A 288,358-nucleotide genomic window follows, 5' to 3' on the forward strand; every position below is an offset into this window, starting at 1 on the left:
TTTTTAACATTTGATTTAGAATACTTCTTCATGCAATGAAGTAGTATTTAAAGTAAGAGCAGGACTACAAAATTAGTTGCGAAATAAAATTTAGTTGTAACTCAAACCTTAAATTTATTGAGATGATCTGTAAATAGGCAAAAACAGTAATTTCTCACTAAAACTTTACGTGGTTTACATTCATACTTACCATTCCTACCATATCTCATCTTAGTGTTGTAATCTAATGTCCAAAACATAATTTATGATAATTTTCAAAAGTATAAGAAGGTTAACTTAAACTAATCGAAAGGTAAAAAAACTACAAAGGAAGCCATGCATTAGTTTTAAATTTGCTCTGGCAATGAAAAGAATTCTTGAACACATCCAATCAAGAGTCATTTGAGCCTAGTTGGGTCTTGAGCCTAATCATAAAGAAAGGAATTATCATTCTCTTACATATACACTGCAAACTAACAATGAGCAATATGATACCAACCAAACTTGAGGCTCTAAAGAGCCTGTGTCGCTCACCTTGGTCTATGTGAATATTAAACAAAGGAAGCAGATGGATTCATGACAAAATTGTGTTTTGGTGATGGTGATGTGTTTGTACATCTTACTTTACTGAACATTCTTGCTGCTTACAATTATCTCTATCTAGAATGAACTTGGCCCAGTAGTTTCAGTGGAATGTTAGTTAAAATTTACAAATTTTATGAAAATTGTTAAAAATTGACTAGAAAGGACAATAACTGTTTAGGGGGTCAATTGACCATTTCCGTCATGTTGACTTATTTGTAAATCTTACTTTTCTGAACATTATTGTTGTTTACAGTTTATCTCTATCTATAATAATATTCAAGATAATAACCAAAACAGCAAAATTTCCTTAAAATAACCAATTCAGGGGCAGCTGTCCGATTCATCTGAAAATTTCAGTGCAGATATATCTTGACCTGATAAACAATTTTACCCCATGTCAGATTTGCTCTAAATGCTTTGGGTTTTTAGTTATAAGCCTAAAAATGCATTTTACCCCTATGTTCTATTTTTAGCCGTGACAGCCATCTTGATTGGATGGCTGGGTCACTGGACACATTTTTTAAACTAGATACCCCAAAGATGATTGTGGCCAAGTTTGGTTTAATTTGGCCCAGTAGTTTCAGAGGAGAAGATTTTTGTAAAAAATTACATAGATTTTGATACATAGAAAAATGGTTAGAAATTGACTATAAAGAGCAATAACGCCTAAAAGGGTCAACTGACCATTTCGGTCATGTTGACTTATTTGTAGATCTTACTTTGCTGAACATTATTGCTGTTTACAGTTTATCTCTATCTATAATAATATTCAAGATAATAACCAAAAACAGCAAAATTTCCTTAAAATTACCAATTCAGGGGCAGCAACCTAACAACAGATTGTCCGATTCATCTGAAAATTTCAGGGCAGATAGATCTTGACCTGATAAACAATTTGACCTCGTGTCAGATTAGCTTTAAATGCTTTGGTTTTTCAGTTATAAACCAAAAACTGCATTGTACCACTATGATCTATTTTTAGCCGTGGCGGCCATCTTGGTTCGATGGCCGGGTCACTGGACACATTTTTAAAACTAGATACCCAAAAGATGATTGTGGCCAAGTTTAGATAAATTTGGCCCAAAAGTTTCAGAGGAGAAGATTTTTGTAAGAGTTAACGACGACGGACGACGATGGACGACGACAGACAACGACGACGGACGCCGGACGCAAAGTGATCGGGCCAGGTGAGCTAAAAAGGGATGGATGTGTGCTCCGCAATAGTAACTAGATCCTGATCAACTGTTGGCATAGGTAAATCGAACATAGCTCTCTTCTACTTTCTAAAAATCATTGCATCAACCAATGAAATATCTGTGTCCAATTTTGAAGATACCATTAATTATCATTACAACTCAATCAAAAGGATCTTGAAAAGAAAGTCAGTGAGCATTTCCAGAATTGAGTAAGTGATGTGTGGACATGGGATCTGAATCAATTATTATTATTAGTGTTAACTATTTAAAATACACCTTTTCATTATTTGTACTGCTATTACTGTTAATCATACATGCTCTTGATCAGTCTGGGATTGTCAGATATTCAGAGGTTTTTTTAATTTAATTTATTCGCAACCTGTCTTCAGTCATGAATGTGTTTCCAATCAACACTTAGCAAGAAGCTGATGATTAAACCAAAGACAAAAGGATTGTACACAACCCATTCTCACCATCACTTGCAATGGAAATACAATTGCGTAATCTGTATTGTAGGAACACGAATGGAAAGTCAAGACAAAGGCAAACTTTTAAACTTATCCTGATTTCTTGTACATAACAAAATAATTCCTATTAAAGGTAATTATATAAAAAATTATAATACATTGATAAGTTCACAACTCGATCAAGAGGATCTTGACAAGAAAGTAAGTGAGCATTTTCAGAATTGAGTAATTTATGTGTGGACATGGGATCTGGATTTCAATTGTTATTATTAATGTTTGCTATTTAAAACACACCTTAGTTATGTGTCTGCCATTACTGTTGATCATAGATGCTCTTGATCAGTTTGGTACTTTTGTCAGATATTCATTTGTTTCTTTAAAAATTATTCACATGTCATGATTCATGGAGATTCAAACCATTTAGTGTTGATAGTTGTCCAGCATTGAATATCATTTACTTATTGTTGGACTGCTGTCACATTGACATTTACTATACTTTTTGGACCTTTTGGATTATAGCTCTTCATCTTTTATATAAGCTTTGGATTTCAAATATTTTGGCCACGAGCATCACTGAAGAGACATATTTTGTCGAAATGCGCATCTGGTGCAACAAAATTGGTACCGTTGATTTTATTACTGATGAAGCTCCTTTCAGTCAAAACAATTGTTTTATATCTTCTATTAATTTAGGAATGGTGGCAATATCTATTTGATACGGATTCTTTGATTAAAAAAAATCGAAGATAAATGCCAAAGTGTTACTGTGACTTGACTGATAGTGTTGCTCTCCAACTATTGCAACTTTTTCAAAATTCTGACCAAATTGCAATTGTTTTTATAAAACCAAACTAGCCATCTGGTCAGAAATTTGAACGAACTGCTGTAGAAACCAGTCAAGTTGTGAAAGTGCAAGGTGATAAAATAAATATACTTACAATCCTATAAGACCTTAACTCCACTTTATACAAAATTCTCAGAAATGATCCTGAATATGTTTAATTGTCATTTGTTCCATGTTTGCATTGTGTTCTGATTCTTTGTAAATATTTTTCGGGTAAATCGATTTCTGTTTGATGTGATGCTGTTCTAATCTTATTTTAATTGTCTGTTATTTATACTGTATCTTTTCTTTGGTAATCTGTTATGTAATAGGGAAATGTGTGTTAACACCTGAGCAAACATCCAACCTCATATCTTTTGCAAATTCGTTGACCTGACAATTAAACCATCCTGATGCAACTTTCTGCCCTATATTTCAATTTTGCTAATAAATGTGTCAGTGAACAAAATCCTCAAAGTCACACATAATGAGTTCATAGTAATTTCATAGTAATTTAAATAATTTAATTACCCCTGATTTCTTTCAGAACACACCATTTGAACTCATGATATGTAAAATTAAGGATTTAGTGCTCACATTATTATCGACCTAATTTTTCCTGCTATAACCTATCTTGTAAATAAACTCCTGGGAAATACTGTGTAGCAATGCCATTGGTATCCATGTTTGAATTAAACATACATCATAATTTAATTACAACTTTATTTTATATATATACATCACAATTATAATTTGGCCCTTGGGGAAACTACTCAGCTAAAAAATTTAATTTTTTGCTCCATGCCTAAACCAAGAGTCTAGCTATGTGCATACTGAAAGTAGCAAAGTATAGACCCCTGGCTTGACATCACACCAATCCAATTGGAACGATGGTTCAAAATAAATGCATGAGGCTATCAGGAAGCCTATGAGGCTATCATTCCTAGAGGCTATCATGCCTATGAGGCTATGAGGAAGCCTATAATGAGACAATGAGGAAGCCTATAAGGAGGCTATGAGGAAGCCCTGAGTGTTGATGTTGAGTTGGTGTTGGAATGAATTTGTATGAAATTTGACAGTTTATCCCCAGAAATTATTGGGGGATGAGTGAAATTTTTGAAACAACCAGTGATAAAATTTCATAAATGTCCATAACACAGATGGTAACAGCTGAGTGTCCCCAAGGATTTGTGAGGTAAGGGAGGGGGTACCTTCAATAAAGCCATGAAAAGAAAAAATCAAAGAAAAAAATAATAATAATAAAAGTTATCACATAATAATAACACAATATCAAAATCAATTGTCAAACAAAAACAATATCATCCAGAATCTCTGTAAAAAACATGTGTATGGAACATTTGAAAATAATCATTCCCTTAAATTCTACCTAACCTACTTTGAGCTGTTTTAATAGATGCTGGAGTAACCCTAATGTATCTGGTGTAACTATCTGAAGTCCAGCGCCCAAATGTTTTTATCAAGTGATCTTCTATGTTTGCCTTACCAGCACCAGTAGCTGCCCCAATTCTAAAACTATGACCATTATAATGACTTGAGTTGAAACCACATATATCCAGTACTTTTTTAATACAAGTGATGAAATATTGTCTCTCCAGAGGTTTCTTATCAATGGGTATGAAAAGTGGATCGGTTTGATTAGTAGGAGATAATTCTTTCCTTATTTGTATATATTCTAACAAAATTGTGTAAGGGCAGATAATCTGACCTAATTTATGTAGCTGTATATTTATGCCTTTTCTAAAAGGATCAGTTTTTGATTGTTTTAATTTCAAAACTACTAAGTCTGTGTGAAATACAACATCTTCAATACATAAATTTATATGTGGATCAAATTGTGAGGCCTTTGACACTGTAAACTCGCCACATCTCAGAAATCCATAAAATGCGACAATGCATGCAGTTCTTAACATTAAATCAGTAAACTTGGAACAAAAACCTTTTCTCAAACAATTTACAATTTTTTCCAAAATTTCGAAAGTTATTGGTAATCTTATGTGATTTTTTGTTTTTGCAGTCTTTTTACAGAATTTAAAACATAATCAAGTCTGATTAAAGGTGTATTATGAGCAGATTGTAAGGGATCATTTTGATTACCCTGTACATATTTATACCTAATTCCACATAAATATAGTAGCACTGTTCCAAAGTTCATTCACTGCTTGATTTAGGACCACATTACATCTGAGCTGCTTGGGCACTTCATTGGATGTTGTGCTGCACTGGGAGCTAGTTTGCGGAATCTTTCTATCTGTAAACGAGATAGAGCATCACTTATATCATTCTGATATCCTGGAACATGTTTCGCACTAAAATGAAAGTTGTATTTACAAGCACACCATGTAAGTTTTTCATTAATTTCATTATTTGTAAACACTTTGAACGTCTCTTTTTTACTATAGCTACTGTAGCTTCATTGTCACACCAGAAAAGAATTCGTTTTGTTGTCCACTGCGAGCCCCACAGTATTGCGGATACTACAATAGGGTATAATTCAAGAAAAGCCATTGAAAATGTTTTGTCAGGATAAGCAATGTTTGATGGCCATGATGAATAAAACCATTCTCCCTTGAAATATCCACCAAATCCTTTTGTTGATGAGGCATCAGTAAAAAGTTCCATATCATAACTTGAGTAAAATTGTCTACTGTAAAACATGTTCACACCATTCCAGCTGCTCAGAAAAAGTAACCAAAATTCTAGGTCAACACGGCATTCCTTATCTAATTTAACATAATGATGCAAATCATTGACAGTAGTGGACAGCCCTATGAGGTATGAAACAAAGGATCTACCAGGTAAAATGACACGTGAAGCAAAGTTTAAGTGGCCCAAAAGCTGCAACAATTCCCTTTTTGTACAAGATTTTTTCCTGCATAATTTTTTGATGAATTCACAAATGCGATCGACTTTATTAAGAGGTAGTCGAGCTTCCATTTTTTCAGAATCTAAAATAATACCCAAATATTCTAAACATTTAACAGGACCTATTGTCTTATGTTTTGCTATAGGAATGTTCAGTTTTTTGAAAATCATCATCATTATAGCCATAGTCCTCTCACAATCAGCATCTGGTGGATCTATGGTTAGGAAATCATCCAATAAATGCAAAATGCTATTAACTTTGTAATTGTTTTCTGCAATATGACACAAAGCTTGGGATAAATGGTAAAAAATTTTGGGGCTTGAACGACATCCAAAAGTTAAACGGACATAAAAATAATACATTTTTTCCCATTTTATGCAGAAAAGAGGCCACTGACTTGGTATGATTGGACAATTTTTGAACGCGTCGGATATGTCGAACTTGCAAAGCCAGGAATTTCTTCCAAATTTCAAAATAACATCAATGGCGTCATCTATTCTTACATAAGACATTGAGCAATCCTGTTTGTCAATAAGATCATTAATACTTAGATGTTTGTCATCATTATGTGGTGAAGATAAGTCCAATATCAAGCGCTTTTTACCAGAATATTTCCCTTCTGCAATACCAATTGGCCTTACCCTATATTTTTGAAAAGGGGGATCCTTAAAAGGCCCATACAAGAAACCTTTAAAAACTTCTTTCTCTATCAACTCAGAAACCACATCTGGTTGTGTCCTAGCAGATAAACTATTCCTACATTCTTTTGTAGGTAAATCTGTTGTAGATACCATAGTATCAAACCCTTTCTCTAAGCCATTGCATAAATAGTTTACAATTTTTTTGTCAGGATGAGATATTAATTCTTTTGCAAGTTTAATAACATTAATTGGAGTAGTTGCCAGATATGGAAAATCATGTAGTCATTGACCCTGCTTATTTGTTGTTATTTTCTCAAACGTTTGTGAAGAGTTTACTGTATGTGGCTTAGATTGTACTTCAGTCCTACCTTGAGAGGGGAAAACTTTTTGACAAGATAATAGGGTATGACCAGCAACTTTACATCTACTACAGATATGTGAAAAATGACAAAAACTCCTGGTACAACCCCTACTGGTATTAAAATTATTGCACACCTCCCGCCCAGAATGATAAATCTTCTTTCTACCTAACTTATCAGTAGTGTCTACCTGCCTTGATACTTTATCTGGGTAGTCTTGATACGCCATGGAGGTTTGCATAGGACAAAAAGCAGTAGTGTGATCAACCAAATTACAAATTTTGCAAACATTTACATTCCCACCAGCAACTATTAATGAAAGAAGATCTCTATCTCTTTTGCTCCAGTCAACCTTAATCCTTCTCTCCCTTAAAAGAGCTGCTGATTTTGCAGAAAACAATTTATGGTAATCATAAAATCTGTCACCATAAAAATTACTAATATCTATTATCTCATCTTCATAAGCATCTAGCTCTGCTCTACGGTCAGGGTAAACTGATGACATGACCCTTTTAAACTTGCCAAATACCTTAATAATTCTTGAATTGTGAGTTTCCTATTAAGACGGGGATCTGGCTTCCCAGAAATATTTAATTCTAAGCCATTAGCTGCAACAGAGTGAACTTGGGGAGTTTCATAATTTGGGATAAGAAGAGATGCCAAATTAACATCCTTACCGTCAATGATTTGCTTTTGAATAGAAGGAGATATAATGTCCACATTAGAATATTCATCCGAACGCACTCCACATGAAACATTTCCAACTTGTGGTCCTGAGATGAAAGATGCATGCTCTTGTGTATTTCCATGTAAAACGGTGTTATTTCCTCTGTTAGAAGTTTCACTCCTATTTCTAATCCCTGCATGGTTGTACCACTGTTGAAGGTTGAATTCGCGATCTCTACCTGTGTCATGAGTATAGTTGTCTCTGTAAATTAGCTGTTTGAAGGTCTCTTGTAGTCCGGCAAAACACTGAGCTATGTTCCTGTCTGTTCCACCATTCTCATTTTCGCCATTTGAAACACTGCTTCTGTGTTGATGCACTGATTCTGCAAAGGTAATTGGAAGAGTGCTCTCTGGTGAGGAATCTGTGTTAATCTCATCACTAACGGTCTCTGTCTGTTGTGTCTCTAAAGGTGTTACTCCATCAAAACAATTCTCTAAATAAAGTTGTTTTAACACTTGTTTCGACATACCAGTAGGTGTTCTTATTCCCTTTTTGTTAAGTTCTTCTTTTAGTTTGTTTATTGTCCAGTTTGAAGGGTTATTAGAATCCCATTGGGTCTCATACGGAGAACTCCTAGTTTTCCTTCTCGCACCTTTACCTCTGCCAGACATTTTGTTGTCAGTAATTATCCCAAAATAATGTTTATTTTTCAGGTTAAATAGTCTGAATTAAATTTAGTTGTTTAAAAACTGTAATATAGCTTAATTGGTAAAGTAATCCAAACACTGAAAGTTCAAGCTTTTAGCTAAAACACTATTAGAGCCAATATTATTCTTATAACTGCTTAATCTGCATTTAAATAAATGAATACTCAAGGCAGCATACACAGGTTTTTAATACACAACTTCTTAATGGGATACTCCTAAGTGGGAGGAGTTAAAACTGCACCCAGATTAATGTATCAAGAAACAAAGGACAAAGAAAGCCAAATGCCACAAGTGGTCACTAATTAACAAGACATGTATATTTGTATTGGAACTGATGTAATTAGACCTCCTGCTAAGAACATGTGATAAACTTCACATCTAACTGATTGACATATGATAATAAATCTGTTTCATCTCAACAGCAAAGAAAATACACATCCTGGGAAAATCCTAAAATAATGACTACTGAGTAATTAAAATCAAACTATGTATAAACCTAACTTATATAACCTATAAGTACCTATTTAATGTTGTTGCGAAAATTTAGTCTAACAGTTTGTATAGATATCTGACGAGTATATCATGTTTTAATTCAAATGATGTCTGATTCTTATGAATACAGAAGACTTAAAAAAAAAAACTATATGAAAGCTTAGTTTGCACATTTTGCATAGCAATTCAAAATTACAATAGTTCACTTTTAGCATGACAATGACTATAAAATATCTATACAAACTGTTAGACTGAAGTTTCACAACAACATTAAAGTGGACGAAAACCATATAGGATTGTAAGTATGTTTTATTTTATCACCTTGCACTTTCACGTTTTGGAACAATAGTTTGTTCAAAATTCTAACCAGTTGAACAGTCAGGAATTTGAATGGTAGCAAACATTGGGGAGCAACACTAACAGTCAAGTCATTTTAAAAACAACATAAAAAGAAAGAAAGGAGTAGCAACACAAAACTCAATGCAAAAAAAATCAATAATTGTCCTAAATACACTACAGAGAAAACTAAACATTGAGCAACAGGAACCCAACCAAAAGAAGGATGAATTTTTGCTAGAGAAAAAGTAAGCAATTCCTGCTTTACTTGTGTCATCCAGGAAAATATACATGTAGGTGCAATTTAATTTGGTTAAAAGTTAATCTGTTGTTTCAGAGACTACCCTAAAGTGTATGTTCTGTTTCTACTTAATGCGCCTTAGGCTAGTTCATATTGTATGCTACTTATAGTTTTAAAGATGACATTTTAGAAGCTGTCCATCATAGAACTGTCTCCACCAAATCTTGTGCAAATCTTCCCTTTTTATGGATGTGACCTACCAAATTAGACTATTTACCGGATTTATTATAACATAAGCAAAACCATGGGTGCCACATGTGGAGCAGGGTCTGTTCACCCTTCTGAAGCACCTGCGATCACCCCTAGTTTTTGTTGGGGTTCGTGTTGCTTAGTCTACTTTTCTATGTTGTGTCTTCTGTACTACTATTTGAAGATATCCAAAAGCAACTTGTTATAAAGAAATACAGTAAAAAATTTCTGGCTTTGTATGATGTAGTTTACGAGAGAAGAATTTTGAAAAAGTATCAAAATCATTAAAAAATAGTTGTAAAGTTCCTTTACGAGCAAGGGGAAATGATATGACAAATACGTATGTAAGCTTTTATTAACAAACATAACAATTTTATAAATTGTATCTATTACAAAACTAAGTTAAATGTTCTGTAAAATGTACAGAAACATTCATTAAGATGCAAATCATCTTATAAAACATAATTATGACCAAAATCAAAGGAGGAGATATGATACACACCATTTTGATTCAATATGTATTTGAAAAAAATCCAAATTAGGAAGACTTTCAAAATTATGTTACATGTAATTCTACTAGGAGCTTGATATTTTTGTAACACTTTAATGGTTGATCTAATTTCAGGCCTTATCATAGTTTCTCCTTTGTTGGATATATAATAAGGTGGAAAATGAACATGTGCTATTTTAAATGTGTTACATGCATCTTGATTCTGCTGTGTCATAATTGTAAAAAAAAAATCTTAATTAGATAAAAAAAAAATAGCAATATCTAACCCATGAACAAAGGGGCTAAAACTATGGGTATGCATGCAAAAAGAACATCTGCAATTAATAAATATAAAACCACTTAAAAATTAATAAAACAGAAAATGCAAAACATTCCATCTCAGTGTATAAATATATTGAACATAAAATTCTGAAACATCTAATGAGCACAAAAGGACATGTAAAGAGTTATAAATAAGGAATGTAAAATGTAGGTCACAGCTACCAAATTTCAAGTATAATTTATTTTAAATTGTCAAGAACTGGTAAAGTGTAAAAGATATTATTACTTTTAAGCAGTCATAGTATGAGTTAAGGATGTACTTGGGTGAGATTTAGGAATTTTAGTTAAATGTTCAGACTCCTTGTTTTTCCCCCTACAATCCAGTATAGAGTATTTTGCCCCATAACACCAATTTTATATTTCATGTCAGACTTCAATAGCTCATAAAAGGTCACATTCTAAATTTCTTTTCTTTTAATTTGAGACCAGAATAAAGAAAATGCAAATGTAAGGTAAAAGTCTGAGTCAATCTTTTCCTGGTATTCAAAAATAATCTTGAAAAGAATCTCCATAACCTAACAAAATGATTAGCTTATTTTGTTCCTCAATTAAGTTATGCTCTTCTAAAATATAGTATCAATTTTTTTATTTATTTTTTCAATTTCACCTTAGTACACCTTTGAATTCATGAACTCTAAAAGATTCTAATAAGTCTGTATATAACTTGGTCTTGGAGAAACTCCATTTAAAATTGAAAAGACTGTATAGAAGAGGTCAAATTCATGTTACTGATGTTAGGCCTTGTTCACACTTGGAACATTCAGATAGATTTAAACTAGATCCTTGTGCTTAAGATTGCATGTTGACATGTAGTGTGAACACATAGGTTCAGATTAGACCAATAGAGAACACTAACAGGTTTTATATAGATTAAGTAAAAAAGGCCATTGTGAACTTGATCTTTGAAAACATTGTACCTAACTTGAGGATTGACCTAAGTAAGTCATTGAACCATGAAATTAAGGTTGACAACAACAGACATGCCAAACAAATGGACAACTATTAAATTCGTGCATTTTCCTGCACTTCGCTGGTGAAGAAAACAACAAAATTTGACATTATAATCAAATTTGCTGAGTGGTTGAGAACAAATATTTCAATAGCAATGAGAAATATTTTTCTCGCACCAATCAAGAAATTTGAAAAAAGCACAAAAATTAAAGAAAATAATTTTGAAAATAACAGTTATTAGTTCAAGATGTGGCTAATGCATTAGCATACTTATGTTTCGCATTCTGTGACAGTCATTACAACACAATAATAACAATGAAGCCTTACAAAATATTACATGTATTTTAATCAATACAAAACAGAAGATGTAAAACAGTTTCAGATACGAGATTCATGAGTATATTTTCAAATTACAAAGAAAAAATACAAAAACAATATTACAGATGGTTATTACAAAGAAAAAATATACAACTGATATTATTGATGGTCACTACAGCTACTTCAAAGACAGATTTTTTTAGATTGGCGATTTTCACTTGTCTACAGCAGTATCTTGAATATTTTTATTAATAGATCAAAAATGTTCAAAACTAGGAAATATCTATGAGCTTGGTTTTGAGATTCAATATATAAATGGAGTAAAGAATACTATAAATAAACAGGTTTTTCACTACATACATCATAGGCACTTCCAGGGGGCTGTGGTACACCTTTTGTGGAAAAAATTGGTTCATTACATAAATCACAGAAGCATGACTGGAGCAGGCCCCCTCTAAGGGCAGTCGGTATGTCAGTCAGTCAGTGCCCCTCCTCTTAGGAAGTGTCTGGATCCCTGCACATGGAAGAGAGACTTCATAATATCTTGCAAAATGTGTATTGAAAGCCTTGAAAATTGCAAAATATCCAGAAAAAGGGAATAACTTGAGATTCAAGATGTTCCTGAGACAAGGTATCTTTTATTTTAAAAATTCAGAGGCAAATAAATACCTCTCCAATTTTGAAGAATTTAGTATGAATAACATTAAATGTCAGATTTTAAATTTACATTTCTCTGAGGACATATCTTAGTGGGCTGGAAGTGTCACTCAAACTAATATGGTAAGGATCACATTTCTTTTCTCTTTTCACAGATGTCTTTGTATAAATATTTTAAATAAAACATTATCATATATATATATATAGCGTGCATAAAATGCAGATTTACAAAAGTAAATTGAGACATTACATAAATTCATTTAAAAAAAACAGTATTATGTCCCCAGAAAAATCCAGTTAGATTTCAAAATGCAAAAAATAGTTAGATGTCAAAATGCAAACTGAACTATTATTGTTTGATGTGTTTGAGTTTTCAATTTTGCCATTTGATTAACGACTTTCTGTTTTGATTTTCCTTGGAGTTCAGTATTTTTGTGATTTTACTTTTAACATTCTTCAACAAATAATTTTACAAAATAAAGGTAAAATGTACCAGGCTTATAACTTGAAAAATCACTACCATACCATTTATGTCATTAAAAAGGACCACCTCAGTGTGGATATCTTTTAATTTAGCTTTTTGAATTGATTTGTTATTCATGACTTGTGTTTTTACGGAATTTAGAGAGATACTGTGAAATTATTTTTTTTTAATTACAATTCAGAATAACACCCTTTTAAAGACCATAGAATAACTTGCAAGGAGAAATTATTATTTGGAAAATATACTAAATTGAAACTTTCTAAGTGTCAATGAGGATTCAAATTTTGAGTAATTTCCTTAGAAAGTTACTGTCTTAAATTCATTGATACATAAACAATATGAAGTTACACTTGTCAAAAGGGAAATAACTCTTACTTTACTGAACTAAAGACACATAGAATACTGCAAATTCAGAAATAATTGAGAGGTTTTTATAAATGCAAATAAAGAAACCCAGTGATTATCGCAAAAATGAGAACTAGTATTATGATATCTGATGCATGTATCTGTAAGCAGATTTTCATAAAATCACAAAAATTAATCTAAATTTTTGGTCTTTTCTTAAAAAAAGAAAATGCAATAATGAATGCATGCAATAATTTCTGAATTTATAGTAGATAAAATATAAAATTAAATATGCAATGATATACAATGTGTTAACAGAAACAAATGGTATACAATGTGTTAACAGAAACAAATGTGTAAATGAGGAATGAGTATTCTTGAAATGGTCTTTTCAGCTTTACACAAAAATGCGTCAAAAAGTCAAATCAAAGATCCCATCTTTAATTACTCTAAAATGACAACAGACAAATGATAAGGACTAATATAATCTACAGTATACATTTCTGGCAAGATATATCTTTACCCTGCAGATATTTTAACATAAAATCGAAGTAATTTGAGAAATTAATTACATGCCTATACAAATAGAGCCTAAAAATAATACCTTTATAATACCTTTCTGCCAACTTTAGACTGGTAAATAGGCAAAGCACTTTATATTGAAAGAAGAATGTGTGTCCATAGTACACAGATGCCCCACTCACACTTTCATTTTCTATGTTCAGTGGAATGTGAAAACTCTGATTAGGCATTAAAATTAGAAAGATAATATAATAGAAAACATGTGTACTTAGTTTCAAGTTGATTGGACTTCAATTTCATCCAAAACTATCTTAACCAAAAACTTTAAGCTGAGGAGGGACAAATGGAAGAATGGACGCACAAACCAAAAACATAATGCACCTAGGTGGGGCATTTAAAGAGTTTATATGGTTTTAACTAAAAATAAAACAGTCTTAAATAAAAGTGTTTGTTAATAACAGACCAAAGAAATCTTTTTGGTAGGCACTAAAAATTAGGTTTAGTTGGTTTATTGGGAAAACATTTTCATAGTTGATGGTTACAAAAAATACAATATTCTGACTACAGAATTAACTGTTATAAATGCTTACACAATGAATCAATCTTACAGTGTACTTAAATACATATAAGATGTATTATTAAAAGCAATCATATTTCTTCTAAAACTACATGTTTCACAAATTCAGACACCAGTATTTTAGATACAATCAGTGAGTTGATTTTTTTCTCCTTAGAAAATGATCATAATCATTGAAGCCCAACTACAATAAAACCTGGGTAAAACGATAACATGCTCTAAGGATATTCTATAAATACTCTTTTCTAATTCAACACATACTTTTATCTGAACAAAATATTTCAATTTATGAAATGGTCTGGTTTAGATGTTCAAAGGAGTAAGTTCGGTAAGTGCCATATTTGGCCCCAATTATAAAGTTCATGGTTACAAGACAATAATTGTTTTAAGTTGCCTTAAAGACATGTGAGAAAGTTAAACAGAGCTGTTTTTGTCGAAGTTTAATTCTAACATGTTGATTGTTACATCCCAAAAAGGTCAAGATAAGGGATTTTGGTGAAATTTGACAAAATCAGCTGGATTTCAACCAAATAAAGGACCAGGAAACATAGAGCGCAGGCGTCGACAAACTTAATACTCAAATAAGACATGTAAAATGTCTTCACAAACATTATTTTAAAAGATCTTTGTTGTCGACATATGCGCTCTATATTTCCTGTCAAGTAATCTTTGGAAATTTACCCATTTTCATTGATTTTTTCGTGAAAAATCAATATGAGTACAACTTGTGACGTCATAATGAAACGCAGAAACGTAAAATTTTCAACAGAATGGCTTATATCCTATCTAGTCAATGTATTAGCTATAATTTATCGTGATATTGGTCAATAAATCCGAATTTGAAATTTATGCTAAAAAAGGGGGCCATTTTAGGACCTTATCGAACATACTCCTTTCTGTGTACAATAATAATCCACATTTTAAGATTTTCATTGAGTGTACAAAAATAAACATTCTACATAAACAGATAAAAAATGAAAATATCACAGACATTTTAACAACATTATCATCTGAGTATTCTACGAGATTCAGTTTTGACAACTTGGCCTGTTACTGTGGATTCATTTTAATTTGTTGGATACCAAGGGCTTAGGTGAAATTAAATATCAAAGAATAACATATTTTCTATAAGCTTGTATGCAGACTTCAGCAAAACCCTGAAATCAAATATCCACATACATGTAAGTTTTTCTTAATCCATTAAAATTGGAACCCACGAAAATAAATAAATCAGCAGTATTAAAAATTTAACAAAACTTGTTGCTACAAATTTTGATGAAAATTCATCAAAGTATATTTCAAGTTTTGTTTTTTGCAAAGAAACAGTTCGTTGAAATATCTGTAATACACAGATTCCGTAGAAATTAATTCGGTTTTCAGAGTTCGAGATTTGTGACATTCATCCAACAGTAGAGTTCTCTAACGGGTTATATCTCAGTTGGCCTGCTTTTACTCTTCTTTTTAGTTCTTTCCACAAAAGAGATTTTTCTTTCTGAACTTTTTTAAGAATTCCTTTATTTTCCATTGCTCTGCGAGACAAATATGGCAGGACTTCTTCTACAGGACCATAGGGCACATATTTGTACACAGAATAGCCAGCTTGACCTAATCAAAACAAAAATAGAATGTTAACATGATGAAATATTTCTTATAGCAAATGCTTTTAGCGCATATGGCAAAAGGTGAATAAAGAAAAAAAAATACATACTGCATTCTGAAGATGATTCATGAGTGCCAGAAAACTACTGTGTTTTTTCTGATGTTGTTCCCATGATCTTCAAACTGTTTTGCTTCTTAAATAATTTAGACATTATATGGTACATCTAAAGTTGTACCATATAAAGTCAATCTTGAAGTGGGAATATATAAACAGTGGACAAGTTTGTTTTTTTTTTAAATGTAAACTACTGCTGAACTTACCTATAAGTCAATTCTTTGTCATACTGAACAACTACATGTGTAAAGTTAACAATATTGTTATGAACAAAATATCATTTATGTTGCCTTCATGGTATATCTGGTATATTGATGTGCTATGTAAATCTGCCAAAGGGATTTCATTTTTATATTTTCCTATTTACTTTGTATTTTGTTTTGAATTCGTTGGTATCAATTTTTTTATGGTTCAAGAATTTTCAATTTCAATGGTATCTAGATCTTATATCATGGTTCTCATCTACTTAAAAGTAACTAAGAATTTTTATCTTGTTTAATACTGTATTCAGGTTTTCCCCCTATCAATGAAAGGAGTAGGTCCGGTAAGGGCTGTTTTTGGTCTAAAATTTCAGGTCCATCTGACGAAACATTTTGGACACTTTTTTAACACTCAAGTGTCTATTTCAATTGATTCAATTAGTTTATATGAAAGATGTTAACTAATTTAGTCATTAAAAACGCCCCAACTCAAGCTTAAATAATAAAAAAATCAATCAAGTATGCCAAAAAACGTCACTTCTCAGATGGTTATTGTCAAAAATGAAAGTGGCTGCATCCGTGTTCATCCTCAACCTTTTTTTATGGTATGTATTATCATCAAATGCAACTTACATTTCAATATAAAGAATGAACACAAATGCGGCCACTTTCATTAAAGACGGAAACCGTCTAAAATTTAACTATAATGCTAAAATTGTGAAGATTTCAGTAATTTAGCATGACTTAATGATACTAGTACCCGATTTATGTCCATTGTATTGTCAAAAACAGCCCATACTTATGTAGCATAAGCATTCTACTTTCCAATAAATAGCTAAAAGTATACATTTTAACAATTTTTAAAAACTGCTATATTTTGGGGCCAAAAAGGGGTCTTACTGAACCTCCTCCTTTACCTAAATACTATGTTAACACATAACATGTACTGTTACACTCTGAATTATATAAGATACTCACCTAACGGAAAGCTGATTTGATCACACATGCCTAACAGCTGCCCAAAACAGATTAGTCTATCAGATTTCTTGATATCATGTCTATCCATTCTACAAAACAAATATCATACATTTAAAAGAGTAAATCAGGACACAACACTTCATCGGAATAAGGGTAGCTTAGTTGCTGAGTGGTCTGTAGAGTTTATACCACTTTCTGTTTTGAATTTTCCTGAGAGTATGGTCATTTTGAGATTATACTTTTTTGTATCACTAGCCTGTCTTAAGGTTATGAGTTTGGTCCCCGAACATAGCCGGTGTGCTGAAATTCAACCTTAAATGATTAGGATTGTCAGTTTTTCTATCGAAGGTCAGTAGTTCTCTCCAGGAACTTCAGATTTTTTCCATAATTAAAACTGACGACCATGATATAGATAAGAGAGCTGAAAGTAGTGTTAAATTGATCATGGGAATGGAGGTATTATATATTTCAGATCGACATGTTTCTGCATTCCTGATTCCTCATCAGGATAAATACACTGAGTATTATTTTATTTGAAGTACTTATGTCAGGTACTTCAAATATGATGTCACAACACAATTCATAATGGTTTCTAAAGATAGTAAATTTTATCAACAATCTATGTAAAATGTAAAAATTAAATTAAAAAAAACTTCTGTTGTAATAATTTTAAGACCAGAATTCTTGTGTTGCAGTGCTATTAATGCATACCTCCACTTATAATTCAAAGTATTGGAAAAACATACCTCCACTTATAATTCAAAGTATTGGAAAAACATACCTCCACTTATAATTCAAAGTATTGGAAAACAGAAAGTAGATATCCAACAGATCCAATAGACAAACACATATAATAACTCATCACTTTTGAAAGTCATTCTAATCAGTAATACTTGAGAAAAGTGTGATGAAAATTTTAAACTTTATTCAACAAAATGAAATATATGCACCACACTCCAAGATTTCGTGGGAGTTTCATAGTTGAAAGCTGTAAAGTGACCTATAAATAGTTATTAACCTGTACAATTAGGCCTGGTAGAGAGTTGACTCATGGGCAATCTCACACACTTTCTTATTTTTATATTTATATGATAAGAGACAGATTTTTACCCTAGATGGCAAGACTACTTCCACATATGATTCCAGTGGTTTAAAAGATTAAAGTTTTATGTCAATAAACATACCCTTCTACAGCAAATCTAACAGTATCTTCATTATGACTAGCCACCATTACAGCTATTTGTCCCAACGGTCTTTGTTTTATCTGGTAGAAGACTTCCTCCAGACAGGCATGATACATGTCTGTTGTAGCATGGTAATCAGCATTTATTGGATCTTCATAACCTACAGAGGCAGCTCTTTCTCTCTCCTATCAAAATTAACATAGCAACTTACATTTGTTTAACTTTTGTAAATGGCAATGGCCTCAAAATGTTAAAATAAATGCAGTATTGATTTTAAAACTTTCAAAAAACTAAGTGTGTTTGAAACTTAAAAAAAACTAAGTCTATCAAAAAACAGACATAATTTTTTTTTTTCTTTGTTCCTTTACTTTTTTGGTCCATAGCAACTACCATAAAAATCCAAATAATGAAATATCCAGCATATTTGTATTTGTTTGGTTATTTTTTATCTACTCAAGTTTTAGATTTTAATTATGTAAGGCATTTACTCAATATTTTTCCATAGTAAATATAAAGTCCTGAACATGATTTTCTAAGGGGACAGGAGAATTTGGAAAATGAATAACTTGGCAAAAAGTGAAAACAAATTACTTTGCACAACCAGGATGAAAAGGGTATTCTTCAGTAAAAAAAAAATGTAGGGTAGTCGAGGATACAAATGTGTACAAAAAAATGGGAAAATAAATAATATGCAGCACAGCTGCACAAAAATAATATATAAAGCAAGAATGTGTCCCTAGTACACGGATGCCCCACTCGCACTATCATTTTCTATGTTCAGTGGACCGAGAAATTGGGATTACAACTCTAATTTGGCATTAAAATTACAAAGATCATATCATAGGGAACATGTGTTCCAAGTTTGAAGTCGATTGGACTTCAACTTCATCAAAAACTACCTTGACCAAAAACTTTAACCTGAAGCAGGACAGACAGACGAACGGACGAACAGACCAGAAATTTGGCAGAAAACATAATGCCCCTCTACTATCGTAGGTGGGACATAAAAATCTGTCCTTGATATCAAATAGTCTTCTCCTTACCAAGTATTTCAATGTAAAACATTCAAAATTTTTGTAAAAGAGAAATGTAAACCACATAGATTCAACATTCATTTTAAAGTCAAATGTATTCATTCAGTTTTCCCTTGTAATTGTTTTCCCTACAAATGTTTTGTATAAAAATACTGTACCTGTTCCATGTATGCTCCTCTAACAAGTTTGGCTCCAAATTGAAAATTTTCTCTCCTTGATAAATCTAAATCTACTTTTAAATTGGTCAATGAACTCTGTAAAGAAAAAGGAAAATATTATCCATGTTTAAAAATGCTACATATTAGTTAAAATCAGAAAATTTTACAATACACAAGAATTGTACTTTGGTATTCAACTTTCATCCTGAAACTCAATTAAAGATTGGGACCTATTATCTCCAGATATCATCACTAAGAAGCGATTTATAGAACCAGCTAAGCTATTCACAGAAATTTTAATTGGTTCCAAGTTGTCAGTAATTTAACTTTACACAAACATAAAGTCAAAATGTCCAAGGACAGGACATCATACACAATCAATAACAAGATCAAGACAATAATATTGCTGAAAATTCAATCAAGGCGTACTTAAATCAAAGCATGGGAGCGCTGAAAGTCAGCTTCTCTCTACTGATTTTATTTTTTAAAAGTCTAGTTTTCCATAGTTATGTAATTGAATAATACCTGATAGAAGAGTATATTGATAAAGTTCACATGAATAAGGTCATCATTGAAAGTCTTTTCAGAACAGGCTATAGACAATTGATATTTAAGTTGAATGTTTGCTATCTTGTTATGTGTGCAAGTGTACTTCATATTTTAATCAAATACATGATCAAATCCTGAATAGTCGGATCGGAAATAGTTCCCCAAAAAATGACACCAGTAAAATTATTATGAGAAACAGGTCATTTGTAATTAAACACATTCTCAATCTGTAACATATTATTATGCACTTGTGAACCAAACATTTCATGAATAAGTTCAGACACACAAAAAAAGATGAATTGTTTGATTTCAATACAATGAAAGGCCAGACTGATGGACATGGTATTCCCTAGTATCTTAATGGAAGGAGCATACAATAATACCTTTAAATAAGTCTGATATGTATTGAAGACTATGGCTTTCTCCTTGTTAAATTTTCTCATCATTTCTATAACTATACGACTTATAGCTGGCTGGAAATAGGTTTGTTCAGCATCAACCATCACTCTCACATCTTTTTCTTTTGCATACTGTAAATATTTAAATGTGATTCATAAAGAAATCGTTTTTACCATTCAATAACTTTCCATAGTATAATTCACAAGACAATTCCTAAATGTATCTTAGAAATTTAGACATATTTTAAATAAAGTGCCTATATGGCCAAGCATTGGTTGCCCATGTAAAACCCCACTACATTCTGTATGTGCCTTTTCTAGTAAGGAGCCTGTAATTAAGTGGTTGTCAATTATTGCTGTATATCATATTTGTCTTGTTTTATATATGTTGTGTACAAGTTATCATTTTGTACAAATTATAATTTGTACAAAAATATTGTACAAATTATAATTTGTATTTTGACTTTGTACAAATTGTAATTTGTACAAAAAGTGCTTGTACAAATTACAATTTGTACAAAAATGGACAAAAAATCACTTATAACTTGTACAATAATTTATCCTATGGATTTTGGTGAAAAAAGCATTGATACACATTATTCAATTGCTATTAAATGACCACATAGTACACCAAAGTTACAAATTTCAAAAGTAGTTTTTTTATCATTCGTTTGAGAAGGTGATCTAGTGATTTATGGAATCAGGTATTGCAAACCATCTTTTGACTCTCAAATCGATGATGACCTGTTTTACAGGCATTTTAACTGCTTCACATAGCGAACGTTGAAAATAAGGAACCGTTGCTGTAAATAAACATTTGTATTTCACTGCTTCAGTTAGACTTTTAGACAAATAAATATCCAGAAAGAAAGCAAGATTAAACCCCCCATTTGGTTAGGAATATAACTATGCTAAAGTTAGGAATATGTCAGTTGTTTTTCTGCCGTTTTTTTATCAATGTTTTTTTTTCAACAAGGATCTTTGTTTTATAAATATCTATGACTGTGCATAAAACTTAACGGAAATCAGTTGAGACAATCTAAACTTTAAAACCAACATAAAACTTATGCAGAACAGACAGACGGACTTTTATTTTATAAGAAAGCTAGTTGTTGTAGTATTATAAAATCATCTGACCCAATGACATTGAACCATCAATCTTTTCACAAAATAAAGTGAAGCGGAATAAGTCATGTAACTCCAATTTTTTTATGTACCAATTACAAATATATAAATTTTCACTTGATTAAAGAAAGATTTGACTGTTTTCATGGAATTTATGAAATAACAAATAAGTGGCAACAAATCTTTTGAGATCCTTTTCACGATCATCAAAATGCTGTACACGATCTTTCTAAATTTCACAAATATAATCGTTTTTGCAAAGTTTCTGAATAAAAAAAATCCTCAAAAAAACGATAAGAACTAATCAAGTAGTACTATTAAATGAATTTGTTTAAGAAAAAGAAGTTTATGTATTAAAAATTTGAAAAAAAATCTTAGTTGTTTACTTTTTTTTTTTCTCTCAAAAATTTCGAAGATCAATCTGCCTTTTGTAGTTGTGTAAAAAGGTGTATTTTGTTAATAAGGTTTAGTGTGTGGTCAGTTAATTACAATTAAATTGTGTGAATCAATGCATTTTTCACTAAAATTCACATTTAAAACTGTTGTACAAGTTATAAGTGAATTTTGGTCACATTTTGTACAAATTGTAATTTGTACAGACAGGTTTTGTACAAATTATAATTTGTACAAAGTCAAAATACAAATTATAATTTGTACAATATTTTTGTACAAATTATAATTTGTACAAAATGATAACTTGTACATAACATATAAATTAGTGTACAAAATTTCTCGTTTTAATTGTTTTACATTTGTTATTTTGGGCCTTTTATAGCTTGCTTTGTGTATGAGTTTTGCTCATTGTTGAAGGATGTATAGTGACTTATAGTTGCTTACCTTCTATGTCATTTGTTCTCTGGAAGAGAGCTGTTACATTAGCAATCATACCACATCTTCTTATTTTAAAAACACACAAAATATCTTCCTCTCTATTAATCTGATTGAATGGAGCAAAGTGGCAAGTGGGCAAAAATGGTGGCAAACAAAAAGTGGGGTTCCCACAAATAAATGATCATAAATGTGACCTTAAGATTGCTCAAAATGTCCAACAGACATTTTGATTTTACAAATACTATCTATCATGTTCAGGACTAATGCATATGCTTACAACCACTTCATTGAACTCTGGTGGATATATTTGCAATCATACCACATCTCAATTTTTTTTATATTGGTAATGAATTGAATTGATTGAAACAGTAAGAACAATATAACTATACATGTCTAAGTTACCTCCACTATAGTGTTTAATCTTTTCAACATGTTTTTCAACTGTTCATCTTCCTCTTCTGTTAAACCTTCCATCATTTGTTCTGGTATTCCTGTCTAAAATAATTATGGCATTTAGTTTTGTTACATTTATATTTGTAATATCGTTTTTTGTGGATTAATATGATAAAAAATTTCAAAGTTAAAAAGTTTAAAGGGGCATAACTCCATGCAATTAAATTTAATAATAAATTCCTGTTGATATGCAAATACATCTCTGAAACTATTCTTAATAAAGGTGAGTTGGATAATTTCAAATTTAATATTCATTCTTCCTATTCTAGCCATTATCAACAGAAAGATACCTCCTTTAGATTCTGCTGGAAGTGATCTGCATCAGTAACAATAATAGGTAACTAACCTCTTTATTAGGGACGATCAGTAATTTACACAATTGTAGGTTTTCTTCTAGCAGATTATCCCAGTCCCATAAGTCTACTTCACTGAAAAATAGAGTTGTACATAAATTACACATAGGGCAATAAATTATGAAAAAAGGGGAAAATAAATGTATGTAACTTCAAAATAAACCATTACTAGAATTTATACTTTTTTTTATTACCTTTTTATAAAATTTTTCTTCCATTTATAGGTATTCACAAGGGTAGTTTAAATACACAATGATGTTATGCAATATATTTTTGTAAAACTGTTGGATAAATTAGATAATTAGTCATTGCAGAAAGTATCCAGTTCTAACTGTAATATTTGTCAACAGACATCTTAATTATGAAACCAGTAATACAGACTGTTTTGTATTTTCCTTCCAATAAAGATTCTTCTCAATACAATTAAACAAATAGAGGACAAACAAATTGCAGTTTGACATTCTGCTATTTAATCATGAAAAATTATATATTTGCAAATTCTGAATATAATTTCAAATATAGCTTGTCCCCAAATAGAAGGGCAAAGGACCGTTCCATGCCATTGGGATTAGTTTTTTTTGTGGAATCCAGGATTTGACCTTATCAGGACTCTGGAATTAATGATTAATTTTTGGTGCCCCCGGGGAAAAATGATTATTTTTTTCCAGGAATTCAGGATGACATCCCCTCCAACAGCCCCTCACATACATTATGGCACAAAAAAAACGTACCCATCCTGTGATATATCCAGTATAGAGAACCATCTTTTAGTTTGATCCCTAGATATGGGTACACCCATAACATCTAATGTTTTCTGGAACTCTTCCTGACGGAACTTCTTTAAAAGTATATCTCCTTCCCCAGCGAACTTCTCAAAAAGTTTTCTAGTTATAACCAATAATTCTGATAACTGAAGCTGTAGAAATAACATATTCTATTAATTATAACATGTACTGACATGAAATATCACAGTATGCATAGGGTGTCATCTCTTAGCTTGTTTGTTTTCCTTGTGTACATTAAATTCAGAAATTTATCAATTTTGCTTTGTTTTATTTACATAAATACAGCTACAGTATCAGGTTCACAATTAAGAAAACTCACATTGTCAATTTCAGTAGTGAATTACCTCCTCAAAATTTTGGCAATTGCATGTATTAAGATCTCACATTATTATACCAGTAATCAGATTATAAATTAATGCAGGCATTAAATTTTGCCCTATTCCACACATTTCTTTTCATATAAGAGACTTCAATAGGTCATAAAAGGACATTTACCAAAATTCAAGTAAATTCTAGTTTTTCTTTTTTTCTTTAATTTGAGACCCAAATAATACAAATGCAAATATAAGTTTAAAGTCCTAGTCAGCTTTTCCTGCTATTTAAAAAAAAATGAATATCTTCTAACAATAATTTTAGCTTACTGTTGAACTTATTGCGATGTTTTTATTAATGCAAAAAATGGGACAAAGTTATAATCGCATTAATTCAAACTTTGCATAAATTTTTTTTTATGAATTAAGCAGGATTTTTCTCAATATCGCAAAACATAAAATCGCATTTTAGTCTTAAATGACAAAATTGCAATATAATTTCTGAATTTACAAACGCTCTTCTGACTTATAGTATCAATTTTAAATTCTAGATTTTTTTTAATTTCACCTTAGTACATCCTTAATTTCATAAGAGTATTTTCTATTCTTTGTGAAGATATGTTAAAAAGCAATAAATTGTTATTTGAATTTCTTGAAGGTTTCACATATAAAGTTTGGACTATCTCAATATTGCGTATATCTGGTCTATGACAATAAAATAAGTTTACCAAGAATTGAGGTCTTCCCAAAGCTGTCAGTTTGATGGCAACAAATCCTGTACTTTTAGTTGAACCTGAAGAAAAAAATGTCTGGTAATAAAAATATAAACATACAAAATTTGGTATAACATATAACATGCAAGACTTCATCTTTTAAAATTGTCACAGCAACATATTTCATTTTTTGTCTTTCTTCTCCATCAAATTAAAAAGATAATATCATAGGGAACATGTGTACTAAGTTTCAAGTTTACTTCAACTTCATCAAAAACTATCAAAAACTTTAACCTGATGCAAGTGAGACGGACAAACAAACAAATGAACGGACAGATGAATGGACAGATGAACGGACAGATGAATGGACAGATGAATGGACAGATGAACGGACAGATGAATGGACAGATGAATGGACAGATGAATGGACAGATGAATGGACAGATGAACGGACAGATGAATGGACAGATGAATGGACAGATGAATGGACAGATGAATGGACAGATGAATGGACAGATGAATGGACAGATGAATGGACAGATGAACGGACAGATGAATGGACAGATGAATGGACAGATGAACGGACAGATGAATGGACAGATGAATGGACAGATGAATGGACAGATGAATGGACAGATGAACGGACAGATGAATGGACAGATGAATGGACAGATGAACGGACAGATGAACGAACAGATGCACAGACCAAAAAACATAATGCTCCTGTACTATTGTAGGTGGGAGCATAAAAACTTGTATTTCGTTCATTTTTATGCCCCATTTATGGGCATTATTTTTTCTTGTCTGTGCGTCTGCCCATCCGTCTGTTCGTTTGTCTGTTTGTCTGTCTGTTCATCCTTCTGTCCCGCTTCGGGTTAAAGTTTTGGTTAAAGTTTTTGGTAGAGGTAGTTTTTGATGAAGTTGAAGTCCAATCAACTTGAAACTTAGTACACATGTTCCCTGTGATATGATCTTTCTAATTTTAATGCCAAATTAGAGATTTTCATTCATCTTCACAGTCCACTGAACATAGCAAATGATAGTGCAGATGGGGCATCCGTGTACTGGGGACACATTCTTGTTTAGTATATAAATTAGGCCTATAGTTTTCTCATTTGAATTGTTTTACATTTGTAATTTTTGGGCCTTTTATAGCTGACTTTGCAGTACAGGCTTTGTTGATTGTTGAAGGCCGTACAGTGACTTACAGAACTTTGTTCATTTCTGTGTCATTTGGTCTCATGTTGAGAGTTGTATCATTGGCAATTATACTGAATATTCTTTTTTATATCCAAATACAAGAATTTCATATCTAGCAAAAGCAAGACAGAATGTTGTTACAGTTTAAATCATTCTCTTTTATAATACTGAACTACAAAACTTGTCTTGAAGAATTGCTCATCTAAATCAATTAAGTAGATTAAGAAATGAATACATATTCAATCATAGCTTGAAAGAAATAGAAAATGTCAAGCTGATAAAATATATCCTTATAAAATATTAGCAAGACTATGGCATGCAATACTACGAGGCAAATGTACTGATAATTTACTAATTATAATGATAATCAATTGGCCGTTTCAGAATCTAAAGCATCATGGGTAATTTCATTGTTCGTACCCCAAAATGAAAATAACGTCACGTCATTGGTTAAATTTCCATTGTTTATGGCATTTTTAACCAATCAGGACGTTTTGATGTTTACTTTTGAAAATATTACCCAGCATGCATTAGATTCTGAAACGGCGAATTGTACTGGCGTATCCTATGATAAGCACAAAATCAATGTCAATAAAAATGTTTTTTGAATCAATGTCTGAAGATCTTTTCTTCTCTCTTTCCATTAGTCATATTGATTGCAGTAACTAAGGTTAAAAGCAATGTAAAAATAATAATATCTAATAATACCAACAAGACACAAGCCTTTGCCATATGTAAAGGTGAAACTAGCTGCTACGTCTGTTAACATTCACATACCTAGGACAGGCAGATAATATTAATATTTCTTGATAATATATCAAATCTTTTTACATTGCTTTTAAAGCAGATTGGAAATAAACAGTAAACTGTTAAATATAAACAAGAATGTGTCCATTGTACAAGGATGCCCCATTCACATTATCTTCTATGTTCCGAGGAGCATGAAATTGGGGTCAAAACTCTAATTTGGCATTAAAATTAGAAAGACCATATCATAGGGAACATGTGTTCAAAGTTTCAAGTTCCTTTGACTTCAACTTCATTAAAAACTACCTTGACCAAAAAAGCAGGATGGACGCACACACGCACGGACCAAAAACCATAATGTTCCCAAGTCGGACATAAAAAAAAACACCAAAGCACGACTATATGACATAACTTATGTTACCTATCACAGTTACTGCCCCAAAAACACCTATAAACCTAACATACCTGATACAGCGTCCACACATTGAAGGAATATGTTCATGTTTAACATACCTGATACAGCGTCCACACATTGAAGGAATATGTTCATATACCTGATACAGCGTCCACACATTGAAGGAATATGTTCATGTTTCCTGATACAGCGTCCACACATTGAAGGAATATGTTCATGTTTAACATACCTGATACAGTGTCCACACATTGAAGGAATATGTTCATATACCTGATACAGCGTCCACACATTGAAGGAATATGTTCATATACCTGATACAGCGTCCACACATTGAAGGAATATGTTCATATACCTGATACAGCGTCCATACATTGAAGGAATATGTTCATGTTTAACATACCTGATACAGCGTCCACACATTGAAGGAATATGTTCATGTTTAACATACCTGATACAGCGTCCACACATTGAAGGAATATGTTCATATACCTGATACAGCGTCCACACATTGAAGGAATATGTTCATATACCTGATACAGCGTCCACACATTGAAGGAATATGTTCATATACCTGATACAGCGTCCACACATTGAAGGAATATGTTCATATACCTGATACAGCGTCCACACATTGAAGGAATATGTTCATATACCTGATACAGCGTCCACACATTGAAGGAATATGTTCATATACCTGATACAGCGTCCACACATTGAAGGCATATGTTCATGTTTGACATACCTGATACAGCGTCCACACATTGAAGGAATATGTTCATGTTTAACATACCTGATACAGCGTCCACACATTGAAGGAATATGTTCATATACCTGATACAGCGTCCACACATTGAAGGAATATGTTCATATACCTGATACAGCGTCCACACATTGAAGGAATATGTTCATATACCTGATACAGCGTCCACACATTGAAGGAATATGTTCATATACCTGATACAGCGTCCACACATTGAAGGAATATGTTCATGTTTAACATACCTGATACAGCGTCCACACATTGAAGGAATATGTTCATGTTTAACATACCTGATACAGCGTCCACACATTGAAGGAATATGTTCATGTTTAACATACCTGATACAGCGTCCACACATTGAAGGAATATGTTCATGTTCAACATACCTGATACAGTGTCCACACATTGAAGGAATATGTTCATATACCTGATACAGCGTCCACACATTGAAGGAATATGTTCATGTTTAACATACCTGATACAGCGTCCACACATTGAAGGAATATGTTCATGTTTAACATACCTGATACAGCGTCCACACATTGAAGGAATATGTTCATGTTCAACATACCTGATACAGTGTCCACACATTGAAGGAATATGTTCATATACCTGATACAGCGTCCACACATTGAAGGAATATGTTCATGTTTAACATACCTGATACAGTGTCCACACATTGAAGGAATATGTTCATATACCTGATACAGCGTCCACATATTGAAGGAATATGTTCATATACCTGATACAGCGTCCACACATTGAAGGAATATGTTCATATACCTGATACAGCGTCCACACATTGAAGGAATATGTTCATGTTTAACATACCTGATACAGCGTCCACACATTGAAGGAATATGTTCATGTTCTCATCACACTTGGCCTCATCGTCATAGAAATAGGTCCTGGCACTTACAACATTCTCACGTCTATCTAAAAACTCTTCATGTGCAGCAAATCTCTGTTGTTCTGGGTCTGAAAATATACAGTTAAATGTTTGTCAATTTATAAAAATCCAAAAATGTATGTTAAATCAGCATTCACTTTCAATTAAGCATGGAAGTAATATTTAGACCATATTACTTCCATGAATTAAGTAAACAAAATGGGGAAAAGCTGAAGCAAAAATTTTAATTTCCAAAGAGCTGAAATTCTTCAAACATGCTCTTTCAAGAGAGATCAAGAGATAAAAATCTTCTAAACATGTCAGTTATAGATAATGTGATAGAATTTGTGTTAGTTCTAATTTTTTAATTTTTTACTCTTTGTTTTGAATATATATGTATACATATTTTGGTTGTTATAAAATAAAATTAGAATTCTCTGTGCAACTATTCCCAAATATTTATTTTTAAAGAACAATGCTGTTGTAAGTCACTGTAATTGCAAATTTGTAAGATTTATGACTAGTTTCTGTACACCATACATAAGCATGATTTAAAAACTTTGATGGTATTACTGTTCAACTGGTCAGAAATATTGACCAACTGCTGTAGAAAAAATGCAGTCAAGTTATCAAAGTGCAAAGTGATAAAGTAATGCATACTTACGCTTCATTTCATTAGGAAAATGTGGCTAAATATTTCTATACATATTGATATTATAAAGAGTCATTCAAAAGTTGAGAGGTCGTCATTTTTGAGCTGCTTTTAACTATTTTATAAGCCCAAAGCATCCCATAAATTGCCTACTCAGCATGTTTCTAAAATAATAATGCAGAAAAATAGTAAAAAAATATAAGTGTGCACCCTTCAGTCAGGTCTTAGTACATGTAGTAGTTACCTTCTAATCTATTAATGAAGTAATATTATGATATGAATGTAGTAATATTTAAAAGTGCAATTACATGATGGAAACCAAAACCACAGGAGAAAACCATTATCACTGCACATCACAGGGAATGAGGGTTAATTCACAACAGTATTCAGGAATATAGAAATTTGACTATCTTGTTTAATACTATAGTTAAAGTGACAATGATAGACAATATTTGACTGAAACTATCCTGTTACTACAGTTACTGCTATCCTGTTACTACAGTTACTGCTATCCTGTTACTATGGTTACTGCTATCCTGTTACTATGGTTACTGCTATCCTGTTACTATGGTTACTGCTATCCTGTTACTATGGTGAAAGTAGCAGGATAGACAAAAATTGACTGAAACTTCTATCCTGTTACTATGCACAGTTACTATGGTGAAAGTAATAGGATAGACAATATTGACTAAAATTTCTATCCCCTTTCTATTGTTACTGCTAGTCTATCCTGTTAAAAATGTACTATGGTAAAAATAATAGGATAGACAATAATTGACTGAAACTTCTATCCTGTTCCTATGGTTACTGCTATCCTGTTACTATGGTTAAAGTGGCAGGATAGACAAAATTTGACTGAAATGTCTTAAATATAATATAAATTACCATTAAAAAAACAAATTACACCATGAATTGTTTGAACTCATTTCAAAGGTCACAACTTCTTTATTTTTGCAATTTAGTACACACAAAATGTAAAAAGTCTTCTATTAGTTACAGAATAGAGCATATTTTGGTGATATATCATAAAAGTATGTTCCTGTTATCAACATCAAATTGATAGCAGTATGACAATATGTGAAAGAATTACTTCATGTTGGGTATATTAGAAAGAGGGAGAAAAATATGTATTATGATGAATTGCAGGTGCCTTAGACTTACGTTGTGGATGGTCACCTTTATAACCTTTGAAAAACAATTTTTATAGGTTTTTTTCTGTAAAACATGGAATATATATATATGATTACAATAATGAATAATTTTTATGTTCCGTGCTTGATGAAAATTCAGAAATGGGATTTTTTATCAATAAAATCTTTGATCTTGACTTTTAAATCAGCGACCAATTTTTGTCAAAAATTAAAGCAAAGTTAAGTTATTTAAGGCTAGGTCAGTCATAAATCTTCAATGACATGATGATAATTGATTGTAATTGTGGGAATTAGGACCTTTTCTAAAAATTATAATTTTTTTACTTCATTTAATACTTAATATTTCAAAATAGGTTGTGATGTAATAATGTAAAAGATTACTTTGAATTTGGGGGTGGGAATGGGAAATTCCCCTCCCATTTTTTGACGTAAAAAAGTTATTTAACACAATAACTGAACATAAAACATGACATGCATTTCAGCAAAAAGTTATATAGAACCTACTTAATCATAGTTATTTAGACACTAACAGTTAATACTATGTATACAATATACATACTGTTCTACAGAGTACAGTATAAATTCAGAAATTATTTTGTGCATTTATTATTGTGATTTTGTCATTTTAGACTAAAATGCTATTTTAATTTTTTGCGATATTGAGAAAAATCCTGTTTAAATTCATATAAAAAATTTCAAAATGCGAGTTTAAATTATTGCAATTATAACCCTGTTGCATTTTTTGCAATAATAAAACTGAATTTCCAATAATGAAGATCTTACTTGTACAATGTAGATCTGACAGACAAAAATAAGGTCATGTGACACTTCAAGATCGGAAGGGGAGATAACTAAAATAGTATGTCCCAGCATCAAGAAACATAAGAGGTGCTCGAGATAATCATTATCACTTACATTTTTCAGCTTTTCCTTGATTGCCAGGAATTCTTATATAATGTACATATTTTTTACTTTGCAATACAATGAATTTAATACACCAATTGCCTAATTACAGCCTATGCTGCGGACTCATTATAATTTGTTGGATACCAATTTTCGTGGATTTCGTGTGAACAGGTGAACCACGAAATTAAATTTTCAATGAATAACAAACTTTCTATAGGCTTAAATGTTGATTGTATCAAAACCATGAAATTAAATCTCTACAAAAATGCAAGTTATTCTTAATCCACAAAAATTGGTATCCAAAAAAATAAACAAATCCACAATTTTTCTCAATATATTTACCCCAACGTTAACACATAAATCAAATAAACATAAAAATATTATTTTGTAGTGTACATTTATACATGGCAAGTGAATATGGGTGCATAAAGAAATCTTTTTCATAAAATAAATGATTTTATTGGTGACTGATCTTTATTTACATTTAATACATGTTTATCTGACAGTATTTTTGTCATAACAATTTGTCTTAACTTTGTGTATTGCATACTCTTGCATTCTTTTTTATTTTCATTTGAACAATTCCGAACTTACCCAATTCTTCTAGAGGTGGCTGATTTTCTGGAACACAGCCCCTGAAAAGAGAGAGAACAAAATTAAAACAGGTTATCATTTATTAGATGTAAACTATTATATAAACAACTTTTAAAGTGCCAGTCTTTGTAAGAATCAGGCAATTTAGGTAAAAATTAAAACATGATTAGAAAAAACCCACCGAGCTAATCATGCTATTTAATACTAACCATCATCCTGAGTTAAAAATAATTGGTCTTTTGTTTGTGTGTGTCTGGTAATATCAAATAACTTGGTTAGAAAATTGGTTAGAATGATAGCAAATTATAGAGTTATCTCCCCTTTTTTGTTAATTTCTAGTGCATTTCAACCAAATTGTATCTTCTATTACCAGAACAGAAAATGGAAATGAATGTTATTTTTGTGCATAACTACATATTATGAACTGAAATCAATGTCAAATAGGGTGGGGTTTTTTTTTATCATGTTTTCACCACTGCCTGATTCTTAGGCAGACTGGCACTTAATGTTGGACATGCATTCTAAAAAAAACTGCTATTGCTCTGAAATTGAGATGACATTGCATAAGGAACTATACAAAAATTGTTGTTCTTATGATGAAGAGAACAGGTAGATTTAAACTGAGACTGCTTTCGAGATGGGAATTGTCAAAAATTTGAAGGGTTATTCTTGGATATTCACAAGTTTCAAAGACATTTCCAGGCCTTTATCACCCTCTCAACTACGTGTTATTTTATATTTATATTTTTAACTAACATGGAAAATTCAATGTTCTTTATGCCTAAAATATATAACAAATAGGACCATTGCCAAATTTCTGTTATGGCGGTCTGATAAAGGTCTAAAACAATTTGGAAAAAATAGGCTAATATAGAAAATACAATGTTGAATTTTGCGAATGTTTTTGGATTTTTTAATTTATAAATTTTAACGAAAAATGCAGTCTCTGTATACCCATTATACAATGTCATTATATTTTGTAGTCAAATAATTAAATTTAATATTATCACCAAAATAAACATTTTAAATCATGTTTTTACAAACTTCTGAATGAACAATCACTGACTGTGAAAATATAAGTCTATCAAGCATTAAATTTCAAATTTTATGTACTACCAGTACATTTCATATCTTATATAACATTCATGCACTATTCAATCCTAGAGCACTGGTGCATTTCATATCATCTTTACATAAAATTAAAACTATGTTATTCATGACAAAAGAAGACTCAATATGGCTGCCGAGCAGTTAACACCTTAGAAAGTTAGCTCCCAGTTTTTGCAGCTTTATGACAAATTTAGGAAGACACTGTCTGTGAATTTAGTACTATGTGATAGCTAATTCAATGGAGATTAGAATGATATAATTTTTGTGGAATATTTTCAACAGGAATAATTTTGTGACTTGTGAAAGATTTTTTCCAGAAGGATCTATTTTGATATTTGATTATTGATTTCTACTACTAGAGGTGACAATATATGTACAGTATGTCTTCAGGGCAAAATTTAGCTGGTTTAAAATCAACAAACAAAACACCTACTACTAAACCTGTGAATACTGTCCAGACATTGCTTGCAGCAAAAGTAGATAAGAATGTTCCTTCATCCAAGCATATCTTGGATGTGCAGGATGAAGGTCATTCTTAGAATATGAGCCTGAGGCTCGAAAGTAATAAATTAGCTTAACTTCTCTATGAGGGGTGAAGCTTACATGTAATATCTCTGTTTAAAGAAACAAACTATAACCACCAGACCATAGCTGGCCAGTGACCTTGACCCTAGTATATAAGCACCTGTTCCATAATAACTTGTCATAATTTAAAGCAAGTTTGTGTCGACCAAATATAAAACCCATTGGAAAAAGGGTGGGTCTGACTGATAATCCCTAGGGTGGGAATTAATTACTTTTGAGCCTCAGGCTCATATTCTAAGAATGACCTTCATCCTGCACATCCAAGATATGCTTGGATGAAGGAACATTCTTATTCATATTTCGCCTTCGGTCTCAAGTAATAAATTAGCTTGTTTAAAGTGTAGACACAAACTAAAAACAATTTTTATAAATGCCAACATTTAATAAAGCATAGAAATCACAAGATCATCCAGTAACTACAACTGAAGAAAAGTGTTTTAGTACTGATATTATTCACTTTCCCTTTTATAGAACTTATAAAAAGTTTTACCACATGTCCAGACTAAGCTGTTGCCATAATGTCTTTAATAGAACATCCTTAAGCTAAATGCACTTATGAAGAGGTTCCTCTAAATGAGTAAACCTTAAAACCTCGGCTAAAATTAGAACTCTCTCTAACTATCTAAACCTTATGAAAAGACTTAGATGAATTCTCTCACATATTTTGTACACAAAACATGATAAATCATTGTCTTAACAACACAAAGTTTTAGTTTATCAAAACCCTTGATCACCTCATTAGGTAGACTAACTAACAGATCTAGTATTTTTCAAAAACTCATGTATATGAAAAAATAAAGTGCCATGTCTCTGAATGAAAAAAATAGAATGTAAATCTACAGCTGATAAAGATTGTACTTTGGCAGTTGTAGTCAAGGCAAATAAAGACACAAGTATAAAAGACAGTCTTCAATGTAAAATCCTCTAATGAATATAAAGAACTTAAAAAGATAGCACTAAATTCATCTCCACAGTGAAAGAGTATCTAACTCTTCAATTGCAGATTCAGGCTTAAGCAACCTTTCACATATGAATGTAGTAAACAAACAAATTTAGTAACATCTACTTCTTAAAGGATCAAGTCTGTTTCAACATAAAACAAGTAAAATTCACATTAAACATGCTGAATATGAAAAGCTCGTGTTTTACAAAAAATTTCAATAATCAATAACATCCTTTTTAGATGGTGATAAGGAATTGGTTCTCTTTGAACACACCAAATAATGAAATTTCTCAAAAAATATTGATAATGCTTGATCATAGATGCATGATCTCCAAGATGAAGTGTAAATATATTTTACAAATGATTCTGAAATCTCCTGTTTATATTAAAGTGATTTCTGAATATAATACACACGTTTTTACCCTACCACACAATCAACCCTTCAGGTGTTGGTTCACTTATAATTTTCCAAAACACAGTGAAATCAAATCTCTTCCTGACGGAAAGGCATTCTTCAGTAAGTAACATTTTACTAACTTTTATGTTTAGCAGAACTTTTAACTGTCAAATAAATTAAAATTGGTCTTAGCAAAGAAAACCAACTCTGAGCAGACCAAAAGGAATAATCAAAAGAGCCTTCTGAACTTTATCACTAATAATTTTCTTTATAATTATCCCCAACAATGAAAAAGATGGGAAAATATAAGGTCTTAAATCTGACCATGAAAAGTACAAACATCTCTGAAAGGAGCTTGTTGGTCAAAAGACAACGAATCAATTATCTACAGATTTAAAATGAAAACATGATAACAACAAAACAAATATATCTTCTTTCAATTGCCATCCTGTTGAATCTGTAAATTTTTTAGACATATGATAAGCATCAAAATTTTCTTACCAGGAATATAAAGAACTGTGATAAAAATGTTCTTTCTTGAACACCAAGCCCAAATAATGCAACATTTGTAGTAAGCATGTTAAGTGACAAAGAGATTATACCTCCTATTGCATAATAAATGCTACTGAAATTGTATTTTCTGATTGTATAACTCTCTGTGACTAAAAATTTTTCTCCAAAAGAAAAATATAGCCAACAATTCTAGGAAATCTATATGAAATGAGCGCATGTTCTTAAAGAAGCTCCATCTACCAACAGAAAAATTTTCTTCAAAATTGGATCCCAAATCCTTCTAATGAGGCATCTGGTTCAATCCAAAAACTTACTTGGATGGGTCTAAAAATCAATTCTTAATTTCTGATTTAAATTGTTCAAAATTTCACCTATAGATTGATGATAATAAACACTGTAACAACTATACAGTGTTTCAACATTATTTCTCGCCATGTTTCTGCAACATTCCCACAGATACTGCATTAAAAGCATGTGCCACAAGACCAATTTATGATGCAAATCATCTATAATACAGTTACACAATTCTATTTAAGAAGAATTTCCCAAGGGAGATAATTTTACCATTTCTCATCTGTCAGAAAAAACTTAAATAGCTCAGTATCAATAGTGAGACAAAGGAAAACAATGTGCTTTCAAGGAATGAGTACCAACTTCTCAAAATTTATTCCGAAGCATAGCTTATCAAGCATTTGCACCACTTCTTCTGTATTCAAAATACAACCATCTAAATTCTGATCCATAATAAAAGAAACATCAATGTATAAACTATAGCATGTACATGTATATACTTCAAGTGACATTATTTCATAAAAATACATACATGTAGACAGGTTTTAGAACCTTAGTAAAAACTCTTGATGCAGAAGCCAATCCAAAACAAAGAACATAAATATCATATCAATGTCCTTTCCACATGGATCAGGAAATTGTGATATAATCATAAATGATACTTAAATATGCATCTGTGAGATCTATAGATGTTAGCTCTCTCTCTCTATATATATATAGATAATCATCCCTAAGAATTACATCTAAACAAAAGATAAATGGTCCTGCTCCAAATGCTGATTAGCCACAAGCTAAGTTTGTTTGAATTTTTCAAATAGGTAACAGGCCTTGAAGACCCATCTTTCTTAGGAACTAAGAAAATATAGGAAATAAACTGATTTTCCAATGATCGATCAACCTCTTAAATAGCTCCCTTAGCTATCAATTTTTGGACTACTGAAATTATTTCATCCTTATGAAAGGTGAAATGTATTTTATTCAAATATGTGGTACATCATTAAAAATAATTTTATAACCATTTCTTATTAAATCTAATATCAATAGATCATTAGTAACATTTTCCAAATCATAATATTTAAGTTATCTACTGTATATATATCAACTGGTTGAGAAAAGTGACCTCTTTGAGATTCTCTGTTCCTTTTTGGGAAACCTCTCCCTCTCAATGAAGGGAATTGCCTACTAGTATATGCCCTGTTGACCAACAGAGCCTCCGCAGTTAAAAGACTGATATTGCCTTTCCCATAACAGCTGGAAGTAAAATAATTGCTAGACCTGGAACATCTTCCAAGGAATCTAGAATTTGCTTTAGAATCTTTGTATAATCACCAAGTTTGCTTCATGCAATCATAACAAAAAACGTAATAAATCAACTATCACATCAGAATTACAAATAAGTTTTATCATCTAGATATTTCTGAGCATCTCCTTTGCGTTTAAATAGAAACCCATGGTCAAACAAACAAATAGAATTTTACAATAAAATCCTCAACAATAGGGGTGATGATCAACCCCTTAATAAAGTATCTCTGGGTTTCCTGCATCTTTGAAACCATATAGTGGGCCTGTCTAGGCAGTGCCATTTCAATCTTGTTATTTATCCTAGACACACTAGGATTCTCACAGTTCTCAGGGTGATAGTATTACTCCTCTATGAACTTGATATTTTCCTGATTTGATATTTACTGACATGGTAGTATTATTAACAGTCACAGAAAGTCCACAAGAAAACTTAAACACAGTTTTCTGCCTTTTTAAACAATTTTGGGATTTTCCAAGCAAAATCATGATTAAACTGTTCAACAAACAGGATGAGATAATGGACCATTAATCTCACTAAGAGAAGCCTTAAAGGCTTCTGAAAACCTTAATGCAGGTTCAAAAGACGTATAAAATTCAGCTCCGGCTGGACTATCATCAGCCATGGCACAAACTCCAAAAGGAGGTACATGACAGTATCATTACAGTAGTTCAGATCAAAATTAGAACTAAATCTTCATTAAAGTAAGCCTCTAATGGCAAAATTCGAATAAAGCAGCAGGTTTCTCTACAAACTCTGCTTGAGTTGAAGGCAGAGAAACTGTCTCAAACCTCATGATTCATACATGTTCTTTACTACATTAATAATAATGAGTCCATGCATCAATATGTATACATGCCTATCTTAAATCTCAACAGCACTATCTTGAGAAAAATTCACAAATCAAGGAGATTTTGAAGCTATACAAGTAGAACTAGATTTTAAAAACTTACTTTTGACTCGTTCTGTTGCTTTGTCAATTATTTCCAATTGCAATGCCATTATGATCTTTTATAAAACTACTAGGTTTTATAACTGTTTAAGAAAAGGATTTATTCAAAATACCTCTTGTTTTCCTATTAAATTTATCATCTTTAATTTCTAAAACAACTCAGAGGTGATGAAAATCATAGCCATCACTCTTGTAAGTGTAAACATAATTCTAAACATCTTGCAAAAGCAATACATTTGCATAATCAAATTCAGCCATTGTAATAAAATAATGTGTACCTGTGCAGGTAAAACACGTGTAAATTCTGAAGAGTACTCACGACCTTCAGGTGAATAGAAATACTTTTAAATATCTACCTGTTTAACAAACACGGGTATGGATTAAGTAACAAATGTGCCGTACATCGTACTAAGGCAAAAACTTAATGAATATATAAAATTGTCATACATCGTAGACAATAAAAATTTTAATTAATTTCCATCGACACTTGTCATACATCGTAGACAAGAAATTTTTTAATTCATTTCCATCAACACTTGTCATACATCGTAGACAATTGAGGAATTATTATTTCTAATTAACAAAATAACATTAGAACTTGTCGTACATCGTAGACAAGTTAAATGTAACTTTTAGTAACTTTCCCCTAAAACTTAGATAAAAATAAAATAACTAAAAAGAATTCAAGTGAAGTGTTCACTTCACACCCTCTAGAAAAATAATGACAAGTTATTATGGAACAGGTGCTTATATACTAGGGTCAAGGTCACTGGCCAGCTATGGTCTGGTGGTTATAGTTTGTTTCTTTAAACAGAGATATTACATGTAAGCTTCACCCCTCATAGAGAAGTTAAGCTAATTTATTACTTGAGACCGAAGGCGAAATATGAATAAGAATAAACCACCACCTAGTAAACGAACTCATTCAGACGTATCTAACGAATCAAACAATAGTTTAGACTTATCTGGCATAATGAACTTTCAAAAGGATATTGATGAAATTAAAATCAAACTTGAAGGTGTGACAAGGAGAGAGGACCTTGATAGAGTAACAAAAGATCTGATTAAAACTAGTGATCTTGAGCAAGTGGTTACTTTAATTGTCAAAAAGCTGATGAATGAATTTAAAATAACTACAAAAGAAGATTGATGAAAAAGTGGAAGAAGTTAAAAATGAAATGCAGGAAAAATTTGATGCTTTAACTATAGAAAATGAAGACCTGAAAAATAAGATACAAGCTATACAGTATTCCAATACAACAATTAGAAGAGACTTAAACGAAACAAGTCGACTTTCAAGACAGGCTGATATAAGCAGCAATTATAACGAGCAGTACTCGAGAAAAAATAACATTAAAATAATAAATTTTCCAAGAAAGGATAAACAAGATCTTAGAAAGGACTTTATGGAAACTGTGAAAAAAGAACTAAATGTCCAATTAGAAGACAGAGATGTGGTTGCAATCCATCGTATACCATCCCAAAAGGCTGGGCCCTATCCAGTTATTGTCAAGCTATTTAGTAGTGATGTTAAGCGCCAAATTATGAGATGTAGGAAAGAATTGACCAGTAAAATTAGATTTGTGGATGACGTTACTCAAAGAAACATGAGTTTAATTGAGAGACTTAGAAAAACTGACGAGTTTGAGTCTGTCTGGTACTTTAATTGTGGAATTTATGGTAGAACACCTGCAGGACTTCAGCTGAAATTTGGACTATATGATGACATTCATTACAGAGTACAGCAAGGGAAATAGATGTTACGTAATAAGAACTTAGACCTCACGGACAGTTTTGAGAATTCTATAGTTCGTTGTTGATATTTGACTTAATATTTGTGCTTATCTCCCTTTCTTTGTATAAAAAAATCAGAGTTATCTCTCTTTTAACTATAGATCATGTATAGTATTGATTTTCTTTCTACAATACATATTGATGTTAATTTTTTTTTTGTACAGATAATCTTAATTTTTGTTGAACTATTATTTTGTTGGTGTCATATAAGGCAAACTGCATAAACTGACAAATCCCAACTACAATGTGGCAAAACATATTGAAATATTTATTTTTTTTAACACTTTTTTTGTCTGTTAATTTTATTTTTTTCTATGAATTGAATGTCTGTAAAGTATTGAATTACACTGTTGGTCTATGTACGAGGCTTGGTAATACATGTATGTTGAGAATTTTTATACCACCATATCTAGATGTTTTGAGCAAATCTTTGCGTATATGTCTTTGTGTCTCATGTGAATGTATAATATGGATGATCATATGTAAAAATGCATGCCTATATGAAATGATGATGTACACATATTTCAAACCTTTATGGGCTCTTTAAAGATACTGTCTGTTAACTGTCAGGGTCTGGGTGATTTATCTAAAAGGAGGGATGTATTTAGTTTTCTAAAATCTGGAAACCATAACATTTATTGTCTTCAAGACACTCATTTCACAGTGGATAAAGAAAATAGTATAAGAACGTTATGGGGATATGAATGCTACTTTTCATCCTTTTCTTCAAATTCAACAGGTGTAGCTATTATGTTTAAAAATAATTTTGAGTGGAAAGTCCTTAAAGAAAAAAGGGACATTGATGGAAACTACTTAGCTTTGGATTTGGTTGTAGATAAAGTTCGTTTTACTCTCATAACTATATATGGCCCAAATACTGACAGTCCATTTTTTTATGAGCATATTATGTCAATTATTGATGATTTTGAAAATGAGTGTTTTATTATCTGTGGAGATTTTAATCTTGTGTTAAATCCAAATTTAGATTGTTATAATTATTTACACATAAATAATCCTAATGCTAGAGACAAACTATTAGAATTGATTGACGATAGATCTCTAGTTGACCCCTATAGGGAACTTTTTCCTGACCTGTGTAGATACACTTGGAGAAAAAAATCACCTTTCAAACAAGCTAGGCTTGATTTTTTCTTATTTTCTGAAAACATTTTGTCGTTTTTGAAAAATTGCTGTGTAGAACCCAGTTACCGATCGGATCATTCTAGAATTATTCTAGAACTTGAATTGAATCCATTCATTAGGGGGAAAGGTTTATGGAAGTTCAACAATTCTTTGTTGTATGATGCTGACTATGTTAATGTTATGAAGGAAAAAATTTTGAATGTAAAAAAACAGTATGCAGCCTTGGTATATAATTTTGACAATATTAATGAAGTGAATAATAATGATCTTCATTTTACAATTAATAGTCAGTTGTTTTTGGAAACTCTATTAATGGAGGTGAGGGGCAAAACTATCTCATACTCTAGCTTCAAAAAGAAGGAAAGAGAGAGAAGGGAAAAAACTTTAAAAGATGACATAAATATTTTAGAAGAAAATGTAAACTCAGGTTCTATACAGCAATTGGAAGACAAAAAAAATGAACTAGAAAAATTCAGAAAGGAAAAAATGCATGGTAAAATAGTTCGATCTAGAATACAGTGGATAGAAGAGGGAGAAAAACCCACAAGTTATTTTTGTGGACTTGAATCTAAGAATTTTACCAGCAAGATTATTCCAAAGGTTGAAAAAGAAAATGGTGATATTGTAACTAACCAAAAAGAAATACTTAAACAGGTTAAAATATTTTATGAAAATTTGTACAAAAACAGAGATGTTGAATGTTGTAAACCCAAAGATATTGAAAATAGTCTACAAAATGTAAATGTTAGAAAGTTATCTTTGGATGAACAAGATAAACTAGAAGGTGAAATATCAGTTCAGGAAGCTGGTGAAACTTTAAAAAGAATGAAAAGCAATAAAACGCCTGGATCAGATGGTTTTTCAAGTGAATTTTTTAAATTTTTCTGGCCTGACTTAAAAATTTTTGTTGTAAGATCCTTGAATGCAGGGTATGATAAAGGGGAACTTTCTGTTACTCAAAAACAGGGGATAATTACATGTCTTCCAAAGGGTAACAAACCTAGACATTTTTTAAAAAACTGGCGCCCTATATCTTTGCTTAATACTGTATATAAAATTGGCTCTGGGGTTATAGCAGGAAGATTTAGAACAGTTTTGACTAAACTTATTGATACTGATCAGACAGGTTTTATGAGTGGAAGATATATTGGGGAAAATCTAAGATTGATCTATGATATCATGGAATATACTGAAGATAATGATATACCAGGCCTTTTATTGCTGATAGATTTTGAAAAAGCCTTTGATTCCATTTCATGGGAATTTCTTTTAAATGTATTGAAATTTTTTAATTTTGGCGATTCTATTATAAATTGGGTGAAAGTGCTCTATCAAAACATTAATTCAGCAGTCATTCAGGGAGGGAATCTTTCAGACTTTTTCACTGTTGAAGGGGGTTGTAGGCAAGGTGATCCATTATCGCCTTATCTTTTCATTCTTTGTGCTGAAATTTTAGCGTTAAAAATAAGAGATAACAAAAATATAAATGGAATCAAAGTTCTTGATGTTGAACACAAACTCTCGCAGTTTGCTGATGATACATCACTACTTTTAGATGGTAGTGAAGAATCTTTAAATGAGTCATTATTGGAACTAGATTGGTTTGCTAAAATTTCTGGTTTGAATATAAATTTTTCCAAAACTCATGTCATTTGGATTGGAAGTAAAAAGTACAGCACAGAGACACTTTGTACAAATCAAAATCTTACTTGGGGAAGCACATCCTTTAAATTATTGGGTGTTAATTTTGATGTTGATTTAGATAAACTAGTTAAAATCAATTATGATGAAAATATTGTAAAAATAAAAAGACTAGTCAAACAATGGTCTAGACGTAACATTACTGTTATTGGTCGAATTACTGTTGTAAAGACACTTATGTTGCCGATTTTGATCATTTAATATTGTCACTACCTAATCCAAGTGAAGATATTATTAAACAGATAAATGAACTGATGTATAAGTTTATTTGGAACTCACCAGTTCATAGAGTGAAAAAAGATGTAATACAAAAAGATTATTGTGATGGAGGCTTAAAAATGATTAATTTACATGCTTTTATAAATGCTTTGAAATGTACTTGGATTAGAAGAATTTGTAGAAATGATTGTAAATGGCGAAATATATTTTTGTCATATGTTGATAAAGATAGATTATTTAGTTGTGGTAATAGCTATGTAAAGCAACTACAGCAAAGTATTAAGAATCAATTTTGGAAAGATGTACTGGGTGCTTGGCAAATGGTAATTGAAAAAGAAATGAATTTGCACGACTGGGAATATTTTCTTTCCAGTCCAATTTGGATGAATAACCTATTCCAAATTGATAACAAACCAGTTTTTTTCAAAGACTGGCATAGTAAGGGTATTTTATATGTAAATGATATTGTGGGGGAGAATGGTACCTTTCTAAATTTTTATCAATTTCAGGAGTGTTTTCAGATGGATATAGACATCATGAAATATAATAGCATAATTTCTATGCTAACTAAGACTTTCAAAAAAATTAAAAGGGGAGATTATAAATTAGTATCTCCTTTCATACCATCAGTTATAAAGACCATTCTCAAAAGCAAAAAGGGATCAAAAGATATGTATTTGGTGCTAAGCAAAAACAACACTGTTCCTACGGGAGTAAAAAGATGGGAAGCAATTTTAGTTTTAGAAAATCAAAACTGGAAAAAGATTTTTCAACTACCATTTGCTATTACAAAAAATACTAAGCTACAATGGCTTCAGTATAGAATTAATCATAAAATTCTGGCAACAAATACATTTTTAAACAAAATTGGGATTGTGCAAAACCCATATTGTACTTTTTGTAAGACTGAACTTGAATCAATTGAACATATACTGTGGGATTGTTATTATGTACAACAATTTATTGAGCAAACTGAAATGTGGTTTCTCCATAACGGTATTAGTATACCATTTACACAGGATATTTTTTTGTTTGGAAATTTATCACGAATGTACAAAGGTGACCCTCAAAACAATATTTTTCTCTGGATTAAACAATATATATATAATACACGATATTTTAAAGGAGAATTAAGTTTAACAGCATTGATTGAAAAAATAAAGCATCATTATATTTTGGAGAAGAAGATATCAGTTAAAAATAAATGTTTTGAAAAGTTTAATCAAGCTTGGTGCATTTACCAAGAGGCTTTACAGGATAATTTAGTGGATTAGCAACTATGAAAAAATTAGCAGACATCAAAATGATTTTTTGTTTTTTGTTTTTTTTGTTTTTTGTTGCTTTTGTTTTTTTTCTTTTTCTTAATCATCTTTTAATTCTTTTATTTATTAATTCTCTATATTTTTTTTTTGTATGTCCTTTTTAATAAGATACAATTATAAAATCCAAACAAAATGTTATTTTCAAGTTCTATACATTTTCTAATAGGTTGTATTATATTACATTTATACATATGAACTTATTGTTTGATAACTGTACTGTTGTATATTATATATGTTGGATAAAAAAAAAAAAATAAAAAAATAAAAAAAAAAAAAATGTTATTCATGACAAATGAGTAATCAATGCACCGTCAGTGCTGTAATCAAGCCAATTTTGTAGCTAGTCAGACATTTTTTATAATCTTATTCACAATATTAAAACTTTGTTATTTAAGAAAAAAGTTCAATCAAAGCTCTGCCAGTGCTGTTATCCAGCCAATTTTGTTGCCAGTCAGACCTTTTTTCTGATCTCATTTACAATATTTGCTTTGATTTTCCTGCTAAAATTTTTTTTTTGGATTGCCAAACGGGATAAATATTTCTCAGTATTGATGCAATTTCTTTAGATATATCAATTTTAGGAGGTACACTGATTTTTGCATGAGTCAAACTTACCTTTGAGTGAGTACACAAAAATGGGACATATCGAAGGACAGTCGTGGAAAACACCTACTGTTTTCATTGCCTATGGTGGTACGTCAGTGGTATAAAAATATATGTTATTTTATCGTTGATCATTCTTCTTTCAAAAATCATTTTCAGAATAATTTCATATCCTGTAGATCAAAAGTTATAACTGAATTTGTTTTTATTTATTGCTGAATACTAGTAGATGTTCTTACTTTAATACATACTTGAAATGTCCCTTCATAGTATTTATTGCTGAATACTAGTAGATGTTCTTACTTTAATACATACTTGAAATGTCCCTTCATAGTATTTATTGCTGAATACTAGTAGATGTTCTTACTTTAATACTTACTTGAAATGTCCCTTCATAGTATTTATTGCTGAATACTAGTAGATGTTCTTACTTTAATACTTACTTGAAATGTCCCTTCATAGTATTTATTGCTGAATACTAGTAGATGTTCTTACTTTAATACTTACTTGAAATGTCCCTTCATAGTATTTATTGCTGAATACTAGTAGATGTTCTTACTTTAATACTTACTTGAAATGTCCCTTCATAGTATTTATTGCTGAATACTAGTAGATGTTCTTACTTTAATACTTACTTGAAATGTCCCGTCATAGTATTTATTGCTGAATACTAGTAGATGTTCTTACTTTAATACTTACTTGAAATGTCCCTTCATAGTATTTATTAGTCCATGTTAAGTTTAGTTTGTTCACACATGTGCATGTTTATACATATACATGTATATGTTGTAAGTATTAATATTCTCTGTAACTATGACATGTAGTTTTATGAGAAAAAAGTCCACGATAAAATATTATAGTATCAAACATATAGGTCACTATACATGTAGGTATACAATTTTAGTAAAGAATGGGTTTTTACTGGGTACATGTATGTAAGGTATGGAACTGTTAATTAAGTATCTTAATTTAATTGCAGTGTGTTAAACACAAGTGAAATTACATATGTAACTGCTGCCAATTAAGACAGCATTTGAATGACAGTAATTTCCACTAATACTCACATCTTTATATCTTGCCTTGGGAAAGAATTGGAATGAATATATATAACATAAATTTGTCAAAAGTGTGGGAATCAATTTTGTTATCATGAGTACACGTCTTGTGTGCAAGATTTTATGCAATTACCTACACAAGCATACAATGCGGATCAAATTCTTAAACTTGATCGAATGTGATGTCACATGCTTGGAAATCACTACATTGTGTGTGTCTAGGTTAATAGCTTACTTGTGACTTCAAGGAAATTTTTGAACAATTGGTGATGATATCCAGAGGTTTCAATTTTAAATTGTGTTTGGTAGGAAGTTGAATTTGTAGGTGTCCATATTGGCTGGAACTCTTAGAAAAAGTTGACCATAGACTGTACAAGTTCTTTTTTAATCTTTGTGGTTAGATTTTAAGTTGGTAAATTAGCATCATGGTGTATCTGTCAGTTTTATCTTCGCCTATACTTTCTTCTGGATTTTTTTCTAGTTTGTCTTGTAAGTATATTTGATGTGGGTCCTATACTAAGCACTCATATCCAAGTACATGTATGATTTGGCCCACCACAGTTTTACCTCAATACCTGACATATTTGAGTTGGAGATATCTTTCGTTGTTCATGATAATACATTGTAGTTAATTCCATTTTAATTCCAGATTTATACTCCATGTATTACTTATGAAAAGTACAGTAATTCAAGTATACATCATATACTAAATCCTTATTATAACATATTATTAAAAAATACTTGGCATTGACTGGGTAGGATCTTAAAAACCATTACGAATCACCGCACTATTTTAATTAACAATCTAAGGTGATAAACTTTGAAAGATTTAAATATCAAGTCAGTGCCATAGGGTTTTGGGGTGTATTTCATGCAATCTTTACCCCTAAAAACAAAACATATCTATAAACCTACTTTGCCTCTGCCTCTTTGGCCTGTTTTGATGATAGATCTTCCTCTACACTGTAATCAAGTATAGACTTCACACCAAACTGTTGATTCCGTGAAACAAGAGGCCTAATGGCAATCTGATCTTCTCCTGCCACAAAATGACCATAAAATGTTCCTTTCATTAAGGTTGTAAATAAAGTCTTTCCTAACAACCTCCGACTCCATTTCAAAATCTGTAATTGAAAATACATTATGAATAAATTTCCAATCACACTAAGTTTTTTATGGCATTTTCATGCCACATTCTCAATACATGTAATGCTGACACAGTGTCAATATCTAGGATTTGCAAACAGTTTTTTATATATTGTTAATGTGCAGTGTTATTAGAGTAAGAAAGATCAGTTGTTGACAGTTTGAATGAAACTTATAGGCAACAAGTTTTAGCCTTTCTATAATCATGCTTATACTGTAATTTATTTTGTATCTGCAGTGGTGGAACCAAGGAAGGGGGGGGGGGGGGGGGGGGGGTTCTGGGGGTTGGAATACCCCTTTTCTTAGGACGATCAGTGCATTAGAATGGGGACATATAGTTGGAACCCCCCCCCCCCCCCCCCCCCCCCCCCCCCCTTTTTTTTTTTAAATAGCTGGATCTGCCCCCGATCTGATCATGATATCCTTTTCTATCCAGGACACGTTCCCAATTCTAGCAAATATATAACCTTGTCCACATCAAAAAGCAATCATTAACATGATTAAGAACTGCTACATGATAAGCAATAATTTAAAAATGGCTTGAATATGGAATGAAGCTAATAGCTTCATACCTTGGTCAAAGCAAAAACACATGCATCTGCATGAGTATAGACAGATGGACATATCAAGGATATAGGCTTAATCCTCTGTCTTACATGTATAGGTATATATATACTTAAGTTTGTAAAATTATAATAAGTTTTTTATTCTTTAATTAGATTGTAAGTTAATCCCATTATTTAAAGTTTAATGTTCCTTGTTTGAACATCCTAGAGCTTAATGATAAAAAAAATATTTAATATCTTGCATAAGACAATGTGAATAATCCAATACTAACTTTAAAACCATAATAATACTTATCCAAATTATCTCATTTATATTTAGACATGACTTTTTACTTGCAATATTTTTATGATAATTATTTCCCTTAAATAAATTGATATTATTTTTATGTTTAAGGTTAAAGATATTCCAATTATTTTTATTGTTTAAAATTCTGTGTATTTTTTAAAGAATTAATAATTCTTTGTGACAGGTTTTATTTTATTTCAAAAACTTGTCAAATATTGTTTTTATATCTCAGATTAAGGATTTATATTTTTGCTGTAATTCACTCAGTTATCTTCAAGATTTTGTCTTGAATAATAAGTTAAATATTAATTGATTAATAAGCTGAATTATAACCTTTAGGTTATGCTGTCATTTCTTTTTTGAATTAAGTAAAAATGTATGTATTATGTTATGTTGTTTTAAAAATAAAGTTTGGTTAGGCAAGAGTTATCATGTTGTCATGGTTGTTAATACATTTGGAAGGATTTAAAAGAAATACTGTAAATTCAGAAATTATTGCTAGGTTTTTATTATTGCAATGTAACCTCAATAATTTGAACTCGCATTTTGAAATATTTTATATGATTTAAACAGGATTTTTCTCAAAATCATGAAAATTAAAATCGCATTTAAATAATAAATGCACGTTATAATTGCTGAATTTACAGTAGTCCAATGATGATTGTCATGTAAAGCAATTAAAAAGAAGGAGCTTAGGTATTATTGAGATGATGAACTTTCAGGGCCTTTTAAAGCGGACTGTGTATTATGGGCTTTGCTCATTGTTGAAGCCGTACTTTGATCTAAAGTTGTTAATTTCTGTGACAGTTAGGTCTCTTGACAGTTGGGGAGAGTTGTCATGATTGTCTCATTGGCATTCATACCACAAGTCCTATGTTTTAGGGTTAATTGTTAATACGATCCCCTTTAATGATATGGTGCTTTGAATTGCTGTCTTTGTTCTATTAGAATAGAAATAATTCATTGGGGCTTGTATTCAGTGATGGGTCTAGAACTTTTTGACCTAAGACTGGCTTAGTGGCATGCCCTCCAGTAATTCACTACATGTATATAATCAACCCACAAAAAGACAGACCCCCCCCCCCCCCCCCAAACCTTAGCCCCTTTATGCTGATATAATTTAACATCTCGCTTGATTGTTGTGAAATAATTAGTAGATAGGGCTGACCCATGCACGAAAAATCTTAGCCGAATGAATTATTTCATTAACAAATGTTGGATGTTTTAGAAGTAGTTTGCATGTTGCCATTGTTGGAGATTTATTGAGGGTCATGCATATTCAGGATTACGTAAAGTTTAACATGCATGTATAAATAATTCAGTGTTCTTACCTCGGTGTTATTTTTTACCAAGAATTCAACCGAACACAGATTGAATACAAATAGCGCTCGAACAAGTTCTGTCGTCTTTTTGCTGCGAAAAGCCTCTTCGGCATTTCCAAAAGTCAGATCAAGTTTGTGTTGTTTTTCCTCGTTGTCGTTCAGCTTAGATAAACTTTCGGCATCCTTGATTTCAGCTCCTAATGTAGATTTAGGAAATGATTGTAAAGAATATAATGGATGCTTTCTCGAATGGCTGATCAAAAGTAAATTTCTCTTCCGGATAAGTTTTAAAACATTTGCCATGTTATCACACCGTTTTGTTGTGTTGTTGTGATGAATGAGTCAAGGTCACGAACTTAGCACGTGGGCAAGAATTTAGATTAGCATAAAAACAATTAAATATACTTATTATTTTTGTTAATTAAGCCTACTGTTTGTATTTGTCTGTGCGTACATATATTAGTGTAGAGAAATGTCGTGTTGCTCTTCTATCCACTGGACGTCAAATCAAAAAAGAAATACAGAGACAGATGTAAGAGTTTTTACATTCCTGTGGAGGTGTGTCTCATTCAGCTAATCAAAAGTGGTCAAATTTTATACTCTGCACGATTCTGACTTAAACTGCTTTCATGTGGATCCGACCGGAGTCGACCCGTCCCAGATCGATCTGGGTACCGTCGGTCCGGCCCCAATTAATAAATTACATGACAAGGATGTTATATAAACATTTTTACTTTAAGAGGCTGTCCATTTGAAAACCAGGCAAGGGATGCATAAATGTTGGCACATTAAATTTTCTTAAAATTAGTTTTCTTGCATTAAATGCCCTTGTTATTAGATGCAACAAATAGTGTGTATTTGTTTTTTGGATGAAAGTTTGATATAGTCTAAAAATTTGGGAGGTTTTAGTACCTTGTTTTCCCCTTTATGTCCATTGTAAAAGTGCAATTTTTAAAATTGTTTTTTTTTTGTTCCACATTTATTTGAAATGTAAAAATCGTTTAAATATTTACTTAGATGTGTAATTAATACTCTTAAGCTAAAAAAATATTGGGATCTACATTATTAGTGCTTATTTCTTTGTTTGAACCATATCATAAAACTAGTATCTGGATTACCTCCCTTTGAATACCAGTGGGAATATTTTCAATGAATACGTTATTTTGTCAATAAAATATTACAATGAATATTCTATCAATGATAATAAATTACAATATTGGGGAAAACACACAAAGATTGTGATAAAACTCTTTTTGTTGAAAAAATGAATTAAAAAAAATATATTTGCTGCGGATTCATTTACTGCATTTGTATACAAGAAAAATGGAGGGAACAAATGACTTCTGCAGTTTCAGCAGGTTAGGAGACTGTTCTGGCCATATCATCCATTTTCGTGACTGCCAAAAAGATGTTGTTGCCCACCTTAGATATCTCAAAGTGTGCACTACAGGTGCAAACGTAAATGAGCAGGATCTAATACTGTATCGCGCCGGATTATTTGATGTTGATGCAGCCTGCAGGCAATTACTACTTATTTGCAAAGCCCATAGAGATTCACTTGGGACTTATTGGAAAACAAACAGTTTGAAGTGTGCCTATCCAGTCCATACAACAAAGTGTAAAGGAGATAGGGCTATTGATTTTAAAACATCGAAAGAACTATTTTTCCTTTATCAATCCTTGATACCTGTTGGAAGTGGCCATGGTAAGTTACATTTTGTACATGTACATTTAATTCAGGTTGTGCCCTTTCCCTAATATGTGTCCATTACCGGTAGGCTGCCAAGCCTACAGAACAGGTACATGTACACATGTAGTATATATGGTAGACTCAAATCGAAGCCCAATTTAATTTTATATGTCATAATATAAAACAAACATCCAAATGAACGTCTGATTTTTGGCTCCTCAAATCGACGTCCATTTTCGAGGAACTGCTGCATGACATTTTGCAGCCAATGACTTTATTTATGGCTTTTTTGTGTCTTTCGAAATATAAATAAAATACAGAAATAATTGCAGGATAAAGACAATAACTGCTAAAAGCTCGCATACACCTAGTTTCCTAGCATCGTACAAATACAGCTGATTTTTAAAGACACTAGTTATAGCCTATATATTATATGCAGTAAGGGAGCTACCATTTGGTTTTTAGGGGGGGGGGGGGGGTTTAGGATGAAAAATTTTGTCCTGCATTTTTGTTTAGTTGTAATCTCAGTCCTGCCTTTTTATTTTTCACTATATTTGCATTGGTCCTGCATTTTTACAAGTTTATCTTAATTTTTTTGCCACCCAGTTGCTCATCTTGCCTTTTTTTACTCAAAACTCCTGTCCTGTCTGTTTTTTCCCAGAATTCCTATCCTACATGTACCTATAAATGTTTTTGTAGCAAATGTGCAAAGGACAAAATCCCACACAATACATATAAAATATACAAGTTTTCAATCAATAGGGCCTTTATTCCTGTTCTCCATCTTGATATTCACCCCACGGTCTTCAACATTGAAAGAATCATTGTACCCTACAAGATGGCCACTAGAATGAATAGGGTCCGCTGAAACAGTACTATTGATAAACATAACCATGTTCAGGTTCTTGCTCTCCCCCCACTGTGGCGTGCCTACTAGGATGATATGTGTGTACTGCATTTTTCAAGTCAAATGCACCAGGGATACAAGAAAAAATGCAGTGATTTTAAAAGAAATTACCCCAAAAACAAGCTTTGAAGCTACAAATGTTGGAAGCACTCAATGAATTTCAAAACTTTTAATTACGGGCAGGTTTGCTGATGCCAAATAAAATAATGTGTGTGTTTCCTATTACATCTTTGAAAGAAATAGGGTAGGTACATGTAGGTAGTGATTCTAGTAGGGAAATCCTTACTTTTAAAAACAGTGCTTATTGAAAAATGGCAAAACAAACTTTAAGGTACATGTAGGCTATTTTTAAGCTTAAATATAGGGAAGTAGAAAACACACATATTTTTTTATTTGGCCTTACACATACATTGTATTTGTCAATTACAGTCATATATTTCCCAACAAAAGACCAATACATATAAAACGAAACAAAAATGATAGAAGGCACTTAGCACATTGACATATAATATATCAGGCGCGGATCCAGATGGGGGTTCTGGGGGTCGGAACCCCCCCTTTTTTTTTGGACAATCAATGCATTTGAATGGGGACATATAGTTGGAACCCCCCCCACTTTGTCCTGGGTTAGGAACCCCCCCCTTTTTAAAAGGGCTGGATCCGCCCCTGCATATTATTATCTATGATGAGTTTATTATATGTAAAAAATCATAGCAGTTTTAAAATGACACAAAAAAAACAAAAACGATGACTAGGTCAATATTTTGAAGAAATAAAAAAAATACTTAATAGCCATAGGAGGTCAAATTTGTTTATCAAAGAAAAAATGAACAAGTTGTAGATAAATGAACTCGATCTTTTTGTCTGTTTATGATTATTCCATATTCTGATTACATGAATATCTTGACTGACTTGAAATTTCCCATCTGTCAGACCTGTTTTCTTTCCCTTAAGTAAAATTCCGAATATTTTAATCTGGATTTTACCAGGGCGTTTTTTTTTTATTGTATTTACTTCCGATAGAAATTTTTCCTTTGTTTATATTGGCCTTGTAAAATTTGTTTATCTTTTTTAAAAACATTTTTCAGGAATATGTAAGCCGAACTTCTCACCCTCATGTGATTTCTACAAGGAGTCAAATGTACCGGACAACTTCATGTGGGGATGATACAGAATCAATAGAACTTGCAAATTTAGGTATGATATATATAAGTTGTTGTCTACTCTATATAATTTCTGTTATCCAGTGAACATAGTGAATCTGTAAATTTATGAAAAGCTTTAAGAAAAGCTTATGGTCTACGTCATAATTTCTGTTATCCAGTGTATCTGTAAATTTATGCAATTCTACGTAAATCTTACATTCGAAATTGAAGTCAACTCGAAGTTCAAATCTAAAAGTACAAAGAGCAAAGCTGCGTTATCATCTATCTTTTCTGGTTCTTGCATCCGTCTGTCAGTTTGTCCGTCTGTACCGGATCAGTTTGAATTATTTAGTCAAGGAAGTTTATTATGAAGTAAAAGTCACACTAACTTGAAACCTAGTCATGCTAGTACACACGTCCCTATAGCATGTATAGCTAATGATAAGATTTTTATACCCCCGCTTTAAAAAAGGGGGGTATACTGTTTTACCTCTGTCTGTCCGTCCTTCCGTCAGTCCGTCCGTCAGTCCGTCCCATGAAACTTTCGTCACATTTTTCTCAGGAACTACATATCCACCCTTTCTGTACTTTGGTATCAACATTTATATATGTCAGCCATACCGTGTGATGCGTTTTCAGATTCATCACTTGACAACTTCCTGTTTACCGAACACTTGTCTGATTTTACACATGATAGCCAAGTTGAAAATTTTCGTCACATTTTTCTCAGGAACTACAATACAAGGATTTCTGAAATTTGGTTTTAGGATTTATATAAGTCAGCTATACCATGTGATGCGTTTTCAGATTCATCACTCGACAACTTCCTGTTTACCGAACACTTGCATATTTTTACACTATTAGTATTATCCACTTGCGGCAGGGGTATCATCAGTGAGCAGTAGCTCGCAGTTTCACTTGTTAATCAAAATTTAAAGTTCGGACTAGAAGTTATATGTATTAACTCTACAATAAATTTGAACATTTAGATTAAATTTTGGCCACGCTTTGCTAATGCAGCTTTCACTTATTTTTTTTTATTTCTGCAGCATGATACTTTTATTTTATGAATTGTTTTGGTGTTTTTTAAGAAACTTTTTTATAATTCACTTTCTTCATGAATAATTTTAATGCCAGTCTTTTTCTTGATTTTTAATTTTAAATTTAAACTAAATATATATATTTTTTTTAACAGATATTTATCATGAAGATGATAAGTATGATTCATGCAATAACCATACAAGTACTAAAGATTATGAATATGCCGCAGAAAAAGAGGAAAATTTCACAAGTGCCAGTCAGACTTCTGATTGTGCATGTAAGTAAATTAAGTAATACAGAAAACCAAAAAGTTTGTTTATGAGAAAGTTTGGGGACACTATGAATAAATTATTATGGTCCAAATAGCACAGTATGATACATTTACCGGAGATGAAAATTCCAAGAGACCAAACAGTCCTTTCAAGGGCTACCAAATTGTTTAAAAAAAAAAAGACTGATATTGTTATTATACCCCCGCTTTAAAAAAGGGGGGGTATACTGTTTTACCTCTGTCTGTCCGTCCGTCAGTCAGTCCGTCCCATGAAACTTTCGTCGCATTTTTCTCAGGAACTGCAATACAAGGATTTCTGAAATTTAGTTTCAGGGTTTATCTAAGTCAGCTATACCGTGTGATGCGTTTTCAGATTGATCACTTGACAACTTCCTGTTTACCGAACACTTGTATGATTTTACACATGATAGCCAAGTTGAAAATTTTCGTCACATTTTTCTCAGGAACTACAATACAAGGATTTCTGAAATTTGGTTTCAGGATTTATATAAGTCAGCTATACCGTGTGATGCGTTTTCAGATTCATCACTCGACAACTTCCTGTTTACCGAACACTTGCATATTTTTACACTATTAATATTATCCACTTGCGGCGGGGGTATCATCAGTGAGCAGTAGCTCGCAGTTTCACTTGTTTTGAGTCAGCATTTTTTTTTTTAAATATCTCTCTGATTTTAAATTGTTACCTCTCTTCACTGAATTACTAACAAAAGCACTATTGAAACAATTTGTCGGAAGTATATGATAAAGAGATTAATACATGACCTTTTCCATATCAGCCTGGGTATCATCCCTTGACCCATATTGGCACTCAACTAAAGTCTCAGGGTGATATGGGGGTCACTGGATGATACCATGGCCGATATAGAAAAGACCATGTATTAATCTATATATAAGAGCTACATGTATTGTCCTTAAAAAAGTAAAAAATGACATTTTCTCTAGATGTTTAGCTAATTATATAATTTGCAGTGTAAATCATAATAGATAATTAAAAACTTTTTGTTTCACTCTTGGGTAAAAAAATGTTAATGAGATTTCTAATTTTTCCAGGTACGCAATTCAGGCATTATAGAGCCTCTATTAATATTGGTGGATCCAGGGGGAGGGTTCTGGGGGTTGGAACCCCCTCCCCTTATTTGGGGGCGATCAATGCATTTAAATGGGGACATATAGTTGCCCCCCCCCCCCCTTTGTCCTTGGTTGGGAACCCCCCTTTTTAAAATGACTGGATCCGCCCCTGATTAATATTTATTGCAGAAATAACTGGTAAAATACCCAACAAAATAAAATATTCATATACATGTATTTATTTTTCAGCTTATTTTTTTCCAACTCAAAGTACTGCCACGTTGAGCAGCCATGAAGAATGGGAACCTGAAATGTCTTGCTTAGAGAAAGTCAATGCTGTCATCAAACTTGTTTCTGATGGCTCTTTTCCACTATTGAGGTAATGTTATTTTTTGAAAATTTTTTGGTCGTACATTGGTATCACGTCGTCATAGTCGTTGTCTTCTGAAGACATTTGGTTTTCGCATTCTAACTTTAGTAAAAGAAAATAAAAATCTATGAAAAGAAAGGTTGGGATTGATTTTGGGTGTTTTGGTCCCAACAGTTTAGAAATTAGGGGCCAAAAAGGGCCCAAATAAGCAGTTTTCTTTGTTTTCGCACAATAACTTTAGTATAAGTAAACAGAAATCTATAGAATTTTAATACAAGGTCTATGACTACAAAAGGAAGGTTGGGATTGATTTTGGGAGTTTTAGTCCCAACAGTTTAGGAATTAGGGGCCAAAAACATTTCCCAAAGAAGCATTTTTCTTGTTTTTTGCACAATAAATTTAGTGTAAGTATATAGAAATCTATGAAATTTCAACACAAGGTTTATGACCACAAAAGGAAGGTTTGGATTGATTTTGGGAGTTTTGGTCCCAATGAATTAGGAGTCAAAAGGGTCAACTATTTAATCGCAATCCAAATTCAGAGCTGTATCAAGCTTAAATGTTGTGTCCATACTTGCCCCAACTGTTCAGGGTTCTCCCTCTGCAGTCGTATAAAGCTGCGCCTTGCGGAGCATCTGGTTTTACATGACTGCACAAAAATGTATTTGTAATTTTATATTGCTATCAGTCTATCATGTTAGTGTCATTGTCAGTAGACATTTGGTTTCTAGACAATAACTTTAGTATTTATAAATGAATCTCTATGAAATTTTACCAAGAGGTTCAGTACCACAAAATTAGGCTTGAGATTGATTTTGTGGGTTATTGTCCCAACTGTGTATAAATAAGGTGTCAAAAATTGTCTGAAAACAAAACTCAATATTCGCATCAGCACAGTATTGCACAACAGCAAGAAATCTTCAATTGAAAATAAAACGGTACAAATCTTTTTACCAATTTCAATGGGCATTAATTAATTTAAAATGCAAAAGATTAATATAGCAACCCTATTTAGATTTATGGCCCCTGACCTGACAATGTTAACTGTTCCTGCAGTTTTTGTCAATATTATACATGTATGCTTGAAAATAACAGAAGAATGATGTTTAAAAACAAATTTTTAAACTTTGTAGCTTAGTTCATCATCCAAGATGGCTGCCTATTTTAACTTAGGACCCTATAGGAATTACATACAAATGTCTCCTTTTAGAGAACCACTGAATGGATTGAAACAAAACATGGCATGAATGTTCCTTATGGGGTGCTGACTAAGTATTGTTTATTTTTATCCGATCCATCATCCAATATGGCTGCCAGCAGGGGACTTAGTTTAACATATAGGACCCTATAGGAAATACATGCAAATTTCTTCTTTTAGAAAACCACTAAATGGAATGAAACCAAACATGGTATGATTGATCCTTATGAGATGATGACCAAGTGTTGTTACTTTGTAACTTGATTCATCATCCAAGATGGCTGCCAGCAGGGGACTTAATTTAACTTAGGACCCTATAGGAAATACATACAAATGTCTTCTTTTAGAAAACCACTTTATCGATTGAAACAAAACATGACATGAGTGAATTTGAAAATGGGACCAAAACTTAAGAATCTACATACACAGTTAGATTCGGCATATCAAAGAACCCCAATTATTCAATTTTTTATGAAATCAAACAAAGTTCAATTTTGGACCCTTTGAGCCCCTTATTCCTAAACTGTTGGGACCAAAACTCCCAAAATCAAACCCAACCTTCCTTTTATGGTCATAAACCTTGTGTTTAAATTTCATAGATTTCTATTTACTTATACTAAAGTTATGGTGCAAAAACCAAGAATAATGCTTATTTGGGCCCCTTTTTGGCCCCTAATTCCTAAACTGTTGGGACCTCAGCTCCAAAAAAAAAATCCCAATCTTCCTTTTGTGGTCATAAACCTTGTGTTTAGATTTCATTGATTTCTATTTACTTATACTAAAGTTATTGTGCGAAAACCAAGAATAATGCTTATTTGGGCCCTTTTTTGGCCCCTAATTCCTAAAATATTGGGACCAAAACTCCCAAAATCAATCCCAACCTTCCTTTTGTAGTCATAAACCTTGTGTTAAAATTTCATAGATTTCTATTCACTTTTACCAAAGTTAAGAGTGCGAAAACTAAAAGTATTCGGACGACGACACCAACATGATACCAATATACCACCAAAAAATTTTTAATTTTTGCGGTCGTATAAAAACCAAGTACAAATGTAAATAACTGTTTTTTTTTTTAAATATCAAATATACAATTGGCAAGGCTGATGGTAAATTGAAAGGCCCAAGTAAAAAATTGTATAAAAACAAAATATAGTTATGACAACTTTGAGGCAAATTTTTTGCCCTAGGTGCACTGTCTTCTCCTTTTCTAGAAACATTCTCAAGTTTAACATGGTATTACACTGTCATGCCTGTTATTTTTTACCCTTGAAATAAATTCACAAAAAAAAAAAAAATTTTAAAGAAAAAAAAACCTGACCCTAATTTTTGAATGGATGTAAAAGGAAGCACAGAAACTTTTTCTTTTTGTCGAAGAACACACTCATGAATTCATATTGGATAAGAAGTGTACAATGTTATAACTTTAAAATTACTACAACTTAAGTTTGTATTATTAATATTTTTTTACTTGACTATATTGTAGATACTGGAAATGCCAAAAGTTACTAGAAAAGGAAAGAGTAAAATAAGACCAAGAAAGAGCCTTAAGAGGAAGCACAGTGAAACGAATAATGAAAAGGTTTTCATTTTTTTTCTTAATTTTATGATGTACAATATGAATAAATGAATAAGAAGATGTGGTATGAATGCCAATGAGACAACTCTCCATTTAATACACAATGTAGGTGAAGTAAGCTAGGAGTTTTACCAAATCAGCTGTAAAGGGCCCCAAAATGGCCAGTAAAAAACTTTTCAAGCCAGAAAAACAACAACCTTATTATAACGTATACAAAATATAAATGAAAACTACACCAACACACGAAAACAACAGACTGAATTAGAAAAGGTTTATATAAAATGCAGCAAATTTGTATGTTTTAAGTTCATCTCCCTTTTGGACTCCTCAAATGTACATTTTACATGAATGTTGAACTAAGTAATAATATATAAGCTTTAAAAGTCCAAAGCTTGCTCAAAGATCCTTAAACTTACTAAGTTAAATTTTACATGTTTAAAACTGAGTTATGTAAAATTGACTTTCTTATCTGTTATCACCTATATTAATTTTAGATAACAACATTGGAAATATGTGTTTATGATTAGTATATTTTTACAGGAAAGAAATGAAACAGAAGATGCTGAAGACAATATAGAGGAAATAAATGAGCAGAACACAGAGGAAAATGCTGCTAGTCATGACCAGATGAATGAGGTAACAGATACATACAATGTATATTCTTTTATTGTTAAAATCACTATCCTTTCATCTTGCAAAAGAAATTAAGGATGGACCAATCTTTCTAGACTTTGACAATATTGTTCATAGATATAAGAAGATGTGATGTGAGTGCCAATGAGACAACTCTCCATCCAAATAACAATTTAAAAAGTAAACCATTATAGGTCAATGTACGGCCTTCAACATGAAGCCTTGGCTCACATCGAACAACAAGTTATAAAGGGCCCCAAAATTACTAGTGTAAAACCATTCAAACGGGAAAACCAAAGGTCTAATGTTTGTTTAGGTTTTGTTAATGTCCTGTGTTGTTAGTGTCTTTATACCCCAAAAAAACCAAGTTTTTAGGGATATATATAGGAATCACCCTGTCGTCCCTCCATCCGTCTGTCCATCATGTCTCATAAGTGCAACTCTTCCTTAATATTGATGAAACTTCAAACAGTTGTAGTACACAACCAAAGGATGTGGAAAAAGGAAAATATTTCTGGATGGAACTATTTCAAGGGAGATAATTGAATTTACATGTACTTAGTTAAATATACATCTAGCAATAAATGGCAACAAGTCTTGTTAGCGCAACTACTCCTAAAAAGGTTAATACTGATGAAACTTTACCCAGTTGTTGTACACAACCTGTAGATATGCACGAAGGAGGATATTTCTGGTCTGATTTTTTTCAAGGGAGATGATTGAAATTACTTAAGTTTTAATACCCACAAATTCGTTCACAGTATACATGTATGCATGATATAGTGATTCAATTCTGCTGTTTTTCACTTCTTTTATACAACTGTAATTTTTCTTTTGCAGACTGATGACTATACTTGTGGTGAATGTGGTCTAACATTTGTTAGTCTACATGAATATAACATTCACCAGGACATTGGAAATCATAATATCAGGCACGCTGATCGAGTAAAAACTTTTTGGAGTAGTAAATGCACTAATATAAAAGAGTCAATGACAAGTGTTTTTTCAAAAGCAACTGATGATCAGACACCACAGACTAAAACACAATGTTCACTACATTCAGGATGGTCATTGAAAGGAAGAAGAATGAATAAGAGATTTAGCATAGCTGTAAAAGACTATTTACTTAATTTATTTATGGAAGGTGAACAAACTGGCCGAAAATATACTCCAACAGAGGCTTCCAAAAAAATAAGAGCAGTCAGGGATGAAAATGGGAATAGGCTTTTTTCACCAGAAGAATGGCTGAGCTCACAACAAGTACAGGGTTTATTTTCCAGATTTGTCAATCAATCTGGAAAAATTCCTAAAGAGGAATCTGATGATGAATTAAATGATGCTATTATAGAAATTACTCGTCAGGAAAATGAACTTGAACTAATTCATTCCATTTGTCAATGATTTTTCTTTTATGCTGGAACTAAAATATGTATTGCAATGTTTTGACCAACCTATTGTGATATTCCTTTAGATTTATATTTTGTATCTGCTTCATAATTTTTATCTAGCCATCATAGTACAAGATTAAAAAGTAGGGATGAAGTGTAAATATTCATGACACAAAATTCTAATATATATATATTTATGTATTTGCATGAATCATAGCAATGCATCAGGGTTTTAGCTGAGGTGCTACCAGACTATTGGGGATGGCGGATAGGGTTAAAGGTGTTAAAAATTGTTTTCAAGAAAATAACTCAAAAAGTTTATATCCCTGTCAAACCCTAAGAAATTCTGTTTCTTATGAAGTAAGCAAGCAATGCTAGTTAGGGTAAATTTCGTCAAAAGGTCACAGGCACAAAAAATGAAATTACACGTGGGTTTCAGACTATAAATCTCAAAAACTTTACATTTTATCAAAAGAAACTTGATGATATGGTTAAAATGTCTAGTATGTAAGAATTGTTATAATTTACACTTACTTTGCTTGTTAAAGGTCAAGGTTTCAATTACTAAACATGATAAAAATATTTCAGAAATTAGTTTTTGAATGGAAGTTTGCTTGTGCACTATGGTACCATTTAGACTTTTATTGCTGTAAATTGAGAGACAAGAAACATGGAATAAATACTTGCACCTGACTGCAAGTTTAAGGAGGTCATTGTTAAATTCTTAGTTTATAAATTTGTAGTGCATGTACATACAATAATCATTGCTAAAGAAAATAGAATTTGTTGCGATTGGTCTTAGAAATGGGTATGCATGTGAAGTTCACCGATACTTTCCTTGCCTATTTTATTCTGTAATTTTTGCAATATTGTGTTTTTTTTCAACTTATCTTGAACCTTGTTTAAATATAAGATTGATCTATGGAATAAAAATAAATCTTTGCCATCACTATTTGCTTATTTGTGAGTTTGTGTGTAATTTAAATACATGATCATCTTGTATCGTGATCTTATCCATGTAGAAATTGAGGCTGCACCCATGTTAAAATATATTAAACATGAAAAGCAGTTATTAATTTTTAAGTTACTGATACCCCTTTCATTAAGAATAATGAGATTTGACTTTATTAAAAGAAAAATATGCATGCATGTGTAAAAGTTTGATCTGGCAATAATACAGTTTGAAGCTGTTTTTTGAGCTGAGAGGGGTATGCTGTTCCGGTTTTTTTTAGCCTTACAGGAATGTGATCCCACCAAATTTTTTGTTCTTTTTATTAAAGAATATGATAATCTGTTAGCTCTATATGGTACATTTCCAATATTTACCATGGATGGAATTCCAGAAGACTTCAAAAATGGCTGATTTTGGCAAAATGAACAATTGGCGTTTTGGATGTCCTTATTAGGTGTTTTTTTTTCCTTTGTCAATATATTGATTATAACAAGTAATTTATGGAATAAAGACACTAAGGTGGATATTATCTTGTATCAATATAGTTAAGCTCTTCAAATTGTGATTAAGAAGAAATGTTGAATTGAAAATGTAGTAAAAATCAGTTTTTCTTGGCTGTTTCAAAGGCCAAAATGATGATGCTCGTGTTGCCATGGCAACCGTGCACAATTTTTTTCCCCGACATTTTTTTTTTTCATTTCATGTCTTTAATAGACTTCATGTAAAGTTTCATTGAAATCTGAGTCCCATGATGTGCCAACCATTGCCTGAGTTTTCCTTGGACAGCCTCTTAACAAAACTACACGACGTAAAAACTGTAAAACTTAATATTTTATATCAAATCAAATGTAGCTATACAATGTATTTTATTTCGTTTGAAATAGGGTTTTTCCCGTTTGCTATTTGTAGTTAATATTTACAGATGGGAACTAGTATAACTAGTTTGGATACTGGTTTTGTAACAGTATGTACTATTTATAAGTTTGATGTTAGGTGCAGGAGGCACGAGGAAAGTTTTGGCGGTTTTTATGGGTGGGGTTTAAAGGTACTATATAAAGTTTGGGATTTAAATGTATTAGTATCGAAGGTGCTCGCAGTTACGTCGGATTGAAGTTGGTCACATAGGTATATGTGCAGTTGCTGCTATGTTTATTGTACGTACAGGCGTTGGAGGCATTAGCCGGGGGAAAAGAAACGATGCGAAAGAGGAACAATGTTATATGTCATGTGTTTATATAATGTTTCGATTGAAGAAATATGTACAATTCAGTAAAATAAAATATTGTATCGCAAGAGAAAATAAGATGTTACTGCGAGCAACTAATCCTATATCTGTGTTTGTCTTGTTTATAGCCTATTGAATTAGAAATTAAATGCTTTAAATTCGGACGAGCAGGGCGAGGGAGAATTTAATGTATAATAATGTTTTAAAATGACAGTGCTTCGTAAGCCTATAAGGCTGGCTGAAAATAACAATGTTCATATCATATGTATTATATAATGGCAATTCAGGTTGCACTTTAATAAATTATTTATTCATATAGATATCTAGTTCAATTAAAAAATATGTTGATAAGCAAGTTTTGTTCTGATTTATTGAACTTCAATAAAACAGGGATTTATAGAAAGTCCTTGAGTAAAACCAGAGACATGTATATATGTCTCTATATACATGTCTCTGGTAAAAAATCAAAAAAAATCGTTTATTTGATATAAAGCAGTGTCTTACACCAGTGACTTTCTACAGTATAGAAAGTCCCTAGCTGCTTCCACCAGAGACCTATATATCAGAGACATAATACGTACTAAATACAAATTCAGAAAATGTTAACTTAGTTGTTTAGATTTTTTTCACAGTAACCAATCGGTTAAATCTTGGGATAATGTGTCAGGCTTATAACATAAATATATATAGTCAAGGAAAATACAGAGCATATTGCAAATTTAATATTTTATAAATCTATTTTCAGGGGCAGATCAAGCCATTTAAAAAAGGGGGGTCCCAACCTAGAGTAAAAGGGGGGGGGGGGTGGAGGTCAGCTATATGCTCCCATTCAAATGCATGGATCGTCCAAAAAAGGGGGGGGGGGGGTTCCAACCCCCCCTGGATCCGCCACTGATTTTGAATATCGACAGTGACTTTTGATCTGCAAAGCTGTTGCAAAATTCAGGATCACATTTCATCGACTCAAAACTGGGAAATACTCCAAATTAGAACTTTCATCTAAGAATTTGTACTAAATGCGATTTGAATGGATGATATCAGTCCTTTTCTTATAAAATGTACTGCATACTTTTAGGATAGAGATTTGTAATTTGATCTGATACTTAAAAAAGTAAAAATTTTCACTCCTCAGACATTGTCAGATATGGTTAATAAATTTATTTGTTAATGAAACTGCGAGTCTATTAATATCTTGAAACAGCTTATTTTTTTTTTATCAAAACCAATGATTGAGCAAACACTTGCCGTCTATATAACACTTTGACACTGTTAACAAAATTAACAATGTTTAACTTTAGTAACACAAATGAAGATTGAATTCACAAAAAAAAATCTTAGCATCTAATAATATGAAAATATAACTGTTTTGACAGCTTGAAATTTGCAGATTAACTTAACCATATATACTAGTAATAATGACAATGAGCCAATTGCCTTCAAGATTCAAAGTCTCTATTCACTCGGTAGTAAGGTAGCCAGCAAATCTGGAGATATGCCGTGGCGGATCCAGAAATTTTCATTAGAAGGTGCGACCCTCGTACTGCCTGAGAGGGGACCCGCTCCAGTCATGCATGCTTCAGTGGTTCCCTTAATCCATGAATGTCATTTAAAATGCTGTTGTAACGATAATATTTGTTATGTGTGAATCACGTCGCCCCCCTTTTTTTGGGTCATAATTTGGAAAATAAAATATGTCATCTTATCTTATATTTTAACTAATTTATTTAATTCGTTTAGGGATAGTCAAATGCTAAAATATATTTTCGAAGGAAGAAAAACGTCGGATAGCAAAAGTGATATTGCACGGTTATTTTCATGATATCTAAAACCGATATATTTTTTGATGTCATCTAATGAATTTCATGATATCGATTTTGATAAAAAAAAAAAAAAAAAATAGGGTATACAATTAATAATATATCTATAAGGTCAATACAGGATATATCGACCCAAAGATTATATCGACCCAAAGATCTATATCAGTCGACCTCGGACTTCGTCCTCAGTCAATACACTTCTTTCAGGATAATATATCCTTGTATCGACCTCATATAGTATATGATGTATAATACAAAAGCTATAATTATAGATTATCGTTGATCAGAAAAGCAATCAAGTTGAGATGACCAATGATAATCTGTGTATCGCTATTTTACATATGACGACGTCGTCAATTTCATGTCAATTTCATTAGCAACGCCACGTGCCTCCTTAGTTTCTAGCGATAATTTTTCACCATAAGCGAGTAGCATGATATGAAAAATTATCACAAAAAAAGATCAAAGGGAAAATGCACAAAATAGCGATAATTGTAAAATGTTATGTTTGGCTGATCACCAACGTCATTATCGGTTTAATATAATTTCGAATAATTCTCAAACGAATTTGTCCGTATTTCTTAGGAGGTCATTACCAATTTATCAACAACAAAAAAAGAATGGACCAAACTAATCCTCTAGCTGTTAACTCAGCATGTCATATAACCAAACTGACGTCGAAAGGTTCAATGGCCTTTCTCTGAGATTTTGTCGGTCTCGGCGAGTATTTAAGGGGGCTGATATTGCCATATCATAAATACTATTTGACATAACTATTCTCATTATTTTCACATAGAAAGAAAATATCATTCCAACGAGAACAGTTCCATTATCTGATAAAAACGCCAACAAAGATTACGATTGTCGGCCTTTCTGTTGTGCAATATTTCTTTGATTAAAAAAAAAGGTGAGCGATGCCGCGATATAAATACCGTTTCTTTAAATATACGATGCACTAGTTCTGACAGGTTGACAAAGGAAAAATCTCTAAAGAAAACAATTCGTAAACTTGTTACAGTGGTATTAAGGAGGATTTTGTATCTGCTTTTTGTAATAACAATTATGAAATACGGTAAAGGACAAAATAGTGACAACTCTTCTACTGAGATACCACTACTGGACAATCAAAATAGTGACAACTCTTCTTCTGAGATACCACTACTGGACAATCAAAATAGTGACAACTCTTCTACTGAGATACCACTACTGGACAATCAAAATATGCCTTTAGTTGCTCTGTTCGATACCACAAAACTTAACCAGGTGTTGAGGACAGCTATTAAGAAGACAGTAGAAGATACCATGAACGAGATGATTCCTCGGATAAAACAGGCTGTTATTGACGACATTGGATACGGTATGTAGGAAGTATTTATGAAGCTTTTATGACAGGAACAAAATTCAACAAGAAAATATCCAATCACAATATACTTCGAGTTCTAACGTATAACTAATTTCAATTCAACTCTTTAACACGAATTTAGATACTGTGAAGCCTAAACTGATTATGAGAAGAAAAGATATTCTCTGGTACCCGGCGTCCCTTGCTTGCTAGACACAGAATCTTTAGTTTTTTTAAAATAATTTAGGAGTTTGACTCATCTGCATTAAGTACAATTAGGGACTTCACTTTAAAAGCATCAACTCTTGGTGCTTACTGCTCTATTATTAGTCATAAAAACATTATCTTAAATATTCAATGATATTTGAATTATACCTCATAGGGAAATGTGTTGGATTGTTTATGTACAGATTTCCACCGCACAAGCTACTTAATATATAAAAAAGAAGATGTGGTATGATGGCCAATGACACAACTCTCCATAAACGAGCACATTACACAGAAATTAACAACTACAGGTCAACGTACGGCCTACAACAATGAGCAAAGCAATAAGAGACGGTCATTATAGTATGTTTAGGTTTCTTTTGTATGTGTCTGTTGAAAATTGTATTAATATATGTCTTATTTCAGAACCTGGACTGAGAAAAAAGGAAAGGCCCGCTTTTACAGCATCGCTTACATCAACAAAGAATCTTGCTAGAAATGAAGTTGTAATATTTGACAAAATATGGGTAAACATGGGTGGAGTCTACAGCCATAACACTGGAGTTTTTACTGCGCCGAAAACGGGTCTCTACTCTATTTCAACAACGGTTATGTCTTATCATAACAGCTACTTACACTGCAATCTATGGAAAAATAATGAGAAAATGGTCCTGCATGGCTTTCGGTAATGATGTATCGACTGGGACTGTGAATGTTGTAATGGCATTACAGATGGATGACACAGTTTATGTCAAACATGGCACTACAAGTGAGGAACAGATTGTTGGTGAACATAGGTCTACATTTTCTGGATACCTTATTACTGAGTAAAATTACTGTATTTTGCTGTATTATATAATATACACATCTGAGTATGAGATCTCCGGGAAGCATTTTTGCGAAATCAGTCACAACGGTATAGATATGTCATATATAAAGTTTGTGAATAGCAAATTAAAGGACTTGAATGTTGTTGTTTTTTTGTTTATATAATTCATTTATATGTTTTGGAGTTTAGTATGACGTTCATTTTCACTAAAATAGAACAGTCACATTTTTATTTAGGGGCCAGCTGAGGACCACCTTCGGGTGTGGGATTTTCTCGCTGAGTTGAAGACCTATTGGTGCCCTTGTGCTGTTATCTGCTCTTTGGTAACATTTTTTGTTAGATCACTGGGGCCCATGTAAACTTATGTCACCACTTGACGTCCGTCGTCGTCCGTCTTCTGTCGTTGATTGTCATATGTCTTTATCGTCGTTCGTCGTCGGTGTAAACTATTACAAAAATCTTCTCCTTTGAAACTACTGGGCCAAATACTTTCAAACTTTAACTAAATTTTCCTCAGGGTATCTAGTTTATAAATTGTATTCAAAGTTTTGATCCATTAACAAACATGGCTGCCATTGCAATAAATAGAACATAAATGCAGTTTATATCTCAAAAACTAGAGACGTTACGCGCGATGACCATGTTCGTACCTCATTGGAAAATCGGTGTAGTTGGCAGATGCAACTTCAAAATATATAATTTTGTGATATCATATTCATAGCTATTGTACGCATTTTAAAAAATAATGTTTTTTTTAAATAAAAACGAAAACAATAATTGTCGAAACTATGTTTTATGCCGCATGCGACAAGCTTCATTTAAAAAAAAACGGCTATTTTAGGCTGTCCCGCGTAACATATTTCATTTATTGTAACCACTAAACTATGATTTTCGTCTAAACTATTTAATATTTTGAAAAACGTTTTTTTCCATGATTTAACAGAAAGATTCCTCCAGTCTTTTATGCATTTTTTATGACGTTATGATGACGTCATAGAAAAGAAAGTGTTCCTTACTACAAGGGCAAATCTGTCCCACGGGGGAAAAAATTGAAATTTAAGATTCAAAAAACATTTATCTAAAATGAAAAAAAGTTGTATTTGTATTTACTACATCAATGTTAATTTGCTTATGAATTTATGAATTTAAAGACAAATATCCTGAAAAAAGATATATGGTAATTTATGAGCAATTTTTCAAAGGCTTACAAGGTTGTCACATCGCCATTTTTTGACGTAAAAACGAACTCAACTCAAATTTACGTCAATTGTTTGCTTATCAGAGCTCTTATAATGGTAGAATTTTATGATTTTTTAATAATTTTTCATTAATCTAAAATACATCAATTTTCAATAAGTAGTTAAAAAGCACCGTCAATTTTGCGGAGTCTTACAAAAATGTCGCACTGGCTAAAAAAAACAGCGTTTCAGTCGAAGTTTTGGTTTGAGCGTTACGAAATATTCGCGACGTTGTGTTACGCTTACATGTACGAACATCGCGAGTAACCGTCTAAAGCATTTAGAGCATACATGTAAACCTGTCCAATAGGTCAAGATTTATCAGCTGTGAAAATTTCGGACAAACAGAACGACCGATTATCAGGTTGCTGCCACACAATTATTGGAAATTTTACAGTTTTTGGTTTTCATATTAAATATCATTGAAGATAAATTTAAACTGTTAACAACAAAACTGTTCAGTGAAGTAAGATCTACACACAACTTCAAAGTGAACTCTGGTTGCGGGAGTTTCTCGCTACATTGAAGACCCATTGGTGGCCTTCCGCTGTTGTCTGCTCTATGGTCGGGTTGTTGTCGCTTTGACAGATTCCCCATTTCCTTTCTCAATTTTATTTACAAAATTTTCAATTGAACCCTAAAGCAGTTATTGTCCTTTAAGGAAAATTTTGTACATTTCTGTAACATCTTCTTATCTGAAACTAACTGAACCAAATACTAAGCTTAAGATGAATGATTCTTAGGTTATCTAGAATACATGTTGTGTTTTATTTCCGTTTCCTCAAAAAACATGGCCACCACGGCTAAAAATAGAACTTCGGGTAAAATGCAGTTTTTGACTCATATCTCAAAACTTTAAGCATATCCGACAAGAATTTAAAGTCTATATATATATTATTTATTATGTCAAGGTCTACTTTCCCTTAAATTATCAGCCAAGTCGTGTTTCTGGTTTTTGGTTATTGTCCCTAAATTGATGATTTTAAGAAATTTTACAGTTTTCGGTATTATCGTGAATATTATCATAGATAAAGATAAACTGTAAACAGCAAAAACGTCATGTCAAGTAAGATCTACAAATACCTTTAGTATGACCAAAATTGTCAATTTACCCCTTTAGGAGTGATTATCCTTGAAGGACAATTTTTCACAACTTGACTTGTTCATCTAGTCTGCTTTAAACTTTTAAAAAATCTTCTCCTTTGAAACTCCTGTTACGAAATTTCTGTCTGTCATATGTGTTTTTGTTACTAATGAGTTTCAGAGTATCTATAGTACAACTTTTGTAGTAAATGTATATTTCCTTGTACGCCAAGAAACTTGGCAATCATGGCTAAAATGGAACTATTAGGGTAAAATGCATTATTTGATTTTTTAAGAAAATATGTCAGATCTGTACAAAGAACGTTTAGATATCATTTTTAAGGCACTCACTAATATGTATTGAAAAGCAAAAATGATTATTGATGAAAAATTTAAGCAAAGAAAGTTCTACTATTCAGCTTGAATTAATAATATTGTACGAATAACACCTCCACGCAATGTAAATATAAAATATGTATCTCTTATCATTGAGAAAATATGTGTTTTTTTGTTTGTTTGTTTTTGTATTTGTATTTTGTAAATGTCGGCTGTTATCATTTCTGTATAGGAATTTACACCAATAAAATTATATAATTTGTTTTTGATTTGATTTAAGAGCCTCATATTTCAACAGATAAAAACAAGCGAATTTTTGTAAAAGTATTATGAAATTCTTCCTTGCATAAATATTATGCTTTTTTAAAATATGTACGTTTTTGTACAACAATACTTTTGAAATATTGAATTTTTAACAAAGTTTCAGGATTCTAGGGAAAAACGGCACTTTTTGCGGTAAATTTATCAAATAAAAAAAATGATGAGCAAAATAGTATTTTATTCAGTTTGGTGCAAAAATATATTATTAAAAGTAAACGTTTTAACCCTTGATGTTAATGCCTCATCGCTCAATAGGAACCCAAGCATTTCACACTGTATAAATTACAATTATTCACGGTTATTTATTATTATTTTTATTTTATTTTTCTCATGAATTTCTTTTTTCTTCCTTTTTCACCTTTTTCATATTCATATATTTATTACAGAGCATGCCAGTATTTATATTTATGTATTGTTCAATAAGTGTATTATGTCTGTAAAGGGAGACAGATTTGTAAAAGCAAATTGCTTGTTTCTGAATCCCTAATATTATTTCATTGTATAATATGTTTAATGTTGATTTATCTGAATAAATATTGTTTAAACTAAATAAAAAAAATAATTGTTGATGTTTTCGTTAAAATTATTACAAATAATCTTCATATTGTATATACTTAATCAAACCTAATGACATTTTTAAAAAGAGGGGCATACGTGCTCGTTTTCAATTAAATCAGTTCAAATCATACAAAAAAACACAGTCGAAAAATGCATCTTTTCCCAATATTTCACAGTTTCATGAGTTTTGGCGTCGTGAAAATAACATTTTACGTTATCAACGTTTGAATTTTTCGAAAAACTAAGGATATTCTTATCCCTGGCATAGATTACCTTAGTCGTATTTGGCACAACCGTTTTTGGAATTTTGGATCCTCAATGCTCTCAGTCAACTTTGTACTTGTTTGGCTTTATAAATATTTTGATATGAGCGTCACTGATGAGTCTTATGTAGACGAAACGCGCGTCTGGCGTACTAATTATAATCCTGGTGCCTGTGATAACTATTATCTCCCGTTATACTGTATCGTATGCCCTGGGAGACAGTTTTACATGTAAATTACTACTCCTTGATACCGGTATATTAGTCCTATATTTCTCTTCGTAAAATCGCACTCAATTGATATATTCGACATTCCAAAATCAGTTATCTTAATATTATCAAAAGTACAAGGATTATAATTTAGTACGGCAAACGCGCGTTTCGTCTACATAAGACTTAAACTAATATTTCCCTGTTAACCTTTATCTGGCAAGCACCAACTTCCAAGCAAGATCATACAAGGACGGAAGCTCACAAACTCGACAATCAAAAGTCCGGAGAGCCGTCAACCTTGCTTCGGAAGTTGAGCAAGCACCTGTAAATTCAAACTCAATCAATCCAGTGACGTCACAGATAATGTAACGTCATATTGACGCTTGTAATAAACAATGGTAATGTAAACAAAACGTTTGACAGTCATGGCGAAATCTGGCAACGTGAATAGTACAGACGATTACGTGAAAGTACTCTTTGATGAGGTTATGAACATAACCTCGTTAGCACATTATGCACGCATTCAAGCCAATGATGCTGAACTTCGAGCAAGGTATTGTACGTCGTTGGCTGAAAAAGCCAATTGCGAAGCGGAGGCTGTCCACCAAATTTCCGAGAGTTTGACATGCACTTCAAAGATGGTAGCAAATATGACACTTAACTATATTTGTTCGTTATTTAACGATGTAGAAAACACAGATTCTAGGAACGTCTCTTCAGACGAACAAGAAATAATAGAAACACTGAAGCAGATGGGAAGCCCTGAAAAACAAGAGAGCAAAAATGACTGTCAAAAATTTGAACAAACCTTGAAGACACCACAAACGCAAGATTGCTCTGAGAAAGATATGAAAGCAAGTTCACTTAAGAAGATAAGTCCAGTTAATATAAAAGATTCCAATTTAGACTCAAGTTCTGGCGTTCTCGTTGATGCTCTTAAAATTGACCATTCTAACGAACATTTGGACAAATTCCAAGAGCAGTTTCCAGAACTCCTTGTCGAAGCAAAAGACCCAAACGCTAAAGATCTCCCGAAGGAATTCGATAGTTCACATTCCCTTAGTCTACCTATTGTATATGAAGATTCGTACCAAGGATCTCGAGGAACAAAGCCATTAACATGGGCTGAAAAGAAGAATATTAGGAAAGTTCAGAGGAAATTGCGTGAAGTCGATTTGGATGGAGATGAACTCGATAATGTGATCGAGGGATCAGAGAACGTCACACAAATCGTTGATGGAAAAATACTATGTAGTCTCCCTATAAATAACGTGAAAGAAACGCTGATTAAATCAGTTAGATTCAGTCCAGGTCCTCCCGATTCTTCAGACGATGAACCAACTTCATGAAAAAAATCGGTTTTGGTGACATTGACGAAATAAGTACCATTATGTTGTGTTTTAGTGCTTATGAAAAGTTGTTATACATGTGATATATTGTCGATTATCATTGAGTGTCTTTGGATTGAAATGAAATATGTAGACAAAATGATTTTCTAATGTCTTGAACAGTTTTGCATTTTCATTGATTTTATTATGTTATGATGTACAGCTTTATAGAGTAAAGCTGGATACCAAAAACAAACACGACTTTTACACTTGTGTACCACTGTGATTAAAACATTTTAGAATGGAGCTTATTTTTATTTCAATAATTCAAGGAAGTTTAGTTATACGCCGTTAACGTTTTATCGTAAAAAATATGCCAGAGGGAGGGGACACAACCAAATCCCGCTATTTCTCCCACTTGAAGGCACTTCCCACTTCTAATCCATGTATTCTACAACCTCCCTTTTTACCCTCTATATCCCACATCACAAAAGCGTGTCATTCCCCTCATGGCATTTCAATAGTCGCTATCAAACATGCCCTCAGTCAATTGCTTGAGGTAGTCCACATTTTTTTCGCTTTCCATCTTGGTCGACGCTCCAATTTTAACACAATGTTGACTGATATTCTGTCTTATTTTACATTTTAATCTATTATGTCTGTCAGTTTTGTTCACACATCAGGCATCGTTGTCAATGTAATGGAATTTTGTGTGACTGTCATACAAGTGAGAGGTTTGCTAGCTATAAAACCAGGTTTAATCCACTAACAAAGTGTCTGTATACCAATAAAGGAATATGTTTCTCTTGTTATCCATTCGGTTGAAGTGTTTGAACTTTTGATTTCGTCTTAGAAGGCTTTCCGTTTAGATGATTTTCCTCGGAATGCGGTATTTTTGTTATTTTACTTTTCCCAGCACCTACTGACACCGTACTGTATTGTTAATTAGTTCTCGTCTTCAAATTTCATGTCCTATTTGCAACGTGAAGTTTTTTTTACGAATAACATTTAAAAATCACGAAAAAGGAACACATTATACACTCCAAAAGCAACTGATTCTAAAAAAAAAGAAGCTTTAGACACTGATACCATTAATTTAAACTGCTAGCTCACAAACATGTTTAACCCCGCCGCATTTTTGCGCCTGTCCCAAGTCAGGAGCCTCTGGCCTTTGTTAGTCTTGTATTATTTTAATTTTAGTTTCTTGTGTACAATTTGGAAATTAGTATGGCGTTCATTATCACTGGACTAGTATATATTTGTTTAGGGGCCAGCTGAAGGACGCCTCCGGGTGCGGGATTTTCTCGCTACATTGAAGACCCTCTGCTGTCGTTTTTTATTTGGTCGGGTTGTTGTCTCTTTGACACATTCCCCATTTCCATTCTCAATTTTATAGCTGTTCATTAGTGATTAAAAATAACACATAAAAAGAATGAGACAACTACTCTCTGGTGACCAGAGAACGAGGAGGTAAATAACTTAAATGTCATCGACCTTCAACAATGAGCAAAACCGTATACCAGCTAAAAAAGCATGACAAAATATGGGGAAATCTCATAAGAGAATTCCGCAGTTTGATATACAATAACAAACAATTAACGAAAAAGAAATACGACAAAAATACTTGGAAGAACAAATAGTGAGAATCAGCAGTATACCCGTTTAATTAACTACTTAAACTAAAATATTGTAGATCAATATTTTTCAGCAGAACTGAGAAGGCTTCGGCCATTCCAGGACGTTAATTCGTTTGATTCTGTTCCTCATCAAATGTCCTTTTATATTGCTACTAATGTTGTTTATTAAATGCAAGTCCTATGGTCAAATTCCTCGTGTAGAAACTTTCAAAAAGCTAAAAGCATAAACAAAAAAGATATATTAACAGCCAACAAATAATATCAAACAACTGATGAGGGCATATATACCATATTGCAGTCAATTTTGTTTGCAGTCTACACACTATGGGAAATAAATCATAAGTGACTCTAAAAAGGGCCGTTAAAACAACATTTTTAATGAACAACACTATATTAACAAAAAAAGAAAGAAAACAATGAATCTATACGTTCGACTACAATTTTTAGAATTTAACCTTGCTCGTGTTTATCTCTAATATTGGTTGTTGCACATTCATGTGATTTCATGCAACTAAACGACACTTTATAGCTGAAAATACATTATTTCAGTTGGAATATATTGTCTTGCCATTTCAAGACGAAATATAAATGATTTTATAATTTTCACATTAAGTAACACGTCTCACCGAAAATTCATCATCAAAACGGATATTTGAACATGTTGACAGTGCTCCATGTTAAATATATCTCCAATGTTTCAGCGTACCGAAAATCACTATATAGTTTTAGATGTTCTTATAAAATAGTTATAGTTTTAAATGGTACCAGGATTATAATTTAGTAATTAGACGCGCGTTTCGTCTACATAAGACTCATCAGTGACTCTCATGCATATCAAAATATTTATAAAGCCAAACAAGTACAAGTCGAAGAGCATTGAGGATCCAAAATTCCAAAAAGTTGTTCCAAATACGGTTAAAAATATAAAATCTACTTAATCTAGTCTAAATTGGGACTAAAAAACTCTTGACAAACCTGTTTTTCTTGTAATACAGCAGGTTTTTTTTAGCGATTCAGCGATTCGCTTTTGCAATATAAAGATGTAACCTCTATATCTTTGGGAGTTATGAATCCAAATGTTTGGTCCACCAACTATCATCATACGCGACTAGAGATATTTCGAATTTCATGCAGTGATAGGTTATTTGATTAAGCATATTTCACATAACCGAATGTTGGATACATAGAGTTTGATGTCAGTACAGTGCTAGTGCGCGATCCCAACTTGTTCATTGTAATCACAATTACTGGATCGATGGTGGTTGTATTGGGGAATATCTTCTTGTTGATATGAAAAGCAGGTTTCTTTTGTTCTTTTTCATAATGGAAAAAAAAACCGTAAATAATATCAGCTTATTCCTTGTTTTCCCCTTCCCTGAGTTACTATTTTACCAGTTGAGATTAAATAACGTTCATTGAATTCTAAACTATAACTACAGACACGGGCATAGCAAACGAGCTGTGAAATCTACACAACGTAAATATTGGCCAATTAAACAGATCTTGAATGAGTTTGGCTATATGTACAGTAATAAATCTTCTATTAAATGGGTACATCTGGTGCCTATAGGAATAACTACAATCTATCGATAGACTTTATTGTAAAAACGTGTATAGATACCGACAAGGAGAAAATGTAACTTCTTAGCACAGTTTCAGTTGGTATATCTGGTATATCTTACTTTCCATCACGGATGAAGACTTTTTATGAGTTGCAGCAAATCAATCTGCAACCCGGGCAGATTTTTCACGAAATGGCCATTTAACTAAATAAGCGAGCTCCTGTTTCACCTATTAAACAGTTTATTGAAATTCCTAATTCTTATTCATATCTAGGACTTATTTTTAACACAATGCTTCATTTGCTACATGTAGCAACAAAACGTCGTAAGCGAACAAGCACAGAAATTACCATTTAGTCTTTATACACAGCTACGTAATCCACCAATTATTGGTAGCTTTTTAAAATGAAATTATTTAAAGGATCGATATAAGTTTATCAGGATCGTTTCTAAATTTCCGGCCACAATAAACAACATCTCTGAAAAAATGATTATGTTCTATCACGTCACGGCGTTTGAAATAACTTTAACAACCAAAATTCAAAACCATTTTTTTTTTACATCTATGGAAGAATTAAGTAAAGGTTTGAAGTAATGTGTGGTAACGAACTCACTGTCTTACTAACTTACAAGAAATAGTTATATACATATAGCTAACGTTTGTTAAAATAAAAAAAAAAAAGGTTACAACAGACACGGACACAGCAAGCGAGTTGTGAAATAAAATTTTGAACACCAGAAGATAGTGCCAAAGGAACATTATACTATATAAAAAAGGGAAAATTAACAATACGGAACGAAAACCCGCCTCTATTGTCGTAATTTCAGTGTGGATTTTCCCTGGTAAAACCGAAATATCTACTGAGATCTAGGAAAGGACTGTTTATATTTGATTTATTTAAAGTAATTTCGATCCTTTAGGTAAATTTCGACAGAATGTTTAGAAAAGTCCTGATTATTCAACGAAAATATATCATCAAGATTACGGTACGTGTTGTCGAATTTAACCATTAAATGCAATTTAGCCGGGTCTGTTGAGTTTGGTCAAAACTGTGATTCATAACAGTACTGTAACAATAACAAGTCTGTAAGTAGTGCCCATATGAATATTTACCTCTGTCAGGCTATAAATCCTATTGCCGAAACTTTTATAAATGTTATTAAGGCGAAACTAGTCTATTTGAGTATTGGTGGAGTGCACGGCTTTGAATGTAGATGAAGGCATAATTGTCACGGATGTTAATGAACTTCCATGTAGTATTTATTTCAAACTATTTCTGCCGGAAATAGTTTTGAAAATTAAGTACACGGCCAAAGAATTACAAATCATTTTTTTGTGAAGAAAGGTTAAGTTTTAAACTCATTAATTAATAAATTATTATGAGAAAAAAAATAAAGAAACTTCACAATAAAAAAAAATTTGGGGTCGGAAATGTAATGACATTATTTTAGATATACCTCGAAGCATTCGAAACATTTGGAGCTTTTCTCCGAAGAATTGGCAAATATAAGAGGCGTGCTTAGGTCACATGATCTTTTGGACAAAATGGCAGAAGGTGCATAAATTTTATTTTAATCAAAAGTATCTTAATTAATGCAAAGTTTACCGTTTCTTAGAAAATTGAATTGCTAAATCATGTTAGCTGCGGTAGATTACAATTTTAATTCTCACAATGGGCACTTTGTAGTGCTTACGGACAATGCATTGAAAAATTATAACAAAATTTCCACTCCCATATTATTTGAAATTTCACCTACGGCTACAGGTCGGAGACCACGGTTATACATCACTATATATGGATCAGACATAAGTTAAACAGAGTGCACTGCATACTACATCTTCAGATTGTGCCAGATAGTGCCCTCTTTTAAAAACATGTACACTGACAACATTTAGCTGGTTTCACATAATTTGACTGCCTTGCCCAAATATCTAACATGTTTATTATTGATTTATGAATTACGACAAAGGCTTATAATACATATACAATAACCTTCACTTAGTTAGATCTATCAATTATGTTAAATACTTTGATTACATGTGATAATTATTGACGATCTGATAAAAAGATAATCATAGATAATAACAGGTATTAAATCTCGTTGTAATACTGACCATGAGTTTATGAATCATGTTTTACCAATTCTAAGATAGAGTACATATGTATATACATTTTGCCATGAAAAGTAAAAAAAAAAAAGAAATAGGAAAAAAACCCTCTAAAACACATCTTCAGAAAACAAGATAAAGGTTGCAGTCTTGTAATTGACTACTCCATAGGCTTACATGCAAAACAGCTGATCTTTGAAAAAAAAAAATGCTACATAGACATTTATTTCATGTTCTTATCATGCAGGGACTTTCTATACTTACTGGTCACTTACATCATATACATTATAACAATGCTTTTGCATATAACCAGACTGATCTCGGCAGTAGCTGAGGTCACAAGATTTTATAGCAAATCATTTTACATTTACGAAGTGTTCTTCATATGTTCAAGTTTAACAAAAAGAGAAAAAATCTTCATTTTTTCATTGCATTAACTTTTAATCACAGAGGAAAAATTGAGTCCAGGACAATTACATTTTTTCTGTATTTTACTAATAAAGGACTTAGTTTTTTTCTGCCAGGAAACATTGTGGCTAAAGTTTTTAAAATGTTGATAACTTTCTCAAACTATCCTGGATTTGTACCAAACTTGGACAGAAGGTTGTTTAGGATCAAAAGCTAGTATCTAGAAGGAAATTGTGTCAATATTTTGTTCTTGTCTTTTTGTATTTTATTCATAAATTGACCTAGTTTTTCTTCCAGTTACATACTGTCTGCAGTTAAAGTTTTTAAAACATTTATTAGATTCATAAATTATCCTTGAATTTTACCAAACTTGGACAGAAGCTTCTTACAATAAAAGAATAGTATAGAGAGGAGTATTTTAATTAAATTTTTCCTCATTTTTGTTGAGCCTGCGATTAGTGTTGACAATGATAACTTTCTTTCAATATTGTGTTACATGTGTCTAAAAATAAAAAAACATGTTTTGTCCCTTGAGTTTAAAAATAAGGATGTAGTGATTTTTACAATGACCCATTTGACTTTCAAATGTTATTTATAAGTTTGAGCACTGTATTTTTTTTTTACATACATGAACATCCTGGATTTGGATTGTTGCCAGTTTCATGGTCACATATTCAATGCAATATTTTATAACATGCACATGTAGGTACTGTTACCAAGATTTTATTGAAATTAATGTGAGAAACAACTGGATTCAATGTTAGAACTGTTACATGTCATGATGTGCATATTTTTAATGTTGAAATTTTTGTTTATTTGTAGGAGAGGTAGTTAAACTACAGAATCATCTGAGTTTACTTCGAGAGGAATATGTTAAGCTACAAAATCGATTGGCTCAGGTAGAGAAGAAATACCAGATTGCTGTTGCTAGTTCTGGTCAGTCAGGATCAGATGACAATTTTGTAGCTAGACTCTTGAAAACAGTTGCTGAACTGTTCAATAAAGAACTCTACAGGTATGCAATCATGTCAACACAATGTATGTTACTGATATTCCTAACCAAAATGCTTACAGTTTCAAATAGTATAAAGAATTAATTTAGAATTTTACCATAAATATTAATATGAAATTAAAAGTTTGAACATAAGCATAACTGTACTAGCTATAAGAAATTACTTAGTGAAAGTCTATTAGAAACATAGGGACTAGACTAGTGGATAGTAGGGACATACATTTTTTTAAATGCACGTAAACAATTGACAAGCTATATATCTAAATGTAGTGAAGTCCCTATGTCGATAAGAAAAAGAAAACCAACATCCTGATTTAAGATAATGAAAATTTACACTTATGCAAAACAATTATGACAGACCACATCAATGACAGCTACTGGTCGATTTTTTATGTGTTATACATGTTATATTTGTTAAAATAAAATGTTTTTGTTGTGAAAATGTAATAATTTTAACAAACATTTTCACAACAAAAACATTTTATTTTAATTTAATTTCTTTTTATAGTTTATTTTACATACTTACAATGAACTTTCACTTTCAGTTGCTATTAAAAACGTTACTTACCATTGTAACATTGTGACGTTTAAATTTTAACAACCCGATTTTGTACTTCAGCATGATTTTATGTATTGTTTTTATTCTGATGACGGTACCCTAGGTATCGAAACATGTCGATCAATAAATTTCTGCAGCAGTCCCTAAAGTGTTGTTGTTATAAGACTTTCTACTTAAGAAAAATGTTGAATATTAATCTTGTATTCAGAAAAGATTTTAGTATATACTGACCACAGTATATTTTTCTTTAACAGTGACATAACCATTCACTTACAAGGTTCACAACAGATATATGGTCACAGGTTTGTCTTAGCTGCTAGGAGTGACTACTGGGGTCTGCCTGATCTATCTTCTGTCAAAGAACTGGATTTAACTGGTAAGGAGGCAAAGTATTATTCTATGATTCCTGCTTATGATAAGGAATTGTGCATTATAAGTAGAATTAATTTTTTAATTACCGTAGGTACTCGCTTATTAAGTCGGAAGTTTGGGAGTAAAATTCAGAATCCAGTGTGGGGTACCGACTTATAGGTGAGATCCCGAGACCAGAGGAAAAATCCAAGCTCAAGAAAAGTGGTCAGATGTGAATTTCCTGGCCAAAACTATGTTTGTGATATCCAATCCTACATAAATCTTGCATTTATCTTTTGGTGAATGTTTTTGTTTTAGAATGTTAAATATTGGGACGCTAATGATCATCTTATGCAACAAAGAAATCAATATACAACTGCAGCAGAAATATCCCAATTTATGAATTACTATAATTGAAACTTAGAAACTTATACTGAATTTTAAAAAAGTCAAATTAAAATTGGAATGCAGATAGATCTAGAGTACTGATTTTATATGTTGTACTTTAGATAAATCTTTTTTTTCTCTAAATGGTAAAAATAAACCAGCTTTTCTTGTAACTATTCATCATGAATAGTATTTTTTTGTCATTTAGTCTTTAAATAACAGGAATATACTTTTTAGTTAAACTGATAGTTGTGACTTACAATACTTTTAAACACATACAATTGGGACTTACAATACTTTTAAACAGACATAATAGACCACTTTCGAGTTTGTCTGTCACTGGAAAAAAACTTGTTAATTATGCGCGTTTTAGTGACAATATTTATCAGATAGAGGGGATCACCTTTATCCCTGCACTATTAACGTTCATCAAGCATCTTAGTGATCGTCATTGTGCACGATAACCTTGAAATAATGTTTGTTCTGTAGGTACTAAATCACAATTCCTTAATGACAGCAGTGCTGATTGTCAATTACGAGATTTAAATTTGCCTTATAATTCGTGCAGTATAGTATTATCGTTTTTCAACCACTCGCTCCACATTGGAACAGAAGTGACGATGCCCCTAAACGCACAAATGTTGTTCACTAAAACCAAAGTTTTTGATGGAAATGCATTAAACTTGAAAGTTGTCTATTGTAACTTACAATGCTTTTAAACAAATTTCAGATATCAAGTATGAGGTAGCCAATGCATTGATGAAGTGGGTATATACAGATGAAATTGATATAAAAACAGATGATGTATTCCTATTAGAATTACTGAGAGTGGCCACCAGGTTTAAGCTTAAGGTGCTTCAAGAAAGGTAACAAGAAGTTATATTATGGTTGCTTACTGAGTTACTTTTGCTTCTGCTGCACAAGCTTGTCAATACTTCAAGGGATAGTATTCCTCAGTAATAGTGCATTTAAATTTTTATAATACAGTTCAAATGGTTCATTAATCTACTGCAGCTCTGATGTCTGCAGTGAAGGCGCAATGTTAATTTCTTACATCTTGTTTACCTGGTATCTCTCGTTTGCTAAATGCAAAAATCATTGTACTAAAATCCTCTCTGGTGAGTACCAAACTTTAAGGTAATATTGTAGAATGCAATATTTCCTTAGATGCATTAGTTTTAACACATTGGAAATGCTCTGCTTTTTATGTGTATTTATGAAGGAAGATCTGTAAAAAGTTTGACCAATTGCCTTTTTAATTTATAATGAAATCTATGCGATATATTCTATACTCTATTGTGATAGCTTTGTTGGGATAAATATTTATTCTTGTTGATCATCAGAAAGTGTTGAAGTTTGAAAGAAATATAAAGATATGTAGGACAAATGTCTATGACACAACCACGCACAAATAAAAGATAAACAAAAAATGGGAATCTTGATGTCAAAGGATTTCAACAGTTGATAAGCTCTCAAATATTATTAACACCAACTCATTAAATGACCTGTAAAAATCATAGGTAGATAGATTTTGATTTCTAATTTTGAAGTCTTTTGGTGGTTGAATTTTACACCACATCTCCTTATTTTTATATAGTGGTGTGATTAGAGTGGTTTTATATATTACCAACCTTCCATTTATTATCATGCAATACTATAGATTCATTATTATTCATTGGATACCAATTTTCGTTGCTTTCATGGGTACAAGTGAACCACGAAATTAAAGGTTCAACGAATAACAAATTTCCCATAGGCTTATATGCAGACTTCAGCAAAACCATGAAATTTAATATCCACAAACATGCAAGTTTTTCGTAATCCACAAAAGTTGGTATCCACGAAAATAAATGAATCTACAGTAATCTCTTATCAGTTAATGGTGAATTTGTATTACCTGACTTTTTGTTGTATAGCTCAATTATTGGACCTGTATTAAGAATTGTACATGTAATGACAAATCAGGGGTACAGTTATGTCTTATATTATTGCATAAAAAAACAAAGTCAGATATGATTCAGTATACTTTATTCAGAAATAATGTAAGCAGAAAACATGGACCAGTGTCTACCAAACATTTTCTCAGTACCATTATGACCATCATGGCAGATTGTTAACTTATCTCCCCTCTTTAGTTCCATTACAGCATTCAAAGAACCTTGGGAGTACTTTAATCCATATGCACCAACAGTGCTCTCATTATTCTTCCATAAATGGCAATGCAGATATGGGCTACCACCTGACATTACTGAGCTCGATACAAGATATAAACCTGTCTTTTTCACAGTAAAAACACCAGTTGAAGAATCATAAATTTTTCCTGTATTTAGCCAGACCTTGTCAAATTTGATCACTTCATTTGCTGCTAAGTTTGTATTTTAGTAATTGAGGCTGTAAATGCATCATGTTGGCTACTATGGGGTTCTAAAAATATAGAAAATTTTGAATTAGAAATATAACTTGAGCCAGAAATTTATTGTAAAAGAAAAAATAATTATATAAATAAAAAAATTATCACATGTGGAATGATTGTAAATTAACTATCAATCAATATTTTAATGACATTGATTTAAGCAACAAGTTAAAGCATAAGAATATAGTAATACACATAATAAACAGCACCTGGTGATGTTTTATAGCCTGACCGGTTTCTGTCCACAAGAGGTCATGAGAGACAGAATGGTGTATTAGGTCCGAGTACACAGTTATTGTCCCTTGATTTTTGTTGTCCACGAATATAGTCCCTACTGTGGACAGTGTGTTACTTGTCAATTTTTTTTTATACCCCTTCCAAATTTATTTATTTATGTTTTATGCCTCAAGTAGCAAGAAGGGGGATAAAATTACACTGTAAAAAAATTTGATTCATGAATTATAATGTAAAGTAGTGATTTGGTCCAGTTGAAAAAGGTAAAAAATTAGCATTTCGGAAGCTGTCAAAAGATTTCAAGCCCCCCTTCACATAAAATTGTCCATATTTTGAGTTAGAGCTGATGAAGTTTTCTATAATTTTGATATAATTTATCCCAAAAGTAGTACAACACACTGTAAAAATATTATGGAGAAAGCGCAGGTGGGATTTTTTTTATTTCCATTTATTGTCTAAAGGAAATGCACTACAAAATAACTGTGTACTCGGACCATTAGTGTTTGCCCCCTATTTATATAGATATGGTAACATGGTAAAAAGCAAGTGAATGCAACACATGTAAAGGATATTTACTTAATATGACATAAAAATCATATGGTATCTGCTTAAATTGAAGTAAACATGATTAATTCAACTCACCACTATTAATCCTTGGCTTTCTGATTTTGCACATCATATCCAATAAATCTTCTGATAGTCCATTTTCTGTAAAACTAAAGGTGTTTGTTAGTCTCAAACAGTTTTAGATATTTTGTAAGCTGTGCACAATTTTAGTGAATTTGTTAGCCTAGCTCAAATTTAGTGACTTGGAAACATTGCTTGCTGTAGAAGATATGATGAAATTTTTTCAAACGCTGAATATTTTCAAGAAAAAAAATCTTCAAACTGGTACACTTAAATGAATTTTAGTCAAATGGACTATGGTTGGGTGTTGTTAGTTGAAATTGTCTGTTGTACTGTCCAATATTTTGATAATACCTGTTGTATGGCGTTCATTATCACTGGACTAGTATATATTTGTTTAGGGGCCAGCTGAGGGACGCCTCCGGGTGCGGGAATTTCTCGCTACATTGAAGAACTGTTGGTGACCCTCTGCTGTTGTTTTTTATTTGGTCGGGTTGTTGTCTCTTTGACACATTCCCCATTTCCTTTCTCAATTTTATCACATTTATGTGTTTTAACATGATTGACTAAGATCTTTTTGTATTATTTGTAAGCACTTGAACCTTGTAAATTGAAAGTGAGAATAGTTTTGTATTTGACATGGAAAAAAGACAAGAAATATGTGTACTATTCAAAGAATTTTAAAAGTGCAAAATGTTGATTAACTTACCTTTGTTGCAAGAAGCCAGTACATTGCGGATTTCCATCATAGCAATTAGTATTAGAATATTGCATACAAACTTCATGTTCATCAAATATTTCAGTTGTAGTTAGTATACTGTAGAGGACCTGCACTGTTGTTGTTCTTTTATATACATGTAAATATCATGCCATGTATGACAAGTAACATGTTTAAAATGAAATCTATTAAAATGTAATATGATAAGCTCACATTCACATGCAATATTTCAAACAAGACTGCATGTTACCTTATGCTCGGTAAAGAAAAATATACGCAACCACTTATGAAAAAAAATACAATGAATATTTCTTTTAAAATCATCATTGAAAGAAATTTTGAAATACTATTCCATGAAATCAATAGCATTTCATTTTACAAATGATTTTTTTATTTTTTTTTTCTCTAAAAAAATCACCAAAAATGAAAGTGTATAATTTTAAGCAGCTGTTAATTTTAATGAAGAAATATTTTAAATCAGAAAATTTTCAAAAGTTATATATACAGACTTGTTGGAATATAGTAGATATAGAGCATAATGTAACTTTTTATTAATAACCAGGACATTACGAGACTGCAGTTGTTGACACAGTTATTTCCTTCTCATAAATGACAAAATTACAAACAAAACACATAAATGTACCTTATCGCACCGCATGTAAATTATCACATTGTGATTGGTTAAACGAAGTCACATGGTGACCCCCTATGGATCCGTAGGGGGTAAGTAAATTTCATAGGGGGTTCATGACATCACGTCTACTGTTAATGGTGATGTCATCTATTAATGTTGTTGTGTTTTATTGTTTATTTGTCTACAAAACGCAGCACAAACAGTACCATGTGCAATAAATTAGTTATATGGATCATAGAGGGTGAATAAAATTGATATTAAGGTGAATATGTCAGTTTAGCAGGTTTCATCTCACCTTGACCTCATTTTCATGGTTCATTAGTCATCATTGTTAAGTTTTTGTTTTTTGGTCTGTTATTCAATTACCAGAAGCAATAGATTAGCTTTATTTAGTCTTTGGAATAATTGTATGGTGTACAAATGTCTGTCTGACAGGTTTTTTTCTGACCTTGACCTCATTGTCATGGATATTTAGAAATTTTAAGTTTATTTAATACTTATAGTAAAACATTTATTTTAAGATTTTCAACATAAAATCAATATTAGTAAAGCAGACAAGACTTTTCAGCATGTGCACTCTTATTTAAGATATACAGTGTAACCTGTGTAATCTGACACACACCGGGGGACCAGAAAAAAATGTCGGATTAAGTAGGGTGTCAAATACTCAGATTTTTTTCTGCAAGGATAAGCATATTTTGGGACCATGAATATGTGTCGGTTAAAGCAGGATATTGGCATACTCAGCTGTCGTATTAACCAGGTTACACTGTATATTCATTCTATTTCAATAGATGCGAGAATGGATTGATGTCCTTTGTGAATATGAAGAATTGTATCAGATTTTATCAGACAGCTGAAGAAATATCTGCCGAGCTACTGAAGCAACATTGTTCTGAACTGATATCTAACCACTGGGTAGGTATAATATGTTGGATGTTAGAAGTTAGACCTAATTCAAAGCCACCATTTTGAAAGAAGATTTTTTTAATGGAGCATAGTTCTGATTGTATATGTTTATTTTATGACTCCAGGGACTTAGAGATATAACCGAACGACTGAAATCCACAACTTAACAGAAGTAACCATGACATTGACGAACGACGGATACAGCAAGTGATGACTTATTCATTGTTAAGTCTGTTATCTATTTTCTGTGGTTCATTGATAATGATTCATGTACCTTGTTTAGCTGGTTGCCTCTTGTTTAGGTGTTCCTCATGATTCAGTAAACTGTGACCTTTTGAGAACTCCTCTTTTTAAGAGGTGTTCTGGGTGATTATTTTATACCCTGTATTTGTAGCTCTCTTGTTTAGGTGTTCTCTGGTGTTCTTTTATACCCTGTACTGTACTTATTTCTTAACATACTCCTGAAGTGTTGACAAACTGACATTTAATGTGACCTTCAGACATAGACATCCCTATAAGATTGAAACCGAGAATCTAGTAAGACCAAACATTATATCAGTGAGTTTGCTGCTGACAACAAGATTATTTAATTTCTATTTTTTATTAATAAAACATATATAAATAATTTGGCCCTTGGGAGTCAAGTACTCAGCTAAGGGAAATTTAGCTCCAGGCCCTGTCGACGACACTTGGTGTAGATGGACCAAGCCCCATGGACATGGACACTCCGTCAACCAACCGGAACCAGATGAGTTCCTATAAGGGTATGAAGCGTTGCTCCATCTCATAGCAGGTGGCTACGATAAAGGGGGTTAGATTGACGGTGGAGAGAGAAACAAATGTAGATGTATTACATTTAATGACTTGGGGGAAATGAGAAATTAGACCAGTGGTCAATTTCGAAAGGGTCCAAAAAGTCAGGTGTGAAGCAGCTGAGTGACCCCCAAGGTAATTTTTGTATATGTTGTTCTGAACTGGGTAGGTACAATGTGTTGGATGTTCTCCTAATTATCTATAAATGAAAGCAACCATTTTGAAAGAAGATTGTTTTAAGTTGCATAGTTCTGATCATATATGTTGGACAGTCTAATATCACAAAAATGCCTGATTAGAAACAATTATGTCATTACTGTTTAGCAGTGTAATTTACAAAATTTAGAAAGTGCTTAGTGCAACCTCACCTGAAATGGATGTTTTCCATATACCGGTAGGTTAATTTGGTACTTTTATCATTATGAAATTATTACGGTATGAAAAAGCTTATCACATGAGTATTGCTGAATTTTACCTTTTACCAATAGTGCTTATACTCATTGCATAGGAAATTAATTATTCATAGTAGTTGTACTATATTCTAACCTGTAATTAGCAGTTAATCAAATGACTTATAAAGGTGACATATGTTTTCAGAATGATTTTACGAGTGATGATTTTGAGACGATGCCGGCACCATTACTGTACAGTATGTTTAAGGCTAAGACTGAATTTCCACTACACACTGCCATAAGAGCCAAAAGGGAAGATGTTGTCTTCTTATATCTCATGGAATTTGACTCTCAGGTAAACTTGTTGTACATTGACATTTAATTTAAGTTTTAATGTTTTTAATGTTTAATTGTTTAACAGAAAATCGATCTTAGTATTAGTATGCATGTTTATATGAAATGTACCTTTCTAAGAGTGTATGATAAATTAGGGTTTTTGACCCAGATTTCACAGTTCACTGAAAATGGAAATTGACTAGTGCAAGTGAGGTATTGTGTGCAATGGACTCATAGTTTTGTCACTATTTTCATAGACAAGGTAAATGATGCAGGCTTGTGACATCTTGCATTCTCTTTGTACACTGCTGATAAAAACCAATATCACTTAAGTAGCATGACATGGAATTTAATTATCATTACGAAAGATTGAAGGAAGTTTAGTGAAAACAGCTGGCATGTAAATTACTAATTACTAAGTACCTTGGCTGTTATAAATGGTGAAGAAGATTAAATTTTTCTGATTGTTGTGATGTTACTGTATTCCAAAGATGAGTTTATAAAGACATTCATAGGCTATAAAGTGATGGTCTCAGTCAGAAAATCTACTGTTTAAATTCTTAGATCATATCCCTGCCTATCATAGTAATTGAATTAATATTGCTGGATATGCCAATACATATAATTAATTGTTTTTTCTTTTTCAGTTATCAAATAAGTTGAACGAGGTTGATGGTAAAGGTGACCTTCCTCTTGACCTTGCCCTACATTCTAGACAAGAAAGCATTGCACAGACCTTGATTAAACACAGAGTTGATGTAAACAGGAGAGATAACTCTGGAAAATGTTTGTTACACAAAGCAATTAAAAGAGGTATCACTTGTATTTCTTTGAAATTTTAATTTTTACAAACATTTTTAATAGCATCAAATAGAATTTAAAAAATACCAATTATGAATGAAAATATAAATTCAGACCTAAATAGTAAAAAAATATTGTACAAATACAAAATAATAAACCTAAAATGCTATTTATAATATTTGCCATGAAAATGGATTAACAATTTTAGTATTCATGTTAATTTGCTTTCTAGCAGTGGCGGCACACCGCAAACGTCCAAAATTGGTTGCTCATAATTTATAAGATTCCTTAACATAATATGTGTTATTCATATATATCCTACCATACCCTTAGTTCGGGGGGTTCGTCTGAACCCCCCCCCCCCCCCCCCTTGAAATCAAATTGTGACTGTTAAAGTCAATGTTTTGTTCAAATTGTGACTGTAAAAGTCGAGTTCATGAGTCCAACGAACCCCCCCCCCCCCCCTCCCTTAGAAATTTTTGGCTACGGGCCTGCCTACAGTAACTTATCTAATTTAATCTAATAGAAAAGAAATTAAATGATAAAACAAATGTGTCTGATTTATGAGCATTTCATTCATACAAAGTTTATGAAAAGAAGCCAATTACCTATCAGAATATCTGGTGTTTGGTAGTAAAGGCATTTTCATATCAAAACAGAGATTTTTATCCTCTTTGCTTCAGGAGATGAGTTTTCTGCAGAGTTCTTGATCACAAACAAAGCTGATGTAAACATGACAACACATTTAGACAAAGAAACACCCTTACACATGGTAGCATCATTTAACCCTGATGTGTCTAGTCCAGATGTCATTAAAGGGATGGCAAGGATAGCACAGAAACTGTTGGAGCATGGCAGTGATCCAAATCAACAGGATACTGCTGGAAGGTATGGAGTATAAAAAAAGAGGATCATACAAAAAGAGAGGAGAAGAATACCAAGTTCATTCACAATAGTCAAAAATAAACATGGCTAAAAAATCAAAAAACATCAGACAGACAAACAAACAACAGAACACAAAATAACATACAAAACCAAAGACTGAGCAATACAAACACCACCTAAAACTGGGGTGATCTCAAGTGCTTTGAAAAGGTAAGCAGATCCTGCTCCACATGTTGTACCCATCAGGTTGCTCATTTAGTACAAACCCGAACATATTAACTTATAGTTACAATTGATTACTGGTAAAAGATTTACAACATTGAAGTAACAATTCCTATTGGAAGAATACAAGATTTAAAGAAAAACAGCATCGTAACAGTCGATATAGATAGGGAGATGTGGTATAATGATTGTCAATTAGACAACTACTCATCAGTGACTAAAGGATAAACAGCTTTAGGTCACTATACAATCTTCAACAAGAACAAAACAATTTGTGTTAAATTAGTAAAATGTCCATTTTTGTTTGTTCTATATTATTGATTATCCAATGAAACTTTGTTTGGATCAATTATCAAATCTTATACCCAGTGAACAATCCCTCATCTTTGTGAACTCCTCAATTAAAAAAAAATAAAAATTAATAAATTTGATTATAATGAAATGTGGATTCAGCAGTCTCGCTATCACCCAACAATGCCAACATCTCTTATATATTGTATTTCCAGTACACCATTACATTGTTCTGTGTTCTGTAAAAATGAGGCAGTGATGCAGGTCTTACTAAACAGTAGTAAAACCAACCTGGAACTGAAGAACCTGGAGGGACATACAGCATTATGGCTAGCTATACAACAGGTTGGCAGAATTTTCATTTATGAAATCAATAGTTTCATTACAATTTATGTTTACTGTGGATTTATTTATTTTCAAGGGTAACAATTTTTGTGGATTGAGGAAAATTTGCATTTTCTTGAATATTCTATTTTTTGGTTGTGCCAAAGTCTGCATAAATTCCTATCAAATTGTCATTCTTTGAACGTCTTTACCATCCTGGGAATTTAACCATGAAATCCACAAAATTAGTATCCAAACAATAATAATTTAATTTTAGATGTAACACGTCTTCTGATTGGCTGACGTTATTTTGTTATCAGCCCATAGACATAATTAAGTCATGCAGCCGTGACTTCATCAATGTTTTTTCGTGGTTTTCTACGGTTTAAAATCAAATTTAGAATTAAATTATAAGAAATGACTGTAGTATTTTTTCTGTCTATTCGAAATAACATAAAAAATGTGGTGCACACTGTTAAATAACCCGCTACGCACGTTATTTGGTGTGCACCACATTTTTTATGTTATTTATTCATAGACAGAAAAAATATTACAGTCATTCCTTAAATAATAAATCCACAGTAGTTGTTTATTTGATTCACACTTTACAGATTACTTTTTAACACAAATAGTATGTGTCAATTTAGAATAAAGGAAGACTCCTAAACGTATATTTAATGTCGAGATATGATATCTTGTGTTTGAAAAAAGTTAAAATAGTATACTTTTTTCATGCTTAAAAAAAATGTAGAAATACAATGCAAGTAATTTGAAGTTGTAGTAGAACTGATGGTTAGATTTTTTTGTTTTGTAGAAGACAGTATGTGCAGATATAAAGTATTTACTTGTTGTCAAAATTTTTGTTCTTTAAAGTAGAAGTTAAATGTGTACAGTAATTCCTCTTTTATAAGACCACTGAATGTCTAGCCATTACAAGCAGGCAATCAATCTTTTATAAGACCTTTAATGTTTTCAGTATTTACTTTCTTCTTCAACCTCTAAGTAGAGGTCACCTTTATTACAAAGCTACTTTCTTCTGCTGAAGGGCTGATCTTATGAGAGAGGACTACTGTTATATAAGATAGCAGAAAGCTCGACATAGGGATAGTGATCCTGCGGCGGCGGCGTTGGCGTTAGCTAGCTTCTTAAAAGCTTTATACATGTATTTTAGAAGGTGGAAGACCTGGATGCTTCATACTTTGTATATAGATGCCTCATGTTATGAAGTTTCCGTCAGTCACATGTATAATGTCCTTGACCTCATTTTCATGGTTCAGTGACCGCTTGATAAAAAAGTTCAGATTTTTTGTAATGTTAAATCCTCTCATATTATAAGTAATAGGATAACTATATTTGGTATGTGCGTACCTTGCCAGGTCCTCATGTCCATCAGACAGATTTCACTTGACCTTGACCTCATTTCATGGATCAGTGAACAAGAATAAGTTTTGGTGGGCAAGTCCATATCTCAGATACTATAAGCAATAGGTCTAGTATATTCAGTGTATGGAAGGACTGTAAGGTGTACATGTCCATCTGGCAGGTATCACCTGACCTTGACCTCATTTTCATGGTTCAGTGGTTATAGTTAAGTTTTTGTGTTTTAGTCTGTTTTTCTCATACTTTATGCAATAGGTCTACTAAGTTTGTTGTATGGAATGATAGTAAGGTGTACATGTCTAGCGGGCAGAAGTCAATTAACCTTGACCTCATTTTCATGGTTCAGTGGTCAAAGTTAAGTTTTTGAGTTTTGGTCTTTTTATCTAATACTAAATGCCATAGGTCAACTATATTTGGTGTATGGAAATGTTTTATGATCTATATGTCAGTCGTGTAGGTTTTATTTGACCTTGACCTCATTTTCACGGTTCATTGCTCAGTGTTAAGTTTTTGTGTTTTGATCTGTTTTTCTTAATCTATAAGCAATAGGTTAAACTATATTTGTTGTATAGAAGAATTGTTAAAATGTCTGCCTGGCATGGTTCATCTGACCTTGACCTCATTTTCATGGTTCATTGGTCAATGTTTAGTTATCTTGGTTCATGTTAAGTTTATGAGACATTTGTAATAAAGCTTTATATTTAGGACTATCAATATAATATCAATGACTATTAAAGAAGGGCGAGACATTTCAGCATGTGCACTCTTGTTCTTCATTTCTATTACTTTTAAAGGTGATGAAGAATACTGGGAATTTTGTAGTTTATTTAGCTATTTATTGAATCTTAAGTACTTATTTTCACAGGACAGTGTTCAGTTAAATCACTCACAAATGGTAATGATATGATCTCAAATATATATATTTTATTCCTTTTGATATGGTATGTTAAATATGCTTGATATTTTTTTGCTCATCTTTACAATTTTTGAATGCGATTTTAGCTTTTTATTTTTGTTTGCTTTAAATCTGTTTAGAGATTTTGCAATTAAACTTGGCCATATTTTTTTTTACAGTGTATTGATTTTCAATCAGACAACATTGTCAAATCGATCAGTTTTGTATCAAAAGATACAACCAATATTTTTATGTACAAAATATTTAGGAATTATTTGGGTTTAATGGAATAAATTTTTTGTTGTTGTTACTTAATTTTTTTCATAAATGTATCTTGAAGCATATTTCTCATTCTTGTATAAACTCTGTGATGTGCCTTATTTACACATTGATTGTAGAGGAGTGTACACACTACTAACTTTAATGTAGAAACTTACAAAATTACCTGGATAGGTTAGTTGGCTATATTTATCTATCTTAATATATAGAAATAAAACCATCTATTTTCAATCTTTTTCAATTATGATATCATAAAGATTTTTCTTTTAAGTGACATTCTCAGAGAGACCTTTTGGGCTATAGTGTTTTTATCTTATTATTTATGTATCTGTTGAGTATAACAACACAACTCTAACCATTTAATCAAACATATTTGAAGCTAAACTTAGTTATTCTTTGATTTTTAAGTACATTGATGTTTCATATGAAAAACATCGCCACATCACATAAAATAGATCATTCAGTGGGGTTAAATTAACCACAAATTCAATAAAATATTTGTTAAAAAGATTTGCAGAAAATATAAGATACATCTATCAACCCAAAACAAATAAAAATATCTAGAGGTTAACATATGGTCTTTAATCATTAAGGTGGTATGGGTGTCTTCCTCCATTTTGGATTGTGAAAAACAGAGAATCAAAGCTCCAGATTTTCCATCAAGTTAGCAAAATTTGATGCAGGAATGCAGATGTTTAATGTACATTTTCATTTAAAAGTACCAATTTATAAGAATATAACTTCTAAATATTGATATTTTTGCAAATGTTAATTATTTTTGGTTGTTTTTATTTTTTTTTAAATTGGTATTTTAAGGGGAGGTAACACTAAAAAAGTGCATTTTCTGAAGGATTCTGTATGGAATTTTCCTATTTTGTATTTTAGCCGGAAAAAACGTACGGTGACCCTATCTTTTCTTTTGATATTCTCAAAGCAGTGTCTGAAAGCTATCTTTTCCTGAAGTATTTAACAATTCTATCATTTTGTTTAGTTTCTAATCACAAAATGGTGTTTTTTCCTGTATAATCCATACAAAATGTGTCATTTTGTCCCGTCCTGTAGCTTGAGAAAATGCGCGGTGACCTATCATTTTTATTATATTTTTCAACATGTATCAATAGATACAACGTTTTGGCAAAGTATGAACACATTCTATAATTTTTATTTTAGACTCCCATACCACCTTAACAGGTGTCTATGTAAATTGTAAAGGTCTAACTCATCCCAAGTCTATAAAAGTTGTTTTAAGATAAACACTAAATTATATTTCTTCCACTATCATCAAAGTCTCCAAAAAGAGCAAAAAAGTTCAAATAAAGATATTTTGTTGAATAGTATACACTTGCTGCATGACAAATATGATCTCGGAGTAGATGCATGATTATGCATGATAGAATATTACCACGTACATAAAGCTCATATGGAAAATATACATAACATTGGTGAAAGGATGAACAAAGGGAAGAAGGAGAATAATGGATGTCACATATTTATTACTATACATGCTATATTCATATTTAATATATAACCAATCCATATTTTTTTTAGAGAAGGGAAATTATCTGTAAACACTAATTTATCTGTACACATACATGTATAGTACTGCTGATTTTTTCAGGATTGGCAAAATATTAGAACTTTGTATAACACTTGATTTTGTGATTTACGCAAACCCATAAAATCCTTAAACATGAGTATCCATGGAATTGTACTCCCATGAAAAAGTAGCAATATTTATTTTGAAAGAGACAATCATAACAAGTCATTTTTTTCAAGTGCTATGTTAAAAATATTCAACTTTGGCTATATAACACTCCTGGTAACAAGGGAGATAATAAAAATACTCCTCATATCAAGGGAGATAATAAATTACTCCTGGCACCAAGGGAGATAATAAAAACACTCCTCATATCAAGGGAGATAATAAATTACTCCTGGCACCAAGGGAGATAATAAAAACACTCCTCATATCAAGGGAGATAATAATTTACTCCTGGCACCAAGGGAGATGATAAAAACGCTCCTCATATTAAGGGAGATAATAAATTACTCCTGGCACCAAGGGAGATAATAAAAACACTCCTCATATCAAGGGAGATAATAAATTACTCCTGGCATCAAGGGAGATGAAGAAATTTACTGTTACACAATTCATTTTGGTTGATACATTTTCCCATATTTAGCCATTTTCAGCCTAATTTGCATTGATTATATTTTTACTTGAGATTTTTTGACCTTTGTTTCACATAAGATAGATATAATTTTTACATTTTCACAACTATTTTAATTGGCATCATTTTACTGCATGTGAAAGTTGTGAAAATTAATTGCTCAGTAAATATTAATTGGTTCACAGAATTTCTGTGTAGTTTTGTATTAAATTTTGCAAACAATAGATAGTGATTTCCAATTGATGGTTTTCTGTATGTAGGTTGCAGAAAAAGAAGGGGACGTGGAGGAAGTTTATGGAGAAAGTAGTATAGCAGCTCAGTTGTTGAGGAAAGGCAGCTCTGCTGATGCTGTAGAACCTGAAACCGGTCAGTTTTGAAAACAATTACTGCTACCAAAACATAATTTTGAGGTCACAATTTCTCCTTCTCTGAAACTGGTCAATTTGGAAATAATTATTGTTACCAAAACATAAATTGTATAGGGAATGTTTATATATATAACTATATATGTGCACCTCTTTTTAACCCATCACTGCCCAATGAAAAGTTTTGTAAAACTATCCACTTTGTGAACCATACTTTTTATATTGAATGCTGGTATGAAAGACACCATCACATTCCCTTAATTGTTTTTATGTAAATTTTGGACTATGATTCAAATCTTATTAGAAAGTATTATATTTGACTAATGACTTTTAAAGTATCTAGACTGAATTTGATAAGATATCAGTCAAAAGGCATACTTTATGTATTTCTGAACTTGACATTTTATCATGAGTTCTTGTCCTGAATAAGAGTGAACTATTTGTCATTGGACTTTTAGGAAACAGCACATGATCAATGCTGATAAAAAAAAAATTTTGAATGTGTCAAAAATTTAGGTTTCTTTTTTCTATGAATATAAAGCAGTTCCATTAAAAGGTAAAACAGTTATTTAAGAATTAGAAATTGATAAACTGTTTTAAAGTTTTGAATTTACAAAACTATAGCTGAATATAGATGATGTAAAAACATGTATAAATATGAATTTCAAATTTGTCTGATAATGCCGTGTCATATATTAACATTTAATACATAGGCTTATTCAGCATATTAAATCATAGAATATTTTAAAATCTCATTTTGAAAATTTTTATGCTGCAAAATTATTTGTGAATAAATATTTTAATTTTATAATTACAGGTGATGTTTTGTTGCATTTAGCCACAAGATGTGGAAATGAGAGAGCTGGAATATTTCTGGCCAAGAATGGTGCAAAATTGAATCTCACAAACAATAAGGTAAAAAGATGAACCATATTTAACAGTTTTACTCTAGTAATTTTTGGGCCCTTTTTAGCTTGCTGTTCAGTGTGAGCCAAGGCTCCATCTTGAAGGCTGTACTTTGACCTATAATGGTCTACTTTTACAAATTGTAACTTGTTTGGATAGTTGTCTCATTTACACTCATACCAAAATCTTCTTTTATCCATAAACATTTTGCTGAATTCATCATGATTTTAGTTATGATTTAATTATTTAGCAAGATATCAAATACCTTGATTGAAATATATGATTTAAAAAAAAACACCACTTGTTTGTCCTTTTTTTTTAATTCTATCATTTGTTCAATGAACTTTTGAAAGGTTAGAAAATTAAATGTTGCATGTCATCTAATACACATTTTTTTCATTACAGGGAGAGACAGGCCTTCATTTAGCATGTGAAAAGGGACTCTTAAAACTGACAGAAATATTATTAGACAAGGGAGCTAACCCAAATTCCCAAACATTAAAACCATCCCACTCAGCCACAGAACAATTAACATTTGATGGAGAACTGCCTCCTGTTTCTCAACAGACACCTCTCCATCTTGCTCTAGTCCACAGACATAGTGATATCGTAGAGATATTTCTACAGCATAAAGGTAAGTGTTATACATCTTCATTGGTCCCTTTAAGTTCTGTAAATTCAGGAATTATTTCATGCATATATTATTGTGATTTTCCTCATCATTTTTTAAGAAAATGCTTAATAATCATATCACTTTAATGACTGAAAACGGGTGGCTGTTTAAGGCAAAAGGTCAGGTCAAAAAGATTACATATACTTCAATTTTGTTCTAGATTACAGTAAGATGGCCAGCCCACATTATATGTCCTATTCAGCCTTTGCATATCAAGTCTAAATATTTATTTCAAGGGACAAAACTGTACACTACAATAGTTTTGGAAGCCTGAGTTTCCACCAATATTATTGTATGTTATTTGACAGAAACTTTACTGAAATATATTTCATCAGATTTTTTATAAACAACATAATTTTTTTCTTACTTATTAGTCAAAGCAGCACACAGTGAAGATGGAATAAAGATACTACCCAACTTCAATCTTAAAGATTCTGATGGCCAGACAGTGTTAGGTCTGGCTCTATGGAGCAACCTTCATTCTGAGGCAGCTAGATTGTTAGGAGCAGGAGCTAATATTAATGAGAAGAATTCCGATGGTTTGACATTATTACACCAAGCTATAGAGAAACAGGATACAGCTAGTGCTCTGTTTTTAATAGAACACCAGGCAGACCTTGGTGTAGTGTAAGTTAACATTAGATGAAGGTTTAAAAAAATCATGTAGAAAAGCAGTCATTTATTATGTCTAAGATATTTTAATGTTGATTTTTATTGAAGTTTGATTTTATTGAGGTTAAGGAATTTTTAACCAAAAAAAAAACAAAACTGATTTTTTGAATTTGTAAGATTTAATTCACAAATCAAATAATTAAACCCAAAAAGGTTGACTTGGTTATAGAGTAAGGTTACTTCTGGATGACTTATTTATAGCAGTGAAACATAAGTTAAAGGTTGGTATCCATTCTACAAAAAAATTGTTAGGTTTGTAAATTTAAACATTGAAATAGATTCCTGTGAAGACAAATATGCTTGCAACTTTACTTTTGGCATTAGGAAGGACCCCTTTTATTATGTGCATAGTTTGAAAATGAAAAGACAGAAAAGCATTTAAGAATCATTTTCAATCTTTTTTCAGCACACCAGATGGGGAAATACCCCTACAGCATGCCATAAAGCGCCATCTACCTGTAGTGGTTGATATTCTGTGTAAAAGGGGAGCTAATATGAATCTACCTGACAAGGAAGATAACTGCCCACTGTGGAATGCTTTGGATTCAGGACAACATGATATAGCACAGATACTTGTAAGTTCATGTTAAAAAAAATTTGATGGGTAAAACATTGTTGGAATCATGCTGACCATTTATTTTTTTTCCAGTGGAAAAACAACTATTGATAATAAACCTGCTTAGATTACTGACTTTTATCTGAAATGCATTTTTTGTGTGCATTGTATTTAATAGTGTTCTCTGTAATACTGTCCATACTATCTGGCTTAGTTGAACATGTTATTTTTGTACGACTACAAAAAGTTATGCGTTGGTATATTGGTATCACGTCGTCGTCGTTGTCAGCGTCGTCCGAAGATGGTGCAGCTTCACTTTTACAGTTCTTCAGTTATGTTCCTTTATAACGATATATGCTAGCGGGGGGCATCATTTGTGTTCCCTATTTATTTATTTAGGAGTTATTATTAATTAATATTAATTTTAACCATGACTTTATGACATTTTATATTTTAATATTTTATGATGTATTTAATGAGTAGTTATTGTTGTTAACTCCATTAGTAATTTGAATTGAGATAATATTTGGAATAAGGGAAAGGGGAGGTGAAAAAAAAATTGGGGGGGTGGGGGGGGGTGTCAATTTTTCTCATTTCAGATTTCAGAAAATAATACGAAAATTTCTTCAATTTTTTTTTTTGTTGTTGAGAGGATTAATATTCAACAGCATAGTGTATTGCTCAAAAGCAAAAACAAAATTTTTTTAAGTCTCATTAGACCACATTCATTCTGTGTCAGAAACCTATGATGTGTCAACTACTTAATCACAATCCAAATTTAGAGCTGAATCCAGCATGAATGTTGTGTCCATACTTGCCCCAATTGTTCAGAGTTTTGACCTCTGCAGTCATATAAAGCTGCGCCCTGTGGAGCATCTGGTTGAAGTCAGACATTATTTAATCTCATCCTAGGTAAAACATGGCTGTGACCTTGACCTGTGGTCAGCAGGACCTGGTGGCTGCAGACAAACATTATTACACAGAGCTTTAGATGAGAATAATGAGTCTGTAGCCTGTTTTCTCATCAAAAGGTTTGTAGATATTTTGTTATTTATGAAGAACTCTACTGTAAACACCATTCATACATTTTTTTATCATTAGATGGTATCTAAGGGGGGAATATGAGGTTTGAACACCACATGATATTTTCTCTGTTGAAAATAGGGTGAACCAATACCATTCATTTACAAATGAACCAAATATTAGTGGTGGATAGGTAAAGAGAAAAGTGTTGTCCAAACCCCCATAAAATTATGGAATAGTCTTTATGTTGATCTTGTAGTATTTTGATTCTCCTGAATTTTATTTTCTGTTTGTGTGTGTGCTTTTTTACGCGAAAGTATTAAATACAGATAAAACATGTTAATTCTTAATTTTCAAGATTTCTTAATGAATGACAATGATTTTGTTTTGCTTTTGCAGTGGTTGTGATAAGAATAGTCCAAGAAAACCAGGACCAAATGGTGAAGGGGAGGAAGATGCTAAGTATGTTCATTCACTAAAAATTGGCTTTTATAAAAAGCTTGTCAAATTGTTATGAAGGAAAATAAAGGAAATGTACATAAGATAGCATTCACAAGATATACAAGATATAATCCAAATATGCTTTAATTGCCGTTTTTGTCTTCACAATTTTTGCTAACAAATCTTCAGTGATGCTAACAAAAATTGTCTGAATCTTTTTCCAGATTTGGGTATACATGTATTTTAATTCCTTTTAAGGTTGATTAAATAAAAAGAAAAAAAATGATATGGGTATCCTACCATAACACAAAATTGGCACATGCTCATAAAAAAAATGATACATTGCTTTTATTATTGTTCTTCAATTCAAAATCACAGTGAGGTCTTCATCAATCTCAGAGCCCTTCCCCCCAAAAAAAAATTAACTCTCCTCACAGAAAGTTTAAGAAGGACTCTAGCAATTGTTTGAGAGTTTTCAAACTTTTAATGTTTGTATTAAGCTATAGATTTTTAAAATATTTTGGCCTGTTTATTTTTTCATTGTGTTTAAATACCTTATATTAAGTGTTTACCTTTTCGTTGTGTTTGAATCCATTCTATTTTATTTCAGAGAGTTATCTTCACCATTACACCTTGCTTGTTGTTGGGGACTAGAGACTGTTGTACAGTGTTTGATAGAGCATGATGCTGAAGTTAATGTCAAGGTAAAATAGGTTTCATTGATCAATTTAAGGTAAAATAGGTTTCATTGATCAATTTAAGGTAAAATAGGTTTCATTGATCAATTTAAGGTAAAATAGGTTTCATTGATCAATTTAAGGTAAAATAGGTTTCATTGATCAATTTAAGGTAAAATAGGTTTCATTGATCAATTTAAGGTAAAATAGGTTTCATTGATCAATTTAAGGTAAAATAGGTTTCATTGATCAATTTAAGGTAAAATAGGTTTCATTGATCAATTTAAGGTAAAATAGGTTTCATTGATCAATTTAAGGTAAAATAGGTTTCATTGATCAATTTAAGGTAAAATAGGTTTCATTGATCAATTTAAGGTAAAATAGGTTTCATTGATCAATTTACTTCTTCATGATTGCTTCAAAAAGCCAGAAAGCTATCTTTCAAAACAGAATAATGAATTATTAAAGATCATATGAATATATGAAGACTGATATGTGCACTTATATTGATTACAAAATTGAACTTAGTGCAATTTATTTTTATTATTAATGAAAAAAATGGAACTGGATGAACATTGCACAACCTTAACAAATTCAAATATCTATTGAAATCAGTGTATGGGTTTTTGGAAATACAATCTTGACCATTAAGAGGATCTTAAAAGGGAGTCCTTCAATTCTGCATTCAAGAATTTTTTTTAATAGATATTTTTCTCTGTTCTTAACATTTTTCTTTCCTTCACAATTTTGGCCCATAATTCTCTATTCTTAATATTTATACTACCCCATTATTCTCCATTCTTAATTTTGTTTGCCCATTTTTCTCCTTTTTTCTGTTCTTAATTATATTTGCCCTATCCAGAACCTCATTGAGAGAATAAATTTTTACATTAATAGTATCCTTGAAATTAATTATGTCTTCATATAATGATTTAACAATGTAGAATAATATGTTAATCTGTATTGGTATTTTATGTATATTTTGCAGGATGCTGATTCCAAGCGCCCAGTTCATGTTGCAATAGAAAATCAGCATACTGTGATTATCTCCCTTCTTTTAGCCCACCCTTCATTAGATCTGACTGTTCGTGATAAAAATGGATTCACTCCCTTTGCTGCTGCCATGACAACTAAAAATAACAAAGCAGCACAGGCCATATTAAACAGAGAACCAACTGCAGCTGAACAGGTATGTTTATTTATCATAAAATTCAAACAAATAGATACAAGATGTGGTATGAGTGCCAATGAGACCACTTTCCATCTAAATCACACTTCGTAAAAGTAAACCATTATAGATCAAAGATCTGTTTTTAACCTGGATCCTTGGCTCAAAATGAACAATAAACTATAAAGAGCTATAAATGAACTAGTGAAACTTCATCAACTGTATCACAAGCCTGTCAACTCTTGGGTTATGAATATGGACTCTGCATGTGGCAGGTCAGTTCAACTTCCATCCTTATTAACAAAGATAGTTAGTTTTCTGTTGAACGGCACTGGTGTTCTCTGGACACCACTCCTGCTTCCGCCACTATTAAAACTGACTGCCACAATAAAACCATTAGTCCTGATCACATTAAATACCAACAAACAATCAATAAATCTGTCAAATAAATCAATATTTGTTCTCTGCAAAGTTGTTGTTTTCAAGTCATGTGTCAAAATTCAGCAGTCTTGATTGGAGAAATATCATATCTAACTTGATTAAGTAATAGAATCTTTATGTTATTTTTTGATAGGTTGATAACAGAGGTAGAAACTTCCTACACACATAGCCATACAGAAGATCTTGATTGGAGAAATATCATATCTAACTTGATTAAGTAATAGAATCTTTATGTTATTTTTTGATAGGTTGATAACAGAGGTAGAAACTTCCTACACATAGCCATACAGAAGACCGACATAGAAAGTGTATTGTTTCTTATTAGTATAAATGTTAATGTTAATTCTCCTGTTCAAGACTCTAAACAGCTAATGCCATTACATCTAGCTGTCATGCATGGATCTGAGATTATCGTCAGGAATTTGGTAAGTTATTTTCAAGAAATACCAACTATTTTAAAAGATCCTTAGAGATTGAATTTTCAAGATTCTAAACAATTTATGCCATTACACTTAGAGGTCATGTATGGATCTGAGATATTTGTCATGAATTTTGAAAGTAAAATACAAGAAAAAAATATATAATTTTCAAGGGTCAAAGAGATTAAATGTTTTAGAAGTGCTTAGCATCTGAGGTTATGGTCTGGAGCTTGATAAGAATGATTTAAATCTTGAAATTTGTATGATGTTTTCCTGAAGTGATTGTTTCTTTTCTGACTATAAGGGTGTCGATTTAGTTATTGAATAAAACACTAATGCACAGTTTGTAAGATTCTGATTTGCTGTTGGGTATGGCTGTGACATCAAAATTAAAGAAAACTTGAAGTTTTCCTCTATACAAGAAAATTTAAAATCCAAGAAAAAAATGAATCCACTGTGTTAGAGTCCGAGCATTAGTAGATCATGACCCAAACAAAACCCTTTCTGAGACATCCTAGCTACAGGGCTGGAATTCTAGTTTTTTAATTTTTCTGATTATGATCTTTGTGAAATTGTCAGGTCATAATATTTCAATGTAATATAGTTTAATTATTGCAGCTATTAGCTGGAGCAGACGTCAATGCAAGGAACAAACAGAGAATGACCTGCCTGCACTTAGCAGCAGCAGACAACCACGCCAGTATATGTTCTGTACTGTTAGATAACAGGATAGAGTTTGATGCCTTAGATGAGAACAATAATAATGGTAAGTACAATAATTACATAATAGTTCTTGAAAAACTGGTCATTATCGGTATATATGGACTGCCCACAGGACAGTGGTATTGACTAAGATAGTGATAATGACTGAGCCGAAGGCGAGGTCATTATCGCTGTCACAGTCAATACCACTGTCCTACGGGCAGTCCATGTATCACGATAATGACCAGTTTTTAAGAACTATTATGTTTATTTCATTGAAGAACCATGGCTTTGAAAATTCTCATAAATTCAAAATGTCCAAAATAAACTCGAGTAGTTGTACGATTTCTATGGGAAACGATCGATTTCTATGGGAAACGATCGATTTCTATGGGAAAGATTGAAGACCAGTCGTAGTAATACTGCCATTAATTTAAGTGCAATTTTTCAGAATACAAATACTTAATCAAGTTCTCTATAATTTTATTATTTACGAAAACATATGGTAAGCAATTCAACAACTTAAATATAATATTGAAAACAGGAATATCTTTTATTAAAGTGACATCTTTCAAAACAAGGAAACCACGCCCCACCGGTCATTAACAGAGAAACCACGCCCCAACGGTCATTAACAGACGAAAACCCCGCCCCAACGGTCATTAACAGACGGAAACCACGCACCATCGCTCATTATCATGTAAAAGTCCATTAACGACCGGTTTTCTGGTCCCTTTTGTTCTGTTAATGACCGATGGAATTTATTACTGAAGAATAATGAATGTCATGTGGTCCCTTTTTATCCAATAAGAGAAGCTTATTCTTAACCGATATGAAATAATATACAATTATTGATTTTAGATGAGGTTGAAACAATAATTTATCAACCTCAAAGATAACATATTCACGGAGGCCAACTTAAAGGAAAACACAGAAAAAAGAATTATAAAATCAAAACATTTGCATGACGTCATTAACCTACGTAATTGATGTTGCATAGGAAAATCTATATATTTTGGTACAGGTTAGCTGATTCAAATTTTATATAAACCTATGCTTTTAGCTAATAAAAAAAAGAGATATTTTATAGTCCTATAACAGTTAGATAGTATAGGGGCATTATGTTTTCTGGTCAGTATGTCTGTTTGTCCGTCTGTCAGTTTACTCTGTCCTGCTTCAGGTTTAAGTTTTCGGTTAAGGTAGTTTTTGATGAAGTTGAAGTCTAATCAACTTGTTACTTAGTACACATGTTCCCTATTATATGATCTACCTAATTTTTATGCCAAATTAGAGTTTTTACCCCAATTTCACAGTCAGCTAAACATAGAAAATGATAGTGTGAGTGGGGCATCGGTGTACTATGGACACATTCTTGTTTGTACTTATGTTGTAAAAAGTTTTGACTCAATAAATTATTTAAATTTTCAGCATTGCACATAGCTGTACAACAAGGCCACCTACAAGCTACTAGAGTGTTGTTAACAGAATCACAAATCAATGCCGAAGCTGTTAATGCAAAGTATGTATCTTATACACTGTAATATACTGGACCATGGTTAATTTTATTGGTACTTAAATTTATCAATATTTTGGGCTGACTTGTTTGCAAAGTTTTATTTGTCAATTTACATGAAGGGACATATTTGCCATTTATATCAAATGGCAAATTGGCAAAAAATAAGACTCTCCACAATAATTTTCTGCTACAAAATAAGACATGGATGTTATGACTTATGTTTTTCAATTTTAATGATTTTTGCATTTACTAAACGTTGTTCAAAAATGGGAAAAATAATTGAATGAGAAATGAGCTAAGGTAGGCAGAAAAAAAAACACACTAAAATAGGCTTATTTTTTATACTTGTATATTTTTATTTGCATCAGAGGACAGATGCCTATCCATGTACTATGTCAGTATGGGAGAGATAATGCAGCAGCCATCTTTGAATTATTTAAAGAGAGTATGCCTGATTACCCAATAGATGCTGTTGACAGTGAGGCAAACACAGGTAAGGCAAAACTGTGTGGATGAAGGGAAGTTGCCTTACAACACAATTTTTATATATAGGTCACCATTATAATCTCAATTATCACCATGTTGTCTTCCAACAATTGACAAGCTCTCAAAAATATGGCGATTTAGTGTGTTTGCCAAAGAGACTTGTTTCCACAAAAGGTCAAATGAAGTCAGTGTAAGCAATTATAGGCAACAGTACAGCTTTCAACAATGAGAAAAAAAACCTACTGTATTGCCGGCTATAAAAGACCAGACATGAAAAATATAAAGCAATTTAATTCAGAAACAGGCACATACAGAATGATTCGGTATTAAACTCTCCCTTGACACCATTTGCGAATATGGTCTTCAGGAAACAGTGATAGTCCATCGGAAGGGGATGATAAATGGCTGACCTGTGTTAAGAGAGGAGCCATATCTCTTGCACGTAAAAGACACCCTTGTAGATTTCGAAAAAGAGCAGGCTAATGCCGCTACAAGGCAGCACTCGCACCCACAAAGTGGAAAGGGATTGATATCAGTTGCAAAAACTTGTTTCCCAATCCACTATAAATAGATATGTTTAAACTAAAAGTGTGTACATTATGTTCAATATTTATTTCAGGTTTATTACTAGCCTATGTGAATGGCAATGGTAACCTATGTAGAGCATTAGTGAGAGCAGGAGCTAAGTTAGGAACAATGAACAGACAGGGATTAAATATATTCAATGCACCTGTTGCTACTAAACAATTACTTTTCAAATTATTAGGTAAGTCTATTTCTATTTCCATTCTATTTCCATAGGACTTTTAACATTAAAAGTTTGTAAGGAGAAAAAGATTTTTGAATTCATGTTTTTAATTCTGTGTCTATTTAAAGTTGTGAGGAAGTTTCAAATTGTCAGTCATAGCATTTTTAAAGCTTTATTGAGAACACTGGTTTAACTAGTAAATATGACCTATGTCTTATATATATATCTACATATTGTTAGGCTTTCTCCACAGTAATATCATTGGATATCAGCTACAAGTCATAATTTGTCTAATATTTCATTATACTCAAATACATAAAAACAAATAATGTATCAACAAATTCTAGTAATTTTTTTGGTGCAACTTTTATAATCAGTTGTCCTACTGAAAGTTAGCCTGATAAATTTTGTCCCCACAATATGTCACATCTCTATTAAGTCTTTCGGATTCAGGACAATCGCTGTGAGATTTAGTGACATTTCGTGACACGTCAGCCATTGATCAGTTTTATTTTGTGGTGTTAGACGTTTTCGCTTGTGATGTTCTGTCATTTTTTTTTATTATAGATATGTTATCTAAAGAACCAGCTTGGTCAGAAGGAGAGATTTGTTTAGAATGTTGTGTTAAATTTGGAATCAAAACAAGAAAACATCATTGGTAAGATTATTGTTGTTTATTTTTTGGTGTTTAACAATATTTTCCATGTGGCAGGAAAACTGACAATCCTAGTCTATTAACATTGAAGTCTAAAACATGTGCCAAGTGTGGGGTTGGAGTGGCATACTAGTGATATGTTAATATCTTTATTAAAACATGCGCTTTTCATATTATCATATCACACATTCAATGCCCTTTTTCATGATTGGCACCCTGCCCTTTTGAAATCCTATTTGAAACACTGATTAAACAATCATATAAAGTCAGTATTTTGACAAATAAACATAAAAAGAAAATGTAAACTTGTCACGCGCAATTTTTTTTTAAAGGAGAAGTCAATTTCAAAGACTTTATCTAATGTTTTTGATATGACTTTTGTGGCATACTAATAAGGTAATTGTTGAAAATGAAAGAATATTGAAAATTGTAGTCAAACCTGCTATAAAGAGGGTGATAGGACCTTTATCGGTACTCCGGGATTGGGTGTTTAAAGCTCAGGATATCAGAATTTATCATTTTGTGATATGGGAATTCTTTTTTGGAATTTTGAGGTGTCAGGATTTAAATTTAGTTAAATTTAGGACCTCAGGATTTCGTGTTTTAAGCCCGGATTTCAGGATCTGGACCCCTCCTACCCCTATAAGGTTTACCTGTATAAGTAGAAACCTGTGTTGACCTGGATCCTTTTATTGTCTCCTTGTAGTAATACCTATTCATTCTGAACCTTGATTCATAGGTCACCACCTTCACCTCATTTAAAGGCATTTTTTGCAGTCCCTAGATTGTCCTCATATTACACTTTATAAACATAAGGTTTGGTATGAGTGCCAATGAGACAGCTCTCAAAAAGAGACCAAACCACATAGAAAGAAGCAACTATTGATCCTGAACAGTCTTCAACAACGAGCAAAACACATTCCTTATTGGGAAGAAGAAAAAAAGACCTCAAAATATGGATTGTATATTTTTTAAAATTTCAATGAATTTGTTTTTTTCTTTCAGTCGTCACTGTGGAAGACTTCTTTGTGCCAAGTGTTCATCTAAAGACATGCCGATTGTGAAATATAATCAACAAAAACCTGTTCGTGTTTGTGATGTTTGTTTTGATGTGTTAAGTTTAGGCGGTGTATTTTAATGTGATTATAATATTGTATCATTGTACCACCTTACATTGCAATGTTAACCTTAAATGTTTGTGATATGAAATGGTCAGTTTCATGTGTACATGTACATGTTCATATTTTGTGCATTTAGATTTAAGAGAAATCTGATAAAAAGCAAGTTAGTTATAGGTTGTATAGATGCACCTTCGACCTGGAATGATGGATAGTAAGTGTTGAACTGCATCAGATGTTTTAAGAAATATATAGAGAAATTTAATGGAAAAGTTATGTGATAATGTCATAACCAAAAGAAGGACACATGATTAAAAATCATAAATATAGATCAAATAAAAACACCCGTATAATTCCTTTTTGAAAAAAGGTTAAGTATCAATTTTTCCCCATAAATAATGAGAATAACCAACACAGGGCAGCATTTGATCAAAATATTTATTGAGCGCAGTGAACAAACAAGATGAATTATTTACAGAATTCAGCTTTCTCTTTTTTATTCAGAAGGCTTTGAATTTTTTTTAACATTTGTATTAGATGTGTTTATTATATTGTTTTTGTGTAAATTTAGTTAAAAATTTGACAGATAACTATGGATCTTTTTTTACATTCATCATAAATTTTGCATACATATGTTGATTAATATTGTCCCATAACAAACTGGTGGCAGGAGTGGATTCTAGTGAAGGATACATCATAAAATCAGGGATAAACATATTTTTTGTCAAAATTGTCTGGACTATTGCCACACTATTTTTAAATTTTGGATCAGTGCTTTGAATGAGTTTCAATTGATATTTGCTTTATAGAGATGTGCCAAAATAGTGTCATAGAAAAAAGTCAATAAAAGCTGTAGCTTAGAAATTTTATTTAAAAGTTTTTTGCATAGATAGTTAAAGTAGCATTTAACATGTGCAATACTCTGTGTATTTCTATACCTGTACATTATACCATCATATGATTGTCAGAATTGTGTTAAATCAACCAGTTCACTATGTAAGATGGACTTAGTTATTTTAGGCTAGAAAATATTGAATTTTTTTTAAGCTTAATAAACTCAATTTGTTTTAGGAAAAAAAAAATCATGAAGTATTTTCTATGTCAAAATGGCATTGACCTCTTATGAAAAACAATTGGTTGAACAATTAATGGTGTAATTCATTCATACCAAACTTTATGTATTTTACTGAACAAAAGTGATTGATTGTTTAATAAGATGTATCTGTAGAGCTATTTGAATGCATGAACTAACATTGTAAACCTATAGTTAACACTATTTTTTTTTTAAGAGAACTACAAATTGGAGGAAGGAAGAGAGTTTTTTTGGTTGATTATTTTTATAATTGGTGATTTTCCATTATTGGTGAATATACCTGGAGCTTTTTACCTATACTTTTCCAACTAGTTTTATTTCTTATTCATGTCAAATAAAAGTTGTTTGTGTGATTTATACTTAAAACTGTCTATTTGATAGTTGCAAAAGATTTGTGTTCACAATATTCTGCATACATGTTGCTTTCTTATAGACTGAGAAAGGACAATCTAATGGTTGCTTTCTTATAGACTGAGAAAGGACAATCTATTGGTTGCTTTCTTATAGACTGAGAAAGGACAATCTATTGGTTGCTTTCTTGCAGACTGAGGAAGTCAATCTAATGGTTGCCTATGGATTGTTTAGGAGAAATAATCTGATAATCAAAGAAATAAATGAGATTTCCTGTGATGTACACTGTATATTAGTGCAATATTTTACTGTGGATTCATTATTATTCGTTGGATACCAATTTTTGTGGGTTTCGTGGATACAGGTGAACCACAAATTCAAATGTTCCATGAATAATATATTTTCAATAAGCTTTGTATACAGAGATTGGCAAAATCATGAAATCAAATATCTACAAATGCAAGTTTTCAGCAATCCACAAAAATTGATATCCACGAAAATAAGTGAATCCACAGTAGTTAGGTTCAAATACAATGTTATTTGTTTTGTAGATTGCTTTCGGTTTTGTACTGCTGATAAGCTTGTTATGAAATTTTTATTTGTTATACCGTATAAATGTGCTATTAATAGATCATTCCGTATATTATAAGTATATTATATCATTCATTTGTTATTAGAAAAGAAAATATATGATACAAAATTTTCTATGATTTGTTTTAAATGTGCCTGATCTTTTAGAATGGACAATAATGACAGCAGTTCCTTATAAATCCCTAACATGAACTTATTTTATTCCCATATTATTAGTTGATCTAAACTTTACTTAGAAATGATTAAACCTTGTGGATTTAGTTGGTATATAAAAAAGAAGATGTGGTATGATTGCCAATGAGACAACTGTTCACAAGAGACCAAAATGACACAGACATCTTAACAACTATAGGTCACCGTACGGCCTTCAACAATGAGCAAAGCCCACACCGCATAGTCACCTATAAAAGGCCCCTATAAGACAATGTAAAACAATTCAAACAAGAAAACTAACGGCCTTATCTATACAAATAAATGAACGAAAAACAAATATGTAACACATAAACAAACGACAACCACTGAATTACAGGCTCCTGACTTGGGACAGGCATATACTTAAATAATGTGGCGGGGCTAAACATGTTAGCAGGATCCCAACCCTCCCCCTAACCTGGGACAGTGGTATAACAGTACAACATAAGAACGAAATATGAAAATCAGTTGAAAAAGGCTTAACTCATCAGATGGACAAAAATACAAGTGGACGTGGCCGGGTACTTGTATGCAATGTATAGGTTAATCACAAATTTAAATGTTCAACAAAGTACAAATTTCCCTAGAAATATTTTAATGGGAAAATAATTTAGTTTGCAGTATCACCCAATTTGTACTTACCACGAACAACATGCCAGGTGCCACAAGTGGAGCAGAATCTGCATGCCCTTATAAATTACTGATATAATCCCAGAATTTTACTTTTCTATGTGTCCATTCATTTTTGTCTCGCTTGACGGATTCAAAAAGCAAGACAAGAGGTATGCTGTTTCTGGCTGTGAGGGCATCAACAATGTATTAGTTTGTGATTAGGTCAGTTGATGGGGAACCACTGGCTCTAGGTCAATGATATTAGGTATGCAGTTGTCTAAGCACATCTCATTTCCAGGGAGATCATTTGACCCTGCCCCCTCAGTCATGGTCTGTTGACCTCGGAAAGTTAACATGTATAAGTTTGTAAATAGGTCAGTTGTAGGGGAACCATTATTGGTATTCAGTTGTATACGCATTAACACATCTCATTTCCATGGAGAATATTTGGCCCTGCCCTCTCAATCATGGTCTGTCGACTTTGAAACTTTTGCTCAGTTTACATGTATCAATTTGTGATTAGATCAGTTTAAGATGAACTGCTAATTTGAAGTCAACTATATTTAGTATTCAAAGGAGTTGGTCCGGTAAGGACCGATTTTGGCCTCAAATTTCAGGTTCGTCTGACGAAAGATTTTGACCACTTTTTAAACACTTAAGTGTCTATTTTATTTGAATTAATTAGTTTATGTGAAAGATTTTAACAGATTTAGTCATTAAAAACGATCCGATTCAAGCTCAAATATGAAAAATCTACCTAATATGCCGAAAATGTCACTTTTCAGATGGTTTTTGGTAAAAATGAAAGTGGCCGCATCCGTGTTCATCCTCAATCTTTATATATGTTATGTATTATCATAAAATACAACTTACATTTCAAAATTAAGGATGAACACGAATGCGGCCTCTTTCGTTTTACACGAAAACCGTCTAAAATTTAACTAAAATGCAAGAATTATGAGGATTTCAGTAATTTAGCATGACTTAATCGTGCTAGTACTGGATATATGTGCATTGTATTGTCAAAAACAGCCCATATTTATGTAGCAGAAGCATTCTACTGTCCAATAAATAACTAAAGGTTTACATTTTAACAATTTTGTAAAACTGCTATATTTTGGGGCCAAAAAGGGGTCTTACTGAACCTACTCCTTTATTGGCCTTTGCAAGTATCGTTTTGTATGGAGATTCTACTGCCCCACCCACTATTCATGGTTCATTGACTTTGAAACTTTTAAATGGTTTACAAGTTAATGTTTGTGTTTTGGTTTGTTTAAAGGGAACTACGTATAGGTCAATGGTATTTTATATGCAGTTGTATTAGCATTGGCACATCTCATTTACATGGATATTGTTTAGCTATGTACCTCAGTCATGGTTCATTGATTTTGAATTTTTGACTAACTTGTTAAAATGTTTAGTATTTTTCAACATTTGCATAATCAAAATTACAAAAAAGTGAGACATATCTCTGTGATAAGAGTTTATTTGTTTCTGTTTTGCCAGTTTTGTCCTGGTCTGTATCTTCTATTTCTGTTTTGCCAGTTTTGTCCTGGTCTCTTCAGCTAATGAATTCTGATTAACCCTTAGATATTGGTCTTTTTTATATTGTTTTAGCCTTCATGGAGCTATATACCTCTGTAAAATTAATTTTGAACAATTTAGTTATACAAAGAAAATTTGAATAAACACGGTAATTGATATTGTTTAACATAATTTTCAGCTCTATTGTGCTATTTCATGGCAGTCAGTTTTAATTGGTGGAGGAAGCTGGAGTGCAAGGAGAGAACCACAAACCTTTGGTAGGAAAACTGACAATCCTAATCAATTAAGATTGGAGCCAAGTTCACCTGCCAAGTGTGGAATTGTATCTCACAACCTCAGTATTGACTGGCTAGTGATACAACAGTTAGACTACTTAGATCTCTTTGCCACCGAGGTCCCTAACACTGTAGTATAAACTCAACTAAAATGCCTATGGATAATTAAGACCCAAAGGCACAATTGAGTGAAAAGATTTTACTCCTTATATCATTTAATTTGAATAACTTGTAGGTTTGATTGATTGATTGTTGGTGGCTTAACATCTAGTGGCAACTACTTCATGCACATGCATGTTCAAAAGTAAAATAAAAAATCACTATAAGAATTTTTATTTAACATATACTAAATCAATAATATAAGCAAGGCACACAATCACCAGAAAAAAACAGCAGTGTATTCTACGTGATAACAAATAAGTTTAATAAAATAACATAATGAATCTACTGGTGTGAACAATTTCATTAAAATAGTGTGAATTCCTTATTCATTGGATACCAATTTTTGGGGATTTCCTTGGTATAGGTTAACCACAAAATTAAATCCTCAACAAAGAACTGGCCTTGCGGTCATAAAACTTTCGAGCACAATTTTTGTACTCAGACTCGAGAATCAACCAATCAAAATGCTTGATTTCATGTTTCAAGCATGATTTTTGTGCTCCGAGCACTGAGCAAAGTTTTATGACTTCAACCCCAGATGTTCTATTGTCATTTATACAGACTGGCAAAACCACGAAATCAAATATCCACGAAAATTCAACTATTCCATTATTCATGAAAATTGGTATCCACAAAAATAAATGGATGCACAGAAGTAATAACTTTGAATAAATATGATTACCCCATAAAAGTGCATTTCTGCATAAAAATACAGTATTTTCAAATATCAAATTATTTCAATCATACAATTTTCAGCAGGTTTATTTTTAGCTGACTTGTTTTGTATATAATAAGAAACAAACATTCATTTGTGTTACAAAGTCAGAAAAGATTAAGATCATCAATAATAACTACGTTAATTTATTCAGATTGCATATTATTAAATTTATTACCACATAATAGGATCATGAAATAAAATCAACAAGAATGTATAAATTGTGGTGCTAAACATTCAAAGTATTTGATAAAAAGTCAAATCAACAGACAGTTCAAAGATTTATGTTTAAGTTGTCTTGGTGAGAGACATTTCAAAAAGCCATAATGCAAGATAGCAAGCAACTGCCCCAAGAGTGCACAATACCTATGCCCTGTGCAAATGGAAATTAATGCAAAAATAGAATGGAATATTTAGAAGCTATTTAATCAGAAGTAAATAAAATGACTCTGTTTGAAAATCATGCATTAGGATCTGATACTTAAAAGTGTATAAATATTTTGTCAAATATGACTTTAGAAAATCCCATAACTGTTTTTAGATTAAAAATATAAAATTGAGCTTCTTTTTATCAATCCCTACAGTAATAAAGTTTTGAGGAAATCAATCCAGGTATATTGGAGTCAGTGTGTGGTATATGAAAAATTCAATTGGTTTATGTCCCATAGCAACAAAATCAAAAGAGAGAACTCAATTAACCCTTTATATTAATGTTGTGTAAATATTACATGAAAGTTGGTTAAAACAAATCTGAATTAATGTAAGAAGTGTTTACAGACAGACATTTGTTTACCATAATACATAGTGTGTTTGACAGGTTAAAAATAAAATTCAACAATAACAGAAAAGCAATATAACAACTTAAAACCTGTGCGAGAAAATACCCCATACCACTATCCAGTACCCACATATTATAATATGTATCATTTCTCTGTTTCAGAATCTATATATAGAACTATGGGTTATTTCCTTGTTCATATCACACAATGAAACTAATTAAGGTGGTACCCAACACTTTCACTAAAATTAATTTGGCTCGTTTAATTTTCATAAAATTTTGATATTTACTTTGACCCTTTAACAAAAATATAAAAAATTCAAAAAATTTGAACAAAGCGTTTTATCAGAAAAATTACACTGGTTATATAGCAGTTTGACAAACACTAATTTTTATCATTGAGAAGCTTTATATTGCCTTTACAAGGCAAAGTAATTAAAACGTTTGGCTGATATTACAGAGTTATCTCCCTGTAGTGTTAGGTACCACCTTAAGTCACATAAATAGTTGAATTTCTATTGTTTAGGAGGTTGTTAGTGAAACACAAAGATTTAGTATACGCTTTAAAAAATATTACCCATAATACATTTGATTCTGAAACAAGGAATTAACATACAAAAAAATATATATTTGTTTATGGCTATATCATACAAAATCCAACCATACAATTTTTAATAAAATTTTGGAATGGTAGAGTATGTTAAATAAAAGATTAAAAGCATGTTATTTTGTAGACCTTATATAAATATACATCATTATCTGATCATATGAATTAAAGTTGTAAATGATATAAAATAAAGCTTAGTATATTTTAATCAACACGTTTATTCCTTCATACATAGAATGCATAAACAACACAACAAAGAAATTTCTATAAAATAAATTGATACTTTTTTCCCTCGAAAAATAGCTGCAGATCTAGAATATATAATTTTAAAAAACATATAAAAGCATTTTCAAATTATAGAATGGCAGTATTTTTTGGTTAATGATTTTACTACAAACTTCTAAATTTGTGGTATCCTCTCAAATTTATTTTTAGAAATGAATAGGACTCTTAGAGAATATTTAGAGTTGAGTCTTTATCTTGAAAAGACATTCAGAAATAGCCCTAGTGCACAGTTCTGCTATTTTAATCAATATAGTATGAATATTAATGGTGAGATCTAAAAAGCACAAACAGATTTACATAAAGTGATAAACGCTGACAAAATAAATACAATTAATACAACAATTGAAGATTTATGCAATCAGTCATACAGACAACCCCTAATCATTTAAAAAAAAAAATTTCACACTATTTATTGGACGGACATTAAAATGGTTCAGCTGAACTTATTAGGATAAAAAGCAAAATCACAAAAATACTGCTCTTCAACTTCATACTTTATTTGGCCTTTTTAACTTTTTTGGATTCGAGCTTCACTGATGAGTCTTTTGTAGACGAAACGCGCGTCTGGCGTATATATTAAATTTAGTCCTGGTATCTATGTAATGATGAGTTAATTTAATCACAAAAATACTGAACTCTGAGAGGAAAATTCAAAACAGAAAGTCTCTAATCAAATGGTAAAATCAAAAGCACAAACACATCAAACAAATAAATATCAACTGTCATATTGATATAACTACAAACTTATAATGGAATGTACTGAAAAGCAGAAATTTAGTTTTAATATTTTGTTTATTCTGGAAATGCAGGAAATATACACTATGAAATGTTATTGTTTCGAGTACTAGTATTAATATCACATAATTTTATATTGCACAGTATTTTTTTTGATAAATTCAAGTTTCACAACTTCTATCATCCTCTTAAATTTAATTCTATGATCTTATTACAGTCTGGCCTTTAAAGTTAATGGTAAAAGTCAAAGTTCTTAATTTTTTTTTGAAGATCTATTAGAACATCTTTTTTAGTAAGACCTAAATAAATCATATATATTACAAAACTTCTGTGCACAAGCCACTTGTTTCTAAAATACCTTTGTCAGGTATATTCTAAAGACCAAAAGAAATAAACATAGAAAAAGTACATATTGCCTACAAAATAGGTCTTACTAAAAGCTTCAACTTAATAAATTATTGAGGGAAAATATTTGGTAAATCTATTATTTCTAATTTTTAGAATCAATAAGATTTACAAATGTCAACAAATGTTACAAAATTAGCAAAATATATATTATCTGTTGCCTTTTGACCAATTAACCATAACAAGCAAGAGATATGTAAACATGGTTTTAAAATGGTTATAAATATGTATATAAATATAAATTTCAAAAAGATTAATATATTTGAGACAATAAATGTAAAAATTCTTTCTCTTAAAAGAATGGCTTTGTGACATAGTGGCATAGGTCCACATTTACCGTCGGAGATCAATTCACCTTTTCTCCTCAGTCAAATTAATTTGAAACAAGTGATTTGTAAGGTACTTTCTATAAATAACACATGAGTGATAGGTATCAGAGCAACTTTTACCACTATAAATAATGCAATATGATTCTAAATTACAACTGTGTGGCGATGCCGAAAAATAACTGCCTTCCAATCCCCTGAATACATTTTTTCTGGAATAGCTTTATTAAATCTGTTTCCCTTTTCCATTAATAGATAGTTTTAACAGATTGGTGAATTACAATCTTTAAAATCTTGTCATGTCCAAAATTTACAGAGTCTTTCCCTAATCAAGCTATGTTTCTTCTACACTTTTCCATCTGCATAGAGTCCAAGATCTTTAATAATTTTAATAACTGCATCATTATTTTTCTTCAAATTTATTAAGTATGATTCCATATCTGCAATTACCTGAAATTGGATAAAAAAACAACTTAAGCATCCTCAAATAATGATTGATTTATTGAAGCGTGCTATACATTGATTAATTGATTCCTGTTTAACGCTTCTTTCAACACTTTTGCGATTCAGATTGGAGTGGAGTGCACCTGTGTGGGATTAAAACTCACAACCTCAGTGGTGACCACTAGTGATACAGTAGTTTGACTATTTAGACTGCTCTGCCAGCGAGGCCTCTTGTGCTATACATAAACTTCATCAGCACAAAAAGGATATATATTGCCAGGACCTCAAACAATGAATTTGATTATTATACTAACTTGTAATTTCTTCATCTTGAAAAGATGAAATAAAATGTGTGACATTCAAAATATCACATTAAAGGGAAATCACACTATTGTTTATACGCATCGCTCTCGGCGCCGCTATAGTGTCGTGGCCGTATTATGACGTCGCCGTTTTCGATTCCGTCGCAGTGGTTGCTAATTTCTAAAATGGCGGCCCGCTCGAAGGGACGTTTCACTAAAGCAGAAGAAAGCAAACCACGTTTTGATTTCAGTGCAACAATGAAAATGTTTCTTGAAATGGACACAATCACAATGTATGGCAACAAAAATAGCCGATAGTGGTCTTGATATGAATTACCGTCCGCTCAACTCATTTTTGTATATAAAAAAAACCTTAAAGTTTACTGTAAAGTTTATATAATTTCAAATAAAATATTTATTGATCTCGCAGATTTCTTAATTGTATGAAAAAATATTGTAAAACAAAAGAGATATTAAAACTTTTTGTCGATCAGTTCAATATAATCAACACGTAAATTGGCGAGTATAAAATCCGTCCGGTCAATTTTTTTTTTTTAGAAAAACAATTTGTTTTACTATAAAGTTTAAATTTTCATATAAGATAAAGTTCTATTAATCTCGCAGATTTCTTAGTGGGATGAAAAAATATTGTAAATCAAAAGAGATATTAACACTGTTTGTCGATCAGTTTAATATACGTAAAGCGTACATAGAGTGAAATCCGTACGGTCATTTTTTTTTGCTCAAAAATATTTTGACAAACTATTTTTGTTAGATTTTCATAAAAAATAGTCTTGTATCTCTAAGGTATTAAAATAATCTATCAAATAACAAGAAAGTTCCGGTGAATATCCTGTCACAATCCGGGCAATCGTCCTGTCATTTGTGTTACCCATCTGTTGGCAGAGTATCATCGCGATGCGGTATATGGGATTCAGCGTATATTTTCCGGAAAAAATAACAATATATTATTATCAAGAGAAACAGCATGTAAGCGTATAGCTTCCAGAACTTGTAGTTTTCTGTCCAGCATAGGGACGTAAACAAGAACAAGGAGTTTCTGCCGAATGTAAATTTTCTCATATCACATGAAACGTCGTTACTATATAGTCTTCTATACTACATGCATAAACAATTCATCAAAACTTAATTTCACATTTGTATATATCCGGCTCAGCCTGTCGGGTTATACAAAGCAGGGTCAAAATTCATAAGTCAATATGTTCTAGTTCTGAATATGTATTTAACTTGCCACTGGCCGTTAATGTGTGAAGTGTTTGAAATATTATTTATTTCACATGTGACGACAGAAATTATCCAAGTGTCATCCATCTTTCCTAAAACATTCCTTTGGTATCTTACGTCTCTCTTTCCCTCTATTTTTGTCTTTATCTTTTGGGGAGGTGGAGCACAAATACATGAACATGATTGATTTGTAGAGTAATCATTATATTTGTTTAAATATCAAACGTTATTTAAGAATAACGCCATTTAAAAATCACTGTAAGAAGCATACAAAATTTTACATCGGTTACTTGCTGTCGAAATCAATGAAAATTTAGCACCGTATTATAAAATAAATCATACTCAATCTTTCTGTAATGCTTTGTAAAGGCTTTCATAATTTAAGCACCAAAAAAAATATATGTTGTTGTATTTTTTCAAACTGTAGCTACATGCAGCAAACTGTACGACCAGCAGATTAAAACATACGACCGCTAGACGTCATAGAAATATGGGAATATCAAACACTATGCCTAGTTATTTTGGTCCTATTGATGACCACAACAACAAAAGTTCCACACTGTATATTTGGCTTTACAAGTCGCCGACAATTGAAATATTTAACACACAAATACACGTATTTATGTAGAGTAACATATCTTTCAGAGTGCTAAACTGTAACCATCACACCAGGGTCCGTCTTGTAAAAGAGTATTCAACTCATATAAAAAAAATGTTTTTGCGCTGAATTTCGTGTAATATTTGCCACTGAAATTTTTGCAAAAATTAAGAAAAAGACGGGGAAAAAACAAAACAAATACTAGTAGTTCAGATGTCGGTGCGGGTTCAGATCTCTCAATGTGATCACTTGCCTTTCAAAAAACAGTGACATATAGAGATTGTCGGAATCCAATCATGACTGAAAAGGACAACAATTTTAATTTGTCGAGCCTTCGACTTTAGTCGAAAAAGGGAGACATAGCGATCTTACATTCTGTCGGCGTCGGCGTCCACAAATATTCACTCTGTGGTTACAGATTTTGAAATTTTGAATAAATTTCTTAACCTATTCTGGATTTCTACCAAACTTGGACAGAAGCTTATTTACGAGCATAAGATAGTATCCAGAAGTAGATTTTGAAAAAAGAATATCCATTTTTTCCGTATTTTACTTATAAATAGACTTAGGTTTTCTGTCAGGAAACAATACATTGACTTTGTGGTTAAAGTTTTTTTTAAATTTTAATAACTTTCTTATTCTATTCTGGATTTGTACCAAACTTGGACTGAAGCTCGTTTATGATTACAAGCTAGCATCTAGAAGGAAATTTTGTTACCTGTTTATCCGTATTTTACTTATAAATGGCCTTAGTTTTTCTTCCAGTTAATTTTACATACAGTCTACAGTGAAAGTTTTTAAAACATTCATTATAGATTCATAAACTATCCTTATTTTTTACCAATTTTGGAAAGAAGCTTCTTACAATGAAAAGATAGTATCGAGCAGAATATTCTTATTGATTGTTCCCCCTCGTTTTTGTTGAGGGATTAACAGCAAAAGAAGGCGAGACACTGGGTTCCGCGGACCCCTTACGATTTTTGTTTAATGCAAAGGCAGCTGATTTTCTCTTGATACCTTGGTTCTTTAAAAATAATGACCAGCATGATATATCAGAGTGCTGAAAATGGCACACACAATTAATCAGTTATTTTCATATTACCTATTATTAATCCGTTTTGGGAAACAAAAGTATATATACCATATTGAAACATAAATGTGATGAAAGAATATACATTCAAAGAAAAAAAGGTGCTCCAACAGAAAATAGAAACTGCAATCTTTCTCTTAATTTCATCGGATATACAATAATACAATACTAATTTATTAGCATCTCACCATCCATAATATCGGATCTCAAAATTTTAACTCTTACCAAAATTTCACATACTATCTCACAAGGAAGTTCTAAGCGGAACTCAAGCTTTATCTAGAACTCTTACTCGAGTTAATATGCGAACTCAAAATGATACTCGAACTTAAACTCAAAATCTAACTGGAACTCGAACTCATTAAAATGTCTACAAATGTTATCAACACTTCACTTGTCATCTGATAAAAAACTATAGTGAGATAAAATATATCAACTTTTCCACAGAAACATGGAAAGACGTAACAGAACAAGAAAAAAAAAACATAGTTCCGTTTATTATAAGTTAAAAGATTTATTTATTACATATCAACTGGGAACATTATATGTTCCTAGCTGATATCAATATAACGATGTGTCTTTTATTGTTAATCTGTTTTAGCACTGAATTATCAGATGCATTGTATTTCTCATAACGTACCAAGGTTGCGCGAATAATCGAACGGAAATATCATATATAAGTAATACATAAAGCTTTCATACCCAGGCGATAAACACTGAACATATTATGTACAATGAACACGGCGAAACGATGTATGAAAAATGGGTGCGGGATGATCGAACTCAGACAAAAAATTGGTTTCCACAGTTCGAATAATTGATTTATGAAGCGTTGTATAATTACGGAAATGTTAACCATTTTTTAATTCCTTACGAAAATAGTTTTTATTAACGTTTTGAGTTTATAGCATTTTAAACACGGCATGTCAGGTTCGTGAAATTATTCTGTCTGCAGTCTAAAAGGAACGTGTTACTTTAGTAGCACGGATACCTTCTGTCTTCTGTGATAGAAGATTCTTTACCTGGAAGCCGAAACTTATTTGCATGCATGATACGGCATCATCGGAGACAAACATTCGTTTTTCCCATACAACAAATGCAATTAAGAAATACAAAAGATGTCTTCAACTTTGACAATTACTTTACAATAAAATGTTACTGTATCTATATTTAACGATTCGATAGATTGATAAAAATATTAATGAATAATCAAAATACCAAAAAAAATGTTCAATCATGATATAGTTATTATATTTAATTCAGCCCAAGCGTTGCAAGAAATGCTGTTATGCCAGCAACGTCGTTCTATAACGTTAACAGAAAAGTTTATAGTTCCCGCCAAAATTCGACGATAAGATTATTTCCGTTTTAACGGATTTAAAACATCGGTGACCCCCCTTTTTTATTTATGCTTTTAAAATCTCCCCTGAAGCTGCAACTTATGCATAAGTTTGAAGGGAAAAACATTAGTAGATTTTTTTTATTTCAAGAAAAATCTATTATAAATAGCAATTAAAAATGGCGGGAAATGTCCAAAGGGCTCCAAAAATAAGGAAACAGAGACAATTAAATGTGTTTAAGGTACAATTAACATTTGACTGTATTTGATATTAAAGTTTAAAACCGTTTTTCAATAATTTTGCCATGTTAAAGCAATTTAGAGTGCTATTTCTATATTTTGGTATAACGCGATTCTTTAAGTTTTGATGACGTCATATCTCGAAAACAACATCGGTGACCCCAAAAATTTTTCCGCCTGAAATATTGTAATAAGTATGATCTGTCTACATGCAAAATTTCAATAAATTATTATTAGTAGTATAAATAGTGTGATTTCCCTTTAATTGAAAAATGGGGAATGACTGTCCATAAGACTTCTTGCATATTATATCAAGTTATAAAGGGACATAACTGTTGAACAGTAAAAGTGACACTACCCAATTTCAAAGTTGATCTGTATTATGTGGTAATTAGCATTGTGTACAAATTTCATAATATTTGATTGAAGAAAACTAAAGTTAGAGAACTGACACAAAAAAATCAGCAATTTCTTTGTTTATATAGGGCATAACACAAGAATGGTAAAATTGCCTCCCCTCCATGTAATACAAATTTGTGAAACAACAACATTTTTGTTTTTTCCTGTATGAATTTGACACAACAGACAGATATAGATGAGGGGAGACATCTGCAATCTGAAACTAAAGACATTAAATAGATGAGGGGGAGACAACTCACTTGTTCATCTTTCCCTTCTTCGTTTAGAGCTAATAATTTCATCAAATCAGGTCTGTAGGGTGCTGCTCTTGAAACAGTCTAAAAACATATAACAATCATGTATATGATAAAACCTTTGATAACATTTCATTTAAACTTAACACTTAAGGGGGCTTGCAGGTCTAAATCATTTTTTTTTAATTTAATATAGGATTTCCTTATATTTCTCTATAAATGAACTTTATCTTATACTTAATAGAAAAATGAATTAAAAAAATGGGGTCACTGTTCATTTACGCTCACAATCTGCCTTCGAAAGAGGCATACAATTTTGTTTATGTTCCTTTTCTCTGTTGAACTAATAGGAGAAATAGCGGTAATATCGAAATAAAAAAAAGAACTAAATCACAGAAATCGCTTAAATTTTACAATTATTTAGTTTATGTACAGCTTATTCGAAAACAACAATAAAAAATATAGGTGACTGATGAGTTAAAAAAGATCTTTCAATTTTAATGCCAAAAAATTGCATTTTTGCACCAAAGGGAGATAATTTGGAGCTTTTTCAATGATATCTACATTTTAAAAGTCACCTGGAGTCAACACGAATTGATTTTTTGGAATGATTTTGTACCATATAATTAAGTAACAACCACTAAAGGTAATAAAAAAAACTTTGTAATGAAAAATAAATGTTTAATTTTTTTATGAAAATCTTATACCTGCGAGCCTCCTTAAATTGTTTCGTTGCTATCTTTCTTGCTGTGCTAAACTTAACGTTTGTTGCTTTCTTATATACTCAACTTTGTATTTTTTCATATTTTTTTTGTAGATTGGTATAGTTTTAATATTTCTGTAAATGATAAGTTCCATAGACTAGAGAGAGATTCTTAAAGTCAATATAACTGTGAAAAATTGAGAGTTCTATTCATATACATTGTACTGTGAATTTATTGGTGTTCATGAAATACCTATAAAATGATGATTTAAAGTGATGTAGAATAATCACTGAAATTCAATACTATTCAAAATAAAACATTTAGTTACTTTAACTGCAGCAAATAATGTAAAACTGGAAAATAGAAAAATAAATCTATACCCATGAATACTGATAACAACATAAGTATAAAATGAACCTAAAGTAGTTGTAAACCATTTACCTCTAAAAAAATGAGACCCTTTCTGTCCAACATATACTTATATAGCTTACGATGCAGTATTGGCTTTACTCAATGTTGAAGGTCAAACAATTACCTCTATCTTTTTATTTCTACATCATTTCGTCCCTGGCGGAGATTTGTTTCATAGGCATTCATACCACACATCCACTCATTTTTACATTATCCACTTACAGAAAAAACTGCTTTTACAATCATACCATGGAATGGTTTAAGTGTTTCTTCATAAGCTTTCAAAATAATAGGACGGAACTTTGTCTCATCTGGTTCCTTTCTCAAACTGTCAATCAAATGTACCAGGAGCTGTTGTATAAAAAACAAGGCCCTGAAAAAAAAAAAAAAATACTTTCAAGTGTTTTGTCTTTATCAAACAAACAAAAAGCTAAATATATCAAAGATGTCCTTCAAATTCGTCAATTGAAATGTTCATGGAAGTATCAATTTTCTATGTAGTGTTTGCATGCAGACTCGACAAACCAGGAAATTAAATGTCCATGAAAATTATAATTTTTCCTGAATCCACATAATTTGGAACACATGAAAATATAGAATCCACAGTGTAGTTATATGTATCTAATGGGAAAAATAAAGCAATTTCTTAGTTGTTTACCATTCATTATATATAAGTTCTAAGCTTTTAAAATTTACCTTTTTTAGAATCTACATGACTGTGGATAATTTATCTGCTTAGAAATGTCACAAGAATTTAAAACAGCAATAATCATGATAATGCCATTGGTTAAATTTTATTGTTTTAATTTTTGACAAACCACAATGTATAGGTGTATACTCTGGTCTAATGCCTCATATTCTGGAACAGTTTAAAACGCAAAAACTTGCATAGAATCGTAACTAGGTTAGTGGTAAAAAGGCACTCAGGCTGATTTTATCTTACAGAAGATATTTTATTGAACATAGATAAAAATCTGTATCATCATCAGAAAAGATTTTAATATACTGTACCTATTAAGCCAAAGTGCCCCAATCTGACCTTCTTTTGAAGTTTTATTGTCGTTTTCGTCTTGTAGAATAGCGTTTAATGTTGGAAATTTGTCTTTGTCCTCAGCCTGTCTTTTCCTTAATTTCTATACACAAAAAAAGAGTTTGAAATAATGCATTCTAAAAATAACATGTGCCAGTACAAGCAAAGGAGAACATAAAGAAAAATTCAGGAATGATAAAAAAATGTGCATTATTATTTCTATATAAAAAAGAAGATGTGGTATGATTGCCAATAAGACAACTATCCACAAAAGACCAAAACAACACAGACATTAACAACTATAGGTCACTGTACGGCCTTCAAAGCCCATACATTGATTAATTGATTGGTGTTTAACGCTTCTTTCAACACTTTTTTAAAAAAATGAACGCAAATCAAATATGTAACACATAAACAAACGACAACCACTTGGGACAGGCACATACATAATGTGGCAGGGTTAAACATGTTAGCGGGATCCCAACCCTCCCCTAACCTGGGACAGTGGTATAACAGTATAACATAAAAACTATAAAAATCAGTTGAAAAAGGCTTAACTCATCAGATGGACAAAAATACAGTGGACTTAATGTGATCAATAAAACACCATTTTTTCTCATAGAATTACGATGTAAGCTCTACATACATTTAAGTAATAACACCCTACCCCTTCCATCAGGTATTACTCAATTGCTTCAATCTTTAAAATCATTTGTCAATGATTACACTACACAGGGGCGGATCCAGCCATTTTAAAAAGGGGGGTTCCTAACCCAGGGCAAAGGGGGGGTTCCAATTACATGTCCCCATTCAAATGCATTGATTGTCCATAAAAAAAGGGGGGTTCCAACCCCCGGAACCCCCCCTCTGGATCCGCGCCTGCTACAGTCATGACAGTTGAAGTTATTGTTAACTTGAGATTGAGTATGTTCTCCTAGAAAACAGCAAATATGAGATTCTTCACAGTGAGTCAAAATCTCTTGAATTTTTAACCCCTTTCCGCCCCTCCTTGGGTTAGTTATTCAAATTTTCAGTGTTTTATTTACCCAAAATTTCAACCCAAACAAATTTATCAGTCTCTATATCAATCTAATTGCAATTTTGTTTCACTGATGAAGATAATATTTTCATGTGAATAAGAGTTTTGTTGACTCCTGTTCAGAAATCAATGCAATTTAATGGGAAAATTTATTATGATAATTTGAATCCTAAACTTAACTTAAATTTCAATCTTAATAACACAAGCTCATTTTTGCTACCCTCCTTATGATTAACTGTTGCAAAGGTAAAGATTATGAAAACCATTTACAGTTTTTCAGTGAGTTAACAGTGTTATAAAGGGTTTTATTTTGCATCAGTAATAAATTGCAACCTATAAATAATGGTTTTACTCATACTGTCTTAAAAAATCCCAAATAGTTATGTATCTTTTCATGCCCTCCATATAAAGATTGACAGAAAAGAATAAACTTACAGATATATTGCCTGTTATGTCACTTTTTACAGGTGTGAAGGCAACCCCAAGTAAATCTGAAACAAAAAAACTTTTATTTTTTTCCTTAGACTCAGAGGACTGAATGAGTATGGTGAGCTTTTATTAAACCTCACTTCAATACTATCAACACCTTTGATTTACCATGATAACAGTCATGCATAAAATTGTTACTCTACATCTCTTAATCATTTCTTTAGTCATAAATTCATCCAATTATGTAGTGACACAATGATTGATACACAAATAGCAGTGCCACATCATAATTTTTACAGAGATGTTGGTAACCGAGCACAATAATATGAGATGATCCCTGGAAACTTTTTGATCCTTTAAACAGACTTATTCTAATTAAAGGACACCAATTCAGCAGATTATTGAATATTGTTTTAATTGGAATAAACACTGATTTTGTTATCAGTGAATTAAATCCAAACTAAACATTTTTTTTTATATACAAATGCACATCCACAGCTGTAGAATCTGTGGATATCTATATTTTGGCATTGCACAAGGTTATGTTATACAAGACATATATAAATTTAAATTCTTTGATATTGGAATCTGTTCTTGGAAAGAGTCAAGAGTTACATTTTACTGCAGCTACAGGTAGAAGGTTCCATTGATATATATTGCTCTTGGGTTAAATGAGTATTTGTACATTTGTATGAATCTTTAGTGGGCTGTATAGGTCTGAAAGAATAAAATGTATGCATATTGTCGTGTTCTTGTATTGGATTGTGTACTATGACATTTGAATTAATTCCGTTGGTATATGGCTACAAGATGGTGTAGGATTTTGTAGAAGATGGTGTTCTTATTCCACTAATGACTTATCTCAAGAAATGTCCAATTTAATACTTGCAGCATTACAGTGACTAAGCTAGAATTGTGGTATCTGATGTCATAAAGGCATGCATAACTGAAAAAACTGTCATGTCAGAAGCATGCTCTTTACCATGTTTACTCTTTAGCGGAGATGGCTCTGTTCTTATCATTAGCTAGCTTAAATTCTCAAATGTATATATTCCTTATGTTTGTAATAGTGGTCTTTAACACAAATATAGTTATAATGTCTGATTTAGTTCAATAGTTAAAAACCCTTTAATTAGCTAGCTTGAAAAAGATATGGGACACGTCATGACTTTTGGAATATTTACCAAAAATTGTGGTGGCACCCTCAGCTGCCTCCAAGTATGGATCAAGTGTTATCGCTTCATCCTCGGGAACATCCGGAAACTGTTTAACTTTTGAAAAAAACGTTGCCATTGTAATGTTTGCTGCTTATTTTCTTTCACAAATTCACAAACGTCAAACGGAAAGCGAAACTTGATATCTAAATTTAGAGTGAATCTTGGCAAGGATACAACCGAAATACGAATTTGAGTAAAATTTAAATGAAGATAAATCCAGAGAAAACCGAAAACCGGAAGTTATATTTGAGAAATTATCAAAAGACCTGAAACTGTTCCATATGGTGAGAAATTAGACTTATTTAAACTCATATAAATCCATCGGGTCATTTTCCACGAGAAGATTTAAAAGATGATAAAAACTAAGACAAGAAGAAACAACTCTTCCTTGTTAAAAAATGCCATAAGTGTAATTACGACCATGCAATGTTGCAATAAAATAAACAGATAAGGCCGTTTTTATTTAATAAGTTGGTTTACGGACATCAGCCAAAAAAACTTAGGGTAGGAGGAGGGAAAAAAAATAAATTTAAACTAGATCTTTCCAGTTTTTTTTTTTTTACTTGGTTTACGGATATCAGCAGGGCTCACACTTTTTCAGAATTATAGGGAGAAGTGACTTTTCTTTTTGAAACTGATAGGGAGAAGTGGTGAGATTTGAAAGAGAAGTGCTCATTCGCTTGGTGCCCTACAATGTTTGGATTTTACTATAGTATAAAGGGTCATATGTTAAATAATGTTCTTTTTATATTGTTCAATTCATATCTGAGTATACAATTAAAGTAACATTTCAAATTAAAAGTTTTACTTAGGTTCTTGTGAGATACTTCCAACTAAATATTTAATATCTAGCACTAAAAAAATTTTTTTTTTATTTTGAAAAATGTAAAGAAATTATAATATATCAAATACAACAGTACAATTTAATTCAAAACTATCTTAAGTATGAAATTCAGTGTCTCTCATCAAAAAATATATAATTTAAGCTGGGCCATAATATATTGATATTAGCTAGTGTAATAGTCTAAGAGTTAAGCAACTTTAATAAAGTTTGAAACAAATTCAATACATAAAAAATATAGGGAATTATATACACCAATCAATTAGATGTAACTAAAAGTCTCTTAATGCATGTGAAATACGTAATTTTTTCCTTTGTGGTCAATATTCGTCTGTCAGCTGTTCCATCCGTGCGTCCGTAATAATTATTGTAAAAGTACGGATTTCGGTTTAGCTGGTCCGGTTCAGATCCGTAGTTTAGGAATCGTAAATGGCGGACGAATGCAAGAAAATTTACAAAAATAAACGATGTTTGACAAGTTATTTGGAAAGGAACATGACGTTTTTAATGCAATAAATGGATTAAACATTTACTAGAGGCAACTTTTATCACGTTTAAATGAAGTAACAAACTTATTTTACCGCCGAAATTTAGGTTGATGTACGTTTTCGAGTAACAAGCACCGGAACTTGCAAAAATGTTCGAGGTGATAAAAAGTTGTATTTTTTATCAAATAAACTGCTACACACTGCAAATACAATGCTTCAGCCTCTTTTCTTAAGATAATGAACCGTTTATGTCTTAATTTCTTTAATTGTCAATAAAAAAATATGATGTTTCATCAACTTGGTAAAAATTGAAAATGTCCGATGACGGAAGCGACTGAAAGCGAGTATCGTCAAGAAGAGGGCGACTTGTTTTCGCTTTTGGGTGTCGGGGAAAGCTTACCAGTCACGTTTCCGGTGCACTGGTTAACGATTTTTTAATGCAGTAATAGGAACCAGAATACGAAACGTAAACACAAAAATTCCGTTTAAAATTTTCTTAGTAAATCGAGAAATATGAGGTCGGCGGAAATAATTTTTAAGGACAAATGTGCGTTTATTTTTATTTGAATTAGCGAAAATTTGGGTCGGCGGATCCGTAAACCAACTTATTTAATAAAAACGGCCTTACATCATGTAATTGACGAAACTAGTTGGGTGTAGAAAAAGAGCTTTTTGACTGATCATGAAATAAAAAACAAATTTTAATACAGTTCTGATAAAAAAAGAATATCTTTTTATACAAAATACAATCTAAGCTGCCCCCTTCTAAAAGAAAATGGTTGAGGTCAGCCTTTCAAATGTTAAAAAGATCAGTCATTTCTGTGTACTGCCTTTTTGTTTAGACTACGGTTGAGTAATGTTTTATTTTCACCTTTACCATCATTTCTGGTCACACACCTGAAAATTAAAACAAAATGATGTAGGCTTATGGCGAAATGATCAAGGCTTCTGATTTTTATTGCCTGACCTTGACACCCACTATTTATTTGTTAAGAAATGTAACATTTTTGAGGTTTTATGAATCCCACATTTAGTGTTAACAGACCTAACCCTAGAATCATTAATTTTAAGTAACATAGTAACTTGCTTAGTAAAACTTGTTTAGTGTCAATGTACGTAAGGTACTATCCGCTTGTGGTTTTATTAATGTTTTCATTTAAAGAAAAAAATCTTTTAGCTGTGACAACTGAAAGTATTAATTGTTTTATTTTGATACTTTGTTTTGTTGTTATTATTGTAATGTAAAAAGTGACGGGACAGCACGTAATTTGTAAAATCTTTTAGCTGTGAGAACTGAAAGATGTATTATTTTGATACTTTGTTTTGTTATTATTTGGAAAAGAAGTCATCCCATGCTTTTTGGCGGGACAGCACGTAATTTGTAGGAGTGGGAATAATTGATAGGTATATCAGGTACATCGACAGGTGTTAGGAAGGTAGGTCGTTAACAGATAAATCACCAGGTATGCTTGTAATTTAAAATATCAAAATGATAAAGGTCTACCTGATAATTGTAAGGTATAATGAGAGCAAATAAATTCAATGCTTATATGGTGGTACCAATTTTTTTTAGTTGAAACTCAAGAATCGTCTAACAGCTTATAAAAGGTCATAAAAAAGATAAGTATGTGATTCATCTTATTTGTGTCACCAAGCTCACACAGCAGTATATCTTGAATATAGTTTACAGAGGTACACTTCAGCTTCTGATGAGGTTTTCCTAGTATATAACAAATAAAGGGAGAAAATTATTCTAATTGAATCCTATATTGAACCTGAAATTAAGAATTGAAATTGGGAATATGTCAAAAGTAAAATAACCTAACCAAAGAGCAGATAACTGTCCCAGGCGACCAATGGGTCCTCAACCCGGTGCTTGTTACTCGAAAACGTACATCAACCTAAATTTCGGCGGTAAAATAAGTTTGTTACTTCATTTAAACGTGATAAAAGTTGCCTCTAGTAAATGTTTAATCCAGCAAAAACGTTGCACGGAAATTAAAAATCGGAAAAAAGAAACATGAGAAATAAAATCGTAAATATTAATGGAAAAAAATTAAAATATTTTATTAATCAGCCGTTAAGGGGGATCATGTAATCATTTATAATGGACATGATGACCCTGCAGTCACCTTTAAGCGTCCACTAGTTGCAACTGATTTAAAAAAAAATATTCATAATAATTAATTTGATAGCAATTTTTTGATATTCTAGGAACACATAATTTTATCATGTTTAAACAATCTCCGGAGTGACTTTAAATTAAGTCCCTGTTTACTTTTTGGGATACGATTGCTTTCAAGCAATCTGTAGACTTTTACCGTTGACTCAGGGCTCATTCCCTCACGTCAACCGTTTTATTCTAAACATTCAGCAACATCTCAGATTCTTATGATTGTCTTGCTTTAAATGGTAAAAAGAAGCAAAAAAATGAACATAAACAACTTTCCTGTAATGTTCTTCTCATAATCTTCATGTTTGATATTTCCCTTGACTTATATGCGTGTTTTTAACAATATGGAAAATCAGAATTAATGAGCAGTATTTATATTTAGTGTTTTTATAAATTTAGAAACATGTCAGAGGGAATTCCCCAGTTTAGATAAATGCGAGAGTTCTCTGAATTCCGATAATTCTATTTCTGTCATATAAGAACTGAAGTGGAGTTTTTCTATATTTAACCGTTATGAAGCTGATATTTGATACTGTACTCTCATAAAGAAATGGAGAACCATTCATCATATCATTTAATAAACGTTCTTGTTCCAAATCGCAAGTCGGGTTTTGTTTATGTATTAATGCGCATGCGTAAAAATTTTTTGATTTCAAGGGGTATGAGATTGAGTGGTTGCTCTGGATTCCCCACTTCATTGATTAATTTGAAACTCATGGGATTCTTTCTATGTCTGTCTGCTATTGAGGGTTATTGTTGTTGCATGATTTTTAATCGTATGCATCATTTAAATTAAAATATTTACATTTAAATTATATGTTTACCTATAACACCCCTTCAGCCGAAATGGAATCTTCCATATTATCGTTTCGAGTTGTCTCTCTTCTGGCCTTCCAGAAGTATTTTCCGTCAACGAAATACACTACGACTCGTCAAGAAAAATTAAGTTGTCAGATGTCGATAAACGTCGTATCATATGAAGAATGAACTTAATTTAAACAGAGGAGTGTGTACGGAAAGGAGTCATGCCCACTGACTCCAAAAAATAATTTTTAAAGCGTTAGAAATTGGGTTCCTCCTAGAATTAACGATGATAAGATACGAAGTGAAATACCTTCTCTCACTCTCACTGACTGCTGTGGAAAGTAAACTTGGAAGTTATAGCATACATGTGAACCACTCGACTCCCGTTTTCAGGGGTCTCCTCCCGTCCTCCAGTTAAGGAGAAAAAAATCCCGTGTATGAAATATTTCATGAAAAAAAAATTTCAGCTTCCATTTTTGATAATCTCTTACTACGCGGTACAGGTGTCAAATTTTTCCTGTAAATCAAAGAAGATGTGTAATTATATGGCTTCTCTTGACAGCTTGGGTGTCAAACATACTGGTAATCAACGATGCTTATGTCTGGCTAATGATTGCTAATTGCCGTTGTGTGATAAAAACTTTGTGTATTAAATTTTTGAAATAAATTTTGGTTACTTCCCTTTGATTTATACTATTATAAGTTATTTATCGTTCAAAAATGTAAATAGTAAAATAAATGAATTATATTTTAATCAAATAACCATAAAAGGATGGTAATTTAATGTTTTGGACAAACAAAATAATATAAATTTACAAAATATTGTGGGAATCTAGACTTCTTTTCAAAGATTAAATTGAAATTTATATAAGAATTCTGACCTTGAAATGTCTCAATAATTTTGGTCTGTAAAATAGATTATCGGTCATTCAACTAAATAAAGCAAAATCTTTAACACAGAGTCTCAAGTTTCTAGAAAAATTACTTTTATAATGCTAAAAAAAACCATACAATTTACTATTGTTATTGTTAGTTATTTTTTAATTAATTTATGATGTTTCAAATTTACATGTATAGCATATTTCTTTCTTATTTGTATATAATCATTTATTTGCAAGCAGTGAACAATTAATTTTCAAACACAACACTAAACAAGAAACAGATTCTTCTCAATATTTTTATTTGATAATCATTCAGATAGATTCAATAGAAAGGCAACAAGGGTACTAGGGTGTATAAACACATTACATTATGATGTAAATGAAAGAACACTTCAAAAGACAATTTCTACATTGTAAGGTTACATTAACGACAAAATTAATGTCGATAAAAAACCTCCTGATCTGAGTCCCAATCTCCTGATCGAAATTTCCCAATCTCCTGATCTGAGTTTCACAGTCCATCACATGTATGTGATAGTACAAAAATAAAACACAATAAGTACATTTCTCATACAGTGACATACACGTGTATCCGGGATTGGCTACTTTTAAAGTTGAGTAACTATTCAGATTATTACATTTTGCATGTGCAGTTGAATTAACTTTGAAAATTTATACTATCAAGCTGTACCAGGACTGCCAAAAATGCTTGAGACTCACGCATGTTCATGCTTTTTTGCGGCAGTATACTTTGATCTATTTTTTTTCCTCTTTGATCTTTTCAATTTTGGCCAAATCTCATGCATTTGCTTAATGAAAAGTTGGCAGAACTGCTATACACGTGTCAATGAAAACTATGGCAATCGTATCCCTCAGAGCATTCTGCTCTTTGATTAATCAATTGCAGGACAAGCACGAGCAATTAAAATTAATATAATTTCTGAATTTTCTATGATTTCAAAAATTTCAATTTATACCTGCAAATTGGAATAACCCATACCAGTGTGTATTACACCACCTCTAGATCTGAACATGTTCTTTTATCTAAAATACTACATATGTTTACCATCATCTTCCTTTCAACAACAAACATGACAAATGTATAAATCATGTTAAACAGTTTAAATAAGCCAAATAAAAAAACAACTTTCACATGAACATGATGAAATGATTGTACATGTTGTATGTTAAAAAAGAAAAAAAACATCATACACAATACACAAACATGAAAAACACATGACAGATTTAAAAGTTCCCAGATTTTTAGATAGTTTTATTAGGACATAGTCACATAGTGTGAAGAACTTGGTTCACCTGTTTTATTTTACTACTACTAGTGTTCTTCTTCTTATTTTTTTTATCAAGCTGAAACATTGTTATACGAACTCGTTATGTTTGAAAGTTGAACAGTTGTCTACTTTTGGTTTTGTTTTGTTTACATTGCTATGGATATTTATAATATTTAGTAACGGACCGGTCGTGGTTAGCATACCCAGAAATATTCCGGTCGGTAGTCGTAAACATAAGGGCCGTCATTCAAACGTTTTAGCATTAAGGGTTAGGTAATTATAAACACTCATATGAATAAGACATATGGTATCGTCCAAATTAAATGGTATGGTCCAAAACCTTAGTATATAAGCTGATGTGCTGTCAAAACAAAGGCGTTTGTTGGATAATCAAGAAGTCTTTACATGCTTTAAGAAGCTAAAAGGTAATTATTTACACTTCATAAAAGAATTAATAGAATCTGAATAAGAATATCCGCGTACCTGAATAAGGTTGCAGGAGTATTAAAGTTGTATTTACACACCGGGTAATAGGTGCATAGGCGACTGTGCGGAAATACGTGCACTGGTTAGGCAGTGCACAGGCTGAATAAGCCAGATAGTGCACAGGATAGCGGTGCACAGGATAGTAGCGCATAGGTAGAAATTAGCAACGTTTGGAATAGTGCACAGGTTAGCACTGGTTGTTGCTTAACACAAGGTCTGTTCAAAGACAGCAACAAGTCCCACAAATTGTTATTGTGTGTCAGAGGCCAAAGTTAACAAATTAAAGATAAAAATATAAGAAACGGTGCAGCTTCCAATATCAGGGGTAAAATTTGGTACGATACCCAGAAGTCACTACCCCGAGTACTTGACAATAGTACATGCATGACATGTATCCCTAACTATCTTGATATATGATAGAAGTTGGTGCCAGAAAAAAGGGCAGCTGCTATACATTCCATATTGTTGCCAGTTAGAAGGAACAACTTAAGAAACAGCTAGAATCTTGATTTCCCTACACAAATTGAAACTGCTATCAACTTAAATTTCTTATGTAGAGTACATCATTCTACTTTAAGTGATGCATATATGTAACTTGTAATGAGGAATGTCTGTCTGTTTGTCCCTTAATTGGTTTCGGTTTTCTAACTTAGACTGACATTAGTTTACTTATGAAACTTATATGCAATGCTTATTACTACAAAACACAAAGTATGAGTTTGGGTAGCATCACTTTTACTGTTCTTGATTTACATGTACATGTATGTCCCTATATAAGGGTATAAGCAAGCAGGGGTATCAAATTCATTGAGTCCCTAAGGCATATACCACCCATTTATTTTCCAAAATTTGTATTTGAGTTATAAAAAAGATTGATTTATAATTTATTTTAAACTTATGACTAGGATTAATATTGTTATTTTTTTTTGACAGATTGTGAGATCAGTTAAGCGTTAAGCAGATGTGTAAGCCAAAGGGAACAGTGTGCAATCTGTGACATGGAAACTAAAGCTCCATCTGTTAAAGTTCTGAAGGTACATATATTCATGTTATGTAATCTGATAAGGCCAAAAAAAAAATATGTTTGTTTCCGGTTACACGACCTACCCTTTTTTTCCAGCCAAAATCCTGACCCTTAACTTTTTTTTGACGATTTCCGAAAATTCGGATATCCGCTAAAGGAATATATTGGCTATTGTAATATTATTTCAAAACACCAAACCCTTCCCTATATGTTTAATGTTAATTTCATCATGTAATCGAATATCAGATAAAAGAATATATCGGCAAATCAGAAAAGAATATTCGGGTAAATCTGTCAAATTCATGCACAATCGGATATTTTCAATGTTTTTCTGACAGTAAATGGACCCAGAAGTTGCAAATTTACAAACTTGCAGACAAGAAGATTTCGGTTTTATTGAATAAAAAAGAACTATTTCTTGATAAATTGTTGTCTTTATTTATTATCTTCCTTAACCATGTGAATAAGATGCCCTTTTACTTCAAATGGTTTGAATTTGCAAGACTCAGTTGACAAGATCAGTACGTATACGTTGCTGTTGGGAGAATTTAATAAAACTCTAAATGCTCACAGAATCAGAAATACAATCTTAAGGGCATACGATACAGTTACAGGGGAGGTAATGACGTTGCTTACGTAAAATGTTATTTTTCGCGACGTCAAACTGTGACATATCGGGGAAAAGATGCGTTTTTCGACAGATTTTTTATCATTTAAACTGATTTTATTTGAAAATGAGTTCATGGACCCCTATTTTTCAAAACAGCAATTTGTTTCATTTTGCAGGTAGATTATGTGACCCAAATTTTATAAAACTGTAAATAGAGTTTTTTTTTTAATTTTGATAAACATGCAGCAAAAAATGATGTATTTTCCTCAATTCATGAACATTTGATAAATATGAGTTATTTCTGAATTAAAAATGCATAATTTTTTAGGATAGTTATAAAATACAGAAATTACCGATTATTTAACAAAAAACAATTTGTGTTTATCTTTTATAACAAAAAAGTTATGTCTTTCTTTCGAAAAAGAAATTACGACCACAAATCTGAATTTTGAGCAAATATACAAAATTTCGACCTCATTTTACTCAAAAAGTAGCACATGAAGGTATATTTTTTATTACATATTTGAATTAATCAGGTAAAAAATAGCCTATATGCAAATTTTCACGAACTTGTAAATACAGGATCAAAACTGTATCGTATGCCCTTAACAGAATGTAACTCCTTCTGAATAATTTATTGCAATGTAAATATAAATCTGTTTTGGCAAGAGAAATCTGACTTTTGTCACAAATATTTAAGTGCAAAAGTAAACACATGTCATGGACGCCATATTGGATATATACAAATTTGTGAGGAAGCCTCTAGAACCATGACCTAAAAATGAATAGTCTTCAGAAAACGTAAACTTTATGCAATTATATTTTATCAATAATGGTTATTTTCGTAAATTCAAACTTGATTATTTAAAGAAATAAAATAATAACAAATATGATTTTAGTTTGGAGATTCTTCACAAACATGCTTCATCTAATTTATAGCCAAATTAGTTTACCTGTGGCTGTGTGATAATGTAAATAATGGATATTAATTTGTTTACAAAACAAATAAAGACACAAACTATGGATGGTAGATAATAATTCATATAAATATTTTAGGACATTTGATTTATTTTAATATATAGGATTTAAAAACTGCAAACAAATTTAATCATTACTGATGACTACATAATCAGCAGATATTTTATCTATTTTTTTTAACAATATTTATGTTGAATTTCAATCCCCCTTCACAAAAAAAACAAAACAACAAAAAATCAAAAAAAACACCTACCTACCCTATTTTGAAATTCCATGTAATAGGAAACACACATATTTTTTTTTTTGGCCAAAGTGTTTTTCAGTAGAGGTTGTCTTGTATTCATTATCAAAACCATTAAACTGCTAACCATTTTTTCTTTTAACTACTATCAGATGCTGATTGAGTGAAACCAATACTGTAAATTCAGAAATTATTCTGAGGTCTTTATTATTGCGAAAAATGTGACAGAGTTGTAAACGCAATAATTTAAACTTGCAAAATCCATGGTATATTTAGATAGGTCCAGGTAAATACAAAATTGAAGTGAACTGTTACCTTGCAATGTAAGGTCAAATGAGTTTGAGCTCTATGTCCTGTTTGACAGTGGCTTTTTATTATTATGTACCAGTGTGGGCAGAAAGAGCTACACAAATAATGAATCATTCCAACACTAAAATGTGTACGGTAATTTATCTGTAGAAAAAACAGTCAGTTACCATGGTTACGTCGATCAGAAAACTAAAGTTTAAGTTATCCAAATCATGTAAAATATTCTGATTGAATATATGAATTTTTGTATGCATTACTTTTGTACTTGCATGGAAATTGATTATTTCAAATTAATTTTTTTTCAGCAAATGTCCATCACAAGGCAAGACTTAGAAAAATCGTCTGAGCGTTTGGCTGACAATTTATCTCGTCTGCAGCAGGACAATGCAGAGCAAACACAGGTCATTGAGGAGAGACTGTCTGAAGTTCAAAAAGAGCAGATCACAACTGAACAATTACTGCAGTCTGATTGGTCAGATCTAACAGAAGATCAAACCAACAAATCAAATAGTAAATGCATTGAATTATACATAATCTGAATCAAGAGATTTGAAAACCATGTTTACTGTATTATATAATTATAGATTATTGTTGATCATCTCAACGAGATTGGTTTTCTGGCTTGAGCCGGGACGGCGAAAGTGAGAAAAGCAATCAAGTTGAGATGACCAATGATAATCTGTTTATCTCTATTTTACTTATGACAAGGTTTTCAATTTCATTGATAATGCCACATGCACCCTTTGTTTCTAGTGATAATTTTTCATATCACTCGATTCTGCTGAGAAAGGAAATTATCAGTCAACAAGATCAAAGGAAAATTTCGTAAAATAGCGATAATTACATGCATAATAACTTAATTGAGGTCTGGAGCTGGCATGTCAGTTAACTGCTAGTAGTCTGTTGTTATTTATGTATTATCATCATTTTGTTTATTTTCTTTTGTTACATCTTCTGACATCGGTCTCAGACTTCTCTTGAACTGAATTTTATTGTACATATTGTTATGCGTTTACTTTTCTACATTGGCAAGAGGTGTAGGGGGAGAGTTGAGATCTCATAAAATGTTTAACCCTGCCGCAATTTTGCACCTGTCCCAAGTCAAGAGCCTCTGGCTTTGTTAGTCTTGTATGATTTTTAATTTTAGTTTCTTGTAAATATATAATTCGGAGTTTAGTATGATGTCCATAATCACTGAACTAGTATACTTATTTTTTAAGGGGCCAGCTGAAGGACGCCTCCGGGTGCAGGAGTTTTTCGCTACATTGAAGACCCATTGGTGGCCTTCAGCTGTTGTCTGCTCTATGGTTGGGTTGGTGTCGCTTTGACACATTCTCCATTTCCTTTCTCAGTTTTATACTATAGTTCAATATTGAGAAGGTAAAATCACATCTGTTAGTGCCTCATTGGGCCACCTTACCTGTGTAAGTTTCTGTTTTGATATCAGAGAATTGAAGTTAAGCTTATTTATTTTATGGCGAATAATCTTCATGTTACTTTTATGATTTGAAAAATGTGTATATGTTAGGGAAAATAGGCTAGCCTAACAGAATGCTTTGGAAATACAATGTTTTCCTTAATCATAAGACATATTTATCTTGTTTATTTTCTTTGGTTACATCTTCTGACATCAGACCCGGACTTCTCTTGAACTGAATTTTAATGTGCGTATTGTTATGCGTTTACTTTTCTGCATTGGCTAGAGGTATGGGGGAGTGTTGAGATCTCACTAACATGTTTAACCCCGCCACATTTTTGCGCCTGTCCCAAGTCAGGAGCATCTGGCCTTTGTTAGTCGTATTATTTTAACTTTTAGTTTCTTGTGTGCGAGAATTTCTTGTTGCATTGAAGACCTGTTGGTGACCTTCTGCTGTTGTCTGCTCTATGGTCGGGTTGTTGTCTCTTTGGCACATTTCCCATTTCCATTCTCAATTTTATTAGCATAGTCAGTTAAAGATTTATTTTATCCAGACAAAAAAAACTTGACTGATCGTTGAAATTTATTTAAATCTTTTTTTTTAGGTGGAACAATAAAGAAAGGCTTGAGAAGAGAGCCTACTATTGTCAGACAGGTAAGGACACAAGACAAGATTCTTTCTGTTACATTGTATATTAAAAAGAGAAGTTGTGTTGCCATAAATAACTATAGGTGGTCATCATAGCTTTTATAGTTGACAATGCGGTATGGGTTTTACTTATTGTTGAAGGCCATACAGTGACCCATAGTTGTTAATTTCTGTCTCAATTGGTCTCTTTGAGTTTCATTCAAGTTGTGAGTTGATAGGTCTGCTTTACACATCAACAACCTTAGGGAAAAACCTGTTTAATCCTTACCATGCTTACTTGATATGTGTTTTGTGCACACATTTAACCGTAACATTTTTCTTACTGCTTTGTAAATATAAATAAGTCCATGCTATATATATTTATTGAATGTAAAATTTACTATTTAATTACAGTTACGACAGTGGACCACATCAGATGTGATACGATGGCTAGAGAAAGAAGGACTCCACAAATTCATTTTAACATTCCAAAGTAAGTTGGAAATGAACCTTATTAAAAGATATACCTATATATTGAATTATTAGTTATTTGAATTTGTCTTAGCCTGGTAAATTATATAAATAAGACAAAAAAATTAGACCTAGGGATCATATATCCTGTGCTTGAAAAAAACATGTTTCATATTGCTATTATAAAATCATCACATGCTATTTTTTAATAAATGCCTACTGATTGAAGACATCCTTATTACAATTTAAATCCGTTATTATCACCAATGCTTTCTGACTGGAAGGGTATATAATGGTACGGTTGTCTGTCTGTCTGTCCATCACAGATTTGTATTCAGCGCATAACTTTTGTACCATTGAGTTGAGGTTGATCAATCTTGGTATGCAGTCAGCGGACTTACTTAAATGAGTGATTTTCTAAATCACTGATTCAAGTAACATTATTTCCATAAAGGTTGGAAGTTAGAGTTGTCTTTCTTTAATAATCACCTATTTTACAAAATAATCACTAGAAGAAGTGATTTAATTTTACTGTAGCTTTAAATATAGAATACTAATGATCCAGGGACTAATTATGTTTCTAAACTTATCAGAAGCAACATCTGTGTTGTCTAGGATGGCCAGGTCGTTTCAGGTGATGACCTTGTACTGAATCTAGGATAATGACATAAAAATCACTTGTTTAAGTATCATACCTCAATTTCCTTCCCAAAAATCACTTCTTTAAGTATCATTATTTTAATAACCCCCACTAATTTCAACACCCCCGAACAGTGAAATTTTTATCGCGAACAGTAGAATTTTATTACATAATCTGAAAGATGAAACCTTGAACTTTACAGGAAAAATACTCCCACTGCTGGGAAAAATCTTTTAAGAAAGTATCAGTTCATTATGTAAAGCCATTATTACAGCATTTTTTCAACTAAAATAGATTGGCATGCAGATGCATTATTGGCTGTGGGATGTCATAAACCAAAGTCAGGTCACTCCCATTTAAAGTTGATCCTTCTACAATTTGTGACCCACAACTTTTATTCTATGAACCAGTGGTTACCAAACTTGGTATTCAGTTGCATCATAGGCTGGGGGATGCCATATTAAAAAAATAAGAACATTTGACCTTGACTATGAACATTGACCCTCATGATAGTTAAACCTTGTCTGATTCATGTCCTGCACATAACTTTTGTACTGTTCAATGGAGAACTTAGACTTATCAAACACAGCCTGACAAAACTAAGTGTGCTGATGTGTTATAGGAAATTGATTTGTCAATAAGATAAGGTCATTGACCCTGAAAAAGTTGATTGACCTTTAACATGTTTAACATAGATACAGAATGAAGCCAAACATGTCATTGGCTACATTCTGAATTTTACAGCAGCAATTAAAATACATATACATGTACTGGGAATATTAGTCTCAATATATATGCAAATTTCTTTAGTTATGGCTACTATGTTAACAATAATTTATTTGTCCTTGTATTGTAGGACACCATGTAAAAGGAGAAGACCTGGCAGAAATCAGACTTCCATTTTTAGGTAAACTATAACTTATGATTATAGATAAATGAAATTGTTATTAGCCTCCATTACTGCCAGATTAGCTAATTTTCTTTTTAATTTTGTTTATTTAGCCAAAAAATGTAAATCAAAAGACTCTTTGACAATTTATCGAATTAAAAAAACAGAAAAAAATTGCATATTTTTTGGAAAAATGGAATGTAAATCAAAAGAGACTATGAGGAGATATAATAATCACATGATTTCAATCTTCTTTGTAGATAACTATGACCATATAAGTGTAAGTGACAAGGAACTATTGTTATCACATGTTTATGAACTCTTACGATTGGAATCAGAGGAACAAGACAATCTGGAACAATTCACTTCACCATTAGACCGTGAAAAATACATGGCTGCACGACAAATCTCAAAAGAAGCTAGAAGATCACCAGTCATTTTCCTGCCATCCCATAATTCCACACCATCTACATCGCCATCTTCAGTTGTCTCTTCACCGCTTGCAAAGTTACGGAAATGTTCAGATCCAACCGTCATGTCAGAGACATTATCAGGGTACAAAAAACTTTTGTTCTTATAAATTTTTAGATTAATTTTTTATCTATACAAGTGTAAAAAGCATTTATTTTTAAATATCAATACAGGATTATTATAAAGTGATAGAAAAAGAATTTAAAAAAAAATCTTTTCTTCCTGTTCATAGAGCTTAAAACATTTTTCAACAATGTACTACTATTGTATATGAGTTGTGTTGAAAAAATTGAAAGTTTCTGAAAGATTTATTCAGAATCCATCAAAAATACACATACATTAATGAAATTTTGTATTGAAGGTTGAGACAAAGGAAAGTGAAAACATTAGAAAAGCCTCCTAGGAAGGTATGTTGTTTTTCAATTTTTTATTGTGTGAAATTTTAACTGTTATAAAAACAAAAGAAATTTAAAATTGGTTATAAAATTCAGAATTTACATAAACAAAGGCATGAATGGAGATCACTGTCTAAGAAATTCCAAAATTTGTGTTTCTTGAATATTTAGAGCATTTATCATTTTTTACATTTTTGTCTTAACAAATTATTCTTATTTATTATCATAACTATATAGAAGAAACAAGCTACCAGCAAATGTACTCTGTTTGAACTTCTTGGGAATCAGGAGAGACAGGAAGTCAAGTGTGTCTGTATCCAGAAATATGGCAATTTGTTTGGCTTGACTCTACACACAGACTCTTATGGTAACCTGATGGTTGTTAAATGTGAAGACAACCTAGATTCACTGTTAGGTTGCAGGTATGACACACAATGTGTTCCTATTTATATCCTGTAAATTCAGAAATTATTGTGTGTATTTATTTATAATTTTTGGAGAATGGGTAAGAATGCTAGATTGTTTATTTCAATTTCAGGTTAATCTGGTTACAGAAATATGCAGATATCAGAATGCTAGTTCTTATTATTGCTTTACTCACTCAGTGGCATAAATAAAAACCGCACAATAATTTTTGGAATAACAGTATCTATATATTCCTCAAGTACCATATATTAAACATTAATAAATGCAACAGAATAAAAAAGCATTTAGGTTTCGTAGATTCAGGAGTTAAATTGTTAGAGCTAATTTTAATATTTATAGAAGTCTACCATATTTCATGCTCCCGCAAAAATATCTTGGTTTATTAAAAAGTGAAATCCTTTCCTCATAAACCTTCCAACAGAGTGGGGTATACTGGTTATCAGTCTAGTAGTTGTTATATGGTTACATTTTCCTCTTCAAATAAGAGCTTCTTTTATATATTTTGGAATGTACTATTCACTTTCACTCAAAAACAAGAGCCGGTGTAGAAACTAGTGATTATTAGCTCATTCTACTTCTTATTTATTTTGAATATGAAAAACAGAAAATATTAAGATTTGTAATATAATTCAGGTATATTAGTTGTTTTTTAATGTCCTGTGGCAAATATTTAATGAATATTCAGGACGCAAAATAATAATAAATACCATTGTTGGGTTCAGTAGGACAGTATAGGTTGAATAGGATAAACAGTAGGAAATTCTGAAACTGAGGGTTTGTAATATAGTGGCAGAAATTATTGCTTTCTAATAGGCCACCTGCATTTGTAGAGAACAAGGATTCTTTAAAGTGCAAAGAGTGTGGCACTCTCTTTATATGAGGCCTACGATTTTAAAAATCTCCATTCCATGGTTTCAGAACAGCCAAATGAACACCCAACTTTACTGCCAAACACAAGCAGTCCATGGATGACCATATATCTATACCCTAGTCACATCAGTGTATATTTAGTTCACAACACATTTACATGTTTTATATCACAAGTCATATTAATTTATTTCGTTTAAGGTGGTACCCAACACTTTCACTAAAATAAATTTGGCTTGTTCAATTTTCATAAAATTTTGACAAAGTATTTACTTTGACCCTTTAACAAAAATATAAAAATTGCAAAAATTTTGAACCAACTGTTTTGTCAGAAAAATTACACTGGTTATATAGTAGTTTGACAAACACCAATTTTGATCATTGAGAAGCTTAATATTCCCTTTACAACACAACGTAATTAAAACGTTAAGCTGATTTTACAGAGTTATCTCCCTGTAGTGTTAGGTACCACCTTAATAACCACATATGATATTTTTATGTTTCAAAATTTGTGAAAAATATGTTTTAAAATTCTTAATTTAATTTTTCAGAGTTCTTGAGATGAATGGGTATTTAGCAAGTCAGTTAATTGATGACAGATTTTTACAAAGTGTCCTGAATGATAGCCAAGAACTGTATCTAGTTGTCTCTCAAGAACACATGTAGGTATATTTGACATAATAGGGGCACATTGTGTTTTCCAGTCAGTTTCTCTATTCTGTATGAGGTTAAATTTTGTAAAAAAAAACAAGAGTTTGAAAATACTTAATTGATATAAAACTAAATACTTAAAATGGTTATAAAACTCAGAAATCAAAGACAAACTGACTACGCCTTGACAAAAAAAGGTGATGAAAAGACAAAAAAACAGTCAAAAACATACAACATAGAAAACTACAGACTGAGCAATGCACACTTCTCTAAAACTCTAGGGGTGATCTTAAGTGCTCCCTAAGGGCAAGCAGAACCTGCTCCATGTGTGTCATCTGCATGATACTCATGTAAATTTCCATCCAGTGATGGTCAAATCTACTTGAGACTGATTTCACATGCTCATCATACATTATATTGTAAACATTTAAATATATATTCTATAGTTTTGACCCAGAATTCATGGTTCTCTGATCAAGAAAATGTGATCTTGTGAGTGGGGATGGTAAACACATAGTTTTGGTATTACAGTTATTGTTACAATAGGATGAGTACACTTAACATGTGTATATACTCAGTCCTTAAACACAGTGGGATTAGACTGAAGGAATAAATACAAACAACTGAACACCAACAGACTTCACTGCATGACCATCACAACTCTTTAATGAAGCCTTCATTAATTTGTGCATTTTTGGTTATACCATTTCTTTACATATACATAAGAAGATGTATGGGTGCCAATTAGACAACTCTCCATCCATGTCACAATTTGTTAAAGTTAACCATTATAGGTCAAAGTACAGTTTTCAACACAGAGGCTCTCAGGGCCTTGGCTCAAACCAAACAGCAAGCTTACACATGTATGTAAATTATTAATGTGACGTTTTAAAAAGTATGGTTTTGTTTTTGAAAAGTATGGTTTTGTTTTTGAAAACTATGATTTTGTTTTTGAAGGACAGTTTTCAGGCAGCATGTCAAAAATCGTAATTTTTATTGTAGAAATATGTCAGAAGAAGACAAATGGGAGAAATTGAAGCATGTTCTGACAGAAATGAAAGATAAAGACCCCGAAGACATACCATGTAGTCTGTCTGATGATGACCTTGATGAGTTAAAGGAGAAATTTACAATGCAGGTAGGGAGACCTAAGAAGCTATCTTCAAGTGTAAACATAAAATTGTTATCAAGTTAGATAATAAGCAGCTAACAAATTTATACAAAATAGTTTGGGAATTTCACAACAGTGTTTTGTGAAATACTTCCCTCAAAATAATACTTTAAGCGACTGTCATACAAGTGAGAGGTATAGCTAGCTATAAAACCAGATTAAATCCATAAGTTTTCTTCATCAGGAAATGCCTATACCAAGTCAGGAATATGGCAGCTGTTGGAGCTCTTGATTTTGCCATTTGATAAGGGACTGTCAATTTTGAATTTTCCGCAGAGTTCTGTATTTTTGTTATTTTACTTTTTGTTTTGTGACTACCTATAACATGTATAAAGTTATTGTTCTTATTCTGTCATTTAATTAAGTTTTTTTTACTACTACAAATGTATTGCAAACTTTGAAGTTTCGTTTCTTTCAGGGCAGAATTTATTTCTGAAAGAAAGATAAGACTGCTATCAAACCAAAATGAATATATAGAATGTTGGGTTATTATAGGGCCATATTTAAACTTTTAATGGAATATAGCAGAAGAAGTGTTCTCACTATAAAATTGTGTATATTTTATCTTTCTTTAAATGTTTTTAGGAAGAACTAGTGAAGGCCAAGGAAGAAATAGATGATTTAAAGCAGCAGGTTGCAGCGTTATCAGAACAGTTGAGCTTACAGACCAAAGTGATGGGAGATATGAAGGAACAGAGAGACAATGCTCTCAGGGATAATGTCAGAAAAAGATTTAAAAGACATGGTAATGTAATTTTAAACAATCTGTATTGTATCATCTCGCTTGGCTAGAAGGAGTGGTCTGGGCCTGATTTGTTGGTGCTACATTTTACAAAGTCTATCCAAATTATTTTTGCCATGAATTACACTCAAATTAATGATAGGAGCAATCTTAAACTTGCAGTGAAGTGAAAGTTTATTTGCTCTGTGTTGAAGGCCCATTGTGACTTTGAGATGAAGAACAGCAATACAAGCTCTGTTCCTTTGCTTTTTGTGGATTTTTTGCTGGATCTGTAGTGATTTTGTGTCATATCCCATATATTTTGCTTTACTATTACAGTTGTTCAATCTTTCTTTTGAAAAAAATATTTTTTTAATATTCTTCGATATCAATTAACTTTTTGTAACTTGTACAAGTATTATAAATCTTTCAATTGTTTAGTATAAACATTTAACTGAGGAGGCAGTTCTCGGAAATTCATTATCTAAATATTAAGTTTTGTTAAGCACATGAATGTTCATTGGGGATCATTATACCTTCCAGCAATAACATGGTCAACACCATTAGACAAGTTTAATATTCATTGGACATTATAAATGGATACATTTTTAACTTCCTCTTGAGATAAAGTTTGGCGAATACTTGAACTTGACAGCCATGAAGGTATATATATTCTAACTTTTATCTAGGTTAAAAATTGAGCACTACAGGCTTCCTATAGGCTATAGAAAGACATAACCTTATATTTTAGTTGATATTTGACAGATCAGCTAACACATTTTAAAAACACTTTTAAAAAAGATGACCTTTTAAGGTAGCACAATACAAACATTTTTTTACTTCCAATCACTAACCTTTGAAATGCTGTAACTTTCTTATGAATGCATAGAAAATAATAAAAGAGGTATATATAGATAGATAAAAGATCAATCTTTTAAATGAATGCAATATTTTTATAATGCAATTATTATGTAATCAATTATTATGTAATTAGTGGCAAAATCTGGGTTGGTTCACTTGAATGAATTTAGCTCTATCATCTCTTTAACTATACAGAAAATCTTAACCAAATCTTAATCAACACTTCATGGGCTTCAAAAGGGTGTCTCAAATTGTCTCTATGGTGTTCCATTCTCTCATAAATCCCTAATTAGTGTAAACATCCTAACCACATAAAAGAAGAAAATGTTTAATTAGGTGTAAAATTTGTTCTATACATTCTATCTGAAATCTGAGACAACCTTTTGTATAGGAACAACATATAATAAAATCAACCCTCTAGGGATACATATGCAGAAGCTAATTTCATTTGAAAGTGGAAATTTGGTGAACAATATTTTAGACTCAGTTAACATTATAATTGGTTACATGATTGTTGCATAATACTAACATTGCATTAATTTGAAAGAGTAATCTGTTAGCTATCCAAAACTACCACTTTTATAAATTTTCAAGCGTTATTAAGAAAGTTACAGCATGTTAAAACTTGGGAGTTGGAGTTATAAAATCTTTGTATTGTGCTACCTTAATTGATGTTTAACTGTATAAAGAGCCTTATTAATGTGCTTTCGTATTATATTTTTGCAGTTTCTGGGGAGACAGAGTATTACAAGATGACCATGGAGAGTCTAAATGTAGAATCTGCCACAAAGGTATGTATATAAGAGGCTTTTATAATGGGGACTGTACAAATGCACGCTTGTAGTACAAATGTTTTTAAAAGGATGTATTCTAATGTTGTGAATGTCATAAACAATGAAATTTTTCTAATGACAGAATGAAATTTTCATTTATGGGTACAAGCAATTAAATATCCCATATTCCTTTTGATTCTGATACTGACAATTGACCATGAGTAAGCTTAATCTTAACACAGTAATGGTTTATAACTTGATTATGGTACCGATATGTTAAATTAAATTTTTTATCAAGGATTTTTTAAAAATTTTTTATTCAGTGGATTCATATATTTCCAATGTGAAATTACTAAGTATATAAATTCTTAACCTTATGCTTTTACCCTTTCAAGTCTACACTATAATCTTTCTATTTAGAGAAACATTTATCAGTTGGTGGGTATATTTTATAATTTACAAAAATCAATGCAACTTGAAACATCTTTTTTCTTACACCTTGAAATGACACAGATTTTCCTATAACTAATGAAAGACAATTACTTGGAAATCTAAAGTTTCTACAATGTGATCTCAGATGGTTCTAAGTATTGTGGTCTTAATCTATGTCAACTCTTACAATAATGATCTATAAAGTATTAAAGACAAACTTTGATATCTTAAATATAAAAAAAGAAGGTGTGGTGTGATTGCCAATTAGACAACTATTCACAAGAGACCAAACGAAACAGAAATTAACAACAATAGGTCACTGTTAAGCTTTCAACATGAGCAAAATTTAAATTTGTTTCATGATTTTAATTAGTATTTGTCATTTTATTATTTCACCTCTCATGATTATCTGCACATCAACGACTTTTCATGTTCTCTATTTTGTTGTTGCTGCAGGACTTCAATTAATTGCATCTATATCACAATCATTTGTGACGGTAAATAACATCTATTTAACACACACTTTTCGGATAGTCTTGTAATGGCATGTCTTAAACGGTTCTTTCTATTAATACCCAAATCTGAAGGACACAGGGTGTACAGTATTGCCACTGACTGTCTGTCTGTCCAATCATATGTGCATTTGTACTAACATCTATGTTCGCCCATCCTTTAATGACACATTAACTAAGAAATACAAAAAAAATGAAGATATGATTATCAATTATTAATTTTTAAATTTGAAAATACATGTAGTTTGTTAATTAAAATTATATATTGTTCATATTGAATTCTAAAATCAAGTATAAAATTATTCCATTATAGCTTAAGGTCAAGTTACAATAAATGGGCTTTGTCACAGATTTTCTTAAATTTTGCATACACATTTGAATTGTTGAATTGTATCTGAAAATCGAAAAAAAAATATGGGGCTTCATCTCTTTTTTCCCCTGCCTTATGAGAAGTTTACTAACGGAAGGGGTACTGATACATGTAAATAATTGAACAAATGTAATGGTAATGTGCACAAAGGTAATGCACCCATAATTTGAGTCAAATCGGTGAAGATGAATTGGACAGCTATTGTCCCTCAGTCACGAACCACAAATGAAATGTTCCTGATATTTATTTTATTATTCTTCATACGAACAAGTTTGTGTTACTGTGTGATCGCATTTCATATTAATAGATTGTCAACTTCCTATTTACCAAATACTTCTATAGTTTAATGTGTATAATGAGCATGTTTAATTGTTTTCTGTAGGAACAAGTAACAGATTCTCTTAAAGAAATTGTGAAAGAAGCTAGTCGCCAAAAGTTCTACTTAGATCGTCTGATTTCTGTTGTTATTGAAGAATCACCATGGATACTGGACCAAGTAGATGCACAGTTTGATGATAATTCTCTAGTCAATCAAAGTGAAGAATTTTGTTGAATGTAATTCGGTACAATAGAAACTAAAGCTCATTGTAATGAGTCATTTTTGGAACCTTGAAGTGACTCTCTTGCTCTCTCTCTCTAAAAAAAAATCGGATATTATAATTTGATACACTTTTCATTTCTTGAGGAGTTAAACAATTTATTTGCAGTACTAAGCTATGTTGAGAATTACTAAGTGTAACCACTTATTTGTTATTTTTTCCGCTGAGATTATTTGATAGTTGAAAATGCCATATTACATGTATTATATATAACATCCAAAAATCATAAAATCATACTTGATTTGATGCAAGAAATGATTGTATACTTAGGGTATAACTTTTTTCATTTACTTCTCATGATAGCTCTAGATTGTAGTAAACCAGTTCTAACTCCTCAGAAAGGGAAGTAACTTGTCTTAAAATGAAATTTTAGAATTGATTTGAGATTCAGGAAATGTCTTGTTAAAAAAATCATTGCTGTAAATTCTGAAATTAGTGTGAAGGTCAATGAAGGCAAATAATGTGACTGGGTGGGTATCACAATAATAAGAACTTATATTCTGATAGCAATTACATTTAAATGTATGGGGATTCCATGAAATCACAATGATAAATGCACACATATATATCTGTTTCAGTTTTTAAAAAGATAAAATGTGTAAGGTTGTGAAAGGTAGTTTTAGTGATTGATGCAAGGTTATTCGTTATTTGTATGTCCATCAATAGACTACTTTCAAGTGTGTTCTTCACTGGAAAAAATTATGCGTGCCTTTATGACGTTATTACCAGATAGAGGGGATTGCCTGTATCCCTGCACTATTAACGTTACAATTTCTGAATTTATAGAATACAATGTATATATATTATTACAAATGTTGACTCTAAAAGATCTGAAAATGTTATTATTTGTAGGGTAGTGTTTATGGTAATGGGTATAAACAATACAATTGTATAGGTCATTACTTAATTTTTTATGTTAAAACTTTTTTTTTAATGAAAAAGGAATTAAATGGTTGTTTCATGAAAACATTTTTTCACATTAAACTTCTTAAAAGTATACAACTAGAACATAAATTATTATCAAATAGTTTGCTTATGAAAAACACTTTTATCTTTTACCAGTATATTTGATAAAATTTAATTAATTAAAGGAATCATTTCATAGATGCACCCAAGTCACAACCAACAATGTCCTTTAATATCTTATTTTACAATATCTGACATTATCTTAAAATGTTTTACAATGTCTAACAATGCTTTACAATGTCTAACAATTTCTTACAATTTTGTACAATGTCCTGGAAGCCAGTCGAGGTAGTAGTGTTGTGCCCCAAAAGTGTTGTCCAAATTAGGAAGAAACTTTATACAACTGTACACTTACATAGTAATTACATTCATGTAACACAAATTTATTTTTATATTTCTTTTTAAAAACACATTTTATTTATACAAATTCAAATTCAAATTATTTTATTCAAGAAAACTCACAAAGAGCATAAAATGAACAATATAAATGCATATGTACATAAATATATACACTTACCAGTATAAGAGTTTTCAACCATTTTTAGGATAAAGACAATTAGAACAATTATAGATTAACTCTAATTTTACTTGTAGTAACTTCATTTGCATTGTACTATGTTTAATTCATTTTCTATTCAACATTACATAATGATATAGAGTATCCTATAGCAACATCAACAATGGACAATTATGATGTCACATACATGATGCCACTTCTTTGTACTTCAGGGGTTCTAATTTTGTATACTTTGTCCTGATGACGCCGATCTAATCAGCGAAAACATGTCGACAATAAAAGATGCAGTTTACTTAAGTGTTGTTGTCAATGTAGCAGTAATGTCCTACAATGTACAATGTCTAACAATATCTTACAACATTATGCAATGTCTTACAGTGTCTAAACAATGTTCTAAAATGTTTTAGACTACAAATTCTCCTAAAATATTTTGATCTGATGTTTTGATAGTTGTTTAAATCAGTTTCATAAATTTGATCAATTTTATATGTTCTTTTACCCAAGTGTTCTTAAAATTTGTTTAATACATATATATATTAGTACCTTTGCTAAATACATGTACAAAATTTGATCACAGGAAAATTTTATTTTTGTTTTGTTTTGTATCAAATGTTAGTCCAAATAATAATGACATCTTGACAGGCTATTTCAACTTTCACCTTATAAGACTTCATTACACCAATGCTATTTTTGTCAAGACGTCGTAATTTTTTAGACTAGTATGTTGTATGAAATGTTTGTTGACTGTTGAAGAATTGAAATTGTTATAATTTGTGTTGAAATTATATTAATTATTTATTAAATTTTATATTGTTGATAATTATTGAGACATTTATTCATTATCTTGTGCTTTTACTAAATAGAATTGTTAATGGGACCATATATATATAATATTTTTAACATACAATTGTCATATTTTAAATTAGGGCACATAAATTGTTTTTCATGTCTTCCCCAGATTTTTTTTTTTTAGCATTTAATTTTTTCCATGACCGAAAATATTGTTACGGCATTTTACTTTAGTTAACAGTTTAAAACATTTAAAAGTGTTAAACATTTCTTATGCATTACGTTTGATATGTCATGTTATGTTTCTTACAGGAGCTTTTAAAAAAAATTTAAGCTGCTGAAATGAAAGCGAGACACATTGTTTTCAATTAAACTGCATTATATATACATATGTTTTGAGTAAATAATTTACGATAGGGATAGAACCAACAACTTGTGAAAAGAAAGGTTAATACATATAATGTCAATGCTGTAACAGCTTAAATAGCCTACATTTTGTATCAGCAATACATTTTTGGAAGTGGATATTTTCTTTGCCTAATCATAGAAATTGAGAGTAAGGAAATCAGTTATATGATTTAACTACCATTTCGTATTACCTCCAATTAACAGGCCCATTATTTACTTGTATATTCATATATTTCATCTGTATAACAAGTTGTAAAATTATTTTAAGCATTAATGAACTCATGACAAGCATTTATTATGTAGCTGTACATACAGAAAATTGCATTTGTTTCATGCCTGATAAATCGTTATGGTTGGATTAATATTTTTAAATTAGATGAATGAATTATTATCTTCAGTATCATAATTAGTTAAACATCACATTAATTGGTATTTTTTTTAACTGATCTTATAAAGCACACACTTTTTTTACTTTGCCTACACATAGATCTCATATGGTATAGTTTATTCACAGTATCTATTTAAGTTCAGACAAAAGCAGTTGTTACTTTTTTTTTTTAACTAATCTAGTCTGCAGATATATAACATAGATAAATTTTACTATTTTCTAGTCTTTATTTTAGCATATGTTGTACTAAAATAAAATAAGGTGTTACAGTTTTTGTATAATGTATTATTATTTAACATTTATCTGTTGCAGTTTTTAAAAAGTTTTTAAAACATAAATTTGTTAGGTTGGGAAAGGTAGTTGTAGTGTAGCATTATTCATTATTTGTTTGATTCTTAAATTGCTATCTCAACTATCTAAAAGGTCCTTTTTTGTAGTTAATGTTCTTTTGTCAAAACTTAAGGTGGTACGCAACACCTTTACTAAAATTAATTTGGCTCGTTTAATTTTCATAAAATTTTGACAAAGTATTTACTTTGACCCTTTAACAAAAATATAAAAATTTCAAAAATTTTGAACCAACTGTTTTATCAGAAAAAATGCACTGGTTATATAGCAGTTTGTCAAACACTAATTTTGATCATTGAGAAGCTTAAGATTCCCTTCACAACATAATGTAATTAAAACGTTTAGCTGATTTTACAGAGTTATCTCCCTGCCGTGTTAGGTACCACCTTACATAAAATGGTAAAATACATTGCTCATTAATCAGTAGATTCATTTATATTTCTGTGGTATCATTTTTCATGAATTTCATGGATAAATTTAACCCTGAAGTATACTTAAATGTTAAATGAAGTTAACATTAATTATAGACGAATCCACAAAATTAAAATGAATAAACAATTTTCCCCTATCCATGAAAATTGGCATAGTAGTATTATTAATGAATCCATACTACATTGTAATATTAAATGGGAACAGTCTTTAGCCAATGAGTCCAAAATGTTTTGTTTTTTTACCCACACTAAAATTTGTTAAGATTTTAATTGAATTGACGTTTTGTGTGGAGAAAATGGTTGTCAGATTTTCTTTTTATACGTGTATAAACTCCATCCCTTTCAAAAACATTTTCACAAGATATTGAATTTAGCCGTCTTGCCATTTGTAAACGATGATAATGTAACATACAGAGTGTGGCCATAAGTATTTGTCACTTGGAGATTTTTCGCTATATACTGTATATAAAACTATATTTTTTCAAAAAAATATTTTGGGGTCATATTTTGGTTTCGATTTTAAGCAACTTGGTACCAAATAGAAAAAGAATTGTCATATGTTTATTTTGTTATATTTTTTTTTGTGGATCATTTTCATTTTTTCACAAAAACACATACCAGTATATTATTTTCTGTTCAGAAATTTGCTATATATTCAACCAAATTAAATATAAAAAAATATTGTATGTGTTCACATCAAGAGAAAACAAAAAAACCTGAAGACAAAACTATTATCAAATAAAAAAACATACTTCAGACAATTCTACGTCTTTCAATTCCTTGCTGATAAAAATCCAACCATAAATGCCTTAAAATATTTTTTTGGAAAAAGTGTGTTTTTATATGAATATATAGCAAAAAAATGTAGGTGACGAATACCTTTGGGCAGGTACTGTATATAAATCATCTAATTTATCCTAGTTTTATATTCAATATGGAGGGAACACAAGACCATTTTAAACAAATTCCTCATAATTTGTGATATTTATTTTCATTGGTCACTTGAAAGACACTGTATTTGTCACCTTACTGCCAAAAAGCAATATGTTTTGTTAGGTACTTTTATTTTTTACATATGATCTGTATGAATATTTACACCATTAAGTCTTTCAAACTTGTACTATTATATTTCTATTTATTTATTAAAATGAAAATGTTATTAGTCAAAATAAAAGACGGCAAAGTTATATGTTTATTTTTGTTTTGAATATTAGAATTAAAGGTTTAGCAATGCTGATTACCAATTCTGGTTGTAAAACGGCACCAATTTAAAGTCTGTCATTGATGGAAACGAAACCTTTTCCAGCTTCAGTAATTGAATGGTGTATAGTTTAGGTTTAAAACTGGTTTCAAGACCATTGAAAAATTCTGATTTTGGTATGCTTAACTGTTTAAAAGTTCTTGTTCTGTAAACTTAACAAGGTTAACTGAAAAAAACTCAGGGCAGTCAAAAGTAAAATCCTGGAAATTGGTGTATAATAGTGGTCTTCCATTTGTTAACAGTTGTTTGTTTATTTTGAACTATCTCATTGTTCTTGTGATAGTCTGCTTACCTGTAATTCAAAAGGTTGTTTGTTGTATGCCAGCTTTATTTAAACCGAGGATGACCTCTTTTTACAGAATTTTAACTTGTAAGCTATCACAAAGACTGTTCACACAGATATGTCTCTCCTATATGCAGTTGTTGAAATGTAAACTATACTAAACATTTACTGTAAATTAATCACAACTGAAGGTGGATAGCCAAATTATCTCCCTTGAAATGAAATATGCTACTGCTATAACTGCATACAAAATATCATTGATATACCATTACCTTAGCTGTTCAACTGACCTAATCACTAAAGTTTACATAGTCAAAGCATAAGTTTGTCAATGAATCATTAGGGTGACAAAATCTTTATTGAAATGAGATGTGCAAAGCTAATACAACTGTATACCAAGTATCATTGACTGGCTATGAGCGGTTCATCTTAACTGAATCAAGACATAAACATGTAAATCAGACCATGACTGAGGGTTGGAGTCTCTTAATTTTCAGATATGAGATGATGCCACTGTATACCAAATATCATTGACTGACCATTAATTGTTCCCAAAACTGACCTTATCACAAATTAACTTAAACTAATTGTTGAAGACACCAATGCTGAAAATAGGAGGCCAAAGACTCTCGTGCCTTTACTGCTTGATAGATGCAAAATAAAAAGCAAAGTTCAACATATTGGTCTTGTTCAACAGGTTACACTTTCACATGTTCTTTAACTTTGTATAGTTAACAGTTAGATTACAAGCTGAGTACTACAAATTTTGTCGTTTATACACCACACAGTCTCAAGAAATTTGAATGCTGGAACAAGAGAAGTCTATGTATGGCTATATTTATATATTTAGTCAATTCTGGAGTTGTATATTGTAAAGGCAGTTGTCTTCTGTTGACTATATTTCATTCTAGTTTTTGCTTATTTTTCGTTGTTGGGTTGCTCTATCATTAACATAGAAACCATCTCTTTTTATTCATACATGTAGATTTTAATGTCCTACTGACTTTGGTTTAAGTTTATTTATTAGCTTGTGTATATGCTCTTGGACTTTCTATGCTAATACAATCATTATGTTCTCAAGAATTTTGAATTCATGGTTTCATGTTTCCCCTAAAAAAAATCTGTTGCCCTCTAAATTATTATTTTTTTGTTTTTTATGGTTATTCTAATTTTCAATATGTATCAAAATTGACGTAGACAAATAACAAAATGCAATACAGTAGACACCTTTGAAAAATACAGATTGTGTCCATTCTTCTTTCTTTTTTTAAATTACTGCCTACAAATTTTTGAAGGTGTGTATAACTCCTATAAACTGTTATCACAGAGATATGTCTCGCCTGTAATTTTGTAATTTTGATTATGCAAATGTTGAAATCAAAATAGCAATACTTTAACATCTTACACAAGTTAAGAAAATATTCAAAGTCAATGAACCATGACTGAGTTACATGGCTAAACATTCTCCATGTAAATGAGATGTGCCAATGCTTATTTTATACAACTGCATACCAAATACCATCATGACCATTGACTTATTATAAGTCGTTCCCAAATCTAAATACAAACATTAACTAGTAAACTATAGAAAAGTTTCAAAGTCAATAAGAGAGGGTGGGGCTATATAATCTCCATGGAAAAGATACTTGCAAATGCCAATAAATTTGCATACCAAATATCATTGGCTTAACATTAGCAGTTGATCTTAAATTGATCTAAGCACAAACTAATAAATGTAAACTAAGATAAGTTTCAAAGTCATTAGACTGTGACTGAGGGATAAGGATAATATTCTCCATGGAAATGAGATGTGCCATGCTTATACAACTGAATACCAATTGACATTGGCCTACCACAAATGGTTCTCCTTGAATTGACCTAATCACAAACTAATACATGATAACTCAGAAAATTTTTCTTAGACCATGACTCAGGGGGTGGAGCCAAATTATCTCCATGGAAATGAGATATGCTGATGCTTACACAACTACATACCAAATATCATTGACCTACCAATTGTGGTTTCCCATAAACTGACCTAATCACAAACTAATACATGTAAAATAAGCAAAAGTTACAAAGTCAATTGACTATGACTAAGGGGGCGAAAAATTATCTCCATGGAAATGAGATATGCCGATGTTTACACAACTGCATACCAAATATCATTGACCTACTACTTGTGGTTACCCATAAACTGACCTAATTACAAACTAATACATGTAAAATAAGCAAAAGTTTTGAAGTCATTAGACCATGACTGAGGGGGCAGGGCCAAATAATCACCATGGAAATGAGATGTGCCAATGCTTATACAACTGCATACCAAATATGATTGACCTACCACTTGTGGTTCACCATAAACAAGACCTAATCACAAACTAATACATTGTTGACACTACGCCGCCGCCGGAAACAGCATACCTATGTCTTGCTTTTTGACTCCGTCAAGGCAAGACAATAAAACTAGAGGATCTCAGATGATTTTTAAAACCGCAAGTAGAACAGAGTGTTGTCAGACCTTTGTAAGTGAAGCAACGGCACATGATCTGTAGTTTAATCACAGTATCATCATCATCTTTCAGAGACAAATGTGTTACAATTGAATAAGACAAAATCACTGTGTATCATTTTTTTAATTTGTTTTTTCCATATCGTCATAGTTATATCATACTACACATAAAAAGATGAAATGTATCTCACTCACACACATTTATTCATGACCTTGAAAAAAATGCATTCCATATATACAATCCGTAATGAGTTAATGCCCTCAATCAGTCTAGATATATACAAGCTTGACACTCTCTCCAATAAAATATATGTTACATATTACAATATTAAATAAATATATTACACTTAACCATAAATAATGCACAGAAAAAGTGAACACAGGTTAAAAGATAAATTGAATATTAAGCAAATTAAAAATATCATGGAAGAAAAAAAAATGTTGTATGCCTAAATTTTAACAAAGCTTTTGTCTTCATTACTAGGATTTGCATGGTCAGCAAATGAAAATCAACAATAATTGATTTCCAAAAATAACCATTCTTTGTAAAAGGGAATTTTCACAATAAAATTATTTCTATCTTATGTTCATTTAACTCCACGGTAAGTTGAATTATTGCACAAATATTGGATGAAATTAAAAGAATGAGGTCAGAAGGACTGTTTACACCACATGCACCAATTTTTGGAGTTATCAATAACATCCTGATATAGTTTTGTGTTGAATGTAACTAATTACGGAAGCAATTCTGAGGTCGTCTGTTGTGACTTTATATACTGTTTCAATGGCAAAATGCTAATTTTAACAAAAACTGTATGAAAATTTCATAGTTAAATCTACAAAGCTAAACTACACGTCAAGACCCTTCATACATACAAAAAGTGTTGTCTGTGAAAAATTTGCTATATGTTATTTAATTGCTTTAAATATGGTTTAAACAAAGCAGAGTGAAGCTTTATATTTACATCAGTGAATGTCACTGCATATAATGTGGATTCAGTTATTTTTCGTGGGCACCAACTTTTGTGGATTGCAGAAAACTTGCATTTTCATGGATATGTGATAAGTATGGATACAACTTTACAGAAATTTGAATTTCGTTAAACATTTGAAATCCTAATTCACCTGTACCCACGAAACTTACGAAAAATCCGTATCCAACGAATAATAATGAATCCACAGTACTCTTAAATTTGAAAATCCACCCACACTATTATACTAAATCGAACCTTCTGCTAGATTGAAGTCACTGCTAAAAGAAATATACACTTTTAAAATAGAAATATACAAATATAATTCATAAGTTACATACAAATAATTGGAATGTCTAATCTAAGAAATAAAATTGTTGGTACACACACCTTGGCTAGTTATACACTTATCAACACTTATTATGATCAGTTCCAGTAAAAATTCCTGAGAGAAAGTACTTTCTACTGGATTTCTGGTACAAGCTGCACTTATACATGTTATAGGATTAACACAACATTTACTTATTATTCATTTTACTTGTTCAGTTTTAAAAGTGATACATTTATTCTAATACTATGGATTTGTTATTATTTACGGGGTAATTTTTTTAAAATCAAATATCCATGAAAATAGAGTTTTCACCAATCCTCTACAATTGTTACACACACAAGTAAAGGGATCCACAGTTTAAAATAAATTTACCTTTTCATTAGATTAAATATAGCAATTGTGATCGTAAGAATTTGGAGATGATGATATCACTTTTCATCATAAAAATGGCAAAGTATTTAAATCATAAATCTAAGCCTAGAACTTAAAATTTGTGGAAAAAAAGAGTATTGTTAGGCATGTTAGGTATACTACAATTGAAAGATATTTCTGTTACCCATCCTAAAACATATAAAGACAAAGGGCACCAGTTGTGCCCCACAATCACAGTACTATAAAGAGACTTTTTGAATAGAAAAAAAATTATTCAAAATACCATGCAACTAGGTTAGACAAAGGGATGACTTATACACATGTAGCTACCAAATACAAATCAGCAGTATATCTTAACAACAACCACGAGGACTTTCTTTTTATCAAAAAAAGATTTGACTGAAATTTTCCAGATATAAGCATTCTTGGTAATATTTTAAATGCAGACTATGAAAAACAGCATTTTTGGTTCAGTAATGGATACCAAACCAATGTCTGGTAAAATTGATAGGGTTTAACTATGTAGTTTCCTTATTTGACAAGAAAAAGCATGTTTTTTGTGTCCAAGTATCAAATTTGGCATAATAAAAATTATTAAATGCACTTCCTTTTTAGCTATCATATGACAAGCTTACACCTGATGATTATAAATTTACCCTGTACTTGTCAGTATGAGAAATCTCAGAATTCACAATGCTGACAAATTTTTATAACAAGTAACTTAATTCTGCAGCTCAAAATTTTATAGAGGTTTCTTATTTTTTTAATTCTTTTTATTTGACTTCATTTTTATATATGCCAATACATATATAGACAAAAACTTAACCCAAAATTATGTTAAAAAAAATATATCCGTTATAATGCCATCAGCTTATGTTGAAGTAATTTGCAGAATTCTGCGATTTCCCAAACTGCTATGGCAACATAATTAAATAATACGAATATGATATACATTGTTTCAAGTCACAAATCTTCCTCTAATATTCTATAAAAAAGTTATTTTTTTCAACCTACTATAGAAATCCAAAACCATTTAAGCATGTTGTACATATAAGTATGGCATATAGAGTATTTGACATAGCACTAAGGTTATTGTGATATTTTTTTACTTTATAAAAAAAAATATTATAAGACTTTAGTGCTACGGTTTCTCAGCTAATCATGCTAATAGAGGATCGTCTTTCTTCAAGGAATTTAGACATACATGTACCACAAAAATAACTATTCTTAATCTTTTTTTATACAATCTTAGTACAAAAATAATATGTACTTCAATGTTAAATATTAAATAATATGCATAATAATAATAATTAATACATCTGGAAATTTTACAACCTGAATTTTTATTTTAGCACTTTAAACACAACATTTTGTACAAAAATGTGACCTGACTGTGTCTTGATGTAATTAACACTGTTGGAACTGATAATGCATTTTGACCAAAAATCAGGTATCTAATGCCAATGATTTTTTAAGGTATATACATCTACATATATCATATGTTGGATAAAGTCTTACATGTAATAAGCAGTAAATGTTGTTCAAGCCTTTACTGTGATCTTAAATTTATTCTATTTGCTAAAGTTCTAAAAATTGTGCAAAGTAACAACCAATAGACACAATTCCTTAGTTTATAATCTTTCAAAATTTTGTTTACTGTTATAGTTTAACAAGGTGATTATTGCTAAAAGATCTATAAATATTTTATGAAACATAAGTAGATGATATCATTTAAGTTGAACACAACCTTCAAATCAAGACATTGTTTCAAACTACCAAAGTAAGGAAGAAATGATCTCCAATTTAAAAACAATATAGTATGTATATGGTCCCACTGAGAATGATTTAATATGATTTGATTTTAATGATACTGCAATATGATGAAATTGTCTTTCAACTTATTATATTCAAGTTTTAAAATGATTTGCTTACGCTAAAGCATTCATATATTCTAAGAAAATAAAACTATTATGCTTATCTCATTTGAAAATTTGTGTGAAAGCATTTAACTCTGTCACAAAATAAATGCATAAAAATGTTTGGCAGATATTTCAGGTTTGCACTGAACCATATCAGATCCCTCTTGTCAAAAAATGTTCTAGTCTCTTACGTTATTATGAATTCCGTTTCATATGAAGGCTTTTACATTGTCTTTAAACAATATGGAATTGCCTATGACAAGCACATTCCTAATTTAAAAGAGTATTTAAAGATTTATTCGAGGTCTATCCCCCCTTTAATTGTCAATTCTATAATTGATGTCATGATAATACTTACAGCTGCCACTGTTTTACTTACATTTCTTCCATCCCATTTATTCAGATCAATTTCAAATTATGAGTATAAAGTGAGAATATAATTGATTTTTTTACAAGATAATTTAGTACTTAACTTCAAGGATGAATAAAATTACATTTAATTCATCACACAACAATCATCCATATTCCTACTGTAAAAAAAAATACTTCTTTCTAAAATTTCCAAGATTATGGAACTTTGATAAAACTGGCAATGACGAAATAAAAGTGAGTATATAGAATCATAAAAAAATACAACTGTTTGAAACAAACATAAGAAACTAAAACATAAATATACTACAAAATATTTACAATACACCTGGAATGAACCTAACTGTACAGTACATGCTACAACAATGTCTCATGATGGGCTCAGACAGAATACAAATGGCACAGTATTATTTCTGGCACAGTAAAATTAATGGTACCAATTTTACGTCACCATATGCACATTTTCAACAAATAATGTATCTTAATCCATGTTTGAAGCAAAATTTGTTGAAAGTCCAAAACTTAATTCAAAAGTTGAAGACCTGATAAAACCTTAGAGTCAGGTATCACCTTTGCAAAACATTTTGGATCCCAGCGTCACCCCATTTCTTTAAATCTATTGCTGAACCCATTCATTTACTGTCAAATGCAAAAGGGAGACTGTGTCCAACTAGTTGAATTCATAGGAGCATTTAAATATATATTTCACAAAATAAAGTTTTCTCTCTTTCATTTGAAAACAAATAAAAAATGGTAGTCTGTGTCTTCAATAACTTCTCAATTATTTCTGAGAAAGGAACCTAAAACTAATGCAATACCTTTGAAGTCTTCAGATTAATTTGTCTTCACTTAAAATCTTTCTTTGCTCATTACACACTATTAAATGTGATGTAAATATTGACAAAGAACTTCTCAAAAGTTGACAAATCAATAATATACCAAACAGCTGGTCGGTAAATTATAAATAACTGTCAAAGTCCGCATTATTTGATGTGAATTTATTATAGAAAACTAACGACATGAAAATGCCAATAACTCTTAGTCAGTTGAAGATTAAATCAAGTTAAGTCTATAGATGGAATAGATCTCTGTCCAACCAATGCATGATATTCACATTTGCTGACAAAAAGCGAGAAAGTAGACACTTGTTCGATAATAAAATCCCATTCCAATTTTGCTGATAAAAAGCAATGTAACAATCTTATATAGTATACTGACTGTGACAGGCAATATTTTATGTTTCATTGTAAAGGCAACCAATGAAAAATGTTAACTATAAGAATGAGATGTGAAATGAAAAAATAAAGACAACAAACAGTGGCAGATCCAGGAGTCTGTTTCACAAAAAATCTTAAGTGTAAAATTAATCTTACGATAAAAATATTAAGTTGAATTGTTAAGGAATATTTTAGACTTAAGATAATTTTACACTTAAGATTTTTTTGTGAAAAGGTCTACAGGAGTCTGTTTAACAAAAAAACTTACAACTAAGATTGATCGTTAGTATACTGAATTTTCATAACTTACGAGCAATCTTAGTCATAACCTTTTTTGTGCAACAGACTCCAGGAGGAGGTTCTCAACCCCCCCCCCTTTTTTCAGATGATCAATACATTCGAAAGGGGAAATATTGTTGGAACCCCCCTTTTTTCAATGGCTGGATTAGCCCCTGATAAACATTAAGGTATAGCAGAAGCTTATTGTCCAGGTGAGCTAAATATCTATACAAGTTATTAACCTTTGCGAATAGAGCTGGGTTGCTTTCAACATTGTAGCAGCTAAATAATGCTACGTAGATTTATGACTATTGAACGTGTAGCTAGCCTAGCTGCTATCAATATCTATGTAGCAGCTAGGCTAGCTTCATGTTCAATAGTCATACATCTATGTAGCCCTATGTATATAATATGGAACGCAACCCTGCTTTAATCACTACACAGCTAAAATTTGCCATCTTTTCCTGTCGGAACCCATCAAGTCACATTGATGTAGAAGTAACCAATACATCGTACAAGATGACGAACATTACATAAAATATTAAACATGATCACAGTTAGAGAATTGACTACCTTACTGTTATAAAAATATATATTGCTCACTCAAACACACATTAAAATTTCATTCATAACAAAGTTTAACCAATATCCATCAAACCTCGGAAACATACCATAAATCATGTGTATAACTGCCTTCCTAACGTGATTGATTAAATCAATATCAAAATTTAATTATTATTGTATAAATCTGACACCATTTTTTTTTATTGTTGACTTTACACTTTTACTGCCTGTCAATATTATGACTTCATTTGATTTATTAATGATTTTGTAGTTAAAATAGGTTCAGATCGAATATATGTCTTCTTTGAATTATTTTCAATATCAACTTTTTATTTACATCAATTTATTTTCAGGGAAAACCATCTCACTGATAAGAACTGCATTTAACCAAATATATTTCTAGTTTCATGGATGCCTTTTCAAGAAAGTTCAAAATAATGAATTTTAAACATAGATTGCTCATTATTTCAAGGTATTCATAGGTTACAAATTTTCATGAATGTTTGTGGGTAAATGGAACCACAACCTTGTTTTGAATGGATTAATAGTCTAACCTAGATTCCTATGTATTTATTTTGCCAAAACATCATAATTAAGTATTCATGAAAATAAATGAATCCATATATCATAGTATTCAGTTTTAAGAAATAAGAGTGTAATATGTGAAAAATGAATTTGTCACTATCAAAACCATAAATATTGATAATTTGCTACAACCATTTACAACCTCTCTCAGATATCTTTAAAAGACCTTGACACAAAGCTATTTTTAACAGTACAATAATTGCAATTATTCAAGAAGTACTCCAATTAAAGACAAGGTTTGATGGATATTAATATAGTAAAATAATACACAGACAGATCATACAGCTACTTCAAATGTATCATAAACACTTTTCTTTTTCTCAGCTTTATCATTTGGCCGTTTGTGGCTAGGATGTGATTGTCTTGAATTATTTGATGTTGAAGTCTGACTCGGTAAAGGCTGTCTTGATTCACTAGGTGATAATGTCCGACTTCTCGGCATAGCATGATTTTTATTTATACCGTTATTAGAATTTTGTCCATTCATCTCGCTCATTTCTAATGCCTTTACGAATGACAACGGACGCCTAGATCCGCCCATTTCATCATCAAATAGCCCTTGAGTATGGGGAGGAAGTGTAGTTGCACTGCGAGACTGTGCAGCATATCTATTGGTTGGGAGGCTGTCATGTGACCTCCCCCTATAATCACCTGAGTTGTACATCTGTTTTGAATGATTATAACCATCACTTGGCCGATAGTTATCCTGACCATAAGAATCTAACATCTCCTCACTTCTTGACGTGTAGCCGTTTGTCTTTTGTGAGAAACGTGGTGCCGACCTAGCTGATGGTGATTGAGGAGGCTTATGAGTATAATTGAATTTAGGTCGATACGGTATAGATGATGCACTGTTTTGAGAATTAGAATAATATGTATTTCTAGAATGACCTGGCTGATGAGAATCAGTTTTAAAACGATTTTCACTGTCTCTTTTAGGTCTAGGTTCACTTTGTGACCTTGAGTTATGTTCACGAACCTTATCATAATTAGTATTATTGCTTTCAACAGCTCTGCTTGGAACACTTGTGTTACGCATAGCATGAGACACACGGTCCAAGCCTGGACTATTCAACAGAGAACGTGGTGGTGTTAAAACAGAATCCTCGGGTGTGGCTACAGGTGCAGCCGCCAAGGCTGCTGCCCTCTCTGCTCTTCTTCCTCGTTGTGGGGACTTAGAGATGCTGTTACCATGGTGATACTGTCTTGGAGGTGAAGCTCTGTTATTGGTCTGACTATGGTATGTTCCCATGGTTGAATTCATGGATGGCTGCTGTGAATCATCAAAAAGATTTGTTTTTGAGTCTGACCTTTTCTGTAAAGGGGGCGTTGTCTCACTGTCTTGACTGTCATCGTCCAGAAGACGTGAAGATTGAGGGGTGGCCTATCAACAGACGGTAGAGAGATGTTACAAATGTTAAAAATACAAATCTTGATTGGTTGAAGAGGTAAGTAGTGCATGCGGTGTCAAGGTCACTGAAGATGGTAACCTTTGACCTTACACCACAGAGGTCACTCCCTGAAAGGCAAAGAAAACATAAAGGTTGGTTAGTGCAAGCTAAGTGGAAAGCTAATACTGTGGTCAAGTGTTAAACGTGTTAAATTGCTGAGAAGCATATAACGGCAGTGTTGTCAATAACAAGCTACTTGCAATTTATCTTCAATTTTCAGAAATTGTCTACTGCACTTATGATATAATGAAAAACCCAAAGGCTATATAACATATCTATAAGTCTTAGAATTGATTGAATCGATACATTTGTTATTCTTAAACCTATTTTATATGAAAATAATAGGTCTTTAAGATGATGAAGAAAAAAAGCATTTTATACCAAAGCAGTGATGGTAAAACATACCAGCTGATGATTTAATATGGAAGTAAAACATATTATGATCACAGTTTTAGCATAAGTAATGGGATTACACCATCCAACACCATAAATATACGAATGACCACAAAATAAAATATAATTGTGTTTAAGGTTTCCATGCCAAAAAATGTGTAGTCTTCATTTCATTGAGTTTTTTTACATGAATCATTCCAAATTACTGGTCTTAACTGATAATCAAGATCTGAAAATGAAAACAGATTTTTTTCTTATTTACCTTGAGGAAACCCTAAACACACATGTGTCTGGCCTAAGTTATATTCTATATCTATAAACTAATGGCTGAAGATTAATTTAAAAGACATACACTAGTACATGTATATATGATACCAAAGTGTGACACTTGCACCATCACCTTAAAAGAGGGGTAAATTAGACAGGGCCTAAACTACTGTACCTAATACTAGTATACCATATAAGGGTAAGACATTTGGACAAGCACCTGAAAATAGGGGTCTTTTATGTAGAATTTTATCCATTTAACATGAATAGGTTCATTTTTTAATAAATTCCTAGCTTTTTCACATTATAATATTTTAAGAATTTACGACAGAAAGTGCTTGGTAAATAATCTAATTGTATTCCACTTATATCTTATATGAAATCTTCATTTTGTTTGCAAAAGTGTTTTGTGTTTTATTTTTAAGTTCTAGAAAACAGTAGTCATTTGAATTGAGAAGTTATCCTTAAACAGTGATTAAATGCCTTCATACATGAAGATTTGGAATGGATAGAAATAAAAAAATTTATATTCATTTAAAAAAAAAGATTAATAATATTCCCCGACATGCCTGAATTGTCTTGAAGGTCTTGATAAATGAAATAATTTCAAACAGTTCTCAGTTTACTTGGTTTGAGCTTTGGATTTTGAAGAATTTTATTCTAAACACTGCATCAGAATTTCTCGACCTTTATAGAATGCATTAACAGAGAACGTTTGGACATTTATCAGCATCCTGTAGATTCAAATACAATTCTCTGGGAATTCATATATATATATGCTTTAATATTCCAAATCAATAAATATCTCTCAGTAATTCCTATAGACTATTCAGTGTATATAATATTAAGACCAATATACAATGTATATACTAAAATTAAAAGATCTGGAACCAGGAAGTTATTTACACAAAGTATCTTGGTAATCTTGAAACTATTGGAAATAAACTACTAAGATAAACACTTCTTTTTTTTGAGGCTAGCCACATTATAGTTTCATTGATAATGGAAATTTTCAAGTTTTTTTTTTTTTATAAAATACACCATATAATTTAAATGAAAATCATTTAGCTATGCTAGACATGTCATTAATGGCGACAAATTTGTCTGATCCACGTTTAACCTTCAACTGTCTTAATCTATTACATCCTATGTTTTCAACTCTTAAATTCAATTATTTCATTCCTTACATTTTCGGAAAAATCAATAAAAATTTAAGGTATGTCTTAGTCATGTGACAAATCTCTCACTTAGAACTGGATGGAACGGAGACAGTTCCAAAGCAAATACAAGTCAATTACATTTCCTTCACATCACCTAACACCATGAGGGACATTATAACAATATATTTAATCATGCTGATTGACATTAATTAACAGTACCGAAAGACGTTACTGGAAGACGGCGACAATTAATCAATAAGGCAAGAAAGTAAATACCGTACTATAAAAGGCTTCTTAATTGTTAATATTTTTAATACCATTAGTTGCCAGCATGACACAAAACTTAAAAGAGTCATACTTATTTTATGAAGGAAAAAGTTTAGTTCAACTGTTAAATTCCCTTAAACTCTTTTTCATTTCTTCATAACTTGCAACAAAAGTTTTTGTTGAAAAATCAAAAACCTTTAAGGAAAATTTCAGCCAATAGTTTTGTTTTTGTCTTTTCAAAACTGCAATCTTCATGGAATATTTTAATCAAAGTTTTAGTATTCAAAATATCATATTTTGGATTAATTAAGTTTATTTAGAGAGACCAACTTTAAACTTTATTTACTGATCTTTTAGAACATTACTTGTTTTGTTTTTACTGTCATGATACATTAAATAGAAACCTAAATTACCAATTGGCAAACAAATTACTGCATTCACTGCAAAATTTCATATGCATTGTATTTTACCATTAATAAGGAATGCTTTAATTTTCATTCAATGTTATCGAATGTCTTGAGTATTATCTGATTCATGAGTTTTGTTGTGTATTATTGGAAAATGTAAGATTTCAAAAAGAAAACTTAAAGGTGCTGAATAAGCTAATTTTTATCTTGAGAGAACTATAATAAAGACATTGTCTATGTCGTCTAAACAAACAATTTTGTAGTGAAAATACACATTCTGGCTATTAGAGGCGTAAAGGACCGTTCCAGGAAGATAAGAATGGCTACAGGCAATGTTAGCACAATGAAAGTGGAATTTAAACAACAATATACAGCAGAAATTTCTCAACGCCTTTAAATAAATGAAATCTTTTCTACCAATCTTCCTGGAAGAGTAATTTAGTTTAAAAGCTAGTGAGTGCAAGATTGAGGAGGTCCAGCAGTTTGCACAAAAGAAGCCGAAAAATAATATAAGCATGTTATATCCAAAGACTATATGAAAAGCATTACAAAATAGGTTAAACGCCTAAAAAGCAAACTCAGCAAAAAAAAAAAAAACACACATTTTTTATTGTAACTATTATGTATCTGAGAAAATTCCAGAACAAAATTTAATATAAGGGATGTTTAAAATAGGTCAAATGTCCAAAAGCAAACTCAGTGAAGCAAAACATACATTTTCAATCATAACTATTATGTAAGCTGTGAAAATCTCAAAACAAAAATCCGAGTACTATCTAAAATTAGACAATTATAAAATAGGTCATATGTCCGAAAAGCGAACTGTGTCAGCCAAGCAAAACATACAATTTTAATCATAACCATTATGTAAGATGAGAAAATCCCAAGACAAACTTACGGTATATTTCTTAATAGTGGATTTTAAAACAGCTGATTATATCTTAAGACTGTGAAGAGCATTTTTAAATAGGTCAAATGTCCACAAAGCAAACTCAGCAAAGAAAAACTTACATTTTATTTAATCCTTTTATGTTATCTCATAAATTACATCACAAAAAGAGAGAAAAAAATATTGTACTTAACTTAATATTATGAAATAATTTTTTCATAAATCACAAATTTAGGTCAAATCATTCTGTTGACATACATTCAATGGCATTGCATGTATTTTTATTCAAAATGACATTGGAGCAAATTTTCTATGATTATCATGTGCTATCACATGTAGTGTTCAAAGCAGAAAGTGAAATCAATCACCAAATATCTTGCTAATGCTGAGGAAGAGCTAAATTATAAATCAGTGCAATAAAATTTAACTCTATTCAACATTGTCCTAATTGAATTCTAGAAAAATTGAAAGATTCACAAAACTGAAGTCCCCTTTTTGGTACCATATTCCGCCGTGTATAGACGTGTATAGACCCCCCCCCCCCCCTTTTTCTTCCCTCCCAATTTTTTTTTTTTTTTTTTTTAAACAGAACTACAGGGGTTAAAGTGACTGACAACAAGCAAAGCGACTATTGTCTACATACTAATGATTTGAAGCAATATTAGTTTACAACAACAAACAATTATGTTAATACCTCCTCAACCTTATAACATTTGTATTTCAAATCATCTTCTCTACTACACTAGCTTTATTGTATACGTTAGTGTTAAGTTACACATCTAAGATTGAAATGCAAAAAATTAACCCTCCCCCCTTTTTTTTTTATACCAATTACAGTTTTTTCTTCAGTAAATGATTTTTTTGTGTATCCAAACTGATATTCAAAAGCTGTTAAATTTTATACAAAATTATATTCTGCCATCTGGGAATGATTTTTTCAATGAGAAATATGTCCATACTCCCAGATACATGCCTAGCATGCAAGGAAGGGGAAATGTAAGATGCTCTGGAAAATGTAGCACATAAGTGAGACAAAACCATACCTATATAATATATAATGTCATGTTATGGAGATATAAAGTACAAGAACCTGGTATACATAATTATTCAAATATAAATAAATTTGGTGTATTTACTGATCAATTGGTTAAAATTATTAGTTTTATTTTCAATGTTGTTAATTTTGATGGCGACACGCCCACTCTGACGTTGTGTATTCATACATGTGTGTACGTTGTTATTGTTAATATAAATAATATAAAATGTTCTTTGAGCCTTATTTTTGATAGAAATTTATTTATAATAAATGGTAATAATTTATTTTGATTTTATTGAACCATAAAACTAATTTTTGACTCTTCACATTTTACATAATCCGCATCGCGGATTATTCAATGTGAAGAGTCAAAAATTAGTTTTATGGTTCAATAAAATCAAAATAGATGATAGCCATTCATTAAATAATTTCTTGATAGACATGCAGTTTACTTTTGTGATTTTTCTAAAAGAATCTGTGTCAATCTCTATAGTTTAACATTCTTTTTTGTTTTGTTTTTTAATTCTAAATTTACTTTACACAATATGTATCAATGTAATCAAATCAGACATGGCAGAGGTAACACATTTATCTGTTTAAATAATTATTCAATTTAGAGTTTTATCCTATCGAAATTACAAACAGTGTAAGAAGATTAAAGGTTGTAATCCCTATGTTTTGCATTCACAAACCCTTTTTCAAAATTAAAATGTTGTCTATTTAACAAGAGTGCACATGCTGAAATGTCTCGCCTTCTTTACTAATTATTGATATTATGTTGATAGTCCTAAATATAAAGCTTTATTAAAAACTGTCACATAAACTTAGCATTAACCAAGATAACTAAACAAAGACCAATGAACCATGAAAATGAGGTCAAGGTCAGATGAACCATGCCAGGCAGACATGTACAGCTAACAATGCTTCCATACAACAAATATAGTTGACCTATTACTTATAGTTTAAGAAAAATAGACCAAAACACAAAAACTTAACACTGAGCAATGAACCGTGAAAATGAGGTTGAGGTCAAATAAAACCTGCGGGACTGACATATAGACCATAAAATATTTCCATACACCAAATATAGTTGACCTATGGCATATATAGTATTAGATAAAAAGACCAAAACCCAAAAACTTAACTTTGATCACTCAACCATGAAAATGAGGTCAAGGTCAGATGACATCTGCCCGCTAGACATGTACATCTTACAATCATTCCATACAACAAATATAGTAGATCTATTGCATAAAGTATGAGAAAAACAGACCAAAACACAAAAACTTAACCATAACCACTGAACCATGAAAACAAGGTCAAGGTCAGATGACACCTGCCAGTTGGACATGTACACCTTACAGTCCTTCCATACACCGAATATACTAGACCTATTGCTTATAGTATCTGAGATATGGACTTGACCACCAAAACGTAACCTTGTTCACTGATCCATGAAATGAGGTCGAGGTCAAGGGAAAACTGTCTGACGGGCATGAGGACCTTGCAAGGTACGCACATACAAAATATAATTATCCTATTACTTATAATAAGAGAGAATTCAACATTACAAAAAATCTGAACTTTTTTTTCAAGTGGTCACTGAACCATGAAAATGAGGTCAAGGACATTTGACATTTGACTGACGGAAACTTCGAAACATGAGGCATCTATATACAAAGTATGAAGCATCCAGGTTATCCACCTTCTAAAATATAAAGCTTTTAAAAAGTTAGCTAACGCCGCCGCCGCCGGATCACTATCCCTATGTCGAGCTTTCTGCAACAAAAGTTGCAGGCTCGACAATAACTGTTGTATTTTAAATCCTTAACAATACATCAGCACATCAGATATTTTAATGTTATAAAGTAATCCAATAAGGCTTTAATTACTGACCGACCAATTATTTAAATGTAATTAACATTGAAAATTCATTGAATAATTTGCATACCAAACTTAGCTCTGACACATTTTTACACAGCTTGCATGAAGTATTTATTGAGGTTTGTGTTGTGTCATAAAATTTGTATTTACCATTTACATGTATATTGATTGATATACATCAAAAGTTTATCTTAAGGTTATATAAATATAATGCTCTTGATTATCATTTGATTTATATAATGAGAATACTTTTCTTCAATTTTTAATACCCTATATATAGGTTATAAATAGAGCCATGAATTATGCATTAATTATTTTTTAACCAAACAATTATTTTTTGGAATCACAGGAACAAGGAGGGAAAAAATAAGCCATGAGTTCTGATTTAAGAAAAATATATTATTGACTAGGCAATCATAATGATGTTTTGATTTTGGAGCTTAATTTTTAATTGAAATGATAAAATGAATATGTTTTGATCAAATGTGAAGGTTAACATATGGTCAAATGGATACAGAGTTTGTCTGACTGAAGATTAAAAACTTGAACAGTGCCTGAAAGGAGCATTAGTAAAAATAATGTATAACATGCAGAATAGTTCATATCCAGCAAAAAGTCATCAGCTTCTAAAATAAAAGTATAAAGAGATTAATATCAATAAATATGAATTTACAACATATAATGATAATTTCTCAAAAGAAGTTGGATTTATTATCAACTGTAATTTTTTGGGCTATTCCAATAAAAATGAAGGGAGGGTAGGAACATCTTAAATCCTACCAAAATGAAAATAATTTCCTTTGAAGTTATTTTACATGGCTCAAATTGGCAGCATAAAATGGGGAAACGTTCACAAATTAACCCTGGGCCGGATTTTCCCCATGAAAAAGTCGGGTCGGTCGGTCGGGAAAAAAAAGAAAAAAAATATCTTTCAAGACAGAAAAATATGCAAATAAATATATATTTCACCTTTCTGACAATATGTTTGTTATGCTATTTTGTCATCATTTCTTAGATTTTAGTTAGATGAAATTGTATTGCTCAGCTGTCATAAACATCGCATGACATTCTAATAATTTTCCGTACAAAAAAGGGGGGATGCACGGAAAAGACGAAATTAAATCATCATTTCACAAACAAGAAAAACAGATTCGCGTAGCTCTTTATCAACTCCAGAAAACTTGTTGAAGTATGATCTTCAAGCACGAAAACTGATAAAGAAAAAAAATGTAAAAACGTCGTACGAAAATAAGTTTCAACACACGTGTCAAAAACGAAATAGACTCGTCCACTGGAAAAACGAGAATATCGGGTTAATCTGTTGTCATGCATTCCCGTTTTTTTCTCCAAATGGACGATATTTTTTTATTATCTATAAAACAAGAAAATTCAAAATGATTATTTAATATTCAGTACTTTAACTTGATGTCTTCCACCTGTGTACATTTGGACAAGTCTATTTCTATCAGATGATGCATCTTACGGACTGATTACAAATACGGGAAACGAACTCATTGTGTAGTTGGTTTTAAACACAGGTTTCGTTTCGCAAAATTATTTGCACAAACGACATTTCAAGGTCATTTATAATTGATTTGTCAATTTTTAGAAACGTAAACTGGAAGTTTTATTTTTTCACTACAGAAAGTGTTATCAATTTTGTTAGTGATTAAAGCATTTCATTTCATAAAAAAAAAAAGATTGTTTAATTATTTCCCAGGGATAATGCATTTGTTAAGGTCGGCGGGAATAAAAAATCATGAAGGTCAATTTTATTTTTATTCTGGAAATCGGCAAAATCGGGTCGGCGGATCCGTAAACCAACAAATTAAAAAATTCTGGCCCTGGGCCTGACCCATGTTAAAACAACATTTACTTTCCTACCCTCTGACATGTATTCAAATAGAATAACCCTTATCACCTCTCTTTGTAATGGAATAACCCTCATCACTTCTCTTTGTAATCATGTTTCCATCCAAGCAAACATATATTTGTACATTACATGGCTTTGACCTCATTAATTGAATAATCCAACTTCTGATATGAAATTAACAAAGGGTTCATAAAACAATAATGTGAAATAGTTTCTATAAATACTCAATTCTGTATTTAATGCAAATTCCATTATACAGTAACTATTTCACCATTATTATATAACATTAAAATGAACAGTGTGCAAGCTGTAGAAAGGTATTGATTACCTGGCAAAAATGTGCTAAACTTTTCAATTAATTTTTGGGATTTTTCTAAAGAATTTGTTTTGAAGACCACCAAAGTCCCTTAAGGATGCATCCTATGGAACTTGGTATTCTAATCTACCATGGGACTGTAACATTGGTAATTAAAGGTTTCATGGATTTCTAAATATATGCATTCACTACCAAATTCTTAATGGAGTTTTTTTTGGCTGTTCTCTTTGACACATTTCCCCTTTCTATTATCAATTTTATTGCTTAGATTTTGCTGAGTTTCCTTAGCCAGTTTAATATATAAAGACGTTAAACAACCAATAATCAATCACTTAATGACCTAACATTCAAAAGAACATTTTATTCGGTCACTTACTGTTACTTACACAGTTATAATTTTTTAATCTTAGAAATAGTGTGCTGAGCAATTGACAACATTTAAAACTGTAGGCATGAGAATAAGCTACACATAAAACTTACATTTTTGGTAATGGCAGAATTTCGTTTAACTCCATTAGAATTATCACTATATAATTTGACATCGCCTTTGCCAGCTGCATGATAAGTCACTTTACTAGCGTCTATATGAATAGTCCTTGTTTTAGGCACGTAGGAAACCAGTCTACAAAGAAAAGACCATTCTGATTAAAATTTGTCAACAAGTTTTATTCATAATATCATTTAAACTAAATACAATGATGAGTATAACCTCACATTCATATGGTGATCAAATTTTTCAAACTGGACATAGAAATTTTTTAACAGTAAATAACAAGAATGTGTCCTTAGTACTTGGATACCCCATTCACACAATCATTTTCTATGTTCAGTGGACCCTGGAATTTGGGTCAACTCTAATTTTGCATTAAAATTATAGGGAACATGTGTACTACGTTTCAAGTTGATTGGACTTCAACTTCATCAAAAACTACCTTGACCTAAAACTTAAACCTGAAGAGGAACAGACGGACGGACAGATGGACCCACAGACTGATAAACATAATGCTCCTAGGTGGGGCATATATTATGCAATTTGTAAATATATTGGTTCAATTATTATTCCTTTTCCATAAGTTAATATTATCAATTAGCATGGATGTTGTCATTTGCTGGTTGACCATTCTACAACTACTTACTTTGGCCATTGTGGCCCACATACTGCATATCTGCAATTCTGTGAACATCCCCTTGTGAATGGATTATGTCCTCCTCTGAATTTGCCTGTTACCTGTAAAATACAATTCACATGTTATACATGTAATTATTAACCATTACAATAAATTGGAAATATAAATGAAAATTATGCATTGAAAATATGAATTTAAATAGACTCTCAAGGAAAATTGCAATTTTGTTTAAAAAAGTTCTAAGTTTGGTATAACGTGAAAAAAATATCATCTCCCTTTGGTAACTCAGCTCAAAAAGATCTATAAAGATATAAATTTATCCTTATATATCACTGCAGATAAGAATGATGAAAGTAATTTTATAGAATCAACCTTTATCTAAACTTACCTGTTCATTTGTTGTTCTACCTCTAGACACTAACACCATATGAAATCCCATCAGACCTCCAACAGGAAATAGTAATAAACCTATAATTATCATTTCTACAATACTGGTATCAAAGTTAAGGAAAACTGTATCTCTCTAGGTTCATATGTGATTTAGTTAGTAGATCTAGGACATTCTGTGTTAAGTTTATTCTCCATCTTATATTCAGGGGATTTAGAGCTTGGTGTCTTAAATATTCATATAAAAAAGGCCGTTAGTTTTCTCGTTTGAATTGTTTTACAGTGTCTTATCGGGGTCTTTTATAGCTGACTATGCGGTATGGGCTTTGTTCATTGTTGAAGGCCGTACGGTGACCTATAGTTGTTAATGTCTGTGTCATTTTGGTCTTTTGTGGATAGTTGTCTCATTGGCAATCATACCACATCTTCTTTTTTATACTTATTGAAACCTTTATGTTTACAGCTAGATAACTTTTGTTTTCTTTGTTGGTAAGCTGTTTCATTGACATATCAACCACATCTCTTCCTTTTTTTTTTTTTAAATATTGTTTGGCAAAATACATATGCCAGTTAAATCAGTCTTAACATATGTCAGGAAAAGAGCAAATTTTTTTTTTTTTTTTATGTTAATATCTTTCCAAAATTCACAAAACATTTTAATTCACAATTATTTTAGTGCAGATAATTTTGAAGACACAAAATACATTTTAATCTGATTTCTCCTGACACAGAAATTAATTAGTTGACTGGATTTATATATTGAAAATAATATAAATATGTATCCTTAAAACATCCCAGTTATGTAAGAATTCAGCAAATTCAAAGTCAAATGTTGGAAACTGTTAATGTCTGACCTATTGACTATTCTTGTTATGGATAATCCAAAAGTCACAAGTTCATGTAAATCAAACTTCCCTTCTGTTGGTTAAACTGTAAGTTATACAAACACTGATTTTTTTCTATTTTCTGTGATCCTATTAAGGAACCCAAAAAGCACCTTTTTAGTCGTTAGTATAAATACAATAAAGGATACGACACTATATTTCCTCTTTCTCCTATATTGTCTCTGTTTTTTAGCACATATAAAAGTGAAAATGCAAAAATGCTAAGCATGTGTATGAATAATGATATTAGAAATAAGAAAAAATATCTATAGTTTCTTTTTCCTATACAGTTATTCACCCATGGACAATGATGATCAAAAGTCTGAAAAAGAAAAACAGTTCATTTATATTACCTCATGTGATTTTCAAAAAGTTGAAGTGTAAAGAAACCAAATTGAATACAAACATTTATGAACACAGTGGTTGATGTCTTATTGTTTCAAATTTATGTTTAAAACAGCACATAATTTGAAGACAAATCCTACTAGATACCAAACTTTTTATCTAAAGTCATAAGAAACCTAAAATTAAAAAAAAATATGTATATGTTTTTTATAACTGAATGGATAGTTTTCATTATACAACTTATGTACATAAACTTTTTTCTGAGGAAAATTCTTTAATTTGTCCACATTTAAAAGAAGTTTACTTATTTTTCATTGCCTCCTTCCAGGAAGCAATTCGCCGACACATTTTCCGTATGCATAGTGACCTGAGCGTAACCCTCCTCGTAAAAATCCGGTGATCACAATACGCATGGATCTGTCATTTGAATAAACAAGTATCTGGTTATGTTAAACACGTGCTCAATACCCATGCTTTTTGTTATTTATATACTATAAGGTGACAATCGGTAAACTTCGGCTTCAAAACACGGCATTTAATGAGCAGCCATATTTGTTAAATCATAATAGACAGAGAGAAAAAAAAATTGACGATTATAAGATATATTTGCATAACCAGATGCTCCGCAGGGCGTAGCTTTATACGACCGCAGAGGTTGAACCCTGAACGGTTAGGGCAAGTATGGACACAACATTCAAGCTGGATTTAGCTCTAAATTTGGATTGTGATTAAATAGTTGACACAGCATAGGTTTCTGACACAGAATGAATGTGTTCTAATGAACTTAAAATTTTTGTTTCTCTTAGAGCAATTCACTATGCTGTTGAATATTAATCCTCTCAAAAAAATGTTTGAAGAAATTTTCTTTTTTATTTATGAAATTTCAAATGAGAAAAATTGAACCCAATTTTTTTAATCACATCCCCCTTTCCCTTATTCCAAAACTAATCTCAATTAAAATTTCTAATGGAGTTTGCAACAATAACTACTCATTTAAATACATCATAAAATATTAAGATGTAAAAAAACTGCTTGTTATCACTGAATGGTAAAGATTATTTTAATTTATCAGTTGGTAGTAAAAAGTGAATATACATTGTATATTGTATATAACAAAGATTTAAGTTGATTCTGGACAAAGAAAGATAACTCCAATTAAAAAAAAATCTTGCTATTGCACAATATTTTGCAATTAGATATTTCTTGCTTACTATTCTGGACAAAGAAAGATAACTCTAATTAATTTTTTTTTTGATATTTCACAATATTGTGCAATTAGATATTTCTTGCCATTGCGCAATACTGTGCAATTGAAAAGACTTGCTATTGCACAATACTTAATATAATAATTTTAGATCCTGATTTGGACCAACTTGAAAACTGGGCCCATAATAAAAAATCTAAGTACATTTTTGAATTCAGCATATCAAAGAACTTCAAGATTTCAATTTTTGTTAAAATCAGACTAAGTTTAATTTTGGACCCTTTGGACTTTAGTGTAGACCAATTTGAAAACAGGACCAAAAATGAAGAATCTACATACACAGTTAGATTTGGTATATCAAAGAACCCCATTTATTCAATTTTTGATGAAATCAAACAAAGTTTAATTTTGGACCCCGATTTGGACCAACTTGAAAACTGGGCCAATAATCAAGAATCTAAGTACATTTTTAGATTCAGCATATCAAAGAACCTAACTGATTCATTTTTTGTCAAAATCAAACTAAGTTTAATTTTGGACCCTTTGGACCTTAATGTAGACCAATTTGAAAACGGGACCAAAAGTTAAGAATCTACATACACAGTCATGACAGTTAGATTCAGCATATCAAAGAACCCCAATTATTCAATTTTGATGAAATCAAACAAAAGTTTAATTTTGGACCCTTTGGGACCCTTATTATGTTGGGACCAAAACTCCCAAAATCAAACCCAACCTTTCTTTTATGGTCATAAACCTTGTGTTTAAATTTCATAGATTTCTATTTACTTATACTAACGTTATGGTGCGAAAACCAAGAAAAATGCTTATTTGGGTCCCTTTTTGGCCCCTAGTTCCTAAACTGTTGGGACCTAAACTCCCAAAATCAATACCAACCTTCCTTTTGTAGTCATTAACATTGTGTTTAAATTTAATTGATTTCTATTTACTTAAACTAATGTTATTGTGCGAAAACCAAGAATAATGCTTATTTGGGCCCTTTTTTGGCCCCTAATTCCTAAACTGTTGAGACCAAAACTCCCAAAATCAATCCCAACCGTTCTTTTGTGGTCATAAACCTTGTGTCAAAATTTCATAGATTTCTATTAACTTAAACTAAAGTTATAGTGCGAAAACCAAGAAAATGCTTATTTGGGCCCTTTTTGGCCCCTAATTCCTAAAATGTTGGGACCAAAACTCCCAAAATCAATAGCAACCTTCCTTTTGTGGTCATAAACCTTGTGTTAAAATTTCATAGATTTCCATTCACTTTTACTAAAGTTAGAGTGCGAAAACTAAAAGTATTCGGACGCCGGACGACGACGACGACGCAGACGCCGACGCCGACGCCAACGTGATAGCAATATACGACGAAAATTTTCAAAATTTGCGGTCGTATAAAAAATGAGAAAATTGTGCACAGAGGACTAAGTTTATAATATATACATTCATTGGTTCAAGAATTGGATAAACATTATTTTTCACCACTCACTCCTTTCATATGACTTTAAATTTCAGTCATGTATTTGATGTGTAATAATAAACAAATTTATGTATAAAATAAGAACTAACATGAAGACAAACCCTACTATACAGTTATTCTTTATTCATATTTCAGTCATCATGCAATTTGTATAGATAGTAAATAAAATTGAGAATGGAAATGGGGAATGTGTCAAAGAGACAACAACCCGACCAAATAAAAAACAACAGCAGAGGGTCACCACAGGTCTTCAATTTAGCGAGAAATTCCCGCACCCGGAGGCGTCCCTCAGCTGGCCCCATAACAAATATATACTAGTCCAGTGATAATGAACGCCATACTAATTTCCAAATTGTACACAAGAAACTAAAATTAAAATAATACAAGACTAACAAAGGCCAGAGGCTCCTGACTTGGGACAGGCGGTGACTACGTGGAATGAATAATGCAGAAAACTAAATTTGTCTTCTTCAGAAAATCCAGAGAGGCTGATCCGTAAAGTAATATATTAAACTACTTGACATTATGACATTTATTGCAACTATTTCACATCAAATTGCTGTCAAAGGAATTGTTTAAAATTCCTGTGTTTCTTTTGGTTCAAACCAATAAAATTGAGAATGGAAATGGGGAATGTGTCAAAGAGACAACAAAACGACCAAATAAAAAACAACAGCAGAGGGTCACCAACAGGTCTTCAATGTAGCGAGAAATTCCCGCACCCGGAGGCGTCCTTCAGCTGGCCCCTAAACAAATATATACTAGTCCAGTGATAATGAACGTCATACTAATTTCCAAATTGTACACAAGAAACTAAAATTAAAATAATACAAGACTAACAAAGGCCAGAGGCTCCTGACTTGGGACAGGCGCAAAAATGCGGCGGGGTTAAACATGTTTGTGAGATCTCAACCCTCCCCCTATACCTCTAACCAATGTAGAAAAGTAAACGCATAACAATACGCACATTAAAATTCAGTTTAAGAGAAGTCCGAGTCTGATGTCAGAAGATGTAACCAAAGAAAATAAACAAAATGACAATAATACATAAATAACGTCAGACTACTAGCAGTTAACTGACATGCCAGCTCCAGACTTCAATTAAACTGACTGAAAGATTATGATTTCATCATATGAACATCTGGCAAAAACAAATTGCACCAATAAACTTGATAACTGTCCAAAAGACAAGTAGCTTATAATGAGCTGGAGGCATAATTTACTGGATCAAAATTTTGTGTACTTTTTATTTGCACTCCCTATAAAATGTGTACAAAATATATATAAAGTTCTGTGTATTTTGAACACATTTTATGACCTTTACACTACCTTTGACACTTACTTCTATACATTTATTACAAACACTACAATGTGAGCACCGTGGTGGTCTATAAAACTGACATGTTGTACACCATTTCATCCGCACAGTTATACCCTTTATTTCTACGTTCTTGTATAATGGTGCTCGAAAATCTTCATCTTTTACTTCGTCTTCGTGAGCTGAAATAATGACATAAGCATGTGAGAAGTTATAATTGAACTAAATTGCCTGGATTTTAGTTAATTGCAAGATTTATCCTCCAAGAGTGAGATTTCAACACTTTCTATCTAATCTGTGCAGTCTCCCATTTGCTAAGTAACTCAAATGATGGACTGGAACTGTGCCGGATGGGATTATTTCCCTGGTACTGCTATAGAAGCCGGATTGGTTCAGGCCAGATGAACGAAAATGGGTCCCCCCCCCCCCCTTTTTTTTATACATTGCTTTATTTTTTTTTCTTTCTGTCATACTTTATTTACACTTGCTTGTATATTCTTTAGTTATTTTACAAATTTACTCCTTTTTTTGAGCCCACCGGAAGCATTGAGTATTGGTAAAGTTTGACAGATCAACGTAGAATGTAGATGTGATGGTTGTCTCAAACATTTTTACTTAAGATACATACACTGCAACAGTCTTCACGCCGAGTGGCAGCCCAGGCAGCCGAGGCTGGTAAAATTGCTAATGGGCCTGTAAAAATCAGACCTACGGGCCAACAGAATCTAACTAAAACTTTTCCAAAATTGAGCTGCGGGCCTGTAGATTAATCAGTTCAGCGTGAAGACTGCTGCAAATGATAATTATACATTACTTCTGCAGTTTTTTGCCATGGTGTTGTCATTTATCTATTTTAATTATTCCTTTGGTATCTTCTGCCAATTTTAAGAAGTAGAATTTACAAAAATTATTGTATAACTTTGGTTTCATTTTTTCTTATTGTTCTACTTCTTCATTCTTTTTAAATTACCTGTTATACTTTCTATGATCTATACAAGTCATTTGACCTTTTTTTTTTTTGGTATGTGTGTAATGTTTAATTACCTTTAGGATAAATGCCTGGGTCCATGAATGTGGCAAGGCCAAAGTTGGCAATAACGAACACTGTCACAATCCCTTGGTAGATTGGAATACCTATTGAAACAGCTTCCAGTAAATACGGGCATCTGAAATTACAGAAAAAGCACAGTTTATGTTGTTATTAAAGATCACTGCACATATATCTTTCATTTAATAGTGCTTATAATAATCTGGTATGCACATGCACATTGTATGTTATTTTATGTTGCTATTACGGTTTAAGTCTGGTAAGGCATTGCCATTAAAAAAAAAGAATGAGGATTGTTGTTTGCTTAATGTCTAGTGGCAAGTGTTTCAAATATGTTCAGGACATAGAAGTTACATTAGTGATATATCTGTAACACCCTATCTTGTTTTTTTCAAAAGTTTTATAACACAAATTTCATAAAAATGTAACACTTAATTAACATGAAAATTTCCCTCTAAAATTGTATTATTAAAATCAAAATTGTTAACTGTCATGATAGTACATTCAAATGATGGTAAATTTAATAAGAGCAATGGAGTATTTTTAATGGCAGTGCAGTTTTTGGTTTAAAGATGTATGTATGAATGGATGATTTGTCCTGTAATAATTTATTTTATGTTTAAAGATGTATGTATGAATGGATGATTTGTCCTGTAATAATTTATTTTATCCAGACTAAGCCAGTGTTAACATAGGGCTTGTATTTCTGTCAGGGAAATAAGTGTATACATGTATATCACTATAAATAGCCAGAGAGTCTTCATGGTCAAATTTTGAACAGAACCTCAATTTTCTATTGTATTTACATGGGCTGGTGAACCTGTTGTAAAGTGTGAACACTGAGCTACAGATTATGACTTAAAGATAAATAATTGAGACAGAGCGATGGGCTCAGTAAGCAAATACACTTTGGTTTATCTAGTTGGCCAACACAATTTATCTTAAAGATTGCAAGTTTAAAATGGTAACAGATGAAGGTGTTTGCTCTTATAGAGTTAAAAGACCCAAGTTCAAATGTATCAAGGCTTTGAATTAAGAGTTTATTTTACATTGGTAAATTATTGTGTAGTTCTTTCCAGTTGTTTAAAAATTTGGATCATGAATTGCAGTTACTTGAATCATAAAAAAAATCCTGATCTGCTTTCCGTTTTATTCTATATCTTTATTTAAATTGCACTTCTATGACAAAATATGTGAAGTGTCAAATCAATACATATCAAGCCCGAAAAATACCATAATTTTAAAATCTTTTGGTAAATTAAGAATTGACTTTAATTGGCACTAACATGACTAAGATTCTTCCTAATCCTTTGCTAGGGATAAATGGGTTTTGTAAAAGTTATACAGAATATAATATAGCTAATTAACTGATTTGATGCCATATAATAGCACAATTAAATTATTCAGAAAAAAAGGTGACAGGTAAAGTACATGTATTAACAATGCAGCTACAAGCACTAGACATACTGTGTAAACTAGTAAAGGTGTGATAAACAATTAGGTTATATTATTCAAGCTGAATATCAATCATTTCCCAGAAATAAACTGTTTAAAGGAAAAATAGAGATGAATATAAAAGGTATGTAAGAAGTCTTAACAATATCTAAACAAATCCTTGTTTATATGACAATGAAATGTTAAGTAAAAAAGAAAAATATCTGTAAAAATTAAGCTTGTGGACCCATTGAACATACTTAAAGTTGAAACTAAAAATTTACAAATGCCATAATTTTAATTTATAGTCATTCTAAATACAGATCAGAGAGTTATAGTTTGGTATATAAATACTCATGTATCAGTTGCTTTTGAATTCAAATTTTAGAGGACCAAATCACATACATTGTTGAAGAACATTTAAAGTTGAAATTCCAAAAATAATTTAATATAATCATATATTACATGGACATAAAGGTTTACCAAAATATCTTCCAAAATTGATAAATTTATAAAACATTTATTTGTTATCTTAATTTATGCTTTTTTTTTTTAAATGAAACAAGGAAAGAAAAGACCATGATACATGTGATAACTTATCACTTCTTCCTTATTTTGTGACACTGTCATTTTTATTAGTCAACTATGTGATTTATTTAAATTTAAGATTTATCCCTACCATCCCTACTGGAAATAAATAAATCTTTAAATATGGATATAAGTCAATATAATAAGACAAAAATTTCAATTGTAATTTTTTACGACCGTAAAGAAAATATTTAGGTGACTTTTAATTTGGTTGGATGTTGCAATATCTCTCACTGGTTTTGATATAGGTATTTCTCTTTTAGTTTAATTAGATAAATGAAGAAAGTTTCTATGAGACATATTCTATACAGTTACTGTCTTTTAATGAGGTAAATACATGTATGTACATGTAGATATATTGACTTTTAAATAACTAATATTCACTGAGGCCAACGGCTGAATTGAATATTAGTTTTTCAAAAGTCAATTTATTTACCGAAACAAAAGACAGTTTTGTTCCATATTCCGAGAGAAATCTATGTTATGGCAATTATTTACCAAAACCAATTGTACCTCAAACTTTTTAACCCAAATTATGCAAGTAAATGTATGCAACGTTTTATGCGGTGAATATACTTTTTCCGCAGGTGAATATGCTTATTTATTCAAAATCCCATTCATATAGAAAAACCTACTAAAATCTTATCAATATATATAACTAATTTGTTATGACTAAACAAAAAAGTCTTGTACTTTGGGTATGGACAGGAAATTACAAGGTGGTTATTTCAGTTGAAACCTCAACAAACCTTATGTTTTGTAAGTTCTTGCAAACTGATTGAATTTTTGCAAGATGAAAGTTTAAGTTATAAACACATTGTGCATATTCTTTTATATTTACCTTTCAATGCTTTTGTCATTTGATATCATGTCACAGTTAAATATTATTTTTCAATGGAGTCATTTACACTTATTTATATTGATTCAACTCTTTACTTAAAAAAAAAAAGAACTTAATATTGTTCATAAACGGATCCTTTAAACTCCTTCAAACCGGAGGACATGGAGGACTGATAGAAATAACACAAAAACTTAAATGGTGTATTGATTACTACTTTAATTGATAAAAAAAAATGTTAACTTTGATACATGAATATGTTTATTTAACTCATTAAAAGTATATGTTGATCTCAAAAAATTGTTTACTGTGCTGTGTATGCAAACGCCTTGTCGCAGACATTATTATTCAAAACATTGATAACTCTACTCTATAACATACAAGGGGCGGTTGGTACCTTAAAACTAGTTTAACCTCGTCACATTCTGTATGTACCTGTACCAAGTCAGGAAACAGTAATTGAGTGCCAGTGGTCATGGTGGTGTTTGTTGTTTTACGCTTCAAAATCAGTACCACGCTTTGTATATATGTGTATATAGCTCTAGGATAATATGAAAATCCCTTCTGTTTTATTATTATAGTTCTGGATAAAGCCGGGTACCATAATAGAACAATACAAAGTTCTTTTTAAAGATCAAGGTACCATACACCTTATCGCTACTTGTCCGCCATTACACATTGTTACAGGACATCACAAAAAAGTTCCAGTATTAAAATTTTGTCTTCATAATAGAAATTTATCTGACGCCCCAATAGGAAAGTGTTTGATGTATGACGTCAAATTTCTTGCAGGACATATTTCTAAATGGGACGAGACGATTCTTAATAGACGTATTTACACTTGTATGCAAATTTGTCCGCCATTACGTAAAATCTCACAGGTTCCTGTAAACTTTGACATCATTATTTAAAATATTTGACGTCACAATTTACATGATTTAAAAGCGATTGTTGCTTGACGTCAAAAGGTCATTCGGAGTAGATATAAGGTCATTCGGAGGCAAGATTCAGATAAATACCAAAAGTGTAAATATGTTTATAGTTATAACTACAAGAACTTTCACATATTCTGATAATGTGATAATAATATAATTACATGTATAAGTTCGGTAATCTGTTCTAGAAACCGACACATTTATGATTAGGCGCAAGTTGGCCAGTCCGTATTAGACAAAAATCGTTTCATTTGCCAGCGGCATTAGTAATATTTTTAAAAAATGCAGGTGTAGTAAATAAAAGGGGGGAGTGGTTTACTTACACGAAGGCAAAGAATACTGCTGTTGCTCCGAGCAGTATACTCCAGGCACAAGTTGCCGGGATTATTTTGGTAGAAAATTCGCATCGTGACATGATATTTAATAGGTTTAAGAGGGGGTATTAGCTTGAATAATCAACCAAGAAAACAAAGATGGCATTCCTTCAGGTTGGGCCGATCCACTGCAAAGTAAACTAATTACACGGAAAAAGAGTAATTTCATATTATAACTGTACCGTGAGTTTTGTAGAAGCTTTTATTTGAAAAAAAATATTCACCGTAATTTTGTGTAAGTCAATTACACAAAATATTCAAACTGTACAAGTAAAAAGAAAATACACAATATCGTAAATAGGGTCGTAGCGTATGGATATCATAAATTAGTTCTTCGAATGGATTGTGGGATATTTAAACTTGCACTTCCGCTTTCGGTTCATCCAAATCTAGTTAGGATTCAACTTGGTGACACAAATATTCACAACATGTCATGATAAAATGGTTGATGTTTCAGTAATTTTTTTTACAAAAATGATGACTATGAAGTGTAAAAATGGCATGCTTAAAAATGATAGTGTGTAGATAGTTTTAATTACTTATTCTAAGCTATTTATAGTTTCAGTTAAGGTTTAAACGTTTAAAGAAAAAGTGTTTGTTTCTGGAGATATAGACCAGAAGGATATTATTTTTTGTGTTCGTGAAGGAATGGGAAATCACAGCTCACATGGTCATAATGGACACAGTCAAAGGAAAGGATCAGAATCATCAATGGACACTCCAGGATCTTCGGCTTTTTCTGGTCGGACTGGCTCAAAAAAGAATTCTGCATGTCTGATAAAATTATTTCAGGTACATATTGTAGATATGTGTTTACCTAAGATTTCACATATATCTGAGAGAAATCAAGATAGATTCAGTAGGTTTATATGACCTTTTTATTATTTTTGCATTGCAAACATAAACTAATATGATATAATTTATAAACAGGCAAATTAGACAGACAACTACATGTACATTTGTACATTTAGCAAGTTGTCATGATCAAGTAAATGATCCAAAGGTTGGATAAAAGTTTAGCCAAAACTGCAACAACAACGAGTATGGTCTTTTAAGAACGTCTTTCACATGTACCTTGGGTCATTATCTCATGAAATATCACTTTACCATAGTTGGACAATAAATTAATAGGGATAAAGGAATGAAAGCTGAAATATCTTAAATCTGTTTCTCAAACTTTCAATCATGATTCATGTACAACATGCTTCGTACAAATTCACAAAGTCCAAATAATCGCAATATTAAATAGACATGATAAATTTACATGATAGTAAAGAGCAAAATTTACAAAATTAATACTTGATTTTTCTATGACTATTTTGCTGAATAGTTTGTAGCAACACTGTCATCTATCTGGCTACACATTATTTTTTTCCCTAGTTTTGAACATCTGCACCAAATAGGAAATCTTGTCCCCTAAAAAAAATCTATTTATTTTAAATAGAAATAATTCAAGTAATTTTGGGGCTTGAAATTATTACAAACCTAATGTTACTGATTTTAGAATACATGTACTTATTCAGACAGTGAATGAGACTGTACATGTATATCAGATTGTTTTTTGAATGACTATTTATATATATGTGTATTGTATGTTTTACTAGCTACCTGTCTATAAGATGGAAACTTAAAATTAGACGTAAACATGATGTTTGTAAAAAAATAAATTAATGCTAAAGTCTCTTTTAGAAGTGTGTTCTCTATTTAGCATGTTTAGGATAAACATGATAAAGAGATATAAATGTGGGTATTCAATTACAATGTAAATTTTAATTAATGACATGTGTAAGTTATTTAAAGTATATATGTACTGACTATAGCAATATCTGAATAAACTTTTTGTATTGTACTATGGTTCATGAACATAATGCATGCATCTTTTGTTCTGTTGTCTATCCATGCAGATACCTTTATGTACTGATTTTTTGTCTTTGGGACCTTTTGACATTAGCAGTTCTTTGAGTTGGTAATAGATTAAAATACTAATTTAAATAAAAAGAAATTTGTATAGATTACTACAGTAAAAGATTATACATGTACATCGTCTCTGCGTTAACAAAGTTAATGTTGGTTGATTGATATGGTTGTTAGTGAATCAATACAATTTTTTGTACATGTACATATTTCTCTGTATTTTCCAAAGCCATCCAGTATGCATCTATATCATGTATATTCAATGTATACATGTATGTAAATAAGATGTGGTATGAGTGCCAACTGCGACAACTCTCCATTCATAATATATATATATATCTTAAGCTAAATAAAATAATATTTGTGATTCCAGTTACATCTAAAAAAAGTAAATTTGGTAGGTACTACAGTAAATTGTACATGTACAATGATGTAGGTAGGGATTATTTTAAATTTTATAGTTTCATTTACATTGAGTCTATGGGGGCAACATTCTGACTAAGACTTTAACCATTGTTAACAGTGCTTAATAAAAAATGACAAAAAAATCTTTGTGGTAGCTACATGTACATGATGTATAGGCTTTTATTAAGACTAAAAAGTAGGGTAGGTAAGGTAACTCGAACCACACATATATTTTAATTTTGCCTTATAAGGGTTGTAATTTAGAGTGGTGTCACTGCCATTCACCAGCAATAATCCTGGTGTTACACTTATTCCCTTTACACTTTCATTCATTCTTATTTTAAGTAATTTTAAACAGTATGCATACATTGGAAATCTGAATTTCAAATTTTCATTCAGAGGTAGGAGAAATTGACCTTTAATAGGTCAGTGCTGTTTAAATGTGGATTGTTAGTCACTGTTAGTCAGTTACTGATATTTAAACAAAAAGTTAGTTAAAAAAACTTATTGTTGGCATGAAACAGTTGTAGAAGATGTTATAGTTTTGGTACGTTGTAAGGTTGCTGTCCCCTTATGTTTACCTCTACATTGTGTAGAAGATGTTATAGTTTTGTTACGTCGTAGGGTTCAGCTGTCCCCTTATGTTTACCTCTACATTGTGTAGAAGATGTTATAGTTTTGTTACGTCGTAGGGTTGTTGTCCCTTATGTTTACCTCTACATGCTCTACATTGTTTAGAAGATGTTATAGTTTTGTAATGTTGTAGGGTTGCTGTCCCCTAATGTTTACCTCTACATTGTGTAGAAGATGATATAGTTTTGTTACGTCATAGAGTTGCTGTCCCCTTATGTTTACCTTTACATTGTGTAGAAGATGAAATAGTTTTGTTACGTCATCAGGTTGCTGTCTCATTGATGCATATCCCTACAAAGTTATTGACATATTCAGAGATGGACCTTTTTGACTGTGATACTGATACAAATAATAAATGACTACAATGGCATGGGTAGAAGTAAAGGAGTGGTACTTTATACATTGAATTGTATTTACAAATAATGAAATGATGTATAACATTGTGTACGATCGGTATAAGTACAGGTGCTGTGACATCACGGACGAAGACTGTAAACATTTGACATATCAAAAGAACATATGTGGCTATTTGTAATTTTAACATCCTAGTAGGAAATTAACATATTAAATCATGTTGTATACTGGTAATAATGTAGAAAATAATACCTAACATACATGTACTGATACATGTCATTAAACATGTTAAATATTTCAAATTTCTTTTTTCAATTGTCATAAACATTAGGACTTAGGTCATTCACACTTCATCAGTGCAAATACATGATACATATATGATAGAGGCATTTTACTCAGTGTCCCCACTGTATATTCTTTATAAGCTTAAGCTAACCTATAGAAAATGTTGATGATACCTAATGTTATTCCGATGATCCTTTATTGTACCACATGACCATGATGACATCCATCATTCTGAAAGGACCTGGATTAAGAAAAATACTTATGGACCAATGTTTAATATTGATTCTGAGTAAGACATTTAAATTTGAATAGTCATTGAAGTACAAAAAACAGAATGGTTTAAATTATTATTACACCAAAGGTTTAAAGTACTGTATGGTCTAAATTTGAAACAGGAAATATATAAAGGATAGGTATACCCTTCTTTGTTTATTTGCTTTTGTTGTTTAGCAATATGCATGCTTAAAGCAACACATCACAAATCTTGATAGCTGAATGTACATAAAGAATCTTTTCATCTTAATAGTAATAGAATTTCTTTATACATGCTACATATATACATGTATATATTTATTTATTAATTTTTATGGTTACTGTTCTACATCAACAATTGGTGGAATGGTTTTGCAAGCCAAAAAAAAAAAAAAACTACTAACAAACAACCATACTGTAGTACTGTAAAACCATTAATTCTGTTTTATAAATAATTATTATTGAAACAAAATTCAAATCTTGAAATGTCTCTGAGAATTCCAGTCTTTAGAAAGTAATCATCATTATCATGGTAAAGATTGATTGGTTGTTAGATTTATGTCCAGCATCAAATATATTATGTATAGGACAATTAAAAGTAGGAAAAGACAAAATTTCTAACTTTTGTAAAAATTAAAATATTCCCAGAACTTCTAAAATCTTTGCTAATTTCATCAGGGCAGATGGATACATGTATTTTTGTTTGTTTCATATTGAGTTTATTTTTCTATGTTTGAATTGGAAGGATGGGGACAAATCAAAATTAAACACCAAACCATTTGTTGTAATATGATGATTAAAATACAGTTTAATGGAAACATTGACAATGATAGTTACAGATAAAATTTAAATGCCCATAAAAATGAAAAATAAGTACATTCTTTTCTTTAAGAAACTTGAAGGAATGAAAAGTCGTGATGAGTTATGTCATCAAATAGTTTTATCATCTGCTGTCCTTTCAACAAAGCCAAGAGTACAACTGACTTTAATATTTACATATAAACATGAATAATAAAAGTTAATAACATTATTTTTAAGAGTCCGCATTAAATTGATAATTAACTATGGTCAGAAAGGTTTTGATGGAACATAGATATTTTGTTTTACATAAGCATATTATTAGTTACCAGGTGAGCTGTGTGGTCAATTAAACTTTGGTAATTTTGTGAGTGCTATTTAATATAGTTAGATATTTCATAGATGATGTCCATAGGTGAGAATCCACCTTAGATCCTCCTTGAGTGGGGAAGGTCATGGATTGAGTGGGGAAGGTCATGGATTGAGTGGGGAAGGTCATGGATTCAATCCCTGGCTGGATCAAACCAAAGACTTAAACATTGAAATTGCTAATTTAAGGGTTTACCACCTGTCTTCCTGGAGACTGTTACCTTGACAACTAGCACATGCATCAGTCTACTGTACAAATTAGGGTTCATAACTTTACATCCAGATCATGCAAATATATCACATTTAACATGTTCTGGTCTTGAATATGCATTAATAAATTGCATCTGAAATTTGAACAGACTTCAATACATGTACATGCATCCATACTTAATTAAGATCATGAAGATATAATTCAATTCAAAATTTTATTATTATTTTTTTTTTCTTCTTCAGAAATTAGAACTCACAGCTGATGAAAATAACCACCATCCAGGAGAACTGACCAGAACTACTTTTGAGGTATGTAGATAATAGTTCTGTAGTCCTTTCAATCAAGTTTTTAAAAATGCTAATTTTCACAAAATCAGTGTCCTGAAATCTTATATTGAGGTTCATTTGGGCATGCTACAATGTATGCCATGCAATGTATTTTTACAGCTTTCTCTAATTAACTTCCATTTACAGAAAACTTATAAAAGAGAGGATATCATTTATTAGCAATAGCTGATAGTTCATAGTGTTTAGTAAATTTCTTCTGACATTGTGCTTATAATTTTGATTGGGATGGATTGTCATGAATGTGTATACCTATATTTAGTAGGTAAAGTCAAAATACATCTGAGTATAACAACATTTATAAGATAGCATAATTTTATTTTCGCTGAGGCCAAATAAAAATATATGTGTGGTTCCAGTAACCCTACCGTTCCTACTTTTTCAACTTAAAAATAGCCTACCCTAAAGATTTTATTGTCATTTTTCATTAAGCACTGTTAAAGTCAGAATGTTGCTCCCATAGACTCAATGTAAAAAAAAACCATAAAATAAAAAAAAAATCTCTACCTACCTACCCTAACTTTTTTCAGATGTAACTGGAACCACACATACTTTTTTATTTGGCCTGAACTGTATTCGACCTTAAATTCATGTTAACGTATACCATGTATACTGTGGATTCATTATTATTTGTTGGATACCAATTTTGTTGGATTTCGTGGGTACAACCACTGAATTAAATGTTCAACAAATGGCATATGTTTTAGGTAGCAATACACAGTTAGGAGTTTAGTTTCGCATTTTGGCCCCTGTGGATTTTTCAAATAGGAAAGTTATTGTGTAATAAAATTCATTTTTAGACAGATGAGTGCTAATTTAGCCTTCAAAGATGGTTTATAAGTGCATCAAGATTATTTTTTACATGTTTTATGGGCTGTTTTCTGTTTGACAATCCGTATTTTCATAGCTAGACCGGTCATCGGTCCAGAAATTAATGTACTGTTTACAAACACTTTTTTTCTACACGAAGTTTTTGACGCAATTTTACGAAAAAATGAGATGAAAGACATATGATTTTCATTGGATTTGCTGAATGATATATGTACACAGTTTCAGAAAAGGTATTACTTCAAGCGATTGAAATTCTACTTTTAGCCCAAATTTTAATGCAGATTGTTGCCATGGATACACCAAAAAGATATTATATTTTACCATTTTATATACTGGATATAAAATCTATGGAAGATTCTGATTACATACATATGCCCATATATGACACAAACAGTAAGCTTGATATTGCAAGAAAGCAATGAAAATGGGATGGTAAAATTCATAAGGGCAAATTTTAGTATTTTTTCCTAACTGTTTATTGCTACCTTATATTCATGATAGTACAGAAACCTCAGCAAAACCACGAAATTAATATCCACAGACATGTAAGTTTTCCTTGAAACACACAATTTGTTTCCCATGAAAGTAATTGAATCCACAGTATTCATGCAAAATTAAGAAAAAGACTCTGTACAGGAAAATTATCATGTTTTCTAGAATGAAATCCAGCATTTTAAACTCTTTATTATCGGTGCATTACGTTTGCGCGCATTACCATTACATTTGCGCGCAAAAATCGTTACGTTTGCACGCAGCTTTTAATTACAATTGCGCACATTTTTTGACAGGTAAACTCAGGTAAATTATCTACTTATTTTAAAAACGATCACTATTCGTTGAAACACTTTTCACTATGAAATATTTGCAATGAAGTTAATTATGTATGCATTAAAGCTATACTACGGAGTTTATAATGATACTTTATGATTGGTTCTAGAATTCAATATGAACAAAATATGATTTGAATTAAGAAATATCTTCAAAATATATAATTGATAGTCATATTTATAATGAAAAGTAGTGTCAAATTGTGGAAACGTAAAACGCCGAAAAATATATAGTCAATTATAAATTAATTTAATTTTTATTTATATTTTTACCTGAGTTTACCTGTAAAACGAATGCGCGCAAATGTAATCAAAAGCTGCGCGCAAACGTAAAACATTTTAATCCCCAAATGCGCGCAAACGTAGTGGGCCCCTTTATTATAATCCAAGCAGTATTCCATATTTAATCCCTTATATTACGGGCATTACAGATGATGTACAAAGAGGGTTGGTGTATTAATGTAATTTAACCATGTTAGTGCAATATGTTGCAAACTTATAAAATTTAATATTGCATTTCAAACATATGTCAACAATTGCTGTACACTGTTGTGTAATATTATTGAATAGAGTGACATTTCTACCTTACTGATTTGCTCTCTATACTTTAAAAAATTTGTTAATAATGATCTTATATACCAAGATCATGTAGTGTTTAATTTTGGGGAAACACCACATCATTACTGTATCATTTACTTAACATACTTGGATGCAATATAAAGTGATTACTGTGAAACTGCAGGATCTATGGCTTAGTAATTTCAAATTTATAACTTCATTTCATTTCAACATGATTTTATTTGTACATGTAAAAGTACCTCAGAAAAGGTTTATGAATTTTCAATTAATTTATTCGTTTATTCAAAACTTTATTGGGTAGAGGATACATTGAGGTTCAGTGTATTACATGTTATAAATTCTTAATATAAGAATTGTGGATATTTTATTGAGGAGTGAACAGGAAAAAGATTATATTATAAGATTAGCATATTATAATAGCAGATTTTATTGAAAAAGAATCAGTTTTGGCAATTTTATTCATTTCATTCATAATTTATTACTCAATAAAATGTTATGTTAGCTTATATTGTTTAAAGTGAATGTTGTTGTTATAGGATTAACCCAATAAGTTAAACATACAGACAGTTAACATTTCTTTTCTAAAGTCCATCTTATAAGAGGATTAAAGGATTAGTACGTTCGTCTAATCATTATTGAGTAGAAACGATAAATCATCTATTACGATGCTGTAAAATGTGAACATACAAATATGCCCTTTAGCTGCAGTAAAGTCACTATTACCTTATATCTTACAATACCAGAGATATTTCTGTCTTGGAGTTTTTCACTTCAGTTCATTCCTCCCAAGTTTATGATATCTCTTTAGCTATTTTATCGCTATAATTCAAATTGCATGCTGTCATTTTGACACATCTTTATGGCTTTCTGACATTCAGACAAACTTTCAAATTCTCACTGATTGAATGCGGTTAGTGAACTTCATTTTTGTTGGACCAAAAAGTAAAAGGCCTTATTTCGTTTTAAATAGGTTATTGTCCACTCAGACATCATGAATGGTGGTATAGGAAAAAACATTCCATGGAAGTTTCTTTGAGTGGATATGTTCTAAGGTTTTATGTCTGTCTCTCAACCCTTTATATGGTACATTTCAAACCTATAGCAGACAATTACTCCCTATAGTCCAGCAGATAGGTGCAATATATGAAGGAATTGTGCACTTCGTGTTAAAAGCTCCAAACTTTGTTCAAAGATTCTTCTATCTATACTATTTAATTTTAGATATGGAGGCAAGCTGGAAATATTGTTAACTTCCGGTAAAATCCAAAATGGCGGATGCATGTTTAAATATCAACTTTTCTTAATTCTCTTTCAATTTTTTTAGTTTAAACTAAAAGAACTGATGTTTTAATTGATCTGAATCGTATTAGATGGGTTTCAGTGTTGCTGAAGCAGCAATGTGGATGAGTTTGGTTTACTTCCGGTCGAAATTTCATGTCAAAATTCAAGAAAAATGTTGACTTTTTATTTGCAAAAAACGAGAGAAATGGTGTTATAGAATCAGGTATTTATTTCTTTTGAGATCATTAAAATTCAATTAATATTGTGAACACTACTGTTTCATTATTACATTTGAATGAAGATAGACATACACTACGATAAATCAAGAGTCTTAATAACAATTGAAAGATGAGCTCTTAAAGATTTAAACTTATTGAGGCATCAGATAATCGAAGACCAGGTAGTTCGTCCCCAAATGTTGAAGAGGTTGACTGGATTTTAGTTCATTTATATGCTTTGGAATTTAGTGTGACATCCATTTACTCCGAATTAGTACACCATTTGTATAGGGACCAGCTGGTGACCACATCCGGTTGCAGGAATTTCTCGCTGCATAGAACACCCATTGGTGGCATTCGGCTATTGTCTGCTCTTTGGTCTGTGTGTTGTCTCTTTGATATATTCCTATTTCTATTCTCAATGTTAAATCTATAATTTGTCAAAATATGACAGACAAATAGCTACCAAGCCCTACACCCTCAAATTGTATCAATATTGGTGCTAGATATCTTACTTTGGCTGGAAATCTCGTTAAATACAAAGAACTTCCATGTTTACCGTCTACGACCCATCTGTATACACAATATGATGGCAGGGGTCTTCCACGTACTACGTACAAAAACATAAGACCTGCCATCTAAACACAGAACTAAAGAGAGCTGAAATAAGACATCGAAAGGATACAGATGATATGTAAACAAAACAAGCAATCGGAGCTGGAAACCCATCCACACCGTCAATGTGTACACTACTTTATTAGAGAGGCTCAGTGCTGGGGACCTCATTGTACAAGAAACGAAATATCATGTCCAATGTCTTGCTTATCTTTATCGACAGACATCAAAAGTCTCTAGAGAAGATGAGACTGAATAAGGAAGAGACGCACGAATAAGTCATGGAATCGCATTAGCTGACATCATCAGTTACAATGAAGATTCCATAACTGAAGAAGATTTAGCACCAGGATTCAAGATGTCAGGTTTTTACTATAGGCGAATAAGGAATCTAGATGTTGACATTGAAGACAGAGTTCATAATTCAAGATAAAAGAATAGACTTCTTACATTTTAAAATTATGGGTTGTTTGCCTGTGAGAGAGCTTTCACATGTTTGACAGGATGGAGATTTGTCTCAATGGCACTCATACAACTTCTTATATCTAATGCTTGCTTATTTACCTGATATTCAGGAATAAAAACAAGGGAAAGAGAATTAACTTGCTTTCAAAGATAATATAGAACCCTGGTTTCAGAAAGCAGATGATGATGCCTTTGACTAAAACTAAATGCAGAATTATGTTCCAAGATCTCTTGTAGCTCTTGTTAGTATGTTGTTGTATGGACAATATATAACAACCGACTCTTATAAGCAGGAAACACTAACGATTGCTTGGATATGTATATTTAACAGCTACAAACGAATCCTTAACGTTAACTCTCCAAAGATCCGTCATCATGCATCTAAAGAAATATGCACTTAGAAATAATGGTTCACTGTCTGACAGAACTTAACAGATGACCCATTAGCCCTGCGAAGATGGATGGCAGCTTGACAAGAAATGGCAAGACATGATAAAGAGTTTGAGAAGAGGGGCAAAAGATACCAGAGGGGACACTCATATATCGATTTCTTGATGAAGAGAACACAACTGACCATGAGCAGAAACTAAGAGCTCAAATGTCGTTTATCCATGATGTAGGTTCTGTGGTAGAAGAGATAGGAAATCAATTTCTTGAAGACAGCAACGAACTGCTTGTTCTGTATACCAATTAAAGATATAGCTCCCTCAGGAGTTGTTGATACTATTCGTCGTTCGTTGAAAAGAAAAGGGACTTTCCGATTTGATTTTCCTCTGAGTTTAGTATTTTTGTGATTTTACTTTTTAGAACCATTGACAAGATGTAACTATTGTAGACAATATAAAGATTGACAGTACAAGGAGACGTTGTCAAAGGCAATCATGCTAACCACTAAACTGATAGAGCTTCTCGAGTGTAGATAAAAACAAAACAGAGCTCATTCATTTTCTGTCAAATTAACAGATGGATGAACACATTTTCGAGATGAGAATTATTGCTACAGTTGTTACCGATGTATTAGTACTGATTTCATGTCATTGTGACAATGCAGCTGATATTTATGGGTTGCTTTGGGACTGGAAACCAATTCGTATACATTTTAATTCATGAGCTTGCTAACTTTTTAGGACAAGAAAAAGCATATGCATTACCTGTTTTCCATGCATTCACTGTATTCGACATTGTGGCATAGATCGCTTGTTAAGGTGAAAAAAAACAGGGGATACATGAATGGTATTGAATGGTGTCACAAGAGTATACACCGTTATGAGAGACCAGGGTTGCGTCCAATATCGTAGCAGCTACGTAGTGCTACGTAGATGTTTGTCTACTGAACGAGTAGCTAGTCTAGCTGATATCTATATCTATGTTGCAGCTAGGCTAGCTACACGTTCAATAGTCATACATCTACGTAGCCCTTTGCAGCCGCTACGATATTGGACGCAACCATTGTGAGTACTCTGAATGTCGACACCACAATTACGCAATTAACCGAACGATTCGTTATGCTGATGTTTGATCGAACAATATCAATGGTCAAGGATATTTAACCTTTTTTTGGACAACATTGCTTTTTTTTTATCAAACATATGTATTTTGTCTCTAAATTACGTTTACTTGTAATATTTTTTACCGGAAGTGACAAATTTCTGAATAAAATACCCCGAGGGTTTCAAAGAAATGATACATTATTTCAAACCATGAATACACAATAACATTATAGTCTACATAGCAAACTTTGGCTACCAGCTGTGAGATTTGAATAACCATTAATCAGTTATCAAATGCATGTCCGCCATTTTGCTGATAAAACCGGAAGTGGATCAAATCAAGCTTGCCTCCATATATTATTTTGTTTAGAATGGTCCAAACTATGTTTCTACCAAATTTTATGCTTTTAACACAAAGTGCACAATTATTCACCTATCTGCTGGACTACTAGTAAATAAATTGTCACTTGATTTCATGTGTCTGAGTTAAAGTCTCACCTGTATGCAAGTGGCAAGAGTGTTGGTCTTTCAATTTTTTTATCAACTTATTCACAATGTAGAATGTTCACATAGGGATGTTAATGCAGTGTGTGTGACTACTTAAACTTCCAGTATTTTTATAAAGCTTTATACTTCAGAAGGGAGAAGACCTTGATGTTTCATTTCTTGTATACAGATGCCCAATATGTTCTAAAGTTCTATCTGACTTATATTTGTTGTCCTTAAATTGACTTGAATATTTCAGTTATTATTAGTAATCAAGTAGCAACTAGTTGCAATGAGAATCATGTCTGTCAGAGAAAGACTTAATTATCATTTTGGTCTCTTGTGGACAGTTGTCTCATTGGCAATCATACCACATCTTCTTTTTTATATTAACCTGACCTTGACCTTATTTGATAACTCAGTAATCAATGGTAAGTGTTCAAGGTTAGGTCCAATTCTCAGATACTATAAGCAATAGGTCAACTTTATTAGGTATATACATATGCTGTACATGTCAGTAAGGCATGGTTCATTTGACCTTGACCTCAATTTCATTGTTCAATGGTCAATGTAAAGTTTTTTTTGTCAGGTCTGTTTCTTAGATACTATTTACAAGCAAAAGAACAACCATATTTGAATAATGGAACAACCACACTTGATGTATTGAATGTTGGACCATATCAAGGGGAATCTGTGACACAAATAAGAGTTCATACGTCTAACTTTCAAAGAGATGACATTATTTTTCAATGACAGGTCCCTTTGTCTTATAGAAAAAGTAGGTTTTGCATATTACTGTATATTCAAAATTATTCATGCGTGTATTGCAATTTTTCAAGAAAAGTCAAAAATGCAAGTTTAATCATTGCGATTTCGAAAAACAAACTGTGCACAGGGTTACGTTTCAGTTATCAGAATGTTAGTTCTTAACTATTGAGATACTCAACCAGTTGCAGTTTTTGCATTAATATTAAAAACCTTGCAATAATGTTCTGAATTTACAGTCAAGTGGCAATATTAGTGAGGGACTGCTATTTAATAGAGGCAACATGGAGAGCATGAAGATGGAGGACTGTAGTCTGTATATAATATTGAGACAGGCCCTTGTTTACAATAGCTAGTAGAAAAGTAAGCTGTTAATACTTGTGTCATTTGGTCTCTTGTGAAGAGTTGTCTCATTGGCAATCATACCACATCTTCCTGTTTGTTTTTATATGATGAAATTCATCATTCTAAACATTCAAATCAATGTTATGAATTTACAAAGTTAAAATAATTGTAACATGGACAAGTTGTATCTATCACAATGCTAGACATGCTTCCAAGAAGTAATATATTAGGAGAAAGTAATTTATTCAGTTTCTCAAGTATTTAACATGTTTAATGTGTTTAAATATTTTAAAAGTACAGTATTCTAACATAAATTAAACATAAGTATAGATTTAACATGATAAAACATTTATGTAAACATGGAAAAGTATGCTCACTGGTAAACTAAGCATAATATTTATAAAAAAAAACCATTTGCAAACATACCCAGCTTGAGATTTGTAATGTTTCCCATGATCATTTAATTTCGTCTTTTTATTTTAAACAGATTAATATGTTTATAAAACAATGTTCAATAGCGATTTGTGACTATTTCATAAATACTATCATATTTTCTACAAAACTATCATGACTATGGCACATTGAATTTTACACCAAATCACCATCTCTAGACATATATTTACAATTTCTCATTTCCCTATTACTAATACATTTTCCATTTATTGGGGCATATTAATAAGCTTTTACCATTCAAAACTTAGGTTGAATTTCAACGTCTTAACTTAAACATGTATAGTATTTAATGTGCATATTACTAATTGTTTTAATTAGTTCACAGTCTACTATCACAAAACTAGAATTCCAAGTGTGGAGCGAGCTATCATACATCAATGCTCTTTGACTTTATTTAGATTCAGAAATAATTGTGTGCAAAAAATCAAAAATTCTTGATTCACAGTTAAAAATCAGCAAGAGCATTTGTCTTTTTATTTTGCATTTCTTCTGTCTTGTTTTCCAATGAGGCAAGTGATATCGGCAGTGGAGTACACCTTTGGGTCTTTTCTGAATGTTTCGATTATTTTTGCTGTCAGTTTTTCAAAAACTTCTGAGATATTTATCTCCTCCTCAGAACTTATTTCAATATACATAATATCAAGATGCTCGGCAAGTGCTTCAGCCTTTTCACGGGTTACCTCCCTTTTCTCATTGTCATGACTCTTTGTGCCCACAAGAATGATCACTAAGTTTTCTGGACGAAGAGAATACTGTTGTAGATCTTGAAACCTACAAAACATTGAAAAATTTTAATAACATTAATAAACTTTACATTTATTAATTACCAGTACAATGCAAACTTGAAATTAACTAGCATCTAAGAAATTTTTGTCTGTTATCTAACAGATTTTTTTTCACATTTATATTTTCGTTGATGATCAGTTGTCAAATTTAAAAAAATCAAATGGTTATGATATTAACCAAAAAGTTTTGATATTTATATATTGTATTTCAGTTACAACCATCAAAACAACATCAGCAACACACTAGTTGACATTGGTCAGTTGTTGGCATGACACGGGTTATGTTCTTCTCATATATGTTATGATGGTATGATACTAAACCCCTCACAGGGAGGATTGTGCCTGATATTCATATGATGTAGACATAATTTTTCAATCAGTTTAATTGAAGTCTGGAGCTCGCATGTCAGTTAACTGCTAGTAGTCTGACGTTATTTATGTATTATTGTCATTTTGTTTATTTTCTTTGGTTACTTCTTCTGACATCAGACTCGGACTTCTCTTGAACTGAATTTTAATGTGCGTATTGTTATGCATTTACTTTTCTGCATTGGCTAGAGGTATAGGGGGAGGGTTAAGATCTCACAAACATGTTTAACCCCACCGCATTTTTGCGCCTGTCCCAAGTCAGGAGCCTCTGGCCTTTGTTAGTCTTGCATTATTTTAACTTTTAGATTCTTGTGTACAACTTGGAGTTTAGTATGGCGTTCATTATCACTGAACTAGTATATATTTGTTTAGGGGCCAGCTGAAGGATGCCTCTGGGTGTGGGAATTTCTCGTTGCATTGAAGACCTGTTGGTGACCTTCTGCTGTTGTCTGCTCTATGGTCGGGTTGTTGTCTCTTTGGCACATTCCCCAATTACGTTCTCAATTTTATCTACATGTATTTTCTGGTTTTATGTGAAATTATTTCTCATAGTAATAGACCTAAGCCCAAATTTTTAGATATCAATGTTTCTAAACTTACCATAAGGGTATATGTTCAAAGGTATTGATTTTAGTGACATCAAACATCAATAGACAACCATGAGCACCTCTGTAATAGGATGGTGTTATACTTCTGTATCTTTCTTCACCTATAAGTATCAAAATCACAATTTAATATATTGTCATTTATTTTTCCTGTAACTCTAGATCTTTAAACAAAATACCGTTTCATACATAGCAGAGTGTTTAACATGATTTACTGTACAGACACAGGCACTAATCTTTCCGATTTTTTCCCTCCTTATATACCTTAAAATAACATATTAAGGTATATATAGGAAAACAAATTCTGAGACAAGTGCCTGTGCGTGTATACAGATGAAGATCATAGATGGTGCACAATATCAAACACATAAACAGAGGAAGGAAATAGTATATATATTGGAAACAAAAGTTATCATAATAGGAATAGACAGTTTTTCATAAGAATTAAATGTCACTGCTTGGCTGAAAATACATTATTTTTTTAATATGAATAAGCATTAAATTAAAATAAGCTGGTACTATCTGCTTCTAGTGAGAAAGACACTCAGAAATCAAACAGATTTGAATGTTACAAACATGACAAAGACCTTCAGTCATGATTTCATTTCATGGTTGGAAAAGGCTACATTTCCATTATTAAATTTTTGTAAACTTGAATACAATGAATGAGGACAGTGCAGGCCTGATACTATTATTGAACATTATTCTTTCAACCCTTAGGACTATATCATTTATTTACACTGGTATTCCTTTTTTAGTAGCATTAGTTTTGGTCATAAACTCAAGTTGCTTTCCTATAATCACTATTGTTTTTCTCAATTTTTTACCAGAGGTCTATTATCCTATCTGATTAAAAAAGCTTTCTAGGTTTATATGCTGGTAACTTTATAATATGGTGAAACAGTCTGGAGGTATTTGACATAGGATTCTGGCCAAATAAAAAACACTGCCTTTAGAGACCATGGTCAAGAGGAACCTTGCAATATTCAAATCAGCTAGCTAGACCTTTAAAATTTACATGTGAAAAGGTAAATTTGATCAGATTATGGCATTATATATAAATGTCCCAATTTCTACTACTGTTACCGGTACTTTAAATTCCAACGTAAATAACTTATAAGAAAAACGTGATATCTTACAGATCGATGGGTACATGTTTCTTAATATATTATGTAGTTGGTCAGTTGATAAGATTGTATTCAGTTATGTCAGTCTTATCAAAATGGGGTACTGTGTACTGAAAATTTGAATGTTTATAATATATATTAATTTAAATTTCATGACAATATAGAACACATATTTTTTGTAATTTTTGTAATTTTTATTGATAGCAGGTCTTTACATAGTCTTTATATTTAAGTAATTCACAACTTTGAAGACACTGGGCAATTTTATTTTAATAATACATGTAGCTTGAAGTATTACATGAAATAAACAATGTGAAATATATCAAAGAGACAACAACCAGACCAAAAGGCAATGGGTCTTCAATGCAACAAGAAAAGCTACATTAGTCTGTTGTTGAAGACTGTGTGCTGACAAGTTAGATGTATTTTGGTTGTTTGTGTTGTTGGGTTGACGTCACAATTTGATATCTTCCTGCGTCATCTCCTTTTATTCATTCATAGTACACAGTTTTCATATCATTTCCTCATCATCAAGTGTCGCAGTTTTTACCTTGATCTACGCCTTTTAAAAAATTGGTTAGGTTTTCTTATTGCCTGCTTTTATATTTATGTTTGCCATGCCCTGATGACTATATACAAAAAAAGTTTAATATTTCTTTAACTTTTTGTCATCCTGATCATGCCGAAATATGAATTTTGGAAAAAGAACAAAAGCTAACTGTTCAGTGTGAGCCTAGGCTTCATGTTGAAGACCGTACGTTGACCTATAATGGTTTACTTTTACAAGTAGTGACATGGATGGAGAGTTGTCTCATTTGCACTTATACCACTGTGACATCTTCTTATATCTATAAAATCATGAAATTAATGCTAATTTTATTTACCTGCTGTGTCGAAAATCCTGAGTTGAACATGACTGTCTTGTAGCTGTATTTGTTTATTGTGGCACTGTTGGATTGCAGTAAGTCGTTTCTGTAGTACTAAGTCTTGAGAACATAAAGAACATCTACAGTAAGATCTGAGTAAAGAAGATTTACCTACAGTAGAATCTCCTAGCAGTATCAATTTTACATAATACTTTATTCTTGAAATTTCTGGTATTGATGATCCTTTACCATTAAGTGTCCAGTACAAGTCTGTCTTATCATTCCATTTTGATTTAGGCTTCAAGTTTGTTAGAAGTTCATTCATGTTTGTGTGTCTGTTGTATTGAAATTTATTCTGTTAATTAACACATGGTGTAAGTCCATAATTGTTTATCAAATGTTTAAGTAACGCACATAAAAAGGCACTGCTGTCCATTTCTATTATATGGCTTTGAGATAGATCTATGATAGAAATGTTAATTGCTCAAACATAATCAGAATCAATTTCAATTGAAATCTCCAATCATTTCCTTTTCAGTGACCACAATTTTATTTATAAACAATAAAGATTGTCATGTGGCTATTTAAACATGGTCATGTTTGAACTCAATGGTCAGTTTGAGATAACAGACAAAGAGCTTTACCATGTTCACCTGGGTTAATAAATATGCCTTGACCCACCCAAAGCCTTGAACTTCAAGGACAAATACCATGGATCAAAACACCTAGACTCGATCAATAAAAGCTTAAGTAAATTTATTAAAAGAATTTTTATTTCATTTCTTTAGCTTAAATGTATGCCTTAAGCTTTCATACATATATGTAATTCATGGTATGCTTTCAATACCTTATTCAAATAGACTCAGATTATGTTTTTAAAAACAATCAGAATAAAAATTTCAAAATATTTACTAAAATTCACCAAAATAGAGCTTTCAATGACTGTGTAGTGTCTCTTAATTGAACTACAAGCATGCATCAATTTTATGTTGTCAGCTGGTCACTACATTTGAAAATATCATAATGTGTAGTTGAATGTTTTCTCATTATAAAAATTTATTTAAGGAATGACTGTAATATTTTTATGCCCCACCTACAATAGTGTTTTCTGGTCTGTGCGTCTGTTCTTCTGTTCGTCCGTCCGTCCATCTGTCCATCCTTCCGTCCTTTCGTCCCGCTTCAGGTTAAAGTTTTTGGTCAAGGTAGTTTTTGATAAAGTTGAAAAAGTTGAAGTACAATCAACTTGAAACTCAGTACACATGTGCCCTATGATATGATGTTTCTAATTTTAATACCAAATTAATGTTTTTACCCCAATTTCACAGAAAAATGATAGTGCAAATTTAGTGCAAATTTCAGGTTAAAGTTCTTGGTCAAGGTAGTTTTTGATGAAGTTGAAGTCCAATCAACTTGAAACTTAGTATACATGTTCCCTGTAATATGATCTTTCTAATTTAAATGCCAAATTAGAGTTTTTACCCCAATTTCACTGTCCACTAAACACAGAAAATGATAGTGCGAGTGGGGCATCCGTGTACTATGGACACATTCTTGTTTTCTGTCTATGAAGGAATAACATAAAAAATTTGGTGCACACTGAATAACGCGTGTAGCAGGTTATTCAACAATGTACACCACATTTTTTTATATCATTTCGAATAGACTGATAAAATATTACAGTTATTTCTTATAATTTAATTCAAAATTCTATTTTAGACCGGCTTAAATCATGAAAAAACGTTGATGACGTCATGGTCACAAGACAAAATTGTGTCTATGATTTTATAAACAAAACAACGTCAGCCAATCAGAAGACGCGTTACATCCAAAATTAAATTATTCACATATGTATACTCATGAGGAATATTAAGTTTTTATACTGCCAATTCATTCTAGAATTCTTCCTTTATGTTTTATATTTTCAAGACTTTTGAGGAAGACATGCAAATACCCCACTGTGTTTGGTTAGTAAGGATGGTGGTAGTAATGCCATATATTGGATTGGTTTGAACCCATTTTTTAGCTCACCTTTTCAAAGGAACTGTGGCATCCATTGTCGGGGTTGTGGTGACTACCCCTTGGCTGTAAAATATATCAAATTTGTTCTCCTCTGATACTACTGAACTAATTCCAATCAAAGTTCAGCTGAATGCTCCTTATATAGGACTTCTAGAATAAAGTTTGTGTTTAATTTCTGTTTGGCAAAAAACATGGCTGTCATAGCTAGAAATAGAATTTAAATAGAAATGAAGTTTTTGGCTTATATCTCAAAAACAAAAGCATTTAGAGTAAATCTGACATGTGGTAAAAATGTATTACTCCTTGAACTACATTAATTAGTGATTCCTGATATGATTTATCAAGCTATCAGAATCATAAGAAAAGGGTTATACATTTGTGTGATGCATTTTCAGTTTCATAGCTCATCAACTTCATGTTAAACGAATACTTATAGAGCCGTGGTGTAGTGGTTAGTGCATCGGACTACTAACACATAGGTTCCTTGTTCGATTCCCGTTTGGGATGAAAATTTCAGGAACTCAATTTTCGGCTCTCCCTTGACATCATCTGCGAGTATGGTCTTCAGGAAACGATGATAGTCTGTTGGAAGGTGACGATAAATGGCTGACCCGTGTTAAGAGAGAGCCATATCTCTTGCATGTTAAAGACACCCTTGTAGACTTCGAAAAAGAGCAGGCTAATGCCGCAAAAAGGCAGCACTCGCACCAGCAAAGTGGAAAGGGATTAATATAAGTTGCAAAACTTGTTTCCCAATCCACTATAAATAAATATGTTTAAACTAAACGAATACTTATACATGTACATTATTACACATAATGTCCATATTGTAAATATTCATTACATTTTTCTATTGCACTAAAAATTCATCAGAAACAAGCTTCCTGTAAGCATACTTAACCATCTGTTTCATTTTTACATCAATCACAGAAAGGGGAAAAGGGGGGGGGGTCATCACATTTAACTTCTTGTTTACCAAAACTTTAGGGGGAAAATCAGAGTGTTAAATACAGCAAAATAGATTGCTTTAATATGTAATTTAACCCAGTACTAGTAGCGTTAAGAGCTTCGCTGGTAAGGCCACATTTGCTTAGATTCAGTAAAGAACCTTTTAGAGAGGCTTTTATATTGTTCATGCAGGGAAGATTTAATGCAAGATTAATCTATGTGCTCTTTCAATACAGGACATTAAATATGAGATCCTTTAAATACACCATGACAAAGCTACACATCAATGCATGCTGCACAACCAAATTAATATCATTTCATCGTTCATCTTTAATGTCAGAATAGAAAAATACTAGTGATAATACAATGTATCTATTAATAATTCTTGCAGCCTTGGGCTGTTGTCTGCTCTTTGGTCGGGTTGTTGTCTCTTCGACACATTCCCTATTTTCATTTTCAATTTTATTTTCTTAAAATAAAGCTTATCAAGTTTATACAAACATTAAATATCTATAAATTATGTACGAAAGGATATCAACATTGTACAATGTAGATATAGAAGCAAAATATTTGTTCAGCCAAATATAACTTTGTACATGATTATTATTACACCTAGTTTTAAACAATTTATATTAGACAGCCTATTATTTCAACCTGAAATTTGAAAAATGTCTTAAGCGCTTGATTTTTTTTATGATATTTTTTACAAATTCCATGTTTATTCTGTATCTAAATAAATGTTCTGTGCAGCACACAGCACTTTCTATTATAATGAAGAAAGCACATTTTAATAGAATGTACTGCATTGTACTGTGTGGCGCAAAACACTATCTTAACCAAATATATTGTATGCATTTAAAGTGTTATGCACCGCTCAAAACATTATAAAACAGAATTGACATGGAATTTAAAAAAAAAAATAAAGCAAATTCCATAATTAAAAATAATAATAATAAAGTTAAAATAATAGCCTGCTATTGACTCTTTGTGTCATTGAAGGGTCATTTGATAGGAGAAAGTGATTTTTCACAGATGCCATTGAATCATCTTTGAACTCTTCAATCACTGGGTATCTAAATTAACGATACTATATCTATAGGATATGGCTGCATATTTATACATCCCACTAATAAGAGGCACACTCAGAACAAGTTGTATTGCGTAAACTTTAAAGCTTAAAAGTCCATCTAGCTAGGTGACCACATTTTTTGAAATCTTTTTTCCATAGTGGTTCTTGAAGTAAATCTACTTAATATATTTCTATTGCAAAATTTGAAATTGTATCAGTTCTTTGCAAAGTTTTGGTTAGCCAAAACCTTTGAGCTTCTGATCACCACTTTTCCACTGTTGGTTATGATGATCATATTTCTATATGCCAGTCAGCATGTTCAACCAGTGGGTGAATAGTCACTACATATATAATATAGTCTAATACCAAAATTAATCGTAATAATCTAGTTTTCATTTATTTATATAGATTAACATTGGTACAAACATGCTATGAAATGGGCGAACCATTTAATTAAAATCTTATAAATCAAAGGTTAATCTGTTGTTGACATACTCTTTGTTAATTTAAAGGTTCAGCAGATATTCAATATTTGATCACAAGAAGTTGAAAGTGATTTTCAATAGATAAAGATATTAATATAATGTTATAAAGATAATCAGTAGAAAATGATAACTTTAGAAAAAAAAATGTTTTCTGAATTGTCAGAGTTAAGCTCAGAGGATAAAAATAATAATTAAAGGTGACAGCTTTTTTTTTGTATTTTACATGTCTAATTAGCACTATGGAGAATCAGAAAGCTCATTTTCTATATTTCTCAGGTGAAGCATTTTTTCACAACTTTAAACCTCTTAAAAATTGAAAAAAAAACAACAAAAAACAGGTTTCAAATGATAAGGTCAAGTGAAAGATTATTTTTTGGTATTTATAGGAGTCTTAATTTGTTTTTTTCTCTCTTTGCTTTACCTTACCTTATTTTACTGGGACCATGTAGCAATATATTGTAAACTTACCCCTTGCTTTATAACACTATTCTTACAAAAGAGACATAATTTCAGTATGTAATTTAATCTAATTATATACAAGTCTTTAGACCTAAAAAAAAGTGTAATGTAGATAACAAAATCAATGATAGTATTTATGGAACAGCCTGCTGCATGTGTCTTTACAGTAAACTTATCTTTATTCCACTCAAATAGTTTCAATTTCAACCTTTTATTCTTTCTCAAACCTGCTCTGGTGCATAATGAAATAGAATTACAACTTGCAAGATTTTTTGCCTTAGTCATTGAAAAAAACAATTAGGAAAGGCAGCAACCAACCAACAACAACATCTGGATTACACACTCCCAAAATGTATATGTTTTTTTTGTTTAAGAAAGATATTTGTTTTAGTTGATCACTATGGTCATTCACCGGTTTTTCCTTATTTTGTCCCATTTCAGGGACATTTATTGCTTTCTATACAGCATTGGATTTGCTCAATGTTGAAGGTGGTTTTTAATCTGTAGATGTTTATATCAGTGTCCTCAAGTCCCTGGTAGATATAGTTCTCTCTTTGGCAATTAATCTATATCTTATTTTTGTAAACAACAGCTGAAGCTTTTTGTATGACATTTGGTAAACTTATATCACAGCAACAGATTGCCATAAAAAAATGTCAGTTTCAGGGTTTTTTTATTATATCTATCAATTATTATTGTAATTTATTATAGAAGTTTTATTGTTATATGATTTATATACTAGTAGTTATATCATTCCATTCTCGTAAAAGAAATATTAGAATTTAAAGAAATTTGGAATAGTCAGTTTATTGCTATTATCATGATTATGATATATATCTCTAAACAAGTACACTTTACAAACTGACAGCAAAGGTTATATTGCATTTTTTGCTGTTTTTCATTTCATATATATGTCAGTTTGAGGTCTTCAACACTGGACACAAACTCACAGTTCAAGAGTGCCCTCGAAATATCAACTTTAGTAGAATTCTTTGCTGATGAAGAATATAGCACATCTTTGCTTGAAATGAAGCATACATACACTGATCAACATGATACACATGTGAATAAACATCATAAACAGATTTAGTTTTAGTAACTTTAGGAATGATGGAATTGATTAGTATATATCATGTATATTGTGAGATGATGAAACTAAAGCATAAAGCACAATAACTGCTATTTATATGTTGAAAAACTCAAAGTAAAATCACCCTTTCTCTTCCGTCCATGTAGAAATAAGCTGAAAAGCTGTTTTTTGAGTAACTTTAAAAGTTTGAGCAAAACAAAATATGGAGCTCTGAATTTGTTTGCTTATTGGACTCAAATTATCTTAGATATGTTTCTTACTTTACATTTGTATGTAGCTTTCGTAAAAAACAGTCTGCATGAACTAAACATGCTATGTTGTTTTCTTTTTTAAAGTTAGCCATATTTTTTGGAAAATAAGTACATTTAACAGGAACCACACATATTTTAACTTTGCCTTGCTTCTTCATTTTTATTTACTGAACAGATGCTGGGAAAATTTGGTACTCTTTTCAATTCCTGTTAACAGCCTCTTTAGTTTTGTCGTAGCTTGTTCGCCTCGATAGCGAGAGGTGTGGGTACGAACCCGCCAGGTCAAAAACTTTAAAATTGGTATTGGCTTCTTCTCTGCCAAACATGGTATTAATGAGTAAGAGCAAAGACTGGTCAGAATAAAGAGTCTTAAAGTAACATGTCTTCCTGCAGAATGTTACGTTTTGAGCTTAAGCATGTTACAAATCCCGCTCAGCGTGTCCGTCTAGTACAAAGCAGGGTAAATATTTATATTACATTAACATCATATTATCGTCCTGAATATGTATATTAATTTTCTGATGGACGTTAAGCAATCACCCATTATCATTATCAATTCCTGTCATTTGTATATATTTTCTTTTTCAGAATGCTTTCCATGGACCCCTTCATACTTTTGGAAAGTTGCTGTACAAACAGATGTGTAGTTTCCACGGTACTTCTGACCGAGAGAGAATTACCAAGGAACAGTTTGTTAAGTCTGGGAAAGAACTGCTTAAAATGTTTGACGAACCTTCTCAACACAAATACTATTTCAAATTATTCTGTGATGGAAAGGATTACTTAAATAAAGAAGGTAAGAACATGAAGATCTAACAACACTATGTTGTACTTTCTCTTCTGGTAATTATTACATAAGTGATGAAAATTTCTGCTTATAAATTTTTGACAGTGTGTCTCATCATGACAAAAAAAGCAAGGATTCCAAAAAGTCTTTTCAACTTTGTCATGTTGTTGTATACAAAACATCGACCCATTAACTATCAACAAAAACAGCACATTTAAATGTTTTAATAGGCACCAACCTTCATCCTAACCAGAAGAAGTAGTGTGACATTACAAAATAGAAAGACACTATAAAATTTCAATTGAAATGGCTTTGCTCTATCAAATAAACATATTAACAAAAATAAAACATACACTGAACAAATAAATTTGATCTCTGACACAATATAAATACAATTATGTTAATAATAAAAAAGGGGGAAGTGGTTTTATGACTACCAAGAAAGAAGAAAAAAAATCCCTTTATTTTGTAAATGGGTTAAAAATAAATCAACTGAGAGGGGTCCAAAAAATTTTGAAAGTTAAAGAATTTGCACTGATGCTTTTCATTTATTTCCTCCTGTCAGAAGTGTTTTCGAAATGCACGAACAGTAAAAGAATTTTTGTAACTTTTGTTTAGTATTTACTTTCTTCACTTTGGACTCTTGAAATAAACCAGATGTAGTACTGAAGTATGTTTACAATTACAGAGCAAGAAATTAATTAATTATACATACTGATATTTACTGAAAACTAGTGAAAAGTAAACTGTAAATAATTGTAAACTAATGTTTTCATAATTAGAGAGAGAAGAGAACATTCATTCATTGTTAAAATAACACAAAACAGCTGGAATACATTTCTGAAAAGTTGTTATATATTTAATGCAAATTCAATTTTTGACAAGATATAATGTTTTTCCAATTAGTTTGGTTCTTTAATTATCATTTATGATGTCTCATTAATATCAGGCAGCAATTTTTGCATTTCTTTTTTAAGCTTGATTCAATATCATCCAGTGGCGGATCCAGGGGGGGGGGGGTGTCCAGGGGTTGGAACCCCCTTTTTTGGGACGATCAATGCATTTGAAAGGGAGCATATAGTTAGAACCCCCCCTCCCCTTTACTCTGGGTTGGGAACCCCCCCTTTTTAAAATGGCTGGATCCACCACTGATGATGTAGGTGATACATTGAGCTGCATTGGATAGAAATCAACATTATGCTACTAAATATCAATACATACAAAATGTACATCTTTAACCTGTTTTGGGTTAAAAAATCTCGTTTGAAAATCTCATATTAACTGGTTCAAAATTCATCTTTCATTTTAAATGTTCCCAAAAACAGTCAAAGTCTTATACGTGTACATGTATTCTTGCACTTGAATAAGGTCTATTTCTATCAGACGCAAGCTCATATGTAGCATTTGCTGAATTTATAAAGGGAAATTTATTTTTTTTAAGCAGATCTAGTTTTAAAAGCAGAATCAAAGTGACCATAATTGATAACATGTAAATTAAGGTATCCCTTAAAGACCATAGTCTAAGATCCCAATTTAACACCAAAACATAATCAATATTGACTACTGAAACTAGAGTTTTGGCCACAGAAACTGCTAATAACAAAAGTAGTGTCAAAATTGAATTCACATTCTTGTTTTACTCCTTTCAGATGGTCTACAGATGGTGAATGTATCTTATTGCCTGACTCTGGGATCGTCCAGTATAAAATATACAAAGAGTGTCAACGATGATAAAGTATTTGAAAGTATTGTTCATGGGATGGTAAGCATCTTATTGTAAACCTGTTACAGTACTGGCAACATGTTACACCTTTTTTTCTTGCAACTTAAATTGTCAGTTGTTTTAGTGGTAAAACGTTAAATTACAAAAATAACAAAATTAGTAGAGGAAAATTAAAAATTTAAAGTCCACAATCAAATGGCAAAATAACAAGCTCAAACACACCAAAAGAATGAATAACAACTGTCTTATTCCTTAACTGGTACAGACATTTCTTACAGTAGAAAATGGTGGATTAAACCTGGTTTAAGGGCTAGCTAAACCTCTCACTTGTATATCAGTCCCAATTAATGCAACTAGAAACAGAAGCTATTTCAAAAAATATAAGCAGTTTAAATTTGGCTTGGTGGTTCATTTTAATTTAAATGAACTAACCAACATTTAGTTGGGTCTGCTTAAAACATATTTTTTATCACTAGTAGGAAAAATGATTAGTAGATATGTAGTTTGTGGTTTCAATATATTTTGCATTGTATGTTGAGGTTCTTAAAATGTATAACTAAAAAATAATTTGGCCCCCAAAATCAAATTTCAAAATTCTTTTTCTTTTCAGATTTGAATATTGTATCTATGTACTGCACTAAAACTTTGCTTCTTATTAATGTACTTTTTATATTTTATGTATTTGTGAATTTAAAGTTCATTTGGTACATGGTTAAATCACACAAAATATGGAATATTTGAGTAGTTATATAATCATATGCAGAGAAAAAATAAAGTGCACAACCCCCACCAAACAAAATATCTTCCCAGGAAGTGCATTTTGTAATTATCAACTTAGTTGAAAGACATATTTTGCAAGTGATATGGGATTAGAGATTATATATGCACACTTCACTACACAGTGTATGTAATTCTATGGTTTAAGCTGATATAGACGTGTAAGTAATTTCCCCAAAAAATCAAATTAGGAATTAATCTAAGAAGAAATGTAATCATGATTTCTATTAATTTCCCAAAAAAATCAAATTAAAAATTCAACTAATAAAATTGTAAGAAGTTTCAAAAATTAAAATTAAGCAGGATAAGTCATCAACATTTAATTTTCACAGTAATTATTTCTCTCTATTGATGCTATTTATAATCCGAAGAAGAGACTAAATGTAAAAAATGACTAGAAAAATTTTGCTTGTGACTGTAATTACTGTTCATATCTTCAAGACTATATTATTCCTTGTATTGACGAAGTAATTATTCTCACAAGAGCAATATTCATTATAATCAGCATGAAAAATAACTCTCTATCATCCCTATGGGATGGCATTTTATTGGCTAAACACAATCAGTAATACTGTAGTTTATATTTGGGTAATTTACCATACAAGAAAAACTATTTACAAACTAATTTCTATACCGTTAAAGAAAGAGGAACTGAAAATAGATATTTTATTTGTTAATATCCAGTCATATTACAGGCTGCATGGCCTCAGGGACTTGTTTAGTGGGAGATGTTATGATTGATCACTTAAAACAATATTGACATCTAGGAAAAGAATTTGAATAATTTTTATCGAGTTAATATCAGATAATGTTATTTTCTTTACAAGTATAATAGATATACATGATAAATCATATAGTCTTCTGATAGTTCAAAAAGGGAAAGACCATAAAACTTTAAGGGGGGGTATGTTTTTTTCCTACAAAAAATATTCTACCCCCCAATCTGTTGAAAAAATGCTCTGGTAAAGCAGTTGACAAAAAACATATTCTGAATTCTGAATCCAGATTTTGTCCATACCTTGAAGTTAAATTGTTGCTCCATAAAAACAAATGACAAAGCATATTTTGCAAGATGCTTGTTATCACTATTTGTATTTGTTTTAATAGGAACTTGACATCACTTGCTCACTTATTGCTTACATAACTTACAAAATATATTAATATTTTGGTTGCATAAGTCCAGTGACAAATGTTTCATTTATGTGCAGTACAAAATATAACTCAAATTCCTATATTTACAGCCGTTTGGATAAGGCTGATTATTTGAGGCTTAATTTGATTGAGGATGTCAAAAACTAAGTTTGTGATTACATCAGTAAATGGCGAGCCAATAGGTTAATGATATTTGGTAGGCACCGGTGTCAAAAACACTCAATTTACCCCTAGCCATCTTATCTGAACATTTGCATTTGGATCAGATAGTCTCATCTAGACTTTGAAGGCAGTGCATTCTGCCTGGCACCAGTATCTTATAGAATAGCATAACTTATCAGGGCTCACGCTATCTAGCAGGCAACTGGAGCATGAAGTGGCTTTCTCATCCATCACTTTGCTTTGCCGACTTTCAAAAGCTATATCAAGTCACCTTGTTGTTCACAATATTTGCTTTCAGTGGCTTTCGTCATTAACAGTTTAAGATTTTTACAAAGTTTTAATAAAAGTTGTATTTATGATCTATACATGTTGATTTTTTCAGTTTGGACCTCATGAAGAATTATGTTATGATGACTTCAAGAAATGGACCAATCACAACTTACCTCATATTTACTGTGGTGTACATAATTGGGTGTATACTATCCTAACAGGATCTAAAATGCCGTCAGAACAGGTAATGTACATGTAAGATACTAAAAGGAGATTTGGTGGTTGAGTGGTCTAAGGAGTTACTACTGTAATCACTAGCCTGCAGTCAACACTGATGTTCTGAGTTCGAACCCAGCTTATGTGGGTGCACTCAACTCCAATTGGGGTTGTCAGTTTTTCAATAGAAGGACAATGTTGTTGGTTTCCTCCAGGCACTCCAGCTTCCTCCATCAATAATAACTGGCCACCTCGAATGAAATAGCCTAAAATGGCACCAAAAAGCTATAACACCAACATCAATCAATAAAAGGGGACATACAAAATCAAAGTATAAAGAAATACCAATAGTTTCTAATTTGAAAAGAGTTATACATTGTTATACCAGAATCTCAAATGAAAATTGATTTGACTTTTGCTCCTGTGAAGTAGAATAAACAAAGTCTCCTTGAAAGTTTGAAAATTTAATGAAAAACATATGTAAATTTGATATTTTTGTCATTTCAAGAGCTACTGGTATAACATATTAATTTTGAAAAAAATGTTTGTTTTTTCGCTGACTGTTATTTTAAATCTCCAAAATGCCTTCTTTTTTCAAATCGCAATCAGTTTACTCTTATTCTTACAGGAAACTGCTCCCGTTCCTGAACTTGAGAAGTTTGAGCAGGACAAACATTGTATGAGTATGGGAATGGTGTGGGCATTGTCAGCAGTTATCCCAGCTAGTTATACACATATAGATCAGAAGGAAGAACAGTCAGAATTTAAAAATCCATTACTGACGTCATTTAACTTATTAATGAAAATAGTAAGTAATGGGTATATCTATATAGATATAAGAAGATGTGGTATGAGTGCCAATGAGACAACTCTCCATCTAAGTCACAATTTGAAAAAAGTAAACCATGATAGTTCAAAGTACTGTCTTCAACACAGAGCATTGGCTCACACCTATCAGCAAGCTGGTATAATCTATATAAAAAAGAAGAAACAAGAAACACTTATGAACAATATCAACAAACAACAACCATTTAACTTGATGATCCTGACTTAGGACAGGTGCAAACAAATGCAGGTTTTTTTTTATTTTGGTTAACGAAGACCATAAAACAAAGGTTGAATTCTTAAAATGTGATACCAATGCCTGCTACATTGAGCAATTTTTATGCCCCACCTACGATAGTAGAGGGGCATTATGTTTTCTGGTCTGTGCGTCCGTTCGTCCGTCCGTCTGTTCGTTCGTTCGTCCGTTCGTTCGTCCGTCTGTCCCGCTTCAGGTTAAAGTTTTTGGTCAAGGTAGTTTTTGATGAAGTTGAAGTCCAATCAACTTGAAACTTAGTACACATGTTCCTTATGATATGATCTTTCTAATTTTAAAGCCAAATTAAACTTTTGACCCCAATTTCACGGTCCACTGAACATAGAAAATGAAAGTGCATGTTTCAGGTTAAAGTTTTTCAGGTTAAAGTTTTTGGTCAAGGTAGTTTTTGATGAAGTTGAAGTCCAATCAACTTGAAACTTAGTACACATGTTCCTTATGATATGATCTTTCTAATTTTAAAGCCAAATTAAACTTTTGACCCCAATTTCACGGTCCACTGAACATAGAAAATGAAAGTGCATGTTTCAGGTTAAAGTTTTTCAGGTTAAAGTTTTTGGTCAAGGTAGTTTTTGATGAAGTTGAAGTCCAATCAACTTGAAACTTAGTACACATGTTCCTTATGATATGATCTTTCTAATTTTAAAGCCAAATTAAACTTTTGACCCCAATTTCACGGTCCACTGAACATAGAAAATGAAAGTGCATGTTTCAGGTTAAAGTTTTTCAGGTTAAAGTTTTTGGTCAAGGTAGTTTTTGATGAAGTTGAAGTCCAATCAACTTGAAACTTAGTACACATGTTCCTTATGATATGATCTTTCTAATTTTAAAGCCAAATTAAACTTTTGACCCCAATTTCACGGTCCACTGAACATAGAAAATGAAAGTGCATGTTTCAGGTTAAAGTTTTTGGTCAAGGTAGTTTTTGATGAAGTTGAAGTCCAATCAACTTGAAACTTAGTACACATGTTCCCTATGATATTATCTTTCTAATTTTAATGCCTAATTATATTTTTTATCCAATTTCATGGTCCATTGAACATGGAAAATGATAGTGTGAGTGGGGCATCCGTGTACTTTGGACACATTCTTGTTTTTAATCTTCAAAATCCTGAAAAAATACTAAAATTGCAATTATAAATCAATCTTATATTTTTGTACATTTTTCAAGTGGAGACCAAAAAATCGGAATTTCTAGTAGTTCAAAGTGTTAATATGAATATTGGTCCATTGATTGAGATTAATTATTTTTTTTCAGGCTAGATTGAGCAGATGTCAAAGCTGGACCTCATTATATAACAGTAGTGAACATGGACTCTCACTTAATAGGTAATACAATAATTTGGTATAAAGCTATGTTTAATTTTTATGACCAAATAGTGTATAACATGTTATACCATATAGCTAAGAGGTCTCTTTTTTCAAAAGACACTCAAACTTAAAGGGAAATTACCTGGTCATATAAATTACTTCATAACCTTTTACCATGTTGCACTGATATTTTTGTGAACTACGTTCAAATCTGTTTTAATGACTCTTTGGGTGTCCCTTGATTTAAAAGACAGACATGTTAATCCTGGAAGTTATAAACTCAATTGTGAGGATTTTTTGGTATCTGATAATGAAAAAAAGGACAAATGGTACATGTATAATTATTTATATCAAAGTGTGTCTATTATATCTCTGAAAAGATTCTTTTAAAAAATTGAAATGATTTGTGTCATATTTTTTTGTGATTTCAGATGTTTGAAATAAGTAAATTTCTAATAACATATTCTTTTGACAGGTTTACAAATCATGTTGTATCATATCATGGTCCCACAATAACACTGTTGTCATTTGAAGGCAGAAATATATACTGTATAGCAGAGGATGCAGGATGGCGGTAAGAAGTGTAAAAAAAACATATGTATATTTTAAGAATTTGAATTTTTTTGTAATATCCAATTTTTTAATTTGAAAACAGTGCATGAACAAGTTCAATAACCGTAACGGAGAGGGGCATTAAGTTTTATCCTTGTCTGTCTGTACGTACGTCCCATACGTCCCAGAGAATAACATCAGTTATGAAACTTATACACATAATGCTCATTACCTCAAAATACAGATCAAGTGCACAATTTGGTGGTATGACTTTAACGGTAATAGAGTTATGCTCCTTTAGAAATGGAAAAATTGCTTAATTTTTTGTTTCTGTTCTCTAACTTGTCTTAGCCTCAACTGATTGTTTTGAAACTTATACACAATGCTTATTACATACATGTGACAGAGTTGTCAAGCCACAACTGGAGATTTGGAAATTTTCAGCTGGAGTTTTGGTCTCATAACTGGAGATTTTTTATCGACCTTTTTATCGACGTACGTAATGTTTTTTTGTGTGTTTAAACTGCATATCTTCCTTTTTTTGGTTAAAAGAACAATAATTCCATACCTTTAAACACCTGCATATCCCTTTTTACTTGATAAAAATAAAAGATAAGGGGTTTTCAAATATTTATTCATTATGTATAATTCAAGATAAAGTGATCAGCCATCATACATAGTTGGCAAAAAGTATCTCTGATTAAGCCACATTGTCAACTTTGGTACCACTATAACTGAACATGCTTGTAACATGCCTGTTGGTAGCTGTCTCCATAGGTTTGGTCCAGTAATTAGGGCAACCATAGTCAGCTTTGCATGAAGTGTAGTAAGCATGGTCTTGACCCTTGGTACTTGATCTGCACCATTTGAAATCAGATCTCCAGGCAGATTTGAATTTGGCTAGATACTTGGTCTTCTTTTATTTGCTGCTGGGGTATTTGGTGATAAAATACGGGTTGCATTTTGTCAAATTCTAAAATTTTAGAACAGTCCAAGACAACTATACTTATATAGGTATTCCATTGGCTTGGCTAGAAAACGAGCCATAAATATCATATTTGAGTTTATTTCTTTTTTGTTGAGGTTCAGTAAATGTTCCATGTTTTCAACACCATCAAATAAATTATTGTTTATACAACTTGTACAATAAGTCAATTTAATCCTTTGTCAGTATTTCACTTTTAATCAACCAGGCTTGTGTCTTAAACTAGCTAGTTGATCACCAGGTAATTGCCTATCATCTTTGATTTATTGTTGTATATCCAGTTTAATCCTAAACACCTCAGGCTGATTTTAACTTTTTTACGACCTCATTTTACCTTTGACACAACAGGAAACTTTCGTTTTTCTCGGACTTTTCCCATATCAATTTCAAGTTTCTCTGAATTTTTCTCTGTCCCTATCGATTTTGTAAACAAAAAATATGTATTGAAAATTTTACGAGGTTGACATTTTCAAAAAGCGGAAGATTTCAAATTTTAACGGGAGGGACGGAAGAGGGTCTGAAAAGCGGGAGATTTTGACTCCCGCCGGAAGAATCACATGTATGTTATTACCACAAACCTCAGATAAAGTACAAATTTTGGAAGAATTGTTTTTACAGTTCTTCAGTTATGTCCCTTTATGTCTTTATATTTATGCATGCAGGTGCATTATCTGTGTCCCATGGACACATTCCCTATTTATTTTTTTCAAAATTTGTTATGAATAAAAAGATGAATGAAAAAAATGAAAGCCATTTATAAATAAAACAAACAAATAAGCACAAAAATACAGTATTATGCATTATCAATTTAAAGTCATAAGAAAAGAGTGACTGGTGAAAAATAATGTTCTTACAATTCTTGAACTAATGCATACAAACATCATAAACTTAGTCTTCTGTGCACGAATTTATCATTTTTTTTCGTGTAAATTTCGTATAATTGTCAATTTTTTTTTCAATCAGTCAGTGTTGTTGTGAAAATATGGCAGGTAATTTAAGTTTGTGTTTTGAAGCCGAAGTTTAACGATTGTCACCTGTTTGTCACCAATCGACAAAAAATCAACAAAAAAGCATGGAAATTGAGCATGTGTTTAACATGTAAATTCAGATAATAGTTTATTTTAAGGACATCCATGCGTATTCAATCACTGGATTTTTACGAGATGGATCACACTGAGGTCACTTTGCATACGGAAAATAAAGTAAACTTCTTCTAATTATGAATAAATTAAAGAATTTTCTTCAAAAAAAGTATATGTACATAAGTTTTATAATGAAAACTATCCATTGAAATATAAAAGAACATATGCATTATTTTTTTTAATTTGAGGTTTCTTATGACCTTAACAGTAGAACAACATTAATATTATTTGAAAATATGTCATTAGATAGACATAACCAGGTCAAACTGATTAAGAAACACGAGAAATGTTGAAAGTGAACCTAACAGCATTTTATATATATATATGTAACACTCAGAAACGTGTCCTTCCCCCCAAACGTGTCCGATACTCCCAAACGTGTCCACATTGACGTCACTGAACTGCAAAACATGTCTAGTTGTAAAAAGGGCGTCAAAGCCTGTCATTTGTATTATTTAAACGCCTAAACGTGTCCATTTTTTAATAAACACCCAAACGTGCCCAATCCGTCAAACGTGCCCAATCCCCCAAACTTGTCCTATAATATAAAGGGAACTAAAAGATTGTTACACTGATATTCCGTAAAAATAAAACTGTCCTTTTCCACTCCAAAAAAAATATAATTTAATTCCGAGTTACGATTAGTGTAGATACCTAAAAACCGTAAAGTGTAAATTCTTATAACTGTACACAATTCATTTAGGCCTAATCCCCAATTCCCGGAATAATTAAGGTACAATCCAAGAGTTCCGGCAAATATTCTTCTGCATCACATTATATAACTTATCCAAAGTATGTTGTCGTCCTGTCCATGCATGAAATTTTTGCCACTGGACGTAATGTCTCTTGTTTACGTGTATTTAAGAGATGCTCGAAACTAAAAGTTCATAATAAAAACCCTTACTACCAGTTTATAATTTTTAGAGCTTTTTTCCATTTTTTTGAGAGAATCAAATAGTTTCTTAGTGAAGTTTTAAAAAAAAATCGGTCTTTACTGGCTCTTTAGATTTTTAAGTTTAACTAAGGTTTATCCCGAATAATCGTAAACAAATTTAGGCCCAATCCTAAATCCCCGGTTTGATAATAAAACTTATGTATAGTATTTATTGTTAATATGATATCGTTCAAATAATGCATGAAATATTTGGCACTGGACTTATGACTCTTGTTTGTATGTCTTCACTTTAGTAGTGATGCTGGAAATCTAAAATTTATTAAAATACCTGATAACCAGTTTATGATTTGAACATCTTTTAAAATATCTGAACTGTTGAAAAAAAAAGGAAGTCAAATCTTTTAAAATCCTACCGTGCAGTATTCGCGGATTACAGCTGATTTCCTAATGCTTGCAAAATAAAACTTTGTTTGGCTTGCTTGCTTTGTTTGTGTAATTGTTAATACAAGCTTTGTAAATAAGACTGGCATCTTTAAACAATATGTATAGGCATATTTTAACCTGAATATATTATATTTGAATTTAATTTGGTGTTATCCTATGGTAAACGCTTAATCCAACTGAACTAGAATTGTTTGTACATGTTTGTGCGCTCTAAACGAGCATAATACTTGCAACTGGACTATAAGCAATTTCAGTCAAAAGTCGATTTATATGTTACAGATTAAATTTGCAATAACAACCGGCATTGAACCAACTAATACTGATAAATGACCATTTCATCAACTGTGTCCCCCATTATAGAATTGCGGTAAACGTTATTGATTTTATTCATGTATTAGCGCTAAAAGACGTGAGACGTCCTGGCGTTAAATAGTGGATACGTTTTTGCGAATAACAATTATCGGACACGTTTGGGGGTTATAAAATCAGACACGTTTGGGGAATATTGGATATTACGGACATTTTTAGGGAGAATAGACACGTTTGGGGAATCGGACACGTTTGGGGGGCAGGACACGTTTGGGAGTGTTACATATATATGGAAGTTTTTAACGACCTTGACTGGCTATACAGCCCTTGCACGCATTTTGATTTATTTTTCTCTCTTTTATATTTTTTTTGTCTCATTGATGATGAGCTTGCCTCTCCTCTATTCATATTGAAAAAGTAAGATATTATTGACTTTCATCATGAGGTCTTTACCAATTATATGATTGTTCAAACCAAAATGCAGGCTTGAAATAATGTACAATTTATTTGAAATTATCCATTAAAATCCAGAAAATAAAAATATAATTAATATCTTTACAGGGAAGGTACTCACAGATTTGGAGGAGAGGACACTATGTTATTACAGATTACACCAGTATTTAGAGTAGTACAAGGTTAGTAGATATAAGTTTAGTTTAGATATAAGTTGATTACCATAGTAGGTGATCTCCAGGCCATTTAATTTGAAATGACTTTCTTTGTCCCAGTTTTATTTTGGCTGCAGTCAGGATAATTTTATTCATAACTGTATAGTATTTTTATACACTTTTGTTAATGCAATACAGACTGTCATACTTCAAAAAAGATTTTTATAAGAAAGTATCTGTGTAGAGGTTTTCATTCCTAGCCTGCAGATAATTATGTTCTCCATTTTCAAAGTGCAATCTTAATCTGTGTTATGCAGCAATTAATTCAATTTAAATATATATATTTTTTTAAGGTTGTGTAGTTATGTTACATATATATATTTTTTTTTAAGGTTGTGTAGTTATGTTATATATATATATATTTAAAAATAACATTGTGACAAGGGAAGTAACTCATCAATCTAAATAAATCTTATTTGTTTGAATTGGCTTGTACTTGAAAGCAATTCTGAAAAGTTTTATACAAAACATCAACAAATGTGCAAGATTATAAAATCTTAAACACAATCCCAGCTTGACAATACATACAGAAAATCACCATTTGACTGCCTAACTTGTTGATTAAAATCATGTTTAGTCTTGAGAGTAAAATGTACATAGATGTGTTTTGTTTTTGTTTCAGCCGGTGGACCTATGGTATTATGGAATGAATATTCAAGAGATATAAGACAAGGTATCCATATAGGAAAAGATCCTAAATCTTTGATTATAGTTATCCCATCAGATTTTGACAAAGTGGAGCATTATGGAGTTAATTGTGCTATAAATAAATTGGAGGTAAGAATTCTTTAGGGCTTTTCCAGAAAATATTATGTCCCTCCCAGAGACTGTACTTTTATTTAACCCCCCACCACCCACAGAAATAAAAATAAATTAGATCAACACTCCCTTAGCATTTAGGTATTTCAAACACAAGCTCCCATATAAAATTAAAAAAACAAAATGTCTTCCATTGGGGGGACATAGTATTTTCTGGAACAGCCATGAAAACACACGAAATACAGGCATATTGTTTTCCAATGTATTGTGATGAATCCGCACTAACACTTTCATTACCCAGATTCTGAAGCTACAATTATATTGGTACCCATTGATTTGATATTTGATGTATTGTTTTATTATGGCAAGTTACAGATCAAGTTTGAATTTTGTTCTTGTCTGAAGATTTTATGCAGAGTTATGGTCCTTGGACTTACAAAATTCACTTAAAAAATCAGTTTTCAACACTTTTTTTGGTGATGCTTAAAGATATTGACTTGATGATTGTTATATAGTTTACACCCTGACAAGTTAGATATCAAGGTCGCTTTTTTTTTCCAATACAATGAATAAGTAATCAGTAGGGGACTATGTATTGCCATGCAATTCTCACAGAATGCATGTTTAATTTGTATATCCTCTTGTGTGACATAATCTTTAGTGTGTTGCAGATGGTCACTATATGGTAGTAGTAGATGTATACAAACCTTATAGAAAGAGCATGCTTAGATTGGGTTTCCATTTACAAAAAAAATAAAATCACAAAAATATGGAACTCAAAAGAATATTCAAAACGGAAAATCCATTATCAAATGACAAAATCAAATGATAAAACACATCAAGTAAATGGAAAACAACTGTCATATTCCTGACTTGGAACAGGCTTTTCTTATGTAGAAAATGGTGTATTAAACCTGGTTTTGTATGACAGTTGCGTAAAATTCAGTTGAAAGAATACAAATGTTCTTAAATCAGTAATTATTTATAGCAGGTAATTTGAAAATGGACATACTGTTGTCAGGTTATTAAAGATTGCATATTTCGGCTTTAATATTGATTCACTTATAGGGTCTTTACTCAGAACTAAACGATGTGGTATGATTGCCAATGAGACAACTGTCCACAAGAGACCAAAATGACACAGACATTAACAACTATAGGTCACCATATGGCCTTCAACAATGAGCAAAGCCCATACTGCATAGTCAGCTATAAAAGGCCCTGATAAGACAATGTAAAACAATTCAAACAAGAAAACTAACGGCCTTATTTATATAAAAAAATGAACGAAAAACAAATATGTAACACATAAACAAACGACAACCTCTGAATTACAGGCTCCTGAATTGGGACAGGCATATACATACATCATGTGGCAGGGTTAGAGATGTTAGTGGGATAAAAACCCTCCCCCTAACCTGGGACAGAAAACCAGTTGTTGGCATGACACAGGTTATGTTCTTCTCATATATGTTATGACACATTCACAATTTCCATTCTCAATTTTATTACATGTACCTTTACATTTTTTGTAGGTGTGGGGTTGTGGATCAACTGCTACAAAGGATAAACAAAATGAACAGAAACAATGGGAGAAAAAAGAAACAGAAAAACATAAACAGAGAAAGGTATAATTGTTCAAGAGATTGTTCAATGTTTTCAATTGATTTAAAAAATCTCACGAAAATTTCCCCTTTTGGAGTGAAAAATATTATCCTTGGGGACAAAAAATTTATCCTTTTGGAGTGAAAAATATTATCCTTGGGGACAAAAAATGTATCCTTTAGGAAAACAAAATATACCTTTTGAATTTTCCCTATGCATGTGAAAATTTACCATCTTGTTATCAAATTAACAGTTTTTTTCAGAATTCAATTTTAAGCTTACAAGCTTTAAATATCTGGGAACTACCAATATACTGTTATAAAAAGACTGAAATGTCACACATTTATATTGAAACAGATTGATATAACTGTTAATGAAAAGCATAATTTTTGAAATTTGAAAACAAAAAACAATGATAAACCATTCAGAAAGTAAAATTATTTAGCTTTAAAAATTGTATGCTTTTATTTTGTAATTAGAAGCTTAAAAGTACATTCCTCATTGCAATTTCTTTTTATATCGCTTTCAAAAATATTTGGTTGTCTTTTCTTCAGTTAAAAGAATACAGATATAGGGAAACTGATTTGGAACTTTGTCCACTTTCATTTAGTGCAAATGTAGTTAGATTTGTTTTTATCATTTTCATATTTTGGAATCCCGGTTAAATAGTGTCATTAGTACATATTTAGTAATTGATAATAAATAAGAACATGTATGTATTTGTAACTGAAGAAAATATTGTACTCTCCAAATTGTAATTTTCTTAACTAACTACTTTGCCTTTTGACCTTTTGTGTTAACCTTTTCATTTCTTAGTTGAAATATTATCATACCTGTCAACATAAAATCTCCATGCATGGTTATTCTTAGCACAAGAGAAGTTAATTCATCTTTTATACATTCCATAAGTTTATTCTTACCACCTATGGTTTTGAATGAGTCAATATTTACTTAAATCTCATTTGAACTGCTTTAAATGCTGTTTCTAGGAATTGTGAATCCATTTATTTTCTTGGGTACACATGTTCATGGATTAAGGAAATACTATGGTTTTCAGGTTACCTTAATTTGTGTAAAAAAAATACATAGTTGAACATTGAAATTCAAGATTCACCTTTACCAACGAAACCAACGGACATTGAACATTAATGAATCCACAGTTTTTTCTATTTATATGATGCTTTATTTAAAAAAATCTAGTCAATACCTCTTATATGAGAAATCACCCATAAATCATGAATGTTGGCAGGTCTGAATAATTTGTAGTCATTATAGAATATATTCTGTTTTCCTGTTTGTTATGTTGCTTTGCTCTTGATGTGGTATGAACTTAATTTCTATAATCCACAGATTGAGAGAAAGTTTAGCCGAGTAAGTTACAATGAAATACACCATCATTATAGAAATAGTTTCAACAGCTAGAAAATACCAAAGCTTTATAGGATCTGTTATTACCTCCCTTGTCAATGTTTATGTGACTTTGGTATCATTTAAGTGAATGTGTTTGTTATCAGTTTTCACGTTAGAGTCCAATAATTTTTTTGTAATGGAAAAGGAGACTTATAAGTTGACTGTTTTTAATTAATAATTTGTATTAAAGATAACTTCTCTTTTATTTATTATGTTGAAAATATAAACTGCTTTGTCAACTCTTTTTTACATGAAATACCCCTGAAAACTTAGATTATGCTTAGAAAATAAAATAAAAATCTTGTTCTGTGTGGTTTTATTTTTTGGCTGCTACATTTGCTAAAAGGCTTTTTTTTTAACCAACAAAACCATCACAAAATAAAAAAATTAAAGGGGGGTCACATTTGTTAATTAATATTTCATATGGTGTATTCTGTTGAAATATGGTGATTTGTTTTTCTTATGAAATTATCTTTTCTTATATTGGTGTTGATTTTTATATTCTTTTATCTTTTATTATGAAATATATAATCAGAACTTACCCACTATATATACTTATCTTACTATGTCGTTTGATTCATGACATGTTATAATGAACTGTTTGAACAAAATATTTTAGAATCTGAATTTACATCTTGTATGTGGATTTTTGATTTAGAATCTGAATTTACATCTTGTATGTGGATTTTTTATTAATTGTTTTTTTCATTCATGAATCATCTTTAATGAAAAGAAAAACTAAATAAATAAAAAAAAGATGTCATCAAAAGGTTGTCAAATTGAGAAAACTTCCAATAAAAAAATAAGAAGATATGGTATGATTGCCAATGATACAACTGTCCCACAGAGTTCAAATTATTTTGGATTCATTTGCTAAAAACGTGCATATTTGTGGATATTTGACTTCGTGGTTTTGCCAATCTCTCTGTATACAAAGCCTAACGAAAATATGTTATTTTTTTGAACATTTGAATTCGTTGATCATCTTTACTCACAAAATCCATAAAAATTGGTATAATAATGAATCCACAGTAATACCAAATAAGGACCCTTAGACAATGTATGTAAATCTTGAAAAACCTACTAATAATCCATGTAACAACTCAATTGTGTGACTCATAATAAACCTTTATAGACTTTTAAAGGTAGGTGTTATATACATGTATAATGTATTAAAAAATGATATATCAACTCATAGTTTGATTTATTATATTTTCAGTTGAAACTAGAGCAGGACTGGGATGAAAATCCAGACAAGCAGATTTTAAATTGGGGAGGAATTAAAACTGAACACCAATATTCACAAGGAGGAAACTTTTAGAATTATCTCCCTGTAGAACTTGAAGAGTTATCTACCTTTGTATGGTGCTGAAGAAATCCATGTCAATTTGCAACACAATCGTTATTTAGATAATAGTTTTTTTCAGTGTATCAAAGTCCCTACCTACACAAAGCTAGTATTAAACACCTGATATTTTTATCAACTTTGCATTTACAATTGTTATATAACTCATCACAAAATGTTTCAAAGTATTCCGCATTCAAATGACAAGTGATTATTATGAATATGTAATTGCTAAACTGTTTTTTCATTCAAAACCATTTTGAAAGCTTACATATAAATAATAAAATATTCTCAAATTTTAAATTAAACAGAACATTTGTGTTTTAATGCAGTGGATTCGTTTATTTTAAGTGGAATCAATTTTTGTGGCTATATGATTTAATGGTTTTGCCAAATTTTACATGTAAAGCTATAGAATATTTATATTTTGTTAAACATTTAAATTCATGGTATTGATATACCTGTGTAAATTGGTACCCAACATATAATGAATCCACAGTATATCGAATTTGAATGCAGTGAAAATAAAACGTCTTTGACAGACAAATGACATGTTAAAATAAATATATAAAACCATATTATTTGACTATAAAATCATATTTGAATGAAAATGTATTTATGCATGCACAGAGGGTATATTACATTTCAGGGTAACTCTCAAACAAAAATTGATGCACAATGAACTGTGATAACTTACAAATTTACACTGTTATGTACTTTGTAATCAGGTTATAATTGCAGGATATTAAATTTGTTTTGATTTGATTTTTGTTTTTGTTTAGGGTATCAACAACAAATGTTTAGCCTTGATGTTAATCTGATTCACTAATCTAGAAACTTGACAAATGAATTGAGTGTGTGCAAGTTATTAAAAAGGGGAACTTTTTACCCATACATTTACAAAAATGTTTATTCTGGTTTACATATTGTTAGTAGGTAGTTACTTATTGAATTTAAAACTTTAGACCCTTCTAAAGCAAACAGCAGGACTTCTTAAGATGCCATTGCTTTCTTTACAGGAAATTATTAATTTTATTAATTATACTGAACATGATCTGAAAGTGATAGGGAAGTGGTCTTTTTTAAGTCGAGCATTTTTTAAGATTGAATATATATTACTTGACAACCAAGTACACATTTTTGTTATATCATTTGTTGGACATTTCAATACTGATTAGCAAAGTCATGACATAAAAAGAAAATTCTGACCATTTTATAGAATGTGTTTGTTTGATGGCAAAATTTTATAAGCTATTAAAATTTTTTATTAATATTATAGTTTTCTGAACTTTCAATATTTCTTGTAGCCTGGTTATATTTAGGACCTTGATGAAAATGTAAAACGTTATGTTTATATGATATCTAAGTTATTTTTATCATAAAAAATTGTTAAAGTAGTCTGATTGGCTAAGAGTGTTGTTGAGGAAAAATTACAAGACTTGTTTAGATTGTAATGTCAATATGGTGAAACCTGTTCAACTGAAACTTTTCATGAAGAAGATAGTACAACAATGTAGTAATTTTGGTAAAAGGGTATTCAAATATACTGGAATGGAGTGAACACATGTATTTGTTTTTACATGATAGTTGAATATGTTTGATGTATTGTACTTTCTTTTTTTTTCTTTAAACAAGCACTTTTCATGTAGTAGTGAATTAACTATCAAAAGAAGGAACAGGCTAAAATAACTTATTTATATCATTTGAGCTCTCAAAACTGTTCTTTTCCTAAGTATAATTGGATTAATTCCTCAGTGGAATTGGTATAATTCAAGTAGAAATTTTAGTTAATCTTTGAATGTTTTATTAGTTGTTAGGAATCATTTAAACTTGTTTCATGATTGTATAATTCCACATTAGATTTTTATTTTCTGGGAAGTAGATATTGAATTCATAATTTGAGAAGAAAATTATATATTATCACCTTGGAAGAGAAAATTGTTTAATTATAGAAAATATATTAACCTTGTGTTGATTACAGAGATACCAATCAGTTTATGAGATTTGTAACTTATCCTTTACCTCTATTGTTAATATAATGATACCAGGAGAATGTGAGGAATCCTTAGGCAAAATGAAAGATTAAAGGTGGTATGACTTACCACTGACCCTTGATTAAAACTTTGGACTCTAGAATCATTTTTTTACGTATCTGAAAAATTATTTTTGAATGATCCCATTTTGTGGATTGTGAATTTCAATAATTGAATTCATAGACTTCTGTCATCTCAATTTTCAGTAAAGAAGTATCCACTATGGCTAAAATGCAACAAATTCTTAACAGAATACAAGAAATTTTTAACAGAATACAACAAATTCTTAACAGAATACAACAAATTCTTAACAGAATACAACAAATTCTTAACAGAATACAACAAAACTAACTAGAAATGTAACACAACTGTGTAATCAGCAACAACAACAAAAAAAGAAATTGCTGATCTACCTACCATATTTATTTTTAAGGATGTAAATGGAACCACACATATACTTTTGGCCTGACAGCAAAATTAATCAATTAATTACTGATAGTAATATTTTGTTTTTTGTCTAGTGGGAAGCATAGGCATTTTTAAGAAACAATTAACAGTAGTAGGACATGATGGCTTCATAACAACATCCAGATCTCATGAGCTAATTGATATCTCTGGTGTTTGTGATTTATCGTGCAGACTCATTGGAATTTAACAATCCATGCAGGCATGGAACCATGGGTTTTGTAAGGAAATATTAATGTTTAGTTTTCATAGTTTCTTTTTGAATGTGGAATGAATTAAAAATGTATCTCAAGTTATATGTGACAGTTTTTAATGGTGTAAACACAGAGAAAAAGAAGACTTTCAGTCACAATGTTTAAGCCTTGTATATTGTGGTTTATAGTGAAAAACTTTATGCAATAACTGGTCAGAATTGAATTCGACCTGCTAGTCAAGCTATTAGTCAGAATGAAATAAAGAGATATTACTTGACCTATAAAATTCTTGTAAATCAAAACGTAACCAAAACCATCTCATATCTGCAATTCATGTGGAAGCTGCCAAATGCAATTCATAAAAATTGATAGAAATGTTATAATAATTTTGATTTTATCACTGTTATACAACCAGGTGTGCTTTGATGTTTTATATCATGTTAATGTATTTAATATAAATTTTGAGAAACGTTGTTGGTCTTGTGTGGCAAAACGGATCTTTTTATGAAAACTTAATTCTGAATATAAAAATAAGGAATAAGGAGGTGTGATGTGATTGCCAATTAGACACCTCTCCACCAAATGGAACAGATTTAGGTAACTATGCAGCTTTTAACGAAAACCAAAACCAATACCTTATAGTTAGATATTAGGCTGAATGATGACCTTATTTGATGCACTAAATTGAAGTTTGATGTAAATAAACAGTACTTATGCACCATTGTATGAGTTATAATATGATTGACATGAAAAAGGATGATTTAAACCACTATCATCAATACTTTTATTGTATAACCTGAATAAATTGACATTTTAGTTCTCAAGATCGAACATCGTTACATGCCAGTTTAAAGAAAGACGTAAACCATTGTATTGTTTAAGATGTATAGGGCTTTAGAAGTATAAATGCCTGGAAATGACGTCTACAGTATAATTTATTTAACATGCATTACATTTATATTATATTTTAGGTGCTTGTTTGTTTACTGAAGTGATAGTGTTTTCTTTGAGATATTTTATGTTACATTGGAATAAAAGGCTTAATTTTTCATTGATTAATTTTAACTTCATTTTCCATTGGTGCCTATTTTGTAAAGGCTAGGTAATCTGAAATTTGGTATGACTTCTTTTAAGGATCCTGTCATTCTGATAACAGTGACCATCAGAGGACAATGGGAGTCTCTATTTCATTGTTAAAAAGTAAACTCAGAGGAAAATCAAATTGGGAAGTCCCTAATAGCATGGCAAATTCAAATGACAAAACACATCAAAAAGGAATGGTCAAGAACTGTCATATTCCTGACTTGGTACATGCATTTTCAAATGTAGAAAATGGTGGATTAAACCTGGTTTTATAGCGCTAAACCTCTCACTTTGTTGACAGTCTCATCAAATTCCGTTATATTTACAGTGATGCGTGAACTAAACAGACGTTATAAATAAAATAGTCAAAATATCGGTACAGCAGTCATCATTGTGTAACAATTTTAAAAGGAACAATTTAACAGAACACAAAAACATCTATCTACAAGTCTTGTGAAATTCTTATGAAATGAACATTTTGACCAAATTGCAATTTCACAAAAATACTGAACTTAGAGGAAAATCAATTCGGAAAGTCCATAATGACATGGCAAAATTGAAATACAAAACGCATCTTTTAACTGAACAGACACAATAAATAAAATAGTCAAAATATGGGAACAGCAGTCATCATCATATAACAATTTTAAAAGGAACAATTTAACAGAACACAAAAACATCTATCTAAAAACACATTCATTGATGAAAAATATCCTACTTACAATCCTATTTGACCTCATATCTACTTAGTGGCCACAATGAAAGTGTTGCTTAAACTTTTTAACGATATGTATGTTGTTCTTTGTCAATTAAAAGGTATTCATTAATTTTCGAATTGCTTTAAAACAGTCCAGTTTATGCTTTTGAAGCTGCCTTTATCTTTAAATATAAAATTGAGAATGGGAATGGGCTATAGAAACAACAACACAAACAAAGAACAACAACAGCTCAAGGCAATCAATGGGTCTTGATAACAGCAGAAAATCAAGCACACTGAGTTGGACTTGAATTGGGATTAAAATGGTGTCGTATGCCCGTAATAGAAGAGTATAAAACTTGGAAAAGGAATAGTATGAAAATTGGGCTTTAAATAATTAAAAAAAAATAATTTCAACTTTAAAATGACTCCTAACAATACAGATATTCTAGAAATTTGAAAGAATGTTTTCTAAATAGCCATAAAGTGGTATTCTAATCAAAATTAGTTATAAGGGTGCTTTATTTTACCACTTTGCACTTTGTTGACTTGACCATTGTGCATGTCTGTCCGGTTGAATAGTTTGATTGGATGAAACAAATGACAATTTGGTCTGGATCTCAAATGAACTAGAATAGGTGCAGAGCAACTCTTGCAATCAAATCACTGTTGAACTTTATTTTATAACGGAAAAATAAGAGTCATGGTATAAAAATATATGGCCAACATTTCTATGTTTCTGTTTACTAACCGAAGTAAGTCATACAGATCATTTTATAATCGAGAAATTAAAAACAAATTGACTCTTACAAATTTTGGCTTTGGAGTAATTCCCCTTAGGCCTAGAAAAAAATAATATTCATGTTGTAACACAAGAAATAGTTATTATATTGTTTTTATTGGAAGTGTTGTTTTTTTTTTCATTGAAGGCCACTGCTATTCTCAAATAAAAATATTGTTAAGTAACTGGTTTACTAGCGTACTAAAACAACTAATCAATCAAATGTCTATGTCAGCTGCTATGTATTTCTTAGTACCAATGCTGTTAACTTTCAATCTGGGTTATTAGAGAAGAGGGACGAACGATACCAGAGGCACAGTCAAAGTCATAAATCGAAAATAAACTGACAACGCCATGACTAAAAATGAAAAAGACAAGCAATAGTACACATGACACAACATATAAAACTAAAGACTAAGCAACACGAACCCCACCAAAAACCGGGGGTAATCTCAGGTGCTCTGGAAGGGTAAGCAGATCCTCATCCACATGTGGCACCCGTCGTGTTGCTCATGTTATAACAAATCCGGTAAATAGTCTAATTCGGTAGGTCACATTCATGAAAGGGAAGGGGATTGTAGTTACGACGTCGGGAACATATTCGATATCATCTATGAAACGATTATTCCATTACGGTTAACCAACTCGTGATGGCGTCCGTAAAATTTACGAAGGGATGATTTCAACTTCACCATCTGGAACTCTTGGTTTAATAGCTTCCTTGTGAGCAGCAACCATCTCAAGAAATATCATGACAGGAAATACAAGCACAGAAATATCGTATCAATTGGGAGATATATATCCCGTATGCAGGTGATTGACCGAATACGGTTTAAACTACATTAGCCATTTTCCATTGAAGTTGCAACACCTGCCTATGTGTATATATGAAGATGAAAGAATAAATCATTTTCCTCTCAAACGATGATTCACATTCGTGCATTCTCTCTTGTATATCCGCTATGTCACATTGTTTATGTTACTTCGTCACTACAAAGGAGAGGCTAAAGAAATAAAAGGTATCTTTTAACATATAATTGATAACGAACTGAAAAGACAATGGCAAAGAAAAGAAACAAAAGCGCACAAAATATAGCATAGAAAAACAAGACCGAGCAACATGAACCCCGCCAAAAACCTGGGGAGATCGCATATACTCCAGAAGTGTAAGCAGATCCTGCTCTGCATTTGACACCCGTCGTCTTGCTCATTTAAGTGTAAACCCGGTTAATTTAAAGAAAGAGTGTTGTTCGATGTTATTAATGCCAAATGACTTAGGTAAAGGCGTTTAATTATTCATTAAGCATTGAAATCTAATGTTATTAGAAATTATATGTTGCTAGTAGTTGGCAAAATTAAGAATACTTGTAAACATATTCCTATCAGAATTGACATGTTAAACATTATTCATGCATGAATTGGTACGCATATAAGCATATGCGTTATTTGATTTGACTGTTATTTGAAATCTTTGTTATTCACTAACACAGGCCAATTACATGAATTACCAGGATTCTATTATATTGCAAAGATGAGTCTTGTAGAATTTGGAGACCACAAGTAGACATGGGAAGACACACTCTCTTGTTTAATGATTGACATTAATTAGAATAAGACTGAAATACCTCATTGAAAAAATTGATTACGTATTCATCGGAATAGAATGGAATATAAAAATTGGAAGCAGGTTTCGCAAAAATAAAGGTCAGGTGAAGTTTTCCACCATTTAGTCATAGTGAGACTGGGCTTATCATGGTCAACAATTCTACAAAATGTTCAGGAATTAACTGAAATGCCTTTTCGTCTGATTGTTTTAAATGAAGAAAGCGTTATCCTTTAACTTCAAATTCCCCTGATCATTCCACATTCACTAAACATTTGAAGAGTTTGTGACTATGTTGTACTCACCTATCTCATCGAACTAGACATTGTAGTGTACACACTAAAGACTGTCTCATATTTTGACTTACATCTATAAATTGACTTTAAAGGTTGGCTATTAACAAAACTTAACGACAAAAGTTGGGACTTCAGCTTCCCAAATGTGCACTTTCCATTTCTATATAGCAACACTCATGCTGTTAACATTTCATATCAAAACTCGTCTTTGAACAGTGGTATACTACTGTTGCCTTTATCTATCTTTTGAACACAAAATTGTAAAACAAATATGTTTACAGTTTCAAGTTTAAAAGTTTACTTGTTGCTATACACAAGTAATTAACATATAGAGATACTTCTAGAAGGTTATCAATGTATTTTCTCAGTATAAAACCTGATAAAACCTGGTTCAAATAGTTCCACAAGGGGCGAAAGATACCAGAGGAACATTCAAACTCATAGATAAAAGATAACCTGACAACGCATGACCAAAAAAAGAAAAAGATAAACAAAAGTACACAAAACACAGCATAGAAAAATAAGACTAAGCAACACGGACCCCGACAAAAACTGTGTGTAATCTCAGGTACCACGGAAGAGTAAACAGATCCTGTTCCACATATTGCACCCGTCGTTTGCTCATGTTATTACAAACCCGGTAAATAGTCTAATTCGGTAGGTCACATTCGTGAAAATGGAACGGGGTTGAAGTTACGGCATTAGGAATATATCCGATATTATCTGTGTAACCGATGATCTATAACAGTCAACCAACTCGTGATAGCGTTTTTAAAATTTACGAAGGAATGCTTCAAATTCACCATTTGGAACTCTTCGTTTAATAGCTTCCATTGAGCAACAACCCTCTATCAAGAAAATCATGATAAAAAATACAATATGGAGATATATACACCGTATGCAGGCGCTGCTGGAATGTTGCTACCTCGTTCCTACATAGAAATTGAAGTTCTAAATTGGGAGTATCCCTTTTGTCGTAAAGTTAAGTTTTTAACCGACCCTTATTGTTCATTTCTAAATGTAAGTCAAAATATAAGGCAGACTTAACTGTATCTGTGCATCCTTGATCTCTAGTTCGATTGGGAAGATGCGTTCAACATAGTCACTATTGTGTTATTTATTGAGAAAACAGCGTATATTAAAGTTTAAGGATATTGCTAACTATCTTTCGTTTTTTCCTAAGACGTTCCAGTAAGAAGGCAGCACCAATAGAATAAAGGAACAAGTCAGCAAGAAGTGGGACCCAGTTGGTTCCCATGTGAATGCCGATAGTTTTTTTTTTTTAATAAAACGTCCTCCAAACATTACAACTATGTTGTCAATAAAGAAATGAAGCATCTTGATAATGTCGGTTTCAGTGAATTTTATGTTTGAAAGAATAAGGCGACTTGAGACTAAGATTTTTGTCTCCCATAATGTACCTTTAACATGTTTAAGGGAGTTCGCTTCTCAGTTTCAAAATAGTTAACTTTTCAAAACACTAGTTTTTATTGATAAGTGATTAATAAGGGAATAAAGAACAAACAAATATATAGGTCAATGTGCTTGTTTTTAAGATATTAGCCATCGGAATTTTGGCGGGAAAATATTCTCTCTTGACTTTCCATAGCTTCATCATTGACATGTTCAAGTTCTCAAAAACTATTAAAGAATAATTTTATAAGACTTTTACAGTTGACTTACCATTATACATGTCAAAGATTTATGAAAAGAAAAAATGGGGGTCAATGGGCATATTTTTTAAGACATTCCAATAGATAAAACCAGCGGATTCCGAAAATCGGACAAAAATTTTAAAAGATGACAAGCGAAAATCCTTAAATGATGGTTTGAGGGAGCAGTAATATGTTCTGTCAAAGGTTCAGCATTTTTCCAAATCCATCAAGGATAGCTCATTAATTTTGATGAACATTATTTTAACCTGAAGAAAATTGTTGTATGTGCTTTTTTTTATTTCCATTTTCTTGCAATTAAGTTTTTCTTCTTTTGGCAAGATATTACTTTTACATAAGGTGTAATACCACCATTGATTTTCCCCAATTAGTCTTTGTTAAATTTTCACTTTCTAAAAAAATGTGTAGTATTCATCTTTGTTTCAAATAAAGAAATACTTGGCATGAGTAAAGTTTTATCCTGTAACCTCAAGCTTACAAAATATTCTATAGAAATCCCAAATAAAAAATAATGGTGCTTTAAAATACCCAAGACATATGTTTATGACACAGAAATCTTTTACTGCAATAAAATGTAGGATTAATTACCTACAACTGTCAAATTGAAGGGAATATTTTTTCGACCTATTTTCGTATACAAACGGATGTGACGTACCATGATTTGGTGGTATTACACCTTAATATAAAAAATGAAAAGATTAGCCAGCAAATTGACAAAATCATGCACTACATGCTTGGTTGAAAATATCCAGTAAATCAAACACACCTAGGCTATGAACAAGAACAGTTAAATTGCCATATTCTTTGACAAATATATTTCCAAATGGGGTTTCTATGAAATACATCTTCATAACACACCTAGTATAATCAACAAAGTACTAAACTATTGCATTTGTGGTATTGCTTCTATAATTTGTAAAATAATAAAATAATAAAATATTTATGGAACTAGGAATTAAGAATGAAGAACATATGTTTTACAATTTCAGGCCCAAATATTAAAAAATGAGTAAAAATTTGATATACATTATAAAGGTTATACAATGGGTATTAGTTACGACAAAACAATTAAAATACGATTAATTTTGTTTCAAATATTTAAAAAAGCGGAATATCAAATACTATTTCTCTATAAGCGTGGTAATTCACTTAAAAAGAAAGGAATGACAGTAATAAACAAACATTAAACAAGAGAGCCTTCAGAAGTGATGCGGCCGACATTTTTTTCTTATGCAGGTAAAACGATGATTTACTTATAATATAAATCTATAACATAAAATCAAACAGACATAGAATAAATATTCTTATAAGATTGCACATGACTGTCTGTTCATATATCGGGTTATATGATGATAGGCTGTATCATCTCATGAATAATCAAATGGCTTCTTGGCTTAAATACGCACGAATAGCTGATACATTTTACTGAGTTCATGCATTGTTAATTGTATCTTTTGGAATATTAGTAGTTTTGGTATGTTTTAGCATGTCGTTTATAAAATATAAGATTTTGAGTAAGATCGATCAGTTTGAATGTGACATTTAATGCCCCTTTGAAGTCCTCGAGGATCTAACAAGCATTCGATTGTACAGTAAAATAGTTATCAAAGATACCAGGATTATAATTTAATACGCCAGACGCGCGTTTCGTCTACATAAGACTCATCAGTGACGCTCAGATCAAATTGGTTATAAAGCCAAACAAGTACAAAGTTGGAAGAACATTGACCTGATTGAGGATCCAAAATTCCAAAAAGTAGTGCTAAATAGGGCTAAGGTAATAATCTATTTTAACCGACCCTTAGTATTAATTTCTAGATGTAAGTCAAAATATAAGGCATACTTAACTGTTTATGTTGTATCCTTGATCTCTAGTTCGATGGGTAAACTCAATAATACATTTTACACACCATGCATTAAATGGATAGATTATTTGAAATCAAACGCATATGACCTTTTAAACATTCCAGTAACATAAATATGGCTGAAAAGATAATGAATTTCCAACAGATTTTTAAGTTACAAAAACTAATGTGTTTGACTGTCACCATTGTATGTCATATATTTCAATATAGTTCACTCCACAAACAAAAAGAGCATTCGAATCGATGTCAGTCCATATATCTCTAACGTTCTTCAATTTTTCAAGTTTTTCTATCAATGGTAGCAAGTTTTGTTCATTTTTCGATACAACACTGATGCAACATTTGACATCTGCGACAAAAAGAATGCCATCTGGCCCAAAAGCCAAGGCTACTGGTGTTTGTGTGCACGTAACAGTATTTCTAATTTTTCTCTCCTGAAATGTTGTGAAGCTGACACTTTTTGACCTTTGTTTTGTAACAGCTAAGCGACTTGATCCCTTATCGACTGCAAGGTCATCTACTGCTCCACTTGTATAAGTCTGCATAAACACACTCGGATTGTCCATATCAGGAGTCTGCAAGACTTCGTCGCTCAAAATATACAACTTTTCGTCAAACATATCAATTCCACATACATTGTTTTTGAAAGAATGAACTTTTACTTGTTTCATGTTGTCTTCTTTTATCTCACAACTTACACCGCGATTGCTATTTAAGGTCACAAATAAACGTTCAGTACTTTTGTCATAACAAATGTGTTTGGGTTGATATACTTGGCTCAAGGAAACGGAGGTGACAATCTGGTTAGTTTGTATGTTTATAATTTCACACAGTTCAGTTGAAGAAATGACAACACATTTTTCGGAATTTAAACAAACACCACTCATAAATTCTTTTTCTTTAAACCCTAATATAGACCGAAATTTAAGTGATAATGTCTCAAGTTGAACACTAATGGATTTGAATAAATTGTTCCTTTTATCTGAAATTTTGTTGATATGTTTTAAAACTGATATTTCCCCTAGCATTTCAACCTTTGACAAAGCTTCTGAATTTTCCTTAAAACCAGTTGACACATCAATATCCTGATTTTCATTCAAGAGGCTTTTGATATTTGATTCTTTATTTGCTAATTCAGCCTTAATATTCTGTTTTGCTACCAATGTTTGACTTCTTGATCCAAAGGAGTTTACTGTTCTTAATCTTGAAATCCAATCATCTAAAGCTAATGTGTGTCCTTGTGCTTGTTTTATGACGTTATCAAGTTCGGTTAGTAAATCGTCTTGCATTAAACCTGAATTTTTGATAAATTTTTGACAGAGATCGTCCATTCCTTTCTTCAGATTGGTGGTTGTTGAAATAGCTTCTTTTTCAATGGTCTGAAAAGATGATTTTAAGCTTTCTTTATTTCTAGCTTTTGATTTGATCAGCTTGTTTAAACTGCATTTTACATCATCTAATTCAATCAGAAAAAGCTCAATATTTTCTGCTTTTACGTCACCCAATTCTTCTATATATTTCACTTCACATGTTCTATGGTTTACAGTTAGACAAACGACGCAGCATGGAACTGAATGGTCTATACAGTAAACGTCTAACGGCTTCGTCTCGTGTTTACTACAAAATTCATTTGTTTCGGCCAAGAACGTAAAGTCCTCGTTTGTTGTAGTGGTAATTGGAAAAGTTTTATGTGTTGTAGTAGTCCTAAACCGACGATGAAGATCGCAACATTTCTGACAGAAAGCTTCACCACAATTACTACACCAAACTGTGGCATCGATTGATACATTCTCAGAACGTTCACATGGGTGACATTGTTGTTTATTTTGCATGGTTGGACGATTTGTATAATTTTTTTTGACGACCTTCAGCTGTTGGAAGATCGTGAACCCAAGTAGAATTATGACTAGTTGGATTGTTTATTTCGATTTCGACCCTACACACTGGACAGTTGTATGTTTTTTGTTCCGGTTTATTAGTGGTCGATATTATATACTCTGATATGCAAACTTCACAAAATAAATGGGAACAGGGTAAAACTTTTGGTGTTTTCAACGTCTCTAGACAAATAGCACAATCTTGAGTAACATCCGCCATTTCGTTTTAAAACGAAAGTACAAAATTAAATATGATACTATTAGTTGAATAGTCGTTTGAACGCGTTGTAAATCCGGAAATATAAGAATAATTTATCCGATAAGATTATCAGCATTATTATTAAGTAAAGGTATTTGAACAGTGATATGTTTTAGTTTAACTAGTTTAAATATTATTTTTTATTCATTTATTGTGAGTGTGAAAGGCCACACCAAATTGATTGATAGTTCTTTGGAAAAAAGCTAAAAAAATATGGGGCGAGCGAGCGAAATTTTTTTGATTGTAAAAATTCTTGAAAATGAGTTTTGTTGAGGCGGGTGCTCTACAAATTGAGCCAGCGGTATATACTTTTTTTAAATTGTGCAATTTAGAAATTTGTGTACATGTTTAAACAGGGTAACTTCAAAGAAAAAGGAGGAGAAACATGCTCTTATGCATATTATTTGATGTATTTGTGCCTGTAGTACAGTCTATACCATACCCAACTTACTGGTTAGTTTTGATTTAGTATAATTTTGATTATTTTCGTCAAATAAGCTTTAACTGTGGGAATTTTTATTTAAATTCACACATGTGTATATAATAAGGAGGCAAAGCGGGTAAAATTTAACGAGAGGAATTATGTACGTTAATATTATATTGTATGGAATACAATTCAAATATGTGTATATATTCCAAAAAAAATGCCCTAGAAAAACATTAAATATCTTTGATACAGTTGTTTCCATATATAGAAGTAATTGTTTATTGGCTGCTTGGCATCTAGTTGGATCTATTTATCCATAAAAGGATTAACATAATGAGTGAGGTGAATATCTCAACAACATCTTGAGTAAAATAGTTATATTGCTATGCATGTAGATCTCAGTGCAATGGAACATTCACTTAAAATAAATTATGTCCTTAAACCACATTCACATGCATTATTCTGATTGTTTTCCTTTTGCCCCTGAAAGCTAAATGTATCTCAAACTGGAAGTTATTGCACCAATAATACATGCGTTATTATTATTTGCAGGCGACCGTCACTTTGGTCTCGAATATTGGAACAAATTGTCAATTACGATAGAGTTCTGAGTGCATGTCAATAGACTAACAAGGGGATATCGGTTTTCATCAATTTGAAAATAAGATTAATATGTCATTTTTTTAAAATCGTGTGAATTTAATATCAATTTCATTCAAGACAGATAGCTCTATCAATGTTTGTTGTAGTCCGAGATTACTCTGACGTCCAACGGCTATTTTGCCTGACATGCTGGGGCCATTTGACAACACAGTATCTTGTCTTTTCTAACAGATGTTGTTCCCGGAATTACAATGGTTCTAACGAGTACTGTTGGGGTCGTGGTCGTCTAACGAAAGATTTTTTATTTTGTCTTCTAGAACAAGTCTTCATAAGTAAAACGAAATCCATTTCAAATAACTGCGTGTTTAATAACTACTTGTCCTATGCAATGCTCTGACACAACTTCATGTTGGCATCCCGATATTTTACCTTTTATTAACAAATCGATTTATCACACGTGCGTAATTTGAATCGATAGGAGCAATATATTCACAAGAAAAACGTCTACGATAAAAAAAAATGTCAAGGATAAACTAATTTTGGAGCGGCATGCGGCCCAAAAGTTTGCGGAAGCGGTATTTTTTTTTTTTATTATTGAAAAGTCAATTTCTCCATAACAGGAGCGGGAAAATCCAAAGAACTATTAATCAAATTGGTGTGGCCTTATCATTATGATTGTGAAGAATTGTTTATCATTAATAAGAAGAAAAAGAAATATGATTATCATTTTTCGGTTGAAAGGAATACAACCTAATTTTCAAAACCAAAACTAAAGATTAATTATCCAATGCATATTAAGTAGACGAAATTCAGAAAATACAATGGCAAACACAACTTCAAATGATAGAAGGAAAAGGCAAAGATTGAGTAACACAAATCCCCTCAAGAAATGATCAGTACTTCGCTTCATTATTGGTACTCCTCGTGTTACTCCTGTCAAAAAAATCCGTTGTGAGTCGTTTTCGGGACGTGAAGACTGGCGGGACTGACGCCGTATTAAACGACCAGCGGGACATATTTATGGTCATCGGTGACGTATATTGCGTTTAAGTCAAACAAATAATTTTGACGTCCATAACATTTGTGAAAGGATGTACGAATTCTGCCTTCAGGTTCCCTGTAAGCATCACAAATCAGTCATGAAATCATTATATGAAGCTCAAGCCCTGGAATGTGGCCTTCTGGAGAGGTGCCTCTACGCAGCGGAAAGTTACCAAGGTAAAATTGAAGTCGACAATTTTAATTCTCAGCCGAAACGTATTTTCAATTTCAATAGTTGTATGTACAGATATCAGGCTTTATACTGCAACTAGTTGTGTATATTTCTTAAATATAGTAACATAGCTATATTTTGTATAATGTGAATTTCATCATGGGAGACTTTCTCCATAATCAGGGGTCCATTGAGGGATGAAAATAAGTTTGACATGTGTGTTACGATTCAAAAAGCTATCAATGTATTAATATAAGTTGCAGTATAAAAACAATATTAGGCCAATGTCATAAAAATATAAACTTTTTTGTACTCGGCGCAAAACTGGAAAAGGTCGGTAGAACCGCGCACTTCCCCAGTTTCTCAGCCTCATACAAAAACGTTTATACTTTTCTGACATTGACCTAATATTGTATATTGCTGGACTGTATTTAATTTCAACTGTTAACTTTAATATATAATTAAAAAGTCATTGCTAACAGCAAAACGGGAGAGAAATTACAAACGAGGCAAACAAAAATAATCGGTAAAAGCAAGCAGTTCGCATTGCATCGTAATCATCAGGGCTTTGTCGGCATCAAAACAATCCGAATGGTCGATGGACATTCATGATATAATATCCTATATGAGCTCCTCCCATCATTACTATCATACATAATGAATACACTATTGTAATCTGGGTCCAATCTGTAAAAAGAATTTTCACAGTATATGGAACTGGAGTTAAATACTTTTCTTGCAAAACATATACTGTATATTTTATGTTATGTAAAAATATTTAACAGAAGGCCAAGAGCAAATTGATTTTTCTAACATAAAAGCGATTTAATTTAATCAAATTTTAAAAGGAGGACATCGAAATCATTCAATAGATTAAAACTTTCTTTTGTAATAAATGTGTATTCTTTGGCGTGTCATTACTTTCACATTTTCATATTTATTGGTTTCAATAATGTTATGGTAGTATTTCGATGTTCATTGAATTTTTGAAGAAAATAAAATTGAGAATGGAAATGGGGAATGTGTCAAAGAGACAACAACCCGACCAAATAAAAAACAACAGCAGAGGGTCACCAACAGGTCTTCAATGTAGCGAGAAATTCCCGCACCCGGAGGCGTCCTTCAGCTGGCCCCTAAACAAATATATACTAGTCCAGTGATAATGAACGCCATACTAATTTCCGAATTGTACACAAGAAACTAAAATTAAAATAATACAAGACTAACAAAGACCAGAGGCTCCTGACTTGGGACAGGCGCAAAATGCGGCGGGGTTTAACATGTTTGTGAGATCTCAACCCTCCCCTATACCTCTAACCAATGTAGAAAAGTAAACGCATAACAATACGCACATTAAAATTCAGTTCAAGAGAAGTCCGAGTCTGATGTCAGAAGATGTAACCAAAGAAAATAAACAAAATGACAATAATACATAAATAACAACAGACTACTAGCAGTTAACTGACATGCCAGCTCCAGACTTCAATTAAACTGACTGAAAGATTATGATTTCATCATATGAACATCAGGCACAATCCTTCCCGTTAGGGGTTTAGTATCATACCATCATAACATATATGAGAAGAACATAACCCGTGTCATGCCAACAACTGTTTTTAGAATAAATGTGCTTAGTTCCGATGCAAAGACCTTATCAGTGACTCAATATTAACGCCAAAATATGCAATCTTTAATGACTTGACAACAGTATCGTAATTATATCCCTTCTTAATAAGTCTATTCAAAGGTTTTGTAAGTTTCTGAGGTGAATACTGACACCTTTGTGTTTTATAAAGAATATTTCCATAAAAAATTGGATGTGAAATACCTGAACGTATAAGAAGTCTGCATGTTGAGCTATATTTACGAATGATGTCTTTATACCGATGATAAAATTTAGTAAATGTTTTGACTAGTTTGTGATATCGAAAACCCTGGTGTAATAATTTTTCAGTAATACATAAATTTCTCTCGTTAAAATCTAAAACATTGTTACATACACGAGCGAATCGTACAAGTTGAGATATATAAACACCGTAAGATGGTGACAAGGGAACGTCACCATCTAAAAACGGATAATTAACGATAGGAAATGAAAAATCATCCCTTTTATCATAAATTTTAGTATTCAGCTTTCCATTAGTGATATAGATATCAAGATCGAGAAAAGGGCAGTGGTCATTGTTAGTATTAGCTTTATTTAAAGTAAGTTCAACAGGATAGATTTCATTAATATACATACTGAAGTCGTCATTATTGAGAGCCAAAATATCATCCAAATATCTAAAAGTATTATTAAATTTGTTTAACAGATGTTGTTTCGATGGGTCTTTGCTTATTTTTGTCATAAATTGTAACTCATAACAATACAAAAACAGGTCCGCAATAAGTGGTGCACAGTTAGATAATCTGACGATATACGGAATCCCCAAAGCGAACAAAAATGTTATCTAGTAAAAATTCAAGGGCATATATAGTATCAAAGCATGTCCAATTAACATAGTTTTTTTGTTTATTGCTACTAAAAAATTACCTAAAAGAGTTTGAACATGATTCGGATTGTCATAAAGTCTTTGAATATAAAGGTAGTATTCCGATGATAAGCTAATCTCGGATATAATGATTGTTTTCAGATGTTCATTTAATCTTTGAATATTTATAGATTATCGTTGATCATCTCAACGAGATTGTTTTTCTCACTTGAGCCGGTACGACGAAAGCGAAAAAAGCAATCGAGTTGAGATGACCAATAATAATCTGTTTATCGCTATTTTACCTATGACGACGTTGTCAATTTCATGTCAATTTCATTAGCAACGCCACGTGCGTCCTAAGTTTCTAGCGATAATTTTTCATTTCATGCGAGTAGCATGATATGAAAAATTATCACAAAAAACGATCAGAGGAAAAATGCACAAAATAGCGATAAAATGATATTATTGAATACAATGGAGGATTCCGATGTTAAGTTTATCTTTGTATATAATGGTGGATTGCGATATTAATCAAATCTATGAATACAATGTTAGTTTTTCGATGTTCACTAAATCGTTGTTTAATGATGTTCATTAAATCTTCTAATATAATGAAAGTATTCCGATAACCATTGATCTATGACTGTAATAAAAGTATTACAATCGCCAGTTAATCTCTTCAGACCAAATATAAGATAGATAAAAAGATATCAAGTATAAAGATGCAAATATGAATATGTCAACTTTCTCTTTACACGAAGGGGACAAGTATAGATTGATACTGTTCTAGTAGACAATGCATTTAGAGGACTGGGATTAAAATACATTTAAGTTCTAGCGCTTTTTTGAGGCTAACGGTTCGGTGTACATGGTGTAGTGTATTATCCAACTAACTTTAATTTAGATTTATTGTCAAATTACATTGGCATTTTTTCATTTGCGAATTTTTAATGAAATGTTTTTTTGTTTTTTTTTTACATAACTCATCAGTTGATTCTCCTTACTCTTCAAGAGCACATGAGATTATCCCCAGTTTTGTGGTGGGGTTCTTGTTGCTTAGTCTTTAGTTTTCTATGTTTTGTCTTTTTGTGTATGTCATTTGTCATTGTCTTTGTTAGCCATGGCCTTATCTTTTTATTGTCGATCTATGAGTTTGACTGTTCCTCTTGTATCATCCCTCTTTTGAATTGCCAATGTTTGATTTTCCATGATTTTTTAAATTTCTATTACAGTACAAATGGGATTTAAAACAATGGAAAGTACATAATTTTTTTTTGAATAAACTATAATTGGCCGGATTTATGTAAGACAAGTTATATATCCCCCAAGTTACACAATATAATTGCGTGTTGTATAACAATCTATTCATCTTTTTTGTCACGAGGTGATATTTATTTCTAGATAATGAAGGTGGTCGATCATACATGTCGGATGACAAGGCATCAATTCATTTCATTAAAAATTATGTCAGTTTCTAAAATTAATTTAAGACAAAGACATTAGTCAATTGTATAAAGGTGCTCGACCTATATACCCAGGCTAAGACAGAACTAGTCTATCTAACTGCAAATATATTCACAACAATCTGAGGTTATAACGTACAAAAAATATAACAAGATTTCTACTTTTTCTATCGAGTTTTGTCTATTTTCGGATATTGTGTTTTACTGAAGACAGTTTATTAACTTCCTGGTAATATATTGATTAATTGTGTTGTTTGGACGCTATCGCGAGTTGACCATGATGCAATATCTGTTTCACGACAGATATGTTTAAATCGTCGCAACAACAATCCTGTCCTCCTTTCCCCCTAATGTTATATATAAAAAAACTAATCACAAGGTTATACTCACATGAACAACATGACGGTAGCTTCATGTAGAGAAGGACATGCTTATCCTTTTGCAGTACTTTAGGTTCCCCCAGTTTTTGTTTGGATTCGTTTTTCGCCATGTGAATGAACGTTCTTCGGTTTCTTTCACATCTCCCTTTTAATTGTTTTAAGAAGACCGCTGCCTGCAGTTCCGTCGGATGTTTGAAATAAAGCAAGTGTTATTTCCATTTTCCATCATGTGTAGCCATACTATAAATTAACTTTCACAAAATTTACTACAACTACATTCAGTTAAGCAATCACGTCTTTATCTGAAACATGCATTTGTCAAAACGAAAATAAAACAAACATGAGAGTATTCCTTCAGAAAGATTTATAACACACTTCATATATAAAAACGGTTGAAATTTGTTCACCTGATTGTATGTTTAGAAATAGAATAAGGAGAAATGGATAATATAAACTCTTTGAACAAAATATACATGACGACTTCAGTATGTATACTAAAGAAATTTATCCTGTTGAACTTACTTTAAATAAAGCTAATACTAACAATGACCACTGCCCTTTCCTCGATCTTGATATATATATCATTAACGGAAAGCTTAATACTAAAATTTATGATAAAAGAGATGATTTCTCATTTCCTATCGTTAATTATCCATTTTTAGATGGTGACGTACCCTTGTCACCATCTTACGGTGTTTATATATCTCAACTTGTACGATTCGCTCGTGTATGTAACAATGTTTTAGATTTTAACGAGAGAAATTTATGTATTACTGAAAAATTATTACACCAGGGTTTTCGATATCACAAACTAGTCAAAACATTTACTAAATTTTATCATCGGTATAAGGACATCATTCGTAAATATAGCTCAACATGCAGACTTCTTATACGTTCAGGTATTTCACATCCAATATTTTATGGAAATATTCTTTATAAAGCACAAAAATGTCAGTATTCACCTCAGAACCTCACAAAACCTTTAAATAGACTTATTAAGAAGGGATATAGTTACGATACTGTTGTCAGGTCATTAAAGATTGCATATTTTGGCGTTAATATTGATTCACTTATAGGGTCTTTGCATCGGAACTAAACACATTTATTATTAATAAACCAGTTGTTGGCATGACACGGGTTATGTTCTTCTCATATATGTTATGATGGTATGATACTAAACCCCTCACGGGGAGGATTGTGCCTGATATTCATATTATGAAGACATAATTTTTCAATCAGTTTAATTGAAGTCCGGAGCTGGCATGTCAGTTAACTGCTAGTAGTCTGATGTTATTTATGTATTATTGTCATTTTGTTTATTTTCTTTGGTTACATCTTCTGACATCAGACTCGGACTTCTCTTGAACTGAATTTTAATGTGCGTATTGTTATGCGTTTATTTTTCTGCATTGGCTAGAGGTATAGAGGGAGGGTTGAGATCTCACAAACATGTTTAACCCCGCCGCATTTTTGCGCCTGTCCCAAGTCAGGAGCCTCTGGTCTTTGTTAGTCTTGTATTATTTTAACTTTTAGTTTCTTGTGTATACTTTAGAGTTTAGTATGGTGTTCATTATCACTGAACTAGTATATATTTGTTTAGGGGCCAGCTGAAGGACGCCTCCGGGTGCAAGAATTTCTCGTTGCATTGAAGACCTGTTGGTGACCTTCTGCTGTTGTCTGCTCTTTGGTCGGGTTGCTGTCTCTTTGACACATTCCCCATTTCCATTCTCAATTTTATCAATCTACCATTTTCTACATAAGAAAATGCCTTTTCCCTGTCAGGAAGTTGACAGTTATTATCTATTCGTTTGGTTTGTGTTATCTTTTGAATTTGCCATTAAGGACTTTCCGTTTTGAATTTGAGTTGAATAAAATGTTTATGCATGTTGTTTTAATGATGGGATCTGTTGTCGATTTCACATTTTGACTAAATGCGAAATCACATGGCGGGCTATGCATGTATATCATCAGACGCTTATGATATCCTATCGACGCCCCGGTATCGCTCCTCTTGGAGTTCAACTTTGTTTTTGTTTACTTGATAATATAAAAAAGAAGATGTTGTGTAATAAATGCAACAGTAGTTTATCGCTGTTCGAAAGTCATCAATCGATTGAGAGAAAAAAATCCGGGTTACAAACAAAATCCGAGGGAAACACATCAACTATAAGAGGAAAACGACAAAACAACAGAAACCCTTGTGCAAATATACTAAAGACAAGATTGCTCATCTGTGTTATTTTAATGATGACGATCTATTGTCGATTTGACATTTTGACTGAATGTTGAATCACATGGCGGGTTATTTATGCATATCATCAGACGCTTATGATATCCTATTGACGCACCCGGTATCGCTTCTCCTGGAGTTCATCTGTTTTTTTGTTTCCTTGATAATATAAAAAAGGAGATGTGGTATGATTGCCAATGAGACAACTCTCAACAAGAGACCAAATGACACAAAAATGAACAACTATACCTAGGTTACCGTATAAGTCAAATGACACAAAAGCTATAGTTAGGTCATTGTATGTCTTCTTAATCGATTTATGAGATTTAACATCGGTAAAACGTAAAATCACAAAATTACTAAATTCCAAGGAAAATTTAAAACGGAAAGTCCCTAATCAAATGGCAAAATCAAAAGCTCAAACACACAAAACGAATGGATAACAACTGTCATACTCCTGACTTGGTACCGGTAAACTACTGATGCTTTAATTTGGAACTTTGCTATTATGAAACTTAAATAAAGTATGTGTGCCTCAACACAAACGGGACATATTTTGTTGTGGTATTTGAAATTACAAGCGTTACGGACGACATCTAGGGTTGACCGTTACGATATATCTGTTTCACAGATGACCAAATAAATGTTTCGATAGTCGTATAAACAATACTGTCCTTTTCTCTTTCTTCTGTGGCATAACCGAATCAAACTATTACTGGACGTGACTGGTGCTATAAATGGAGTAGATCTGCTTACTCTACCAGAGAACCTGAAATCATCTTAGTTGTTTACCTTTCCAAGAATGTTTTATTAATAAATTTGTCTTTTGATTGCTCTTAGTCATGGTATTGCAGCTTGTTATCCATTTGTTTGATGTGTTTGAGCTTTGATTTATCCATTTGAATAGAGACTTTCCATTTTGAATTTTCCTGGGAGTCCAGTTTTTTTCGTTATTTTACTTTCCATTACGTTTTAACGTTACTATTGACCTTTTTGAAATATGATAATAGTCTATCTATCAGTTAAAAGATTCCGACTTTTTTTTACATTTTTGACTGAATGTTGAATTTGATGAAGAGTGATGCATGTTTAGAAAAAATCCTTAACTCTGCCGAAACACCGGGTACCTGGTCTTTGGTTTTATTCGATTCTTGTAATGTGTACATTTAAAATGGATTAATGCGTTTTAAACACCGGCAAACTAATATGAACTCTTACTTTCTCAGTAATTAATACTTTTTAATCAAGTGTATCTAAATATACAACAACTAATTTGGAACCTTGCCATTTTCAAAATATCCCGCGAACTAACAAATTGTCCATTGCTATTGTGTACGCCTTGGCAAGGACGAATATACGGGTCTTAAATGCCCGGATATATATTACTATTAACTGACTTTTTGCAGTGGAAGATTATGATTATGGTAATGATTATGTCACGCATCAGTCTTTAAAGTCCTTAAATATAAAACCAGGTCAGAAATAAGGACCTAATTTTACACATTGAGATTTATTTTGACATTGTCTAATTGACAACACATGTGCGATGTAATACCTACATTAGAAATGGAAATCTCTTAAGAGTAACTCAACATAAAATTTTCTCAAATGTCGTAACTTTAAAAGAAAATGCGTTAAACATTCCACTGTCTAATTTATATAATCAATCTGACAACTTTGATATTGAAAAGTAAAACATTAGAAAAAAAGAGTTTTTGCTCCAGTTTGCAAAAATCTTAACATTAGAGTCAATTCCAAAACAAGATAAACCATAGTATAGAGTCAAACCTGTTGAAGTGTTGTTTTTGCATTTTTTTTATTGAGCGGTTGTATCAAACCAACAAATGTGGAGTTCTCAGCTGGTTTACAGTATAAGCAAGCACATATTGAACCAAATTTTCAAATTATGTGCCGTCTTTTATTCCATGTTCAAGTTAAGGGTAATCGTATAGGTAGCTGCTCCTTCTATTTTATTTCTATTGTGGGCTTTGCTATAACGAATCATGGAATAAATATACAAAGTGGATGGTTTGTACGCACGTTCAAATCGCTTGGTCTCATTGGAAGTTTTTCTTGTGCCTAAAAGCTGACAGGTGATTTGCATTAAATTTTCCATCTTCGTTCTTTATTTAGAATTTTAACATTTTTTGTTTCGAACGTCACTGATAAGTCTTTTGAAGAAGAAAAGCGCGTCTAGCCTAAATATTAATTTTGAATACTGGTATCTATGATGAGTTTATTTATTAACAGGAGATGACTCCCTTTGAAGTTCACGCGATTCTCTCAATTTTTGTTTGATAATATCAGGTTATTACATGGCATTTTTCATATCGCATGCATTATCAGCCCTATTTTCAATATCAGCCCAAGAGCCACATGCCTCGAGTGCTGATATTGACCTAGAGCTGATAATACATGTGATATGAAAAATGACATGTTATGATCTTTTTATCATATGCTTCAACAGTAGAGAAAAATAACAGATTCATATATTGATCCTTTTACGTGGTTCCCGAAGTTTAAAGAGTAAAAAAGTTCACGGCCGTCGGGCCAAAAAATTTGATACATTCAATATGAAATCTTTCTATCATATGCCTCAACAGAGAGAGAGAAAAAAACATTTTAACGAATCGACAAAAAATAATTCAACAATATACATAATGATCATTGTTTGGAAAAGTCAACTTTTTAAAGAAACTTTCTAAATTATGTTTCAGAAAAACTTAAAAAATTCATTTATTCTCAATCTATTTAAAAAGCAATCTCTCATCGCTCCCGTTTTCTGATATGTCGCTCCCACGCGACATATCAGAAAACGGGAGCGATGAGAGATCGGTTTTTAATTAGATTGATTTATTATATGATTGTTTGTTTGTTTTTTTTTATTTATTTTTTTATTATTCTAAACAATATATTCAGTATTAAAATAATTGTTTTGTACACTACTTTGTAATGTTTTTCACTGAAAACGTAGCATTGAGGTGTATTTTCTGGAATTAGCCGAGTATTACCGGAATGCCATGTGATAACGTTACGGAAAGGCATGTGATAACAATCGAAGCATGTGATAAACTTTTCATATCAGCCCGCTTAGCACCAATTCGAAAAATATGGAATTTACGTCAATTTAATGCTATTATAATACGGTAAAATTTATATGTTATTTGGTTTAGTATATAATAATTTAGTATATTTTCTTTATAGATTAATGAGATTTGAACATCGGTCAAAAGTAAAATAACAAAAATACCAAAATCCGAGGAAAATTCAAAAAGGAAAGTCTCTAATCAAATGACGAAATTAAAAGCTCAAACACATACGATAACAACTGTCATATTCTTCACTTGGTACAGGCATTTTCTTTGTGGATTAAACCTGGTGATAAACTACTGTTGCAAATATTCGCCACATTAGAAATAAGCTAAATTTTTAAAGGTTAACTGTAAGTTTTTATGTAGCCAAATGTCAAGCACTTATGTTTACATATGGAGATATCTCAACCGTATGATATCGATGTTAATGGTAAAGCTGAACCCATCTCTATTCATATTTTTAATGGCAAATCGTGTATTTTGTTAATTTAAAAGCTTACAAGTATGACTAGCTATCAATGAATTGTATGAATCCTGTTACTCAGCTATTAACATCTGTTACATCTGTCAAATCTTAGATTTACTAAATTTAATTAAGAGTATTACATACACGATTGTTTACCAATTTTGTTTATATTTTTTTTATTAATTATTTGAAGCGATCTTTCCGTAAGCTTTGAGGTAAGTTTGAATGAAGAACTTTTAGTTGTCATTATGTTTGTGTACGTATTTTCTTGTTTAAATGTGAAGTAGTGTTCTTGGTTGTCTGGAATTGGCTTAAATAAGCTTATCCTGATGCACAATCCAGTTTATTTCTTGTTAATAGAATATAATTTAAACTAAACATATTACTCGATTTATTTCACTTGACTGGGCGGGGTTTAACCGGTTCGCTTATTAAAGACCAGTCCATCTATAGATAGGTGTTTTGGGATAAAATCATCAATAAAGTGTGCAGTTATTCTTCCCATATCAGTTTATTTGTATATCAGTTTGGTGACACTGATAGGTGATTATAGAAATAAGCCAAAACAAGTACAAAGTTGAACAGCATCGAGGACTAAAAGTTAAAAAAAGTTGTGACAAAAATGGCCAGGGTTTTCTGTTTGGGAGAGAACATCCCCATTATTTAGAATAATTTATACTTTTGCAAACAGTAAATTTTATAAAATGACTATATAAAAGATATACATGATAAAACTGAAGTATTATTTAATTACAGAAAACAACCGGATACATTACTTAAACCGACTAAATCCAACACAAAAAATAGACACACCCGAATTAGGAAATGCCTTGATGCAAAGTGACGTCACATTTGAATATGTAATTCAGCACACAAAAATGACGTCACAATTGAATGAATAAAACTATCTATCAAAAATAAGATAGAATTAGGATTGATTTAAGATTATATTTGTACTAAATACTGATATTACATTTAATAACAATGAAAATTGCAACACTAAGTAATATCAAACTGAGGTAGCAATTAGACTGTTAGCTATATTCTATGTCCGGTATTCTGAATCTAATTGTAAAAGAAATACATCGTATAAATTACGTTAAGCAAAATCAAATCTAATTAAAAACCAATTGTTCAGAGAACAATTGAAGGTCTTTCCACCATTAAAGATTTATTTTGATATCAAAATATGAAAAATCAGTTTAAAATGTTAGTTCTTATGGCTTTATGATGTATTATTATGAATTTGAAGCAAAGGTCAAAATCTAGAACGTCCAATTAGCCTATGACCTTGACCTAAATTTCAAGGTCACAAGCAAAGGACCTTAAATAAAAAAAACCTAGGTCGTGAACATGTATGGTTAATGAGTTATATCACTTTAAGCGTAATTCTAAATAAAGGATGGGTAAAAATTCCAATTAATTGTGATATCCGTTTGACGTGGCTCGGTACTTGTACATCTCGTCAATGTGTTTGTATTGTCTTTCAATTTTTGGTGTCGTGCTTTGTACATGCGACTTTTTGTATTTCTTTGGTTCTTATAACGTGACTCTGTACTTTAAAAGATCCCGTCAGTATGATATTGTTCTAGTTTATGTCATTATGATATATTTCTATTATGAATTACAAAATACGTTGAACCATAAACGTAAAAATCATTCTATCGCGTAGTGGAATTTACTATTTGTGGATTCTTATAAATTCTATATACAACTTTTGGACTATTTTCGATCTCTGTCTATTTCTTATATTTATTCTTACATATTTGATTTATTAACCCTACATGTTAACATAGCCTATGTAAATTTTAAAATTGTTTGCACGCACATTGAACGACAAATTTATGTGACGTATAAATATTTTTCTGACGTCAGACACACAAATCAATGAATGTGTTTGTAGATAGATGTTTTTGTGTTCTGTTAAATTGTCCCTTTTAAAATTGTTATACGATGATGACTGATGTACCCATATTTTGACTATTTTATTTATTGTGTCTGTTTAGTTTACGCATCAATGTAAATATAATGGAATTCGACGAGACTGTCATCAAAGTGAGAGGGTTAGCGCTATAAACCAGGTTTAATCCACCATTTTCTACATTTGAAAATGCCTGTAGCAAGTCAGGAATATGACAGTTCTTGTCCATTCGTTATTGATGCGTTTTGTTATTTGATTTTGCCATGTGATTATGGACTTTCCGAATTGATTTTCCTCTAAGTTCAGTATTTTTATGATCTTGCTGTCTACGTACCCGTTCAACCAAAATATATAAGTAACGAAATGTCGCAACTTACAATTTAGTAAAGATAATTTGTTGATATGTTATACAGTGTTTAAAATTAAGCGAAAATAAGCTAAAATCTAAATTTATAATATGACCTTGACCTTTGAACTTGACCTAATTTTCATTTTTATGGACCAAGTATTTCAAATCCAAATACCTTAAGTCTCTATCACGTATGGTTTATCAGTTAGAAACGCATTTCACTTATATCAAATACATAAGGGGGAATAACTCTCATATGGAGTCTCCGAATAGCTTCGGTCAAAATTAAACTCCGAATCCTGAAGATGTAACGAGCAATTTGGTAAAATAAATTTGTCGTAATATTTTATGGTTGCGAAGGAGTAGTGGCCACAAGAAAAACAGTGTTTGGGGAGATAACTCTTACAACGTAAAGTATTTGGTTACGCCTTTGTCCATTTTTAAAGAGTATAAACTATACGATATCATATTCCAAATATCTAAGCGATATCTTTTGAAACATCAACAATACGTAAGAAAAAAATAAGGTGGAAGAAAAAAAAAAAATAATAATCAGAACAATATCAAAAGGTCTTTCCACGGAAAGGTGGAAAGACCTAATAAATGAAGGCGGTGATTAATTTTCTTTACCATAACACACGAATATAACCGAAAAGACGTCAAGACATTTGACAAAATCCGATGAGAATTACAAATATAACATCAAAACTAATACATGAATTTGGGATAGAAAAGTGCCGTAACACGTCATATAGCAATGCGAATTTACAGTCAGCAAAACAGTCACAATCGGGAACAAGTCACGTTCGGTAATTAAAAGATTAGACGACGTAATGACAGACCACAATCTAACATGTGGTAAAAATGACCTCAGATAGTTTGGTCAAAGACACGCGTGGATCAATCAATTCGTTATAGTGTCCGTAAAGTTTACAGAGTGTCAATTTTACTCTGTCCTCCTCATATCTTTGTTGGAGCAGTTTCTGCGTAAGGAGCACACTCCTGTATATGAAGTCGGTAAAGGCAGAACAAGGTTGAGAACAACGTACCAATTGAGATATGTAAACACCATACGAAGAAACAGAGGGTATGTTACTGCTGAGAAATAGGAAATTGATAATTGGGAAGTTGGAATCGTCCCGTTTATCATAGATTTTCGTGTGAAGTCGTCCATTTGCGTCAATATTGAGGAAAAGATCAAGGTATGCAACAGTTCTTCTAGTATCAGTAGTACCCTTAACTTCAAGTTCACTTGGATATATGAGACGTAAGTACATGTATTGGCTGTAATATGGGTTATTCAATGATAGAACATTATCAATATATCGGAAAGTAAAATTAAAGAATTTCGCAAGGTGCTTTTTCTTTTTATCTTTAAGAATGGTTCTGAATGAATTCTGCTTCATACGAGTACAAAAACAAATCGGCCAGTAGAGGTGCACAATTAGTACCAATTGGAATACCGACTGTCTGTTGAAATATGAATCCTCCAAACTCAACAAATATATTGTCGATCAGAAAGTCCAGCATTTTGATAATATCATCTTCAGTATATTTTCTGGTAAACTCAGTGTGATTCTTCACAAAATATAAATTATTGTAACCCAAACCAAGAAATTTGTATCTGCGATTGCGATTTTTATAGAAAAGTTCTTTTTAATGAGATGGTGAAGTCGATCTTTCAACTGAGCATGGGGAATAGTAGTTTAAAGCGTAGAAAAATCAAAAGTCTTTATGTTGCTGCAAAATTGCAAATATTGTGATCGAGGATTTAGCAGTAGATCTTTCGAATTTTTGAGAATCCACATCTGGTTGACACATTGTATATGTTATTTAATGGTACATATATAGACCCTAAAAAAAATTTTAAAATGGGACAGAGGTGAAGGTAAAATACATGTAATATTTAATCCATATCTTTATAGCAGACCTCAAACTCAACGTTCTAAGAAATCATGTTGTTCATAAAAAAGCAAAAGGAAGTTTTTGAAAAATACCCCAAATCCATTCATCAATTAAAAAATAAGCAAGCATTTGATGATCAATCGATTGTAAATCAAAATTTATTGATGAAGTTTTGTCCTTATTAACAATTAATCAATTTTAGAAAAGCAACTTTGTATAACATGTGGTGCTTCTTAAAATGAAGGAATTTTAGATATTTAAGATTTAATTGTACATGAAGCAGAAGAAATCTCCATTTTTGAATATATAATCCTTATTTATTATCACAAACCTATCGCATTGCTCTTTCATTCCATCTGTTGAAATGACCATTAAATGATTTGCATCCCTTTTACTAAACATGTTAAAACTTAAAGTGAGCTGATATCAAAGTTCGATTATCAAAATGAGAGGCTAATTTTGTTATGTCACCCGAAGATGTGATTGTGTTCTAAATTGGTCAGACAAAACATGGTCATGTTTTATGATCACATTTTAAACCCTCGGCCACGCTTCGAGCTTGACATATTCATAAAACATGACAAAATATTATCTAACCTATAATTTAAAAATATTTCCACAGGTACGCATTGAGCGATGTTCTTCAAACTTCACCTGCAACTGTGGTCTGAGGGTATGAAAACTATTGACTATTTTCACTTTTGTTGTTCCAGAGATATGCGTTTGATTTTCGATCTATTTACTTAATCATTTCGAGAGGTGAGGACTGAAAATATGAAGGTTAGATATATTGTTTGTCGATTTTAACTTTTGTTGTATCCTTAATTGTCAAAACTAAGAAAGACATGTCACTCAATAACTCCTATATATCCATTTGAATTTTACAAATATTCAAAAGACATTTCATAACAATTAGACGGAACAGTAATTTTTGTTGTTGTGCAATTAGTTATCAAAGATACAAGGCTTATCATTTAGTACGGCAGGCGATAGTTTAGTTGTCAAAAAATTCAAAGTTTTGTAAACAGGAAATTTATAAAAATAACCATATGATTGATATTCATGTCAACACCAAAGTGCTGACTATTGGCTGGTGATATGATCGGGGACGAAACGTCCACCAGCAGTGGCATCGACCCAGTGGTGTTAATAGTTATCAAAGGTACCAGGATTATAATTTAATACGCCAGACGCGCGTTTCGTCTACACAAGACTCATCAGTGACGCTCAAATCAAAATAGTTATAAAATCAACCAAGTACAAAGTTGAAAAGCATTGAGGATCCAAAATTCCAAAAGGTTGTGCCAAATACGCCTATGGTTATATATGTCTTTGGATAAGAAAATCCTTAGTTTTTCAAAAAAATCAAAGTTTGTTTCTGATAAGCCTTTGATATCTTAAACTTTCCTCAATAAAGAACATTTCCATCATCATTCAAAAATAAGAACTAATACTTTTGAAATTAGTATTTAAAATATACTACGAAACATCCGTTTATATTCATGACAGGTAAATCAACAATGTAGTTCAGTCTTTGGTGTTGATAGAGCTATGAATGTTCAGTCTTTGATTTTCTCTCGTATTTTTAAAAGCATTCGTTTGTCATTTTATTATGTTTATAAGTCTATCAACGACCTTCATCCTAAATATGACCAAAGAAAATAAAATGCATGTATGTTTTTAACAAATACCTCAAACTTTACCACACAGTTGATATTTGTGGTCTGAGCATCCATATAGTTTTGTTCGACTTCTCCTTTGGCGTTTCACATTCAAATCTTTAATCTTTGAACAAATAGTTAATATTGCGTCTGTGACGAGCTCAAATATGTCTTCAGTAATTTAGTCCAGGACCCTACCGAATCATTAATAATTGTCTTCTTATGGAATAACTCACGTCGTAAAATAATTGAAATATGTCTCGATTGATTTATTTACTTCATCATTGCGAGAGGTAAAGGCTAAAAATTGAAGAAAAATATTTTTGCGATTTTAACTTTTGTTATATCTTTACTTGTCAAAACCAAGAAAGCCATGTTACTCAATAATTCCAATTTATCCGTTGATATATAACAAATATTTATAACGATTAGATGGAACTGTGTTTTGTTGTTGTCGTGTAAATATTATGGCAACCCTTTGATGTCTCAACAGGGGCGGATCCAGCCATTTTTAAAAGGGGGTTTCAACCAGAAATAAAGGGAGGGTTTACCATATGTACCCATTCGAAAGCATTAGTCGTAAAAAAGGTGGGTTCCAACTACATTACCTCCTATCCCTGGATCTGCCACTGCTTAAATTTTCCCCAATAAAGAACATTTTCATCATCATTCAAAAATAAGAACTTAATATTTAAAATTTTTTTTTTTTATCTTTCCGCAGCGCATATGAATCTATGATGATCGTGACATGGATAATCGTGCCATTGGAAGCTTGCATGTCGTAAAGCCAAACAATTCTCCGTGTGATTCAGATGGTCTGGTTGTCCATGTCCCCAGTCTGTAAAAACAAGGGGAGTCTTACTTCCATTCCATTCCCAGTTCCCTTCTTTGGTTATATCAGTGGCACCAATAAAATAAATCGTATCTGTTACATCTGCAATAAGATACATTGACACTTGTCATTTGAAATGTATGTTTTCGGTTTTAATGTTTTCATTTCGTGTATTTCGAATTGACTTGGGACCAAAATTCAAGAGGGCGAATGATTTTAACATTTTGAAGTATGGACATAAACAGAATGCAAAACAGTCTAACGTGAACTTTGAGTGAATTGTGACGTTATACCATGAATAACACTTTGTATATTTTACGTGTAAGAAGGTTTTGGATCTGCTTTCATCAGGAACGCTCAAAGTCGTATGTTTGATAGCCAGAATATATAAGTAACGGTGCAATGTGAGGAGCTAGATGACCTTATATTAATAACCAAATTGTCTGAAAGAGTTGGGCCATTAGTTACGTAATGATTCATTTATTTGTCAACGGATGATATAAAAAAGGTGTAAATTTGCAGATTGATTAATTGATTGGTTGATTGGTTGATTATTATTGGTGTTTAACGTCAAGGATAGCCATATTGACTATATACTTTATGTATAATCTTTTATAAATTGTGAGTTTCTCGGTGGAGAAGCTGTAGTACCAAAGACATAAACAACTAGACATCAATCTGCAACAATGAGTAAAACCGATAATTAACTCAAGAATGTAGCAAAGTGCTCTAACCAATGAACTAATAGGATTTTATGTTCCCAAATTGGGAAGATTGAATGTAAATCATGTTTTTAGTAAAGTATTATCCTATTTATAAATGTTTACAGTTAAACATATTTTTTTCCATAAATGAGTTACAATTGATCTGAAGCCCATTTGTCAGCTACAGTGGATTATTGAATGAAAGTTAAATTTTTAAGCAAACAGAAAATAAAACCAAAGTTTAAAGTTTACTTGTGCAGTACAATTGGTACTGTTAATGTTATTATGTGAATATTAAGAACTCCATGATTACAAATAAAAGCAATATCAAAGCAATGCCAAAAATATAAAAGTTTAAAATAAAATCTAACATATGTCGTAACCTAATAAAAAGCAAAACTCAGATTACTGTATTCGCAGCTATTAATAGTAAGAATAGTCGTTTTCAACATACCGATACATTAAAATAGGAAATTAAATTACTTTGGATTTTTGAATTTATTATTTGTGCTGTAAACAACCAAAAAGATCATTTCTCAATGAAATATTCTATAACTTACATTCATATTCACAATAAAGAAACTTCTACAATTTCTACAATATCATTGTAGATATGGCATCTAATATCTAAAACACAATTCATACAAAATTCCAAAATTACAAGTAAGTCCTTTCACCATTAGGACTATCCCATAAATGAAATGCATAGAAAGGAAGTTATGCATCACTCAAAAACATTGTGCTAACGGTCGAACTTAATCACGAAAAAAGGGATTATCATTGTCTTACATTTAAATAAAAAGCCTCGGATAAAAAATGAAATTATACAAAAGTAAAAACTAACGGCCTGATATAAGCTACACACCTAACAAAAATCAATCATTACAGAAGACATTTGTTAATTACAACTCATATCATAAATCATTCTATAGTGTAATATACAGAAAAGCTGGTAATTCCAAAAGAGAGTCGAAAGATACCAGAAGGACATTCAAACTCATAAGTCGAAAACAAACTGTCAAGGCCATGGCTAAAAAGGAAAAAGACCAACAGAAAAACAGACAAACAATAGTACACAAAACACATTATAGAAAACTGAAGACTAAGCAACACGACTCCCCAAAAAATGGGTGATCTCAAGTGCTCTGGAAAGGTACGTTAACCCTGTTGCACATGTGGCAAACTATTCTGTTGAACTTTAGAGGATTTAAAAAGATGTTGTAACAAAAGTTCCAACGATTCAACAGTAAATACAAGATTCAATAAGCAATTAATGGTAATAATTATTAGGTAGATAGTACCAATTATTTGAGCGGGAAGAGTAAAATATGATAAGGTGTGCTGCAATTCACGCTTAACAAAAAGTACAGAGCACTGTAAGAATGACACACGTTGAAGGTCGTCACCAACACAAATTATAATCTAACTCTGCTGATGTATTTACCATCTCTAGACTTTAGATGACCTTTAACGAATTCGTTAGTTTCAGCATCTGGTATCTCGAGAAGTGCAGCATGTAAGACTCTACAATGGAGCTGAAAGAATATAATCAAAAATAAATCTAAAATCATTTAATGCAAGCATAGCTCGTCAAGAAACTCCAAACTTTGAACGAAAGAACGAACAAACGCACGAACATTTAATGAAAGAATGAATGAATGAATGAATGAATGAGTCATTGAATGAATGAATGGATGAATGAATGAAAAAATGAAAGAATGAATTAATGAATGAATTAGTCAATGAATTAATGAATGAATTAGTCAATGAATTAATGAATGAATGAGTCAATGAATGTATGAATGGACGAATAAATAAATGAATGAATGAATGAATGAATGATTGAATGAATAAATGAATGAAGGAATAAATAGATGAATGAATAAATAAATGAATGAATGAATGAATGAATGAGTCAATGAATGAATGAATGATTGACTGACTGACTGACTGACTGACTGACTGACTGACTGACTGACTGACTGACTGACTGACTGACTGAATGAATGAATGAACGAAGAATGGATGAATGTGTTTGTTGTTGTGCTATGCATTTACTAATTTTGTGTCATGAATGGATACTTATCGATTTTTCTCTTGTGTATGAATAAATTCATCAATTTAAAAAAAAAAAAAAATAATAAAAAACTAGAGGCTCTAAAGAGCCTGTGTCGCTTACCTTGGTCTATGTGAATATTAAACAAAGGACACAGATGGATTCATGACAAAATTGTGTTTTGGTGATGGTGATGTGTTTGTAGATCTTACTTTACTGAACATTCTTGCTGATTACAATTATCTTTATCTATAATGAACTTGGCCCAGTAGTTTCAGGGGAAAATGTTAGTAAGAATTTACATATTTTATGAAAATTGTTAAAAATTGACTGTAACGGGCAATAACTCCTTAGGGGATCAATTGATTATTTTGGTCTTGTTGACTTATTTTAAGGTCTTACTTTGCTGTACATTATTGCTGTTTACAGTTTATCTCTATCTTTAATAATATTCAAGATAATAACAAAAAACAGTAAAATTTCCTTAAAATTACCAATTCAGGGGCAGCAACATAACAACCGGTTGTCCGATTCATCTGAAAATTTCAGGGCAGATAAATAGATCTTGACCTGATTAACAATTTCACCCAAGTCAGATTTGCTCTAAATGCTTTGGTTTCAGAGTTATAAGCCAAAAACTTCATTTTAACCCTATGTTCTATTTTTTGCCATGGCGGCCATCTTGGTTGGTTGGACAGGTCATCGGACACATTTTTTAAACAAGATACCCAAATGATGATTGTGGCCAAGTTTGGTTTAATTTGGCCCAGTAGTTTCAGAGGAGACAATTTTTTTGTAAAAGATTACTACGTTTTACGAAAAAATGGTTAAAAATTGACTATAAAGGACAATACCGCCTAAAGGTCAAGTTGACTGATTTCTAAATCTTACCATGCTGAACATTATTGCTGTTTACAGTTTATCTCTATCTATGATAAAATTCAAGATAATAACCAAAAACAGCAAAATTTCATTTGAATTACCAATTCAGGTGGAGCAACCTAACAACGGGTTGTCCGATTCATCTGAAAATTTCAGGTCAGATAGATCTTGACCTGATAAACAATTTTACCTCGTCAGATTTGCTCTAAATGGTTTCTGAGTTATAAGCCAAAAACTGCAATTTTACCCCTATGTTCTTTTTTAAGCCATGGCGGCCATCTTGGTTGGTTGGCCAGGTCACAGGACACATTTTTCAAACTAGATACCCCAATAATGGTTGTGGCCAAGTTTGATTTCATTTAGCCCAGTAGTTTCAGAGGAAAAGATTTTTGTAAAAGTTAATGACGACGGACGCCAAGTGATTAGAAAAGCTCACTTGGCCCTTTGGGCCAGGTGAGCTAAAAATGAATAATTAAATGAAAAAAATAACCTCTGCATTTATCCACGTTTCCTGTATGGTCGAAAATAAGAAGCAGGTGTTTTTCCACACAACCCAGTCAGTGTGACATCTAGCTGAAAGTAAAAAAAAAACACGAAATTATATCTACGTTTGATCTATGATTGTATGATTTATATTCGCAGTTCGCATTGGAAAAGATGAAAAAGAGAAAAGATATTTTCTAAATCTTTCCTTTGCCAACAAAGGTCTCGATGGCGTCAACCTTGGCAATATCCTTCATCATAAATTAGTTCAATCGAAAATACCTCCTTATTTTAAAGACCAGTCTGTACCAATAATTTCTTATACCTATACCAAACCTATTGCAACTAAAATTTTCAATTACAAACGCGTTTTGCAGGATCTCGATATTGACGACTTCAAGTCTAAACCTCCTGATTGCACTTGTGCTAGTTCCCAATTCACATATAATCCCGCTGGCCACGTTATTACCGGTGACCTTAACATTGTTAATAACACTTCTCTACGAAACGTGTTATCGAAAGGTCCGAAATATCGTGAGCCTAAATCCATCAATTGGAAATACAACTTTAAAATTTTGATGGATTCAGTCGAGGATTATGCCAGGCAATGGGCTAAGCGCGAGAAGGAAGACGTAGACACTCTATCCGAATGGATAAAGGCAGTGAGGTCCTTAATACAAATCAGAATTAAGAAACTGAATGGGTCCATCAATGCCCATGCTACGTCAATTTTTAAAGACCCAAATGTTGCTAAACACCTATCCGACCTCCATGATAAATATGTTGTTGTCCCCGCAGACAAAGCCCCAAATAACATCGTTTTTGTCTGTAAAAGTCATTACATTAATTGCTTGATAAACGAATTAGGTATAGACAATTCACTTGGAAACTCAACATATACCCTCACGACACTTGCCAAAGAGGAAATCCTGGATAATCATAGGTCTGTTCTTTGTTCCTTTGGTATTTCAACCAAAGATGAAGAACTGGATCTTCCATCACTGTATTGGATACCTAAACTACATAAGTGTCCTTACAAACAGCGGTATATTGCTGGGTCTTCCAAGTGCTCCACAAAACCTCTTTCTAAATTATTAACATCCATTTTATCAGCAATCAAAGACGGGCTTCAAAGTTATTGTGAAACTGCCTATTCTAGAGGTGGCGTGAATCAGATGTGGATACTTAAAAATTCCAAAGATCTTTTAGAGTACATACAATCTAACTCTCTTTCATCTTGTAACAGTATTAAAACATTTGACTTCTCTACTCTTTACACAAGTATTCCACATTCCAAACTTAAAGACAAATTAAAAGAGCTGGTATTACTTTGCTTCATAAAAAAGAATGGCCAACGTAGATACAAGTATCTTGTCTTAGGGAGGGATAAATCCTACTTTGTAAAGAATCACTCTGATTCAAACAAAAAATTCTCTGAAACCGATATTATCAAGATGCTTGATTTCTTGATTGACAACATATTTGTTACGTTCGGAGGACGTGTTTTTCAACAGACTGTCGGCATACCAATGGGAACAAACTGTGCCCCTCTACTTGCTGACTTGTTTCTTTATTATTATGAGGCTGACTTCATGCAGGAACTTCTTAGGAAGAAAGATAAGAAGTTAGCAATATCCTTTAACTCTACTTTCCGCTATATAGATGACGTTCTTTCACTAAACAATTCAAAATTTGGTGACTATGTGGAACGCATCTATCCCATCGAATTGGAGATAAAGGATACTACAGATACAGTTAAGTCAGCTTCATATCTTGACTTACATCTAGAAATTGACAATGAGGGTCGGTTGAAGACAAAACTTTACGACAAAAGAGATGATTTCAGCTTTCCAATTGTGAACTTTCCATTTCTAAGTAGCAACATTCCAGCAGCACCTGCATACGGGGTATATATCTCTCAAATGATACGATATTCCCGTGCTTGCATTTCCTATCATGATTTTCTTGATAGAGGGTTACTGCTCACAAGGAAGCTATTAAATCAAGAGTTCCAAATGGTGAAGTTGAAATCATCCCTTCGTAAATTTTACGGACGCCATCACGAGTTGGTTGACCGTTATGGAATAACCATTTCACAAATGATATCGGATATGTTCCTCACGTCGTAACTACAATCCCCTTCCCTTTCATGAATTTGACCTACCGAATTAGACTATTTACCGGATTTGTAATCACATAAGCAACACGACGGGTGCCGCATGTGGAGCAGGATCTGCTTACCCTTCCGGAGCACCTGAGATCACCCCTAGTTTTTGGTGGGGTTCGTGTTGTTTATTCTTTAGTTTTCTATGTTGTGTTATGTGTACTATTGTTTTTCTGTTTGTCTTTTTCATTTTTAGCCATGGCGTTGTCAGTTTGTTTTAGATTTATGAGTTTGACTGTCCCTTTGGTATCTTTCGTCCCTCTTTTATATAATGAACAACACGTTTCTGGATCAGAATTAATGTATGAACTCTTAAAGAGATCACTCCCAGTTTATGGTGTGGTTCGGTTTGCTAAGTCTTTAGTTTTCAATGTTGTGTGTTCTGTACTATTATTTGTCTGTTTGTCTTTTTATTTTTAGTCATGACGTAATCAGTTTATTTTCAATCTATCAGTTTGACTGTCCCTTGTTTAAAGCAATAATAAAGGTGTCAGAATTGATAAAGCAAGAAGAATGTTGCACATCTTTGTGACAATTCTAGTATTGTTCAAATATCGGCAAGTGTGCACTGTCTGAACGACAGCATGCTCTAGACGTCTGTTAATGTCTTATCTACAATTCAGTTCAATATATTTGATAAGATTTTTTTATGCCATGTCTTTCCAAAAGTGAAGAAGTAAAATCATGTTTAATAGGTCATTAGCATGTCAGTTGAAGTCCAACAGTCAATTAAAGAAGTTCGCTTGTCATGTTTGGTATTTTTGTCAGATTTTCGGACACTGACAACATCATAAAATTATGTGAACGCAAGATGTTTGTGATCGTATAAAAATCATAATATAACAAAGGGGAAAATTATTGATAAAAATACATTATTGCATTCAATCAAAGACACAAACAAGAATCTCAACTTCATGTTAGTAAGTATAATTATCAGTGTAATAGAATATATTGAATTTGATTAACCGGCACTTCAACTTTGATTAAGATTTCATCTGTAGATCATTCTGCAAGAAAAGAGTAATTATTTGATTTATAACATTAATATGTTTTTACAGCTGGCTTGATATGACTTGTATGCGTTTCTGCTTTCTTTCTTTTATCTATTGTCAATGTAAAACATTTGTAATTATTTACATTTCTTCTTTGTGGGGACGAAGCGTCGTTCACGTATGGGGTTAAATTGAGGACATTACACTTTTATCATAAAAATGCCAGGAACAGAAGGTAAATATAACAAAGAACGGATAAAAAGATTTTCCTCCGACAGTTATTTTATTCCCTATATTTATGTTTTGTCCGTGAATTTATATTTATGTTTTTTCACACTATAATTGAAATTTACTTTTCTCTAACCACATTGGAAAAGTGACATTCACAAAATTGTCTCCCAGTTAGACATGGGCTCCCTCGTATTAAAATCTGATATTTCAACGTTAATTAATAATCTGAATTCATTAGATTCTTTCATCGTAATTGATATTGACAATTCGTTTCATACACACTTGCATTTCCAGTCTTGTCTTGCCTTACAAAACTATTCCACAGTTTCGTATGATATTAAAATTTCTTATGGAAGTAAACTGTTAACAAGTAAAACAAGACACGGAATAGAGTTTTATATTATAATTTCACATGCTTGATTTCTTGATTGACAACATATTTGTAACGTTCGGGGGACGTGTTTTTCAACAGACTGTCGGCATTCCAATGGGAACAAACTGTGCCCCTCTACTTGCCGACTTGTTTCTTTATTATTATGAGGCTGACTTCATGCAGGAACTTCTTAGGAAGAAAGATAAGAAGTTAGCAATATCCTTTAACTCTACTTTTCGCTATATAGATGATGTTCTTTCACTAAATAATTCAAAATTTGGTGACTATGTGGAACGCATCTATCCAATCGAGCTAGCGATAAAGGATACTACAGATACAGTTACGTCGGCCTCATATCTTGACTTACATCTAGAAATTGACAATGAGGGTCGGTTGAAAACAAAACTTTACGACAAAAGAGATGATTTCAGCTTTCCAATTGTGAACTTTCCATTTCTAAGTAGCAACATTCCAGCAGCACCTGCATACGGGGTATATATCTCCCAGTTGATACGATATTCCCGTGCTTGCATTTCCTATCATGATTTTCTTGATAGAGGGTTGCTGCTCACAAGGAAGCTATTAAACCAAGAGTTCCAAATGGTGAAGTTGAAATCATCCCTTCGTAAATTTTACGGACGCTATCACGAGTTGGTTGACCGTTATGGAATAACCGTTTCACAAATGATATCGGATATGTTTCTTACATCGTAACTACAATCCCCTTCCCTTTCATGAATGTGACCTACCGAATTAGACCATTTACCGGATTTGTTATCACATAAGCAACACGACGGGTGCCGCATGTGGAGCAGGATCTGCTTACCCTTCCGGAGCACCTGAGATCACCCCTAGTTTTTTGGTGGGGTTCGTGTTGTTTATTCTTTAGTTTTCTATGTTGTGTCGTGTGTGCTGTTGTTTGTTTGTCTTTTTCATTTTTAGCCATGGCGTTGTCAGTTTGTTTTAGATTTATGAGTTTGACTGTCCCTTTGGTATCTTTCGTCCCTCTTTTCAATCAGAATTATTTCAAATATCTATATTAAGGATTAACAGTATTATTTTGGAGATTTTATGTTGTTGTCAACTCTTCATTTACTGCTTTGTTATTCCTTTTCTTACGTATATCAGTAAATTTTTTATACCCAATTTAACATAGACTAAAGATAGATAACCAAGGACTCTGAACGTGAACTGTTAACTAAATTTCAAGAAATTTCGGTAGTTATCGACTCGCTGATTAAAATTTGCCTGCAAGGCAAAAATAAAACAAGGAAAAGAATAAAGAACGTACTATTACATTGCACTGTTGCCTATTGTAATTGAAAAACCATAAAATGTTGTAAAGATTTACATATATATACATTTTGTACTGCACATTTGCAATAGACTAACAAACTTCATACAAATTTAAAAAATAAAAAATAAAAAAAAAAAATTCAATCAACAATTCATATAAATTTCGTATGAAGAAAATGCATCTTGTTCGAAACTTTTTGTTACGATTACGATGTATAATAAGATATCACTACAAGTGGGATATCTTCATATATAAGTTTGCTAATACATCACTTAACAAAAGGTAAAAAGTATAACAAAATACCGAACTCAAGGTTATATTAAAAAGGGGCACCAATAAAAACTAACAAAACCGAAACGTGCGACTTTATCAACCAATGGAACTAATGAAAAGCAAATGTCGTATTTCTCTCTTGCATTTTTGGTGGTATATATAAATTATAACAGTAATCGAACTCATCATAGATACTAGAAATGGAATTTTGTATTTGCACAAGACGCGCGTTTTGCCTACAAACGACTCAGCGACTCAGTGACGATCGAATTTTTTTTTAGGACATTTCAAACCGAATAAAAAATGTAAAGGACATTACAAAGACATAAGACATCAAGGATTTTTGTTTTTTATTGGCATATTTATATATTAACTGTTCTATAGAAAAAATGTGTATCATTCAAAACAATATCAGCAATATCTGCTCCGTAAAAAATATTTCATAGAATTGATATTGGAAATTGGGAATATGTCAAAGAATCAGCAACCCGACCAATAGACAGAACTCATTAGAAGGCCACCAATGGGTCATCAACATAACGGGAAATCCGGCACCCGGAAGAGGGCTTCAGCTGTCCCCCTTAACAAAATGTGTACTATAGCTCAGTGAAAATGAAAGTCACTATAAACTCCAAAACATATAAATGAACTAAAATTAAAAAAAAACATACATAACTAACAAAGAACGGAGGCTTCTGTCTTTCGAGAGGCGTAAAAATACGACGGGGTTAAACATGTTTAGTTAATTAATTTGAAAGTAACTAGAATAACGATCATAAACTGAAATTGAAAGCAAAATGATATACACAAATGTATTTATTGCTTGTAGGGGTCTGTCATTTTTGTTTAGATATTCAATGCCAATCCTACCACATCACCTTATTTTCATACGGAAATTCTCATTGACAATCATACCACATCACCTTATTAGTTTGAATTCTCAATGGCAATCATAGTTTATCAACTCAAACCTGAAAAATCAGTTGTCAATTTATCAAAATGTGCAATCAATCACAAATGATGTGCCCTGCGTCTAAAATTAGACTGGTACCTGTCCTTATGAAAATTAATATAACTATTAACCTAAGATTCACCCCTGTATTTGAGGAAATATTGCAGTCTGCTTGTATCATTGATGATGAACACAATGTAAGTGTTATTGACTTCACGCATCTTCGATCAGTGACTCTGAATTATCAAGGATACCAATTTTGATATTAATTAATATATCCTGTCACTCAGAGATTAAAGTCAAGATCTCTTTTGATTGTATGCCGAAGCAACTGATTTAGTGATTAAGTAATACAAAAATTACCATGGCCTGCCGCATAGAAACAGAATAAATATTCGAAATTGTTCCAAATATAACTAAAATCTATTCATTAGAGCAATATATAAAAGATGTATAGTGATTAATATTGGAGGTTATTAAAGAAGCAAAAGTTGGTAAGGCGAGAGAAAAGTCAAGAGGCATCAGTGTTATAGGCTTGATTTGTCAAGGACGTTTTGTATCCTTGAAATGTACATTTACTGTGGAAGTTTGATTTTAAACAACAGATGATAAATTTTTGAAGCTTTATTGAAACGTAGTTTATCATGCACCACTTAAAACATGCAGATGTAGTGTGATTGTCAATAAGAAAACTCTTTAAACGGATTTTTTTTAGGTAGAAGGTTGCAACTCTAAGCCACTGTAAGGCCTTAATTGTCGTTACATTGATCAAAAACCCATACTGCATAACAATTCATATTGATAGCAGATACATGTGAACAGAAAGAAAGTTAACTGATAGAATAATAAGATAGACGATAACTTTTTATTATCTTACTTAAGAAGGAGAGTATCGGTACTGAAACTAAGCATAAATGTTTCGCATGGCGTTTGGTTTAGCAATGATAACGTTACGCGACCTCGTTTTTTTTCAAAATTTCGATCAAGTTTTGTACGAAATGTCGAACCTTAGTACGTCCTTCGCAGATTTCATTATGATATATAACTATTTACTTTAAAAAATTGACATGCTAAAGATGACGATTATATATTTTAACACATAAATCTATTTTTTATACCTTGATAATAATAAATGTAAATTATATGTCAATTACAAATACTGTAAAGTATTGCCATTTGCATAATCTTTGGCTTTACCAAGATTCTGAAGTCTAAAATATCTTGGAAAAAATAGTGGGTTGAGAATCCCGTCCCAAGTGAAACCTGTTTTGCGCTTCAAGAGTTCTAAATTCATCAATCCGCCCCCTTTCGATTTTACTGTTAATTTTTTGAAAGAAAAGTCTGTGATTAATTTCAGTGCATTTAGGTGTATGAGCGCCCCATTTATTCGATGCAGAGATAGAACTTAAAATATAATAAGTTTACCTTATTAGATTAATCGAAGTCATGTTTAATTATTAACTTACTCACAGAACTAAAATTGCAATGATGACAAAACATTTTTTTCAAATGTGTCTTTATTTTTATCATTGTCGATTGTATGAAATGAGTGTATATGTGTACAAAAAAAACCCTACTCGTTTTAGCTAAAACATGTATGATCATATAATTATATCTGGTCTTATTTCCGAAAACATATGCTCCGGTATTATAAAAACATGTGTTATACATTAAGAATGACATATCCTTTACATTCTAATATCACACGGAACATTTTGGTGCAAATCACTACATAAGGTAACGCATGGACATCGCTTGATATTTTTAACGAGATGTTGGTGCCATTTTTTCAGCATATAACGGTCAAGCAATACGTCCAAGTAAGCCATTTATATACAACAAAATAATAAAAAAAACCACTTTTGTATGATATCAATTGCTTTGTACCACATTTAAATCTCCTTCAGATCGGCAAAAGATTCACCAAACTCTACGGAAGTATTCTGTTTCGTTATATACCTTTGATTTATTTCTCTTTGAAAGAAACTATCGCAAAAATATTTCCCAAAACTATAAATTTTGTAGAACATATCAAATACACAAGAAATATGCATGCGAAACGTTATGTCAATATGAATATAATTTCTGTATATAAAGAGTGCAGTATCTCGCATGAATTGTTCTTAATAGTGTTCTCCCAGATTTGAACAACAACTTGGTGAAATAAATGAGTTATTGAGCGATACCTTAAATTGAAGGCTTAAATCAAACTTTAGAACAATCACATTCGGAAATACTTAGTAACACCTGTTTCTATTTTTGATTTATTTGTACTGAAACATAAAGACGTCCTTTATTGTGTTATTATGCTATTTTTAGTTTTATTTTTCGACGTCTTAGACTTTGAAATTTATAACTTTTTTTTGTTGAAAACTACATACGAATATAAATTTAGAATTTTTTAAGTTGTTCACAATATATTTATGAACAGATTGTTTGTTACACAATTATATAGAAATAGTATTTTCTTCCAAAACTTAAGGATGGACACTAATGTAGATTTGCTCTGACCGTTGGGTAACCTTTTGTAAACAGAGGATGCTATTTGTTTTGATATTTATTAGTTTTATTATTTTTGTTTACGTGATGGTCAGTACAAACACGACTACAAATACATTAAGTTGATGTGATTATAGTTTGATCTTTAAGACGATCTCAAAATACCACACTGCGAAAGAAATAAAGTGGACATTATCAAGACAGTAAACACCTTGAATGCGGGTTAACAAAGGCAATAACTATTATTAAAACAAGCTATTTGTGTTGTTATATTGATACTCTTGAGGGAATAACGAAGGAGCCATTTAATCAGGTTCAAAAAGTGAAATAAACAGTGTATTCATTTTTACAAAACATTCACCTACGTACAAATATCTTAATTGTATGGGGAAAGTTCATAAGATTGTGTCAAAACTAAACATATACAGGAATATTTCTCTCCTGATATCAGATAGAAATTGCAAATAAAATATAAAAAGATAGGTTTTATGATATGGTAAAAAAAAATAAAAACGAAAGAATGGTTTAATCGACATATTTTGCTGCAGGAAAATAATGAAAATTTCAGTAACATTCATTTAAAAAAATATTACAATAGAATTACCTCCCCTGATATGACAGTGTGGAAACATTGAATAAAAACACTTATTATCAAAATTTGAACATCAGTCTAAATGATGCAAATAATTTATCAGTAATGATTTTTTTTTATTAAGATCAACAGTTTACATATAAATATTGTATTGCTATTTTACAATAAAGATGTTGTAATAATTTTAATTATCCCAATTTTCAAAGATAAATGAAATATACGATAAAAATAAAAATTGATAAAACAAAACTATTTTCAGCTGAACTATTAATTTCAATAAGTAAGACATTTAGTAAATTGTTACGATAATCATTCTGAACAAAATATAAAGTAACTAATAACAAAATAAACATATATATCTTTATTAATACTTCTACATCGAAATGCTTCAAAATAAATATTGATTAATATTAATAACATGGGATTAATGAAAAAATCCTTTATGATATAGCAAAATCAAAAGCTTAAACACACCAAACGAATGGAATCAGCTGACCTATTCCTGACTTCGTGAATTGTGTGTAATTTTTGCTTAACACATTAAACGAGTAGTTTAAAAAGGAATCTTTATACCTCAGGAATAGATTAGTACCTTAGCTGTATTTGGCAAACTTTTAGGAATTTTTGGTCCTCAATGCTCTTCAACTTCGTACTTATTTGGCCTTTTATAACATTTTTGATTCGAGCGTCACTGATGAGTCTTTTGTAGACGAAACGCGCGTCTGGCGTAAATATTAAATTTATTCCTGGTATCTATGATGAGTTTATTATTGGCTTTTTGGATTAACCGTAATATACATTGAGGTGTGGACATTTTGTTGTTCACATTTTTCGTTTCAAACATGTCATTTCTCATGTCCTACTTGACACTTATCATTTCTAAGTTGACACTTCTCATGTCCTAGTTGACACTTCTCATTTCTAAGTTGACACTTCTCATTTCTAAGTTGACACTTCTCATTTCTCAGTTTACACTTCTCATTTTTAAGTTGACACATGTAAATTTTTAAGTTGACACTTCTCATTTTTTGGTTGACACATCTAATTTCGAAGCTGACACTTGTCATTTCTTAGTTGACACTTCTCATTTTTAAGTTGACACATGTAAATTTTTAATTTGACACTTCTCATTTTTTAGTTGACACAGCTTATTTCTAAGTTGACACTTTTCATTTCTAAGTTGACACTTCTCATTTCTTAGTTGACACTTCTCATTTCTAAGTTGACACTTCTCATTTCTTAGTTGACACTTCTCATTTTTAAGTTGACACATGTAAATCTTTAAGTTGACACTTCTCATTTCTTAGTTGACACATCTCATTTCTAAGCTGACACTTCTCATTTCTAAGTTGACACTTCTCATTTCTAAGTTGAAACTTCTTATTTCAAACGATTCTCACTTATAACTTAACATTTTCAACCTCTAAATTAACATCAAAACTCTAAGTTTAACTTGACATTTCTGATTTTTAAGTTGGTATTTCTCACTTACAACTTTACGTTGCCTACTACCAAATTATATTTATCACATCTCTCAGTCTTTTTAAACTTGACATTTTCTCAATTTTAAGTTTACATATCTCACTACAATTTAAAGTTTCCTACTCCCAAATTGAAATTTCTCACTTCACACAAGTAACATTTCTCGGTTTCAACTTGTTGTTTCTCAGTTTGAAGTTTAAATTTCTCACTTCCAGCTAAAAACTGATGAATGTCAAGTTTAGTATTAATTGGGAAGATATAGGCATCTCAGGCGCAGCAAGAAAAAATTCTGATGTATTTTCAAAAGCTTCGTTACTTCAACATTATGATTATTTTGCTATTATTGCATGCTGTGCTATTTTTCAATCTGATTTTATGTAATGGTAAAGTTTTGCATGCCGGTTTTCATGTAGTTTTGATACTGATATGAATGTATACAATGCATATGTTCAGGATTGGATGAAGTCAATCACCTAATGTATTTTTGGCATATTCATATTATCTTATAAAGCTAGTAAAAACAGTCAATAAAAATGAAATAGTTTTACATGCAGCGCATTTTGATTGTCTAAGTAAAAATCTTAAATGGAATTATTTAATATAAAAAATGAAATTAACAAAATGTCAATACATTTAGTTTTTATAGAGGTTACATATAGCTAAATTAGGACAACATAAATAGTTTTATTAGCAGTGAATATAGAATGTCTTAGTAGAAATCCTAAATTGATTTAGAAAAAACAAAATGATTTAGATTTTATGACACTAAGTTTTCATAGAAGATATGTATATATATGTCGTGTACATTTTATTATTTTGTACAGGTTATTACCTGACAAAAACTTTGTAAGAGTAATTACTTGTATGATGCCATCATACAAGTTATTACTTGTACAAATATAATTGTACGAGTAATTACCTGTACAGTTTTTGTTGAGAAAAAGATAATAACTTGTACAACTCGCTATCTTTTAGTTTTATTTGTTTCTTTTTAAGTAAATTATAAACAACTTCAGCAAACTTGACACTTTGAGCATATTAGGTTAAACAACTAGGTGCCCCTAAAATACGGAATAATGGTGCAAAGTGACAAAGTCATTGAAAAGAATAAATTAAATGAAACTCTTCTTCCAATTATTTTGATTTATTATTTTTTTAAATGGAGGGAAATATTCAATTGTTCCCTGACAGTTGAGTTTTAATTATAATTATTTATTTACTTGTTTTTTTTTTTTTTTTTTTTTTTTTTTTTTTTTTTTTTTTTTTTATGGAATTACACAATTCTTAATCATTCAGACCAGTGTCGGTTGTTTTACTGTGTTCATGTAATCATCATACTCTTTAAGTCAGCGTTCTATAATTTAACGGACACGTTGAGGTGCAAGTTGTCTATTATACATAAATGAAAGTTCTAGCCAAAGAAGAAAGTCCCTTCAATTAACACCATGCAGGATATGTGGAGCTCCAAAAAGTAAAAACAAAGTCAGTGAGTTGGTAAGCCACTTCTGCCTTTTACGGGTGCAGTCCACTGAATTTAGTACAGTGATCATGATAGTACATGATTGATAATCAACATGGTCTACCTGACAGTAATATCTTTGACTTTAACTTGACTACAAGTCTATAGTAATGATAGGAAGAGCAACCTTTTTCAAAATATTCACACATATGAGTGAAAATCCGGATAATTTCTCTGCTTATATTGGCAATTAGTGGTTTTTTTTTTAACTCCTTATAATTATTATTTGTACGCCTCCACAGTGTGCTGTTCTAATCAGAGGGTAAAGTTGATGAACTTTACAATAATAAATAATTTCGTCGCCTTTGCAAATGAGTTTATTAATTTAATTCCTGCTACATTCAAAACATCATGCCATCTTAAGAATTATTTTTGAAGTGCTGTCTTTTTGGAACTTAACTTGGCTTCCTTTACATAACTTAAAGTATCTCTTTATCTTTAACAAATAATTAGAAGATTTTATTTGATATTTTCCATTTTTATCCTTTAATACCCTACTCAACTGTACAAATTGGCTACCATATTTATCAAATAACAAAATTTCTAAAATGTTTCAAGTTTATACTGATGCACTTATAATAAATTATTGTTTAAAGGGAAAGTTTTATTGTAGTCAGGAAATAGGCCAAGGTAGAATAATGATTTGTACAAGTTATTATCTTTTTCTCAATAAAAATTGGACAAGTAATTTCTTGTACAATTGTATTTGTACAAGTAATAACCTGTATGATGGCATCATACAAGTAATTACTTGTACAAAATGTTTGTACAAGTAATAACCTGTAAAAAATAATAACATGTTCACGACATATAGATCTGATAAAACAATATATTATTTTTTATACAACTGTATTTACATTGTATAATAGACATTTTTTAAAGGTTATAACATAATGTTGACTGCTGTACCCCTATTTTTGACATTTTTAAATATTATGTCTGTTTGTTTTGTTCACGCATTGTAGTCAATATAATGGAACTTTATGTGACTGTCATACAAGTGAGAGGTTTAGCTTGCTATAAAACCACTATTTTCTACATAAGATGCCTGTACCAAGTCATATTTATGACAGTTGACATTCATTTATTTGACGAGTTTGAGTCATTTGCAGAGGGACTTTCGGTTTTGAATTTTCATCAAAGTGTGGTATTTTTATAAATTTTACTATTCAATGTAATTATGTAATTAAAAACGAAGTATTTACAATTCCACGACATTAAGTCTTCATATAAGATTCATCAAATTCAAATTTCATGACACTAAATCTTCGTAGAAGATACATATAGATGAAATATAACAATCTATATAGTTTTACATGCAGTGTATTTACATTGTCTATGTAGAAATCATAAATGTAATTAAAAAACAAAGAAATTTTAAAGTACGACTTCATGATACTATATTTTTACTGACATTTAGCCTACAGAAAATGACACAAATTCGGGTATAAAAAAAGATACCAGACAGAAATTATTTCCATCTTCACATCTGAAACTTGAAGAATCCATGATTAAAATAAAATACAAATCAACTACATAAGCATCAATTTATAGAGGATGATGAAAGAAAAAATCAAATGGCGTCCTGAAACTGGAACCAAGATTATAAATAATGGGTTTTTTTTTAGTAAATTTAGAAATGGTTATTTGAAAACTAGCTCGAATAACAAACGGACGAAGAATTTATTTTAGTCGAGAACATTGACATTTACAATAAGTGATAATATCTTTTATGGATCAAGGTTGAAATAGTATGTCAAATCGTGATATTTTTTTAAAGAGATTAGTGCTTTACAATGTTATGATGCCCCGACACAAACATGTCCAAACATTTTGTCAGTACAAATGTTATCATTTCTTAATGGTTAACCGTGACGAAGTCGTGTCTAAAATCACTGAAAAAATCAAAATGATGTGATTTCCGTGCTTATAGTACGTGTTTATGACGGAGTTTGGACACCACTGCCTAAATAAAAAAAAAAAAAAAAAACCTGATGATGCACAATACGGAGTCTCGTCCAAACTTCACTTTCTAAAAAAGGTCCGTGCACCAAATACGTATTTTCGGAATACATATATCAGACACTCCAAGACGAAATAAATATGAGTAAACTTAAGTTTTTAAAAGAGAAGCGAAAGACCAAAATGATATTCAAACTCTTAGTAAAAATCAAACTGACAATGACATTTGCAGGCGCCGCTGGAATACTGTTACATAGAACTGGATTTTTCACAATTAGGAAGCTGAAATCATCTACTTTGTAGAAAAAGTTTGTTATCAACCGACCCTCTTTATCAGTTAGAAGATGTAAATTAAGATATGATATGACTTAAATGTTTCTGTTGTCTTCTATATTTCGAGTTTGATGGGATAACTATGATAAAAGCTGAAAGTAAAGTTGAAGGAATATGACAGCTTCTTTTCATTTGAGAAGATCGTATATTAAGTCAACCTCATATGAATAAAGGAATAAGTCGGGAAGAAGAGAAGCACAGTTGATTCTCATGGGAATGCTGATTTTTTGTTAGAAAACACGTTCTCTCTCAAGGAATCAAGAATCTGAAAAATGTCATTTTCAGAGGATATTTATTTGAATCAGAGGGATTTTTTTTTATAAAACCATGAATTTTCCATTGCATCTTCACCTGAATATTTCATAATACACCATTTACTTACTTGATATAGCTCTGTTGAATCAACGATTCTCAATTGTGACTTAAAATTAAGAGTATTCTTTTCGGAAGTTGTCCGTTCGCCATCTTAACTTTGTTCACTAGATGTATCTAGTAAAGCACTCCGTCACTTAACCAATAATAACGCAAAGGGCACCGATAATAATATGCAACGCGTATGAAAATGTAGCAAATTTAAAAAAGACAAAACTTCAAATATATTTTTTGTTGTTTTTGGTTTTGGAATACCAAAATTGATGATAAAAGAGATATTTGTTTCATTTCCTATCATTAATTATCCATTTTTAGATGGTGACGTTCCCTTGTCACCATCTTATGGTGTTTATATCTCAACTTGTAAGATTCGCTCGGGTATGTAACACGGTTTAGATTTTAGTGAGAGAAAATTTGTGTATTACTGAAAAATTATTACCCCTGGGTTTTCGATATCATAAACTTGTTAAAACATTTACTGATTTTTATCATCGGTACAAGGACACCTTTCGTAAACACTATTCAACATGCAGACATCGTATACGTTGATGTAATTCACATCTAATTTTTTATGGTAATATTCTAAACAACGAACGAAAATATCGACACTCACCTCAAAAGCTTACAAAAACCTTTAATCATACTTATTAAGAAGGTATATAGTTACGAACCTGTTGTCAGTTCATTTAAGATTGCATATTTTTGGCTTTTATATTGATTCACTAATAGGGTCTTTGTATAGGAAATAAACACATTTATTCTAAAACCAGTTGTTTGCATGATACGGGTCTCTCAGATATTTTATGATTGTATAATACTTAGCACCTAGTGAGAGGATTGTACTTAATTTCCATATAATGAAGACACAGTCTTTAATCTTAAATCAGTTTAATTGAGGTCTGCAGCTGGCATGTCAGTAAGTGCTAGTAGTCCTTTGTTAATTGATGTATCATTGTCATTTTGTTTTGTTTGTTTTTGTTACTTATTCCGAAATCGGACTCTGACTTCTATTTTACTGAGCGTTTTTGTGTGTGTTTGTTTTTTCTACATTGGCTAGAGGTATAGGGAAGGGTTGAGATCTCAAAAAACATTTTTAACCACCCCGTATTTTTGCGCCTGTCCCAAGTCAAGAGCCTCTGGCCTTTGTTTTTCTTGTATGATTTTTAATCTTAGTTTCTTTTGTATATTTCGGAGTTTTAGTATGATATCCAGTATTACTGAACTAGTATACATATTTGTTTAGAGGCCAGCTGAAACACGCCCCCGGGCGAGGTAGTTTCTTGCTGCATTGAAGACCGATTGATGGACTTCGGCTGTTGTCTGCTCTTTTGTCGGGTTGTTGTCTCTTTGACAAATTCCGAATTTCCATTCTCAATTTCACACATATATATGTTTTTTAAAAGATGTAGAGGTGCTTATCGAGAACAAATATTAGGATATGTTTACGAATCTAGTTTCGAGTTAAGGTCAAGTAACAGTAAATGGGCTATGTCCCAGATTTCAGTAAAATTTTGCATACACCTCTAGCTTGATGAAGTACAACCGAAAATCGAAAACATAACGCATTTATGTCAATTATCATTTGAAATATTACTGGTTGAATTCTTTCAACATTTGTATAAAAAGCACATAAAAACGGCGAAAAATATCTAAATTTTGAGTTAATACCATCAGATCTCTGATTCTACTCCATAGATTTTTCTTGAAAAACTATTATAATTGTTGATTTATAAATTTCTTTTTTAATGATGCAAAATAAAGATATTTTTATTCGGTATATATCATTTAAAGTTGTGTTCTTCGCGAAACAATCCCTCAAAAAGCCGATATAATCGTAACGTCATCGCGTTGCAGTCTTTAAAACCTTGTTGTTGTTTTTTTTTGACGATTTTACTACTAACAAGGTAACAAATTGATCATTAGACAAAAAACGAAGTCGTTGACCATATGATAATTTTATATCATTAAAACAGATATTGAAGTGCCAATTGTTTGTCTTTTACATTTTTAGCCATGGCGTTGAAGTTTATTTTTGATTTATGAGTTTGACTGTCCCTCTGGTTTCTTTCGTCCCTCTTCTACACACATTTGTTAAATAAAAATATACGGAATAGTAATTACAGATTTTAGGATTATAAGACAAATTTAGACAGTTTTTCGCCGATTTCATGTGCTCTCCATACACATATTCACTCGTATTAAAGGAAATTACTCAACTATATAACAGATAATAAAAGAAATAAATGAATTATTTTTTCGATTATCAGTTGTAGTTCAACGGGACAAGGTTTTATGCAAAATGTTAGCAAAACCTGCGACATATAAAAAAGAAGATGTGTTATGGTTGCTAATAAGGCAACTCTCCACAAGAAACCAAATGTCAGAGAAGAAAAATAACTATAGATCACCATACGGCCTTCAACACTGAACAAGGCCCATACCGCATAGTCAGCTATAAAAGGTCCCGAAATGACAATGTAATACAATTCAAACGAGAAAACAAACAGTCTTATTCATATTAAAGGAATGAACGAAAAACAAATATGTAACACATAAACAAACGACGGCTACTGCATTACATGGTCCTGTCTTGGGAAAGGCAAATTCATACAGAATGTGGCGGGGTTAAACATGTTAGCGGACTCCGAACCCTCCAATTACTTGGAACAGCGATGGAACAGTACAACATAAGAACAAAGTAGTCTATTTACTGTTCCTTGTCCTTAAACTGACAGGACTTCGAAAATTGAAATGTCAGTCCATATTGTGACTTGTTCCTGAAACAACGAAATTGAATTCCTACCAATGTGCTTGAAAATATGCAACCTATACAATCTTGGATTCACACAGAGATTTTCAAATTACCATTTGATATGAACTTTTTCAAGCTTGTGTTTCCTTCTGTCAAAAAGGCGTTGGAGGAAACAAGATACTAGAATCTCATGCATGACACAATGAGATTTTAAAAATTATTTTCTAAACTGTTATTGTTTAAAACAAAATGATTTTATTTAGCAACCTCCATATTATATTCTTAAACCCGAATTTCTTACGCTACGTCATTCATGTAAATTATTCGAAAATTCTGTAGAGCCCATGCAGAGTTCATACAATCTCAAAGCAATCAGGACGTCTCATGTTTCTTCTGCTTTTGACACCAAAGATATATATTGATACTTTGGTTCGTTCATTATCTCATTGATTGGTTTGGTCTATTTACCATCTACTTTGTATAGTTAATACATGTAATAGACTGTTGAATCAATTCATTACTACCCTGAAACCCTAATGAAATTATCGTATGAGTTTTTAAGTAAAATGTATTTAATTGTGAGCTGCGCTCATAGTTATCTATTCAAAATATATTGTGGGTGTTAACTTTCACCATAGGTGTTTTGGTCCAGCTTTCTAATTCATCCTGAACAGTCTTTATATCTTTTGGCATTGCAGATTTTATTTTGATTTTATAAATCATTTGTAAGTTAAGGTAACATACTGTCTTTACTTTAAAAAAAAAGAAATAATACTGGAGTATTTGCTTTGGTCATTACCTATACTTTGTTTGTTAAATGCCTGTTTTTTAGTATGTTCCGAAAATACTAAAATAAAGATTTAAAGCTCGATGACATGATATCCGTACGAACAATACGCGATCGTTACGACATCGAACTGTTTCCGACTTACTGAAAAATAAGCCAAATGATGATTATATTCCATATTTGAGTGCTGTAACTTATTTGGTAGTGTTTATACATGATATTTTGTTTTTAAAAAGACATACTAAAGAAATGGCATTAATTATATCCTTGATTGAATGAATTACTTCTTACAACAATATTGAACCGAATGTTCTTAGTTGTAAGTTATCGTTCCTGAATAATTACTGCTTTCTTACTTGGTCATTCTTCCTTTAAGTTTATCCTTGCCTCTCTGAACCTACCTATGAAAACGTCACGGGCACTGTTGCGTTATTTCTAAATACATTGAAATACATTGAATAAAGATAAACTAAATTTCTTTACTTTTGGTTTTTGTATACTAAATGTTGGTTAAAATAGTATATAGTACATCATTAGAATATAGAGATGTTTGTCGACATCAGATTTAAGAACACCGGTATATACTACTGTTGTCTTCATTAAGAATATACTCATAGAATTCGTTTTGAGTAAATCAGACGAAACCAGATTTTTCAAATGAACATATTGTGCATCAAAATTATGTCAATGTCTTGTACTACTATCAAAGTTCTAGCAAAATAAAAAAACTAAACGTCATTCCATATTCTGAATTGACAAAGAAAGCATTAAAATATATCTCCCTTTAATGTGCTTGCTGACTTCTGACCTATACAATTTCGACATCACACAGAGAAATTGAATTACCCTTTGATATAAAATATAACAAACTTTTACTTCCTTCTACCAAATAGTCGATGAAGGAAATAAGACAATAGAATAACAATTAAGTACAATGCATGAAACTGTAAGATGCATTGATCTAATCCAAACCATTATTATTAAAACAAAATGATGTTATTTATCAACGTGAATATTATATTCCTATGCACGAATCTGCAACGCTACTTTTAACATGTAAAGGCGAAATTATACATAAGACAAAGAGTAGAGTTCATGCAAAACCAAAGCAACCAGCATTATATCATTTATTCCTGTTTTGCTTATGTTTTTAATCACGAATCTGTAACGCTACTTCTAACATGTAACTGCGAAAAGGTTACAGAAGACGTATTTAGTATTTATAGGATGTATAGTTCACTTCATATCAAAGCAACAAGAATTGTTTTAAAATTATATCTCCGTGCTTATTGAAATCTTGTATTAGCGATCCATTTATTACTGTTTTGTCTGTCTACCCACACATTGTACCTATACCTTCTTCCCACTAGTTACTGAGAATTAACGTTAAAAAACTTCGGTTAAAAAACCTGATCACTTTCTACTTTATCGTTAACCTCAATGATGACGTGTATGACCTCTAAACCCAAAATATGTACTTTAGTATTTTTACATTACAATCAAAAGTAAACCGCTAACTAGCCCGATGATCTGAAATGATTTGAAGCAGAGGTATTTGATAGTGAGCGGCGCTCAAAGTTTCGAAATGAGAAAGTATTTTTTCTTTTCCTGTTTAACTATAGTAACCCAAGTATATGTAGGTACAGCTATCAACTTGCTCTTGAATATACTTCTATTAGTTGACTTTTTATATTATTATTATTATTGAACTTTATTATGTTACACAATTTAAAGTGAAATGCTTGCTTTAGTAAAAGTTGGACCACCTTATTATTTGCAACATACTTTGTATTTCCTGTTTTTCATGTTGTGAAAACATTCTTATTTTTTTTGAAACGTTTGAAATTCTTAAGGTGTTTGGAAATGCCTTCTACTCAGGCTTATTTGTTATTTCGATTCAAAAAAGTAAATGGTTCCTTGAGCGTTTTACTTCATGATCTGATCCATAAAATGGTATCTCATGTTTATAATTTTTCAAAAAAATGTTTTCTGTGTTTTAAGGTTCTAATATATAACGATCATATTCTCTTTTTAAAAGTATCAGTTGTGTGGTGTTCTGTAATTTTCAATCAATCAATCAATCAATCAATCAATCAATCAATCAATCAATCAATCAATGAAAGTACCGCTCGGTGACCGTATATACCAGAAGACATAATACATTTAAGGACTTCTTGAACTAGCATAAAAAATATTTTCAGTCAGAGTGATGAATAGAAAAATACAATTAGATCATATCTGTTAAAGCTTTATTGTATCAACACTTTAACAAGACTAACTTTATGGGGACAATCAATTATTTTAATACGTGAATACAATAGAAAGTCTATTATAAACACGAGTGGATTATAATTCATTGTTATCTGATAGTTCATACTGTTCCTTCAATTGACTGTTATAGAAAAAGTAAATATTTTTACTGAGTTCAAAAAGTCGAATAAACAGTCTACTCTTGTTCGGAGTTTTAAATTAATTTACGATTTATTAATTTGCCTGGTTCATGTGGTGCACTAATTTCCTTCCCAAGACAATAAAGGTCCGATAAACACCAATCTCTTGTTTTTGTTTTAAAATGTTCCTGAAGTAATTATTTTGCTTGGTTCGTCAGGTGTAACAACAAATTTCTTAGACAAATCATTTATTGTTTGTTTCTATTACGTATCTCACGTCCAGGAACTTTATAGATTGGTCTGCATCAGTTTTTGTAGGTTTTCTTGGTACTAAATTTTTTTTTATCTTTGAGTTCAATTTTTAATTACATATTATCTGAAAGGGGAAATTTACGTATACACATTTTAATTTGACCGATATTTCCTTTTTGAATACATACCAAACAAAGAAATGTGATAAACGATAATAATAGGTGAAGCATTTATTATTGTCATTACTTTATACATTTTCACTGCAAATTCCATCCCATGTTTACAATTATTTGTCTTTCATGTCCACTCTCAAAAGGAGGGAAATATACTGGTTTTACTGAATCCGTCCGTGGGTCTTTCTTTTTATAGGACACTTTTGTCGCAGTTTATAGACAACTACGAGTTAATGTTTCTGGATATATGCTAGATAATAATAAGTTTGCAATATCCCACATTACCTTAGGTTAGGTTCATAAGTTTGTCATCCCTTTTTGTTAATAAGCAACCACAGGAACAATAGTAAATCATTTGTCGAACAGAATAGATATGACCAAATAGAGAAAAAAATGATGAAAACACCAAACAATCTACCGATCACTTCACAGAAGATTTAAAAACTGAAAACTATTTTAAAAGACGAAAACAATTCACGGGTGATATAAGATGTTGCAAGGATATATAACGTCCAGATCCATTAGTGTCTCACATTCTATTGCCCATGAAATGCAAACAAATCGGTGACGAGCCGCATTCGAAGCGATATCCTTACCGAGGTAAAAAGGATGGAATTGCTGCTAAGAAAATTGTAACTTACACAGACATTCAATATTGGTCATTCATAACTTGTAATCGTCCGCAAACTTTCGAAAGGATGCCTTCAACTAAAAAACGTGGATATTTTTTCAATAGCTAAATTGGTATCTGTTGTTTTGCTAAATAACAAACAGATTGCATTTATCACACAAACGAAGCACATACAGAGATGTTATTTTCTTATTTATACCCGTCTTACTGAAATGCTTACAAAAGAAAGTACATAAATGTCTCATAGACAATAATAACAACAGAGCATTATTGAAATTGAGGCAGCGAAAAAAAAAATTCTTCAATAACATGTGATCATTGTCTGCAGCAATGCAATGTTTCTCCCTGAAGACCATGATATAATGCTATAATTGTCTATCATTGACAGATATGTTGCATAATATGTTGTTGTTTGATCAGAATTACACAAAACATGATTTTAAGTCTTCTATTCACTCTTTTATTTTAAATTGCAATTAATCTATGAGTTTGTCCCTCTGATATCTTTTGTCCCTCTTTGGTAAATCTTACACAAAACAAAAATAAAACGAAGCTTGAAGTGTTAAAATTTGTACTCGACGATTTCTTTACCAACAGATTATACTTTTTCACCAGCTGTCAAATGCAATTCATTCAATCATCATTATGTTTTTAGTATTGAATGTTTGCTTATGATACAAAAATGATGGACATAGATTAAATGCATATTTCAAGTACAAAGGCAGAGGTCAATCTAGGTTTTCAACAATGGGTGTCCAACTATATGGAGATATAAACCTTAAGGTACCCGAAGAGTAAATTCCTGTAAATAAGCTCAGACATGTGTGGTATGTCATTACTAATCGTGTCTTGAATTTCAATATTAATTTCTTTATTTTGGTTTGTATTCACTAAATTTTACAATAGAATATAAATGCAATATTAAAATATAAATATGTTTGTCGACATTAGATTTTGGAATCTTCTTATAGAATCTGTTTTGAGAAACCTTGACGAAACTAAATTTTCTAAATGCGCATATTGTTCATCAAAATTATATCATTGTCTTTTACTGTTACAAAATTTCCAAAAAATCTAAAAAGTAATTCCATTTTATATATTGACAATACAGTAGTTCAATTCTACTCCCTTTAATGTGCTTGCTGAATTGTGACCTAAACGATTTCGACATACCACAGAGAAATCAAATTACAAGTTTTTACTTCCTTTTTGCAAATAGACAGTGAAGGAACTATGATAATAAAATCACAATAACGTACAATGTATGGAACTGTAAGATACATTGATATCTTCCGATTCATTATTTCTTTTAAAACAAAATGATGTTAATTATCAACGTGAATATTATATTCCTATTAACGAATCCGCAACGTTACTTCTAACTTGTAAAGGCAAAATTCAACTTCAGACGTATTAATAAGGAGAAGAGTTCATTAAAACTCAAGGCATCCAGAATTTTCTATCATTTATACCTATTTTGTTTATATCCTAAGTATATGTAAGAGAATGTTAATCCCTTTTTTCATGGTTAAGTATGAGCGATAGCGAGTACTTATCATGAAGTAAAGGATTAACATTCTCTTACAAACTTCGAATATTGTAAAGTGCTCAAGGCGCAAATGATCTCTTGATTTGTTGTATTAAAGAATTTGTTTCATTGTTGGTGTTAATTAAATTTATATAATTGACGCATGACTTCATTTTGCATTATTTCATTTATGGGCTAGTTTTAGTGATGTAGGGACTTCTTTTAATTTGGGAAATATTAAACATAATGCGTTGTAGACAAGATGTAAGGTGACACAGCAGTACAAAGTATATGTTTCTTGACTGTGAGTATGAATGTAAATCTTATAATGTTTTAGCGAGGAATTATCCTTTTTTAATAACAGTTTCAATCAATAAATAAGTTTCAGTTAAAACAAATTGTATTCCTCAGCCAATACTTCAGTCAGGCTTTTTAAAACTATTTTATTATATCTGGAAAATGTTCTAATAAAATACCTTTAAAAAATTTAAACTTAAAATCAAATTTCTGTTGTTTTTTTTATCGGAATATCGGAAATTATTATTCTCTATTGTTTATTTTTTAGGTAAATTAATTGAAGTTATTTATTTTCATAACATTATGGGTAAAATTTTTACTGAAGCAGTAAACTTCAACTCTTTTTTTTATTTGTTTCACAATCTAAAGTCAAATTCAATCATTGTGATAAATCCTTGCAATCTGGTAAATGTGCTTCAGGGCAGTTGTAACTCATTTATAAAAACTTTTCGCTTTGAATTGTAAGTAGTTCTGCACAAGAGGATAATCCCTTACTAAGAACATGATTTACATTCAATTTAGGGACAGCAAATTCTACAATTTCATTGGTCGAGCGCACTTTGCTATATTCTAATGTACAAATCGATAACACCATTCCTTACAAGAGAATACGCGAACGTTACAATAGACGTATTACCACGGAGAAAAGCAACCAGGTTTTTAACAGGTAATTCAATATCCGTTCCTATAGAAAACGTGGACATAATGAAGATAGGATCCGTTTATCAACTGTTCACTTTAACCTCTTCCCGCCTTTGACTGAAGAACAATGAAAAATAAAAAATCTCGGTAAAATCACGATCATTGTTTTTTTTTAAAAAATTTTTAACCTCAATAATAATGTGATCTTCACACTTAAAAGAAGTACTTTATCATGAAACAACAAAAGTGAAAGTTAAAATGCTGTCAAATCAACAACGAACTTCCACCATGCAACCGATGGTCTGAAATGCATTATCAGCAGGGGTACTGAATTGTGAGCTGATTCTTTTCCTGTTGATTTTGTTCTTAAGTACATTTCGGTTCACTAGTCAACTTACTCTTGGAAATACACTTACTCGTTTACATTTTTTAAATATGAAATTTCCT

At 31.5% G+C, this 288,358-nt stretch overlaps 10 protein-coding genes, 1 long non-coding RNA gene and 1 pseudogene across 18 annotated transcripts; 6 read left to right on the forward strand and 6 right to left on the reverse strand.

Annotated features, from left to right (window-relative positions):
* Positions 1–15,615: 15,615 nt before the first annotated feature.
* On the reverse strand, positions 15,616–50,227 carry LOC139528242 (proline dehydrogenase 1, mitochondrial-like). Its single transcript, XM_071324127.1, has 13 exons — positions 49,670–50,227; positions 47,256–47,464; positions 32,413–32,453; positions 29,052–29,198; positions 25,114–25,178; positions 24,021–24,205; positions 23,283–23,364; positions 22,886–22,978; positions 20,513–20,659; positions 19,581–19,676; positions 18,389–18,573; positions 17,205–17,293; positions 15,616–15,917 (listed from the first exon to the last, which is right to left on the reverse strand). The coding sequence occupies exons 1-13, from the start codon at positions 49,961–49,963 to the stop codon at positions 15,712–15,714; spliced, it is 1,839 nt and encodes a 612-aa protein (XP_071180228.1). The 5' UTR covers positions 49,964–50,227; the 3' UTR covers positions 15,616–15,711.
* A 3,123-nt stretch (positions 50,228–53,350) lies between these two features.
* LOC139528243 (uncharacterized) lies at positions 53,351–61,914 on the forward strand. Of its 2 annotated transcripts, XM_071324128.1 has the most exons (6): positions 53,351–53,454; positions 54,598–54,720; positions 56,056–56,185; positions 58,858–58,953; positions 59,491–59,586; positions 60,424–61,914. In XM_071324128.1, the coding sequence occupies exons 4-6, from the start codon at positions 58,867–58,869 to the stop codon at positions 60,982–60,984; spliced, it is 744 nt and encodes a 247-aa protein (XP_071180229.1). In that variant the 5' UTR covers positions 53,351–53,454; positions 54,598–54,720; positions 56,056–56,185; positions 58,858–58,866; the 3' UTR covers positions 60,985–61,914. The 2 variants fall into 2 exon arrangements, with proteins under 2 accessions (XP_071180229.1, XP_071180230.1); XM_071324129.1 differs by lacking the exons at positions 59,491–59,586; positions 60,424–61,914 and having other exon boundaries at positions 58,858–58,954.
* Positions 61,915–65,718: 3,804 nt separating this feature from the next.
* LOC139526792 (heavy metal-binding protein HIP-like) lies at positions 65,719–67,504 on the forward strand (annotated as a pseudogene).
* Positions 67,505–77,358: 9,854 nt separating this feature from the next.
* Positions 77,359–107,904, forward strand: LOC139528244 (rabankyrin-5-like). 2 transcript variants are annotated; one of them, XM_071324130.1, is made up of 26 exons: positions 77,359–77,437; positions 79,222–79,414; positions 80,225–80,346; positions 81,439–81,574; positions 86,129–86,252; positions 87,654–87,803; positions 88,432–88,597; positions 89,269–89,473; positions 90,199–90,328; positions 92,553–92,582; positions 95,293–95,398; positions 96,215–96,312; positions 96,709–96,937; positions 97,351–97,603; positions 98,055–98,223; positions 99,117–99,235; positions 99,627–99,689; positions 100,279–100,372; positions 101,334–101,534; positions 102,203–102,379; positions 102,992–103,139; positions 104,504–104,594; positions 104,960–105,084; positions 105,697–105,843; positions 106,393–106,483; positions 107,486–107,904. In XM_071324130.1, the coding sequence occupies exons 1-26, from the start codon at positions 77,428–77,430 to the stop codon at positions 107,616–107,618; spliced, it is 3,510 nt and encodes a 1,169-aa protein (XP_071180231.1). In that variant the 5' UTR covers positions 77,359–77,427; the 3' UTR covers positions 107,619–107,904. The 2 variants fall into 2 exon arrangements, with proteins under 2 accessions (XP_071180231.1, XP_071180232.1); XM_071324131.1 differs by lacking the exon at positions 92,553–92,582.
* A 4,670-nt stretch (positions 107,905–112,574) lies between these two features.
* LOC139528250 (uncharacterized) lies at positions 112,575–114,583 on the forward strand. The gene is made up of 2 exons (XR_011665559.1): positions 112,575–114,135; positions 114,408–114,583. It is a non-coding gene; the product is annotated as an uncharacterized lncRNA (long non-coding RNA).
* A 1,219-nt stretch (positions 114,584–115,802) lies between these two features.
* LOC139528249 (glycolipid transfer protein-like) lies at positions 115,803–127,158 on the reverse strand. The gene is made up of 6 exons (XM_071324134.1): positions 126,979–127,158; positions 125,801–125,856; positions 124,308–124,429; positions 123,519–123,669; positions 122,188–122,265; positions 115,803–116,720 (listed from the first exon to the last, which is right to left on the reverse strand). The coding sequence occupies exons 1-6, from the start codon at positions 127,085–127,087 to the stop codon at positions 116,616–116,618; spliced, it is 621 nt and encodes a 206-aa protein (XP_071180235.1). The 5' UTR covers positions 127,088–127,158; the 3' UTR covers positions 115,803–116,615.
* Positions 127,159–127,232: 74 nt separating this feature from the next.
* LOC139528247 (uncharacterized) lies at positions 127,233–149,667 on the forward strand. Its single transcript, XM_071324133.1, has 14 exons — positions 127,233–127,295; positions 134,907–135,007; positions 137,441–137,645; positions 139,158–139,207; positions 139,595–139,673; positions 141,148–141,198; positions 141,441–141,735; positions 142,013–142,058; positions 142,284–142,468; positions 143,891–144,001; positions 144,993–145,128; positions 145,747–145,906; positions 147,470–147,534; positions 149,213–149,667. Exons 2-14 carry the CDS (start codon positions 134,972–134,974, stop codon positions 149,381–149,383), a joined length of 1,590 nt encoding a protein of 529 aa, XP_071180234.1. The 5' UTR covers positions 127,233–127,295; positions 134,907–134,971; the 3' UTR covers positions 149,384–149,667.
* Positions 149,668–157,437: 7,770 nt separating this feature from the next.
* Positions 157,438–185,984, reverse strand: LOC139528251 (palmitoyltransferase ZDHHC8B-like). 4 transcript variants are annotated; one of them, XR_011665561.1, is made up of 9 exons: positions 185,797–185,984; positions 181,675–181,796; positions 180,655–180,812; positions 176,430–176,602; positions 175,398–175,500; positions 175,019–175,110; positions 174,363–174,504; positions 160,055–165,212; positions 157,438–160,019 (listed from the first exon to the last, which is right to left on the reverse strand). XR_011665561.1 is itself a non-coding variant. In XM_071324137.1 (8 exons), the coding sequence occupies exons 1-8, from the start codon at positions 185,886–185,888 to the stop codon at positions 164,217–164,219; spliced, it is 1,878 nt and encodes a 625-aa protein (XP_071180238.1). In that variant the 5' UTR covers positions 185,889–185,984; the 3' UTR covers positions 159,758–164,216. The 4 variants fall into 4 exon arrangements, 2 of the variants coding, with proteins under 2 accessions (XP_071180238.1, XP_071180236.1); XR_011665560.1 differs by having other exon boundaries at positions 160,055–165,323; XM_071324137.1 differs by having other exon boundaries at positions 159,758–165,212.
* A 192-nt stretch (positions 185,985–186,176) lies between these two features.
* Positions 186,177–231,192, forward strand: LOC139528252 (uncharacterized). Of its 3 annotated transcripts, XM_071324138.1 has the most exons (13): positions 186,177–186,639; positions 191,311–191,376; positions 210,429–210,636; positions 212,277–212,389; positions 214,824–214,955; positions 215,556–215,735; positions 217,285–217,355; positions 217,813–217,911; positions 222,226–222,299; positions 222,955–223,109; positions 224,627–224,719; positions 225,251–225,313; positions 227,326–231,192. In XM_071324138.1, the coding sequence occupies exons 1-13, from the start codon at positions 186,496–186,498 to the stop codon at positions 227,425–227,427; spliced, it is 1,500 nt and encodes a 499-aa protein (XP_071180239.1). In that variant the 5' UTR covers positions 186,177–186,495; the 3' UTR covers positions 227,428–231,192. The 3 variants fall into 3 exon arrangements, with proteins under 3 accessions (XP_071180239.1, XP_071180240.1, XP_071180241.1); XM_071324139.1 differs by lacking the exon at positions 225,251–225,313; XM_071324140.1 differs by lacking the exons at positions 225,251–225,313; positions 227,326–231,192 and adding an exon at positions 226,047–226,178.
* Positions 199,541–203,882, reverse strand: LOC139528253 (uncharacterized). Its single transcript, XM_071324141.1, has 3 exons — positions 203,538–203,882; positions 201,522–201,630; positions 199,541–200,538 (listed from the first exon to the last, which is right to left on the reverse strand). Exons 1-3 carry the CDS (start codon positions 203,842–203,844, stop codon positions 200,241–200,243), a joined length of 714 nt encoding a protein of 237 aa, XP_071180242.1. The 5' UTR covers positions 203,845–203,882; the 3' UTR covers positions 199,541–200,240.
* A 7,128-nt stretch (positions 231,193–238,320) lies between the features above and the next one.
* LOC139526571 (uncharacterized) lies at positions 238,321–239,973 on the reverse strand. The gene has a single exon (XM_071321729.1). It carries the CDS (start codon positions 239,971–239,973, stop codon positions 238,321–238,323), a length of 1,653 nt encoding a protein of 550 aa, XP_071177830.1.
* A 19,195-nt stretch (positions 239,974–259,168) lies between these two features.
* Positions 259,169–269,921, reverse strand: LOC139526572 (perlucin-like). Its single transcript, XM_071321730.1, has 4 exons — positions 269,843–269,921; positions 263,426–263,508; positions 261,442–261,532; positions 259,169–259,395 (listed from the first exon to the last, which is right to left on the reverse strand). Exons 1-4 carry the CDS (start codon positions 269,919–269,921, stop codon positions 259,169–259,171), a joined length of 480 nt encoding a protein of 159 aa, XP_071177831.1.
* Positions 269,922–288,358: the final 18,437 nt, after the last annotated feature.

This window comes from Mytilus edulis, chromosome 6 (genome assembly GCF_963676685.1).
Source record: "Mytilus edulis chromosome 6, xbMytEdul2.2, whole genome shotgun sequence".
Lineage (NCBI taxonomy): Eukaryota > Metazoa > Mollusca > Bivalvia > Mytilida > Mytilidae > Mytilus > Mytilus edulis.

Excerpts from the sequence above, each read along its gene's own strand:
- LOC139528242 (XM_071324127.1), bottom strand. The coding sequence starts at position 49,963 with ATGGCAAATGTTTTAAAACTTATCCGGAAGAGAAATTTACTTTTGATC. Across the intron at positions 24,206-25,113 it reads TGGGAAGACCTCAATTCTTG|CTTCAGTTATCAGAATTATT; the intron begins GTAAACTTATTT and ends TTATTTCTACAG. Across the intron at positions 20,660-22,885 it reads GATTAAACACTATAGTGGAG|TATGCAAAAGAAAAAGATGT; the intron begins GTAACTTAGACA and ends AAATATTTACAG.
- LOC139528243 (XM_071324128.1), top strand. The coding sequence starts at position 58,867 with ATGCCAAAAGTTACTAGAAAAGGAAAGAGTAAAATAAGACCAAGAAAG. Across the intron at positions 58,954-59,490 it reads GTGAAACGAATAATGAAAAG|GAAAGAAATGAAACAGAAGA; the intron begins GTTTTCATTTTT and ends ATATTTTTACAG. Across the intron at positions 59,587-60,423 it reads GTCATGACCAGATGAATGAG|ACTGATGACTATACTTGTGG; the intron begins GTAACAGATACA and ends TTTCTTTTGCAG.
- LOC139528244 (XM_071324130.1), top strand. Across the intron at positions 87,804-88,431 it reads TCATGGAATTTGACTCTCAG|TTATCAAATAAGTTGAACGA; the intron begins GTAAACTTGTTG and ends TTTCTTTTTCAG. Across the intron at positions 95,399-96,214 it reads TGCTGTAGAACCTGAAACCG|GTGATGTTTTGTTGCATTTA; the intron begins GTCAGTTTTGAA and ends TTATAATTACAG.
- LOC139528249 (XM_071324134.1), bottom strand. The coding sequence starts at position 127,087 with ATGGCAACGTTTTTTTCAAAAGTTAAACAGTTTCCGGATGTTCCCGAG. Across the intron at positions 125,857-126,978 it reads GGGTGCCACCACAATTTTTG|ATTTACTTGGGGTTGCCTTC; the intron begins GTAAATATTCCA and ends TTTTTGTTTCAG. Across the intron at positions 122,266-123,518 it reads TTGTAAAAGCAGTTTTTTCT|ACTGTTTCAAGAGCAGCACC; the intron begins GTAAGTGGATAA and ends ATATGTTTTTAG.
- LOC139528247 (XM_071324133.1), top strand. The coding sequence starts at position 134,972 with ATGGAAACTAAAGCTCCATCTGTTAAAGTTCTGAAG. Across the intron at positions 135,008-137,440 it reads CATCTGTTAAAGTTCTGAAG|CAAATGTCCATCACAAGGCA; the intron begins GTACATATATTC and ends ATTTTTTTTCAG. Across the intron at positions 141,736-142,012 it reads ATGTCAGAGACATTATCAGG|GTTGAGACAAAGGAAAGTGA; the intron begins GTACAAAAAACT and ends TTTGTATTGAAG.
- LOC139528251 (XM_071324135.1), bottom strand. The coding sequence starts at position 185,888 with ATGTCACGATGCGAATTTTCTACCAAAATAATCCCGGCAACTTGTGCC. Across the intron at positions 181,797-185,796 it reads GCAGTATTCTTTGCCTTCGT|ATGCCCGTATTTACTGGAAG; the intron begins GTAAGTAAACCA and ends CTGTAATTTCAG. Across the intron at positions 174,505-175,018 it reads TGTGGGCCACAATGGCCAAA|ACTGGTTTCCTACGTGCCTA; the intron begins GTAAGTAGTTGT and ends TTTTCTTTGTAG.
- LOC139528252 (XM_071324138.1), top strand. The coding sequence starts at position 186,496 with ATGGGAAATCACAGCTCACATGGTCATAATGGACACAGTCAAAGGAAA. Across the intron at positions 222,300-222,954 it reads AGTATTTAGAGTAGTACAAG|CCGGTGGACCTATGGTATTA; the intron begins GTTAGTAGATAT and ends TTTTTGTTTCAG. Across the intron at positions 224,720-225,250 it reads AAAAACATAAACAGAGAAAG|TTAAAAGAATACAGATATAG; the intron begins GTATAATTGTTC and ends TCTTTTCTTCAG.
- LOC139528253 (XM_071324141.1), bottom strand. The coding sequence starts at position 203,844 with ATGAATGAACTTCTAACAAACTTGAAGCCTAAATCAAAATGGAATGAT. Across the intron at positions 201,631-203,537 it reads CAGGATTTTCGACACAGCAG|GTGAAGAAAGATACAGAAGT; the intron begins GTAAATAAAATT and ends TGATACTTATAG. Across the intron at positions 200,539-201,521 it reads TTTGAACATATACCCTTATG|GTTTCAAGATCTACAACAGT; the intron begins GTAAGTTTAGAA and ends AATGTTTTGTAG.
- LOC139526571 (XM_071321729.1), bottom strand. The coding sequence starts at position 239,973 with ATGCAAAATAAACAACAATGTCACCCATGTGAACGTTCTGAGAATGTA.
- LOC139526572 (XM_071321730.1), bottom strand. The coding sequence starts at position 269,921 with ATGCGTGAAGTCAATAACACTTACATTGTGTTCATCATCAATGATACA. Across the intron at positions 263,509-269,842 it reads ATATTTCCTCAAATACAGGG|CTAGATGTCACACTGACTGG; the intron begins GTGAATCTTAGG and ends TTTTACTTTCAG. Across the intron at positions 261,533-263,425 it reads AAACGTGGATAAATGCAGAG|CTCCATTGTAGAGTCTTACA; the intron begins GTTATTTTTTTC and ends ATATTCTTTCAG.